Below are 265,754 nucleotides of genomic sequence, written 5' to 3' on the forward strand. Positions count from 1 at the left end.
CAAAAAGGCTTCCACACATCAAAGAAAACAACCCGCAGAGCAAAGAGACAATCTAAGGAGTGGGAGAAAATAATTGCAAGCCATACAGTTCACAAGGGGTTAATATCCATAGCATGGAGAGGAAAAAATAAAATAAAAATAACACTACCCAATTAAAAAATAGGCAAGGACCAAGACATGAATTTCTCCAAAGAAGATAAACAAATGATCATCAGGCGTATGAAAAAGTTCCCAGCATCACTGATCATCACAGAAGTGCAAATCCAATCCACAGTGAGATATCACCTCTCACCTGTTAGAATGGCTTTTATCAAACAGACCAAAGATATCAAGTGTGGGAAAGAACATGGAGAAAAAGGAATTCTAAGACACTGTTGGTTGGAATTATAAGTTTATATTGTCATTACAGAAAAGACAACGGAGTTTCTCAAAACACTAACAATAGAACTAGCATAAAAGCCAGCAAAATCACTTCTGGGTGTCCATTGGATTTGAAATCTGTATTTCAAAGAGATATCTGTACTCCTGTGTTCATTGTAGCATGATTCACAATACCTGAGATGTGAAAATGACACAAGTCCATTGATGGGTGAATGGAAAAAGAAAATGTGATGTAACATGATTCAGCCTTTACAAAGAAGAAAATCCTGTCATTTCCAAAATCGTGGATGAACGTGGAGGAAATTACATTCAGTAAAATAAACCAAATGTAGGCAGACAAATTCTGTATGATCTCATTTATGTATGGAATCTAAATAAATCAAACTCATGCAGAGAGTAGAATGGTGGTTGCTAGAGGCTGGGGAGTGGACAGAATGGGCAGATGTTGGTCAAAGGGTACAAAGTTCCAGGTATGCAGGATAAGTAAGATCTAGGGATCTAACGTACAGCATAGTGACTATATTTAATACTGCTGTATTGCATATTAGAAATTTGCTAAGAGAGTATATCTTAAATGTTCTCACACACAAACAACAAACTAACAGCATTAGGTGATGGATATGTTTATTACTTTGATTTTGGTAATCATTTCACAATGTTTGTATTTCACATATATCAAATCATTATGTTGTACACCTTGAATATATAAAATTTTTGTCAATTATACTTCAATAAAGCTGGAAAAATGTTCTGTGACCTCACTATTACCAAAAATAACTGTACAATTTTTTCCATTCTTTTTTATATGAGCAAATTAATTAGGCAAAAAATCTGAATTATTCTAGTATAAAAATATTAATTCATGGATAATTTTACTAATTGAGAAAAGGAAAAATAAAAAACATACTAATGGATACTATTTCAAGACGCACTTCTAGAAGATTATAGTTCATTTTTGAACACGTTACAAAAATCTGTTATATATTTAAGTTACTGAATTAACTTACAGTAATGAGAGTTGTCTAAACAATTCAGTACAGATAAAACATTTTAGAGGTTTACTAATATAGAACATGAAAGGCCACATCACATACATTTTTACACAAAAGTCATATTTTATGACTTATATGATTAATAAAGATACAGTTCTGGAGGGTAAGTGGAATTAGTGTGATTTCAGGAACAAAAGAGATATAAAAAATAATAGTAAATATATCAAAATAATCTAAAATTGAATGATCCATGTATTTCAAATTAACCATGATGAGCATAAGATAGCTATCTAATGCACTAAAAATGATGTTTTTATTTTGAATTTTAAACTTCTGAAGTTAGTTGAAGAATTTTAAAATGAATTCATATGAGAAACACATGAATTTTAAAAATTGAATAGCATTAATGTAATTCATGTTCTACATAGTAGCTATAAAAATTACCAAAGAAAATCTGAAGTCTAAAATTACAGAATGGAAAAATATTGAATGCTACAATAGAAAGTATAGTGCTGTGTGGTTGAAGTCTCAATGTATTGCCATCATTTTTGTCTCTCATTAATTTTGAAACATTGGTCAGAGCACTTAAACAGTATGTATATCCATTTCTAAATAAAAATTAAAATTTCTATCCTTAATTTCATACAAATGTAATCATCCTTTAGCAAGATGGGTGAAAAACCTAAAGGCTTACTTATTGAAATGGATTATTTATCAATAATTCCAATCAAGAGCAATATAAAATCTCTGCTACTTCTGCAAAATTATTCCATATAAGATCACAGTAAGTGACAATGTACAAAGGAAGATAGTTCGCTTGTAAATATATATATAATATTGTTGGCTATCATTACATATCTAAATTCTTGGTAAAAGTTCATTTCAATTCATCATTTTAAGCTTAAAATCCCATACACGTTGCAAATTATCTCACGAACAAACTAAGGTTGTCACCCAGTTGTCATTCTGCCTTCACAAAAACAGCTAGAATTCCTTCTCTTGATAGGTCTCTGAACTAACTTGGAGTTTTATCCAAAGAGTACACTACAAAACAAAGATATGTAAGTAATTCATGTAGAAGTGATGACAGAAGATAACTATATTACAAAATTTTGAAAAATGAGAAACCTGTGTCTGTCTCTCTTAAACATAAGAAAAGTAATATTACTATTAGAAAGAAATTAATCCTCACCACATACACAATATTCTAAGTTTCAGTAATTCTTGTTTAGATTATAAATAAAACTGACAAATTAAAGCAATAATCACCTCACTAATGGTGGCAGGCCTGAAAAGAAGCAATTGGCTAAGAAAGGGATCAGAGCAAGAAAGAGAACAGTGAGAAGTCAGACAACTGAGTGATTGTGTTGAGCCCCAACAAGATAATTGGAAAGCAGAGCGTGTGAGTATCAAGGTACATGCTACACCACATGCATTAGATACAACTATTAGCATGGCACAGAGCTCCTGGCACACAGAATCTGTGTAGAACAGAGGGTTACAAATGGCTGCAAAGCTACAGAAGACAGCATGACAAAATGAATGAATTCAATAACTATAAAGGTGCAAAAAACAGAGCTGTACCATAAGCCCTGAAAATGAAATGTGTCTGCCTTGCACAGGTAGATTACCTCGCTAGTCATAAGTGCCAGTATTTTATCCACAATGGAGAGTTAGTGTGAAGACGAAAGTAAAAAAAAAAAAAACTGAGATGTGATTTAAGTCAATAATGACGCTACTCATAATAATGGATATTCACTGATTTCAAGTATATGTGTATGGATGCACATATACATGACATATACTTATGACATCACAGATAATGTATATATAAGTACACTATAAGAAAGAGTAGAAAGTGAGAAAGAATCAGGGATTCTATATTTGCCAGAGATTATTTTAGCCCTTTGTATATGATATGTAATTTAATTTTCCTAACTTTTATGTGACATAATTACTATGATTATTATACCCATTTTTCAGATGAGATAGGATCTGAGCTTCCAAAATCACTGGAAGCTGCAACAATGAAATAATAAAGGAACCAAGAAATCATCAAAAAGATAAAAAACAACAGCAAAATGATAAACAGAATATATACATACAAATGTAGAAAACTTGCACTGTATGTGTAAATAATTTGACAAAGATGTGCTCTTCATTATTAAATTATAGGAATTCAATTTTCAAAAGATTCAGTTTCCATTCTAGGTACTGAAAGTATGATTCTCAAGAAGTCTTCATTAAAGTATGAATGTTTTAGCAGCAAACTAAATGTGTGTATCTTAGGAGTCCAAAATCACATCCACTTAGACATTACGGATTGAAGAAAAGCTGAGAAGGCTTGACATTTTGAGAAATGCTCAGCCTTATTGCATCCTTGTTAATTGAAAAGGCACAAATGTAAATGAGTCAAAAGGAATCACCCATAATTGCCTACCCACTGGCTGTTCTCTCCATTCCAACAGTCCAGCCTACCAATTGACCTCTACAGGAGACTTCTCTTTGGGACTCTGAGTCCTGCTAAGAGAATATTTTCTAGGAAAACAATTTGGAGTTCACCAGTTCTTTAAGGGATCCTTTCACATCCTTGTTCCTCAGGCTGTATATCAGGGGGTTCAGCATGGGAATCACAACAGTGTAGAATACAGTAGTGACTTTGTCAGTATCCATACTGTTGCCAGAACTGGGGTGGCAATACATAAAAAGAATTGTACCATGGAAGACAGCAATGGCTGTGAAGTGGGAGGCACAGGTGGAGAAGGCTTTGCGCCTTCCCTGGGCAGAGCGCATCCTCAGGATGGTGACGAGAATAAACAAGTAGGAGGTGAAGATAATCACAATGGTAATGACCTCAGTGCAAGTGACCACAATGTATATCACCAGCTCATTCATAGTGACATCAGAGCAAGCAAGAGACAAGAGAGGGGGTAGATCACAAAAGAAGTGGTTAATCACATTTGATCGATAGGAGGAGATCGGAAGAGCTAAGCACAAGTGAATCAGGGAACACACTGTCCCACACAGGTAACAACCAAACACCAGCCCTATACAGAGATATTGAGACATGGTAACCACATACAGCAGTGGGTTACAGATGGCCTCAAAACGGTCATAGGCCATCACAGCCAGCAGGAAGACCTCAGTTACCACACATGTGCAAAACAAGTAGAATTGCATAGTACATCCCAACACAGAAATGGTTTTGTCTTCATTTAACACACTAGTGAGCATCTTTGGTAGGATGACTGTAGAGTAACAGAAGTCCACAAAGGACAAGTGGCTGAGGAAAAAGTACATGGGGGTGTGAAGTCGAGAGCTGACCTGAATCAGTGCAATCATGCCCAGGTTGCCCAAAACTGTGACTCCGTAGATGAGAAGAAACACCAGGAACAGGAGGACGCTCAGCTCAGGGGCGTCTGCTAATCCGAGGAGAATGAATTCTGTCACACTGGTGCAGTTTCCCTGGCCCATAACCCCACTTTATTAGTAGTTATTTGCCATTATGTGATCCAAAATTCATTTTTGACTGTCTCCTAGAAAAGTTTTGTAAAGAAGCAGGATAGTTAGATTTTTCAGTGAAGAAACAAGACATTACTTTGTGAAATTTAGGAAGAGTTCAGACATTGTACATCCAGATGCATAGAGCTCTCGTTGCATCGTTAAATCACACTAAAGCGTTCAATATGTAGAAGCAAGTGTATATAATTTAAACTAGATCTATATAATTGAGAGCTTGGAATTGAATCATTAGCTTGACATCAAATATTATTTAATTAACTATATGGTTTTATGAAATCATATCTGTTTTTCCAGGTAGATTCTTTAATCAGTACTGGATATATTGGGATAACATAAAATTAATTTTTAAATACATACTACCATTCTCTGTTTCCACTGGAAGGGTGAGCAGTATGCCCATTTAAGACTGTAACAAAAACAAAAACTAACAGCAAAAACTTACCAGTTGGCTTCACAGCTGAATTCTATGAAACATTTAAAGATGAGCCAGTACCCATCCTTCTTATACTATTTGAAAATGTAAAAGCATAGGAAATACTTCCAAAACTCACTGTATTAGGAAAATATTACTCATATCAAAACCAGACAAGGACAATTTGGGAAAAGGAAAATTATAGACCAATATCCATGATGAATGTAGATGCAACTATTCTTAACAAAATAGCAGCTAACCTAATTTAAAAATATGTCAAAAGGATCATCAATCACAACCAAGTGGGATTTATTCCAGGGATACAAGGAATGTACAATATTAGTAAATCAATCAATGTGATATACCACATAAACAAAGAAAGGCTGAAAATCATAATCATGTCAATACATGTGAAAAAGCATTAGACCAAATTCAACATCCATTCATGATTAAAACTCCCAAATAAATGAGTACCAAAGGAACGTACCTCAACATGATGAAGGCCACAGATGACAAACCCACACCTAACCTCACACTCAAGAGGAAAAGCTGAAAACTTTTCTTCTAAGTTCAGGAACAAAACATGGATGTCCAGTCTCACCACTTTTATTCAATATACCACCGATAATGCAAGCCATGGAAATCAGACAAGAAAAAAGACATCCAGATTGGTAAGGAAGAAGTAAAAATGTCACTATTTTCAGATTATATGTTTTTATCTATAGGAAACCTTAAAGACTCCAACAGAAAACAATAACTAATAAATGGATTAGGTTAAGTGACAGGATACAAAATTAATAAACAGGAATTGACTGATTATCTTCTATGTTCTAACAACACCCCAGAAGAAAGAGAAATCAGGAAAACAATTCCATTTACACTGGCATCCAAAAGAACAACATACCTAGAAATAAACCTAACCAAGGATGTGAAAGACCTATACTCTGAAAACTATAATTCACTCATGAGAGAAATTAAAGAAGACACTAATAAATGGAAATCTATCCCATGTTCATGAACAGGAAGAATTAATTTTGCCAAAATGGCCATATTGCCCAAAACAATTGGCAGATTCAATGCAATCCCTATCAAAATACCAACAGCATTTTTCACTGAACGACAGCTGAACTAGACTACACAAGAACACAAACACTCAAAACAATCCTGAAGAACAAAGCTTCAGTATTATGCACCTGCCTTCCAGCTATACTACTAAGCTACAATAATCTGCACAGTATGGTAATGGCACAAGAACAGACCGATAGATAATGGAACTGAATAAAGAGCCCAGATATAAACCTATGTATGTATGATCAGTTAACACAAGACTAAGGAGCCATAAATACACAGTGGAGAAAATACAGTATCTTCAATAACTGGTGTTGGGAAAACTGGACAGCTACAGTCAAGAGAATGAAACTGGATTATCATCTAACTCAACACACAAACTAAACTCAAAAGTGATTAAAGAACTAAATAGAAGTGAGACCATTAATTTCTTAGAAGAAAACATAGTCAAAAATATTTGAATATAAGCATGAGCAATTTTTTTCCTGGACACATCTCCTCAGGTAATGGGAACAAAATGAATAAAGACAAGTGGAACTGCATCAAACTAAGAAGCTTCTGTACAGAAAGGACACCATCAGAAGAAAAAAGCCAAGTTACACTATGGGAAAATACATTCATAAAAGATTTATCCAATAGAGGAGTAATACCCAAAATATATAAAGAACTCATGCAACTCAACACCAACATAACAAACAAACCAATTAGAAAATGGGCAGAATACCTGAACAGACTTTTTCCAAAGAAGAAATAGAGATCTCCAACAGGCACATGAAAGGATGCTTGCCATCACTAATCATCAGGGAAATGGAAATCAAAACCACTTCACACCAGTTAAAATGGTCACTATGCAAAAAAAAAGAAATAACAAGTGTTGCTGAGGATCAGGAAAAATGTAAGCCTCCTATACTGTTGGTGGAAATGCAAATTGGTTAAGCCACTGTGGAAAGCAACAAAGAGGTTCCTCAAAAACTAAAAATAGACATACCATACAACCCAGTAACTGCACTTTGGGAATTTACCCAAAGAAAAATTCTGATTGGAAAATATATACACACATTTATTCACACACATGAGTGCACACAGAGAGTAAATTTCCTAAATCCATTTAATCCTGTTGAAACCATTGACTAAAACTTGAATGCACATTAGATGTCCTAATGCAACAGTTTTCTGGTGAATCACAAACATTGTGGGGCAGACCCAAGTTCCTTTCAACCCACCAGTCTGGGATTAGTAAAAGGAAGTGATTATTTGTTCTGGTTCCTGAGTTCTTTGCTATTGAGAATACTGTACCTTTATTATCAGTTAGCAGCTGGTGCCTTAAATTTAAAAACTATGTTTATGAACCTTTTCTTTTAAATAGAAAGTGGAGACAGTCATGCTATTAAATGAGTTGCTGATATTTTTCTGCACAAATGTCTTATCTTGAAACACTGTTACACCTCCTTATAAATATGTACTTCATGAAAATAGTGTGCACATGAAAAATAGATGTATGAAACCCTGTTATACCACATTATTTACAGTAATCAAGATATGGAAGAAACCAAAACATCCATCAGTAGATGAATGGATAAAGAATATGTGGTACATATAAACAATAGACTATTATTCAGCCATTAAAAAGTCATTTGAAACAACATAGACGGACCTAGAGGGTATTATCCTCCATGAATAAACTTAGCAGAAATATACAAGTACCATATGATTTCACTTATATGTAGAACCTAAAAACAATACAAACAAAATGAACAAAAGAGCATACGACTCACAGACACTGAGAAGTGACTGGCGGTTACTACGGGGGAGGGGTTGGGGTGGCTAGGTGCGGAGTGTAAGAGGCATAAAAGGGACCAAAAATATCAATCATAGTATAAGATGCTCCTGGGGATGGAAGTGCAGCATGGAGAAAATAGCCAGTGATTCTGTAACATCTTACTATGTGGACAGATAGCAAGTGCACTAGTTGGGGTGAGTATATAATAATGTGGGCAACTGTTGAACCACTGTGTTGTGTACTTGAAATCAGTGTAATATTGTATGTCAACTATACTTAAATATAAATTAATAAAAATTCATCACCAAAAATAAGACAGTGTTAACTCAAAACTGTTCATTTTTAGCAATATGTTTCAGAAGGATAAAGCAGCTTTTATACACTATTAGATTTTTCTATAAAATTACCATAATGATTTTGTTAATCGTGATTCAATATTGACCATTGTTTCGAGAATTGGTACACAGGTTCACACTTCCTGTAACTATGATCTGAAGCCTTATAATAACCTGTTTTCAAGTGAATTTACTGCCTCGAAATATTTGAAGAGCCAATTAAAGATGTGCATGTGAAATTATCACTAAAAATGCCAGCAGCCCATTGAAGCATTATTTATGATACTAAAACATACAAAATAAAGTGTCTAACAAGACAGATATGGTCTAAACTATGGTACATATATGTTATGGAAAACTATGCACTATTAAAATATTTTTGAAAAACCTTTAATGATCTCAAAATGCCTATGATAAAAGAGTAAGTCAAAAAATAGTAAGCCAGATGGCACACGTATATATTACAGTTGACACTGTAACAAATCCATGTTTGAACTGTGTGGGTCCACTTACAGGAGGATTTTTTTAAATCAATATGGTGCATAACTGCAAATGTATTTTCTCTCCCTTATGACTTGTTTATCGTTTCCTTTTTCTAGTTTAATTTTTTTAAGAAGACAGTATAAAATGAATTTAATATACAATGTATGTGTTGATAGACTGCTTTTCTTATAGATAAGGCTTTTGCACAACAGGAGGCTAATAGATAAATTTGGGAGGAGTCAAAGTTTGTAAGCAGGTTTTCACTTGCACAGGGATGGTGCCCCCAACTCCAGATTTCTTCAAGAACACACTATACATATGTGTGTGCAAAATTTAAATTGTATATTTAACCTCACAACATCCATGAAATAGAAATATTTAATTCCTGTTAGTTAAAAAAAAATCAATGTAGGCATTTACTTTAATTCTCACAAAACACAAGTGTTCTGGAGCAAGTGGAGAAGAAGGTATTGTTTTTTTAATGTGAGACAGATACAGTCAGGGCCTTTGATTTATAGGAAATGCCAACAACAAGAACACCCTAATTTTCCTCCCCTCCTGACCCTTGGTGTATCTAGCCATGATGTACAGTGACCAGTTGATTGATTGTTCCTGGAGGAAGGAGAATCCAGCCTAAACCCAAACCAGCCAGGCACTTTCCTAAACTTAAAGTGATTTCAAAGAGGTAAAGCACATGTGCATTAAGGAATCCCATTTTGTAAACAAATGGTTCTTCTGAAAACGTAGTTTTCATTCTTCAAAGGTGGATAAGAGTGAGTTGTATGTTCCTGACTTCAAAGTAGTGCATAATTTTGAAAACCTTCTCCTTTTTACAAGTTTAAAGATGAAAAATCAGGCTGTTGATTTCTTAAAGAACAGAAGTTCTTGACCAGGAGTGATTTGGATTCCCATGGGGCATCTGACAATGTCTGCAGACATTTTTGGTCGTGAGCAGGGAGAGGAACCGCTGACATCAGCTGGGCAGAGCCCAGGGGCGCTGATAAACACTCCACCAGGCACATGGCAGCCCCCTCCCCACACACCCCAGCCACACGTGCAAACACCAGAGGATGATCTGGTCTAGAATGTTAGCAGTCCTGAGGTGGGAAAACCTGCTGTGGAGACACACTTCACAGTGTTCAGCACAAGCCCAAGTAGTCCCTGTCCTTTCTGCTTAAGAGTGGGTCACATGTGAGTGTCCCTCCGTGAACAGACCTGAGGGCTCCTCACTGCCTCTCTCTGCATCAGATGACGGTCAGGGACCCTCCATGTGCGGATGTTCCTGAAGAGCTTGGATAGAACAAGGCAGGACGGGTCTCCCTGCCTGTCCCCCCAATTCCAGCCAAGAGCATTTCCCCCTCCGCCTACAGTACCAGGAGGTAAGACCATCACTGAGAAGACAAGGAGCTGGGCTTGAGGGACAGGCAGGGGGCCTTTGCTGCCCTGCTGCCGCTCTGGGGAGCCCCAGGTGAGGGCCTGGCACAGCTGGGGTGCGGGCCCCAGACACCACGGCCACCGGGGGTCTGTATGCCTTAAGGTTGTGTAAAGACCTGCGCAGGGTTTGGATTCCCATCATCTTCATGTAAAGCCTCCTTCACCGAGTGCCGTAGGTGGGGCTGGGGGAGGGCGGGGGGAGAGGGAGGGGAGGGCAGTCAGCATTCCTCCCGATTTCTTCCCACTCTCTTCCCTCTGACATTAACACCTGCCACAATGTCCTCGGCTCAGCGGATTAAATTGCTTCCATTTCCCATTTCCCACTGAGATTGTTTCTCTATACACAGAGAGAAAGTGCTTTCATAAACACTCAAAATAGGTGCAATACTACTGCCCTCCTTTACAATTCCTCTTCTCTTACTCATGCCTATAATAAATTACCCTCATGATCAAGAAAAGTAAAGCTTCCAACCCCAGAAAATATCATTTATGTCCATTTCCCCAAAACCAGAGTGCAGTCCAACTAACCTGTGGGATAGACATTGCTTCCCCGGTCTCTGAAGACGCTGTGATGGAAAATATTAGAGGCTTTCTGTTTTATGTGCATGTATCCCTGGGGTCCATGCTTCTTAAGCTTCCCAAAACAATCAGTCACCTCGGTAGGACACATTACCTTGGGACTCAATTAGTGACTTCTATGGTATATTTGAATGTATCAGTACTAAGGCTCAATTAAGTGGTAAATGTGCGGTCGTGTGTAAAGCAAGAGCCAGCACTTTCTAACATCTGTGGACGGTCTCTCTCCTGCAGAAACAAGCTGTAAACTGGCACGCAGTGCGGCTCTCAACCCTGGGCTGGTTCACCGATCACTCCTCCTGCTGGACCTCCGTCCCCACCCTGGGAACGCGGGCCTCACCCTAGATGGTCTCTAGGGTCCTTCACGGTTACCTCCGTCTGCCTGTTTACGTGTATAATTCCGCTTCTGTGTAAATATCTGAACTGTTGGAAATAATTAAAACCAGCAGTTACACCAAATAGTGGCTTAAACATCCTCCAAAAGACCTGCATTGTGTGTCCAGCCTGATGGGACCTGAACAGTGGTGACAGCGACAGCTGGAGAGGGTGGGCCCCGGAGGACCGAGGACTTGTACGCACAGCACTTCGCCTGGCCACCCGTCTGTATTCAGACTTTCACTGACTCGTTACATAGAAGGGTATACACTTTATAAGTGTTCAGGTGAATAAAAATTAATCCTCAGTACAGGACCATCACTCATCTAAAGAATGGCCAAAATGGAGATGATTCACAGTATTCATATCAAGTATAACAACAAAGCAAACCTGAAGGAACAAAATGGCAGCAGACTCACAGACTCCAAGAAGGGACTAGGGGTTACCAAAGGGAAGGGGTGTGGAAGGGCAGGTGGGGAGGGAGGGAGAAGGGGATTGAGAGGTATTATGTTTAGTATACATGGTGTAGGGGTTCACGCAGAAATCAGTGTTGCACAGAGAAGGCAAACAGTGAATCTGTGGCATCTTACTACACAGATGGACAAGGACTGCATTGGGGTATGGTTGGGGACTTGATAATATGAGTAAATGTAGTAACCACATTGTTTTTTCATGTGAATCCTTCATGAGAGTGTATATCAATAATGCCTTAATCAAAAACTAATAAATAAATAGGACCAATGCAGACACATGTTGTCATCATAAGCACAATATAACTACATTCCTTTTGTCATAATTTATTCATTTGTCTCAAGAAATAATGACTGGCTTTCTTGGTCAAGGATGCTGGGGTACTTCTATATGATCCCTGCCATCAAAGATTTATTTTCAAGAAACATTAAGAAGAGTACATTTCATGGGCCAGGTCCTTGCAGTTTTATTATTATCCTTAAGTCCAGCGGTAACTCTGAGGTTGACAGTTTATCCCCAGTTTATATTTCAGAGACCTGAGGTTAAACAAGATTAAGCACCTTCCTCAAATTCACATATTAGGGTGGGTCTGAACCTGGACCCAGGTATTTAATCTCAAGTCAAGAGTTCTTCTTACATCACTAAAGCAACAAGCACCTAAATACATGCATTTAAATAAGTAAGTCCAATAAACTTATAGACAATAACAAATATGAAATGAAATCTTAAGAAAGTGAGAATTCACATGGTAGGAACATAGGAAACATAAATTTGATGTGACTGTTAAAAGGTGGATGTACTAAGCTTTAAAATGGGCCTTAATATATATCAGGCTCTAATCCTTGAAATCTGTAAATGCCACCTTATTTTAAAAAAGGTCATGAGAAGGTGTGATTAAAGACTTTGAGATGAGGAAATTATTCTGGGTTATCAGGAGGGCTTTATTATGAGAGAGGAGGCTATTTTACATATACACGTGTCCCCCACACAAGAAGATGTAGGAAAGATGAGACATGTTTAAGGCACTAGTCTTGAAGACCAAAGTCATATGACCACAATCAAGGAATCTCTGCAGTGACTAGAAATGGGAAGAAATGAGAAAGGATTGATTGACCTCTAGAAACAGCTGAGGAAGTGTGGTCCTGCTGACACCTTAAATGTGGCCAAGTGATACCGATCTCAAACTCTGAAGTCTACTATGTAAGACAGTGTTTTACGACACCAATTTATAGTACTTTTCTACAGAAAACATTGGGAAATAACAATAAATTTAGAGTCGAATAGATTTAGAAAACAGAGTGAATGCTTAAAAAAACATCAGGCAGAGGAAAAAAAAAGTTAAAAAGACATAAAAACTGAAGAAGTTATGACATCACATACATTATCTACTTTTCTAACCAAGAATTAAGGAGAATAGAAAACAAAAGGTAAAAGTGAAAAAAACAGTAGCAATACAGCAGATAATTTAATAATCAGCTATAATATACAACGTATAATGCTAAGAGCTAAAGATCTGTCATTCAGTTGTCATGGAAATTTTATTAGAAAATTAGAGTATTATTATCTCCAATTTGCAGAAGAGGTTTAAAAGTCCTAAAATCATAACCTCAATAGAAAATGTAATAAAAAAGAAAACCAAAACGAATAAGAAATAATACACAGATTTAAACATGCAGGAAATTCACTTCAAATATTCAGGAAAAACATAGAATACAAACAAATATATAGTTACTCCATGTAAAGAGGAGGAAGTCAATTTAATACAAGTGGCTGCATGCTGAGAGAATGATAAAAAGACATGACTTTTTATGTGCACTTTGTTAGAAATAAGTTGATGGATCGACACTGAGAATCAAGAGTAACAGTTCCAGTCACAAAACTAATTCAAAGCAACTAAAGGTTGGAGAAGAGCAGCAAAGGAAACAGATGCATTTGAAGTGTCAGTGACAGGGGTAACATATGACTTAATAAGATAGGCAAGGGGAAAATCACAAAGCCTGCACAGTCCTCGAGCTCATAAAATCTATCCTCAATGAAATTTTCATTCCCATCCACTCAAAACAAACCTCTCAAGTCTAGTTAAGAAAGTAGTTTTTCAAAAGGTGATTTTGATCTCAACACTTTCTTGAGGGCTTCTTTCACATCCTTGTTCCTCAGGCTGTAGATCAGGGGGTTCAGCATGGGAATCACGATCATGTAGAATACAGTGGTCACTTTGTCAGTGTCCATACTGTTGCCAGAACTGGGCCGGCAATACATGAAAAGGATTGTTCCATGGAAGACAGCAATGGCTGTGAAGTGGGAGGCACAGGTGGAGAAGGCTTTGAGCCTTCCCTGGGCAGAGTGCATCCTCAGGATGGTGATGAGAATAAACAAGTGGGACGTGAGGATGATCACGATGGTGGTGATCTCATTGCAAGTGACCACAATGTATAGCAGCAGCTCATTCATAGTGACATCAGAACAAGCAAGAGACAAGAGGGGAAGTGGATCGCAAAAGAGGTGGTTAATCACATTTGATTGATAGGATGGGATCTGGAGGCCGAAGCACAAGTGAATCAGAGAACACACCAACGCACACAGGTAAACAACCAAACACCAGCACCACACAGAGATGCTGAACATGGTGCCATGTACAGCAGTGGGTTACAGATGGCCACAAAGCGGTCATAGGCCATCAAAGTCAGCAGGAAGACCTCAGTGATGGCATAGGAACCAAATAAGTAGAACTGCACCATGCATCCCAGAAAGGAGATGGTTTTGTCCTCACTGAAGACATTGGACAACATCTTTGGCACAATGATTGTGGAGTAGCAAAAATCCACAAAGGACAAGTGGCTGAGGAAAAAGTACATGGGAGTGTGAAGTTCAGAGCTGACCTGAATCAGTGCAATCATGCCCAGGTTGCCCAAAACCTTGACTCCGTAGCACGAAAAGAAAGGCTCTCATCTCAGGGGCATCAGTTAGTCTGAGAAAAAGGAACTCTGCCACAGAAGAGCAGTTCTCCATGCCCATCCCTGCTGCATGTCAGGCTCCAGAAAAAAAATAATAAGTTTCATACTTCTTCTTAAAACAGAAAAATGGAGATAAAAACAGATGAATATGGACTTCAGAAAATATAATATTGCCGTCACTGTATTTATGAGATATAACAATAGTCAAAAATGAGATAGAACACCATTGTCAAATAAATGTCTCAGTGTATCCTACAGATCAAAACTGATTTAAGTATCAGCAGAAACCTTTAATGACCCCAAAGTACTATCTTTCATAACTCACTGAGATGATCAACTAAGTTTTGTGGTTCCATGGTTTTTTTTAATGGGTTCAAAAATATACTTCACAGAAAACAGAAATTAACTTCTCTTGTCTGAAAAAAAATTAATAACATCTGTATACCAGTGTACGACTATGGTGATTCTACAAAATAAATACCCTTTCACTTCAGTTGAGTCAATCAGGAACAAAAATTTAAAGTGAAGTTCTCTGCAACTCTTGGAGAGTGTGACAGAACTTTTTGAAGTTTGTGATTCATGTAAACCCTTTAATTTTGGAAGTATGACAAATGGGAAATAAAATATAACCTGAAAATGATTATTCTGCATATCAAATGAAGAGTTACAATAATAATGATCTACACTAATAAAGGCTCAGAAAATAAAAGTGTACAAATTTTTCTGGAAAGCAATTAGCAGCATATATCCAAATTCTTCACCCTGACAATAATGAAAACTATATGACATTCCTTGTGATCAGCTGTTTTAAGAAATATTTACTTACATTGATAAAATTCTGAAAACTATGTCCACAGTTCCATTGCAGCATTGTTTATAATATTAACAACAGGACAACATATTTGTCAAAAATAGAGCAATTGTTGGTGAGCGGTGCCAGGATGGCGGTGTGAGTAGAGCAGTGGAAATCTCCTCCCAAAAACACATAGAGCTATGAAAATATAACAAAGAAAAATCTTACTAAAATAGAGACCACAGGACACAGGACAACATCCAGACCACATACACACCTGCAAGAACCCAGCGCCTTGCAAAGGGGGTAAGATACAAGCCCCGGCCCGGCGGGACCCGAGCGCCCCTGCCCCCGGCTCCCGGCGGGTGGAGAGAAACCAGAGCGGTTTTTTTTTTTGGCGAGCGCTTTTTGGAAGCCTTAGAGGGACGGGACCCCGTTGCTGGGGAGGCAGGGTGGCGGGACCGGTGAGCAGGTGCCTGGGAACGGCGCCGGAGGACAAAGAATATCCCGCTTTTCTCCCTGCGGGACCGGCGGGCGGGTGCCTGAGACCGGTGCCTGAGGACGGAGGAGGTCGCGCGTTTTCCCCTTTTTTTTTTTTCTCTTTTTGGCGAGCGCTTTTTGGAAGCCTTGAAGGGACAGGGACCCTGGTACTAGGGAGGCAGGGCGACAGGACTGGTGAGCGGGTGCCTGGGACCGGCACCTGAGGACAAAGAATATCCCGCGTTTTTCCCTGTTGGACCGGTGGGTGGGTGCCTGAGACCGGCACTTGAGGACGGAAGAAATCGCGTGTTTTTCCCCTTTTTTTCTCTCTTTTTGGCGAGTGCTTTTTGGAAGCCTTAAAGGGACAGGGACCCCGGTGCTAGGGAGGCAGGGCGGCGGGACTGGTGAGCGGGTGCCTGGGACCAGTGCATGAGGACAAAGAATATCGAGTGTTCCTTCCCTGCGGGACCGGTGGCTGGGTGCTTTTTGGAAGCCTTGAAAGGACAGGGACCCTGGTGCTAGGGAGACAGGGCAGCAGGACCAGTGAGCGGGTGCCTGGGACCGGCACCTGAGGACAAAAAAAAAAAATCGCTTGTTTTTTCCTTTTTTTTTTTTTTTCTTCTTTCTGTTCCCTCTCTCATTGTTGCTGTTGTTGTTTTGGTTTGGAGAGTGCTTTTTGGAAGTCTTAAAGGGGCAGGACAGGTCACTTAGACCAGAGGCAGGGAATCTGGGGATCTCTGGGCACTCTAACCCCCTGGGCAGCAGGGAGCACAGAGGCCCCTTACAGACATAAATAGCATCCCGGCCGCTCCCCCTCCAACGGGGCTCCACCATTTTGGAGGAACAGCCCCAGCCAGGCCAAGCCCACAGCAACAGCGGAGATAAACCCCAAAGCAACTGGGCAGGAAGCAGAAGCCCTGTCTGCACACAGCTGCCCAGCACAAGCCACTAGAGGTCACTATTCTCCCAGGAAAAGACTACAAACCAACAAGAAGGGAAGCTCTTCCAGCCGTCACTTGTACCAGCTCTGCAAACTATCTCTATCACCATGAAAAGGCAAAACTGCAGGCAGACAAAGATCACAGAGACAACACCTGAGAAGGAGACAGACCTAACTAGTCCTCCTGAAAAAGAATTCAAAATAAAAATCATGAACATGCTGACAGAGATGCAGAGAAAAATGCAAGAGCAATGGGATGAGATGCAGAGAAAAATGCAAGAGCAGTGGGATGAAGTCCGGAAGGAGATCACAGATGTCAGGAAAGAGATCACAGAAGTGAAACAATCCCTGGAAGGATTTATAAGCAGAATGGATAAGATGCAAGAGGCCATTGAAGGAATAGAAGCCAGAGAACAGGAACGTATAGAAGCTGACATAGAGAGAGATAAAAGGATCTCCAGGAATGAAACAACACTAAGAGAAATATGTGACCAAGCCAAAAGGAATAACATTCGTATTATAGGGATACCAGAAGAGGAAGAAAGAGGAAAAGGGATAGAAAGTGTCTTTGAAGAAATAATTGCTGAAAACTTCCCCAAACTGGGGGAGGAAATAATCGAACAGACCATGGAATTACACAGAACCCCCAACAGAAAGGATCCAAGGAGGACAACACCAAGACACATAGTAATTAAAATGGCAAGGATCAAGGACAAGGAAAGAGTTTTAAAGGCAGCTAGAGAGAAAAAGGTCACCTATAAAGGAAAACCACTCAGGCTAACATCAGACTTCTCAACAGAAACCCTACAGGCCAGAAGAGAATGGCATGATATACTTAATGCAATGAAACAGAAGGGCCTTGAACCAAGGATACTGTATCCAGCACGACTATCATTTAAATATGATGATGGGATTAAACAATTCCCAGACAAGCAAAAGCTGAGGGAATTTGCTTCCCACAAACCACCTCTACAGGGCATCCTACAGGGACTGCTCTAGATGGGAGCACCCCTAAAAAGAGCACAGAACAAAACACACAACATATGAAGAATGGAGGAGGAGGAATAAGAAGGGAGAGAAGAAAATAATGTCCAGACAGTGTATATAACAGCTCAATAAGCGAGCTAAGTTAGGCAGTAAGATACTAAAGAAGCTAACCTTGAACCTTTGGTAACCACGAATCTAAAGCCTGCAATGGCAATAAGTACATATCTCTCAATAGTCACCCTGAATGTAAATGGACTTAATGCACCAATCAAAAGACATAGAGTAATAGAATGGATAAAAAAGCAAGACCCATCTATATGCTGCTTACAAGAAACTCACCTTAAACCCAAAGATAAGCATAGACTAAAAGTCAAGGGATGGAAAAACATATTTCAGGCAAACAACAGTGAGAAGAAAGCAGGGGTTGCAGTACTAATATCAGACAAAATAGACTTCAAAACAAAGAAAGTAACAAGAGATAAAGAAGGCCACTACATAATGATAAAGGGCTCAGTCCAACAAGAGGATATAACCATTCTAAATATATATGCACCCAATACAGGAGCACCAGCATATGTGAAGCAAATACTAACAGAACTAAAGAGGGAAATAGACTGCAATGCATTAATTGTAGGAGACTTCAACACACCACTCACCCCAAAGGATAGATCCACCGGGCAGAAAATAAGTAAAGACACACAGGCACTGAACAACACACTAGAACAGATGGACCTAATAGACATCTATAGAACTCTACATCCAAAAGCAACAGGATATACATTCTTCTCAAGTGCACATGGAACATTCTCCAGAATAGACCACATACTAGATCACAAAAAGAGCCTCAGTAAATTCCAAAATATTGAAATTCTACCAACCAATTTTTCAGACCACAAAGGTATGAAAGTAGAAATAAATTCTACAAAGAAAACAAAAAGGCTCACAAACACATGGAGGCTTAACAACATGCTACTAAATAATCAATGGATCAATGAACAAATCAAAATAGAGATCAAGGAATATATAGAAACAAATGACAACAACAACACTAAGCCCCAACTTCTGTGGGATGCAGCGAAAGCAGTCTTAAGAGGAAAGTATATAGCAATCCAGGCACACTTGAAGAAGGAAGAACAATCCCAAATGAATAGTCTAACATCACAATTATTAAAACTGGAAAAAGAAGAACAAAGGAGGCCTAAAGTCAGCAGAAGGTGGGACATAATAAAGATCAGAGAAGAAATAAACAAAATTGAGAAGAATAAAACAATAGCAAAAATCAACAAAACCAAGAGCTGGTTCTTTGAGAAAATAAACAAAATAGATAAGCCTCTAGGCAAACTTATTAAGAGAAAAAGAGAATCAACACAAATCAGCATAATCAGAAATAAGAATGGAAAAATCATGACAGACCCCACAGAAACACAAAGAATTATTAAAGACTGCAATGAAAACCTATATGCCAACAAGCTGGAAAACCTAGAAGAAATGGACAACTTCCTCGAAAAATACAACCTCCCAAGACTGACCAAGGAAGAAACACAAAAGTTAAACAAACCAATTATTTGCAAAGAAATTGAAACGGTAATCAAAAAACTACCCAAGAACAAAACCCCGGGGCCGGACGGATTTACCTCGGAATTTTATCAGACACAAGAGAAGACATAATACCCATTCTCCTTAAAGTGTTCCACAAAATAGAAGAAGAGAGAATACTCCCAAACTCATTCTATGAGGCCAACATCACCCTAATACCAAAACCAGGAAAAGACCCCACCAAAAAAGAAAATTACAGACCAATATCCCTGATGAATGTAGATGCAAAAATACTCAATAAAATATTAGCAAACAGAATTCAACAGTATATCCAAAGGATCATACACCATGACCAAGTGGGGTTCATCCCAGGGATGCAAGGATGGTACAACATTCGAAAATCCATCAACATCATCCACCACATCAACAAAAAGAAAGACAAAAACCACATGATCATCTCCATAGATGCTGAAAAAGCATTTGACAAAATTCAACATCCATTCATGATAAAAACTCTCAGCAAAATGGGAATAGAGGGCAAGTACCTCAACATAATAAAGGCCATATATGATAAACCCACAGCCAGCATTATACTGAACAGCGAGAAGCTGAAAGCATTTCCTCTGAGATCGGGAACCAGACAGGGATGCCCGCTCTCCCCACTGTTATTTAACATAGTACTGGAGGTCCTAGCCACGGCAATCAGACAAAACAAAGAAATACAAGGAATCCAGATTGGTAAAGAAGAAGTTAAACTGTCACTATTTGCAGATGATATGATACTGTACATAAAAAACCCTAAAGACTCCACTCCAAAACTACTAGAACTGATATCGGAATACAGCAAAGTTGCAGGATACAAAATTAACACACAGAAATCTGTAGCTTTCCTATACACTAACAACGAATCAATAGAAAGAGAAATCAGGAAAACAATTCTATTCACCATTGCATCAAAAAGAATAAAATACCTAGGAATAAACCTAACCAAAGAAGTGAAAGACTTATACTCTGAAAACTACAAGTCACTCTTAAGAGAAATTAAAGGGGACACTAATAAATGGAAACTCATCCCATGCTTATGGCTAGGAAGAATTAATATCGTCAAAATGGCCATCCTGCCCAAAGCAATATACGGATTTGATGCAATCCCTCTCAAATTACCAGCAACATTCTTCAATGAATTGGAACAAATAATTCAAAAATTCATATGGAAACACCAAAGACCCAGAATAGCCAAAGCAATCCTAAAAAAGAAGAATAAAGTAGGGGGGATCTCACTCCCCAACTTCATGCTCTACTACAAAGCCATAGTAATCAAGACAATTTGGTACTGGCACAAGAACAGAGCCACAGACCAGTGGAACAGATTAGAGACCCCAGAAATTAACCCAAACATATATGGTCAATTAATATTTGATAAAGGAGCCATGGACATACAATGGCAAAATGACAGTCTCTTCAACAGATGGTGCTGGCAAAACTGGACAGCTACATGTAGGAGAATGAAACTGGATCATTGTCTAACCCCATATACAAAGGTAAACTCAAAATGGATCAAAGACCTGAATGTAAGTCATGAAACCATAAAAGTCTTGGAAAAAAACATAGGCAAAAACCTCTTAGACATAAACATGAGTGATCTCTTCTTGAACATATCTCCCCGGGCAAGGAAAACAACAGAAAAAATGAGCAAGTGGGACTACATTAAGCTGAAAAGCTTCTGTACAGCGAAAGACACCATCAATAGAACAAAAAGGAACCCTACAGTATGGGAGAATATATTTGAAAATGACACATCCGATAAAGGCTTGACGTCCAGAATATATAAAGAGCTCACACGCCTCAACAAACAAAAAACAAATAACCCAATTAAAAAATGGGCAGAGGAACTGAACAGACAGTTCTCCAAAAAAGAAATACAGATGGCCAAGAGACACATGAAAAGATGCTCCACATCGCTAATTATCAGAGAAATGCAAATTAAAGCTACAATGAGGTATCACCTCACACCAGTAAGGATGGCTGCCATCCAAAAGACAAACAACAACAAATGTTGGCGAGGCTGTGGAGAAAGGGGAACCCTCCTACACTGCTGGTGGGAATGTAAATTAGTTCAACCATTGTGGAAAGCAGTATGGAGGTGCATCAAAATGCTCAAAACAGACCTACCATTTGACCCAGGAATTCCACTCCTAGGAATTTACCCTAAGAACGCAGCAATCAAGTTTGAGAAAGACAGATGCACTCCTATGTTTATCGCAGCACTATTTACAATAGCCAAGAATTGGAAGCAACCTAAATGTCCATCGGTAGATGAATGGATAAAGAAGATGTGGTACATATACACAATGGAATACTACTCAGCCATAAGAAGTGGAAAAATCCAACCATTTGCAGCAACATGGATGGAGCTGGAGAGTATTATGCTCAGTGAAATAAGCCAAGCAGAGAAAGAGAAATACCAAATGATTTCACTCATCTGAGGAGTATAGGAACAAAGGAAAAACTGAAGGAACAAAACAGCAGCAGAATTACAGAACCCAAAAATGGACTAACAGGTACCAAAGGGAAAGGAACTGGGGAGGATGGGTGGGCAGGGAGGGATAAGGGGGGGGAAGAAGAAGGGGGGTATTAAGATTAGCATGCATGGGGGGAGAGGGAGCAAGGGGAGGGTGGGCTGCACAACACAGAGAGGACAAGTAGTGACTCTACAACATTTTGCTAAGCTGATGGACAGTAACCGTAATGTGGTTGTTATTGGGGACCTGATATAGGGGAGAGCATAGTAAACATAGTATTCTTCATGTAAGTGTAGATTAAAAATTAAAAAAAAAAAAAAAAGAAAGAAAGAAAGAAAAGGGGGATTACTCCTTAACAGGATAAAACTACTGGTAAATCAAAGATCAACGCATGCTTTAAATATCCTTAATGTTGATCACTTAAAGGGTGTCAGATGATCAGCTATGGAGGCACTCTTTTCTGATAATATTCCTTTCTCTTAATTAAAAAAAAAAAAAGCAGTTACTGTGTGCTGACCTCCAATGAGTTCTGCACAGTGGTATAGAGGGCATGTCAAAGTGTGGGCAAAGGGTCTGTTTGTTTCTACGCAGAAGATAAAGGCCTAGCTTGGATACCCAGAAAATGAACTAAGATACGATATGAGGAGGAGCTTCCGGCATCAGCACTCTCTGGAGGATTTGTGCCGGGGGATGATCATCAAAAAGCCTCCACAGGGATCCGGACGATGCTGCGGTTGTGGCTGCATCCAGCCCACCATCTCCTGGACTTGCCATGAGAAGGAGGAGGGAGATGTCTAGGCTGGCATGTGCATACAGTGAGACAACGAATTTGACCGGATCTGTCTGTTGGAACTCAACCAGGAGTTGGGAGGGGTGCAAGTTGTAGCACCCCAAAATCTCATGACTATAGACTATCTATGGTTAAAAGAACATATGGGATGTGAACAGATCCCAGAAATGGGCTGCTTTAATTTGTCTGATGGTTCAAGTACAGTTGGAAAATATCCATCATATCATAGATAAATTTTCACAAATGCCTAGGGTGCCTAAATGGTTTTCTTGGCTTCACTGGAGATGGCTGGTAATTATAGATTTGCTTTGTTTATGTCACCGTATTCCTATTATGTCAATATGTGTGTGCAAATTAGTTAGTAGTTTAAAACCTATACATACTTAAGGTACTATACAAGAAGATATGTCAAAGAAATAATCAATCCTCCCAAGTTTCCTTCATATGCTACATCTATAGCTTTTCTTCTTCCTTCCTAATTACAAACTTTAAATAGAATTCGTGCCTCATATCGAATTTACCGAGTATCATAATTCCTCCAGGTGGTAAAGATACCTCGAGACAAGTGCTGGGCATAGAAGCCACAGGGCATAAATCTGCAAAGAAGTAAAAAGCTAACCTTTGCAAACAATATGGCTTCTCTCTCACTTACCAACTTTACATTTCCCTGTATGGCCCCGGAAGATGACTGGTTAGCCAGAGACGGGTAAGATTCCTCAAGGGAGGAACAACCTAAGACAGGCACAGTCGCAGGGGGGCCATCAGGTGAGAATTTGGGGATCAACAGAGGTGAGGCTCAGAACCTCACCCCCCCTGTTTTGAGAGAAATCTTCTGCATCCGTGGATGTTTTGCTGCCCTTGTCTAGCCTGGATTAATACTTAGTCCATAGGCACACACCTGATCATCTGATCATCTACATTTGCCTTCTTACAGCACTAAACTATGTTTTCTACCTTTATCTTGCATCTACCTACCACTTCAGCATTTTATTAAAAATAAAAATAATAATAATAATAGGAGAAATGTGGGATCAACATATAAATCAAGTACAAAAATCAAACGAATATTCATATTTGACCTGATTGTTTATAGGTCATATTGCATGATCAAAACCGAAAGTTTCTGTGATGACTGCCCTTGTACTGTTCACCTTGTAAGAATTTATTCACTATGTAAGAATTCGTTCACCATGTAAGAACTTGTTCGTTATGCTTCAGAAGATTGGAGACTGACGAGAATTAGGCTTGAGATGGATTAATGATTGTACATTGAGCGTTGACCCCCCTGTACTGAATTTTATTGTTGTTAACAACCATTTGATCAATAAATATGAGAGATGCCCTCTCAAAAAAAAAAAATAGAGCAATTGTTAAAAATGCTGCATTACCTATGAGATAAAATATTATCATCCTATTTGATGTTACGATTTTGGAGATGGTAAAAAATATTTTTTAAAAGGTTATCAAATAGTATACTGGGTACATACATGTAATTGTAAATGATTATATACATGCAGAGGTATGAATATATGATAAACATGTCATATTTCATCGCTTTGATTGTGCTTTAAGTGAAAGTTTAACCCTTTTACCCACATTAGCAAAGAGGAAAGTGAAAATTTTCACAAGACCTTTCAAGTAGTTGGTTGGGGAAACTGGTTTGTGTTCTATATGGGATCCACCACTGAGACTTTTTCTTAGAGAAAAGGCATATGGGCATTGAGGAATTAGATTCTCACCCTCCCGTCCAGACATCAGGGCTGCATATCCATGACTCACACACATACATGCAGTGAGAATTGAGTGAGGAGATTCTGGACTAGAAAGGTAACCTGCTATTTTTCCACATCTCAGTCTAGTTCTAACGAAGTGGGAACAGCACACCAAGTTAAGTAACAGTTTTTCTTTACCTGACCAAAAAACACAAATAAACACGTGAGTGATTGGCCTATTTCAGATTTAAAATGGAAAAATTAACTTGGAAAAATGTTCTCCCCGGTATTCTAGACTAACAATCAGGAACTAGTGTGTGGTAAATCCAAAACAAATCCAAGAGAATTCACTTCATTTACTGAGAAAGAGAGTTCACACATCCTAACTCTCCATGACCAGCTGGATGGTTCACGCATTCCACCCTCAGAATTGCTGTGACAATTAGGGAGCTGTCCACGGTCAAAAACCTTCCATGGCAAAAAGTTAGTCTGAGAAAAGGTGGTAAGAGAAGAGAGGGAGAGAGAGGGAGAGAGAGAGAGAGAGAGAGAGAGAGAGAGAAGGCCTATCATCTATTTCTCTATACTTTCATACATATCAATGTTAGATATTACAGAAGAAATTGTTCTCATTTCACCATCCACAGTCCTTGAATCCTAACACACAAAAACATTGTAAACAATAAGTGTGCAGGATATGGGTTCTGTTAAAACATTCTCTAAATTGAAAGAGAAGGGTTGGTATATCTGTAAAATAATTGTTTGCTGGTTAAATAGATTCATTTCTATCTTCAAACAACCAGAGCCTGCTACTAGCTAACAAACCTGAGTGACAGACATTTCCTACCAGGAGCTGAAGCTGTTAAGATGTGCAGAGTTTACTGTTAGGGACTTATACTGAAATTTAAACTCTTGGGAAATGGGCCCCTTAAGTTCCAGAACAATAATTAATCTCTATGGTATAGTAATATCTATAAAAAATTAAACAATGTTGCTAGAGTGGGAGCCAAGACGGCGGCGTGAGTAGAGCAGCAGAACTCTCCTCCCAAAACCACATTTATCTATGAAAATATAACAAAGACAACTATTCCTAAAATAGAGACCAGAGGACACAGGACAACATACAGACCACATCCACACCTGCGAGAACCCAGTGCCTCGCGAAGGGGGTAAGATACAAGCCCTGGCCTGGCGGGATCTGAGCGCACCTCCCCCCGGCTCCCGGCGGGTGGAGAGGAGTCAGAAGGGAGAGGGAGCCCAGGACTGCTGAACACACGGCGCCAGCCGGCCCGACAAGAGCACAGACACAGTGCATGCGTGGAGTCCTGGATACTAGGGAAACAGGGTGGTAGGACTGGTGAGCGGGTGTCTGAGGCCAATGCCAGAGAACAAAGAAACGGGAGCGGCTTTTTTTTTTTTTTTTGGTGAGTGCTTTTTGGAAGCCTTAAAGGGACAGGGACCCCAATACTAGGGAAACAGGGCAGCAAGACCGGTGAGTGGGTGCCTGAGATTGGTGCCTGAGAACAAAGAAAATCGTGCATTTTCCCTTTTTTTTTTCTTTATTTATTTAACTTTTTTTTTTTCTTTCATTGTTGCTGTTGTTGCTTTGGTTGGGAGAGTGCTTTTTGGAAGTCTTAAAGGGGCAGGACAGGACACGTAGCCCAGAGACAGGGAATCTGGGGATCTCTGGGCACTCTAACCCCCAGGGCAACAGGGAGCACAGAGGCCCCTTACGGACATAAATAGCCTCCCAGGGGCTCCCCCTCCAATGGGGCTCCACCATTTTGGATGAGCAGCCCCAGCCAGATCACGCCCACAACTACAGTGCAGATAAACTCCAGAGCAATGGGGAAGGAAGCAGAAGCCCTGTCTGCGCACAGTTGCCAAGAACAAGCCACTAGAGGTCGCTGTTCTCCAAGGAGAGGAAGGCCACAAGCCAACAAGAAGGAAAGCTCTTCCAGCTGTCACTCGTACCAGCTCTGCAAACTATCTCTGTCACCATGAAAAGGCAAAACTACAGGCAGACAAAGATCACAGAGACAACACCTGAGAAGCAGACAGACATAACCAGTCTTCCTGAAAAAGAATTCAAAATAAAAATCATGAACATGTTGATGGAGATGCAGAGAAAAATGCAAGAGCAATGGGATGAGATGCAGATAAAAATGCAAGAGCAATGGGATGAAGTCTGGAGGGAGATCACAGATGTCAGGAAGGAGATCACAGAAGGGAAACAAACCCTGGAAGGATTTATAAGCAGAATGCATAAGATGCAACAGGCCATTGAAGGAATAGAAATCAGAGAACAGGAAAGTATAGAAGCTGACATAGAGAGAGATAAAAGGATCTCCAGGAATGAAACAATACTAAGAGAACTATGTGACCAATCCAAAAGGAACAATATCCATATTATAGGGGTACCAGAAGAAGAAGAGAGAGGAAAAGGGATAGAAAGTCTCTGAAGAAATAATTGCTAAAAACTTCCCCAAACTGGGGGAGGAAATAATCGAACAGACCATTGAAATACACAGAACCCCCAACAGAAAGGAACCAACGAAGACAACACCAAGACACATAATAATTAAAATGGCAAGGATCAAGGACACAGAAAGAGTTTTAAAGGCAGCTAGAGAGAGAGGTCACCTATAAAGGAAAACCCATCAGGCTAACATCAGACTTCTCGAGAGAAAATCTACAGGCCAGAAGAGAATGGCATGATATATTTAATGCAATGAAAGAGAAGGGCCTTGAACCAAGGATACTGTATCCAGCACAACTATCATGAAAATATGATGGCGGGATTAAACAATTCCCAGACAAGCAAAAGCTGAGGGAATTTGCTTCCCACAAACCACCTCTACAGGGCATCATACAGGGACTGCTCTGGATGGGAGCACTCCTAAAAAGAGCACAGAACAAAACTTACAACATATGAAGAATAAGAAGGGAGAGAAGAAAAGAATCTCCAGAAAGTGTATATAACAGCTCAATAAGCGAGCTAAGCTAGGCAGTAAGATACTAAAGAGGCTAACCTTGAACCTTTGGTAACCACGAATCTAAAGCCTGCAATGGCAATAAGTACATATCTCTCAATAGTCACCCTAAATGTAAATGGACTTAATGCACCAATCAAAAGACACAGAGTAATAGAATGGATAAAAAAGCAAGACCCATCTATATGCTGCTTACAAGAAACTCACCTCAAGCCCAAAGACATGCACAGAATAAACGTCAAGGGATAGAAAAACATATTTCAGGCAAAGAACAGTGAGAAGAAAGCAGGGGTTCCAGTACTAATATCAGACAAAATAGACGTCAAAACAAAGAAAGCAACAAAAGATAAAGAAGAATACTACATAATGATAAAGGGCTCAGTCCAACAAGAGGATATAACCATTCTAAATATATATGCATCCAACACAGGAGCACCAGCATATGAGAAACAAATACTAACATAACTAAAGAGGGAAATAGACTGTAATGCATTCATTTTAGGAGACTTCAACACACCACTCACACCAAACGATAGAACCACTGGGCAGAAAATAAGTAAGAACACACAGGCACTGAACAACACACTAGAACAGATGGACCTAATAGACATCTATAGAACTCTACATCCAAAAGCAACAGGATATACATTCTTCTCAAGTGCACATGGAACATTCTCCAGAATAGACCACATACTAGCTCACAAAAAGAGCCTCAGTAAATTCCAAAATATTGAAATTCTACCAACCAATTTTTCAGACCACAAAGGTATAAAACTAGAAATAAATTCTACAAAGAAAACAAAAAGGCTCACAAACACATGGCTTAACAACATGCTTCTAAATAATCAATGGATCAATGAACAAATCAAAATAGAGATCAAGGAATATATAGAAACCAATGACAACAACAACACTAAGCCCCAACATCTGTGGGACACAGCGAAAGCAGTCTTAAGAGGAAAGTATATAATGATCCAGACACACTTGAAGAAGGAAGAACAATCCCAAATGAATAGTCTAACATCACAATTATCGAAACTGGGAAAAGAAGAACAAATGAGGCCTAAAGTCAGCAGAAGGAGGGACATAATAAAGGTAAGAGAAGAAATAAACAAAATTGAGAAGAATAAAACAATAGCAAAAGTCAACAAAACCAAGAGCTGGTTCTTTGAGAAAATAAACAAAATAGATAAGCCTCTAGCCCAACTTATTAAGAGAAAAAGAGAATCAACACAAATCAACATAATCAGAAATGAGAATGGAAAAATACAGAAATACAATGAATTATTAGAGAATACTATGAAAACCTATATGCTAACAAGCTGGGAAACCTAGTAGAAATGGACAACTTCCTAGAAAAATACAACCTTCCTAGACTGACCCAGAAAGAAACAGAAATCTAAACAGACCAATTACCAGTAACGAAATTGAAGCGGTAATCAAAAAACGACCAAAGAACAAAACCCCCGGGCCAGATGGATTCACTTCGGAATTTTATCAGACATAAGACCCATTCTCCTTAAAGTTTCGAAAAAATAGAAGAGGAGGGGATACTCCCAAACTCATTCTATGAAGCTAATCTCACCCTAATACCAAAACTAGGCAAAGTCCCCACCAAAAAAGAAAACTACAGACCAATATCCCTGATGAACGTAGATGAGAAAATACTCAACAAAATATTAGCAAACCGAATTCAAAAATAAATCAAAAGGATCATACACCATGACCAAGTGGGATTCATCCCAGGGATGCAAGGATGGTACAACATTTGAAAGTCCATCAACATCATCCACTACATCAACAAAAAGAAAGACAAAAATCACATGCTCATCTCCATAGATGCTGAAAAAGCATTTGACAAAGTTCAACATCCAATCATGATAAAAACTCTCAGCAAAATGGGAATAGAGGGCAAGTACCTCAACATAATAAAGGCCATATATAATAAACCCACAGCCAACATTATACTGAATAGTGAGAAGCTGAAAGCATTCCCTCTGAGATCGGGAACCAGACAGGGATGCCCACTCTCCCCACTGTTATTTAACATAGTACTGGAGGTCCTAGCCACGCAATCAGACAAAACAAAGAAATACAAGGAATCCAGATTGGTAAAGAAGAAGTTAAACTGTCACTATTTGCAGATGATATGATACTGTACATAAAAACCCCTAAAGACTCCACTCCCAAACGACTAGAACTGATATAGGAATACAGCAAAGTTGCAGGATACAAAATTAACACACAGAAATCTGTAGCTTTCCTATACACTAACAATGAACCAATAGAAAGAGAAATCAGGAAATCAATTCCATTCACCACTGCATCATAAAGGATAAAATACCTAGGAATAAACCTAACCAAAGAAGTGAAAGACCTATACCCTGAAAACTACAAGTCACTCTTAAGAGAAATTAAAGGGGACACTAACAAATGGAAACTCATCCCATTCTCATGGCTAGGAAAAATTAATAACATCAAAATGGCCATCCTGCCCAAAGCAATATACAGATTTGATGCAATCCCTCTCAAATTACCAGCAACATTCTTCAAAGAACTGAAGCAAATAATTTAAAAATTCATATGGCAACACCAAAGACCCCGAATATCCAAAGAAATGCTGAAAAAGAAGACTAAAGTAGGGGGGATCACACTCCCCAACTTCAAGCTCTACTACAAAGCCATAGTAATCAAGACAATTTGGTTCTGGCACAAGAACAGAGCCACAGAGCAGTGGAGCAGATTAGAGACTCAAGAAATTAACTCAAACATATATGGTCAATTAATATTTGATAAAGGAGCCATGGACATACAATGGCGAAATGACAGTCTCTTCAACAGATGGTGCAGGCAAATCTGGACACCTACATGTAGGAGAATGAAACTGGACCATTGTCTAACCCCATATACAAAAGTAAATTCAAAATGCATCAAAGACCTGAATCTAAGTCATGAAACCATAAAACTCTTAGAAAAAAACATAGGCAAAAACCTTTTAGACATAAACATGAGTGACCTCTTCTTGAACATATCTCTCCGGGCAAGGAAAACCACAGCAAAAATGAACAAGTGGAACTGTATAAAGCTGAAAAGCTTCTGTACAGCAAAAGACACCATCAATAGAACAAAAAGGAACCCTACAGTATGGGAGAATATATTTGTAAATGACAGATCCGATAAAGGCTTGACGTCCAAAATATATAAAGAGCTCACATGCCTCAACAAACAAAAAACAAATAATCCAATTAAAAAATAGGCAGAAGAACTGAACAGACAGTTCTCCAAAAAAGAAATACAGATGGCCAACAGGCACATGAAAACATGCTCCACATCACTAATTATCAGAGAAATGCAAATTAAAACTGCAATGAGATATCACCTCACACCAGTAAGGATGGCTGCCATCCAAAAGACAAACAAAAAATGTTGGCGAGGCTGTGGAGAAAGGGGAACCCTCCTACACTGCTGGTGGGAATGTAAATTAGTTCAACCATTGTGGAAAGCAGTATGGAAGTTCATCAAAATGCTCAAAACAGACCTACCATTTGACCCAGGAATTCCACTCCTAGGAATTTACCCTAAGAATGCAGCAATCAAATTTGAGAAAGACAGATGCACCCCTATGTTTATCGCTGCACTATTTACAATAGCCAAGATTTGGAAGCAACCTAAATGTCCATCGGTAGATGAATGGATAAAGAAGATGTGGTACATATACACAATGGAATACTACTTAGCCATAAGAAGAGGGAAAATCCCACCATTTGCAGCAACATGGATGGAGCTGGAGGGTATTATGCTCAGTGAAATAAGCCAAGTGTAGAAAGAGAAATACCAAATGATTTCAGTCATCTGTGGAGTATAAGAACAAAGGAAAAACTGAAAGAACAAGACAGCAGCAGAAATACAGAACCCAAAAATGGACTAACAGATACCAAAGGGAAAGGGACTGGGGAGGATGGGTGGGTAGGGAGGGATAAGGGAGGGGAAGAATAAAGGGGGTATTAAGATTAGCATGCATGGTGGGGAAGGAGAAAGGGGAGGGCTCTACAACACAGTGAAGACAAGTAATGATTCTACAACATTTTGCTATGCTGATGGACAGTGACTGTAAAGTGGTTTATAGGGGCGACCTGGTATAGGGGAGAGCCTAGTAAACATAATATTCTTCATGTAAGTGTAGATTAAAGATTTAAAAAAAAAGAAACAAAGAAAGAAAAGGGGGATTAATCCTTGAGAGGATAAAACTAATGGTAAATCAACAATTAACGCATGCTTTAAATGTCCTTAATTTTGATCACTTAAAGGGTGTCAGATGATTGGCTATGGAGGTACGCTTTTCTGATAATATTCCTTTATCTTAAAAAAAAAAAAGTAGTTCCTGTGTGGTGACCTCCAATGAGTTCTACACAATGGTATAAAGGGCATATGAAAGTGTGGGCAAAGGGTCTGTCTGTGTTTATACAGAAGATCAGAGCCTAATTTGGCTACCCAGAAAATGAACTAAGATACGATATGAAGAACTTCCAACATCAGCACTCTCTGGGAGACTCATACCAGAAGATGATCATCAAAAAACCTCCACAAAGATCCAGGCGATGCTGCAGTTGTAGCTGCATTCATCCCACCGTTTCCTGGACTTGCCATTGGAATGAAGAAGGAGATATCTAAGCTGGCCTGTGCATACAGTAAAACAACAAATTTGACTGTATCTATACTGTTGGAACTCAACCAAGAATTAGGAGAAGTGCAAGTTGTAGCGCTCCAAAATCTTACGACTACAGACTATCTATGGTTAAAAGAACATATGGGATGTGAACAGTTCCCAGGAATGGGTTGTTTTAATTTGTCTGATTTCTCTCAGACTGTTCAAGTACAGTTGGACAATATCCATCATATCATAGACAAATTTTCACAAGTGCCTAGGGTGCCTAACTGGTTTTCTTGGCTTCACTGGAGATGGCTGGTAATTATAGATCTGCTTTGGTTATATAACTGTTTTCCTATTATGTTAATGTGTGTGCACAATTTAGTTAGTAGTTTAAAACCTATACATGCTGAAGTTACTATACAAGAAGATATGTCAAAGAAATAATCAATCCTCCCATGTTTCCTTCATATGCTACATCTATAGCTTTTCTTCTTCCTTCCTAATTACAACCCTTAAATAGAATTCGTGCCTCATATCGAATTTACCGAGTATCATAATTCCTCCAAGTGGTAAAGATACCTCAAGACAAATGCTGGGCATAGAAGCCACAGGGCATAAATCTGCAAAGAAGTAAAAAGCTAACCTTTTCAAACAATATGGCTTCTCTCTCACTTACCAACTTTACATCTCCCTGTATGGCCCCGGGAGATGACTGGTTAGCCAGAGACGGGTAAGATTCCTCAAGGGAGGAACAACCTAAGACAGGCACAGTCGCAGGGGGGCCATCAGGTGAGAAATTGGGGATCAACAGTGGTGAGGCTTAGAACCTCACCTCCGCTGTTTTGAGAGAAATCTTCTACATCCGTGGATGTTTTATTGCCCTTGTCTAGCTTGGATTAGCACATAGTCTACAGGCACACACCTGATCATCTACAATTGCTCTCTCACAACAGTAAACTATGTTTTCTACCTTTATCTTGCATCTACCTACCACTTCAGCATTTTATTAAAAATAATAATAATAATAATAAAGGGAGAAATGTGGGATCCACATATAAATCAAGTATAAAAATCAAACGAATATTCATATTTGACCTGACTGTTTATAGTTCATAATGTGTGATCAAAACCGAAAGTTTCTATGATAACTGCCCTTGTACTGTTCACCATGTAAGAACTTATTCACTATGTAAGAATTTGTTCACCATGTAAGAACCTGTTTGTTATGCTTCAGAAGATTGGAGACTGACAAGAATTAGGCTTGAGATGGATTAATGATTGTGCATTGAGCATTGACTCCCCTATACAGAATTTTATTGTTGTTAACAACCATTTGATCAATAAATATGAGAGATGCCCTCTCAAAAAAAAAAATTAAACAATGTCTACCTGTGATTCAACACAAATAATAATTAATCTCTATGGAATATCATCTGGAAATTTATTGTTTAAATTATGCCCATTTGAGAAACAATGATTTAAAGCCAAACCCACCTCCCTCCAGATTTTGTGGTCCTTTGTTATATCACATCCTGTTGTTATATAAGTGGGTCATAGTTCATATTGGCATAATGAAATAACACAAATACTTCTTGTGACATCTCCCTTTCTTATGATATTACCAAGCCCCCTGAATTCCTGTAGGGCACAGTGACTAAAACCACTTCAGAATTCCTTTAAATACCAAAAATGTAATAAACTTGCTGGTCCAAAAACTATCAAATAGTTCACATTTAATGGGTGCTTCTTATGTCTCAGAAAATTGTGCAAGTATTAACTCACTTATCTTTACAATAACCAGACAAGAGAACAACTCAGTTTTTAGGGCAATCTTACAAAGGAGATGATGCAGATATAGAGAGTTGTAATTTCGATAAACTAAAAATAAATTGCACATGAAGGCCTAGGAGGTTCTCTGGTGTTTCCACCCATAGGAATGTGTGGAGAAAAGGGCAAAGCCAGAGAGACTTCTGAGGTTGTGTTGTTCCTAAGGTATGTCCTAGGCCAGAAACCAGCCGATGGGACCATGTCAGTGATCTGTGTTCTAGGTGTGTCCTTCTGATTTACATCGTCCATCTAGGCCACAGTATTTGTTTCTGGGTAATACTGGCTGTACACATAAACTTCTTAAAGTGAATATGGTCAAAAAGTAATTTCAAGTAACTAAAATTTTTTACCCTGAACTACCAGATAATATGTTCCAAAATGCCAGAGATTGCACCCTGGACTGAGAAACATGTAGTTCTTCATCTATGTCACATTTCAGAATTACAAAATGAAAAGTTCTCACCAACCTATATACATTTTAATTAACCCTCTGAGTAGAAATATGTGGGCCAAAACAGAGCGATTAATGTGAGCATTGTTGTAATTAAGGCCATTTTTAATTTTGTAATTTCTCAATCAAGGTAACTTAAACTCATGGCATGTCTACCTACCTTTCTCCATTTCATACATATTCCTTTGAGATTGTATCTTCTTTTGTGGAATGTCCATTCAAATATTTTCCCCATTTTAAAATTGCTGTTGTCTCCCTATACATCAGTGATAAGCAGTCTTTATATATTATTGACACAAATCCATCCATGAGATTGGTACTTTTTGTTAAGTTCTATGATCCATTTTGTGTTAAAGTGTGTATATGGTCTACAGTAAAGGTTGAAATTCTTCACTTTTGCATAGGAATATACAATTATTGAGAAGATTATCATTCCCCAGTGAATTTCCTTGGCAGGTTGTCAAAAATCAATCAACTATAAATACGTTGATTTGGGGACCCTCAATTCTATTACACTGATATATATGCCTGTCTTACACCAGTACCAGTTATAATGTTTCCTAATTTTCACTTTTTAAGTATTGCTTTTTGGTTAAATTCTTTTCCGAATATTGCAGTCTTTATGTTTTCATGACTTGTTTTCTTAGTTTTACTTTCAGATTTTGTTGCTACTATATAGACATAAAGTAATTTTTGTATATTGATTCTTATTTGGGGACTGTAACGAATTCAACTTTTAGTTCTATTTGTTGTAGGAGGGTGAGTGTGTGTGAGTTTATGTTTGGATTGCTTAGGATTTTCTTCTTAAAGATCATGTATATGGTGAACAAAATCTATATTACTTCAAGTCTGGATGACTGACTGGTAGACTGACTGCTTTATTAATCTATGTATCTATCTATGAATGTTTCCCAATCTTTTCATCTTTCACTCTGTCTGTGAGTATTGAGAGCAGACGTCCTGATTGTTTTTACTATAGGAAAATCACTCATTCCCTAACCATAAAATGTGATGAAATAAAGTATGGTAGGTTGAAGAAATTTCTTTTATTCTGCTTCACTGGTAATTTGTATCTTGAATTACAAATTCAACTGTGTGAAATAATTCTGTATCTGCAAGGTGGCCATGTGTTCTTTGAGTTTTATTCTCAGTGATGTTGCATTATTTTAATTGTTCTTCATATGTTAAACCAGCCTTGCATTCCTAGGATGGATCTCACTTGGTCATGATTCATAACCCTTTTATATGTTTTATTGAATTTATTTTTTTATGTTGGATGCAATATTTTGTTGCAAATGTGGATATAGGTTTATTTTTGATATCCTTGTATTGTCCTTGTTTGACTTTGGTATCAGGGCTCTACTGGGTCAATAGCATGACTTGGAAAGAGCATCACCTTATTTTTATTCTAAATGAAATACTCAACAATCGGTAGTATTTCTTATATAGATATTTAGCAAAAATAACTGGTAATGCCATCTGTGTCTGCATATTAGTCGGGGAGACAGTATTTTAAGCACAAATTGAATTTATTTATATATCTATTCAACTTTTCTATTTTTTTATATTGTCAGTTGTGGTAAATTTATCTCTCATAAGTTGTCTATATCCCTTCTGTTGACTAAATTGTTGGCAAAAACTTATCTATACTATTTCCCATAGTGATTTCAATTTCTGAAAGGTCGATATCTCTCCTGATTATAGTCATATGTTTCTTCTCTCCATTTTTATTAGTAATGCTGCTAAAATTTTATCAATTTTTGATTTACGAACTTAATGGTTTTCTCTAATGTCTTTAATCTTTCTGTTTTATTGGTTATGTGCTAGTCTTTATTATAACCTTCCATCGTTTTTTGTTTCTATTGAATTTACTCCTTTCTTTTAGTTTCTTAATGTGGAAGCTTAGGTTCTAGTTTTGAGGTTTTCTTTTCTAACACAGTTATTAAAAGCACTAAATTTCCCTCTAAGGACTAACTGCAGCTTTTAAAATTTCAAAGATTGGTTTTCATTTTAATTCTATTTGTAACATTTTCTAATTTTACTCATGCTTTTTCCTTTGACCTTTGGTTTATTTAGAAGAGTGTTGTCTAATTTTGAGAGTCACATCTATACTCTAGAAAGTAATATTTCTCCAACGTGCCTCAAAAGAATTTCTTCTAGTACATGTATTTTCACTCTTTCAACAGTAGCTTCTGAAGAGAAAAATACTGAATTTTGATGACATCCTAGTTATGATTTTTCTTTAATTGATCATGCTTTGGAATTAAAATTCAAGAATATTTTCCCAGTGCACAATCACAAACACTTCTGCTTATACAGTTGACCTTTAAACAACACAGGCTTGAACTGCAGGGATACACTTTTACAGATTTCATTAATAAAGACATTGGGAAATCTTTAGGAAATTTGTAACAATTTCAAAAAAACTCCCAAACTGCATATATATATATATATGTATGTATTTACACACACACACACACACACAGAGACTAGAAATGTTGAAACGTATGAGAAACAGTTAGATGTGTCATAAATTCAGAAAATATATGTAGATAGTAGTCTATTATCATTAACTACCATAAAATCAACAATAAGCTATTAGCAGTTAAGTTTTGGAGGATTTAATGTTACATGTGGCTTTTCAGCAGCAATGGTGAGGGGTGGGGGGGAGTGTCAGTTCCTGTGACCCACCTATTGTATAGGGGTTAACTAAGTTTTCTTTTAGAAGTTTCATAAATTTGAATTACACATTTAGTTTTATGGGCCATCTAGGTTAATTATTGCATGAGGTATGATGTATGGTTCAAGTTCACTTTTTGCACATGACTATCCAAACTAATCAAGAACTGTTTTTTTGAGAAGATTCTCTTCTCTCCACTGTGCAGTCTTTGAAGCTTTGTGGACAATAGTTTGACAATGTATGTGCATGTCTGTGTTTGGAGCCTCTATTCTGATCCATTGATCTGTAAATCTCTATTTTTTTCAATACCACATGTATTAGTTACTTCATCTTTATGCTAATGAATTGAAATCAGGTAGAGAGACTTTTCAAAGCAGGTAGTATTATTGTGACTTTCAACATTGCCTGGCTTCTTGAGTTTTTTCCTGTATGTGTTTTAGCATCCGCTTGTCAATTAAAAAAAAACAGTCATGCCAAGATTATAGATGGCATTTTAGTGCATCTACTGATCAATTTAAGGAGTCTTTGTATTTAAGAATATGTTGTTCTATCAACATGTTTAAGATTGTTATCTATATAATTTTGAACTGACCCTTTTTCCACAGTTATGGCCTTTTTATCCTTTGTAATACCTTTTATATTTACCTTAATAAATCTTTATAATAAGGGGTTTAATTAGTATGGTTTTGTTTTGCTTTTATGTCCAATATGATGATTCTTTTAATTGTTGGGTCTGTACTATTTAAACTTACTCTAATTATTGGTAACACTGTAATGCCATATTAATTTTATAATTACATATTATTCATTATAAAAAATATTAACTTTAAAGTAAATGATGATATAGTGACTTAAATATTAAATATATGATTAAGCATTACCAAATAATATGTAATAATTGAATATAATACTTATTAACTTAACACATTTATTTATTATTAATATATATAATATATATACTATATATAATCATATATATATATGATTATATATAGTATATATATTATAATATTAATTTATATATTTAAAAAAATATATATTAATGTAATATTAATATTGATATATAATTAATATATATATAATTAAAATTATATATTAATATATAAAATATAATATATATATATAATATATAAAATATATATTAATATTAATATATATAATTAATGTATATAATATTAAAATTATATATATAATAATAAATATATATAATTAAAACTTTCACCTTCACCTGGACAGACCCCATATCTCTGTTCATCCAACAACTCACACGGACAGCTCTTCCCAAGGATTTCAAGACAGCACCCGCTTCTGTGGCCAAGGACTGCAGAAAGACCTCCAATCTCTCAAACTTGCCCCTAGCTGCCTGATCCAATATGTGCATGACCTCTCGCTCTGCAGTCCCTCAATAAATGGTTCTATATCCCACACTATGTCCTTTCCTATATTCTGGGGGAAAAGGGATACTGTGTATCAGAACACAAAGCTCAACTAGTACAGCAAAAGGTCACTCACACTGCTCTTGACCTCACCCCTACCATTGCTGCACACCCACTTTCAGAAAACAAGCTATTACTAATCTCCCTTTCCCCACCACAGAGCAAGATCTTCTTTCCTTCCTGTTGCCTCTAAGCTCTTTTAGACTCTGGATCCCAAATTTCTCACTCATTGCAAAACCCCTTTACGAGGCCTCACATGGGGATCCCTAAGAAAGGGTGCCAGAAGCAGACCTAATTCCTGCTTCTTTCTGGGCCCTTACGCAAGCACTTTTCAAGGCACCTGCTTGGACTCTGCCTAATCCTAATACCTTTCTTTCTATTTTTAACCAGCAAAAAGAGACAAGCATTAGAGCTACTCACAAAATCAAACAGGGACTCCCTCATGCCTGTTGCCTATCCATCCAAACAACTTAACCTTGTGGTAAGAGGCTGGCCTCTCTGATTACAGGTCCTCATGTCAACTGCGCTCCATATCCCTGAAGCCCAAACCATTGCCGTCCACCAGCCCCTGCAAATACACTCTTCACACAAACTGTTTGACCTTCACAGCCACCAGCTCTAACACTTATCTCTGCAGCCTGAGTCCAGGTCTTACACTCTCAACTTCTACAACCTTCAGTTACCTTCTGCAGCTCTTCCGTCCCAAACCTGCCACCCTCCAGTACCTAACTGCCCAGACTCCCCTCCATGGTATGAGGGCAACAAACACCTTGATTTCACTCTCCACCGCTTACAACCTGAGAACATATTCCGGGGTCTCCTTACTGCTTCACTGATGGAAGTGCTTCAAAGGCCACCCCCCCGAGGCAGGGTCACCATCATTGAGTTCTATCATGACAGTCAATCTTCCTCCCCTCCCCGAGAAGTAATCGAGGTGGCAGCCCTCACTGCAGGCACGACTCACAGCATGCAGGACCTATCACACTAACCAGAGCTCTTGCTCTGGCAAAAGGTAAAACTATCAACATCTATATAGACTCCAAATACACATTATAATATTCTGCATTCAAAGGCCCAGATCTGGCAGACAAGAGGATTCCTAACAGCAAAAAACACCTCTATACAAAATGGACTCCTAATTCAAGATCTCCTCGTGGCAGCACTTCTATTCCATAGAGCTGCTGTCGTTCATTGCAAGGGCCATCAAAGACCCAACTCACAGGATAAAAATCTGGGACAAGTCATTCATGGAAATAATGAGGCCGACAGAGGTAGCAAAACAAGCAGCTGCCAACCCTCTCCCCATTCCCTGCTTCCTGTTCCCTCTTATTCCCTTGTATTCACCCCAATAATTAGCTCTTCTCAAAGCACAGAGGACACTCCAAGAAGGATAATGATGGTTCCTCTGTGGAAAACTTGTCCTCCTGAAGCCTTACAAAATAACTTCCTGTCACCTTTCCATGACCAGTGCCATGCCAGGTCATTCCCTCGGCTCCAGTTCCCACAGACCCACATACATCTCTCCTGGTCTTAGGACCTCCCTACAAAAATTATCACCCAGTGTTCCATAGGCCAAACCACCAACCCTCCAAGCAACCTCAGGCCTCCTCCCTTCCCTACCCATCAGTTCTGGATTCCCTCCCTGGCACTGACTGGCAAACAGACTTTACGCATATGCCTCCTGTAAAGAAACAGAGATGCCTCCTTGTCCCGGATGACACCTTCATCGGATGGATAGAGGCCTTTCCTACATCAAAAAACGATCCTCCACTGCAGCACACAGCCTACTCACCGAAATCATCTCCCACTTCGGATTCCAATCTCTAGCCAAGCTCATGATGGACCTGAATTCACCTCACAGACCACCCAACAGGTGGCCTCTGCCCTAAAAATAACCTGGAAGTTCCACATCCCATATCGACCCCAATTCTAAAGCAAGGTAGAGAAGGCAAATCACCTCCAACAGAGCCTAACCAAGTTTTCCCTCCCCAGGCATTTGGATTGGACTAAGCTCCTACCCTTAGCCCTTTTTAAACTCAGGTCTCTCCCCGGCACACCTCTTATGCTCAGCCCTTTAAAGGGGATGCAATTCCCCTCTGCAAATACACCGCTCAGCTTCTCTCACCCTCTGATCCCCGCAATACTTACCATCTGGGAACTCTCTTACAGGTATCTGGGTACACTTCCTTCCAAGGCAGTCTAAATTCCAAAACATCTATCTATTGCCAAGACAGAGGAAAAGACCTCCTACCCCACAGAGAGGCCCAAGAGTACAAATATTTCAACACCTACTGGCAGAATCTTCCTAAACCAAAAGTTCCCTGCTCTTAGCCAAGAGAGTCCTACTCTGTTGAAACCAGCCTCACCTTCTCCCCTTGACAGCGGGAGCTTTTAGCTCCTCCTTCCATGTATGGCATAAGAGGCAGTCCGACATTTACTCCCTAAGCCACCCCCAGACCTCCTCCTCTTATCTCAGTTTGATCCATAGGATGCCTTTTCTTGGAAACAGGCATCTTTTGGGTGTGCAGAGACAAGGCATACCTTTGCTTACTAACCAACTGGGTGGAGTCTGTACACTGGCCTCCACTTTCCACCCTTTCCTTAGCAACAAATGATCTACCCTTCCCCATATCCCCCAAAGCCCATGTCAGGGCACAACACACCATACAGCTAGTCCCCTTAACAGACGCCTTGGGAATAATCATGGGCACTGGGACACAGATCTGGGCCCTAGGTGTCTCTTTGTCAGAGTTCACCACGTTGTCCAAAAAACTCACTGTAGAACTCAAAGAGGTATCCAACCAACTGGGACACTTTCAAAATCTAGTGGACTGCCTGGCTTCAGTCATCCTCCAAAACCACAGAGGCCTTGATCTCCTGACAGCTTCTCAGGCCAGCCTATGTGCCCTGCTTCAAGGCCACTGCTGCTGTTACCCCAACAAATCCGACCTCATCAGTGATGAGGCAAAACGCCTCCGTGAGCAAGATTCCAAACTTCTCGACGGCTCTACTAATAACCCATTTCCCCTTCCTCTTTATTGGATTCTACCTCTCCAGGCCCCACTAACCTTTATCACCCACCTCCTTCTTTTCCTTGCCTGCCTAATTAACCTGTTCCAAAGATTTTTAAAGGATCAAACGGCGGCCATCTCCCAGGCAACTACTCAAGAACACCTACAAATGGCCTTCCTGCTTCAAAATATCAGAAAACACCCCCTTGTCACCCCCTCTCGGCAGGAAGTAGCCAAGAAAAGAACGTTTACCCATCTTGATATACCCCCTTTAGAGCCAGGAAAGATACAGGTCAGAAAAGAGTACTGCCTTTTTGAAAAAGCCCACCCACCGTCTCAGAGAGACCTAGTTTCATCTTACTCAGGCTGCACGCATTCCCTGGAGGACACGTCAGCAAGCCACAAGCCCACCTTTTCCCCAGCCCATCCCCTCAAGAGCCTGCCACAAAAACCTGGCCATAAAAAGCCCCTTAGCCTATAAGAGACGCCTTCTTTGTTCTGGTCACTAGAACAGAGGGGTCCCTCTCAGGTTCAGCAATAAACCTGCTTGGACTGTGCAGTTTGTGTCCCTTCTTTTCCTTTTAATATTTATGCTATAATAAAATGTAATCGTTTTCATTAGTTGGAAAAAAATTCCATTTGTCCTGCACTTTTTGAAGGCTATTTCATGATATATATCATTCTGTGGTGACAGTTTCTTGTTTTTCTCCATTAATACTTCCAATTTTCATTCCAGAATTTTTCTTTCATAGTTTCAAGCAAGAAGTCTGCTGTGTTTACCTTTATTTAAGATCAGTTATTCTAAAGGGCAGGTGGCTATGTCCTCACCCATGTACATGTATATCAGAGACATTTAGCAGTTAATTCACGGACTGTTTTGATCATCATAGCTGGAAAGGGTGTTGCTGTATCTAGTTTGTAGCGGCCGTGGATGCTGCTCAGCATTGGACATCACAGCCAGCAGTGCCCCAGAAGAACAACTGTCACCTAGGGCACAGTGCTCAGTGTGCTGGGACAGAAAACCCCTCTGTATGTAGTGTCTCTTGCCTTCAATCCTTACTCTTTTACTATTTTTCCATCGGGAGACGTGTGTGTGCTCATTCTGTGTTTTTCTCTGAGATTCTTGGATCTGTGGTTTGGTGTGTGATTTTAAATTTCAGGAAATTCTAAGCCATTATCTCTACACACACTTCCTCTGGCCTGACTTCATTCTTTTTAACATCTGAGGTTCCAAATATAGTTATTTTGAATCATACGGCTGAAATATTTTCCTGTGATGTCATCACTTTTTTTCTCCTTGTATGTCATTTTGGGTATTCTCCATTGATCTCTTTATGTTCACTAATTCTTTACTTGACTATCTTGAAGCTAATCCTGTGCCCAAGAACACGGGCTTTATCTCTCTATTTTTATCATTATTTCTAGCAAGTTTACATTTTGAGGATTAGCTTCCATGACTATAAATGCCTCATCTATTAATGCATGCTGTCACCTTTTCCACTAGTACCCACAGGATTATAGTTACATTAGGCAACCTGTCATATTTCTAACATTTAAGCCATTATATGAATCTGAGTCTGCTAATGTCTTTATGTTCTTAGAGTCCATCATTTTTTCTTGCATATTTGTGTGACATCTACGTTTTCAATGTATAATATTGGAGGACCATTAGAGATTGTGGTAATTGGCATTTCGCCTGCAAACTATTTCCTCTTTTGCTTGACCTTAAGTACAGGGAGTAAAGCTGGGCTTCAGTTTTGGTTATAATATGATTACCTCAGTGTGCCACAAACTGCAAATTTGTCTATTATTATCTATTTACAGTGGGGCTTATTTTTCACACATTCTCAATATCTATCTATCCAAAACCTTAGGTCTTACTTTCCACATGTGTCCAAACAAAAAGTCTTCCACACATCAAAGAAAACAACCAACAAAGTGAAGAGACAGTCTAAAAAGTGGGAGAAAATATTAGCAGGCCATATATTTGATAAAGGTTTAATATACAAAGTTTTAAGAGAAAAAAATAAAATAAATACAACATAATTCAATTAAAAAATAGGCAACAACCAGAACAGATATTACTCCAAACAAGATAAATAAACGACCATCAGACATATGAAAAAATTCCCAAGATTACTATTCTTCACGAAAGTGCAAATAAGAGAACAATGAGACATCACATCCCACCTGTTAGAATGGCTCCTATCAAACAGACCAAAGATATCAAGTGTTGGAAAGAACGTGAAGAAAAAGGAATCTTAAGACACTGTTGGTTGGAATGTAAGTAGATATTGTCATTACAGAAAAAACAATGCAGTTTCTCAATACATTAACAATAGAACTAGCCTAAAAACCAGCAATTCCTCTGTTGGGTGTCCATTGGAATTCAAATCTGTATTTCAAAGAGATGTCTGCACTCCTGTGTTCATTGTAGCATTGTTCACAATACCTAAGATGTGAAGATGACACAAATCCATTGATGGCTGAATGGATAAAGAAAATGTGGTGTAATATAACATGATTCAGCCTTTACAAAGAAGGAAGTCCTGCCATTTCCAACAACATGGGTGAACCTGGAGGAAATTATGCTCAGTAAAATAAACCAGATGCAGAAAGACAAATTCTGTATGATCTCATTTATATGTAGAATCTAAATAAATCAAATTCATGTAGAGAGTAGAATGGTGGTTGCTAGGGGCTGGTGTGTGGGTAGAATGGGCAGGTGTTGGTCAAAGGGTACAAAGTTCCAGGTATGCAGGATAAATAAGACCTAGAGATCTAATGCACAACGTGGTGACTGTAGTTAATCATACTGTATTGCATACTAGAAATTTGCTAAGAGAATAATCTTAAATGTTGTCACACACAAACAGCAAACAAACAGCATGAGGTAATAGATACATTTATTACTTGGATTTTGTTAATTGTTTCACAATGTTTGTATTTCACATATATTATATCATAGTACACCTTGAAAATATTAAAATTTTAATTGTCTATTTTACTTCAAAAAAGCTGAAAAATATTTACTTACCTCACTATTACCAAAAAAAAACTTCGCAACTCTTTTCCCATCATTTCTTATATGAGCAAATTCATTATGCAGAAATCTGTATATTCTAGCATAAAATTATTAATTCATGGATAATTTTACTAATTGAAAAAGGAAAAATAATATTCATCCCAATGAATATTATCTAGAGATGTATTTTTAGTAGATTATACTTCTGTTTTGAAAATGTTACAAAAATCTGTTATATATTTGAGTTACTGAATTAAGTTAAGATAATAACGGTTGTAAAAACAATTGAATTCAGAAAATCTTCTTAGAGCTTTACTAACATAGAACATAAAGGCCATGTGACATACATTTTTATAACAGTCATATACTTTGACATATGATTAATAGGGATACAATTCTGGAGAGTTAGTGGAATTGTGACTTCAGGAACAAAAGATAATATAAAAAATAAAATAAAATATATAAAAATAGTATAAAATTGAATGATCCATGTATTTCAAATTAAACATGATGAGCATAAGATAGCTATCTAAAGCACTAAAAATAATCTGTTTTTGTTTTGCAATTTAAACTTCTGAAGTTAGTTGAAACTTCAAAAAGATATGTAGAATTTTAAAATGAATTCATTAAGAGGGCACATGAATAAAAAAATTGAATAACGCTAAAGTCATTCATGTTCTACAGAGTAGCTATAGAAATTATCAAAGACAATTTGAAGTCTAAAATTACAGAATGGAAAATGTCGAATGCTATATCTCTTTATAGAAAGTATAGTGTCTGGTGGTTGAAGTCTCAATTTATTGGCTTCATTTGTGTCTCTCACTAATTGTGAAACATTAATCAGAGCACTTAAACAGTAGGTATTTCCATTTCAAAATGAAAATTAAGTCTTCTATCTTAAATATCACTAATCATTCTTTACCAAGACAATGGGGGGAAACCCACTTACCAATGGAAATGGATGATTCATCATTGACTCCAATCAAGAGCAATATAACATCTCTGCTACTTTTCCACAGTTGTTCCAGGTAAGATCAAAGTAAGCAAAACAATGTACAAAGGAAGACATTCGTTTGTGAGTACATAAAATATTGTTGGTTATCATTACATATCTAAATTCCCAGTAAAAGTTTATTTCAGTTGATCATTTTAATCTTAAAATCCCATACACATTGCAGTCTATCTCATGAACAAAACTAAGGCTGTCATCCAGTTGTCATTCTATTTTCACAAAAACAGCAGAATTCCTTCTCTGGATACTTTTCTTAACAAACATGGAGTTCTATTCATATGCAAAAAGTACACTACAAAACAATGATACATAAGTAATTCAAGCAAAATTAAAGACAGAAGAAAGATAACTATATTACAAAATTTTGAAAAATGAGAAACTTGTGTTTGTCTCTCTTAAATATTAAGAAAAACAATATTACTATTAGAGGGAAATTAATCCTCACCATCCACACAGTATTCAAGGTCTGAGTAATTCTCTGTTTAGATTATAAATAAAACTGATCATTTAAAGCAACAATTGCCTCATTAACGGTGGCAGGTCTGAAAGCAGCAACTGGTAAAGAAAGAGATCAGAGCAAGTGAGATATCAGTGAGGAGAACTAAGACAAGTGATTGATTGTGTTGAGCCCCAAAAAGATAATAGGAAAGCAGAGCATGTGAGTATCAAGGATATGCTACTCCACATGCATAACATGCATCTATTAGCACGGCAGAGAGCTCCTGGGACTTGGTATCTGTTTAGAACAGAGGGGTACAAATGGCCACAAAGCTGTGGAGGCCATCATGACAAAGTGAATGAATTTGGTAACTACAAAGAGACAAAAGAGAAAGAGCTGTACATACACCCTGAAAATGAAATGTGTCTGCCTTCCACAAGTAGAATACATTGCCACTTACAAGTCTCAGTATTTTATGTACAATGGAGAATTAGTATGAAAACAAACGTAAAACAAAAGTGAGACGTGCCATTTAAGTCAGAAATGACACTACTCATAATAATGGTTATTCACTGATTGCAAGTAACAGGTTTGGATATACATATATATGACATATACTTATGATAGGACAGAGTATATGTAACATAAGTACACTATAGGAAACAGCAAACAGAGAGAGAAAATGATAGAGAAAGAATCAGGGATTCCTTATGTGCCAGAGATTACCCTAAGCTCTTTGCACGTGACAGGTAAGTTAATTTTCCTAATTTTTATGTGAAGTAATTACTATGATTATTATATACATTTTTCAAGTGAGATATTATCTGAGCTTCCAAAATCACTGGAAGCTGCAGCAAAGAAATAATAAAGGAACCAAGATACAAGCAAAAAGCTTAAAAAACAAAAGAGCTAAAAGATGAAATACATATACACATGTAGAAAACTTACACGGTATGTGTAAATCATTCAACAAGGATGTGTTCTTCATTTGTAAATTATAGGAATTCAATTTTGAAAAGATTTAAAGTTTCCATAATAGGTACTGAAAATACGATTCTCAAGAGGTCTTCATTAAACTATGAAGGCTTTAGGAACAAACTAAATGAGTGTATCTTAGGAATCCATATTCACATCCATTAAGACATTACAAATTGGAGAAAGGCAAAGAAGGCTTGAAATCTTCAAATATGCTCAATCTAATTGTATCCTTGTAAACTGAAAAGGCACAAAGGTAAATGACTCAAAAGGAATCACCCATTCTCTCCATTCCAACAGTCCAGGCTACCAATTAACCCCTGCACCAGACTTCTCTTTGGGACCCAGAGTCCTCCTAAGAGAATATTCTCTAGGAAAATAATTTGGAGTTCACCAGTTCTTTAAGGGCTCCTTTCACATCCTTGTTCCTCAGGCTATAGATCAGGGGGTTCAGCATGGGAATCACAATCGTGTAGAACACAGTGGCCACTTTGTCAGTGCTCATACTGTTGCCAGAACTGGGCCTGGAATAGATGAAAAGGATTGTTTCATGGAAGACAGCGATGGCTGTGAAGTGGGAGGCACAGGTGGAGAAGGCTTTGCACCTTCCCTGGGCGGAGCGCATCCTCAGGATGGTGACGAGAATAAACAAGTAGGAGGTGAGGATGATCACAGTGGTAATGATTTCATTGCCAGTAGCCAAAATGTACAGCAGCAGCTCATTCATAGTGACATCAGAGCAAGCAAGGGACAAGAGAGGGGGTAGATCACAAAAGAAGTGGTTAATCACATTTGATCGATAGGAGGAGATCGGAAGAGCTAAGCACAAGTGCATCAGGGAACACACAGTCCCACACAGGTAACAACCAAACACCAGCACCACACAGAGATGCCGGGACATGGTGACCACATACAGCAGTGGGTTACAAATGGCCTCAAAACGGTCATAGGCCATCACAGCCAGCAGGAAGACCTCAGTTACCACACACGTGCAAAACAAGTAGACTGCACAGTGCATCCCAGCACAGAAATGGTTTTGTCTTCATTTAACACACTAGTGAGCATCTTTGGTAGGATGACTGCAGAGTAGCAGAAGTCCACACAGGACAAGTGGCTGAGGAAAAAGTACATGGGGGTGTGAAGTCGAGAGCTGACCTGAATCAGTGCAATCATGCCCAGGTTGCCCAAAACTGTGAGTCCGTAGATGAGAAGAAACACCAGGAAGAGGAGGACGCTCAGCTCAGGGGCGTCTGCTCACCCGAGGAGAATGACCTCTGTCACTGGTGCAGTGTCCCTGGCCCATGACCCCACTTATTCGTAGTTATTTGCCCTTATGTGATCCAAAATTCAATTTTGACTGTCTCCTAGAAAAGTTTTGTAAAGAAGCAGGATAGTTAGATTTTTCAGTGAAGAAACAAGACATTACTTTGTGAAATTTAGGAAGAGTTCAGACATTGCACATCCAGAAGCAAAGAGCTCTCGTTGCATCGTTAAATCACACTAAAGCGGTCAATATGCAGAAGCAGGTGTATATAATTTAAACTAGATCTATATAATTTAGAGCTTGGAATTGAATCATTAGCATGACATCAAATATTATTTAATTAACTATATAGTTTTGTAAAATCATATCCTTTTTTTCAGGCAGATTCTTTAATCAGTACTGGATATATTGGGATAACATGAAATTATTTTTTAAATACATAGTACCCTTCTCTGTTTCCACTTAAAGGATGAGCAGTATGCCCATTTAGGACTATAATAAAAACAAAAACTCACAAGAAAAAAATGGTCAGTTGGCTTCACAATTGAATTCTATGATACATTTAAAAATGAGCCATTACCCATTCTTCTTATAATATTCCAAAATGTAGAAGCATAGGAAACACTTCCAAAACTCATTGTAGTAGGACAAAATCACACTTATATCAAATCCAGACAAGGGCAATTTGAGAAAAGGAAAATTATAGACCAATATCCATGATGAATGTAGATGCAAATAGTCTTAACAAAATAGTAGCAACCCTAATTCAAAAATGCATCCAAGGATCATCAATCACAACCAAGTGGCATTTATTCTCCAGGGATGCAAGGAATGAACAATATTCATAAATCAATCAATGTGATACACCACATAAACAAAGAAAGGATGAAAACCACATAATCATGTCAATACATGTGAAAAAGCATTAGACCAAATTCCACATCCATTCCTGATTAAAACTCCAAATTAAATGAGTATCAAAGGAATGTACCTCAACATGATGAAGGCCACAGATGACAAACCCTGGTTAACCACATACTCAAGAGGAAAAGCTGAAAGCTTTTCTTTTAAGATCAGGAACAAAACATGGATGTCCAATCTCACCACTTTTATTCAATATACCACCAAAAATGCAAGCCATGTAAATCAGACAAGAAAAAAGACATTCAGATTGGTAAGAAAGAAGTAAAAATGTCACTATTTTCAGATGATATGATACTATCTATAGAAAACCTTAAAGACTCCAACAGAAAACAATAACTAGTAAATGGATTCAGCTAAGTGACAGGATACAAAATCAATACACAGAAATTGATGGATTGTGTTCTATATTCTAATAACAACCCAGAAGAAAGAGGAATAAGGAAAACAATTCCATTTACTTTGGCATCCAAAAAAATAACATACCCAGAAATAAACCTAACCAGGGATGTGAAAGAACTATACTCTGAAAACTATAATACACTCACGAGAGAAACTAAAGAAGACACAAAACAATGGAAATCTATCCCATGTTCATGGACAGGAAGAATTAATATTGTCAAAATGGCCATACTGCCCAAAACAATAGGTAGATTCAATGCAATCCCTATCAAAATACCAACAGCATTTTTCACTGAACTGCAGCTGAACTGACCACACAAGAACACAAATGCCCAAAGCAATCCTGAAGAACAAAGCTTGGGTATTATGCACCTGCCTTCCAGCTATACTACTACCCTACAGTAATCTACACAGCATGGTAATGGCACAAGAACAGACCAATACATAGTGTAACTGAAAAAAGAGCCCAGATACACACCCATGTATAGATGATCAATTCCTACAAGACTAAGGAGCCATGAATAGACAGTGCAGAAAACACAAGCTCTTTAATAACTGGTGTCGAAAAACTGGACAGCTACAGGCAAGAGAATGAAACTGGATTACCATCTAACTCCACACACAAAGTAAACTCAAAAGGGATTAAAGAACTAAATAGAAGATGTGAGACCATTAATTTCTTAAAAGAAAACATAGTGAAAAATATTTGAATATAAGCATAAGCAATTTTTACCTGGGCACATCTCCTCAGGTAATGGGAACAAAATGACAAATGACAAGTGGACTGCATCAAAGTAAAAAGCTTCTGTACAGAAAAGACACCATCAGCAAAGAAAAAGGCAAGCTACACTACAGGACAATATATTCATAACCAATTTATCCAATACAGGACTAACATCCAAAATATATAAAGAACTCATGCAGCTCAACATCAACATAAACAACCCAATTAGAAAATGGGCAGACAATCTGAACAGACTTTTTCCAAAGAAGAAATAGAGATCTCCAACAGGCACATGAAAAGATGCTTGCCATCTCTAATCATCAGGGAAACGCAAATCAAAACCACCTCACACCAGTTAAAATGGCCACTATGCAAAAGACAAAAAATAACAAGTGCTGCTGAGGATGTGGAGAAAAGCGAACCCTCCTACACTGTCGGTGGGAATGTTAATTGGTGCAGCCACTGTGGAAAAGTAAAGAGGTTCCTCAAAAACTAAAAATAGACATACCATACAACCCAGTAACTGCACTTTGGGAATTTACCCCAAGAAAATCTCTGATTGGAAAATATATATGCACCTTATTCACTCACATGAGTGCACACAATGAGTAAGTTTGCTAAATCCATTAATCCTATTTTAAAGCATTGACTAAAATTTGAATGCACATTAGATGTCCTAATGCAACAGTTTTCTAGTGAATCACAAACATTTTGGGGCAGGCCCAAGTTCCTTTCAAGCCACCAACCAGTCTGGGATTAGTAAAAGGAAGTGATAATTTGTTCTGCTGGTTCCCTAGTTCTTTGCTATTGAGAGTACTGTACCTTTATTATCAGTTACAAGTTGGTGCCTTAAATTTTAAAACTATGTTTATGTACCTTTGCTTTTAAATAGAAAGTGGAGACAATCATCCCATCAAATGACTTGCTGATATTTTTCTGCACAAATGTCTTGTCTTGAAACACTGTTACACCTCCTTATAAATATGTACTTCATGAAAATACTGTGCACATAAAAACTAGATATATGAAACCCTATGTTATTCCACATTATTTACAGTAGTCAAGATATGGAAGAAACCAAAATGTCCATCAAAAAATGAATGGATAAAGAATATGTGGTACATATAAACAAAGGCATATTATTCAGCCATTAAAAAGTCACTTGAAACAACATAGATGGACCTAGAAGGTATTATGCTTCATAAAAAAGCTTTGCAGAGATATACAAATACCATGAGATTCAACTTACATGTAGAATCTAAAAACAAAACAAACAAAATGAACAAAAGAGCAGAAAACTCACAGACACTGAGAAGTGACTGGCGGTTACTATGGGGGAAGGGTTGGGGTGGCTAGGTGCAGAGTGTAAGAGACATAAATGGGACCAAAAATATCAATCATAGCATAGTTGCTCCTGGGGATGGAAGTGCAATGTGGAGAAAATAGCCAGTGATTCTGTAACATCTTACTATGTTGACAGATAGCAAGTGCACTAGTTGGGGTGAGGATATAATAATGTTGGCAACTGTTGAACTACTGTGTTGTGTACTTGAAACCAGTATAATACTGTATATAAACTTTACTTAAATATAAATAAATAAATAAAAATTCATCACCAAAAATAAGACAGAGTTAACTCAAAACTGTTCATTTTTAGCAATATGTTTCAGAAGGATAAAGCAGCTTTTATACACTATTAGATTTTTCTATAAAATTATCATAGTGATTTTGTTAATCAAGATTCAAGATTGGCCATTGTTTAGAGAATTGATGCACAGATTCAAACTTTCTGTAACTATGATCTGAAGCTTTATAATAGGCTATTTTCAAGTGAATTTACTGCCTTGAAATGTTTGAAGAGCCCATTAAAGATGTGCATGTGAAATTATCACTAAAAATGCCTGCAGCCCACTGAAGCATTATTTATAATACTAAAACTTACAAAAGAACATATCAAACAAGACAGAAATGGTCTAAACTATGGTACATATTTATTATGGAAAACTATGCACTATTAAAATGTTTTTGAAGAACATTTAATGATCTGAAAAATAGCTATAATTAAATGGTAAGTTAAAAAATAGTAAGCCACATAGCACACATATGTATTACAGTTGACACTGTAACGACCCCAGGTTTGAACTGTGTGGGTCCACTTAAGGGAGGACTATTTTTTAATCAATATGGTGCATAACTGTGAATGTATTTTCTATACCTTATGACTTGCTTAACATTTCCTTTTTTCTAGCTTAATTTTTTGAAGAAGACAGTACATAATGAATATAATATAAAATGCACGTGTTGATAGATTGTTTTGTTATAGGTAACGCTTTTGGACAAGAGGCTAATAAAAAATAAATTTTGGAGGAGTCAAAGGTTGTAAGCAGCTTTTCACCTGCACATTGGTTGTGCCCCGAACTTCAGGGTTCTTCAAGAGCCCACTATATGTATGTGTACGAAATTTAAATTTAAATTCCATGAAATAGAAATACTTTATTCCCATTAGTTAAAAAAATCAGTGTAGGAATTTACCTTAATTCTCATAAAACACAAATGTTATTGGGGGAGTGGGGAAGGAAGTGTCATTTTTTTAAAGTGAGACAGATACAGTCAGGGCCTTTAACTTATAGGAAATGCCAACAACAAGAACACCCTAATTTTTCTCCCCTCCTGACCCTTTGTATATCCAGCCATGATGTATAGACACCAGTTGATTGTTCCTGGAGGAAGAAGAATCCAGCCTAAACCCAAACCAGCCAGGCATTTTCCCAACCTTCAAGAGATTTCAAAGAGGTCAAGCACATGTGCATTAAGAATCCCAGTTTGAAAACATGGTTTTCATTCTTAAAAGGTGAATAAGAGTGAGTTGCATTATTCTGACTTCAAAGTAGTACATAATTTTAAAAAACTTTTCCTGTTTTCAAGTTTAAAGATGAAAAATCAGGCTGTTGTTACTCACAGAACAGAAGTCCTTAGCCAGGAGTAATTTGGATTCCCATGGGGCATCTGACAATGTCTGCAGACATTTTTGGTCATGTGCAGGGAGAGGAACTGCTGACATCAGGTGGGCAGAGCCCAGGGGCGCTGATAAACACTCCACCAGGCACATGGCAGCCCCCTCCCCACACATCCCAGCCACACGTGCAAACACCAGAGGATGACCTGGTCCAGGATGTCAGCAGTCCTGAGGTGGGGAAACCTGCTGTGGAGACACACTTCACAGTGTTTGGCACAAGCCCCAAGCCCCAAGTAGTCCGTGTCCTTTCTGCTGAGAGGTGGGCCACCTATGAGTGTCCCTCCATGAACAGTCCTGAGGGCTCCTCACTGCCACTCTGTGCATCAGATGACGGTCAGGGACCCTCCATGTGCGGATGTTCCTGAAGAGCTTGGATAAAACAAGGCAGGACGGGTCTCCCTGCCTGTCCCGCCCCCCCCCCCCCATTCCAGCCGAGAGCATTTCCCCCTCCACCTACAGTCCCGGGAGGTAAGACCATCACTGAGCAGGCAAGCAACTGGTCTTGAGGGGCAGGCAGGGGGCCTTTGCTGCCCTGCTGCTGCTCTAGGGAGCCCCAGGTGAGGGCCTGGCACAGCTGGGGTGCGGGCCCCAGACACCATGGCCACCGGGAGTCTGTATGCCTGAAGGTTATGTAAACACGTGCACTGGTTTGGATTCCCATCATCTTCATGTAAAGCCTCCTTCACCGAGTGCCGTAGGTGGGGCTGGGGGAGGGCGGGGGAGTGGGAGGGCAGGGCAGTCAGCATTTCTTCCCACTCTTTTCCCTCTGACATTAACACCTGTCACAAGGTCCTCGGCTCAGCAGATTAAATTGCTTCCATTTCCCTTTTCCCAGTGAGACTGTTTCTCAATACACAGAGAAAGTGCTTTCATAAACACTCAAAATATGTGCAATACTACTGCCCTCCTTTACAATTCATCTTCTCTTACTTATGCCTATGATAAATAACCTTCATGTTCAAGGAAAGAAAAGCTTCCAGCCCCAGAAAATACCATTTCTGTCCATTTCTCCAAAACCAGAGTGCAGTCCAACTAACCTGTGGGATAGACATTGCTTCCCTTGTCTCTGAAGACGCTGTGATGGAAAATGTCAGAGGCGTTCTGTTTTATGTGCGTGTATCCCTAGGGTCCGTGCTTCTTAAGCTTCCCAAAACAATCAGTCACCTCGGTGGGACATGAACAAGATACCAAGAAAACACATTACCTTGGGACTCAATTAGTGACTTTACGGTATATTAGAATACATCAGTACTAAGGCTCAACGAAATGGTAAATGTGAGGTCGTGTGTAAAGCCAGAGCCAGCACTTTCTAACATCTGTGGACGGTCTCTCTCCTGCAGAAACAGGCTGTAAACCTGGCACCCAGTGCGGCTCTCAACCCTGTGCTGGTTCACAGATCAGTCCTCCTGCTGGACCTCCGTCCCCACCCTGGGAACACGGGCCTCACCCTCCATGACCTCTAGGGTCCTTCACGGTTGCCTCCGTCTGCCTGTGTACATGTATAATTCCGCCACTGTGTAAATATCTGAACTATTGGACATAACTAAAAACCGGCAGTTACACCAAGCAGTGACTTAATCATCATCCAAAAAACCTGCATTGTCTCCAGGCTGACGGGACCTGAACAACGGTGACAGTGGCAGCTGGAGAGGGTGGGACCCAGAGGACCGAGGACTTCTACGCACAGCAGTTCGCCTGGCCTCCCGTCCGCATGGAGACTTTCACTGACACGTTACATGGAAGGTTATACACCTTATTAGTGTTCAGGCAAAGAAACATTAAAACCTCAATGCAGGACCATCACTCATCTAAAGAATGACCAAAATGGAGATGATTCACAGTATTCATGTCAAGTATAGCAACGAAGCAAAACTGAAGGAACAAAATAGCAGCAGACTCACGGACTCCAAGATGGCACTAGGGGTTACCAAAGAGGAGGGCTATGGGAGAGCAGGTCGGGAGGGAGGGAGGGAAAAGGGGATTGAGGGGTATTATGTTTAGTACACATGGTGTGGAGTTCACAGGAAATCAGTGTAGCACAGAGAAGCAAACAATGAATCTGTGGCATCTTACTACCCTGATGGACAAGGACTGCACTGCAGTGTGGCTGGGGACATGATACTATGGGTAAATGTAGTTACCACCTTTTTTTTTCATGTGAAACCTTCATAAGAGTGTATATCAATAATAACTTAATTAAAAATAAAAAAATAAAACCAATGCAGACACATGTTGTCATCATAAGCACCATATAACTACATTCCTTTTGTCACTATTTATTCATTTACCTCAAGAAATAATGACTGACTTTCTTGGCCAGGGATGCTGGGGTATTTCTATATGATTCCTGACATCAAATATTTATTTCCAAGAAACATTAAGAAGAGTACATTTCATGGGCCAAGTCCTTGCAGTTTTATTATTATCCATAAGTCCAGAGATAATTCTGAGGCTTTCAGCTTATGCCCAGTTTATATTTCAGAGACCTGAGGTTAAACAAGGTTAAGCATCTTCCTCAAATTCACTTATTATGGTCCCAACCTGGACCCAAGTATTTAATCTCAAGTCACAAGTTCTTCCTACATCATTAAAGCAACAAGCACCTAAATACATGGGTTTAAATTAAATAAGTGACTCTGATAAACATATAGACAATAACAAATATGAAATGAAATCTTAAGAAAGTGATAAGAAATCACACAGTAGGAACATAGGAAACATGAATTATTATCTGACTTTCAAAAGGTGGATGTACTACGCTCTGAAATGGGCCTTAATATATATCAGGCTCTAATCCTTGGAATCTGTAAGTGCCAACTTATTTAGAAACAGGTCATGAAAAGGTGTGATTAGATTAAGGACTTCAGATGAGGAAATTATTCTGGATTATCAGGGGGGCATTATTATAAGAGAGAGGAGGCTATCTCACATACACACGTGCCCCTCACACAAGAAGATGTAGGAAAGATGGAGACGTGTTTGAGGCGCTAGTCTTGAAGATTAAAGTCATATGACCACAACCAAGGAATGCCTGCAGTCACTAGAATGGGAAGATATTAAGAAGGATTAATTAACCTCTAAAAACACCTGAGAAAGTGTGGTCCTGCTGACACCTAAATTTTGGCCAAGTGACACCGAACTCAAATCTCTGAAGTCTACTATGTAAGACAATGTTTTAAGACACCAATTTATAGTACTTTCCTACAGAAAACATGGGTAAATAATAATAAATTTAGAATAGAATAGATTTAGAAACAGTGAATGCTTAAAAAAAATCACAAAGAGCAAAAGAGTTATAAAGACCTAGAAACTGAAGGAGTTATTATATCACATACATTATCTACTTTTCTAATGAAGAATTAAGAAGAATGGAAAACAATAGGTAAGCGTAAAAAAAACAATACCAATACAGCAGATAATTTAATAATCAGCTATCATATACAATGTATAACGCTAAGAGCTAGACCCCTTCATTCAGTTTTCATGGTAATTTTATTATAAAATTGGAGTATCATTATCTCCAACTTGCTGAAGAGGTTTTAAAAGTCCTAAAATTATAACCTCAATAGAAAATGTAATAAAAAAGAAAACCGAAATGACTAAGACACAATAAACAGATTTAAACATGCAGGAAATTCACTACAAATTTTCATGAAAAACATAGAATATAAACAAATGTATAGTTACTCCATGTAAGGAGGAGGAAGTCAATTTAATACGAGTGGCTGCATGCTGAGAGAGTGATAAAAAGACATGGCATTTTAGGTGCACTTTGTTAGAAATATGTTGATGTATCCACATTGAGTATCAAGTCTAACAGTTTGACTCCCAAAACCTATTCAAAGCAACTCAAGTTTGGAGAAGAGCAGCAAAGGAAACAGATGCATTTGAAGTGTCATTGAAAGGGATAACATACGACTTAATATGATAGGCAGGTGGAAAATAACAAAGCATGCACAGTCCCCGAGCTCATGAAATCTTCCTTCAATGAACTTTTCATTCCCATCTACTCAAAACAAACCTCTCATTGAGGGTCTTTGAGTCTAGTTAAGAAAGTAGTTTTTTCAAAAGGTAATTTTGATCTCAACACTTTCTTGAGGGCTTCTTTCACATCCTTGTTCCTCAGGCTGTAGATCAGGGGGTTCAGCATGGGAATCACAACTGTGTAGAAAACAGTGGTCACTTTGTCAGTGTCCATACTGTTGCCAGAACTGGGCCGGCAATACATGAAAAGGATTGTTCCGTGGAAGACAGCAATGGCTGTGAAGTGGGAGGCACAGGTGGAGAAGGCTTTGCGCCTTCCCTGGGTGGAGCGCATCCTCAGGATGGTGATGAGAATAAACAAGTAGGAGGTGAAGATGATCGTGATGGTGATGATCTCATTGCACGTGGCCACAATGTATATGACCAGTTCATTCAGAGAGACATCAGAGCAAGCAAGAGACAAGAGGGGGAGTAGATCGCAAAAGAAGTGGTTAATCACATTCGATCGATAGGATGGGATCGGAAGAGCTAAGCACAAGTGAATCAGAGAACACACCATCCCACACAGGTAACAACCAAACACCAGCCCCACACAGAGATGCTGGGACATGGTGACCATGTAGAGCAGTGGGTTACAGATGGCCACAAAGCGGTCATAGGCCATTACAGCCAGCAGGTAGACCTCAGTCACCACATAGGTACAAAATAAGTAAAATTGCACCATACATTCCAGAAAGGAGATGGCTTTGTCCTTATTGAGGATATTGGACAATATCTTTGGCACGATGATTGTGGAGTAGCAAAAATCCACAAAGGACAAGTGGCTGAGGAAAAAGTACATGGGAGTGTGAAGTCCAGAGCTGACCTGAATCAATGCAATCATGCCCAGGTTGCCCAAAACTGTGACTCCGTAGATCAGAAGGAACAGCACAAAAAGAAAGGCTCTCAGCTCAGGGGCATCAGTTAGTCCGAGAAGAAGGAACTCTGCCCCAGAAGAGCAGTTCTCTGTGCCCATTCCTGCCACAGGTCAGGCTTCGGAAACAAATGATATGTTCCGTGCCTCTTCTAAAAACAGAAAAATGGAGATAAAAAAAGATGAATATGGACTTCAGAAAATATAAAATTGCCATCAGTGTTTTTGTGGGATATAACAATAGTTGTCAAAAATGAGATAGAACACCATTGTCAAATAAATGTCTCAGTGGATCCTACAGATCAAAACTGACTTAAGCATTGGATGAAACCTTAAATGACTCCAACTTTATCTCTCAAAACTCACTGAGAAGATCAACTAAGTTTTGTGGATCCATGTTTATTTTAATGGGTTCAAAAATAAAACTTCACAGTCCTTGTCGGGAGCAGAGGGGGAGAGACTGTGCTGGACTGCAGCTTTATATCATTGGAACTGCTCAACCTTGACTTCTAATCTCTGCTTGCAATTTGCAAGCTTCGTAATTGTGGACAGATTCCTTTGCCTCCCAGTCGCAGTTTCTGAAATGACAAAGTGGAGATAATCAGAGAGACCAGAGGACACAGGACAACATCCAGATGACATCCACACCTGCGAGAACCCAGCGCATCGCGAAAGGGGTAAGATACAAGCCCTGGCCCGGCGGGACCCGAGCACCCCTCTACCCGGCTCCCAGCAGGTGGAGAGGAGTCAGCAAGGAGGGCTAGGGAACCCAGGACTGCTGAACACCCAGCCCCAGGATTCCGGACCAGATCACAGACACAGTGCATGTGCGGGGTCCTGGATACTAGGGAAACAGGGCGGCAGGACTGGTGAGTGGGTGCCTGAGGCCGACGCCAGAGAACAAAGAAACAGGAGCGGCTTCTTTTTTTTTTTCCTTGGCGAGTGCTGTTTGGAAGCCTTAAAGGGACAGGGACCCCAATAATATGGAAATAGGGCAGCAAGACTGGTGAGTGGGTGCCTGAGATCTGGTCCTGAGGACAAAGAAAATCGTGTTTACCCTTTTTTTTAATTTATTTAATTTCTTTTTCTTTCATTGTTGCTGTTGTTGTTTTGGTTTGAACAGTGCTTTTTGGAGGTCTTAAAGAGGCAGGACAGGACAGGTAGCCCCGAGGCAGGGAATCTGGGGATCTCTGGGCACTCTAACCCTCTGGGTAGCAGGGAGCACAGAGGCCCCTTACAGACATAAATAGCCTCCCGGTCGCTCCCCCTCCAACGGGGCTCCACCATTTTGGAGGAGAAGCCCGAGCCAGGCCACACCAACAGCAACAGCAGAGATAAACTCCATAGCAACTGGGCAGGAAGCAGAAGCCCTGTCTGCGCACAGCTGACAAGCATAAGCCACTAGAGGTCGCTATTCTCCCAGGAGAGGAAGGCCACAAACCAACAAGAAGGAAAGCTCTTCCAGCCGTCACTCGTACCAGCTCTGCAAACTATCTCTATCACCATGAAAAGGCAAAACTACAGGCAGACAAAGATCACAGAGACAACACCTGAGAAGGAGACAGACCTAACCAGTCTTCCTGAAAAAGAATTCAAAATAAAAATCATGAACATGCTGACAGAGATGCAGAGAAAAATGCAAGAGCAATGGGATGAGATGCAGAGAAAAATGCAAGAGCAATGGGATCAAGTCCAGAGGGAGATCACAGATGTCAGGAAGGAGATCACAGAAGTGAAACAAACCCTGGAAGGATTTATAAGCAGAATGGATAAGATGCAAGAGGCCATTGAAGGAATAGAAGCCAGAGAACAGGAACGTATAGAAGCTGACATAGAGAGAGATAAAAGGATCTCCAGGAAAGAAACAACACTAAGAGAACTATGTGACCAATCCAAAAGGAATAATATCCGTATTATAGGGGTAACAGAAGAAGAAGAGAGAGGAAAAGGGATAGAAAGTCTCTTTGAAGAAATAATTGCTAAAAACTTCCCCAAACTGGGGGAGGAAATAATCGAACAGACCATGGAAATACACAGAACCCCCAACAGAAAGGATCCAAAGAGGGCAACACCAAGACACATAATAATTAAAATGGCAAGGATCAAGGACACAGAAAGAGTTTTAAAGGCAGCTAGAGAGAAAAAAGTCACCTATAAAGGAAAACCCATCAGGCTAACATCAGACTTCTCGACAGAAACCCTACAGACCAGAAGAGAATGGCATGATATATTTAATGCAATGAAACAGAAGGGCCTTGAACCAAGGATACTGTATCCAGCACGACTATCATTTAAATATGATGGCAGGATTAAACAATTCCCAGACAAGCAAAAGCTGAGGGAATTTGCTTCCCACAAACCACCTCTACAGGGCATCTTACAGGGACTGCTCTAGGTGGGAGCACTCCTAAAAAGAGCACAGAACAAAACACACAACATATGAAGAATGGAGGAGGAGGAATAAGAAGGGAGAGAAGAAAAGAATCTCCAGACAGTGTATATAACAGCTCAATAAGCAAGCTAAGTTAGGCAGTAAGATACTAAAGAGGCTAACCTTGAACCTTTGGTAACCACAAGTCTAAAGCCTGCAATGGCAATAAGTACATATCTCTCAATAGTCACCCTAAATGTAAATGGACTTAATGCACCAATCAAAAGACACAGAGTAATAGAATGGATAAAAAAGCAAGACCCATCTATATGCTGCTTACAAGAAACTCACCTCAAGCCCAAAGACATGCACAGACTAAAAGTCAAGGGATGGAAAAACATATTTCAGGCAAACAACAGTGAGAAGAAAACAGAAGTTGCAGTACTAATATCAGACAAAATACACTTCAAAACAAAGAAAGTAACAAGAGATAAAGAAGGATACTACATAATGATAAAGGGCTCAGTCCAACAAGAGGATATAACCATTCTAAATATATATGCACCCAATACAGGAGCACCAGCATATGTGAAGCAAATACTAACAGAACTAAAGAGGGAAATAGACTGCAATGCATTCATTTTAGGAGACTTCAACACACCCCTCACCCAAAAGGATAGATCCACCAGGCAGAAAATAAGTAAGGACACAGAGACACTGAACAACACACTAGAACAGATGGACCTAATAGACATCTACAGAACTCTACATCTGAAAGCAACAGGATACACATTCTTCTCAAGTGCACATGGAACATTCTCCAGAATAGACGACATACTAGGCCACAAAAAGAGCCTCAATAAATTCAAAAAGATGGAAATCCTACCAACCAACTTTTCAGACCACAAAGGCATAAAACTAGAAATAAATAGTACAAAGAAGGAAAAAGGCTTACAAACACATGGAGGCTTAACAACACGCTCCTAAATAATCAATGGATCAATGACCAAATCAAAATGGAGATCCAGCAATATATGGAAACAAACGACAACAACAACACTAAACCCCAACTACTGTGGGACACAGCAAAAGCAGTCTTAAGAGGAAAGTATATAGCAATCCAGGCATATTTTAAAAAGGAAGAACAATCCCGAATAAATGGTCTAACGTCACAATCATCGAAATTGGAAAAAGAGGAACAAATGAGGCCTAATAAAGATCAGACAAGAAATAAATAAAATTGAGAAGAATAAAACAATAGCAAAAATCAATGAAACCAAGAGCTGGTTCTTCGAGAAAATAAACAAAATAGATAAGCTTCTAGCCAGACTTATTAAGAGGAAAAGAGAGCCAACACAAATCAACAGTATCAGAAACGAGAAAGGAAAAATCACGACGGACCCCACAGAAATACAAAGAATTATTAGTGAGTACTATGAAAACCTATATGCTAACAAGCTTGGAAACCTAGGAGAAATTGACAACTTCCTAGAAAAATACAACCTTCCAAGACTGACCCAGAAAGAAACAGAAAATCTAAACAGACCAATTACCAGCAATGAAATTGAAGCGGTAATCAAAAAATTACCAAAGAACAAAACCCCCAGGCCAGATGGATTCACCTCAGAATTTTATCAGACATACAGGGAAGACATAATACCTGTTCTCCTTAAAGTTTTGCAAAAAATAGAAGAGGGGATACTCCCAAACTCATTCTATGAAGCTGACATCACCCTAATACCAAAACTAGGCAAAGACCCCACCAAAAAAGAAAACTACAGACCAATATCCCTGATGAACATAGATGCAAAAATACTCAACAAAATATTAGCAAACCTAGTTCAAAAATACATCAAAAGGATCATACGCCATGACCAAGTGGGATTCATCCCAGGGATGCAAGGATGATAGAATATTCGAAAGTCCATCAACATCATCCACCACATCAACAAAAAGAAAGACAAAAATCACATGATCATCTCCATAGATGCTGAAAAAGCATTCAACAAAATTCAACATCCATTCATGATAAAAACTGTCACAAAATGGGCATAGAGGGCAAGTACCTCAACATAATAAAGGCAATCTGTGATAAACCCACAGCCAACATTATACTGAACAGTGAGAAGCTGAAAGCTTTTCCTCTGAGATCAGGAACTAGACAGGGACGCCCACTCTCCCCACTGTTATTTAACATAGTACTGGAGGTCCTAGCCACGGCAATCAGACAAAACAAAGAAATACAAAGAATCCAGATTGGTAAAGAAGAGGTTAAACTGTCACTATTTGCAGATGACATGATACTATACATAAAAAATCCTAAAGATTCCACCCCAAAACTACTAGAACTGATATCAGAATACAGCAAAGTTGCAGGATACAAAATCAACACACAGAAATCTGTGGCTTTCCTATACACTAACGATGAACCAACAGAAAGAGAAATCAGGAAAACAACTCCATTCATAATTGCATCAAAAAAAATAAAATACCTAGGAATAAACCTAACCAAAGAAGTGAAAGACTTATTCTCTGAAAAGTACAAGTCACTCTTAAGAGAAATTAAAGGGGACACTAACAGATGGAAACTCATCCCATGCTCGTGGCTAGGAAGAATTAATATCATCAAAATCGCCATCCTGCCCAAAGCAATATACAGATTTGATGCAATCCCTCTCAAATTACCAGCAACATTCTTCAATGAACTGGAACAAATAATTCAAAAATTCATATGGAAACACCAAAGACCCCGAATAGCCAAAGCAATCCTGAGAAAGAAGAATAAAGTGGCGGGGATCTCACTCCCCAACTTCAAGCCCTACTACAAAGCCATAGTAATCAAGACAATTTGGTACTGGCACAAGAACAGAGCCACAGACCAATGGAACAGATTAGAGAATCCAGACATTAACCCAAACATATATGGTCAATTAATATATGATAAAAGAGCCATGGACATACAATGGCGGAATGACAGTCTCTTCAACAGATGGTGCTGGCAAAACTGGACAGCTACATGTAGGAGAATGAAAATGGACCATTGCCTAACCCCATATAGAAAAGTAAACTCGAAATGGATCAAAGACCTGAATGTAAGTCATGAAACCATAAAACTCTTGAAAAAAAACATAGGCAAAAACATCTTAGACATAAACATGAGTGACCTCTTCTTGAACATATCTCCCCGGGCAACGAAAACAACAGCAAAAATGAACAAGTGGGACTATATTAAGCTGAAAAGCTTCTGTACAGCAAAAGACACCATCAATAGAACAAAAAGAAACCCTACAGTATGGGAGAATATATTTGAAAATGACAGATCTGATAAAGGCTTGACGTCCAGAATATATAAAGAGCTCACACACCTCAACAAACAAAAAACAAATAACCCAATTAAAAAATGGGCAGAGGAACTGAACAGACAGTTCTCCAAAAAAGAAATACAGATGGCCAACAGACACATGATGCTCCACATCGCTAATTATCAGAGAAATGCAAATTAAAACTACAATGAGGTATCACCTCACACCAGTGAGGATGGCTGCCATCCAAAAGACAAACAACAACAAATGTTGGCGAGGCTGTGGAGAAAGGGGAACCCTCCTACACTGCTGGTGGGAATGTAAATTAGTTCAGCCATTGTGGAAAGCAGTATGGAGGTACATCAAAATGCTCAAAACAGACTTACCATTTGACCCAGGAATTATTCCACTCCTAGGAATTTACCCTCAGAATGTAGCAATCAAGTTTGAGAAAGACAGATGCACCCCTATGTTTATCGCTGCACTATTTACAATAGCCAAGAATTGGAAGCAACCTAAGTGTCCATCAGAAGATGAATGGATAAAGAAGATGTGGTACATATACACAATGGAATATTATTCAGCCATAAGAAGAAAACAAATCCTACCATTTGCAACAACATGGATGGAACTAGAGGATGATCATGATGGTAATGATTATGCTCAGTGAAATAAGCCGAGATGAGAAAGAGAAATACCAAATGATTTCACTCATCTGTGGAATATAAGAACAAAGGAAAAACTGAAGGAGAAAAAAAAAAACAAAGAATCAGGGATTCCTTATGTGCCAGAGAGTATTCTAAGCTCTTTGCTCATGACAGGCAAGTTAATTTTTCTAATTTTTATGTGAAGTAATTACTATGATTATTATATATATTTTTCAAATGAGATAGTATCTGAGCTTCCCAAATCACTGGAAGCTGCAACAAAGAAATAATAAAGGAAGCAAGATACAAGCACAAAGCTTAAAGAACAAAAGAGCTAAAAGATGAAATACATATACACATGTAGAAAACTTACACTGTATGAGTAAATCATTCGACAAAGATGTGTTCTTCATTAGTAAATTATACGAATTCAATTTTGAAAAGATTTAAAGTTTCCATAATAGGTACTGAAAATACGATTATCAAGAGGTCTTCATTAAACTATGAAGGTTGTAGCAGCAAACTAAATGTGTGCATTTTAGGAATTCATATTCACATCCATTTAGACATTACAGATTGGAGAAAGTCAAAGAAGCTTTAAATTTTCAAATATGCTCAATCTAATTGTATCCTTGTAAACAGAAAAGGCACAAAGGTAAATGAGTCAAAAGGAATCATCCATAATTGCATACCCCCCCAGCTATTCTCTCCATTCAAACAGTCCAGCCTACCAGTTCACCCCTGCACCAGACTTCTCTTTGGACCACAAGTCCTGCTAAGAGAATATTCTCTAGGAAAATAATTTGGAGTTCACCAGTTCTTTAAGGGCTCCTTTCACATTCTTGTTCCTCAGGCCATAGATCAGGGGGTTCAGCATGGGAATCACAACAGTGTAGAACACAGAGGCCACTTTGTCAGTATCCATATTGTTGCCATAACTGGGCCTGCAATAGATGAAAAGGACTGTCCCATGGAAGACAGCGATGGCTGTGAGTGGGAGGCACAGGTGGAGAAGGCTTTGCACCTTCCCTGGGCAGAGCGCATCCTCAGGATGGTGATGAGAATAAACAAGTAGGAGGTGAGGATGATCATGATGGTAACAATTTCATTCCCAGTAGCCAAAATGTATAGCAGCAGCTCATTCATAGTGACATCAGAGCAAGCAAGAGACAACAGAGGGGTTAGATCACAAAAAAAGTGGTTAACGGCATTGAATCGATAGGATGAGATTGGAAGAGCTAAGCACAAGTGAATCAGAGAACACACAGTCCCACACAGGTAACAACCAAACACCAGCACCACACAGAGATGCCGGGACATGGTGACCACATACAGCAGTGGGTTACAAATGGCCTCAAAGCGGTCATAGGCCATCACAGCCAGCAGGAAGACCTCAGTTACCACACACGTGCAAAACAAGTAGACTGCACAGTGCATCCCAGCACAGAAATGGTTTTGTCTTCATTTAACACACTAGTGAGCATCTTTGGTAGGATGACTGCAGAGTAGCAGAAGTCCACAAAGGACAAGTGGCTGAGGAAAAAGTACATGGGGTGTGAAGTCGAGAGCTGACCTGAATCAGTGCAATCATGCCCAGGTTGCCCAAACCTGTGAGTCCGTAGATGAGAAGAAACACCAGGAAGAGGAGGACGCTCAGCTCAGGGGCGTCTGCTCACCCGAGGAGAATGACCTCTGTCACTGGTGCAGTTTTCCTGGCCCATGACCCCAGTTTGTTCGTAGTTATTTGCCCTTATGTGATCCAAAATTCATTTTTTACTCTCTCCTGAAAGTTTTGAAAAGAAGCAGGATAGTTAGTTTTTTCAGTGAAGAAACAATACATTACTCTGTGAAGTTTAGGAAGAGTTCAGACATTGCACATCCAGAAGCAAAGAGCTCTCGTTGCATCCTTAGGTCACACTAAAGCGGTCAATATGCAGAAGCAGGTGTATATAATTTAAACTAGATCTATATAATTTAGAGCTTGGAATTGAATCATTAGCTTGATATCAAATATTATTAAATTAACTATATTGTTTTATAAAATCATATCCATTTTTCCTGGCAGATTCTTGACTCAGTAGTGGATATATTGGGATAACACAAAATTATTTTTTAAATACATAGTACCCTTCTCTGTTTCCACTGGAAGGATGAGCAGCATGCTCATTTAGGAGTGTAATAAAAACAAAAAATCACAACATAAAATGGCCAGATGGCTTCACAACTGAATTCTATGAAACATTTAAAGATGAGCCAGTACCCATCCTTCTCATAATATTTGAAAATGTAAAAGCATAGGAAATACTTCCAAAACTCATTGTATTAGGAAAATATCACTCTTATATCAAAACCAGACAAGGACAATTTGGGAAAAGGAAAATTATAGACCAATATCCATGATGAATGTAGATGCAAATAGTCTTAACAAAATAGTAGCAACCCTAATTCAAAAATGCATCCAAGGATCATCAATCACAACCAAGTGGCAGTTATTCCAGGGATACAAGAAATGTATAATATTCATAAATCAATCAATGTGATACACCACATAAACAAAGAAAGGATGAAAACCATATAATCATGTCAATACATGTGAAAAATCATTAGATCAAATTCAACATCCATTCATGATTAAAACTCCAAATTAAATTAGTATCAAAGGAACATACCTCAACATGATAAAGGCCACAGATGACAAACCCACAGCTAACCTCATACTCAAGAGGAAAAGCTGAAAGCTTTTCTTCTAAGAACAGGAACAAAACATGTATGTCCACTCTCACCACTTTTATTTAACATACTACTGGAAATGGTAGCCATAGAAATCAGACAAGACAAAAGGTATCCAGATTGGTAAGAAAGAAGTAAAAATGTCACTATTTTCAGATGATATGATACTATCGATAGAAAACCTTAAGGACTCCAATAGAAAACAATAACTAATAAATGGATTCAGCTAAGTGACAGGATACAAAATTAATACACAGAAATTGATGGATTGTGTTCTATATTCTAACAACACCCCAGACGAAAGAGAAATCAGGAAAACAATTCCATTTACATTGGCATCCAAAAAAATAACATACCCAGAAATAAACCTAACCAGGGATGTGAAAGAACTATACTCTGAAAACAATAATTCACTCATGAGAGAAACTAAGGAAGACACAAATAAATGCAAATCTATCCCATGTTCATGGACAGGAAGAATTAATATTGTCAAAATTGCCATACTGCCCAAAACAACTGGAAGATTCAATGCAATCCCTATCAAAATACCAACAGTATTTTTCACTGAACTGCAACTGAAATAACCACACAAGAAAAAAAATGCCCAAAGCAATCCTGAAAAACAAAGCTGGGGTATTATGCACCTGCCTTCCAGCTATACTACTACACTACAATAATCTACACAGCATGGTAATGGCACAAGAACAGACCTATAGATAGTGGAACTGAATAAAGAGCCCAGATATAAACCCATGTATATATGGTCAATTAAAACAAGACTAAGGAGCCATGAATAGACAGTGCAGAAAAGACAGTTACTTCAATAACTGGTGTTGGGAAAACTGGACAGCTACAGGCAAGAGAATGAAACTGGATTACCATCTAACTCCACACACAAAGTAAACTCAAAGGGGATAAGAGAACTAAATAAAAGATGTGAGACCATTAATTTCTTAAAAGAAAACATACTCAAAAATATTTGAATATAAGCATAAGCAATTTTTGCCTGGACACATCTCCTCAGGTAATGGGAACAAAATGAATAATGACAAGTGGGACTGCATCAAACTAAAAAGCTTCTGTACAGAAAAGACACCATCAGCAAAGAAAAAGGCAAGCTACACTACAGGACAATATATTCATAACCAATTTATCCAATACAGAACTAACATCCAAAATATATAAAGAACTCATGCAGCTCAACACCAACATAACAAACAACCCAATTAGAAAATGGACAGACGAACTGAACAGACTTTTCCCAAAGAAGAAACAGAGATCTCCAACAGGCACATGAAAGGATGCTTGCCATCTCTAATTATCAGGGAAACGCAAATCAAAACCACCTCACGCCAGTTAAAATGGCCACTATGCAAAAGACAAGAAATAACAAGTGCTGTTGAGGATGTGGAGAAAAGCGAACCCTCCTACACCACAGGTGGAAATGCAAATTGGTGCAGCCACTGTGGAAAGCAGTAAAGAGGTTCCTCAAAAACTAAAAATAGACATACCATACAACCCAGTAACTGCACTTTGGGAATTTACCCAAAGAAAATTTCTGATTGGAAAATATATATGCATCTTATTCACACACATGAGTGCACACAATGAGTAAGTTTGCTAAATCCATTTAATCCTATTTTAAACCATTGACTAAAACTTGAATGCACATTAGATGTCCTAATGCAACAGTTTTCTAGTGAATCACAAACATTTTGGGGCAGGCCCAAGTTCTTTTCCAGCCACCAGTCTGGGATTAGTAAAAGGAAGTGATGATTTGTTCTGGTTCCCTAGTTCTTTGCTATTGAGGGTACTGTACCTTTATTATGAGTTACAAATTGGTGCCTTGAGTTTAAAAACTATGTTTATGTACCTTTGCTTTTAAATAGAAAATGGAGACAATCATCCTATCAAATGAGTTGCTGATATTTTTCTGCACAAATGTCTTATCTTGAAACACTGTTACAGCTCATTATAAACATGTACTTCATGAAAATTCTGTGCACATGAAAAATAGATATATGAAACCCTATGTTATTCCACATTATTTGCAGTAGTCAAAGTATGGAAGGAATCAAAATGTCCATCAATAGATGAATGTATAAAGCATATGTGGTACAAATAAACAAAGGGATATTATTCAGCCATTAAAAAGTCACTTGAGAAACATAGATAGACCTACAGAGTATTGTTTTCCATGAATAAGCTTTGCAGAGATATACAAATACCATAAGATTTCACTTACATGTAGAATCTAAAAACAAAATGAACAAAAGAGCCTAAGACTCACAGACACTGAGAAGTGACTGGCGGTTACTACGGGGGAGGGGTTGGGGTGGCTAGGTGCGGAGTGTAAGAGGCATAAAAGAGCACAAAAGTATCAATCATAGTATAAGTTGCTCCTGGGGATGGAAGTGAAGCAAGGAAAATATAGCCAGTGATTCTGTAACATCTTACTATGTTGACAGATAGCAAGTGCACTAGTTGGGGTGAGGATATAATAATGCTGGCAACTGTTGAACCACTGTGTTGTGTACTTGAAACCAGTATAATATTGTATGTCAACTATACTTAAATATAAATAAATAAATAAATAAATAAATAAATAAATAAATAAATAAAAATTCATCATCAAAAATAACACTGAGTGTTAACTCAAAAGTGTTCATTTTTATCAATATGTTTCAGAAGGATAAAATAGCTTTAATACTCTATTAGATTTTTCTATAATATTACCATAGTGATTTTGTTAATCATGATTCAATATTGGCCATTGTTTAGAGAATTGAAACACAGATTCACACTTCCTGTAACTATGATCTGAAGCCTTATAATAACCTATTTTCAAGTGAATTTACTGCCTGGAAATATTTGAAGAGCCAATTAAAGGTGTGCATGTGAAATTGTCACTAAATTTGCCTACAGCCCACTGAAGCATTACTTATGATACTAAAACTTACAAAAGATCATGTCAAACAAGACGGAAATGCTCTAAACTGTGGTACATATATATTATGGAAAACTATGCACTATTAAAATATTTTTGAAGAACATTTAATGATCTGAAAAATGGCTATGATAAAATAGTAAGTTAAAAAATAGTAAGCCAGAGAGCACATGTATATATTACAGTTGGCACCGTAACAACCCCAGGTTTGAACTGTGTGGGTTCACCTATGGGAGGATTTTTTTTAATCAACATGGTGCATGACTGTAAATGTATTTTCTCTCCCTTATAACTAGCTTAACATTTCCTTTTCTCTAGATTAATATATTTAATAAGACAGTAATGAATATAATATACAATGTATGTGTTGATAGACTGTTTTTCTTACAGGTAAGGCTTTTGGACAACAAGAGGCCAATAGTAGATAAATTTGGGAGGAATCAAAGATTATAAGCAGGTTTTCACCTGCACAGGGGTGCTACCCCCAACTCCAGACTTCTTCAAGAACCCACTATACGTATGTGTACAAAATTTACATTTAATTTCCATGAAATAGAAATACTTTATTCTCATTAGTTAAAAAAAAATTAGTGTAGGAATTTACCTTAATTCTCACAAAACACAAGTGTTATAGGGGGAGTGGGGAAGGAGGTGTGTCATTTTTTTAATGTGAGACAGATACAATCAGGGCCTTTGACTTATAGGAAATGCCAACAACGAGAACACCTTAGTTTTCCTCCCCTCCTGACCCTTGGGAGTACATGATGTACAGGGACCAGTTGATTGTTCCTGGAGGAAGGAGAATACAGCCTAAACCCAAACCATCCAGGCATTTTCCCAAACTTCAATAGATATCAAAGAGGTAAAGCACATGTGCATTAAGAATCCCAGTTTGAAAACAAATGGTTCTTCTGAAAACGTGGTTTTCATTCTTCAAAGGTGGAAAAGAGTGAGTTGTATGTTCCTGACTTCAAAGTAGTGCATAATTTTGAAAACCTTTCCTGTTTTCAAGTTTAAAGATGAAAAGTCAGGCTGCTAATGATTCATAGAACAGAAGTTCTAGACCAGGAGTGATTTGGATTCCCAGGGAGCATCTGACAATGTCTGCAGACATTTTTGGTCGTGCACAGGGAGAGGAACCGCTGACATCAGGTGGGCAGAGCCCAGGGGCGCTGATAAACACTCCACCAGGCACATGGCAGCCCCCTCCCCACACACCCCAGCCACATGTGCAAACACCAGAGGATGATCTGGTCTAGAATGTCAGCAGTCCTAAGGTGGGGAAACCTGCTGTGGAGACACACTTCACAGTGTTCAGCACAAGCCCAAGTAGTCCCTGTCCTTTCTGCCTCTCTCTGCATCAGATGACGGTCAGGGACCCTCCATGTGCGGATGTTCCTGAAGAGCTTGGATAGAACAATGCAGGACGGGTCTCCCTGCCTGTCCCCCCAATTACAGCCGAGAGCATTTCCCCCTCCACCTACAGTCCCAGGAGGTAAGACCATCACTGAGAAGACAAGGAGCTGGGCTTAAGGGGCAGGAAGGGGGCCTTTGCTGCCCTGCTGCCGCTCTGGGGAGCCCCAGGTGAGGGCCTGGCACAGCTGGGGTGCGGGCCCCAGACACCACGGCCACCGGGGGTCTTTATGCCTGAAGGTTGGATTCCCATCATCTTCATGTAAAGCCTCCTTCACCGAGTGCCGTAGGTGGGGCTGGGGGAGGGCGGGGGGAGAGGGAGGGGAGGGCAGTTAGCATTCCTCCCGATTTCTTCCCACTCTCTTCCCTCTGACATTAACACCTGCCACAAGGTCCTCAGCTCAGCGGATTAAATTGCTTCCATTTCCCATTTCCCACTGAGATTGTTTCTCAATACACAGAGAGAAAGTGCTTTCATAAACACTCAAAATATGTGCAATACTACTGCCCTCCTTTACAATTCCTCTTCTCTTACTCATTACCCTTATGATCAAGAACAGAAAAGCTTCCAACCCCAGAAAATATCATTTATGTCCATTTCCCCAAAACCAGAGTGCAGTCCAACTAACCTGTGGGATAGACATTGCTTCCCCGGTCTCTGAAGACGCTGTGATGGAAAATGTCAGACGCTTTCTGTTTTATGTGCGTGTATCCCTGGGGTCCGTGTTTATTAAGCTTCCCAAAACAATCAGTCACCTCGGTGGGACATGAACAAGATACCAAGAACACACATTACCTTGGGACTCAATTAGTGACTTTTACAGTACATTAGAATACATCAGTACTAAGGCTCAATTAAGTGATAAATGTGAGGTCGTGTGTAAAGCCAGAGTCGGCACTTTTTAACATCTGTGGAAGGTCTGTCATCAGCAGAAACAGGCTGTAAACCTGGCACCCAGTGCGGCTCTCAACCCTGTGCTGGTTCACAGATCACTCCTCCTGCTGGACCTCCGTCCCCACCGTGGGAACGCGGGCCTCACCCTAGATGGTCGTTAGGGTCCTTCACGGTTGCGTCTGTCTGCCTGTGTACATTCCGCCGCTGTGTAAATATCTGAACTGTTGGAGATAATTAAAAACCAGCAGTTACACCAAATAGTGGCTTATTCATCATCCAAAAGACCTGCATTGTCTCCTGACGGGACCTGAGCGGCGGTGACAGTGGCAGATGGAGAGTGTGGGCCCCAGAGGACCGAGGACTTGTACGCACAGCACTTGGCCTGGCCTCCCGTCCGCATGCAGACTTTCACTGACACATTACATGGAAGGTTATACACCTTATTAGTGTTCAGGCAAAGAAAAATTAAAACCTCAATGCAGGACCATCACTCATCTAAAGAATGGCCAAAATGGAGATGATTCACAGTATTCATATCAAGTATAGCAGTGAAGCAAACCTGAAGGAAGAAAACAGCAGCAGACTCAGAGACTCCAAGACGGGACTAGGGGTTACCAAAGAAGACGGGTGTGGGAGGGCAAATGGGGAGGGAGGGAGAAGGGGATTAAGGGGTATTATGTTTAGTACACATGGTGTGGGGGATAAACGGGAAAGACAGTGTAGCACGAGAAGGCAAAGAGTGAATCTGTGGCGTCTTGCTGCACTGATGGACAGTGACTGCACTGGGGTATCAGTGGGGACTTGATACAATGGGTAAATGTAGTCACCACATTGTTTTTTTTCATGTGAAACTTTCATAAGAGTGTCTATCAATAATACCTTAATCAAAAATAAATAAATAAAACCAATGCAGACACATGTTTTCATCATAAGCACATTCCTTTTGTCACTATTTATTCATTCATCTCAAGAAATAATGACTGGCTTTCTTGGCCAGGGATCCTGGGGTATTTCTATATGATCCCTGCCATCAAATATTTATTTTCAAGAAACGTTAAGAAGAGTACATTTCATGGGCCAGGTCCTTGCAGTTTTATTATTATCCTTAAGTTCAATGATAACTCTGAGGCGGACAGCTTATCCCCAGTTTATATTTCAGAGACCTGAGGTTAAACAACCTTAAGCAAATTCTTCAAAGTCACTTATTAGGATCTGAACCTGGACCCAGTTTTTTAATCTCAAGTCACGAGTTCTTCCTACATTACTAAAGCAACAAGCACCTAAATACATGCATTTAAATAAGTGACTCCAATAAACATATAGACAATAACAAATATGAAATGAAATCTTAGTGAGAAGAAATCACATGGTAGGAACATAGGAAACGTGAATTATGATGTGATTTTCAAAAAGGTGGATGTACTAAGCTCTAAAATGGGTCTTAATATATATCAGGCTCTAATCCTTGGAATCTATAAGTGCCAACTTTTTAGAAACAGGTCACGAGAAGGTGTGATTAGATTAAAGTCTTGAGATGAGGAAATTATTCTGGATTATCAGGACGGCTTTACTGAAAGACAGAGGAGGCTATTTCACATATACACATGCCCTCCCCACACAAGAAGATGTAGGAAAGATGGAGAGATGTTTGAGACGCTAGTCTTGAAGACTAAAGTCATATGACCACAATCAAGGAATGCCTGCAGTCACCAGAAATGGGAAGAAATGAGGAAGGATTGATTGACCTCTAGAAACACCTCAGGAAGTGTGCTCCTGCTGAAACCTTAATTTTGGTCAAGTGATACTGATGTCAAATCTCAGAAGTCTACTATGTAAGACAATGATTTAAGACACCAATTTATAGTACTTTTTAACAGACAACATGGGAAAATAATAAATTTAAAATGGAGTAGATTTAGAAAACACAGTGAATGCTTAAAAAACAGCAGGCAGAGCAAAAGAGTTAAAAAAAACTTAGAAACTGCAGAAGTTATGATATCACATACATTACCTACTTTTCTAATCAAGAATTAAGGAGAATAAAAACAAAAGGTAAAAGTGAAAAGAACAATAGCAACACATCAGATAATTTAATAATCAGCTATAATATACAATGTATAATGCTAAGAGCTAAAGATCCATCATTCAGTTTTCATGGAAATTTTATTAGAAAACTAGAATAATATTACCTCCAATTTGCAGAAGAGGTTTTAAAAGTCCTAAATTCATAACCTCAATAGAAAATGTAATAAAAAGAAACCCAAAATGACTAAGAAACAATAAATAGATTTAAACATGCAGGAAATTCACTTCAAATTTTCATGAAAAACATAGAATATAAACAAATGTACAGTTACTCCATGTAAAGAGTAGGAAATCAATTTAATATGAGTGGCTGCATACTGAGAGAACGATAAAAAGACATGGCATTTTATGTGCACTTTGTTAGAAATCTGTTGATGTATCCACACTGAGAATCAAGTCTAACAGTTCCACACCCAAAACCAATTCAAAGCAACTTAAGGTTGGAGAAGAGCAGCAAAGGAAACAGATGCACTTGAAGTGTCAGTGACAGGGGTAACATATGACTTAATAAGACAGGCAAGTGGAAAATAACAAAGCATGCATAGCCCCCGAGCTCATAAAATCCTTCCACAATGAACTTTATATTCCCATCCACTCAAATCAAACCTCTAATTGAGGGTCTTTGAGTCTAGTTAAGAAAGTAGTTTTTCAAAAGGTGATTTTGATCTCAACACTTTCTTGAGGGCTTCTTTCACATCCTTGTTCCTCAGGCTGTAGATCAGGGGGTTCAGCATGGGAATCACGATCGTGTAGAACACAGTGGTCACTTTGTCAGTGTCCATACTGTTGCCAGAACTGGGCCGGCAATACATGAAAAGGATTGTTCCATGGAAGACAGCAATGGCTGTGAAGTGGGAGGCACAGGTGGAGAAGGCTTTGCGCCTTCCCTGGGCAGAGTGCATCCTCAGGATGGTGATGAGAATAAACAAGTAGGACGTGAAGATGATCATGATGGTGACGATCTCATTGCTAGTGGCCACAATGTATATGACCAGTTCATTCAGAGAGACATCAGAGCAAGCAAGAGACAAGAGGGGGAGTAGATCGCAAAAGAAGTGGTTAATCACATTTGATCGATAGGATGGGATGTGAAGAGCTAAGCACAAGTGAATCAGAGAACACACCATCCCACACAGGTAACAACCAAACACCAGCCCCACACAGAGATGCCGGGACATGGTGACCATGTACAGCAGTGGGTTACAGATGGCCACAAAGCGGTCATAGGCCATCACAGCCAGCAGGAAGACCTCAGTCACAGCATAGGTACAAAATAAATAAAATTGCACCATACATTCCAGAAAGGAGATGGCTTTATCCTTATTGAAGATATTGGACAACATCTTTGGAACGATGATTGTGGAGTAGCAAAAATCCACAAAGGACAAATGGCTGAGGAAAAAGTACATGGGAGTGTGAAGTCCAGAGCTGACCTGAATCAGTGCAATCATGCCCAGGTTGCCCAAAACTGTGACTCCGTAGATCAGAAGGAACAGCACAAAAAGAAAGGCTCTCAGCTCGGGGGCGTCTGTTAGTCCAAGAAGAAGGAACTCTGCCCCAGAAGAGCAGTTCTCCGTGCCCATTCCTGCCACAGGTCAGGCTCGGAAAACAAATGATATGTTCTGTGCCTCTTCTAAAAACAGAAAAATGAAGATAAAAAAAGATGAATATGGGCTTCAGAAAATATAAAATTGCCATCAGTGTATTTATGCGATATAACAATAGTTGTTAAAAATGAAATATAACACCATTGTCAAAAAAATGTCTCAGTGGATCCTGTGGATCAAAACTGACTTCAGCATTGGAAGAAACCTTAAATGACTCCAAAGTTTCTCTCTCATAACTCACTGAGATAATCAACTAAGTTTTGTGGATCCATGTATTTTTTAAAGGGTTTCAAAAATACACTTCAGAGAAAATGGAAATAAACCTCTGTTCTCTGAAAAGACTTAATAATATCTGTACACCAGGATACAACTATTGTGATTCTACAAAATAAATACTCTTTTATTTCAGTTGAGTCAATCAGGAACAAAAATTTGAGGTGAAGTTCTCTGCAATTCCACTCTTGGAGGGTGTGACAGAACTTTTTGAAGTTTGTGACTCATGTAAACCCTTTAATTTTGGAGGTATGACAAATAAGAAATTAAATATACCCTGAAAATGAGTATTTTACATATCAAACGAACATAGTGACTTCATCGTTTATAATAATAATGATCTATGTTAATAAAGGCTCAGAAAATAAAAGTGTACAAATTTTTCTGGAAAGCAATTAACAGCATATACCCAAATTCTTCACCCTGACAATAATGAAAACTATATGACATTCCTTGTGAGATAATTTATTCTTAATAAGCTGTTATAAGAAATATTTACTTACACTGATAAAATTCTGAAAACTATGGCAGCACTGTTAATAATATTAACAAAAAGGAAAATATATTTGTCAAAAATGGAGCAATTGTTAAAAAATGCTGCATAACGTATGAAATAAAAAATTATCATGCTATTTGATGTTATGTTTTGGAGATGGTAAAAAATATTTTTTAAAAGGATATCAAATAATATACTGGGTGCATACATGTATTTGTAAATGATTATATACATGCAGAGGTATGAATACATATGATAAATACATCATATTTCATCGCTTTGATTTTGCTATAAGTGAAAGTTTAACCCTTTTACCCACATTAGCAAAGAGGCAAGTGAAAATTTTCACAAGACCTTTCAAGTAGTTGGAGAAACTGGTTTGTATTTTATATGGGATCCACCACTGAGACTTTTTTCTTAGAGAAAAGGCATATGAGCGTTGAGGAATTAGATTCTCTACCCTCCCATCCAGACATCAGGGCTGCATATCCATGATTCACACACATACATGCAGTGAGAATTGAGAGAAGAGATTCTGGACTAGAAAGGGAACCTGCTATTTTTCCACATCTCAGTCTAGTTCTAGCAAAGTGGGAACAGCACACCAAGTGAAGTGACGGTTTTCCTTACCTGACCAGAAAACACAAATAAACACATGAGTGATTGGCCTATTTCAGATTTAAAATGGGAAAATCAACTTGGAAAAATGTTCTCCCCGGTATTCTAGACTAACAGTCAGGAAATAGTGTATGGTAAATCCAAAACGAATCCAAAAGAATTCACTTCATTTACTGAGAAAGAGAGTTCACATGTCCTGACTCTCTATGACCAGCTGGATGGTTCACACGTTCAACCCTCAGAATTGCTGTGACAATTAGGGACCTGTCCATGGCCATAAATTCTATGTTCTTTGGCAAAAGTTGGTCTGAGAAAAGGTGGTAAGAGAAGAGAGAGAGAGAGAGAGAGAGAGAATGAGAAGGCCTATCTATACTTGTGTGAAGTATAGATCAATTGAAAGTATCAATGTTAGTTGTTACAGAAGAAATTGTTCTAGTTTCACCATCCACAGTCCTTGAATACTAACACATAAAAGCATTGTAAACAGTAAGTGCACAGGATATGGGTTCTGTTAAAACATTCTCTAAATTGAAAGAGAGAAGGGTAGGTATATCTGTAAAATAATTGTTTGCTGGATAAACAGATTTATTTCCATCTTCAAACAACCAGACCCTGCTACTAGCTAACAAACCTGAGTGACAGACATTTCCTACCAGGAGCTGAAGATGTTAAGATGTGCAGAGTTTAATGTTAGGGACTTATACTGAAATTTAAACTCTTGGGAAATGGGCCCCTTAAGTTCAGAACAATAATTAATCTCTATGGTATAGTAAAATCTATAAAAAATAAACAATGTCTACCTGTGATTCAACACAAATAATAATTAATCTCTATGCAATATCATCTGGAAATTTATTGTTTAAATTATGCCAATTTCAGAAACAATTAATTTAAAGCCAAAGCCACCCTCTCCAGATTTTATGATCCTTTGTTATATCACATCCTGTTGTTATATAAGTGGGTCATAGTTCATATTGGCATAATGAAATAACACAAATACTTCTTATGACATCTCCCTTTCTTATGATATTACCAAGCACCCTAAATTCCTATAGGGCACAGTGACTAAAGCCACTTCAGAATTCCTTTAAATACCAGAAATGCAGCGAAATTGCTGGTCCAAAAACTAACAAATACTTCACATTAAATGGGTCTTGCTATGTCTCAGAAAATTGTGCAAGTACTAACTCACTTTATCTTTATAGTAACCAGACAAGAGAACAACTCAGTTTTTAGGCTAATCTTACAAAGGAGATGATGCAGATACAGACAGTTGCAACGTCAACAAAGAAAAATAAATTGCACATGAAGGCCTAGGAGGTTCACTGGTGTTTCCACCCATTCCTATGGGTGGAGAAAAGGGCAAAGCCAGAGAGACTTCTGAGGTTGTGTTTTTCCTGAGGCGTGTCCTAGGCCAGAAACCAGCCGATGGGACCATGTCAGTGATCTGTGTTCTAGGTGTGTCCTTCTCATTTACATCGTCCATCTAGGCCACAGTATTTGTTTCTGGGTAACACTGGCTGTACACAAAAACTTCTTAAAGTGAATATGGTCAAAAAGTAATTTCAAGTAACTAAAATTTTTTACCCTGAACTACCAGATAATATGTTCCAAAATGCCAGAGATTGCACCCTGGACTGAAAAACATGTAGTTCTTCATCTCTATGTCACATTTCACAATTAAGAAATGAAAAGTTCTCACCAACCTATATACATTTTAATTAACCCTATGAGTAGAAATCTGTGGGCCAAACAGAGGGACAAATATGAGCATTGTTGTACTTAAGGCCATTTTAAATTTTGTAACTTCTCAATCAAGGTAACGTAAACTCATAGCATGTCTACATACCTTTCTCCATTTCATACATATTCCTTTGAGATTGTATCTTCTTTTGTGGAATGTCCATTCAAATATTTTCCCCATTTTAAAATTGCTGTTGTCTCCCTATACATCAGTGATAAGCATTCTTTATATATTATTGACACAAATCCATCCATGGGATTGGTACTTTTTGTTAAGTTCTGTGACCCATTTTGTGTTAAAGGGTGTATATGGTCTACGGTAAAGGTTGAAATTCTTTACTTTTGCATAGGAATATACAATTATTGAGAAGATTTTCATTCCCCAGTGAATTTTACTTGGCAGGTTGTCAAAAATCAATCAACTATAAATACGTTGATTTGGGGACCCTCAATTCTATTACACTGATATATGTGCCTATCTTACACCAGTACCAGTTATAATGTTTTCTAATTTTCACTTTTTAAATATTGCTTTTTGGTTAAGTTCTTTTCCTAATAGTGAAGTCTTTATGTTTTCATGACTTGTTTTCTTAGTTTTACTTTCAGATTTTGTTGCTACTATATAGACATAAAGTAATTTTTGTATATTGATTCTTGTCTTGGGATTGTGACAAATTCAATTTTTAGTTCTATTAGTTGTAGGAGGGTGAGTGTTTGTGTGTGAATTTATGTTTGGCTTGCTTAGGATTTTCTTCTTAAAGATCATGTATATGGTGAACAAAATCTATATTACTTCAAGTCTGGGTGACTGACTGGTAGACTGACTGCTTTATTAATCTATCTATGAATGTTTCCCAATCTTTTCATCTTTCAATCTCTGGGTCTTGCATTTTTATCCACTCCATTACTCTTTGTCTTTTGATTGTTGCATTCAGCCCATTTACATTTGGGGTGATTATTGAAAGATATATACTTATTGCCATTGCAGGCTTTAGATTCGTGGTTACCAAAGGTTGAAGGGTAGCTTCTTTACTATCTAATTGTCTAACTTGACTCGCTTATTAAACTATTATAAACACAGTCTGATGATTCTTTATTTCTTTCCCTTCTTATTCCTCCTCCTCCATTCTTAAAATGTTGGGTGTTTTATTCTGTGCTCTTTTATTTTTCCTTTAACTGCTTTTGTGGGTAGTTGATTTTATTTTTTGCCTTTAGTTAATATTTGGTTGGTCTGATTTCATTGCTGTGGTTTTATTTTCTCTGGTGACATCTGTTTAGCCTTAGGAGTGCTCCCATCTAGAGCAGTCCCTCTAAAATACACTGTAGAGGTGGTTTGTGGGAGGCAAATTCCCTCAATGTTTTCTTGTCTGGGAATTGTTTAATCCCTCCTTCATATTTAAATGATAATCCTGCTGGATACAGTATTCTTGGTTCAAGGCCCTTCTGTTTCATTACATTAACTATATCATGCCATTCTCTTCTGGCCTGTAAGGTGTCTGTTGAGAAGTCTGATGATAGCCTCATGGGTTTTCCTTTGTAGATGACCTTTTTTCTCTCTCTGGCTGCCTTTAATACTCTGTCTTTGTCTTTGATCTTTGCCATTTTAATTATTACATGTCTTGGTGTTGTCCTCCTTGGGTCCCTTGTGTAGGGAGATCTGTTGGCTTCTATGGTCTGAGAGATTATTTCCTTCCCCAGCTTGGGGAAGCTTTCAGCAATTATTTCTTCAAAGACACTTTCTATCCCTTTCTCTCTCTCTTCTTCTTCTTCCTCCAGTACCCCTAAAAAGCGAATATTGTTCCATTTGGATTGGTAACACAGTTCTCTTAATATTCTTTCATTCCTGGAGATCCTCTTGTCTATCTCTGCCTCAGCTTCTCAGTATTCCTGTTCTCTGATTTCTATTCTATTTTCCTGTTCTCTGATTTCTATTCTATTAACGGCCTCTTGCACTTCATCCAGGCAGCCCTTAAGTCCCACGAGAGATTGTTTTATTTCTGTATTCTCCCTTCCAACTTGATCCTTTAGCTCTTGCATATTTCTCTGCAGGTACATCAGCATGGTTATGACCTTAAATCTATCTCCCCATGCCCCCTCTCAGGGGTTGTCTGGGTGATTTGGAACTTGACCAAATTCTTTTGCCTTATCCTGGTGATAGAGGTAGTCATAGTCAGATAGCGCGTGCATCAGCTAGGAGAACAAAGTCCCTTCCTGTTTGCTGCCTGTCTCCGCTGCCTGTGCCAGTTACCTGCACACCAGGAACAGCCTTCGGGCCCCCAGAGCCCTGTGGGGGGAGGCAAGCATGCCACATGTGCTCCCCTGCATGAACGGTGCCCCTTTGCACCCTATCCCAGCTTCCTCTGCCTGCACCAGTGGCCCTGGGACTGGCCCAGGCGAATATGCACCAGGAGGAGGCTCTGAGTTGCTGCTGTAGGTGCAGCTGCTCCTGGGCTGCTCGACCGGGGCCACCCGGGAAGGGGAATGAATGGCAGACTGCTTCAGAGCTGCATTGCCTCCCAGGGGGTTAGGGCTCTTGGAGTTTCTTGGGATTCCCAGCTGCTGTGCTGAGTGTCCCAGGACACTTCCGTCTAGCTGTGAGGCCCCTGTCCCTTTAAGACTTCCAAAAAGCACTCGCTTTTCTTTTGTCCCAGGGGAGCCAGATGCAGGGACCTACTCACAGGTTTAACTTTTCCGTTTCCCTGATATCCAGCGCACCACACAATGTGTGACTGTGCTCCTGGTGTGGATGGCTATGGCTGGGTATTTAGCAGTCCTGCACTTCCACTCCCTCCCCACTCCGACTCCTCTCCTCCCACCGGTGTGCTGGGGTGGGGGTAGCACTCGGGTCCTGCCCAGCCGCAGCTTGTATCTTACCTCCTTCTTGAGGTGCTAAGTTCTCGCAGAAGTAGATGTAGCCTGGCTGTTGTACTGTATCCTCTGGTCTCTCTTTTAGGAATAATTGTATTTGTTGTATTTTCAAAAATATGTATGTTTTTGAGAGGAGATTTCTGCTGCCCTACTCACACTGCCATCATCCCAGAATATGTTAACCATCCTTTTTTTATATGAGCAAATTAATTATGCAAAAATCTGTATTATTCTAGAATAAAAATATTAACTCATGGATAATTTTACTAATTGAAAAAAGGAAAAATAAAATTCATCCTAATGAATACTATTAAGAGGTGCACTTCTAGAAGATTATAGTTCATTTTTTAAAATGTTACAAAAATCTGTTATATATTTGTTACTGAATCAACTTACAGTAATGAGAGTTGTCTAAACAATTAAGTACAGACAAAACGTTTTAGAGCTTTACTAACATAGAACATAAAAGGACACATCACATACATTTTTATACCAAATCATATTTTATGACTTTCATGATTAATAGAGATACAATTCTTGAGGGTAAGTGGAATTAGTGTGATTTCAAGAACAAAAGATGATATTAAAAAATAATACAAAATACATAAAATAATATAAAATTGAATGATCCATGTATTTAAAATTAACCATGGTGAGCATAAGATAGCTATCTAATGCACTAAAAATGATATGTTTTTCTTTTGCATTTTAAACTTCTGAAGTTAGTTGAAGAATTTTAAAATGAATGCATATAAGAAACACATGAATTTAACAAATTGAATCACACTAATGTAATTCATATTCTATATAGTAGTTATAAAAATTACCAAAGAAAATTTGAAGTCTAAAATTACAGAATGAAAAAATATCGAATCCTACAATAGAAAGTATAGTGCTGTGTGGTTGAAGTCTCAGTTTATTGTCCTCATTTTTGTCTCTCATTAATTTTGAAACATTTGTCAGAGCACTTAAACAGTACATATTTCTATGTCTAAGTAAAAATTAAGGTTTCTATCCTTAATTTCACACAAATGTAGTCATCCTTTAGCAGGATGGGTGGAAAACCTAAAGGCTTACTTATTGAAAGGGATTGTTTATCAATAATTCCAATCAAGAGCAATACAACATCTCCGCTACTTTTGCACAATTATTTCATATAAGATTACAGTAAGTGACAATGTGCAAAGGAAGACAGTTCACTTGTGAATGTATAAAATATTCCTGGTTATCATTACATATCTAAACTATTGGTAAAAGTTCATTTCAGTTCATCATTTGAAGCTTAAAATCCCATACACATTGCAAATTATCTCACGAACAAACTAAGGTTGTCACCCAGTTGTCATTCTGCCTTCACAAAAACAGCGAGAATTCCTTCTCTTGATATGTCTCTGAACTAACATGGAGTTTTACCCAAAGCGTACATTACAAAACAAAGATACATAAGGAATTCAAGCAAAAGTGATGACAGAAGAATGATGTCTATATTACAAAATTTTGAAAAATGAGAAACCTCTCTCTGTCTCTCTTAAACACACGAAAAATAATACTACTGTTAGAAAGAAATTAATCCTCACCACGTACACAATACTCTAGGTTTCAGTAATTCTCTGCTTAGATTATAAATAAAACTGACAAATTAAAGAAATAATCACCTCACTAAAGGTGGCAGTTCGGAAAAGAAGCCACTCCTAAGAAAGGGTCAGAGCAAGAAAGAGAACAGTGAGAAGTCAGACAACTGAGTGGTTGTATTGAGCCCCAACAAGATAATTGGAAAGCAGAGCATGTGAGTATCAAGGTACATGCTACACCACATGCATTAGATACAACTATTAGCATGGCACAGAGCTCCTGGGACACAGTATCTGTGTAGAACAGAGGGTTATAAATGGCTGCAAAGCTGCAGAAGACAGCATGACAAAATGAATGAAATCAGTAACTACAAAGGTGCAAAAAACAGAGCTGTACATACACCCTGAAAATGAAATGTGTCTGCCTTCCACAGGTAGATTACATTGCCAGTCATAAGTGTCAGTATTTTATCCACAATGGAGAGTTAGTATGAAGACGAAAGTAAAAAAAAAAAAAAAATGACACGTGATTTAAGTCAATAATGACACTACACATAATAATGGATATTCACTGATTGCAAGTGTATGTGTCTGGATACACATAGATATGATGTATACTTATGACATGACAGATAATGTATATACAAGAACACTATAAGAAAGAGTAGAGAGAAAGTGAGAAAGAAAGAATCAGGGATTCTATATGTGCCTGAGATTATTTTAGGCCTTTGCATATGACATGTAATTTAATTTTCCTAACTTTTATGTGATGTAATTACTATGATTATTACACCCATTTTTCATATGAGATAGTATCTGAACTTCCAGAAACACTGGAAGGGGAAAGAAAGAAATAATAAAGGAATCGAGGAATAAGCCAAAGGATAAAAACAGAAGAGCAAAATGATAAACAAAATATAAACATACAAATATAGGAAACTTACATTGTATGAGTAAATCATTTGACAAATATGTGCTCTTCATTATTAAATTACAGGAATTCAATTTTGAAAGGATTCAGTTTCCATTCCAGGTACTGAAATTATGATTCTCGTGAAGTCTTCATTAAAGTATGAATGTTTTAGCAGCAAAATAAATGTGTACCTTAAGAGTCCATACTCACATCCATTTAGACATTATAGATTGGAGAAAATCTGAGAAGGCTTGAAATTTTCAAAAATGCTCAACCTTATTGTATCCTTGTCAACTGAAAAGGCACAAATGTAAATGAGTCAAAAGGAATCACCCATAATTGCATAAACCCTGGCTATTCTCTCCATTCCAACAGTCCAGCCTACCGAACACCCCTGCACCAGACTTCTCCTTGGGACCGCAAGTCTTACTAAGAGAATATTCTCTTGGAAAATAATTTGGAGTTCACCAGTTTTTTAAGGGTTCCTTTCACATTCTTGTTTCTGAGGCTGTATAAAAGGGGGTTCAGCATGGGAATCACAAAAGTGTAGAATACAGTAGTAGCTTTGTCAGTATTCATACCATTGCCAGCACTCGACTGGCAATACATGAAAAGGATTGTACCATGGAAGACAGCAATGGCTGTGAAGTGAGAGGCACAGGTGGAGAAGGCTTTGCAACTTCCTTGGGCAGAGCGCATCCTCAGGATGGTGATTAGAATTAACAAGTAAGAGGTAAAGATGATCACAATGGTAATGACCTCTTTGCAAGTAACCACAATGTATAGCTGCAGTTCATTCATAGTGAAATCAGAGCAAGCACGGGACAAGAGAGGGGGTAGGTCAGAAAAGAAGTGGTTAACCACATTGGATCGATAGGATGAGATCGGAAGAGCTAAGCACAAGTGAATCAGAGAACACACAGTCCCACACAGGTAACAACCAAACACCAGCTCCACACAGAGATGCTGGGACATGGTGACCATGCAGAGCAGTGGGTTACAGATGGCCTCAAAACGGTCATAGGCCATCACAGCCAGCAGGAAGACCTCAGTTACCACACACGTGCAAAACAAGTAGACTGCACAGTGCATCCCAGCACAGAAATGGTTTGTCTTCATTTAACACACTAGTGAGCATCTTTGGTAGGATGACTGTAGAGTAGCAGAAGTCCACAAAGGACAAGTGGCTGAGGAAAAAGTACATGGGGGTGTGAAGTGGAGAGCTGACCTGAATCAGTGCAATCATGCCCAGGTTGCCCAAAACTGTGAGTCCGTAGATGAGAAGAAACACCAGGAAGAGGAGGACGCTCAGCTCAGGGGCGTCTGCTCACCCGAGGAGAATGACCTCTGTCACTGGTGCAGTGTCCCTGGCCCATGACCCCACTTTATTTGTAGTTATTTGCCCTTATGTGACCCAAAATTCAATTTCGACTGTCAACCTATAAAAGTTTTGAAAAGAAGCAGGATAGTTAGTTTTTTCAGGGAAGAAACAGAACATTACTTTGTGAAGTTTAGGAGGAGTTCAGACATTGCACATCCAGATGCACAGAGCTCTCAATAGCATCCTTAGGTCACACTAAAGCATTCAATATGTAGAAGCCAGTATGATTCCTTAAACTATACCTATATAATTTAGAGCTTGGAATTGAACCAATAGTTAGACATCAAATATTATTTAATTCACTATATAATTTTATGAAATCATACCCATTTTTCATGGAAGATTCTTTAATCAGGAGTGGATATATTGGAATAACATGAAACTATTTTTTAAGTATATAGTACCCTTCTCTGTCTCCACTGAAATGATGAGCAGTATGCTCATCTGTAATAAAAACAAAAACTCACAACAAAGAATGGCCAATTAACTTCACAGCTGAATTCTATTCAACATTTAAAGATGAGCCGGTACCCATCCTTCTTATAATATTCCAAAATGTAGAAACATAGAAAATACTACCAAAACTCATTGTAGTAAGCCAAAATCACTCATATCAAAACCAGACAAGGACAATTTGAGAAAAGGAAAATTAGAGACCAATATCCATGACAAATATACATGCAAGTATTCTTACCAAAATAGTAGCTAACCTAATTCAAAAATACATCAAAAGGATCATCAATCACAACCAAGGGCATTTATTCTCCAGGGATGCAAGGAATGAACAATATTCATGAATCAATCAATGTGATACACCACATAAACAAAGAAAGGATGAAAACCACATAATCATGTCAATACATGTGAAAAAGCATTAGACCAATTTCAACATCCATTCATGATTAAAACTCCAAATTCAATGAGCATCACAGGAACATACCTCAACATGATGAAGGCTACAGACGACAAACCCACAGATAACCTAATACTCAAGAGGAATAGCTGAAAGCTTTTCTTCTAAGATCAGGAAGAAAACATGGATGTCTACTCTCACCACTTTTATTCAACATACTACTGGAAATACTAGCCATGGAAATCAGACAAGACAAAGGCATCCATATTGGTAAGAAAGAAGTAAAAATTTCACTCTTTTCAGATGATGTGATTCTATCTGTAGAAAACCTTAAAGACTCAATCAGAAAATAATAACTAATAAATGGATTCAGCGAAGTGACAGGATACAAAACTAATATACAGAAATTGATTGATTGTGTTCTATATTCTAACACCCCAGAAGAAAGAGAAATCAGGAAAACAATTCCATTTACACTGGCTTCTAAACGAATAACATTCCTAGAAATAAGGATAACCTAACCAGTGATGTGCAAGACCTATACTCTGAAAACCATAAGACACTCATGAGAGAAACAAGGCACAAAAAAATGGAAATCTATCCCATCTTAATGGACAGGAAGAATTAATATTGTGAAAATGGCCATACTACCCAAAACAATTGGCAGATTCAATGCAATCCCTATCAAAATACCAACAGCATCTTTCACTGAACTACAACTGAACTAACCACACAAGAACACAAATGCTAAAAGCAATCCTGAAGAACAAAGCTGGGGTATTATGCACCTGCTTTCCAGCTATACTACTACGCTACAGTAATCTACACAGCATGGTAATGGCACAAGAATAGACCTATAGACAATGGAACTGAATGAAGAGCCCAGATATACACCCATGTATAGGTGGTAAATTCCTATAACACTAAGTAGCTATAAAGAGACAGTGCAGAAAACACAGGCTCTTCAATAACTGGTGTTGGAAAAACTGGACAGCTACAGGCAAGAGAATGAAACTGGATTACCATCTAACTCCACACACAAAGTAAATTCAAAGGGGATTAAAGAACTAAATAGAAGATATGAGACCAGACAAGAGTAATCATTGACTGGAGTCATTTGTTACTATTAATAAACATAATTTTGCCATAAGACAAAGACAAAGGAACATTTTTTTCAAAGGTCTGCATTACTTTCTCTTTTACCCAGCCTGTATGAAATATCACGTGATGTAACATATCAAAGAAGACAAAAAAGGAAATGACACTTTCTAAGGTGTTAGGGTAGGGGCACAGTTCAGTCATGAATGTTTCTAAGATTATAGGACTGTGGATGTATCAGTATTTTTACCACATGTCTTACACATCCGCTCTACTGCTGAATAGACAGTACGGACTCCAGTAGATAAGGACAGAGGGATTCACACAGTGAACTGTACTACCTTTCTTCACTTGCGTCTCCTGTGCTGCCAGCATGGTCATGCATAGGTCCTAAATGTTCTTCCTAATCTCTCGTAAGCAACACCTCCTGTGAGAGGGAAACATGGTCAGTGTATCGCTCATGGAGACCCATCCACCTGTTTCTCCACCAACCACCACTCGCCCCCTCAACTGGGTCTTGAATCAAAGACCATCACTGTGCTTTGTTTATTAAGCCCGGATAGGACTGAGGCGTGATGGCAGGTGGGGACACATAAGGTCCAGGAACCTGTCGTAGCTCTGCCTTATACACAATTTCAGATGAATAAAGAAAAACAAAAAACTGTAGTCATTTCCTGAACCTCTTACTTAATGATGCTTCTCTTTTACAGAAGATGACAACATTTCTACCCCATGTAAGAAAAACAAACAACGATTTGTCAGAAGATGTGGGATGTCTGGACATATAATAGAAATAATTGTAAGAACTATTGCCCAAAACACTGAGAACATCATCCATTTCTTAGTATAAAATAAAAGTATCAAAAATATAATAAATAGTACATGAACAAGTGTGGACTTAGCGTGGTTAATTTGTATTAAAGTGAGCCGCAAACTGAACAGTGCCCTTAAGGTGCACAATCTTACCATTTTCATTTTATCAGTTCATAACAAATTGCATATATTTCCAGGAGATGTAATGTACCTCAGATAATCATTTTATCTCTTTTATAATTACTGAAAAGTAGGAAAGTATATTTCTATTATAACCATTAACCACAATAATTTTATGTATGAACTAAAACTATAACTGCAACAGCACATTAACTATTAAGATTGTAAATGAAGTTAAGCCTGTTATTCCACCTCCATCTTTCACAACCAGGGATTTCCGGACCCGAGCGATAGCTGCTGACAACTGCACTGGGGTCACTGACTTCATATTCCGGGGTCTCTCTGGCAGGCAGGACGTGCAGGAGGGGCTCTTTGTGTTCTTCCTGCTGGTTTATGGCATAACCGTGGTTGCCAACCTGGGGATGATCCTGCTGGTCAAGGTGGACCCCAGACTCCACTCACCCATGTACTATTTCCTGAGCAATCTGTCCTTCTGTGATGTCAGCTACTCCTCCACTGTCTCTCCCAAGATGCTGGCTGATTTCTTGTCTGAGCAGAAGAGGATTCCATATAACTTATGTGCCATTCAGATGTATTTTTTTGGTGCCTTTGCAGATGTGGAATGTCTCCTGTTGGCGGTCATGGCTTATGACCGTTATGCAGCCATTTGCAACCCACTTCTTTATACAGTGGCCATGCCCAGGACACTCCGTATGCAGCTCGTAGCCATTGCCTATATTATGGGTTTGGTAGATTCGGCAATCCACACCTGTTGTACATTTCGATTGTCATTCTGCAACTCCAATATCATTAACCACTTTTTCTGTGACATCCCACCCTTGCTAGCCCTCTCCTGCTCAGATACATCCATCAATGAGATAGTGATGGTCACTTTTCTTGGCTGTGTTTTGGGGCTCAGCATCATGACTGTCCTCCTGTCCTACAGCTACATCCTAACTACCATCCTGAGAATGAAGTCAGCAGCGGGCAGACGCAAAGCCTTCTCTACGTGTGCCTCCCACTTAACCGCTGTGGCCATATTCCACGGCACACTGCTGTTCATGTATTTCCGACCCAGCTCCAGTTACTCCATGGACACGGACAAAGTGGCCTCTGTTTTCTACACAGTTGTCATCCCTATGCTGAACCCTCTGATCTACAGCTTGAGGAATAAGGATGTGAAAGGGGCCCTGAAAAAAACAGCGAGCCCTAAATTCTGTTTTGGCGGAAACTGTTTTCCCCTAAAGTATTTATGTCTAGATTCTGAGAGCTCACGCTCACGTCCTCGTACATAGGTTCCTGTAGTCTCACCAGTACAGACCTTCTAGATATTCCCTGCTTCTTACCTTTCTGCCCCCATCAACTCTGCAAGGAGCCGTGGATACCTATTGTAGTAATCTGTCCAAACTAAGGAAGAGTAGTAATAGTTGCACTTTGTTGTTTTGCAAAAGGCTCCTTTTATACCCGCCCTCTCTACTCACGGGTGCGGCCCAGTGAGATGTCCTGGGCAGAGCAACCCCTCCTCATGTCAACTCAATTTGCCTTCACTGACTTCTAAGTTTGTTTATGCAACAGGTTTAATAAACTTGTTCAATCAGAACAGATTTGGGGAATTAGATTAGAGTATTAGAGTTGCTTTATTCTTTTTATGTTTTACAGTCACCCTATGAATGTTCCATCATAACGCTTAGAAGTATGAGTAGCAAATAAATAAGAATAAAACAGAATTTCCCTGCCTGCTTGCTCACTGCCTCTCTGCTTTGGTGTTTATAACAATCAGCTCTGAGATGCCAATCAAAAGTACCAGTGGGACAAATGCATGAGTGTAGCCTAAAACATGATGCAAATGAGCCTTTGTAATTTTACTTTAAAAAGAAGAACTCCATTCTTCAATTATTTTCTGGTATGCTCTCCTCCATGAAATCCTTCTTTACATCTTGTCCCTCGGCCTCGGCTGTGATCTCCATCATGGATGGGAATTATTTGATGCCCATCGTTCTGCCCAGTTATATCAGCGGACGTGCCCAGAACCAGCTGCTCTAGATTCATATTACACCTCACAGTGCACATCAGCCCGTGGGTTTCCCTTCTTGCCCGCATGCTGGAGAGCACATATGGTGCTATTGACAACTATACAGAAACTCCATGAGTGGGAGTTGGGGATGAACTTCCTGGACCTTCTCTAAGGCCACTGGAAAAGAGGACATCTTCTTCCTTGATACGTTCATGGCATTGTACTAGTTAAAATTGAAATATTTTTAAAAACTGAAATGCCCATTGATTAAGTTGAAAGGGTGATGTCTTAACTTATTAATGTGTTCAGGAAAAAAACAAACAGAGGACAAAGTAGTATTTACATTACTAGTCCATTTGCAGTGTTTTATATTGGCTCTCTGGGATTCTATGAAATAAACTGGAATCATATTCTAAACACAATTTTAATAATGGTCATTGCTGAGTAGCTGGTTGTCAGGTAATCCTATAACCTGGTACAAAAATGTAATTAATTGCATGTGTTGTGTATCTCCAGGGGAAAATTCCAGGGCAAAATGCCTTTGAAACTGCCATCAGTCAAAGGGAGAAACAAAGTTTAAGACACCCGTTTATTTCTTACAAGGAGTAGTCCTTTATCTCTCTGGAGCCGGCTGCAGAGGAAGAGAGCCCCACCCAACCTAACCTCTCCTGTCTGTCCCTCACCCCTGTGATTAGCTATTGATACGGAGATGAACTACATCTCTCCACCCCTTGGAAACATCTATGGATATGGAGGTGCACTAAAGCCAGGCGAGAGATTCCGGAAATACTGCAATTTTACCCACAGTTGTTCACACCATAATCAATTGGGAATTAACGTGGTTAAGAAACACATAACACCATTTCCGGTTGCCAGGAATATTCATTTTATATTACATTGTAGTCAGGAAAGGAATATGAAGGCACTTTTCTGATTCCAGGAAAGAGTAATGAATTACACCTTGTTTGTCAGTTAAATCCCCTACCTTGATTTTCTATATTCCTTCAGGGTATAAAAGGAGCTGAGTGCCATATATTCCACAACACAATAGAAATGAAACAACAAGCTAAAAATATGCAGTTATTGGCAGGCTATTAGCCATGCACTACTGATTGAACTGAGTTTTAAGATGAATAATATTTCATTATTTCTGAAATACCTTCTTTTATAATCTCAGATAATTCATTTGTTGTTCATAGAAGCTACCACATATCAGGACCTTTCAATCACTGCCCTAACCTGTTCAATTCCATGTTTTATTAAAAATGTATTAAATACAGTCATATCTATAAAAGTTAAACTACCCATCTTAGGTAAAATTGGGTTCACGGGCCAGTTTTCATATATATTTCACATATTTTTTCATATATATTTCATATGCATATATATATATAATATATATATAAATACATATATGTATATATTTGAGAGGATAAAAGATATTCCCTTTTATTTCCTTTGCCTATTCTTTTACAGACTTTGATTTAATAGTCTTTACAGGCAGGACACCAAGGCTTTTTGTTTTTGTTCTGATTTTATATATATTTTAAGGAAATGATAAAAGATGAGAGAGAATTTAAGATAGGCTATGAAGTGAGACAGACCTTAGTTTACATCTGTATAATATCATTTGCTTGTTAGCTCTTTGATCTTAGGCAGTTAAGTCCCTCTTGGGACTGAACCCCTGGGGGTGGGGGAAGGCGTGGTACTGTTCATGGCATCGTGGCATGGAACGGCATCTCCCAGAGCCATCTGTGTCCACCTCAGAGCCTGCTCACCCAGGCTGCCTGGTTCCGGTTGCCCATCACAGCCTCAGCTCACGTTTGTAGCTTCCTGACCAGCCACCTTGGCACTAGTTTTTTTTTACCCTGTCTTCCCTCCTGGTTGTAGTTGAGCAGAGGATTCTTCATTGCCTCCCCTGTGGGCTCGCCATTCCCTCTTCCAGGCCAGAAGCTTGAACCGTCTACTGATCTAAGTCTCAGACCTCACATTGCCAAGAAATGATTGGATAATTAATCCCAGAGTGTCTTATTCTACATTATCCTGTGCGGCCCTATCCCAGGGGCTAAGGCTGAATCGTACATTGTTGGAGGAGATCTTGGGGAGGACGTGACCACCAGGTGACCTGGACCAAGGCAGTCAGAAGCTCCTCACCTCCCTCCCTTGTTTTGGGAATGTACTCTCTGTCCACCATCCCCAGACTGTGAACTGTGCCAAGGACATAACCTTGAGAAAATAAGGCGGTGTGGAACCCATCTGGGCGGTGTACATGACTGAATGCACTGAGGACTCTATTTAAACTTAGGTTTGGCCACCTGTCTTGCATCCAACTAAGACAAGTCTCATAAGCAATTCCATCCTTTGTTAAACTGCAATCAGCCAATCTGGAGTGGCCTGCCTCTTTCTTCAGCCCCCACCCTCTGTATAAGGCAGCTGGTTTGGGAATCAATATACACTCAGCCGTGAAGGAATTAATATCCATCTTTGTGACAAACTCATGTCCTTCGGATACTTCCAGCTCAGTAATTAGGACAAAGCTCTTGGTTCTCATCCCCTCAGGCCGCATTTCATTCATCCCTAACCAAAGCCCACACTGGCAGAGTCCTGCCTCACCACTGACCTGAGTGGACAAAACCCTTTTGGGACAAAACCCTTTGACTGCAGTGAAAGGAACTCTAGTCTCTCTTTAGGACCCTGCATGCATTTCTTACTCTGAGAAGCCCTTCTCTCTCCCCCTACTCATCCTCACCTGTGGGTTTGGCACACACTTGATGCTTTCCTGCCACACCTGCGGCGGAACGGAACTACCTTCTCACCACTGGCTTCAGTCCCCATCTCTGGCTCTCAGGGCTTGGTCTAGTCACCCTCGGAAATGTTAGCTGCGCTTACACATCAAGAGATTTCACACTGAGAAAATATTTCATGAGCCAGACTTTAGTTGATATTAGCCAATTGTTTTTGAAAAAGTCTCCATTCTGGACAAAATCTTGTAACAGTCATGTGTGTATACAGTACCCTTCCCCAAAGTGAACCAAAAGTACTGCAGGAGAAATAAATCATTTCTGCCTCTTAAAGGCATCTAGTCGAAGTTAAAAACAATCAGTACATTTACATGTTTATTTCACATAAATGTACTTAGTATTTACACTCAGGAAAATACAGTAATAAAGATGCAAGGGATCAAATCGGGAACAAAATAGTGTAGTAGAGGGATTAAACGGACACAAATAACTACAATGTTAAATAGAAGATGCTGAGTATTAGAAGAAACACAGGTATGATTCTAGTGAGGTTCAGAATGTGAGTTATCTGAAATTAAAGGCCATGTCCAAAAAAAGTCGTGAAGGAATTTAACATCTGAGGCAGGATTTTTTACACTGAGTATGATTTTGAGAGCTAAGCTACAATCTGCACATGTTTACATGGGAATAAAAACGAATTGAAAAAGAGTCTCAGAAAATTGCACTTACTTTCTTTCACCACAAGAAGGGTGTGATGTGTCAATGGCTTATCCAGTATTGAGTGAATGTGATAAAATTTAGGATGAGGAGAGAAAAGGAGGAAAATATGAAATATAGCAGATCATGTGAAGGGCAAATCTAGCCCTGGAAGAAATAGTAAACAATCTCAACTTTAAAATGATTGAAAGACAGACATAATGCAAGTAATATGAACTGCTTTGCCTCTGATGTTGGGCTCTGACCTTATTTTTGGATGAGGCCTCGTTGCCCACAGAATGGGGAAACTGGCCTTTCCAAAAGTTGAAACCAAAGATCAAGGGAAAAACATTGTTGAAAAGATGTCAGGCCCAGTTTCATCCTTTCTTAAGAAGGCATTTTTTGGCCAATCACTTTCCTAAAGGCATTTTTGACATCTTTGTTCCTTAGACTATAAATTAGGGGATTCAACATAGGAATAATCAATGTGTAGAACACAGAGGTCACTTTGTCACTATCCAGTGAATGACCAGTGCTGGGGCGCAAATAAATGGAGATGAGGGTACCATGGTAGATGGTGACCACGGCCAGATGGGAAGCGCAGGTGGAAAACCCTTTTCTTCTTCCCTCAGCAGAACCTGTTTCAAGAATAGCTATGATGATGTAGACATAAGAGAGAAGAACTGTCAGAAGACAGGTAGCTTCCACCAAGCTAGCAAAGACAACCAGAATAATGTCATGCATGTACGTGTCCGTGCAGGACAGGGAGAAGAGTGGGGAGATATCACAAAAGAAATGGTTAATTTCATTGGAGCAGAAAGACAGATGGAATGTATTAGTGGTGTGTATAATTGAGCTCATGGTGCCCCCCAAAAATGCTCCGACTGCAAGCTGGCAGCAAGCCCTCCTGGACATGATAACAGTATAAAGCAGTGGGTTGCAGATTGCTACATATCGGTCATAAGCCATGACAGCCAGGAGGAAAGATTCTGTGTCAACCAAAGAGCAAAAAAAATACAACTGTGCAGCACAGCCATGGAAAGAAATGGCCTTTTGCTCAGAAACCAAGTCCACCAGTAACTTGGGGGCAATGACAGAAGAGTAGCAGGCATCTATGAAGGACAAGGTGCAGAGGAAAAAATACATAGGGGTGTGCAAGTAGGAACTGCTCGTGATTAATAAAATCATCCCAAGGTTCCCCATCAGGGTAACAGAGTAGATGGAAAAAAACACAGCAAAAAGAACAGTCTGAAGTTCTGGGTGGTCACTAAATCCCAGGAGAAAGAATTCAGTCCTCACGGTGCCGTTCTCCAACTCCATCCTCTTGGTGCTCCTGGACTTCGGCACAGAGTAGGTGCGACAGTGATGGCAACACTAATAACAACTTCAACATTAACAAAAAATATTTTAAAAGAAAGTGGTCAAAGTAAGTAAAGAGAAGAGTAATTCTAAATCCACTTGCAAAACCTGAAAACACATTGGTGTATCTATAGTTAACATAGTAGAATGCATAGTCTTTCTAATGCTTTAATTAAGTTGATAATTTCCTATTTGGCTCCCCCTTCTATTCCCTAAAGCTATAGCCTTCCACACGGCACACCACCACACCAGTTGCTAAACTCTATTGTGGGTTTCACTCTTACCTTCTTCACCTCTCTCATCTGCTAATGTGGAGCAATAGTGGTTAACCCCACTGTCATACAGCAAACTGAATAAATGGCCTCTGTTCCCACGTGTGTTGTTTTTATGTCCACATAGCATAACATTACAGTTCCAGGTGAAGCCTTGTATAGGTAGAGGAGCAGAAATTCTGCATTTCTCACCTTGAGATGGGGCTTTGTTTCTGACCACTGATAAAATATAAAAAAGAAAGTGTCTGGATTAGTCATTTAGTGACTCAATTTGCCATGTCCCTTGATAGTGGGGAGACCTTGGGCAGGCCATTTAATCACTGAGTTTCACTAGGCATTAATATTTAATCATCTCTTATCAACCAGGATTCCCTTTTTACTTTAAACAAAGTGCTAGTTGAATAAAGAAAGCATCATTGAGGTACTAGTTAATTCTCTGGCATCCTTCTTTCCTGACATACAAATGGCTTCGTCTTTAGAAAATATCAGCTCTTACTGGGTGACAGCCCACCTGTTCCCATCTACAAGCATGAAGCACACGATTGTCAATCGACTTAGAAGTGCAGCAAAGCAGACTGCTGTGAAGATGAAGGGAAGATAAAGTACAGCCAGTGGTTAGTAAGGGAATGGCAGATACAACTATTTGTTGTCCCATCTTCTTTCAGTAATTTCGAATAATGTCTGTTAAAATGTAGGCATCAAAAAAAGTCTCTCATCTTTAGAGATAAAGTTCAAATAAGCTTGAGTCTCAGACACGGGGAACAGCCACTTCTTTGCTGAAGTTGTTTTCTTCTAAACCCCTTATTTCCAATCACAGAATTAAAGGTAGTGAAGAAACCAACTTACATAGAGAATATTTTTTCTTGCAATAATCTTTCAAGGATCTTACATGTTTTAAGACTGAAAGAAATTTGCAGGATTCAAAAATGAAATACGAAGCCAAATGGAACAATGGAAAGAGAAATATATACAAGAAACAAAACATTAAGGAGAGTCCAAATAGAAGCCAAGGAATAGGTTCTCTTACACAATTGGCAGGTGAGAATGAAAATGGACATTTCTAAAATGGCTCGTCAAAGTATTTATTCCTTATGGTCAGGATTATGTAACATCTTTCTACATTGATAGATAGTAACTGCACTAGAGAGAGTGAGGATTTAATAATATAGGTAACTGTTGAAACACTTGTTGTATATTTGAAACCAACATGAGATTGTATATCAACATCCTTCATTAAATTCCTGCAGAAAGTTCTCTATATTAAACCTTAGCTGTTACTTCACAAAGTTTCTTCTATTACCAGAAAGCCAACCCCTAACCCCATGCCAGTCCTCTTACTTGACTGTTGATAACTATTGGTATTAATGGATTCCCATATGATAGAACATATATTATGACATACTAATTGAGTCACCCTCCATTTACATTTAAGTCCGCTTCAACTTTTAAAAAGAAATAATAGCTAATGAGGACTGTGCTTATATGTAGATTCCAAATCAGAGTCTGAAAGCACTGAGGATTCTCTTAAGAATATCAGGTCTTAAATGTGTGTGTGGGGGGGGGGCTGTTGCTTTTTATTTTTATTGTAAACTTAAAGCCTTGAAAATTTAAAACCTGTATTACTGTAGGAATATTTATTATCAAAATGTCAGTTTCCTGTGTGCAAAAAAAGTGGTTATAAAAAGATGAGCCCTTAAAATCCTGTCCAGATCTAATATCCTAGAATTACGTTAAGAACACTCACCAGATCACACTGTCTTCCTTTCATTTATCTTCTTACTACACTGTTGTCAGCATCAGTTCATATGTCACGGGAAAATCAATTTTGACACTTAAAGATTAAGAAGTTGACCCATGGCCCATAATCCATCCTGGCGGGCCTTCTGTGTCCATACAAGAAATGTGAGCCTCCCTCAGGAAGGCTGTGGGCCCTCAGGACAATGCAACCCTTTTTTATCTTGTTTTGAGGATTTTGAGATTAGATTTCTGATCTACGTCAGATCCCAGAACACACACACTCAGACATCCAAATCCCAATGGAAAAAGATATGTGAGTAATTAAACAGTTCTACTGAGGAGTTGATTATACACAAAAGGGAATGGTGTAATGTGTTTTTCTACATCTTCAGGATGTCACAAAAATAAATATATTTTGGGACTCAAAATTGTAGAAAGAGTAGATTGTTATATATATAACTGGAATGTGTTATTTGTTCTCCAACTTGTTCTAGCCAGCTCAAAAAAAAAACTCTCAGAATATTCTATGTGACAGATGGTGGAATAAACTGGAAAGAAGCAAAAATATCTACCTGGCTGTTGAGAAATAGATATTGAAAGCCAACAGGTAGGAGGAAAACCAATTAAAAATGAAGTTTCTGACTCTGATATATGCTGTAACTGTGTCCATGTTCAAATGGAACTATGGCCAAACAAGACCACAATAGCTCAGAGAGCTTTTATTCAATAAATACATTTACTTTATGAATATGTGTCAGACAGTGTTCTAGTACAAAACAGAGGAAAGGGGGACAACTTGAACTGGGCATTAAGAATTCTATCAAGTACAGAACAACAAATGAAGGACAGTGGAGGAAACAACAGGCCATTACATGGACACTGGAAAGTCTGTGGTATAACTATAGACCCAAAACGAGGTTTGGAGAATGTGCTGCCTAAGAAAATGATGAAGCTGGAAAGACACACACACACATCTTGGCAAAGAGAGCTATGAGAAGTTTGGAGCTTTATGTCCAGAGAACTAATGCCAACATAAAGAAACCCCCCTTCTTTATATTCAATTTTTCCAGCAAAGTCCTACAGGTAAATCACTAGCTTACTAGCATCTACCCAGAAGCTGTCATGTATTGATGACTGGCCTTTAACATTTCCCCAAACCCCCTTGGGTGCAAAGACAGAGACCCACCAAGAACAGGAGAGGCTGGATTCCCACCAGAAAATTTATATCCTATTAGTAAGATAATAGTAAATACCTATCAGCACTGGAGTTTTCAAGTAAGAGATTGGCCAGACTCTGCAAGAAAAATGCAACCACTTCTAAAAAATAACAGAAACATTTATGTGGTTGCTTTTCAGACAGATGTGCCTCAATTATTCCTAGACTACTGAAGCAGTCACCTATGAGGTAATTTGGGAGATTCTGAAAAAGAAATCACATTTTTTTTTTGTGAAGGTAATCTAAAGCAGACTTCCTTTTTGCTAAGAAAACAAAGCAATCAGTTTTTAGATCAGGAAGGTGTGCCTGTATCCCAGTAGGATATGGAGCCCCATTGTTTTTCATGCTGAAGCAGGAGTAACTGTGTTCCTGAAGCCCTGAAACCCAAGGTCTCTGAAAGGGGTCATGTAGATTCAGGAGAGACATCAAACTAACAACTGACTAGGATGTGGGATGCTGAGCAGGCTTCCCCAACACAGGAAGCTCTGTAATGACGGTCACCTTGAAGAGAGGAGAACTCTAATATACTCATGCATGCTGGTCCAGGGACTTCCAGCTCAGGATTTTGCTCTCTGGGGGAGATCTGATGATGTCTGCAGACCTGCAGACTTTTTGGGTGGTCACAAATGGAAAGAGTGATGGTCCTGAAATCTAATGGTAGAAGCCAGGGATACTGATAAACATCCCATAGCACACAGGATGGACACCAATAGCACAACATTGTCTAGACCCAAATGTCCATAGTGCCAAGGTTGAGAAAACATGCTCTGGGTGGAGGACTGGAGGTGAAAGATGTTTCTCTTCCTTCATCATAAAATTCAGAGTCGTGGAGGTGATATGGGAAGCATTGCTCTAGTCAAAACATTTGAAATCCAATGCAGAGACATGTTTTATCATAAGCACAATATAACTATATTCCTTTTGTCATTATTTATTCATTTATCTCACGAAATAATGACTGGCTTTCTTGGCCAGGATCCAGGGGTATTGCCATATGATCCCTGCCATCAAAGATTTATTTTCAGGAAACATTAAGAAGAGTACATTTCATGGGCCAGTTCCTTGCAGTTTTATTATTATCCTTAAGACCAACAATAACTGAGGCTGACAGCTTAACCCCATTTATATTTGAGAGACCTGAGGTTAAGCAAGTTTAAGCATCTTTCTCAAATTCACTTATTAGGTTCTGAACCTGGACTCAGGTATTTAACCTCAAGTCAAGAGTTCTTCCTACAACACTAAAGCACCAAGCACCTAAATACACGCATTTAAATAAGTGAGTCCAATAAACATATAGACAATAACAAATATGAAATGAAGTCTTAAGAAAATTAGAAGAATTCACACTGTAGGAACATAAGAAACGTGAATTATGATCTGACTTTCAAAAGGTGGATGCACTAAGCTTTAAAATGGGTCTTAATATATATCAGGCTCTAATCCTTGGAATCTGTAAATGCCACCTTATTTCAGAAAAGGTCACGAGAAGGTGTGATTAGATTAAAGACTTTGAGATGAGGAAATTATTCTTGATTTTCAGGAGGGCTTTATTATAAGAGAGAGGGGCCTGTTTTACATACACACGTGCCCCGCATACAAGAAGATGTAGGAAAGATGGAGAGAGGATTGAGACGCTAGTCTTGAAGACTGAAGTCTTATGACCACAATCAAGGAATGCCTGCAGTCACCAGAAATGGGAAGAAATGAGGAAGGATTGATTGGCCTCTAGAAACACCTCAGGAAGTGTGGTCCTGCTGACGCCTTAATTTTGGCCAAGTGATACTGATCTCAAATCTCTGAAGTTTACTAATGTAAGACAGTGTTTTAAGACACCAATTTACAGTACCTTTCTACAGAAACCAAGGGAGAATAATAGTAAGTTTAGAAGAGAATAGATTTAGAAAACACAGTGAATGCATAAAAAAACATCACAGAGAGCAAAAAGTTAAAAAGACATAGAAACTGAAGAAGTTATGATATCACATACATTTCTACTTTTCTAATCAAGAATTAAGGAGAATAGAAAAAAATGTAAAAGTGAAAAAAACAATAGCAGTACAGCAGATAATTTAATAATCAGCTATAATATACAATGTATAATGCTAAGAGCTAAAGATCCATCATTTAGTTCTCATGGAAATTTTATTAGGAAAATAGAGTATTATTATCTCCAATTTTTAAACCAGAAGAGGTTTTAAAAGTCGTGAAATCATAACCTCAATACAAAATGTAATAACAAGGAAAACAGAAATGACTAAGAAACAATACACAGATTTAAACATGCAGGAAATTCACTACAAATTTTCATGAAAAACAAAATATAAACAAATGTATAGTTACTCCATGTAAGGAGGAGGAAGTCAATTTAATACGAGTGGCTGCATGCTGAGATAATGATAAAAACACATGGCTTTTTATGTGCACTTTGTAAGAAATCTATTGATGTATCCACACTGAGAATCAAGTCTAACAGTTCCACACCCAAAACCAATTCAAAGCAACTAAAGGTTGGAGAAGAGCAGCAAAGGAAACAGATGCATTTGAAGTGTCAGTGACAGGGGTAACATACGACTTAATAAGATAGGCAAGTGGCAAATAACAAAGCATGCACAGTGTCCGAGCTCATAAAATCTTTCCTCAATGAACTTTTCATTCCCATCCACTCAAAACAAACATCTCATTGAGGGTCTTTGAGTCTAGTTAAGAAAGTAGTTTTTCAAAAGGTAATTTTGATCTCAACACTTTCTTGAGGGCTCCTTTCACATCCTTGTTCCTCAGGCTGTAGATCAGGGGATTCAGCATGGGAATCACGATAGTGTAGAACACAGTGGTCACTTTGTCAGTGTCCATACTGTTGCCGGAACGGGGCCGGCAATACATGAAAAGGATTGTTCCATGGAAGACAGCAATGGCAGTGAAGTGGGAGGCACAGGTGGAGAAGGCTTTGCGCCTTCCCTGGGCGGAGCGCATCCTCAGGATGGTGATGAGAATAAACAAGTAGGAGGTGAAGATGATCGTGATGGTGATAATCTCATTGCTAGTGGCCACAATGTATAGCAGCATCTCATTCAGAGAGACATCAGAGCAAGCAAGAGACAAGAGGGGGAGTAGATCACAAAAGAAGTGGTTAATCACATTCGATCGATAGGATGGGATCTGAAGAGCTAAGCACAAGTGAATCAGAGTACACACAGTCCCACACAGGTAACAACCAAACACCAGCACCACACAGAGATGCCGGGACATGGTGACCATGTACAGCAGTGGGTTACTGATGGCCACAAAGCGGTCATAGGCCATCACAGCCAGCAGGAAGACCTCAGTGATGGCATAGGAACCAAATAAGTAGAACTGCACCATGCATCCCAGAAAGGAGATGGTTTTGTCCTCACTGATAATATTGGACAACATCTTTGGCACAATGATTGTGGAGTAGCAGAAATCCACAAAGGACAAATGGCTGAGGAAAATATACATGGGTGTGTGAAGTTCAGAGCTGACCTGAATCAATGCAATCATGCCCAGGTTGCCCAAAACTGTGACTCCGTAGATCAGAAGGAACAGCATGAAAAGAAAGGCTCTCAGCTCAGGGGCGTCTGTTAGTCCGAGAAGAAGGAACTCTGCCACAGAAGAGCAGTTCTCCGTGCCCATTCCTACCACATGTCAGGCTTCCGAAAACAAATGATACGTTTTGTGCTTCTTTTAAGACAGAAAAATGGAAAGAAAAACAGATTAACGTGGATGTCAGAAAAATATAAAACTGGTATCAAAGAGTGTACTTAAAAGTTATAACAAAGATGGTCAAGGAGATAGAACACCATTGTCAAATAAATGTCTCAGGGGATCCTACAGATCAATACTGACTTAAGCATCAGCAGGTACCTTAAATGACTCCAACCTTTATCTCTCGTAACACATTGGAATGATCAACTCAGTTTTGTGGTTTAATGTTTTTATAAATGGTTTCAAAAACACACTTTGCAGCTACACAGAAATTAACTCCTCTGAAAAATGTTAATAACATCTCTCTACAGGGTAACACCTGCTGTGATTTTACAAAATAAATACTCTTTATTTTTTTTACTGGACTCTATCAGGACTGTAAATTTGAGGTGCAGTTCTCTATAATTCCACTATTGAGAGTCTGACAATTTTAGGGAGATTGTGTGGATTACCTAAACTATTTACATTTGGAATTAGGAAAACAGAGAAATGAAATATACACTGATAATGATAATTTTACATATCAAACTAACAAAATGGCTTAATCAGTTATAAAAAGGAGGACATGTTAATAAAGATATAGCATATGAAACTTGTATAAATTTTTCCAGAATGCAATTAGCAGTATATATCCAAAGTCTTTATGCAGATAATAATGAAAAGTATATAACATTCATTAAGAGATAATTTATTCTTAATAAACTTGATAAAACTGTGAAAAACTATGCCCAGAGTTACATGCAGCATTGTATATAATATTAGCAATATGAAAATTTATTTATCAAAGATAGAGCAGTTGTTAAAAATGCTGCATCATATAGGAGATAGAAAATTATCATATTTGATATTATGTTTTGGAGATGGTAAAAATATTTTTAAAAGGATACCAAATAGCACACTTGGTATATATATGTAACTGTAAATGATATGTACATGCAGATGTATGAAATGAATATATATGATATGCATATATTATATAATGACCTTGATTTGGCTTTAAGTGAAAGATTAATCCTTTACCCACATTAGAAAGGATGCAAGTGAAAATTTTCTTAAGATCTTTCAAGTAGTTGGTTGGGGACAGTGGTTAGGTTTTGTGTTCTATATGGGATCTACCACTGGGAATCTTCCTTAATGAAAAGACATATGGAAGTTGAGGAATTTAATTCTCTATCCTGCCTTCTAGACATCAGGGGCTGCATAACCAGGACTTCATGTACATAAATGCAATGGAAATGGAGTGAAGAGATTCTGGACTAGAAAGGTAACCTGCTATTTCTCCACATCTCAGTCTAGTTCTAACAAGGTGGGAACAGCACAATCCCAAAGTCATGGTTTGTCATTACCTGACCAAAAAACAACAAAAGCACCTCAGTGATTTGCCTTTTTCCTGATTAAAACAGGAAAATCAACTTGAAAAATGTTCTTTCCAGTGTTCTAGACTGACAATCAGAAACTAGTGTATGGTAAACCCAAATAAATCAATTAGGGGGCCTTCCATGGTCAAAAAATCTATCTTCTAGGGCTGAACTTGTACTGTAAAAAGGTGGAAAGAGAAGAGAGAGAATGAGAGAGAGAGAGAAAGAGAAGGTCTATCATCTATTACCGTATACTTTCATACATACATCAATGTTTGATGTTACAGAACAAATTGTTCTAATTTCACCATCAACTGTCCTTCAATACTAACACACAAAAGCATTTTAAACAGTAAGTGCACAGGAATATGGGTTCTGTTAAAACATTCTTTAAATTGTTAGAGAGAAGGGTTAGACATATCTCTAAAATAATTGTTTGCTAGGAATATAGATTCATTTCCATCTTCAAGCAACAAAGTCTAGTTCTAGCTAACAAACCTGAGTGACAGGCATTTCCTCCCATGTGCTGAAGATGTTAAGATGTGTACAGTAGACAGTTAGGGATTTATATTGAAATTTAAACTCCTGGGAAATGGGCCCCTTAATTTCCAGAACAATAATTAATCTCTATGGTATAGTAAAATAAACACAAATTAAACAATGACTACCTGTCACACAACACAAATAATAATCTCTATGGAGTATCATCTGGAAATTTTTTAAGGATCCCAATTTGGAAAACAACTATTTAAAGCCAAACCACCTCCCTCCAGATTTCATGGTCCTTTATTATATCACATCCTGTTGTTACATATGTGGGTCATAGTTCATATTGCCATGATGAAATAACACAAATACTTCTTATGAAGCCTCCCTTTCTTATATTACCAAGTCCCCTAAATTCCTATAGGGCACAGTGACTAAAACCACTTCAGAATTCCTTTAAATACCAGAAATGTAGTGAACTTGCTGGTTCAAAAACTATCAAATAGTTCACACTTATGGTTGCTTATTATGTCTCAGAAAATTGTGCAAGTATTAACTCACTTTATCTTTACAATAACCAGACAAGAGAACAACTCAGTGTTTAGGCCAATCTTACAAAGGAGATGAGACAGACACAGACACTTGTAACTTGGACAAACTAAAAATAAATTGCATGTGAAGGCCTAGGAGGCTCTCTGTTTTTTCCTGCCCACAGGAAGGTACTGAGAAAGAGCAGATCCAGAGACTTGTGAGTTTGTGTCTTTCCTGAGGCGTGTCCTGTTCCAGAAACCATCCAATGGGACCACATCAATGTTCTGTTAAAGGTGTGTCCTTCTGACTTATACCGTCAATCTAGACCACAGTATTCTATTTGTTACTGGGTAACACTGGCTGTACACATGAACTTTTTAAAGTGAATATGGTCAAAAAGTAGTTTCAAATAAATAAAATTTTCTACCATGCACCACCAGATAATATGTTCCAAAGCCAGAGACTGCACCCTAGACAGAGAAACATGTAGTTCTCCATCTCCACATCACCTTTCACAACTAAGAAGTGAAAAGTTCTCACTAACCTATATATTTTTCAATTAACCCTATGAGTAGAAATCTGTGGACCAAAACAAAGGGATAAATATGAACATAATTGTACTTAAGGCCATTGTGAATTTTGTCATTTCTCAGTCAAGGCAACTTAAACTCATGGCATATCTGTCTGTCTCTTTCCACTGCATACATATTCCTTTTAGATTGTGTCTTCTCTTTTGGAATGTCTAGTCAAACATTTTTCCTACTTTAAAATTGCTTTTGGCTTTCTATACTTCAGTCATAAGCATTTTTTATATATTATTGAAACCAAATCATCTATGGAATTGGTACTTTTTGTTAAACTCTATGATCCTTTTTGAGTTAAAATCTGTGTATGGTTTGAGGTAGAGGTTGAGATTCATCTGTTTTGCATAGGAATATCCAATTATTGAGAACATAATCATTCCCCAGTGAATTTCCTTGACAGGTTGTCAAAAATCAATCAACTATAAATACGTTGATTTTTGGACCCTCAAATCTATTACACTGTTGTATATGCCTGTCTTATACCAGTACCATTTACAATGTTTTGTAATTTTCAGTTTTTAAGTATTGCTCTTTTGTTAGATTTATTTCCAAATAGGGAAGTCTTTTTTTATGTTTTCATGTCTTTACTTGTGATTAGTTTTACTTTCATATTTTATTTTGCTACTATATAGTCCTAGGTATTTTTTTATATTGATTCTTACCTTGTGACTGTGATGAATTCAATTTTTAGTTCTATCAGGTATAGGAGAGTGACTGTGTGTGTGTATGTTTGGATTCTTTAGGATTTTATTCATAAATGATCATGTATATGGTGAATAAAATCAATATGACTTCAAGTCTGGATGACTGACTGGTAGACTGGCTGCTTTATTATTCTATGTATCTGTCTATGTATGTTTCCCAGTCTTTTGATCTTTCAGTCTTTCTGTGAGTGCTGAGAGCAGACATCCTGCTCTGCTTTCTACTCTATGAAAATCACTCATTCCTTAGTCATTAAGTGTGATGATAACAGGTTTGGTAGGTTGAAGAAATTTCCTTTCTTTCTACTTTACTGGTAGTTTTTATCTTGAATGGGTGTTCAACTGTGTCCAATAATTCTGTATCTACAAGGTATCCATGTGTATTTTGAGTTCTATTCTAAGTGATGCTTCATGACAGTACTTGTTCTTCATATCTTAAACCAGCCTTGCACTCCTCGGATGGATCTCACTTGGTCATGATTCATAGGCCTTTTATATGCTTTGTTGAATTTATTTTATTCATTTCTGGATGTAATATTTGTTGCATTTATTTGTGTTTGTACCCATGTAGATACTGGTTTATATTTTCTCTCCTTGTATTGTCTTTGGCTTTGGCATCAGGGTTATACTGGCTTAATAGCATGAGTTGGAAAGAGCATCACCTTCTTTATCTTCTAAATGAAGAATCAACAGTCGGCGCTACGTCTTATGTAGATAATTAGCAGAAATAACTAGGAAAGCCATCTGTGTCTGCATATTAGTCAGGGAGACAAAAATGTCATCACAAACTGAATTTGTTGATATGTCTATTTAACTTTTCTTTTTTTTCTATTGTCCGTTTTGGTAAACTTATCTTTTCAAAATTTTCTATATTCCTTCAGTTGACTAAATTGTTGGCAAAAATTTATTTATGCTATTTCCCATAGTCATTTTAATTTCTAAAAATTCCATAACCCTCTTAATTATATTAATATGTTTCTTGTCTCCCTTCTTATTAGTAATTCTGCTAAAATTTTTTCAATTTTATGTTTTCAAAAGACAAACTTACTGTTTTTTTTCTATTGTCTTTAATCTTCCTACTTTATTGGTTAGGTGTGCTAGTCTTTCTTATAAACTTCCTTTGCTTTTGTTTCTGTTTTTTAATTTAGTTTACTCCTTTCTTTTAGTTTCTTAAAGTGGAAGCTAAAGTTCTAGTTTTGAGGCCTTTCTTCTTTACTAATACCGTTATTTAAAGCATTAAATTTTCCTCTAAGGAAATAGAAGCAGCTTTTATCATTTCAAAGGTTGCTTTTCATTTTCACTCAATTCGTAACATTTTCTAATTTTTCTTGTGCTTTTTCCTTTGACCTTTGGTTTATTTAGAAGATTGTTGTTTAATTTTGAGAGTCTTGTCTGTACTATGGAGATGAATATTTATCTGAAATTCTTGGAAAGAATTTCTTCTACTTCATGTCTCACTTTCCATTGTTTCACCAGTCAATTTGGAAGACAAAAATATTTAATTTTGATGACATCTTACATATGATTTTTCTTTTATTGATCACACTTTGAAATTCATATGCAAGAATATTTTCCCAACACAAGATCACAAAAAAATTTTCTTATACTCTTGACCTTTAAACAGCACAGGTTTGAGCTGCACAGATCCACTTACACACAGATTTTTTTTCAATAAAGACATTGGAAAATCTTTTGGAGATTTGTAACAATTTAAAAAACCTCCCAACTGCATAGACTAGAAATATTGAAATGTTTAAGAAAAAGTTAGATGTGTCATAAAATCATAAAATATATGTAGCTACTAGTCTATTATCATTCACTACCATAAAATCAACAATAAGCTATTAGTAGTTAAGTTTGGGGGAAGTCAAGTGTTACATGTGGCTTTTCAGCTGCATGGGGTGGGTGTCCGTTTCTGTGACCCACATGTTATATAAGCGTTAACTTAGTTTTCTTTTAAAAGCTTCATACATTTTGATTATACATTTAGTTTTATGGACCATTTAGGTTAATACTCCATGATGTATGATTTATGGATTAAAGTTCATTTTTTGCATATGACTATCCAATTGATAAAGGAACTTTTGTTGAAAAGAATGACTTCTTTCCATTGTGCAGTCTTTGAAACTTTGTGGACAACAGTTTGATAATGTTGTGTGTGTCTGTCTTTGGAGCATCTATTCTGTTCCATTGATCTGTACGTCTCTATCTTCCTCAATACCACAGTTTCTTCAGTACTACATCTACATGTCTTAGTTACTTTATGGTAACTGAAGTATCTTTAGAGTAACTGAAATGAAATCAGGTAGTGAGATTTTTGCAAGCAGGTAGTGTTATTGTAACTTTCAACATTGTCTGGATTTTTTAGTTTTTCTCCTGTATGCATCTTAGAATCACTTTGACAATTAAATAAAATCATGGCCAGATCATAAATGGCGCTTTAGTGTATGTGTTGATCAATTTAGGGAGTCTTTGTATTTAAGAATACGTTTTTCAATCAAGATGTTTAAAGGTTGTTATGTATAATGGTGAACTGACCCATTTTCCACACTTATAGCCTTTTTAATACTTTGTAATATTTCTTGTTCTTAAGTCCTTATATTATTTTAATGTATCCCCACATGAAAGATGTTCTAGCCTTTTATGTTTATCTTAATATGTCTGTATAATTAAGGAGTATCGTTAGAAAGCATGGTTTTATTTTGCTTTTATGTCCAATATGACAATATCTTTTAATTGCTGTATCTATACTATTTATATTTAATGAAATTATTGGTAACATTGAATTAAATACCATGTTAGTTTCATAATTAAATATTATTAATTGTAATAAAATATTAATATAAATTTGATGATACAGTGACTTAAAATATTAAGTATTTTATGATTAAATATTGACAAGTAATATGCAATTGAATATTTGATATAGCAATTAATATATTTATTCAATATTAAAATGCTTATAGTTTAATAATTAATATTAAATACATATTTAGATACCTTATATTGATTTTTCTATTTCTTTTCCTTATTCCTTGTTCCTTTCATGCCTTTTTCTGTCATCCATTTTTTATGAAACCACGTTGACATTTCTTGTACCTTTTCATAAGATTGGAATGGTTGTCAGGAGATATCAATAAAATTACTTAATAAATCAAACCTTTGGTTTACACTAAAAACAGTAAATTTCTAAGTACTCTTTTAGCTGTCACATTATTGTAGATTATACTTTTATAGACTCTATAAATGCTATTTTATCACTCTTGTTTTATTCCTTCGATACTTGGACTATATCATTGCACTTTCTCTGCCTTGTGAGGATATCTTCTAGAACAATTAAAAATAAGAAAACTGAAATTCAATTTTACATTCAATATGCAATTTCCAGTGTTCTTTCTTTGTAGACTGCAGGTTTCTGCTGGGTATGATTTTCCTTCTTCTTGCATAAAACATATTAATACTTCTGGTAATATATCTATGCTGTTAATGAATTTCTTAGTGTTCATTACTTTGAAAACATTTTTTGAAACCTATCTCATGATATATATCATTCTGTGGTGACACTTTTCTTGTTTTTCTACACTAATATTTTCACTTTTCATTCCACTCTTTTCTTTCATAGTTTCAGGCCATGAAATCTGCTCTAATGTTTACCTTTCTTTATTATCAGTTATTCTAAAGGGCAGGTGACATTGTCCCCACACATTTATACATATATCAGAGACATTCAGCAGTTAATTCATGGACTTCTTTTATTGTCATAAATGGAAAGAGTGCCACTTCATCTAGTTTGTAGAGGCCATGGATGCTACTCAACATCAGATGGCACAACCGGCAGTGCCCCAGAAGAACAATTGTCACCTAGTGCACAGTGTTCAGTGTGCTGAGGTAGAAAAGCCCTCCTCTGTATGCAGTGTCTCTTGCCTTCAATCCTTACTCTTTTACTCCTATTTTTCCATCTGGAACATGTGTGTGTGTTCATTCTGTTTGTTGCTCTCTGAGATTCTTGGATCTGTGGTTTGGTGTGTGATTTTTAATTTCAGGAAATTCTAAGCCATTATCTCTACATACACTTCCTTCCTCTGCCCAGACTTCATTCTTTTTTATTTCGGAGCTTCCAAATAGAGTTATTTCGAATCATACGGCTGAAATATTTCCCCATGTTTACGTAACTCTTTTTTTTTCTTTGTATGTCATTTTGGGTATTTTCTACTGATCTATCTTTATGTTCACCAGTTCTTTACTTGACTATGTTGATGCTAACACCATGCCAAAGAACACATACCTTCTCTCTATATTTTCATCATTATTTCTAACAAGTTTACTTATTTAGGATTAGATTCCATGACTTTGTTAAAATTCCCCTTCTATTAATGCATGTTGTTACCTTCCCCACTGGCACCCTTAGGATTATAGCTATTTTAAGTAACCAGTCTGATATTTCTAACATCTAAGCCATTATCTGAATCTGAGTCTGCAAATGTGTTTGTTCCCTTACAGACATTTTCTCCTGCTTATTTGTATGACATCTATATTTCAATGTACATTACTTGAAAGCCATTAGAGATTGAAGTAAATGGCATTTTGCCTAAAAATGATTCATATTTTTTGCTTGACCTTAACTAAAGGCAGTGAAGCTGGAAATTTTGTTGATAATATGATTACCTCAGTGTGCCACAAATGTCAAATTTCTCTATTGTTATCTTCTATTTACAGTGGGGGCTGGTATGCCAGAGATTACCACTATCTAAGACATCTTAAACTTTAGGGCTTCCCCCTGTATATGTACCCAATCAAGAAAGCTTCCACACATCAAAGAAAATAATCAACAGAGTGGAGAGGCAGTCTAAAGAGTGGGAGAAAATATTTACAAGCCATATATTGAAAAAGGGTTAATATTGAAAGTATGGAGAGCAAAAATAGAATTCACTTAACCAAATAAAAAAATAGGCAAGGACCAGAATAGATATTTCTCCAAAGAAGATTTAAAAAACGACCATCAAGCATATGAAAAACTTCCCAATATCACTAATCATCATGAACTGCAAATCAAAACCACAAGGAGATGTCACCTCACACCTTTTAGAATGGCTCTTATCAAACAGACCAGAGACAGCAAGTGTTAGTGAGAACATGAAGAACATATGGACATGATGAATTTCAGAGCAGAAATAAATAAGAGAAAAACATAGTGATAGAAAAAAGTCAATGAAACAAAGAGCTCATTCTTTAAGAAGATAAACAAATAGACAAAACCCTGGCCACACTTATCAAGAAAAAAAGAGTGGACACAAAAACAAAACAAAGTAAGAACTGAAAAAGAAATACTCACAAGTGACACCACAGAAATAAACAGAATTATTAGAGAATCCTATGAAAAATATACCAACAAATTGGACAACTTAGAATACAGGGGAATATTCCGAGAAAGTCTTAGACATCCTTTCAAGATGGATGGAGGAAGAAATAGAAAACATGAACAGAGCAGTCATGGGTAACACATTGAATTCTTAATCAAAAACTCCCAACAAACCAAAGAACAAAACCAACCATTTAAAGAAGAGCTAATACCCACCCTTCTTAATGTTTCTGAAACAGTAGAAGAGTGAATACCTTCAAACTCGTTTTCTGAGGCCAGCATCACTCTAATACCAAAAGCATACAAAGATGCTACAAATCAAGAAATATAGGCAAATATCCTTGATGAGCATAGATGCAAAAATTCTCAATAAAATAATAGCAAACCAAATTCAAAAATACATCAATAAGATCATTCATCTCAACAAAGTGGGATTTCCTCCAGATATGCAGAGATGGTACAATATTTATAAATCAATCAATGTGATAGAGCACATTAACAAAAAGGATAAAAACCACATGATTATCTCAAAAGATGCTGAAAAATGCATTTGAAAAAATTCAACATTCATTCATGATGAAAACTCACAATGAACTGGGCATAAACTAAATATACCTCAAAATGAAAAAGACTTTATATGACAAACTTACAACTAACATTATCCTTAATGGTAAAAAACCCAAAAGCTTATCCTCTAAAATCATGAAGACAGGGATATCCACTCTCACCACTTTTATTCTATATAGAACTGGAGGTCCCAGCTACTGAAATCAAACAAGATAAAGAGATAAAAGTCATCCAAGTTAGTAAGGGAGACAATAAACTGTCACTATTTGCAGATGACATGATACTACACAAAGGAAACACTAAAGACTTCACCAAAGAACCACTAGAGCTAAGAATTGTATTGAGCAAAATTGCTGGTTATGAAACTAATACACATAAATCTGTTATATTCCTACAAAGCAGAAGAAAAAGAAAGCAGGAAAACAACTCCATTCCCAATTGCATCAGAAAGAATAAAATACCTAGGAATAAACCTAACCAAGGAGGGGAAAGACCTGTACTCTGAAAACAATACAACACTGATGAGAGAAATTACAGAAAATATAAATAAATGCAAATCTATCCCATGCCCATGAACAGGAAGAATTGATATTTCAAAATGGCCATACTGTCTAAAGCAATTTACAGAATCAGTTCAATGCCTAACAAAATACTGAAGGCATTACTCACTGTACTGGAGCAAATAATCCTAAAATTCATATGGAACCACAAAAAGTGCTGAATAGCCAAAACAATCCTGAAAAAGGAAAAAGCTGGGTGTATTATATTCCCTCCCTTCAAGTAATACTTCAAAGCTACCTTAATCAAAACAGTAGGGGCAAGGGGTAAAGCCAAGATGGTGGCGTGAGTAGAGCAGTAGAAATCACCTCCCAAAATCACATATATTTTTGAAAATACAACAAAGGAAACTCTTACTAAAAGACAGACCAAAAGACACAGGACAACAGCCAGACCACATCCACACCTGTGAGAACCCAGCACCTCATGAAGGGGGTAAGATACAAGCCCTGGCCCTGTGGGACCCAAGCACGCAACACCCCAGCTCCCGGAGGGAGGAGAGGAGTTGGAGCAGGGAGGTAAAGGGACCCCGGGACTGCTAAATACCCAGACCCACCATCTGCACCAGAACGCAGACACAGTGCATGCGTGAGGTGCTGGAAACTAGGGAAACAAGACAGTAAGACCTCTGAGCAGGTCCCTGCAGATGTTGCACCCAGGACAAAGAAAAGCAAGTGCTTTTTTGAAGTCTTAAATGGACAGGGACCCCACAGCTGGGCGGAAGCATCCTGGGACACTTAGTCCAGCTGCAGGGAATCTGGGGATCTCTGGGCACTCTAAACCCCTGGGCAGCAGGGTGCATGGGGGCACCTCACAGAGATAAACAGCCTCCCGGACATTCCCCCACCAAAACAGCTCCACCATATCTGAGCAGAAGCCCGAGGCAGGTCACGCTCAATGCAACAGCGGAGATAAATTCCATAGCAGCCGGGCAAGAATAAGAAGACCTTTCTGCACGCAGCTGCCTAGCACAAGCCACTCGAGGTCGCTGTTCGCCCAGGAGAGGAAGGCCACAAATCAACAAGAAGGGAAGCTCCTCCAGCCGTCACTCGTGCCACCTCTGCAAACTATCTCTATCACCATGAAAAGGCAAAATTACAGGAAAAGATCACAGAGTCAACACCTGAGAAGGAGACAGACCTAACCAGTCTTCCTAAAAAAGAATTCAAAATAAAAATCATAAACATGCTGACAGAGATGTGGAGAAATATACAAGAGCTAAGGGATGAAGTCCAGAGGGAGACCAAGGATGCCAGGAAGGAGATTACAGAAGTAAAACAAACTCTGCAAGCATTTATAAGCAGAATGGATAAGATGGAAGAGGCCATTGATGGAAGAGAAACCAGAGAACAGGAACGCATAGAAGCTGACATAGAGAGAGATAAAAGGATCTCCAGGAATGAAACAATATTAAGAGAACTGTGTGACTAATCTGAAAGGAACAATATCTGCATTATAGGGGTACCAGAAAAAAGAAGAGAGAGAGAAAAAGGGATAGAAAGTGTCTCTGAAGAAATAATTGCTGAAAACTTCCCAAAACTGGGGGAGGAAATAATCGAACAGACCACAGAAATACACAGAACTCCCAACAGAAAGGACCCAAGGAGGACAACACCAAGACACATAATAATTAAAATGGCAAAGATCAAGGCCAAGGAAAGAGTTTTAAAGGGAGCTAGAGAGAAAAAGGTCACCTATAAAGGAAAACCCATCAGGCTATCATCAGACTACTCAACAGAAACCTTACAGGCCAGAAGAGAATGGCATGATATATTTAATGCAATGAAACAGAAGGGCCTTGAACCAAGGATACTGTATCCAGCACGATTATCATTTAAATATGAGGGAGGGATTAAAAAATTCCCAGAAAAACAGTATGATAGTGTCAGAAGAACACATAAATCAGTGGAACAGAATTAAGAGCCCAGACATTAACCCACATATATATGGTCAATTAACATGCAATAAAGGACTCATTAGTATATAATAGGGAAGAGACAATCAGCAAGAGAATGAAACAGGATTACTGTCTAACTCCATACACAAAAGGAAACTCATAATGGATTAAAGACCAAAACGTATGACATGAAACCATAAAACTCTGTGAAGAAAATAGAGGCAAAAAATCTCTTGAATAAAAGCATGAGCAAGTATTTCCTGGACACATCTCCCAGATGAAGGGAAACAAAATCAAAAATGATCAAGGGGGACTGCACCAAAGTAATAACTTCTGTACAGCAAAAGACACCATCAGAAAAAAAAAAAGGGAATCTATAGTATAGAAAAATAAACTCACAAATGACAGATCCAATTAGGGTTTAACATCCAAAATATATAAAGAACTCATGCAACTCAACACCAAAACAAACAACCCCATTAGAAAATGGGCTGAAGACCTGAAGAGACATTTTTCCCAAGAAGGAATACAGATGGCCAACAGGCATATGAAAAGATGCTCCACATCACAAATCGTCAGGGAAATGCAAGTCAAAACCACAATGAGATACCACCTCATACTACCTGGAAAGGCCAATATCCAAAACACAAGAATTTACGATTGTTGAAGAGATGTTGAAGGGAAACCTCCCTACCCTATTGGTAGGAATGTAAATTTGTGCAGCCACTATGAGAAACAGTATGGAGATTTCTCAAAAAAACTAAAAATAGAAAGACAATGCAATCCAGAAACTGCTTTTTGGGGGATTTTCCCAAAGGAAACAAAACCCCAAATACAAAAAGATATTTACAGGCTTATGTTTATTGTCACATTATTTACAATATCCAAGATATGGAAAGAACTCATGTGTCCATCAACAGATGAATGGATAAAGATGTAGTAAACACAATGAAATATTATTCAGCCTTAAACAAGAAAGTAATCCTGCAATTTTCGGCAACGTGGATAGATTTGTAGTTACTGACAGTAAACTGTGCAAGTTGGCGTGAGGATTTAATAATGTGGGTAACTGTTGAACCACTGTGTTGTATATTTGTGTGGAGAAAATGGAGATGTCTTACAGGACTTCTGCCTTGCCTTACTGGCACCTTTTGTATACATAAAAGAGCTTGTTTGCCCATCTATGGGATGTTGAGCAGGGACAGAGCCGCTGGTCTGTCCGGGAGTAGCAGGCTCGGGGAGAGGTGGACAGGTAACACCCATTCTCTCCTCTCCTCAGTCCCAGGTACAGATTTGCTCAGGTTTCCACGGGTCACCAGCGACCTGCCCACAGAGCTCCTCGTGGTGCTGGGGGTGGGGAAGCAGAGCACCGGAAGAGCAGGGAAAGAGCAGCGCAAGCGTGCGTTCAGAGAGCTTGAGAGCAGAGAAGGGGAGCCTGGAGGGAGAACTAGGAGAAACCTGGCTGGTGGAGGGCGCAATGGCCCCTGGTGCTAGGAAAGGAGTAAGCCTGCACTGGGGAGCAGGAAAGAGCAGTGCCGTCAGCCGCCTGTACACGGCCGGGTGACAGCTGTGAGAATAAGTGTGGTATAAACCCCCTATAAAACTCCCAACGTTTGCCCTCTGTTTCTTTGGTCTCAGCAAATTCATTGGGAACTTGCCCAGGTTGGCGAGAGTACCGTCCTCCTGGAGTAACAACTTGAAACTAATATAAGATTGTATATCAACTACTTCAACTTAAAAAACATTTTAAATGCTTAAAAAATATAGGGCAGAGCCAAAAAGTTAACAAAGACACGGAAGCCTAAAAAGTTATGATATCACATGCAAGACCTACATGACTAATCAAGAATTAAGGGAGATTAGAGAACAAAATGTAATAATGAAAATACAGTAGCAATAACAGCAGATAATTTATTAATCGGCTATAATATATACCTATATATATATAACATATAGCATACATAATGTTAACCACTAAAGATAGAGTTTTCATGGAAATTTGATTAGAAAATAAGAGTGTTATTATCTCCAATTTGCAGAAGAGGTTTTAAAATTCCTAAAATCATAAACTTGCAACAGAAAAAGTAATAAAAAAGAAAATGACTGAAATGACAGAAAAACAATACACACTTTTAAACATGTAGGAAATTCACTGCAAATTTTCATGAAAAACAGAATATAGACCAAAGTATACTTCACATAAAGAGAAGGAGGTCAGTTTAATACAAGTGGCTGCACCTTAAAAGAATAGCAAAAAGACATGGCTCTTTATGTGCACTTTGTTAGAAATCTATTGTTGTATCTACACCAAGAATCAAGTCTAACAGTACCGCTCCCAAAACCCACTCAAGACAATTGAAGGTTGGAGAAGAGCCGCAAAGGAAGCAGATGCATTTTAACCGTCAATAAAAGGGATAGTGAGGTGTATGACCTAATTAGGGAGGAAGTGCAAAGTAAAAAAGCATGCAGAGGCCCCAAGTCATAAAATCTTTCCTATTTAACTTTCCATCCACATCTACTCTAAATAAACCTTTCCTTGAGGTTCTTTACCTCTAGTTAAGAAAATAGTTTTTCAAAAGGTAATTTTGATCTCAACACTTTCTTGAGGGCTTCTTTCACATCCTTGTTCCTGAGGCTGTAGATCAGGGGGTTCAGCATGGGAATCACAATCGTGTAGATCACCATGGCCACTTTGTCAGTGTCCATACTGTTGCCAGAACTGGGCTGGCAATACATGAAAAGGATTGTTCCATGGAGGACAGCGATGGCTGTGAAGTGGGAGGCACAGGTGGAGAAGGCTTTGCACCTTCCCTGGGCAGAGCGCATCCTCAGGATGGTGATGAGAATAAACAAGTAGGATGTGAAGATGATCGTGATGGTGATGATCTCATTGCTAGTGGCCACAATGTATAGCAGCAGTTGATTCATAGTGACATCAGAGCAAGCAAGAGACAAGAGGGGGAGTAGATCACAAAAGAAGTGGTTAATCACATTTGATCGATAAAATTGGATTTGAAGAGCTAAGCACAAGTGAATCAGAGAACACACCATCCCACAGAAGTAGCAGCAAGATACCAGCTCTACACAGAGCTGCCGGGACATGGTGACCACGTATAGCAGTGGCTTGTAGATGGCCACAAAGCGGTCATAGGCCATCACAGCCAGTAGAAAGACCTCAGTGATGGCACAGGTACCAAATAAGTAGAATTGCACCATGCATCCCAGAAAGGAGATGGTTTTGTCCTCACTGATAATATTGGACAACATCTTTGGCACGATGGTCGTGGAGCAGCAAAAATCCACAAGGGACAAGTGGCTGAGGAAAAAGTACATGGGAGTGTGAAGTCCAGAGCTGACCTGAATCAGTGCAATCATGCCCAGGTTGCCCAAAACTGTGACTCCGTAGATCAGAAGGAACAGCACAAAAAGAAAGGCTCTCAGCTCGGGGGCGTCAGTTAGTCCGAGAAGAAGGAACTCTGCCCCAGAAGAGCAGTTCTCCGTTCCCATTCCTGCCACAGGTCAGGCTTCGGAAAACAAATGATATGTTCCGTGCCTCTTCTAAAAACAGAAAAACGGAGATAAAAATAGATGAATATAGACTTCAGAAAACATAAAATTGCCATCAGTGTATTTATGGGATATAACAACAGTTGTTAAAAATGAAATATAACTCCATTGTCAAATAAATGTCTCAGTGGATCCTGCAGATCAAAACTGACTTCAGCATCGGAAGAAACCTTAAATGACTCCAAAGTTTTATCTCTCATAACTCACTGAGATGATCAACTAAGTTTTGTGGATCCATGTTTTTTTTAAATGGCTTCAGAACTACACTTCAGAGAAAACGGACATAAACTTCTGTTCTCTGAAAAGACTTAATAATATCTGTACACCAGGATACAACTATTGTGATTCTACAAAATAAATACTCTTTTATTTCAGTTGAGTCAATCAGCAACAAAAATTTGAAGTGAAGTTATCTGCAGTTCCACTCTTGGAGAGTGTGACAGAACTTTTGGAAGTTTGTGACTCATGTAAACCCTTTAATTATGGAAGTATGAAAAAGAAATAAAATATACCCTGAAAATGAGTATTTTACATATCAAACTTATATAATAATGATCTATGCTAATAAGAGCTCAGAAAATAAAAGTGCTCAAATTTTTCTGGAAAGCAATTAACAGCATATACCCAAATTCTTCACCCTGACAATAATGAAAAGTGTATGACATTCCTTGTGAGATAATTTTTTCTAATAAGCTGTTATAAGAAATATTTACTTACAGTGATAAAATTCTGAAAACTATGACCACAGTTCCATTGCAGCATTGTTTGTGCAGCATTGTTAACAAAAGGAAAACATATTTGTCAAAAATGCAGCAATTGTTAAAAAATGCTGCATCACATATGAGATAAAAAATTATCATGCTATTTGATGATATGTTCTGGAGATGGTAAAAAATATTTTTTAAAAGGATATCAGATAATATACTGGGTCCATACATGTAATTGTAAATGACTATATACATGCAGAGGTACGAATATATTTCATAAATACATCATATTTCATTGCTTTGATTTTGCTATAAGAGAAAGTTTAACCCTTTTATCCACAATAGAAAAGGGGCAAGTGAAAATTTTCACAAGACCTTTCAAGTAGTTGGTTGGGGAAACTGGTTTGTGTTCTATATGGGATCCACCACTGAGACTTTTTCTTAGAGAAAAGGCATATGGGCGTTGAGGAATTAGATTCTCTACCCTCCCGTCCAGACATCAGGGCTGCATATCCATGACTCACACACATACATGCAGTGAGAATTGAGTGAGGAGATTCTGGACTAGAAAGGGAACCTGCTATTTCTCCACGTCTCAGTCTAGTTCTAACGAAGTGGGAGCAGCACACCAAGTGAAGTCACGGTTTTCCTTACCTGACCAGAAAACACAAATAAACACGTGAGTGATTGGCCTACTTCAGATTTAAAATGGGAAAAATCAACTTAGAAAAATGTTCTCCCCGGTATTCTAGACTAACAATCAGGAACTAGTGTATGGTAAATCTGAAACAAATTCAAAATAATTCATTTCATTTACTGAGAGAGAGAGTTCACACGTCCTGACTCTCCATGACCAGCTGGATGGTTCACACATTCAAACCTCAGAATTGGTGTGACAATTAGGGAGCTCTCCGTGGCCATAAATTCTACCTTCCATGGCAAAAAGTTGGTCTGAGAAAAGGTGGTAAGAGAAGAGAGAGAAAGAGAGAGAAAGAGAGAGAGGGAGAGGAAGAGGGGGAGAGAGAGAGAGAGAGAGAAGGCCTATTATCTATTGCTCTATACTTTCATACATATCAATGTTAGATGTTACAGAAGAAATTGTTCTAGTTTCACCATCCACGTCCTTGAATACTAACACACAAAAGCATTGTAAACAATAAGAGCACAGGATATGAGTTCTGTTAAAACATTCTCTAAATTGAAAGAGAGAAGGGTAGGTATATCTGTAAAATAATTGTTTGCTGGATAGATTCATTTCCATCTTCAAACAAGCAGAACCTGCTACTAGCTAACAAACCTGAGTGACAGACATTTCCTACCAGGATCTGAAGATGTTAAGATGTGCAGAGTTTACCGTTAGGGACTTATACTGAAATTTAAACTCGTGGGAAATGGGCCCCTTAAGTTCAGAACAATAATTAATCTCTATGCTATAGTAAAATCTATAAAAAATTAAATAATGTCTACCTGTGATTCAACACAAATAATAATTAATCTCTATGGAATATCATCTGGAGATTTATTGTTTAAATTATGCCAATTTGAGAAACAATGATTTAAAGCCAAAGACACCTCCCTCCAGATTTCATGATCCTTTGTTATATCACATCCTGTTGTTATATAAGTGGGTCATAGTTCATATTGGCATAATGAAATAACACAAATACTTCTTATGGCATCTCCCTTTCTTATGATATTACCAAGCCCCCTAAATTCCTATAGGGCACAGTGAGTAAAACCACTTCAGAATTCCATTAAATACCAGAAATGCAGTGAACTTACTGGTCCAAAAACTAACAAATACTTCACATTTAATGGGTCTTGCTATGTCTCAGAAAATTGTGCAAGTATTAACTCACTTTATCTTTACAATAACCAGACAAGAGAACAACTCAGTTTTTAGGCCAGTCTTACAAAGGAGATGATGCAGATACAGACAGTTGCAACTTCAACAAACTAAAAATAAATTGCACATGAAGGCCTAGGAGGTTCACTGGTGTTTCCACCCATAGGAATGTGTGGAGAAAAGGGCAAAGCCAGAGAGACTTCTGAGGCTGCATTTTTCCTGAGGCGTCTCCTAGGCCAGAAACCGTCCGATGGGACCATGTCAGTGATCTCTGTCCTAGGTGTGTCCTTCTGATTTACATCGTCCATCTAGGCCACAGTATTTGTTTCTGGGTAACACTGGCTGTACACATAAACTTCTTAAAGTGAATATGGCCAAAAAGTAACTTCAAGTAACTAAAATTTTTTACCCTGAACTACCAGATAATCTGTTCCAAACAGCCAGAGATTGCACCCTGCACTGAGAAACATGTAGTTCTTCATCTTTTTGTCACCTTTCACAATTAAGAAATGAAAAGTTCTCATCAACCTATATAAATTTTAATTAACGCTATGAGTAGAAATCTGTGGGCCAAACGGAGTGATTAATATGAGCATTGTTGTGCTTAAGGCCATTTTTAATTTTGTAATTTCTCAATCAAGGTAACATAAACTCATGGCATGTCTACCTACCTTTTTCCATTTCATACATATTCCTTTTATATTGTATCTTCTTTTGTAGAATGTCTACTCAAATGTTTTCCCCATTTTAAAATTGCTGTTTTATCCCTATACATCAGTGATAAGCATTCTTTATATATTATTGAGACAAATCCATCTATGGGATTGGTACTTTTTGTTAAGTTCTATGATCCATTTTGTGTTAAAGTGTATATGTGGTCTATGGTAGAGGTTGAAATTCTTCACTTTTGCATAGGAATATACAATTATTGAGAAGATTATCATTCCCCAGTGAATTTCCTTGGCAGGTTGTCAAAGATCAATCAACTATAAATACGTCGATTTGGGGACCCTCAATTCTATTACACTGATGTATATGCCAGTCTTACACCAGTACCAGTTCTAATGTTTTCTAATTTTCACTTTTTAAGTATTGCTTTTTGGTTAAGTTATTTTCCTAATAGTGAAGTCTTTATGTTTTCATGACTTGTTTCCTTAGTTTTACTTTCAGATTTTGTTGCTACTATATAGACATAAAGTAATTTTTGTATATTGATTCTTGTCTTGGGATTGTCACGAATTCAATTTTTAGTTCTATTAGTTGTAGGAGGGTGAGTGTGTGTGAGTTTATGTTTGGATTGCTTAGGATTTTCTTCTTAAAGATCATGTATATGGTGAACAAAATCTATATTACTTCAAGTCTGGATGACTGACTGGTAGACTGACTGCTTTATTAATCTATGTATCTACCTATGAATGTTTCCCAATCTTTTCATGTTTCGATCTGTGGGTCTTGCTTTTTTATCCACGCCATTACTCTTTGTCTTTTGATTGTTGCATTCAGCCCATTTACATTTGGGGTGATTATTGAAAGGTATGTACTTATTGCCATTGCAGGCTTTAGATTCATAGTTACCAAAGGTTGAAGGGTAGCTTCTTTACTATCTATTCATCTAACTTGACTCACTTATTAAGCTATTATAAACACAGTCTGATGATTCTTTATTTCTTTCCCTTCTTATTCCTCCTCCTCCATTCTTTATATGTTGGGTGTTTTATTCTGAGCTCTTTTGTATTTCCTTTAACTGCTTTTGTGGGTAGTTGATTTTATATTTTGCCTTTAGTTAGTATTTTGTTGGTCTGCTTTCTTTGCTGTGATTTTATTTTCTCTGGTGACATCTGTTTAGCCTTAGGAGTGCTCCCATCTAGAGCAGTCCCTCTAAAATACCCGGTAGAGATGGTTTGTGGGTGGCAAATTCCCTCAACTTTTGCTTGTCTGGGAATTGTTTAATCCCTCCTTCATATTTAAATGATAATCCTGCTCGATACAGTATTCTTGGTTCAAGGCCCTTCTGTTTCATTACATTAAATATATCATGCCATTTTCTTCTGGCCTGTAAGGTTTCTGTTGAGAAGTCTGATGGTAGCCTCATGGGTTTTCCTTTGTAGGTGACCTTTTTTCTCTCTCTGGCTGCCTTTAATACTCTGCCTTTGTCTTTGATCTTTGCCATTTTAATTATTATATGTCTTGGTGTTGTCCTCCTTGGGTCCCTTGTGTAGGGAGATCTGTTGGCTTCCATGGTCTGAGAGACTATTTCCTTCCCCAGCTTGGGGAAGCTTTCAGCAATTATTTCTTCAAAGACACTTTCTATCCCTTTCTCTCTCTTTTCTTCTTCCAGTACCCATATAATGTGAATATTATTCCATTTTGATTGGTCACACAGTTCTCTTAATATTCTTTCATTCCTGAAGATCCTTTTATCCCTCTCTGCCTCAGCTTCTCTGTATTCCTGTTCTCTGATTTATATTCTATTTACAACCTCTTGCGCCTCATCCAGTCTGCCCTTAAGTCCTTCCAGAAATTGTTTTATTTCTGTATTCTCCCTTCCAACTTGGTCCTTTAGCTCTTGTATATTTATCTGCAGCTCCATCAGCATGGTTATGACCTTTATTTTGAATTCTTTTTCAAGGAGATTGGTTAAATCTAGCTCCCCACTCCCCCTCTCAGGGGTTGTCTGAGTGATTCTGAACTTGACCAAATTCTTCTGCCTTTTCATGGTGATAGAGGTAGTCATAGGCAGATAGCATGTATGTCAGCTAGGAGAACAAAATCCCTTCCTGTTTTCTGCCCCTCTCCACTGCCTGTGCCAGTTATCCGCACACCAGGAACAGCCCTGTGGGCCCCCAGATCCCTGTGGGGCGAGGCAAGCATGCCAGGTGTGCTCCCCTGCATGAATGGTGCCCCTTCGCACCCTGTCCCAGCTTCCTCTGCCTGCACCAGAGGCCCCGGGACTGGCCTGGGTGGGTGCGCACCAGGAGGAGGCTCTCAGAAGCTCCTGTAAGCACAGCTGCTCCTGGGCTGCTCGCCCAGGGCCACCTGGAAAGGGGAATGAATGGCAGACTGTTTCTCATGGTGAGGGGCTTCAGAAATGCATTGACTCCCAGGGGGTTAGGGCTCTTAGAGTTTCTCAGGATTCCCAGCTGCTGGCCTGAGTGTCCTGGAATGCTTCCATCCAGCTGTGAGGTCCCTGTCTCTTTAAGACTTTCAAAAGTCCCAGGGGAGCAGGTTGCGGGGACCCACTCACAGGTTTTACTTTACCGTTTCCCTGATATCCAGCGCACCACACAATGTGTGACTGTGCTCCTGGTGTGGATGGCTGGGGCTGGGTATTTAGCAGTCCTACACTTCCACTCCCTCCCCACTCTGACTCCTCTCCTCCCATCGGTGCGCTGGGGTGGGGGGAGCACTTGGGTCCTGCCCGGCCACAGCTTGTATCTTACCACCTTCAGAAGTGCTGAGTTCTCGCAGAAGTAGATGTAGCCTGGCTGTTGTACTGTATCCTCTGGTCTCTCTTTTAGGAATAGCTATATTTGTTGTATTTTCAAAAATATACATGGTTTTGGGAGGAGATTTCGGATGCCCTACTCACACCTCCATCATCCCAGAATATGTTACCCATCTTTTTTTATATAAGCAGATTAATTATGCAAAAATCTGTATTATTCTAGAATAAAAACATTAACTCATGGATAATTTTACTAATTGAAAAAAGGAAAAATAAAATTCATCCCAAAGAATACTATTTAGAGGTGCACTTCCAGAAGATTATAGTTCATTTTTTAAATGTTACAAAAATCTGTTGTATATTTAAGTTAATGAAAGAAATTACAGTAATGATAGTTGTCTAAACAATTAAGTACAGACAAAACGTTTTAGAGCTTTAGTAAACACAACATAAAAGGCCACATCACATACATTTTTATACCAAAGACATATGTTATAGCTTATATGATTAATAGAGATGCAATTCTTGAGGGCAAATAGTATTAGTGTGATTTCAAGAACAAAAGATAATATAAAAAATAATACAAAATACATAAAAATAACATAAAATTGAATGATCCGTGTATTTCAAATTAACCATGGTGAGCATAAGATAGCTATCTAATGCACTAAAAATGATATGTTTTTGTTTTGCATTTTAAACTTCTGAAGTTAGTTGAAGAAATTTAAAAATCAATCTATATAAGAAACACATGAATTTTAAAAATTGAATAACACTAATGTAATTCATATTCTATATAGTAGCTATAAAAATTACCAAAGAAAATTTGAAGTCTAAAATTACAGAATGGAAAAATATCGAATGCTACAATAGAAAGCATAGAGGTGTGTGATTAAAGTCTCACTTTATTGTCTTCATTTTTGTCTCTCATTAATTTTGAAACATTAGTCAGAGCACTTAAACAGTACGTATTTCCATGTTTAAATAAAAATTAAGGTTTCTATCCTTAATTTCACTCAAATGTAATCATCCTCTAGCAACATGGGTGGAAAAGCTAAAGGCTTACTTATTGAAATGGATTGTTTATCAATAATTCCAATCAAGAGCAATACAACATCTCCACTACTTTTGCACAATTATTCCATATAAGATCACAGTAAGTGACAATGTGCAAAGGAAGGCAGTACACTTCTGAATGTATAAACTATTGGTAAAAGTTCATTTCAATTCATCATTTGAAGCTTAAAATCCCATACACATTGCAAATTATCTCACGAAAAAACTAAGGTTGTCACCCAGTTGTCATTCTGCCTTCACAAAAACAGCTAGAATTCCTTCTCTTGATATGTCTCTGAATTAACATGGAGTTTTACCCAAAGCGTACATTACAAAACAAAGATATATAAGGAATTCAAGCAAAAGTGATGACAGAAGAATGATAACTATATTACAAAATTTTGAAAAATGAGAAACCTCTGTCTGTCTCTCTTAAACACACGAAAAATAATATTACAGTTAGAAAGAAATATATCCTCACCATGTACACAATATTCTAGGTTTCAGTAGTCCTCTGTTTAGATTATAAATAAAACTGACAAATTAAGGAAATAATCACCTCACTAAAGGTGGCAGGTCTGAAAAGAAGTGACTGCTAAGAAAGGGTCAGAGCAAGAAAGAGAACAGTGAGGAGAAGTCAGACAACTGAGTGATTGTGTTGAGCCCCAACAAGATAATTGGAAAGCAGAGTATGTGAGTATCAAGGTACATGCTACACCACATGCATTAGATACAACTATTAGCATGGCACAGAGCTCCTGGGACACAGTATCTGTGTAGAACAGAGGGTTACAAATGGCTACAAAGCTGCAGAAGACAGCATGACAAAATGAATGAATTCAGTAACTACAAAGGTGCAAAAAACAGAGTTGTACATACACCCTGAAAATGAAATGTGTCTGCCTTCCACAGGTAGATTACATTGCCAGTCATAAGTGTCAGTATTTTATCCACAATGGAGAGTTAGTATGAAGACGAAAGAAAAAAAAAAAAACTGAGACGTGATTTAAGTCAATAATGACACTACACATAATAGTGGATATTCACTGATTGCAAGTATATGTGTATGGATACACATACATATGACATATACTTATGACATGACAGATAATGTATATATAAGAACACTATAAGAAAGAGTAGAGAGAAAGTAAGAAAGAAAGAATCAGGGATTCTATATGTGCCTGAGATTATTTTAGCCCTTTGCATATGACATGTATTTTAATTTTCCTAACTTTTATATGATATAATTACTACCATTATTATACCCATTTTTCAGATGACATAGTATCTGAGCTTCCAAAACTACTGGAAGCTGAAACAAAGAAATAATAAAGGAACCGAGGAATAAGCCAACGGATAAAAAACAAAAGAGCAAAATGATAAACAAAATACAAATATACAAATGTAGAAAACTTACACTGTATGTGTAAATCATTTGACAAAGATGTGTTCTTCATTATTAAATTACAGGAATTCAATTTTGAAAGGATTCAGTTTCCATTCTACGTACTGAAAGTATGATTCTCAAGAAGTCTTCATTAAAGTACGAATGTTTTAGCAGCAAACTAAATGTGTGTACCTTAGGAGTCTATACTCACATCCATTTAGACATTACGGGTTGGAGAAAAGTTGAGAAGGCTTGAAATTTTCAAAAATGCTCAACCTTATTGTATCCTTGTCAACTGAAAAGGCACAAATGTAAATGAGTCAAAAGGAATCACCCATAATTGCATAAACACTGGCTATTCTCTCCATTCCAACAGTCCAGCCTACCGAACACCCCTGCACCAGACTTCTCCTTGGGACCGCAAGTCTTACTAAGAGAATATTCTCTTGGAATATAATTTGGAGTTCACCAGTTTTTTAAGGGCTCCTTTCACATCCTTGTTTCTGAGGCTGTATAAAAGGGGGTTCAGCATGGGAATCACAAAAGTGTAGAAAACAGTAGTAGCTTTGTCAGTATCCATACCATTGCCAGAACTCGACCGGCAATACATGAAAAGGATTGTACCATGGAAGACAGCAATGGCTGTGAAGTGAGAGGCACAGGTGGAGAAGGCTTTGCAACTTCCTTGGGCGGAGCGCATCCTCAGGATGGTGATGAGAATTAACAAGTAAGAGGTAAAGATGATCACAACGGTAAAGACCTCATTGCAAGTGACCACAATGTATAGCTGCAGTTCATTCATAGTGACATCACAGCAAGCACGGGACAAGAGAGGGGGTAGATCACAAAAGAAGTGGTTAACCACACTGGATCGATAGAAAGAGCTAAGCACAAGTGCATCAGAGAACACACAGTCCCACAGAGGTAACAACCAAACAGCAGTGCCACACAGAGATATTGAGACATGCTAACCACATACAGCAGTGGGTTACAAATGGCCTCAAAACGGTCATAGGCCATCACAGCCAGCAGGAAGACCTCAGTTACCACACACGTGCAAAACAAGTAGAATTGCACAGTGCATCCCAGCACAGAAATGGTTTTGTCTTCATTTAACACACTAGCGAGCATCTTTGGTAGGATGACTGTAGAGTAGCAGAAGTCCACAAAGGACAAGTGGCTGAGGAAAAAGTACATGGGGGTGTGAAGTCGAGAGCTGACCTGAATCAGTGCAATCATGCCCAGGTTGCCCAAAACTGTGAGTCCGTAGATGAGAAGAAACACCAGGAACAGGAGGACGCTCAGCTCAGGGGCGTCTGCTCACCCGAGGAGAATGAACTCTGTCACTGGTGCAGTGTCCCTGGCCCATGACCCCACTTATTCGTAGTTATTTGCCCTTATGTGATCCAAAATTCAATTTTGACTGTCAACCTAAAAAAGTTTTGAAAAGAAGCAGGATAGTTAGTTTTTTCAGGGAAGAAACAGAACATTACTTTGTGAAGTTTAGGATGAGTTCAGACATTGCACATCCAGATGCACAGAGCCCTCAATAGCATCCTTAGGTCACACTAAAGCATTCAATATGTAGAAAACAGTATGATTCCTTAAACTATACCTATATAATTGAGAGCTTGGAATTGAACTATTAGCTAGACATTAAATATTATTTAATTCACTATATAATTTTATGAAATCATACCCATTTTTCATGGAAGATTCTTTAATCAGGAGTGGATATATTGGGATAACATGAAATTATTTTTTAAATACATAGTACCCCTCTCTGTCTCCACTGAAATGAGCAGTACGCTCATGTAGACTGTAATAAAAACAAAAACTCACAAGAAAGAATGGTCCATTGACTTCACAGCTGAATTCTATGAAACATTTAAAGATGAGCCAGTACCCATCCTTCTTATAATATTCCAAAACGTAGAAACATAGAAAACTTCCAAAACTCATTGTAGTAAGCCAAAATCACTCATATCAAAACCGGACAAGGACCATTTGAGAAAAGGAAAATTAGAGACCAATATCCATGACAAATGTAGATGCAAGTATTCTTAACAAAATAGAAGCTAACCTAATTCAAAAATGCATCAAAAGTATCATCAATCACAACCAAGTGGCATTTATTCTCCAGGGATGCAAGGAATGAACAATATTCATAAATCAATCAATGTGATACACCACATAAACAAAGAAAGGATGAAAACCACATAATCATGTCAATACATGTGAAGAGGCATTAGACCAAATTCAACATCCATTCATGACTAAAACTCCAAATTCAATGAGCATCACAGGAACATACCTCAACATGATGAAGGCCACAGACGACAAACCCACAGATAACCTCACACTCAAGAGGAATAGCTGAAAGCTTTTCTTCTAAGATCAGGAACAAAACATGGATGTCTACTCTCACCACTTTTATTCAACATACTACTGGAAATACTAGCCATGGAAATCAGACAAGACAAAAGGCATCCATATTGGTAAGAAACAAGTAAAAATTTCACTCTTTTCAGATGATGTGATACTATCTATAGAAAACCTTAAAGACTCCATCAGAAAACAATAACTAATAAATGGATTCACCTAAGTGACAGGATACAAAATTAATACACAGAAATTGATTGATTGTGTTCTATATTCTAACACAGAAGAAAGTGAAATCAGGAAAACAATTCTATTTACACTGGCATCCAGAAGAATAACATTCCTAGAAATAAGGATAACCTAACCAAGGATGTGCAAGACCTATACTCTGAAAACCATAAGACACTCATGAGAGAAACAAAAGAAGACACAAAAAAATAGAAATCTATCCCATCTTAATGGACAGGAAGAATTTATATCGTCAAAATGGCCATACTACCCAAAACAATTGGCAGATTCAATGCAATCCCTATCAAAATACCAACAGCATCTTTCACTGAACTACAGCTGAACTAACCACATGAGAACACAAATGCCCAAAGCAATCCTGAAGAACAAAGCTGGGGTATTATGCACGTGCCTTCCAGCTATACTACTATGCTACAGTAATCTACACAGCATGGTAATGGCACAAGAAGAGACCTATAGATAATGGAACTGAATAAAGAGCCCAGATATACACCCATGTATAGACGGTCAATTCCTATAAGACTAAGTAGCTATAAAGAGACAGTGCAGAAAACACCGGCTCTTCAATAACTGGTGTTGGAAAAACTGGACAGCTACAGGCAAGAGAATGAAACTGAATTACCATCTAACTCCACACACAAAGTAAACTCAAAGGGGATTAAAGAATTAAATAGAAGATATGAGACCAGACAAGAGTGATCATTGACTGGAGTCATTTGTTACTATTAATAAACATAATTTTGCCATAAGACAAAGACAAAGGAACATTTTTTTCAAAGGTCTGCATTACTTTCTCATTTACCCAGCTTGTATGAAATATCATGTGATGTAACATATCTGCCACTTATTCCTAGGAGACTGTGTTCAGCCCAGGGACCAGGCCCAGAGATGGTTATATACCCCAGGGTGGCCAGGAGCAGGCCTGAGCCTCCCGCAGAATGAACAGCACGCAGCTGGGAAATCAAGCTCGGGGCAGGTACTCATATTTTTCATTTTTTTCCTATGTACACTTTAGATTTCTTTAGTTCTTTTTCTCCGTTCAACTGAGAACATGTTACAAACCTAAAAACAATATGAAGTATTACTGAAAAGTTATCCTAATCCTATTATCACTCTGTTGATTTAAAGTACATCACATATGATAGCAGGGAGTTTGGAAAAGAGCAAGCATGGATAACGCAGGTGACATGACATTTTTAACTGTTTCATTTTCTTGCTGTACTTTACTATTTCTTTATGTTTTCATTTTTAACAGGAAGAACTCTTTTTAGTTAGTCTATAAGGACTCACATAAACTGTAGTTTAGGCTAAGGTTTGGAGATGTGCACATTGATCGCTATCATTATTCAGATATTCTTTTCCTCTCTTTCATCTACCTTCAACTCCACCTTTTTTATACTCTCAAATACAGAGAACTACTGTGATGTTATATACAGAGAGAGGTAGGGTAAAACAAAACAGTGGGACGTAGAATTCAGTGAGCCTTGTGGGGTCATGGGGAAGACAGTGTAGCTCAGAGAACATAAAGAGTGAATCTGTGGCATCTTACTGCACTGATGGGCAGTGACTGCAAGGGAGCATCGGGGGGACTCGATAATCAGAGTGAATGTAACAACCACATGGTTTTTCTTGTGAAACCTTCATAAGAGTGTATGTCAATGATACCTTAATAAAAAAAAGAATTCAATGAGCCACCCAAAGACAACCTTCTCTTTTAAACCAAAAAAGCCGAATTTCAGATGTTCAAAGGAAGTACGGATCAAAGAAGACAAAAAAGGAAATGACACTTTCTAAGGTGTTAGGGTGGGGGCACAGTTCAGTCATGAATGTTTCTGAGATTATAGGACTGTGGATGTATCAGTATTTTTACCACATGTCTTACATATCCGCTCTACTGCTGAATAGACAGTACGGAGTCCAGTAGATAAGGACAGAGGGATTCACACAGTGAACTGTACTACCTTTCTTGACTTGCGTCTCCTGTGCTGCCAGCATGGTCATGCATAGGTCCTAAATGTTCTTCCTAATCTCTCTTAAGCAACACCTCCTGTGGGAGGGAAGCATGGTCAGTGTATCACTCATGGAGACCCATCCACCCGTTTCTCCACCAACCACCACTCGCCCTCCTCAGCTGGTCTTGAATCACAGACCATCTCGGATAGGATAGAGGGGTGAGGGCAGGTGGGGACACATAAGGTCCAGGAACATGTCATAGCTCAGCCTTATACACAATTTCAGATGATTAAAGAAAAACAAAAACCTGTAGTCATTTCCTGAACCTCTTACTTAATGATGCTTCTCTGTTACAGAAGACGACAACATTTCTACACCATGTAAGAAAAACAAACAACAATTTGTCAGAAGATGTGGGTTGTCTGGACATATAATAGAAATAATTGTAAGAACTATTGCCTACAACACTGAGAACATCATCCATTTCTGAGTGTAAGATAGAAGTATCAAAAACATAATAAATAGTACATGAACAAGTGTGGACTTAGTGTGGTTAATTTGTATTAAAGTGAGCCGCAAACTCTGAACAGTGCCCTTAAAGTACACAATCTTACCATTATCATTTTATCAGTTCATAACAAATTGCATATATTTCCAGGAGATGCTATGTACCTCAGACAATCATTTTATCTCTTCTATAATCACTGAAAAGTAGGAAAGTATATTTCTATTATTACCATTAACCACAATAATTTTATCTATGAACTAAAACTATAACTGCAACAGCACTTTAACTATTAAGACAGTAAATGTAGTTAAGCCTGATCTTCCACCTCCATCTTTCACAACCAGGGATTTCCAGACCCGAGCGATGGCTGCCGACAACTGCACTGGGGTCACTGACTTCATATTCCGGGGCCTCTCTGGCAGGCAGGACGTGCAGCAGGGGCTCTTTCTGCTCTTCCTGCTGGTTTATGGCATAACCGTGATTGCCAACCTGGGAATGATCCTGCTGGTCAAGGTGGACCCCAGACTCCACTCGCCCATGTACTATTTCCTGAGCAATCTGTCCTTCTGTGATGTCAGCTACTCCTCCACTGTCTCTCCCAAGATGCTGGCTGATTTCGTATCTGAGCAGAAGAGGATTCCATATAACTTATGTGCCATTCAGATGTATTTTTTTGGTGCCTTTGCAGATGTGGAATGTCTCCTGTTGGCGGTCATGGCTTATGACCGTTATGTAGCCATTTGCAACCCACTTCTTTATACAGTGGCCATGTCCAGGAGACTCTGTATGCAGCTCGTGGCCATTGCCTATATTGTGGGTTTGGTAGATTCGGCAATCCACACCTGTTGTACATTTCGATTGTCATTCTGCAACTCCAATATCATCAACCACTTTTTCTGTGACATCCCACCCTTGCTAGCCCTCTCCTGCTCAGATATATCCATCAATGAGATAGTGATGGTCACTTTTCTTGGCTGTGTTTTGGGGCTCAGCATCATGACTGTCCTCCTGTCCTACAGCTACATCCTAACTACCATCCTGAGAATGAAGTCAGCAGCGGGCAGACGCAAAGCCTTCTCAACGTGTGCCTCCCACTTAACCGCTGTGGCCATATTCCACGGCACGCTGCTGTTCATGTATTTCCGACCCAGCTCCAGTTACTCCATGGACACGGACAAAGTGGCCTCTGTTTTCTACACAGTTGTCATCCCTATGCTGAACCCTCTGATCTACAGCTTGAGAAATAAGGATGTGAAAGGGGCCCTGAAAAAAACAGTGAGCCCTAAATTCTGTTCTGGGTGAAACTGTTTTCCCCTAAAGTATTTATGTCAAGATTGTGAGAGCTCATGATCATGTCCTCGTACATAGGTTCCTGTAGTCTCACCAGTACAACCTTCTAGATATTCCCTGCTTCTTACCTTTCTGCCCCCATCAACTCTGCAAGGAGCCGTGGATACCTATTGTAGTAATCTGTCCAAACTAAGGAAAAGCAGTAATAGTTTCACTTTGTTGTTTTGCAAAAGGCTCCTTTTATACCCGCCCTCTCTATTCACGGGTGCGGCCCAGTGAGATGTCCTGGGCAGAGCAACCCCTCCTCATGTCAACTCAATTTGCCTTCACTGACTTCTAAGTTTGTTTATGCAATGGGTTTAATAAACGTGTTCAATCAGAACAGATTTGGGGAATTAGATTAGAGTATTAGAGTTGCTTTATTCTTTTTATGTTTTACAGTCACCCTACAAATGTTCCATCATAACGCTTAGAAGTATGAGTAGCAAATAAATAAGAATAAAACAGAAGTTCCCTGCCTGCTTGCTCACTGCCTCTCTGCTTTGGTGTTTATAACACTCAGCTCTGAGATGCCAATCAAAAGTACCAGTGGGACAAATGCATGAGTGTAGCCTAAAACATGACACAAAGGAGCCTTTGTAATTTTACTTTAAAAAGAAGAACTCCATTCTTCAATTATTTTCTGGTATGCTCTCCTCCATGAAATCCTTCTTTACATCTTGTCCCTCGGCCTCGGCTGTGATCTCCATCATGGATGGGAATTATTTGATGCCCATCGTTCTGCCCAGTTATATCAGCGGACGTGCCCAGGACTAGCTGCTCTAGATTCATATTACACCTCACAGTGCACATCAGCCCGTGGGTTTCCCTTCTTGCCCGCATGCTGGAGAGCAGATACGGTGCTACTGACAACTGTACAGAAACTCCATGAGTGGGAGTTGGGGAGGAAGTTCCTGGACCTTCTCTAAGGCCACTGGAAAAGAGGACATCTTCTCCCTTGATACGTTCATGGCATTGTACTAGTTAAAATTGAAATATTTTTAAAAACTGAAATGCCCATTGATTGAGTTGAAAGGGTGATGTCTTAACTTATTAATGTGTTCAGGAAAAAAACAAACAGAGGACAAAGTAGTATTTACATTACTAGTCCATTTGCAGTGTTTTATATTGGCTCTCTGGGGATCTATGAAATAAACTGGAATCATATTCTAAACACAATTTTAATAATGGTCATTGCTGAGTAGCTGGTTGTCAGGCAATCCTATAACCTGGTACAAAAATGTAATTAATTGCATGTGTTGTGTATCTCCAGGGGAAAATTCCAGGGCAAAATGCCTTTGAAACTGCCATCAGTCAAAGGGAGAAACAAAGTTTAAGACACCCGTTTATTTCTTACAAGGAGTAGTCCTTTGTCTCTCTGGAGCCGGCTGCAGAGGAAGAGAGCCCCACCCAACCTAACCTCTCCTGTCTGTCCCTCACCCCTGTGATTAGCTATTGATACGGAGATGAACTACATCTCTCCAACCCTTGGAAACATCTATGGATATGCGGGTGCACTAAAGCCAGGAGAGAGATTCCGGAAATACTGCAATTTTACCCACAGTTGTTCACACCATAATCAATTGGGAATTAACGTGGTTAAGAAACACATAACACCATTTCCGGTTGCCAGGAATATTCATTTTATATTACATTGTAGTCAGGAAAGGAATATGAAGGCACTTTTCTGATTCCAGGAAAGAGTGATGAATTACACCTTGTTTGTCAGTTAAATCCCCTACCTTGATTTTCTATATTCCTTCAGGGTATAAAAGGAGCTGAGTGCCATATATTCCACAACACAATAGAAATGAAACAACACGCTAAAAATATGCAGTTATTGGCAGGCTATTAGCCATGCACTACCGATTGAACTGAGTTATAAGATGAATAATATTTCATTATTTCTGAAATACCTTCTTTTATAATCTCAGATAATTCATTTGTTGTTCATAGAAGCTACCATATATCAGGACCTTTCAATCACTGCCCTAACCTGTTCAATTCCCTGTTTTATTAAAAATGTATTAAATACAGTCATATCTATAAAAGTTAAACTACCCATCTTAGGTAAAATTGGGTTCACGGGCCAGTTTTCATATATATTTCACATATTTTTTCATATATATTTCATATTCATATATATATAATATATATATAAATACATATATGTATATATTTGAAAGGATAAAAGATATTCCCTTTTATTTCCTTTACCTATTCCTTTACAGACTTTGATTTAATAGTCTTTACAGGCAGGACACCAAGGCTTTTTGTTTTTGTTCTGATTTTATATATATTTTAAGGAAATGATAAAAGATGAGAGAGAATTTAAGATAGGCTATGAAGTGAGACAGACCTTAGTTTACATCTGTATAATATCATTTGCTTGTTAGCTCTTTGATCTTAGGCAGCTAAGTCCCTCTTGGGACTGAACCCCTGGGGCTGGGGGAAGGCGTGGTACTGTTCATGGCATCGTGGCATGGAACGGCATCTCCCAGAGCCATCTGTGTCCACCTCAGAGCCTGCTCACCCAGGCTGCCTGGTTCCGGTTGCCCATCACAGCCTCAGCTCACGTTTTAGCTTCCTGACCAGCCACCTTGGCACTAGTTTTTTTTTACCCTGTCTTCCCTCCTGGTTGTAGTTGAGCAGAGGATTCTTCATTGCCTCCCCTGTGGGCTCGCCATTCCCTCTTCCAGGCCAGAAGCTTGAACCGTCTACTGATCTAAGTCTCAGACCTCACATTGCCAAGAAATGATTGGATAATTAATCCCAGAGTGTCTTATTCTACATTATCCTGTGTGGCCCTATCCCAGGGGCTAAGGATGAATCGTACATTGTTGGAGGAGATCTTGGGGAGGACGTGACCACCAGGTGACCTGGACCAAGGCAGTCAGAAGCTCCTCACCTCCCTCCCTTGTTTTGGGAATGTACTCTCTGCCCACCATCCCCAGACTGTGAACTGTGCCAAGGACATAACCTTGAGAAAATAAGGCGGTGTGGAACCCATCTGGGCGGTGTACATGACTGAATGCACTGAGGACTCTATTTAAACTTAGGTTTGGCCGCCTGTCTTGCATCCACCTAAGACAAGTCTCATAAGCAATTCCATCCTTTGTTAAACTGCAATCAGCCAATCTGGAGTGGCCTGCCTCTTTCTTCAGCCCCCACCCTCTGTATAAGGCAGCTGGTTTGGGAATCAATATACACTCAGCCGTGAAGGAATTAATATCTATCTTTGTGACAAACTCATGTCCTTCGGATACTTCCAGCTCAGTAATTAGGACAAAGCTCTTGGTTCTCATCCCCTCAGGCCGCATTCCATTCATCCCTAACCAAAGCCCACACTGGCAGAGTCCTGCCTCACCACTGACCTGAGCGGACAAAACCCTTTTGGGAAGTTGGTTTCCACTGCAGTGAAAGGAACTCTAGTCTCTCTTTAGGACCCTGCATGCATTTCTTACTCTGAGAAGCCCTTCTCTCTCCCCCTACTCATCCTCACCTGTGGGTTTGGCACACACTTCATGCTTTCCTGCCACACCTGCGGCGGAACAGAACTACCTTCTCACCACTGGCTTCAGTCCCCATCTCTGGCTCTCAGGGCTTGGTCTAGTCACCCTCGGAAATGTTAGCTGATGCTTACAGGTCAAGAGATTTCACACTGAGAAAATATTTCATGAGCCAGACTTTAGTTGATATTAGCCAATTGTTTTTGAAAAAGTCTCCATTCTGGACAAGATCTTGTAACAGTCATGTGTGTATACAGTACTCTTCCCCAAAGTGAACCAAAAGTACTGCAGGAGAAATAAATCGTTTCTGCCTCTTAAAGGCATCTAGTCAAAGTTAAAAACAATCAGTACATTTACATGTTTATTTCACATAAATGTACTTAGTATTTACACTGAGGAAAATACAGTAATAAAGATGCAAGGGATCAAATCGGGAACAAAATAGTGTAGTAGAGGGATTAAACGGACACAAATAACTACAATGTTAGATAGAAGATGCTGAGTATTAGAAGAAACACAGGTATGATTCTAGTGAGGTTCAGAATGTGAGTTATCTGGAATTAAAGGCCATGTCCAAAAAAAGTCCTGAAGGAATTTAACATCTGAGGCAGGATTTTTTACACTGAGTATGATTTTGAGAGCTAAGCTACAAGGAGAGAAAAGGAGTAAAATATGGAATATAGCAGATCATGTGAAGGGCAAATCTACCCCTGGAAGAAATAGTAAACAATCTCAACTTTAAAATGATTGAAAGACAGACATAATGCAAGTAATATGAACTGGTTTGCTCTGATGTTGGGCTCTGACCCTATTTTTGGATGAGGCCTCGTTGCCCACAGAATGGGGAAACTGGCCTTTCCAACAGTTGAAACCAAAGATCAAGGGACAAACATTGTTGAAAAGATGTCAGGCCCAGTTTCATCCTTTCTTAAGAAGGCATTTTTTGGCCAATCACTTTCCTAAAGGCATTTTTGACATCTTTGTTCCTTAGACTATAAATTAGGGGATTCAACATAGGAATAATCAATGTGTAGAACACAGAGGTCACTTTGTCACTATCCAGTGAATGACCAGTGCTGGGGCGCAAATAAATGGAGATGAGGGTACCATGGTAGATGGTGACCACGGCCAGATGGGAAGCGCAGGTGGAAAACCCTTTTCTTCTTCCCTCAGCAGAACCTGTTTCAAGAATAGCTATGATGATGTAGACATAAGAGAGAAGAACTGTCAGAAGACAGGTAGCTTCCACCAAGCTAGCAAAGACAACCAGAATAATGTCATGCATGTACGTGTCCGTGCAGGACAGGGAGAAGAGTGGGGAGATATCACAAAAGAAATGGTTAATTTCATTGGAGCAGAAAGACAGATGGAATGTATTAGTGGTGTGTATAATTGAGCTCATGGTGCCCCCCAAAAATGCTCCATCTGCAAGCTGGCAGCAAGCCCTCCTGGACATGATAACAGTATAAAGCAGTGGGTTGCAGATTGCTACATATCGGTCATAAGCCATGACAGCCAGGAGGAAAGATTCTGGTCAACCAAAGAGCAAAAAAAATACAACTGTGCAGCACAGCCATGGAAAGAAATGGCCTTTTGCTCAGAAACCAAGTCCACCAGTAACTTGGGGGCAATGACAGAAGAGTAGCAGGCATCTATGAAGGACAAGGTGCAGAGGAAAAAATACATAGGGGTGTGCAAGTAGGAACTGCTCGTGATTAATAAAATCATCCCAAGGTTCCCCATCAGGGTAACAGAGTAGATGGAAAAAAACACAGCAAAAAGAACAGTCTGAAGTTCTGGGTGGTCACTAAATCCCAGGAGAAAGAATTCAGTCCTCACGGTGCCGTTCTCCAACTCCATCCTCTTGGTGCTCCTGGACTTCGGCAGTTGCCACAGAGTAGGTGCGACAGTGATGGCAACACTAATAACAACTTCAACATTAACAAAAAATATTTAAAAAGAAAGTGGTCAAAGTAAATACCACAGAGTAGGTGCGACAGTGATGGCAACACTAATAACAACTTCAACATTAACAAAAAATATTTAAAAAGAAAGTGGTCAAAGTAAATAAAGAGAAGAGTAATTCTAAATCCACTTGGAAAACCTGAAAACACATTGGTGTATCTATAGTTAACATGGTAGAATGCATAGTCTTTCAAATGCTTTAATTAAGTTGATAATTTCCTATTTGGCTCCCTCTTCTATTCCTTAAAGCTATAGCCTTCCACACGGCACACCACCACACCAGTTGCTAAACTCTATTGTGGGTTTCACTCTTACCTTCTTCACCTCTCTCATCTGCTAATGTGGAGCAATAGTGGTTAACCCCACTGTCATACAGCAAACTGAATAAATGGCCTCTGTTCCCACGTGTGTTGTTTTTATGTCCACATAGCATAACATCACAGTTCCAGGTGAAGCCTTGTATAGGTAGAGGAGCAGAAATTCTGCATTTCTCACCTTGAGATGGGGCTTTGCTTCTGATCACTGATAAAATATAAAAAAGAAAGTGTCTGGATTAGTCATATTAGTGACTCAATTTGCCGTGTCCCTTGATAGTGGGGAGACCTTGGGCAGGCCATTTAATCACTGAGTTTCACTAGGCATTAATATTTAATCATCTCTTATCAACCAGGATTCCCTTTTTACTTTAAACAAAGTGCTAGTTGAATAAAGAAAGCATCATTGAGGTACTAGTTAATTCTCTGGCATCCTCCTTTCCTGAAATACAAATGGCTTCGTCTTTAGAAAATATCAGCTCTTACAGGGTGACAGCCCACCTGTTCCCATCTACAAGCATGAAGCACACGATTGTCAATCGGCTTAGAAGTGCAGCAAAGCAGACTGCTGTGAAGACGAAGGGAACATAAGGTATAACCAGTGGCTAGTAAGGGAATGGCAGGTACAACTATTTGTTGTCCCATCTTCTTTCAGTAATTATGAATAATGTCTGTTAAAATGTGGGCATCAAAAAAGTCTCTCATCTTTAGAGATAAAGTTCAAATAAGCTTCAGTCTCAGACACGGGGAACAGCCACTTCTTTGCTGAAGTTGTTTTCTTCTAAACCCCTTATTTCCAATCACAGAATTAAAGGTAGTGAAGAAACCAACTTACATAGAGAATATTTTTTCTTGCAATAATCTTTCAAGGATCTTACATGTTTTAAGACTGAAAGAAATTTGCAGGATTCAAAAATGAAATACGAAGCCAAATGGAACAATGGAAAGAGAAATATATACAAGAAACAAAACATTAAGGAGAGTCCAAATAGAAGCCAAGGAATAGGTTCTCTTACACAATTGGCAGGTGAGAATGAAAATGGACATTTCTAAAATGGCTCGTCAAAGTATTTATTCCTTATGGTCAGGATTATGTAACATCTTTCTACATTGATAGATAGTAACTGCACTAGAGAGAGTGAGGATTTAATAATATAGGTAACTGTTGAAACACTGGTTGTATATTTGAAACCAACATGAGATTGTATATCAACATCCTTCATTAAATTCCTGCAGAAAGTTCTCTATATTAAGCCTTAGCTGTTACTTCACAAAGTTTCTTCTATTACCAGAAAGCCAACCCCTAACCCCATGCCAGTCCTCTTACTTGACTGTTGATAACTATTGGTATTAATGGATTCCCATATGACAGAACATATATTATGACATACTAATTGAGTCACCCTCCATTTACATTTAAGTCCGCTTCAACTTTTAAAAAGAAATAATAGCTAATGAGGACTGTGCTTATATGTAGATTCCAAATCAGAGTCTGAAAGCACTGAGGATTCTCTTAAGAATATCAGGTGTTAAATGTGTGTGTGTGGGGGGGGGGCTGTTGCTTTTTATTTTTATTGTAAACTTAAAGCCTTGAAAATTTAAAACCTGTATTACTGTAGGAATATTTATTATCAAAATGTCAGTATCCTGTGTGCAAAAAAAGTGGTTATAAAAAGATGAGCCCTTAAAATCCTGTCCAGATCTAATATCCTAGAATTACGTTAAGAACACTCACCAGATCACACTGTCTTCCTTTCATTTATCTTCTTACTACACTGTTGTCAGCATCAGTTCATATGTCACGGGAAAATCAGTTTTGACACTTAAAGATTAAGAAGTTGACCCATGGCCCATAATCCATCCTGGCGGGCCTTCTGTGTTCATACAAGAAATGTGTGCCTCCCTCAGGAAGGCTGTGGGTCCTCAGGACAATGCAACCCTTTTTTATCTTGTTTTGAGGATTTTGAGATTAGATTTCTGATCTACGTCAGATCCCAGAACACACACACTCAGACATCCAAATCCCAATGGAAAAAGATATGTGAGTAATTAAACACTTCTACTGAGGAGTTGATTATACACAAAAGGGAATGGTGTAATGTGTTTTTCTACATCTTCAGGATGTCACAAAAATAAATATATTTTGGGACTCAAAATTGTAGAAACAGTAGATTGTTATATATATAACTGGAATGTGATATTTGTTCTCCAACTTGTTCTAGCCAGCTCAAAAAAAAAACTCTCAGAATATTCTATGTGACAGATGGTGGAATAAACTGGAAAGAAGCAAAAATATCTACCTGGCTGTTGAGAAATAGATATTGAAAGCCAACAGGTAGGAGGAAAACCAATTAAAAATGAAGTTTCTGACTCTGATATATGCTGTAACTGTGTCCATGTTCAAATGGAACTATGGCCAAACAAGACCACAATAGCTCAGAGAGCCTTTATTCAATAAATACATTTACATTAGGAATATGTGTCAGACAGTGTTCTAGTACAAAACAGAGGAAAGGGGGACAACTTGAACTGGGCATTACGAATTCTATCAAGTACAGAACAACAAATGAAGGACAGTGGAGGAAACAACAGGCCATTACATGGACACTGGAAAGTCTGTGGTATAACTATAGACCCAAAATGAGGTTTGGAGAATGTGCTGCCCAAGAAAAAGATGAAGCTGGAAAGACACACACACACATCTTGGCAAAGAGAGCTATGAGAAGTTTGGAGCTTTATGTCCAGAGAACTAATGCCAACATAAAGAAACCCCCCTTCTTTATATTCAATTTTTCCAGCAAAGTCCTACAGGTAAATCACTAGCTTACTAGCATCCACCCAGAAGCTGTCATGTATTGATGACTGGCCTTTAACATTTCCCCAAACCTCCTTGGGTGCAAAGACAGAGACCCACCAAGAACAGGAGAGGCTGGATTCCCACCAGAAAATTTAGATCCTATTAGTAAGATAATAGTAAATACCTATCAGCCCTGGAGTTTTCAAGTAAGAGATTGGCCAGACTCTGCAAGAAAAATACAACCACATCTAAAAAATAACAGAAACATTTATGTGGTTGCTTTTCAGACAGGTGTGCCTCAATTATTCCTAGACTACTGAAGCAGTCACCTATGAGGTAATTTGGGAGATTCTGAAAAAGAAATCACATTTTTTTTTTGTGAAGGTAATCTAAAGCAGACTTCCTTTTTGCTAAGAAAACAAAGCAATCAGTTTTTAGATCAGGAAGGTGTGCCTGTATCCCAGTAGGATATGGAGCCCCATTGTTTTTCATGCTGCAGCAGGAGTAACTGTGTTCCTGAAGCCCTGAAACCCAAGGTCTCTGAAAGGGGTCATGTAGATTCAGGAGAGACATCAAACTAACAACTGACTAGGATGTGGGATGCTGAGCAGGCTTCCCCAACACAGGAAGCTCTGTAATGACGGTCACCTTGAAGAGAGGAGAACTCTAATATACTCATGCATGCTGGTCCAGGGACTTCCAGCTCAGGATTTTGCTCTCTGGGGGAGATCTGATGATGTCTGCAGACCTGCAGACTTTTTGGGTGGTCACAAATGGAAAGAGTGATGGTCCTGAAATCTAATGGTAGAAGCCAGGGATACTGATAAACATCCCATAGCACACAGGATGGACACCAATAGCACAACATTGTCTAGACCCAAATGTCCATAGTGCCAAGGTTGAGAAAACATGCTCTGGGTGGAGGACTGGAGGTGAAAGATGTTTCTCTTCCTTCATCATAAAATTCAGAGTCGTGGAGGTGATATGGGAAGCATTGCTCTAGTCAAAACATTTGAAATCCAATGCAGAGACATGTTTTATCATAAGCACAATATAACTATATTCCTTTTGTCATTATTTATTCATTTATCTCAAGAAATAATGACTGGCTTTCTTGGCCAGGATCCAGGGGTATTTCCATATGATCCCTGCCATCAAAGATTTATTTTCAGGAAACATTAAGAAGAGTACATTTCATGGGCCAGTTCCTTGCTGTTTTATTATTATCCTTAAGACCAACAATAACTGTGAGGCTGACAGCTTAACCCCATTTATATTTGAGAGACCTGAGGTTAAGCAAGTTTAAGCATCTTTCTCAAATTCTCTTATTAGGTTCTGAACCTGGACTCATGTATTTAATCTCAAGTCAAGAGTTCTTCCTACATCACTAAAGCACCAAGCACCTAAATACACGCATTTAAATAAGTGACTCCAATAAACATATAGACAATAACAAATATGAAATGAAATCCTAAGAAAATTAGAAGAATTCACACTGTAGGAACATAAGAAAGGTGAATTACGATCTGACTTTCAAAAGGTGGATGCACTAAGCTTTAAAATGGGTCTTAATATATATCAGGCTCTAATCCTTGGAATCTGTAAATGCCACCTTATTTCAGAAAAGGTCACGAGAAGGTGTGATTAGATTAAAGACTTTGAGATGAGGAAATTATTCTTGATTTTCAGGAGGGCTTTATTATAAGAGAGAGGGGCCTGTTTTACATATACACGTGCCCCTCATACAAGAAGATGTAGGAAAGATGGAGAGAGGTTTGAGACGCTAGTCTTGAAGACTGAAGTCTTATGACCACAATCAAGGAATGCCTGCAGTCACCAGAAATGGGAAGAAATGAGGAAGGATTGATTGGCCTCTAGAAACACCTCAGGAAGTGTGGTCCTGCTGACGCCTTAATTTTGGCCAAGTGATACTGATCTCAAATCTCTGAAGTTTACTAATGTAAGACAGTGTTTTAAGACACCAATTTACAGTACCTTTCTACAGAAACCAAGGGAGAATAATAGTAAGTTTAGAATAGAATAGATTTAGAAAACACAGTGAAGACATAAAAAAACATCAGGGAGAGTAAAGAAGTTAAAAAGACATAGAAACTGAAGAAGTTATGATATCACATACATTTCTACTTTTCTAATCAAGAATTAAGGAGAATAGAAAAAAATGTAAAAGTGAAAAAAACAATAGCAGTACAGCAGATAATTTAATAATCAGCTATAATATACAAAGAATAATGCTAAGAGCTAAAGATCCATCATTTAGTTCTCATGGAAATTTTATTAGGAAATTAGAGTATTATTATCTCCAATTTGCAGAAGAGGTTTTAAAAGTCGTTAAATCATAACCTCAATACAAAATGTAATAACACGGAAAACCAAAATGACTAAGAAACAATACACAGATTTAAACATGCAGGAAATTCACTACAAATTTTCATGAAAAACATAAAATATAAACAAATGTATAGTTACTCCATGTAAGGAGGAGGAAGTCAATTTAAAACGAGTGGCTGCATGCTGAGAGAGTGATAAAAACACATGGCTTTTTATGTGCACTTTGTTAGAAATCCATTGATGTATCCACACTGAGAATCAAGTCTAACAGTTCCACACCCAAAACCAATTCAAAGCAACTAAAGGTTGGAGAAGAGCAGCAAAGGAAACAGATGCATTTGAAGGACAGTGACAGGGGTAACATATGACTTAATAAGATAGGCAGGTGAAAAATAACAAGCATGCACAGTGTCCGAGCTCATAAAATCTTTCCTCAATGAACTTTTCATTCCCATCCACTCAAAACAAACATCTCATTGAGGGTCTTTGAGTCTAGTTAAGAAAGTAGTTTTTCAAAAGGTAATTTTGATCTCAACACTTTCTTGAGGGCTCCTTTCACATCCTTGTTCCTCAGGCTGTAGATCAGGGGATTCAGCATGGGAATCACGATAGTGTAGAACACAGTGGTCACTTTGTCAGTGTCCATACTGTTGCTGGAACTGGGCCGGCAATACATGAAAAGGATTGTTCCATGGAAGACAGCGATGGCAGTGAAGTGGGAGGCACAGGTGGAGAAGGCTTTGCGCCTTCCCTGGGCGGAGCGCATCCTCAGGATGGTGATGAGAATAAACAAATAGGAGGTGAAGATGATCGTGATGGTGATGATCTCATTGCTAGTGGCCACAATGTATAGCAGCAACTCATTCAGAGAGACATCAGAGCAAGCAAGAGACAACAGGGGGAGTAGATCACAAAAGAAGTGGTTAATCACATTCGATCGATAGGATGGGATCTGAAGAGCTAAGCACAAGTGAATCAGAGTACACAAAGTCCCACACAGGTAACAACCAAACACCAGCACCACACAGAGATGCCGGGACATGGTGACCATGTACAGCAGTGGGTTACTGATGGCCACAAAGCGGTCATAGGCCATCACAGCCAGCAGGAACACCTCAGTGATGGCATAGGAACCAAATAAGTAGAACTGCACCATGCATCCCAGAAAGGAGATGGTTTTGTCCTCACTGATAATATTGGACAACATCTTTGGCACAATGATTGTGGAGTAGCAGAAATCCACAAAGGACAAATGGCTGAGGAAAATATACATGGGTGTGTGAAGTTCAGAGCTGACCTGAATCAATGCAATCATGCCCAGGTTGCCCAAAACTGTGACTCCATAGATCAGAAGGAACAGCATGAAAAGAAAGGCTTTCAGCTCAGGGGCGTCCGTTAGTCCGAGAAGAAGGAACTCTGCCACAGAAGAGCAGTTCTCCGTGCCCATTCCTACCACATGTCAGGCTTCCGAAAACAAATGATACGTTTTGTGCTTCTTTTAAGACAGAAAAATGGAAAGAAAAACAGATTAACGTGGATGTCAGAAAAATATAAAACTGGTATCAAAGAGTGTACTTAAAAGTTATAACAAAGATGGTCAAGGAGATAGAACACCATTGTCAAATAAATGTCTCAGGGGATCCTACAGATCAATACTGACTTAAGCATCAGCAGGTACCTTAAATGACTCCAACCTTTATCTCTCGTAACACATTGGAATGATCAACTCAGTTTTGTGGTTTAATGTTTTTATAAATGGTTTCAAAAACACACTTTGCAGCTACACAGAAATTAACTCCTCTGAAAAATTTTAATATCATCTCTCTACAGGGTAACACCTGCTGTGATTTTACAAAATAAATACTCTTTATTTTTTTTACTGGACTCTATCAGGACTGTAAATTTGAGGTGCAGTTCTCTATAATTCCACTATTGAGAGTCTGACAATTTTAGGTGGATTGTCTGGATTACCTAAACTCTTTACATTTGGAATTAGTAAAACAGAGAAATGAAATATACACTGATAATGATAATTTTACATATCAAACTAACAAAATGGCTTAAACAGTTATAAAAATGAGGACTTGTTAATAAAGGTTCAGCAATATGAAACTTGTATAAATTTTTCCAGAATGCAATTAGCAGTATATATCCAAAGTCTTTATGCAGTTAATAATGAAAAGTATATAACAATCATTAAGAGATAATTTATTCTTAATAAACTTGATAAAACTGTAAAAAACTATGCCCAGAGTTACATGCAGCATTGTATATAATATTAGCAATATGAAAATTTATTTAGCAAAGATACAGCAATTATTAAAAATACTGCATCATATAGGAGATAGAAAATTATCATTTGATATTATGTTTTGGAGATGGTAAAAATATTTTTAAAAGAATACCAAATAGCACACTTGGTATATATATGTAACTGTAAATGATATGTACATGCAGATGTACAAAATGAATACATATGATATGCATATATTATGTAATCACCTTGATTTGGCTTTAAGTGAAAGATTAATCCTTTACCCATGTTAGAAAGGATGCAAGTGAAAATTTTCATAAGATCTTTCAAGTAGTTGGTTGGGGACAGTGGTTAGGTTTTGTGTTCTATATGGGATCTACCACTGGGAATCTTCCTTAAAGAAAAGACATATGGAAGTTGAGGAATTTAATTCTCTATCCTGCCTTCTAGACATCAGGGGCCACATAACCAGGACTTCATGTACATAAATGCAATGGAAATGGAGTGAAGAAATTCTGGACTAGAAAGGTAACCTGCTATTTCTCCACATCTCAGTCTAGTTCTAACAAGGTGGGAACAGCACAATCCCAAAGTCATGGTTTGTCATTACCTGACCAAAAAACAACAAAAACACCTCAGTGATTTCCCTTTTTCCTGATTAAAACAGGAAAATCAACTTGAAAAATGTTCTTTCCAGTGTTCTAGACTGACAATCAGAAACTAGTGTATGGTAAACCCAAATAAATCAATTAGGGGGCCTTCCATGGTCAAAAAATCTATCTTCTAGGGCTGAACTTGTACTGTAAAAAGGTGGAAAGAGAAGAGAGAGAATGAGAGAGAGAGAGAAAGAGAAGGTCTATCATCTATTACCCTATACTTTCATACATACATCAATGTTTGATGTTACAGAACAAATTGTTCTAATTTCACCATCAACTGTCCTTCAATGCTAACACACAAAAGCATTTTAAACAGTAAGTGCACAGGAATATGGGTTCTGTTAAAACATTCTTTAAATTGTTAGAGAGAAGGGTCAGACATATCTCTAAAATAATTGTTTGCTAGGAATATAGATTCATTTCCATCTTCAAACAACAATGTATAGTTCTAGATAACAAACCTGAGTGACAGGCATTTCCTCCCATGTGCTGAAAATGTTAAGATGTGTACAGTAGACAGTTAGGGATTTATATTGAAATTTAAACTCCTGGGAAATGGGCCCCTTAATTTCCAGAACAATAATTAATCTCTATGGTATAGTAAAATAAACACAAATTAAACAATGACTACCTGTCACACAACACAAATAATAATCTCTATGGAGTATCATCTGGAAATTTTTTAAGGATCCCAATTTGGAAAACAACTATTTAAAGCCAAACCACCTCCCTCCAGATTTCATGGTCCTTTATTATATCACATCCTGTTGTTACATATGTGGGTCATAGTTCATATTGCCATGATGAAATAACACAAATACTTCTTATGAAGCCTCCCTTTCTTATATTACCAAGTCCCCTAAATTCCTACAGGGCACAGTGACTAAAACCACTTCAGAATTCCTTTAAATACCAGAAATGTAGTGAACTTGCTGGTTCAAAAACTATCAAATAGTTCACACTTATGGTTGCTTATTATGTCTCAGAAAATTGTGCAAGTATTAACTCACTTTATCTTTACAATAACCAGACAAGAGAACAACTCAGTGTTTAGGCCAATCTTACAAAGGAGATGAGACAGACACAGACAGTGGTAACTTGGACAAACTAAAAATAAATTGCATGTGAAGGCCTAGGAGGCTCTCTGGTTTTTCCTGCCCACAGGAAGGTACTGAGAAAGAGCAGATCCAGAGACTTGTGAGTTTGTGTCTTTCCTGAGGCGTGTCCTGTTCCGGAAACCATCCAATGGGACCACATCAATGTTCTGTTAAAGGTGTGTCCTTCTGACTTATACCGTCAATCTAGACCACAGTATTCTATTTGTTTCTGGGTAACACTGGCTGTACACATGAACTTTTTAAAGTGAATATGGTCAAAAAGTAGTTTCAAATAAATAAAATTTTCTACCATGCACCACCAGATAATATGTTCCAAAGCCAGAGACTGCACCCTAGACAGAGAAACATGTAGTTCTCCATCTCCACATCACCTTTCACAACTAAGAAGTGAAAAGTTCTCACCAACCTATATATTTTTCAATTAACCCTATGAGTAGAAATCTGTGGACCAAAACAAAGTGATAAATACGAACATTATTGTACTTAAGGCCATTGTGAATGTTGTAGTTTCTCAGTCAAGGCAATGTAAACTCATGGCATATCTGTCTGTCTCTTTCCACTGCATACATAATCCTTTTAGATTGTGTCTTCTCTTTTGGAATGTCTAGTCAAATATTTTTCCTACTTTAAAATTGCTTTTGGCTTTCTATACTTCAGTCATAAGCATTTTTTATATATTATTGAAACCAAATCCATTTATGGAATTGGTATTTTTTGTTAAACTCTATGATCCTTTTTGAGTTAAAATCTGTGTATGGTTTGAGGTAGAGGTTGAGATACATCTGTTTTGCATAGGAATATCCAATTATTGAGAAGATAATCATTCCCCAGTGAATTTCCTTGGCAGGTTGTCAAAAATCAATCAACTATAAATACATTGATTTTTGGACCCTCAAATCTATTACTCTGTTGTATATGCCTGTCTTATACCAGCAGCATTTACAATGTATTGTAATCTTCAGTTTTTAAGTATTGCTCTTTTGTTAGATTTATTTCCAAATAGAGAAGTCTTTTTTATGTTTTCATGACTTTACCTGTGATTAGTTTTACTTTCATATTTTATTTTGCTACTATATAGTCCTAGGTATTTTTTTATATTGATTCTTATCTTGTGACTGTGATGAATTCAATTTTTAGTTCTATCAGGTATAGGAGAGTGACTGTGTGTGTGTATGTTTGAATTCTTTAGGACTTTATTCATAAATAATCATGTATATGGTGAATAAAATCAATATGACTTCAAGTCTGGCTGACTGACTGGTAGACTGGCTGCTTTATTATTCTATGTATCTGTCTATGTATGTTTCCCAGTCTTTTGATCTTTCAGTCTTTCTGTGAGTGCTGAGAGCAGACATCCTGCTCTGCTTTCTACTCTATGAAAATCACTCATTCCTTAGTCATTAAGTGTGATGATAACAGGTTTGGTAGGTTGAAGAAATTTCCTTTCTTTCTACTTTACTGGTAGTTTTTATCTTGAATGGGTGTTCAACTGTGTCCAATAATTCTGTATCTACAAGGTATCCATGTGTATTTTGAGTTCTATTCTAAGTGATGCTTCATGACAGTACTTGTTCTTCATATCTTAAACCAGCCTTGCACTCCGCGGATGGATCTCACTTGGTCATGATTCATAGGCCTTTTATATGCTTTGTTGCATTTATTTTATTCATTTCTGGATGTAATATTTGTTGCATTCATTTGTGTTTATACCCATGTAGATACTGGTTTATATTTTCTCTCCTAGTATTGTCTTTGGCTTTGGCATCAGGGTTATACTGGCTTAATAGCATGAGTTGGAAAGAGCATCATCTTCTTTATATTCTAAATGAAGAATCAACAGTCGGCGCTATGTCTTATGTAGATAATTAGCAGAAATAACTAGGAAAGCCATCTGTGTCTGCATATTAGTCAAGGGAGACAATATTTTAGTCATTAACTGAATTTGTTCAGATGTCTATTCAACTTTTCTATTTTTTCTATTGTCTGTTTTGGTAAACTTATCTTTTCAAAATTTTCTATATTTCTTCAGTTGACTAAATTGTTGGCAAAACTTTATTTATACTATTTCCCATAGTCATTTTAATTTCTGAAAAGTCCATAACCCTCCTAATTATATTAATATGCTTCTTGTCTCCCTTCTTATTAGTAATTCTGCTAAAATTTTTTCAATTTTATGTTTTCAAAAGACAAACCACTGGTTTTTTTCTATTGTCTTTAATCTTCCTACTTTATTGGTTAGGTGTGCCAGTCTTTCTTATAAACTTCCTTTGCTTTTGTTTCTGTTTTTTAATTTAGTTTACTCCTTTCTTTTAGTTTCTTAAAGTGGAAGCTAAAGTTCTAGTTTTGAGGCCTTTCTTCTTTACTAATACAGTTATTTAAAGCATTAAATTTTCCTCTAAGGAAATAGAAGCAGCTTTTATCATTTCAAAGGTTGCTTTTCATTTTCACTCAATTCGTAACATTTTCTAATTTTTCTTGTGCTTTTTCCTTTGACCTTTGGTTTATTTAGAAGATTGTTGTTTAATTTTGAGAGTCTTGTCTGTACTATGGAGATGAATATTTATCTGAAATTCTTGGAAAGAATTTCTTCTACTTCATGTCTCACTTTCCATTGTTTCACCAATTTGGAAGACAAAAATATTTAATTTTGATGACATCTTACATATGATTTTTCTTTTATTGATCACGCTTTGAAATTCATATGCAAGAATATTTTCCCAACACAAGATCACAAAAAAATTTTCTTATACTCTTGACCTTTAAACAGCACAGGTTTGAGCTGCACAGATCCACTTACACACAGATTTTTTTTCAATAAAGACATTGGAAAATCTTTTGGAGATTTGTAACAATTTAAAAAACCTCCCAACTGCATAGACTAGAAATATTGAAATGTTTAAGAAAAAGTTAGATGTGTCATAAAATCATAAAATATATGTAGCTACTAGTCTATTATCATTCACTACCATAAAATCAACAATAAGCTATTAGTAGTTAAGTTTGGGGGAAGTCAAGTGTTACATGTGGCTTTTCAGCTGCATGGGGTGGGTGTCCGTTTCTGTGACCCACATGTTATATAAGCGTTAACTTAGTTTTCTTTTAAAAGCTTCATACATTTTGATTATACATTTAGTTTTATGGACCATTTAGGTTAATACTCCATGATGTATGATTTATGGATTAAAGTTCATTTTTTGCATATGACTATCCAATTGATAAAGGAACTTTTGTTGAAAAGAATGACTTCTTTCCATTGTGCAGTCTTTGAAACTTTGTGGACAATAGTTTGATAATGTTGTGTGTGTCTGTCTTTGGAGCATCTATTCTGTTCCATTGATCTGTACGTCTCTATCTTCCTCAATACCACAGTTTCTTCAGTACTACATCTACATGTCTTAGTTACTTTATGGTAACTGAAGTATCTTTAGAGTAACTGAAATGAAATCAGGTAGTGAGATTTTTGCAAGCAGGTAGTGTTATTGTAACTTTCAACATTGTCTGGATTTTTTAGTTTTTCTCCTGTATGCATCTTAGAATCACTTTGACAATTAAATAAAATCATGGCCAGATCATAAATGGCGCTTTAGTGTATGTGTTGATCAATTTAGGGAGTCTTTGTATTTAAGAATACGTTTTTCAATCAAGATGTTTAAAGGTTGTTATGTATAATGGTGAACTGACCCATTTTCCACACTTATAGCCTTTTTAATACTTTGTAATATTTCTTGTTCTTAAGTCCTTATATTATTTTAATGTATCCCCACATGAAAGATGTTCTAGCCTTTTATGTTTATCTTAATATGTCTGTATAATTAAGGAGTATCGTTAGAAAGCATGGTTTTATTTTGCTTTTATGTCCAATATGACAATATCTTTTAATTGCTGTATCTATACTATTTATATTTAATGAAATTATTGGTAACATTGAATTAAATACCATGTTAGTTTCATAATTAAATATTAATTGTCATAAAATATTAATATAAATTTGATGATACAGTGACTTAAAATATTAAGTATTTTATGATTAAATATTGACAAGTAATATGCAATTGAATATTTGATATAGCAATTAATATATTTATTCAATATTAAAATGCTTATAGTTTAATAATTAATATTAAATACATATTTAGATACCTTATATTGATTTTTCTATTTCTTTTCCTTATTCCTTGTTCCTTTCATGCCTTTTTCTGTCATCCATTTTTTATGAAACCACGTTGACATTTCTTGTACCTTTTCATAAGATTGGAATGGTTGTCAGGAGATATCAATAAAATTACTTAATAAATCAAACCTTTGGTTTACACTAAAAACAGTAAATTTCTAAGTACTCTTTTAGCTGTCACATTATTGTAGATTATACTTTTATAGACTCTATAAATGCTATTTTATCACTCTTGTTTTATTCCTTCGATACTTGGACTATATCATTGCACTTTCTCTGCCTTGTGAGGATATCTTCTAGAACAATTAAAAATAAGAAAACTGAAATTCAATTTTACATTCAATATGCAATTTCCAGTGTTCTTTCTTTGTAGACTGCAGGTTTCTGCTGGGTATGATTTTCCTTCTTCTTGCATAAAACATATTAATACTTCTGGTAATATATCTATGCTGTTAATGAATTTCTTAGTGTTCATTACTTTGAAAACATTTTTTGAAACCTATCTCATGATATATATCATTCTGTGGTGACACTTTTCTTGTTTTTCTACACTAATATTTTCACTTTTCATTCCACTCTTTTCTTTCATAGTTTCAGGCCATGAAATCTGCTCTAATGTTTACCTTTCTTTATTATCAGTTATTCTAAAGGGCAGGTGACATTGTCCCCACACATTTATACATATATCAGAGACATTCAGCAGTTAATTCATGGACTTCTTTTATTGTCATAAATGGAAAGAGTGCCACTTCATCTAGTTTGTAGAGGCCATGGATGCTACTCAACATCAGATGGCACAACCGGCAGTGCCCCAGAAGAACAATTGTCACCTAGTGCACAGTGTTCAGTGTGCTGAGGTAGAAAAGCCCTCCTCTGTATGCAGTGTCTCTTGCCTTCAATCCTTACTCTTTTACTCCTATTTTTCCATCTGGAACATGTGTGTGTGTTCATTCTGTTTGTTGCTCTCTGAGATTCTTGGATCTGTGGTTTGGTGTGTGATTTTTAATTTCAGGAAATTCTAAGCCATTATCTCTACATACACTTCCTTCCTCTGCCCAGACTTCATTCTTTTTTATTTCGGAGCTTCCAAATAGAGTTATTTCGAATCATACGGCTGAAATATTTCCCCATGTTTACGTAACTCTTTTTTTTTCTTTGTATGTCATTTTGGGTATTTTCTACTGATCTATCTTTATGTTCACCAGTTCTTTACTTGACTATGTTGATGCTAACACCATGCCAAAGAACACATACCTTCTCTCTATATTTTCATCATTATTTCTAACAAGTTTACTTATTTAGGATTAGATTCCATGACTTTGTTAAAATTCCCCTTCTATTAATGCATGTTGTTACCTTCCCCACTGGCACCCTTAGGATTATAGCTATTTTAAGTAACCAGTCTGATATTTCTAACATCTAAGCCATTATCTGAATCTGAGTCTGCAAATGTGTTTGTTCCCTTACAGACATTTTCTCCTGCTTATTTGTATGACATCTATATTTCAATGTACATTACTTGAAAGCCATTAGAGATTGAAGTAAATGGCATTTTGCCTAAAAATGATTCATATTTTTTGCTTGACCTTAACTAAAGGCAGTGAAGCTGGAAATTTTGTTGATAATATGATTACCTCAGTGTGCCACAAATGTCAAATTTCTCTATTGTTATCTTCTATTTACAGTGGGGGCTGGTATGCCAGAGATTACCACTATCTAAGACATCTTAAACTTTAGGGCTTCCCCCTGTATATGTACCCAATCAAGAAAGCTTCCACACATCAAAGAAAATAATCAACAGAGTGGAGAGGCAGTCTAAAGAGTGGGAGAAAATATTTACAAGCCATATATTGAAAAAGGGTTAATATTGAAAGTATGGAGAGCAAAAATAGAATTCACTTAACCAAATAAAAAAATAGGCAAGGACCAGAATAGATATTTCTCCAAAGAAGATTTAAAAAACGACCATCAAGCATATGAAAAACTTCCCAATATCACTAATCATCATGAAGTGCAAATCAAAACCACAAGGAGATGTCACCTCACACCTTTTAGAATGGCTCTTATCAAACAGACCAGAGACAGCAAGTGTTAGTGAGAACATGAAGAACATATGGACATGATGAATTTCAGAGCAGAAATAAATAAGAGAAAAACATAGTGATAGAAAAAAGTCAATGAAACAAAGAGCTCATTCTTTAAGAAGATAAACAAATAGACAAAACCCTGGCCACACTTATCAAGAAAAAAAGAGTGGACACAAAAACAAAACAAAGTAAGAACTGAAAAAGAAATACTCACAAGTGACACCACAGAAATAAACAGAATTATTAGAGAATCCTATGAAAAATATACCAACAAATTGGACAACTTAGAATACAGGGGAATATTCCGAGAAAGTCTTAGACATCCTTTCAAGATGGATGGAGGAAGAAATAGAAAACATGAACAGAGCAGTCATGGGTAACACATTGAATTCTTAATCAAAAACTCCCAACAAACCAAAGAACAAAACCAACCATTTAAAGAAGAGCTAATACCCACCCTTCTTAATGTTTCTGAAACAGTAGAAGAGTGAATACCTTCAAACTCGTTTTCTGAGGCCAGCATCACTCTAATACCAAAAGCATACAAAGATGCTACAAATCAAGAAATATAGGCAAATATCCTTGATGAGCATAGATGCAAAAATTCTCAATAAAATAATAGCAAACCAAATTCAAAAATACATCAATAAGATCATTCATCTCAACAAAGTGGGATTTCCTCCAGATATGCAGAGATGGTACAATATTTATAAATCAATCAATGTGATAGAGCACATTAACAAAAAGGATAAAAACCACATGATTATCTCAAAAGATGCTGAAAAATGCATTTGAAAAAATTCAACATTCATTCATGATGAAAACTCACAATGAACTGGGCATAAACTAAATATACCTCAAAATGAAAAAGACTTTATATGACAAACTTACAACTAACATTATCCTTAATGGTGAAAAACCCAAAAGCTTAACCTCTAAAATCATGAAGACAGGGATATCCACTCTCACCACTTTTATTCTATATAGAACTGGAGGTCCCAGCTACTGAAATCAAACAAGATAAAGAGATAAAAGTCATCCAAGTTAGTAAGGGAGACAATAAACTGTCACTATTTGCAGATGACATGATACTACACAAAGGAAACACTAAAGACTTCACCAAAGAACCACTAGAGCTAAGAATTGTATTGAGCAAAATTGCTGGTTATGAAACTAATACACATAAATCTGTTATATTCCTACAAAGCAGAAGAAAAAGAAAGCAGGAAAACAACTCCATTCCCAATTGCATCAGAAAGAATAAAATACCTAGGAATAAACCTAACCAAGGAGGGGAAAGACCTGTACTCTGAAAACAATACAACACTGATGAGAGAAATTACAGAAAATATAAATAAATGCAAATCTATCCCATGCCCATGAACAGGAAGAATTGATATTTCAAAATGGCCATACTGTCTAAAGCAATTTACAGAATCAGTTCAATGCCTAACAAAATACTGAAGGCATTACTCACTGTACTGGAGCAAATAATCCTAAAATTCATATGGAACCACAAAAAGTGCTGAATAGCCAAAACAATCCTGAAAAAGGAAAAAGCTGGGTGTATTATATTCCCTCCCTTCAAGTAATACTTCAAAGCTACCTTAATCAAAACAGTAGGGGCAAGGGGTAAAGCCAAGATGGTGGCGTGAGTAGAGCAGTAGAAATCACCTCCCAAAATCACATATATTTTTGAAAATACAACAAAGGAAACTCTTACTAAAAGACAGACCAAAAGACACAGGACAACAGCCAGACCACATCCACACCTGTGAGAACCCAGCACCTCATGAAGGGGGTAAGATACAAGCCCTGGCCCTGTGGGACCCAAGCACGCAACACCCCAGCTCCCGGAGGGAGGAGAGGAGTTGGAGCAGGGAGGTAAAGGGACCCCGGGACTGCTAAATACCCAGACCCACCATCTGCACCAGAACGCAGACACAGTGCATGCGTGAGGTGCTGGAAACTAGGGAAACAAGACAGTAAGACCTCTGAGCAGGTCCCTGCAGATGTTGCACCCAGGACAAAGAAAAGCAAGTGCTTTTTTGAAGTCTTAAAGGGACAGGGACCCCACAGCTGGACGGAAGCATCCTGGGACACTTAGTCCAGCTGCAGGGAATCTGGGGATCTCTGGGCACTCTAAACCCCTGGGCAGCAGGGTGCATGGGGGCACCTCACAGAGATAAACAGCCTCCCGGACATTCCCCCACCAAAACAGCTCCACCATATCTGAGCAGAAGCCCGAGGCAGGTCACGCTCAATGCAACAGCGGAGATAAATTCCATAGCAGCCGGGCAAGAATAAGAAGACCTTTCTGCACGCAGCTGCCTAGCACAAGCCACTCGAGGTCGCTGTTCGCCCAGGAGAGGAAGGCCACAAATCAACAAGAAGGGAAGCTCCTCCAGCCGTCACTCGTGCCACCTCTGCAAACTATTTCTATCACCATGAAAAGGCAAAATTACAGGAAAAGATCACAGAGTCAACACCTGAGAAGGAGACAGACCTAACCAGTCTTCCTAAAAAAGAATTCAAAATAAAAATCATAAACATGCTGACAGAGATGTGGAGAAATATACAAGAGCTAAGGGATGAAGTCCGGAGGGAGACCAAGGATGCCAGGAAGGAGATTACAGAAGTAAAACAAACTCTGCAAGCATTTATAAGCAGAATGGATAAGATGGAAGAGGCCATTGATGGAAGAGAAACCAGAGAACAGGAACGCATAGAAGCTGACATAGAGAGAGATAAAAGGATCTCCAGGAATGAAACAATATTAAGAGAACTGTGTGACTAATCTGAAAGGAACAATATCTGCATTATAGGGGTACCAGAAAAAAGAAGAGAGAGAGAAAAAGGGATAGAAAGTGTCTCTGAAGAAATAATTGCTGAAAACTTCCCAAAACTGGGGGAGGAAATAATCGAACAGACCACAGAAATACACAGAACTCCCAACAGAAAGGACCCAAGGAGGACAACACCAAGACACATAATAATTAAAATGGCAAAGATCAAGGCCAAGGAAAGAGTTTTAAAGGGAGCTAGAGAGAAAAAGGTCACCTATAAAGGAAAACCCATCAGGCTATCATCAGACTACTCAACAGAAACCTTACAGGCCAGAAGAGAATGGCATGATATATTTAATGCAATGAAACAGAAGGGCCTTGAACCAAGGATACTGTATCCAGCACGATTATCATTTAAATATGAGGGAGGGATTAAAAAATTCCCAGAAAAACAGTATGATAGTGTCAGAAGAACACATAAATCAGTGGAACAGAATTAAGAGCCCAGACATTAACCCACATATATATGGTCAATTAACATGCAATAAAGGACTCATTAGTATATAATAGGGAAGAGACAATCAGCAAGAGAATGAAACAGGATTACTGTCTAACTCCATACACAAAAGGAAACTCATAATGGATTAAAGACCAAAACGTATGACATGAAACCATAAAACTCTGTGAAGAAAATAGAGGCAAAAAATCTCTTGAATAAAAGCATGAGCAAGTATTTCCTGGACACATCTCCCAGATGAAGGGAAACAAAATCAAAAATGATCAAGGGGGACTGCACCAAAGTAATAACTTCTGTACAGCAAAAGACACCATCAGAAAAAAAAAAAGGGAATCTATAGTATAGAAAAATAAACTCACAAATGACAGATCCAATTAGGGTTTAACATCCAAAATATATAAAGAACTCATGCAACTCAACACCAAAACAAACAACCCCATTAGAAAATGGGCTGAAGACCTGAAGAGACATTTTTCCCAAGAAGGAATACAGATGGCCAACAGGCATATGAAAAGATGCTCCACATCACAAATCGTCAGGGAAATGCAAGTCAAAACCACAATGAGATACCACCTCATACTACGTGGAAAGGCCAATATCCAAAACACAAGAATTTACGATTGTTGAAGAGATGTTGAAGGGAAACCTCCCTACCCTGTTGGTAGGAATGTAAATTTGTGCAGCCACTATGAGAAACAGTATGGAGATTTCTCAAAAAAACTAAAAATAGAAAGACAATGCAATCCAGAAACTGCTTTTTGGGGGATTTTCCCAAAGGAAACAAAACCCCAAATACAAAAAGATATTTACAGGCTTATGTTTATTGTCACATTATTTACAATATCCAAGATATGGAAAGAACTCATGTGTCCATCAACAGATGAATGGATAAAGATGTAGTAAACACAATGAAATATTATTCAGCCTTAAACAAGAAAGTAATCCTGCAATTTTCGGCAACGTGGATAGATTTGTAGTTACTGACAGTAAACTGTGCAAGTTGGCGTGAGGATTTAATAATGTGGGTAACTGTTGAACCACTGTGTTGTATATTTGTGCGGAGAAAATGGAGATGTCTTACAGGACTTCTGCCTTGCCTTACTGGCACCTTTTGTATACATAAAAGAGCTTGTTTGCCCATCTATGGGATGTTGAGCAGGGACAGAGCCGCTGGTCTGTCCGGGAGTAGCAGGCTCGGGGAGAGGTGGAGAGGTAACACCCATTCTCTCCTCTCCTCAGTCCCAGGTACAGAGTAGCTCAGGTTTCCACGGGTCACCAGCGACCTGCCCACAGAGCTCCTCGTGGTGCTGGGGGTGGGGAAGCAGAGCACCGGAAGAGCAGGGAAAGAGCAGCGCAAGCGTGCGTTCAGAGAGCTTGAGAGCAGAGAAGGGGAGCCTGGAGGGAGAACTAGGAGAAACCTGGCTGGTGGAGGGCGCAATGGCCCCTGGTGCTAGGAGAGGAGTAAGCCTGCACTGGGGAGCAGGAAAGAGCAGTGCCGTCAGCCGCCTGTACACGGCCGGGCGACGGCTGTGAGAATAAGTGTGGTATAAACCCCCTCTAAAACTCCCAACGTTCGCCCTCTGTTTCTTTGGTCTCAGCAAATTCATTGGGAACTTGCCCAGGTTGGCGGGAGTACCGTCCTCCTGGAGTAACAACTTGAGACTAATATAAGATTGTATATCAACTACTTCAACTTAAAAAACATTTTAAATGCTTAAAAAATATAGGGCAGAGCCAAAAAGTTAACAAAGACACGGAAGCCTAAAAAGTTATGATATCACATGCAAGACCTACATGACTAATCAAGAATTAAGGGAGATTAGAGAACAAAATGTAATAATGAAAATACAGTAGCAATAACAGCAGATAATTTATTAATCGGCTATAATATATACCTATATATATATAACATATAGCATACATAATGTTAACCACTAAAGATAGAGTTTTCATGGAAATTTGATTAGAAAATAAGAGTGTTATTATCTCCAATTTGCAGAAGAGGTTTTAAAATTCCTAAAATCATAAACTTGCAACAGAAAAAGTAATAAAAAAGAAAATGACTGAAATGACAGAAAAACAATACACACTTTTAAACATGTAGGAAATTCACTGCAAATTTTCATGAAAAACAGAATATAGACCAAAGTATACTTCACATAAAGAGAAGGAGGTCAGTTTAATACAAGTGGCTGCACGTTAAAAGAATAGCAAAAAGACATGGCTCTTTATGTGCACTTTGTTAGAAATCTGTTGTTGTATCTACACCAAGAATCAAGTCTAACAGTGCGGCTCCCAAAACCCACTCAAGACAATTGAAGGTTGGAGAAGAGCCGCAAAGGAAGCAGATGCATTTTAACCGTCAATAAAAGGGATAGTGAGGTGTATGACCTAATTAGGGAGGAAGTGCAAAGTAACAAAGCATGCAGAGGCCCCAAGTCATAAAATCCTTCCTATTTAACTTTCCATCCACATCTACTCTAAATAAACCTTTCCTTGAGGTTCTTTACCTCTAGTTAAGAAAATAGTTTTTCAAAAGGTAATTTTGATCTCCACACTTTCTTGAGGGCTTCTTTCACATCCTTGTTCCTGAGGCTGTAGATCAGGGGGTTCAGCATGGGAATCACAATCGTGTAGATCACCATGGCCACTTTGTCAGTGTCCATACTGTTGCCAGAACTGGGCTGGCAATACATGAAAAGGATTGTTCCATGGAGGACAGCGATGGCTGTGAAGTGGGAGGCACAGGTGGAGAAGGCTTTGCGCCTTCCCTGGGCAGAGCGCATCCTCAGGATGGTGATGAGAATAAACAAGTAGGAGGTGAGGATGATCACAATGGTAAAAATCTCATTGCTAGTGGCCACAGTGTATATGACCAGTTCATTCATAGTGACATCAGAGCAAGCAAGGGACAAGAGAGGAGGTAGATCACAAAAGAAGTGGTTAATCACATTTGATCGATAAAATTGGATTTGAAGAGCTAAGCACAAGTGAATCAGAGAACACACCATCCCACAGAAGTAGCAGCAAGATACCAGCTCCACACAGAGCTGCCGGGACATGGTGACCACGTATAGCAGTGGCTTGTAGATGGCCACAAAGCGGTCATAGGCCATCACAGCCAGCAGGAAGACCTCAGTGATGGCACAGGTACCAAATAAGTAGAATTGCACCATGCATCCCAGAAAGGAGATGGTTTTGTCCTCACTGATAATATTGGACAACATCTTTGGCACGATGGTCATGGAGCAGCAAAAATCCACAAAGGACAAGTGGCTGAGGAAAAAGTACATGGGAGTATGAAGTCCAGAGCTGACCTGAATCAGTGCAATCATGCCCAGGTTGCCCAAAACTGTGACTCCACAGATCAGAAGGAACAGCACGAAAAGAAAGGCTCTCAGCTCACGGGCGTCAGTTAGTCCGAGAAGAAGGAACTCTGCCCCAGAAGAGCAGTTCTCCGTGCCCATTCCTCCCACAGGTCAGGCTTCGGAAAACAAATGATAAGTTTTCTGTGTCTTCTAAAGAGAGAGAAAATGCTTTAAAAACAGATTAATATGGACTTCAAAATTATAAAATTGCTATTTTTATGAAAAATATCAAACAGTATATTTATGAGATATAACAAAAATTGTCAAAAATGAGAACTGACACGATTGTCAAAGAACTCTCAGTGGATCCTACTGATTAACACTGACTTAAGCATCAGCAGAAACCTTAAATGACTCCAACCATTATCTTACATAACACATTGAAATGGTCATCTGGGTTTTGTGGTTTCACGGTTTTTGAAACAAGGTTCAAAAATGTACTTCACAGCTAAGAGAGGTTAACTCCTATTCTTGGAGAAAATAACGTCTGTCCACCAGGGTAATACTTACTGTGATTCTACAAATAAACACTTTCTTTTTTTTTTAGTAGTGTCTCTAACAGACAAATAAATTTGAAGTTTCTTACAATTCCTATTTTGGAGGGTGTGAAAAATGTTTTTGAGTTTTGTGACTCATGTAAACTCTTTACATGTGGAATTATAAAAGAAATAAAATACATGCTAAAATAATTATTTTACATATCACACAAAGTGACTTAATCAATTGTAATAATAACGATCCATATTAAAAAGGCTTAGAAAGATGGAACTTTTATAAATTTTTCTGGAAGGCAATAAGAGGGTACATTCAAAGCATTCACCCTGATGATAATGAAAACTATATGACATTCTCTATGAGATAATTTATTCTTAATAAGCTGTTATAAGAAATATTAATTACATTGCTATAATAGTGAAAAACCACGTCCTGAGTTACACTGCAACACGTTTATAATATTAACAAAAGTAAAATTTAGTTGTTAAAAATAAAACAATTGTTGGTACACTGCATCATATTAGAGATAGAAAACTATTATGATCCTTGGTATTAATTTTCAGAGATGATTAAATTTTTTTAAGTGGTTGCAAATAGCACACTTAGTGTGTATAGGTAAATATAAATGATGATGTACATGCAGAGTATGAATACATATCATAGACGTATGTGTAATCACTTTATTTAGCTATAAGTGAAAGATAAATACTTTATCCACGTTGAAAAAGAGGCAAGTGAAAATTTTCCCAATTCTTCTCTGGTCATTGGTCTGGGAAAGTGCTTAGGTGTTGCATTCCATACGGGACATGCCGCTGAGACATTTCCTTAAAAAAAGGCATGTGAAAGTTGAGGAACTTTATCCTGGGTCCTCCCTGTGAGACATCAGGGGATGCGTACTCATTACTTCACACACATAAATGTAATGAAAATGGAGTGAAGAGATTCTGAACTAGAAGGATAACCTGCTTTCTCCACATCTCAATCTAGTTTTAACAAAGTGGGAACAGCACATTCCTGAAGTCACGGTTTTTCATTACCTGACCAAAAAACAAAAACAAAAACAACTCAGTAATTTGCCTATTTCCGAGTTAAAACAGGAAAACCTACTTGGAAAATGTTCTTCCCGTTGTACTAGACTAACAATCAGAAGTTAGTTTATGGTAAATCCAAAACAAATCCAAAGGAATTCACTTCATTTTCCATGAGAGAGCGTTTGCAGGTCCTGCCTCTCCACGACCAGGTGGACGGCACATACCTTCAACCCTCAGAATTAGTGTGGCAATTAGGGAGCTGTCCATGGTCATAAATTCTACCTTCTATGGTAGAAGTCAGTTGGAAAAAAGCAGTGAAAGAAGACAGAATGAAAGACAAGGGAAGACAGAGAGTGAGAAAGAGAAGATCTACTATCTATTACACTCTCTTCTTTCATACACATCAATGTTTGATGTTACAGAGGAAATTGTTCTAATTTCACCATCAACTGTCCTTGAATACTAACACATAAAAGCATTTTAAACAGTAAATGCACAGGAATATGGGTTCTGTTAAAACATTCTCTAAATTAGAAGAGAGATGAGCTAGGTTTATCTTTATCTCTAAAATAATTATTTGCTAGGAAAATACATCCATGTCCATCTTCAAGCAACAGAGTTTAATTCTAGCTAACAAACCTGAGTGACAGCCACTTCCTCCCAGGAGCTGATGATGTTAGGATGTGTACGGTAGACAGGGACTTATACTGTGATTTGAACTCCCAGGAAATGGGTCCCTTAAGTCCCAGAACAATAATTAATCTCTATGGTATAGTAAAATCTATAAAAATTAAACAATGACTACCTGTGATGCAATACAAATAATAATCTCTATGGAATATCATCTGGAAATTTATTATTTAAATTATCCTAATTTGGGAAACAACTGTTTAGAACCAAACACACCTTCCTTCTTTTATGATGTCACATTCTAATGTTAAATATGTGGGTCACAGTTCATATAGCCATAATGAAATAACACGAATACTTCTCTTATAATACTACAAAATCCCCTAAATTCCTATAGGGCACAGTGACTGAAACCACTTCAGGATTTCTTTAAATGCCAAAAATGTAATGAACTTGCTGGTACAAAAACTATCAAATACTTACACTTGTTGGATGCCTGCTATGTCTCTGAAAATTATGCAAGTATTAGCTCATTTTATCTTTACAGTAACCAGACAAGAGAATAACTTGGTTTTTAGGTCAATCTTACAAAAGAGATGAGGCAGACACAGACAGTTGTAACTTGGACAAACTAAAAATAAATTGCATGTGAAGGCCTAGGAGGTTCCCTGGTGTTTCCACCCATAAGAATGTGTGGAGAAAAGGGAAGACCCAGAGAGACTTCTGAGTTTGTGTTTTTCCTAAGGCCTGTCTTGTGCCAGAAATCATCAAATGGGACCATGTCAATGATTTCTGTTTTAGGCGTGTCTTTCTGATCTATGTTGTCAATATAGGCCACTGTATTCTATTTGTGTCTGTGTATCACTGCCTGTACAACTCTTTAGTACTTTCTTATTTTTATTTTTCCTTCTCTGGCAAGTGTGTGCATGTTCCCTCTGTTTGGTGTTCTCTGTGGTTAGGTGTGTGCTTTTACAATTTCAGAAAATTCTAAGCTGTTATCTAGACACACACTTCCCCTGGCCTGACCTCCTTCTTCTTTACTTACTAGGCTCCAAATATTGTTATTTTGAATCATATAGCTTAAATATTTTCCTTTATGTTCATTCCTCATTTCTTCTCTTTGTATGTCATTTTGGCTATTTTTCTATTGATTTACCTTTATGTTCAATAATTTTTACTAGACTAGGTTGAGTTTAATGCCATGCCCAAGAATACATGCTTTATCCCTCTATTTTCATCATCATTTCTAGCAAGTTTACTTATTCAGCATTAGCTTCCCTGACTTTGTTAAAATTCCCCATCTATTAATGCATGCTGCTATCTTTTCCACTTGTATCAATAGAATTATTTTAGGCAACCTGTCTGATATTTCTAACATCTAAGCCATTATCTGAATCTGAAGCTGTTAATGCTTTTGTTTTCTTACAGTCAATTATTTTCTCCTGTGTATTTGTGTGACATCTATGTTTTCAATGTATATTTCTGAAGGCCACTAGAGATTGAAGTAAATGGCATTTTGCCTGAAAATGATTCATATCTTTTGCTTAACATTAAGTACAGGAAGTGAAGCTGGGCTTCGTTTTTGCTAATAATATGATTACCTCAGCATACCACAAACTTCAAATTTGTCTATTGTTATCTTATATTAACAGTTTGGCCTGGTTTGCCAGTTATTCTCAATACCTAATCCATCCTAAACTTTAGGTCTTCCCTTAGCATAGACAACCAAACAAAAAAGCTTTTACATAGTAGAAAACAATCAACAAAGTGAAGAGACAGTCTAAGGAATTGGGAAAATACTGCAAGCCATACTTAATAAAGGGTTAATATCCAAAATGTAGAGAGAATTTGTACAACTAAATAGCAAGAATAAAAAAGAGTAACATAACCCAGTTAAAAAATAGGCAGGGACCAGAAAACTTATTTCTACAGAGAAGATACACATATGATCACCAGCCATATGAAAAAAATTTCAATGTCACTAGTCATCAGAAAACTGCAAATCAAAACCACAATGAGATATTACCCCACACCTGTTAGAATGGCTCTTATCAAAAAGGCCAGAGACAGCACGTGCTGGTGAGAACATGGCAAAAAAGGAAGCCCAGTATACTGTTGATGGACTGTAACTTGGCATAGTCATTACAAAAAAGACTATAGAGTTTTCTCCAAAAGCTAAAAATAGAACTAGTATAAAACCAGCAATATCACTTCTGGTTGTCCATTGGAATTGAAATCTGTATTTCAAAGAGATAGCTGCACTCCTGTGTTCATCGCAGCATTATTCATAACACCTAAGATGTGGAAAAGGCGCAAGTCCATCGATGGGTGATTAAAGAAAAAGTGATACAATGTAACTTTTTTCAGCCTTTACAAAGAAGAAAATCCTTCCAAGAGATGCATTTCTGGTGGGATTTTATAGTTCCTCTTTGAAAATGTAACAATAATCTTTTATGAATTTCAGTTACTAAATTAACTTAAGGTATGTAATGAGAGTTGTAATAATAAGTACAGACAAAAATTATCAGAGCTTTATTAACATAGAACATAAATGGCCACTTCACATACATTTTTATAACAAAGTCATATACTATGACATATATGATTAATAGGATTACAGTTCTGGAGAGTAAGTGGAATTAAGTGTGATTTCAGGGACAAAACAGATATACAATCTAATGATCCATGTATTTCAATTAATCATCATGGGCATAAGATAGCTATCTTATGCACTAAAAATGATATGTTTTCATTTTTCAATTAAGTTTTTGAAAGCAGTTGAATATTCTAAAATATACATAGAATTCTAAAATTAATTCATTTAAGGGGCACATGAATAAGAGAATTGAATAACGCTAATGTAATTCATGTTCTACATAGTTACAGAAGTTACCAAAGACAATTTGAAGTCTAAAATTACAGAATGGAAAACTATCAAATGCTACAACATTATTTCTAGAAAAGAATAGTACCTGTGTGGTTGAAATTTCAATGTATAGTCTTCATTTTTGTCACTCATTAATTTTAAAACATTGATCAGAGCACTTAAACAGTATGTATTTCCATTTCAAAATGAAAATTAAGGTTTTTATGTCTAACTTCACAAAAATGTAATCAGCCTTTACCAAGATGGGAAACTTAAAGACTTACATATAGAAATGAATTATTCATTATCAGATACAATCAAGAGCAATCTAAAGTCTCTGCTACTTTTCCACAATTGTTCCAGGTAAGATCAAATTAAGTAAGTGACAGTGCAAAGGCAGGCGGGTCACTTGCGAATATATAAAATATTACTGGTTGTATTATGTATCTAAATTTGGGGGGGAAAATTACTTCAATTCATATTTTTAAGCTTAAAACTCCATTACCACTCAAAATTATCTCATGAGCCGAGTAAGATAGCCATCCGTTTATAATTTTACACTCATAAAAAACACCTAGAATTTCTTCTCTTGATAATTTTCTAGCTAATTTGGAGTGTTATCCAAATGAAAATAGTACATACCAGAACAAAGATAAATAAGTAATTCAAGAAAAAGTGAAGACAGAAGAAAAATAAATATGATGTTATAAAATTTTCAAACTGAGAAACCTGTGCCTATGAGGGCAACATAGGAGAAACATTATTACTATTAGAGGAAAACTAGTGTGTCCCATATACACAATACTCTAGGTTTGAGTAATTCTTTATTTAGATTATAACGAAAACTGACAACATAAAATGACAATCACCCCACTGTGGTGGCAACACTGAGAAGAAGCAACTGGCTAAGAGAGGGACCAGAGCAAGAGGGAGATGAGTGAGGAGGACTTACACAGGGGATACATTGTATTGAACCCAAGAAGACAACTGGAAAGCGTGCATGTGAGTATCAAGGTACATGCTATTCCACATGCATAAGATACAACTTTGAGCATGGCAGACAGCTCCTGGGACATGGTATCTGTGTAGAACAGAGGGTTACAAAGAGCCACAAAACTGCAGAGGCCATCATGACAAAGTGAATGAATTTGGTAACTACAAAGGTGCAAAAAAGAAACAGTTGTACCATACACCCTAAAAATGAAATGCATCTGTCTTCTACAAGTAGGTTACATTTCCACCTTTAAATATCAGTATTTTATCCACAATGGAAAGTTAGTATGAAGAAAAAAGTAAAAAAAAAAGATGACACATGTGACTTGAGTCAGAAATGACACTGCTCATAATAATGGTTATACACTGATTGCAAATGTTTGTGTATGGATATACACATATATGACATATTCATAGGACAGGGCAGACAATGTACCTGTAATATAAGTACACTGTGAGAAAGAGAAGAGAGAGAGAGACAGTGAGAGAAAAGAATCAGGGACTTTTTTATGTACCAGGGATTATTCTAAGTTCTTTGCCCATGACATGTAATTTAATTTACCTAACATTTATGTGAAGTATTGTTATTACTGTTTTCTCCATTTTTTGGATGAGATAGTATCTAACCTTGAAAAACCATTGGACACTGCAACAACAAAATATAATAAAGGAAACAAGAAATAAGCAATAAGCTTAAAACGGCAAAATACAGAAAGATAAAAAGGAAATACAGACATGTAGAAATTTCATACTATATGTAAATCATATGACAATGATGAGTTTTTCATTGTTCAATTATATAAATTCAATTTTGAAAAGATTCCAACTTGCCACAATAGATAGATACTGAAAGAAAGCATGGTTCTCAAGATTTCTTCATTAAACTATGAAGGTTCTAGTACCAAGCTAAATGTGTGTGTCTTACAAGTCCATACTCGTATCCACTCAAGATACTAAAGGTTGGAGAAAAGCAAAAAAAAGGATGAAATATGTAAATACTCTCAATCCGGTCCTTCTAAATTGAAGAGGCACAAATACAAATTAATCAAAATGAATCAATCAAAACAGGCTGCCTCCTGGCTATTCTCTCTACTCCAACACTGCACTTACCAATCCACCCCTGCACCACACTCCACTTTGGGACTCTGGATCCTGCTAAGAAAATGTTCTCGAGGTAAATATTCTGGAGCTCACCACGTTTTTAAGAGCTTCTTTCATATCTTTGTGCCTCAGGCTGTAGATCAGGGGGTTCAGCAAGGGAATCACAACAGTGTAGAACACAGTGGTCACTTTGTCAGTGTCCATACTGTTGCCAGAACTGGGCCTGGAATAGATGAAAAGGATTGTTCCATGGAGGACAGCAATGGCCGTGAAGTGGGAGGCACAGGTGGAGAAGGCTTTGCACCTTCCCTGGGTGGAGCACATCCTCAGGATGGTGATGAGAATAAACAAGTAGGACGTGAAGATGATCGTGATGGTGATGATCTCATTGCTAGTGGCCACAATGTATAGCAGCAGCTCATTCATAGTGACATCAGAGCAAGCAAGAGACAAGAGAGGGGGTAGATCACAAAAGAAGTGGTTAATCACATTTGATCGATAGGAGGAGATCGGAAGAGCTAAGCACAAGTGCATCAGGGAACACACAGTCCCACACAGGTAACAACCAAACACCAGCTCCACACAGAGATGCTGGGACATGGTGACCATGTAGAGCAGTGGGTTGCAGACGGCCTCAAAGCGGTCATAGGCCATCACAGCCAGCAGGAAGACCTCAGTTACCACACACGTGCAAAACAAGTAGACTGCACAGTGCATCCCAGCACAGAAATGGTTTTGTCTTCATTTAACACACTAGTGAGCATCTTTGGTAGGATGACTGCAGAGTAGCAGAAGTCCACAAAGGACAAGTGGCTGAGGAAAAAGTACATGGGGTGTGAAGTCGAGAGCTGACCTGAATCAGTGCAATCATGCCCAGGTTGCCCAAAACTGTGAGTCCGTAGATGAGAAGAAACACCAGGAAGAGGAGGACGCTCAGCTCAGGGGCGTCTGCTCACCCGAGGAGAATGACCTCTGTCCACTGGTGCAGTGTCCCTGGCCCATGACCCCACTTATTCGTAGTTATTTGCCCTTATGTGATCCAAAATTCAATTTTGACTGTCAACCTAAAAAAGTTTTGAAAAGAAGCAGGATAGTTAGTTTTTTCAGGGAAGAAACAGAACATTACTTTGTGAAGTTTAGGATGAGTTCAGACATTGCACATCCAGATGCACAGAGCTCTCAATAGCATTCTTAGGTCACACTAAAGCATTCAATATGTAGAAGCCAGTATGATTCCTTAAACTATACCTATATAATTGAGAGCTTGGAATTGAACTATTAGCTAGACATTAAATATTATTTAATTCACTATATAATTTTATGAAATCATACCCATTTTTCATGGAAGATTCTTTAATCAGGAGTGGATATATTGGGATAACATGAAATTATTTTTTAAATACATAGTACCCTTCTCTGTCTCCACTGAAATGAGCAGTACGCTCATGTAGACTGTAATAAAAACAAAAACTCACAAGAAAGAATGGTCCATTGACTTCACAGCTGAATTCTATGAAACATTTAAAGATGAGCCAGTACCCATCCTTCTTATAATATTCCAAAACGTAGAAACATAGAAAACTTCCAAAACTCATTGTAGTAAGCCAAAATCACTCATATCAAAACCGGACAAGGACCATTTGAGAAAAGGAAAATTATAGACCAATATCCATGACAAATATAGATGCAAGTATTCTTACCAAAATAGTAGCTAACCTAATTCAAAAATACATCAAAAGGATCATCAATCACAACCAAGTGGCATTTATTCTCCAGGGATGCAAGGAATGAACAATATTCATAAATCAATCAATGTGATACACCACATAAACAAAGAAGGATGAAAACCACATAATCATGTCAATACATGTGAAAAAGCATTAGACCAAATTCAACATCCATTCATGATTAAAACTCCAAATTAAATGAGTATCAAAGGAACATACCTAAACATGATGAAGGCCACAGATGAAAAACCCACAGCTAACCTCATACTCAAGAGGAAAAGCTGAAAGCTTTTCTTCTAAGAATAGGAACAAAACATGGATGTCTACTCTCACCACTTTTATTCAACATACTACTGGAAATACTAGCCATGAAAATCAAACAAGACAAAAGGCATCCATATTGGTAAGAAAGAAGTAAAAATTTCACTCTTTTCAGATGATGTGATACTATCTATAGAAAACCTTAAAGACTCCATCAGAAAACAATAACTAATAAATGGATTCAGCTAAGTGACAGAATACAAAATTAATACACAGAAATTGATTTATTGTGTTCTATATTCTAACACCCCAGAAGAAAGAGAAATCAGGAAAACAATTCCATTTACACTGGCATCCAAAAGAATAACATTCCTAGAAATAAGGATAACCTAACCAAGGATGTGCAAGACCTATACTCTGAAAACCATAAGACACTCATGAGAGAAACAAAAGAAGACACAAAAAAATGGAAATCTTTCCCATGTTAATGGACAGGAAGAATTAATATTGTCAAAACCGCCATGCTACCCAAAACAATTGGCAGATTCAATGCAATCCCTATCAAAATACCAACAGCATCTTTCACTGAACGACAGCTGAACTAACCACATGAGAACACAAATGACCAAAGCAATCCTGAAGAACAAAGCTGGGGTATTATGCACCTGCCTTCCAGCTATACTACTATGCTACAGTAATCTACACAGCATGGTAATGGCACAAGAACAGACCTATAGATAACGGAACTGAATAAAGAGCCCAGATATACACCCATGCATAGATGGTCAATTCCTACAAGAATAAAGAGCCATAAAGAGACAGTGCAGGGAAAACAGGCTCTTCAATAACTGTTGTTGGGAAAACTGGACAGCTACAGGCAAGAGAATGAAACTGGATTACCATCTAACTCCACACACAAAGTAAACTCAAAAGAGATTAAAGAACTAAATAGAAGTTGTCAGACCATTAATTTCTTAAAAGAAAACATAGTTAAAAATATTTGAATATAAGCATAAGCAATTTTTGCCTGGACACATCTCCTCAAGTAATGGGAACAAAATAAATAATGACAAGTGGGACTGCATCAAACTAAAAAGCTTCTGTACAGAATGGACACCATCAGCAGAAGAAAAAGCTAAGCTACACCAGGGGAGAATATATTCATAAATGATTTATTCAATAAAGGACTAACACTCAAAATATATAAAGAACTCATGCAACTCAACACCAACATAACAAACAACCCAATTAGAAAATGGGCAGACGACCTGAACAGACTTTTTCCAAAGAAGAAATAGAGATCTCCAACAGGCACAAGAAAAGATGCTTGCCATCTCTAGTCATCAGGGAAACGCAAATCAAAACCACCTCACGCCAGTTAAAATGGCCACTATGCAAAAGACAAGAAATACCAAGTGCTTTTGAGGATGTGGAGAAAAGGGAGCCCTCCTACACTGTCGGTGGGAATGAAAATTGGTGCAGCCACTGTGGAAAGCTACAAAGAGGTTCCTCAAAAACTAAAAATAGACATACCATACAACCCAGTAACTGCACTTTGGGAGTTTACCCAAAGAAAATCTTTGATTGGAAAATATATATGCACCTTATTCACACACATGAGTGCACACAATGAGTAAGTTTGCTAAATCCATTTAATCCTATTTTAAAGCATTGACTAAAACTTGAATGCACATTAGATGTCCTAATGCAACAGTTTTCTAGTGAATCACAAACATTTTGGGGCAGGCCCAAGTTCCTTTCCAGTCACCAGTCTGGGATTAGTAAAAGGAAGTGACGATTTGTTCTGGTTCCCTAGTTCTTTGCTATTGAGGGTACTGTACCTTTATTATCAGTTACAAGTTGGTGCCTTGAGTTTAAAAACTATTTTATGTACCTTTGCTTTTAAATAGAAAGTGGAGACAATCATCCTATCAAATGAGTTGCTGATATTTTTCTGCACAAATGTCTTATCTTGAAACACTGTTACAGCTCCTTATAAACATGTTCATGAAAATTCTGTGCACATGAAAAATAGATATATGAAACCCTGTTATTCCACATTATTTACAGTAGTCAAAATATGGAAGGAATCAAAATATCCATCAATAGATGAAGGTATAAAGCATATGTGGTACATATAAACAAAGGAATATTATTCAGCTATTAAAAAGTCATTTGAAACAACATAGATGGACCTAGAGGGTATTATGCTCCATGAATAAGCTTTGCAGAGATATACAAATACTATAAGATTTCACTTACATGTAGAACCTAAAAACAAACAAACAAATTGAACAAAAGAGCAAAAGACTCACAGACCCTGAGAAGTGACTGGTGGTTACTATGGCAGAGGGGTTGGGGTGCCTAGCTGCGGAGTGTAAGAGGCATAAAAGAGCACAAAAATATCAATCATACTATAAATTGCTCCGGGGGATGAAAGTGCAGAACGGAGAAAATAGCCAGTGATTCTGTAACATCTTACTATGTTGACAGATACTAAGTGCACTAGATGGGGTGAGGACATAATAATGTGGGCAACTGTTGAATCACTGTGTTGTATACTTGAAACCAGTATAATATTCTTTGTCAACTATGCTTAGATACAAATAAATAAATAAATAAAAATTCATGACCAAAAATAAGATTGAGTGTTAATTCAAAAGTATTCATTTTTATCAATATATTTCAGGATAAAATAGCTTTTATACTCTGTAACATTTTTCTATAAAATTACCATAGTAATTTTGGTAATCATGATTCAATATTGGCCTTTGTTCAGAGAACTGATACATAGATTCACACTTTCTGTAACTATGATCTGAAGCCTTATAATAACCTATTTTCAAGTGAATTTACTGCCTCGAAATATTTGAAGAGCCAATTAAAGATGTGCATGTGAAATTATCACTAAAAATGCCTGCAGCCCACTGAAGCATTATTTATGATACTAAAACTTACAAAAGAAAGTGTCAGACAGGATGGAAATGGTCTAAACTATAGTACATATATATTATGGAAAACTATGCACTATTAAGATATTTTTGAAGAACATTTAATGATCTGAAAAATAGCTATGATAAAATGTTAAGTTAAAAAACAGTAAACCAGACATCAAAGGTATACATTACTTGACACTGTAACAACTCCAGGTTTGAACTGTGGAGGTCCACCTTTGGGAGGATTTTTTTTAATCAATATGGTGCATAACTGCAAATGTATTTTCCCTCCCTTATGACTTGCTTAACATTTCCTTTTTCCTACTTTTCTAGCTTAATTTTTTTAAGAAGACAGTATATAATGAATATAAAATGCAGTGTATGTGTTGATAGACTGTTTTTGTTACAGGTAAGACTTTTGGACAACAGGAGACTAATAGTGAGGAGTCAACGTGCGTAAGCAGGTTTTCACTTGCACAGGTGTGCTGCCCCCAACTCCAGAGTTCTTCAAGAGCCCACTATATATTGTGTGTGTACAAAATTTAAATTGTATATTTAAACCCACAACAACCATGGAATAGAAATATTTTATTCCCATTAGTTAAAAGAAACCAATGTGGAAATTAACCTTAATTCTCACAAAACACAAGTGTTACAGGAAGAGTGGGAAAGGAAGTGTCATTTTTTTAATGAGAGACAGATACAGTCAAGGCCTTTGGCTTATAGGAAATGCCAACAACGAGAACACCCTAATTTTCCTCCCCTCCTCACCCTTGGTATATCCAGCCACGATGCACAGGCACCAGTTGATTGTTCCCGGAGGAAGAAGAATCCAGCCTAAACCCAAACCAGCCAGGCATTTTCCCAACCTTCAAGTGTTTTCAAAGCACTTGAAGCACCATGTGCATTAAGAATCCCAGTTTGAAAACAAATGGTGATTCTGAAAACATGGTTTTCAGTCTTCAAAGGTAGAGAAGAGTGAGTTGCATTATTCTGACTTCAAAGTAGTACATAATTTTGAAAACCTTTTCCTGTTTTCAGGCTGCTGATTACTCACAGAACAGAAGTTCTTGACCAGGAGTGATTTGGATTCCCATGGGGCATCTGACAATGTCTGCAGACATTTTTGGTCGTGCGCAGGGAGAGGAACCGCTGACATCAGGTGGGCAGAGCCCAGGGGCGCTGATAAACACTCCACCAGGCACATGATAGTCCTCCTCCCCCCACACACACCAGCCACACGTGCAAACACGAGGATGATCTGGTCCAGGGTGTCAGCAGTCCCGAGGAGGGGAAACCTGCTGTGGAGACACACTTCACAGTGTTCAGCACAAGCCCAAGTAGTCCCTGTCCTTTCTGCTGAGAGGTGGGCCACCTGTGAGCATCCCTCCATGAACAGTCCTGAGGGCTCCTCACTGCCTCTGCATCAGATGACTGTCAGGGACCCTCCGTGTGCGGATGTGCCCTAAGACCTTGGATAAAACAAGGCAGGACGGTTTTCCCTGCCTGTCCCGCCCATTCCAGCCCAGAGCATTTCCCCTCCGCCTACAGTCCCGGGAGGTAAGACCATCACTGAGCAGGCAAAGAGCTCGGCTTGAGGGGCAGGAAGGGAGCCTTTGCTGCCCTGCTGCCGCTCTGGGGAGCCCCAGGTGAGGGCCGGGCACAGCTGGGGTGCGGGCCCCAGACACCACGGCCACCGGGGGTCTTCATGCCTGAAGGTTATGTAAAGACCTGCGCAGGGTTTGGATTCCCATCATCTTCATGTAAAGCCTCCTTCACTGAGTGCCGTAGGTGGGGCTGGGGGAGGGCGGGGGGAGAGGGAGGGGAGGGCAGTCAGCATTCCTCCCGATTTCTTCCCACTCTCTTCCCTCTGACATTAACACCTGCCACAAGGTCCTCGGCTCAGCGGATTAAATTGCTTCCATTTCCCATTTCCCACTGAGATTGTTTCTCTATACACAGAGAGAAAGTGCTTTCATAAACACTCAAAATATGTGCAATACTACTGCCCTCCTTTACAATTCCTCTTCTCTTATTCATGCCTATAAGTATGACAAGGAAATTACCCTCATGATAAAGGAAAGAAAAGCTTCCAACCCCAGAAAATATCATTTATGTCCATTTCCCCCAAAACCAGAGTGCAGTCCAACTAACCTGTGGGATAGACATTGCTTCCCTTGTCTCTGAAGACGCTGTGATGGAAAAGGCCAGAGGCTTTCTGTTTTATGTGCATGTATCCCTGGGGTCCGTGTTTCTAAGTTTCCCAAAACACTCAGTCACCTCGGTGGGACATGAACAAGATACCAAGAAAACACATTACCTTGGGACTCAATTAGTGACTTTTACGGTATATTAGAATATATCAGTACTAGGGCTCAACTAAGTGATAAATGTGAGGTCGCGTGTAAAAACAGAACCAGCACTTTCTAACATCTGTGGACGGTCTCTTTCCTGCAGAAACAGGCTGTAAACCTGGCACCCAGTGCAGCTCTCAACCCTGTGCTGGTTCACAGATCACTCCTCCCGCTGGACCTCCGTCCCCACTGTGGGAACGCGGGCCTCACCCTAGATGGTCTCTAGGGTCCTTCACGGTTGCCTCCGTCTCCCTGTGTAAATGCATAATTCCGCAGCTGTGTAAATATCTGAACTGTTGGACATAATTAAAAACCAATAGCGACACCAAAATGGTAGCTTAATCATCATCCAAAAGACCTGCATTGTATCCAGGCTGAGGGGAACTGAACAGCAGTGACGGCGGCAGCTGGAGAGGGTGGGCTCCGGGGGACCGAGGACTTGTACGCACAGCACTACGCCTGGCCTCCCGTCCGCATGCAGACTTCCATAGACACTTCACGTAAATGGTTATACAACCTTGTAAGTGCTCAGGCGAACAAAAACTAAACCTCAGTGCAGGACCAGCACTCATCTAAACAATGGCCAAAATGGAGATGATTCACAGTATTGATACCAAGTGCTTCTGGGGGTGTGGGACAGCTACCGCTATCTCACACTGACAGTAGGAATCAGAGTTGATGTCCGGCTATGGAAAACTGTATGGTATCTAGGATAGCTGGCCCCAAAATCCCATTCCTAGTTTTATATCCATCAAAATGAGTGAATGTACACTTGAAGCTTGTACAAAGGTAAGCACCATTGTATTACTTGCAACTGCACAATGACATGCGGTGTGTTTGTTCACTGGGCAGCTACTCAGCAGAGAGAAGGAATGAACTACTGCCCCGTGCTAGAGCAATGAGGAATCTCACATACATGACACTGAGAGACAGAGTCCAAACGTAAAAGGGCACACTGGAAGATTTCACGTCTATGCCGTTTTATTAAACATTGTCTACGACATCCCGTGGTGTGGGGCCCATGCACAGCCTCTGCGTTGCTGCGGTGTTCCTTTGATCTGAGTTCTGTGTGCAGACACGTTCTCATTTCTGAAAAGTCACTAGTTGTATTTCAATACGTGAATGTATAAATTACAGAAAAATAATACACAAGTATAAACATTACCTAAATATACATAATATAAATAATTATTATGCAACATATATTATAAATAAATTTGTACATTTATACACACACATCTATAACTTTATAATGTTTTCTGTGAACAAAGACTATTTAGTCTCCATGTGGACAGCTGCAGGATTCCATCCCCTATTGTTCACACTCTAGCTGATTTTACACAATACGTTTTCAGTATATTCTTATAAAATTAATAAGCAGCTTTCGTAGGACACTTCTTTACATGATTATCCTCTGTGTGAGTTAGAATGTGTGCTCTCTCGTGGAGTAACGGTGATGTCTTCACCAACCCACAGGCCCTGTTTTCTTTTTCCCTGTAACAGAAAGACTCAGGGAATCAGGCCTGCTTCGGTACCAGCACGGGAAGCTGAATTGAATTGATTATGGCCCATGCTTCAGGGGACAGATAGGCATTTTCTGAAGGAAAGGGCTCAGAAGGAGAGAGAAACCTGTATGGTATCACTAGCAACAAGGAAGAAACCCAGCAGACACAGGTGTTTTTCTCACTTGGTTGTCTCTGACATCCTACATTCTGCCTTGTCTTCCCCCTACCCACCATGGCTAAAAAAGCCATTCCCTATTAACACACAAATCCCTTTGGGAATTCACTTACATTATCCCATTTTCAGCAATCTATTGCCACCCATGCTCGGATTTAATGCGCAGAGGGAATTGAGTCCACGCTCCAGAGGGGCTCCCATGCTTAGGAAGGTAAAATTGGACTCTTCCTCAACAGGGTGCAGCCTGAGGAGACCTGGTGTCCGTGGAGGCAGGGAGGCACCTGAGCGAAAGAAGAAGATGGAGAGGAATCAATAGCAGGCGAGCAAGGATGACTCTGCCTCCTCCAAATACACACCAGGGAGCAGAGAAGGGTCCTGAAGCTGTCAGGCAGCACAAATACATCGTTTCTTAGTATGAGCAATGCCTTAGGCTGTGCACCTTGGTGGTGTCTTACAAAGGGCAACCAAGTTCTTCTATTTCCTTCTGGAGTTTCCTCCACCTTCCACGTCACTTTTCTCACACCAGCATCAATAATGTTGAAGCATCCTTGCTGTCACAAACATAACTGACTCCCTCCCAATGTGGTAACTTTTCTTCCAACCTGGAATGGTCTTGGTCTCAGAAACCTAGGAATCTGTGCTTCTTTAACTTTCTGAGTTTTCACGTGTCACTTTGACACAAACATGCTACACCTTCTATGAGCGTACACAAGACAGCTTTCCTTTTGGAACAAATTGGTTTCATTTCACTATATTCAAGAATCTCCTGTGAGTAATTTTTATAAATTTAATGACACCTAATGTCTATAGGATTTTAGAAGTTTACTTGTCACCTTAGATTATTTTTTCTCTTCCATATTATGAGGTTGTTAGAGACAATGCAGGACATGTGATAAAACCTGAAACATGATAATAAATGTTGGTTATTAGATAATATAAAAAACCTGATTATAGTAAAATGGAAAAGTTGCCTTTGATAAGTAATATATATCAAATGAAAGGAACACACCCTCTGTTCACAATACATACTTGCAAGTATATGTATAAAAAGAATTCATATTCTGACATGATTTTGTTTAAAAGTGTTACAACCAGGAATATAGACAACAAAACCTAGGTGACACTAGGCAGTGTGATTCTGGTCCATTTCTGGCTACTTTTATAAAAATATTTCTTTTGTGAAAATGTTTAACAGGAGAGTGTGTCCGTGCATCATAGAAGATGCATGAGTGTAAGCACGTACTTGTTTTGTAAACTGTGGAATTAGTATAAAATGTCTGTATAGGGAATGGTAAACTGCAGACAAGAGTGATCATTGACTGGAGTCATTTGTTACTGTTAATAAACATAATTTTGCCGTAAGACAGACAAAGACAAAGGAACATATTTTTGAAAGGTCTCCATTACTATCTCATTTACCCAGCCTGTATGAAATATCATGTGATGAAACACATCTGCCACTTATTCCTAGGAGACTGTGTTCAGCCCAGGGACCAGGCGCAGAGACGGTTATATACCCCAGGGCGGCCAGGAGCAGGCCTGAGCCTCCCGCAGAATGAACAGCACGCAGCAGGGAAATCAAGCTCAGGGCAGGTACTCATATTTTTCATTTTTTTCCTACTTACACTTTAGACTTCTTTAGTTCTTTTTCTCCTTTCAACTGAGAACATGTTACAAACCAAAAAACGATATGAAATATTACTGCAAAATTATCCTAATCTTGTTATCACTCTGTTGATTTAAAGTACATCACATATGATAGCAGGAAGTTTGGAAAAGAGCAAGCATGGATAACGCGGGTGATATGACATTTTTAACTGTTTCATTTTCTTGCTGTACTTTACTTTTTTTTATGTTTTCATTTTTAACAGAAAGAACTCTTTTTAGTTAGTCTATAAGGACAGACATAAACAGTAGTTTAGACTAAGGGTTTGGAGATGTGCACATGGATCACTATCATTATTCAGATATTCTTTTCCTCTCATTCATCTACCTTCAACTCCACCCTTTTTTATACTCTCAAATACAGAGAACTACTGTGATGTTATATACAGAGAGAGGTAGGGTAAAACAAAACAGTGGGACCTAGAATTCAGTGAGCCTTGTGGAGTCATGGGGAAGACAGTGCAGCTCAGAGAAGATAAAGAGTGAATCTGTGGCATCTTACTGCACTGATGGGCAGTGACTGCAATGGGGTAAGGGGAGGACTCGATAATAAGAGTGAAGGTAATAACCACATGGTTTCTCTTGTGAAACCTTCATAAGAGTGTATATCAATGATACCTTAATAAAAAAAAAGAATTCAATGAGCCTCCCAAAGACCACCTTCTCTTTTAAACCAAAAAAGGCAAATTTCACATGTTCAAGGGAAGTTGGGATCAATGAAGACCAAAAAGGAAATGACACTTTCTAAGGTGTTAGGGTGGGGGCACAGTTCAGACATGAATGTTTCTGAGATTATAGGACTGTGGATGTATCAGTATTTTTACCACATGTCTTACACATCCGCTCTACTGCTGAATAGACAGTACGGACTCCAGTAGATAAGGACAGAGGGATGCACGCTGTGAACTGTACTACCTTTCTTGACTTGCTTCTCCTGTGCTGCCAGCATGGTCATGCATAGGTCCTAAATGTTCTTCCTAATCTCTCTTAAGCAACACCTCCTGTGGGAGGGAAACATGGTCAGCGTATCACTCATGGAGACCCACCCACCCGTTTCTCCACCAACGACAACTCGCCCTCCTCAACTGGGTCTTGAATCAAAGACCATCTCTGTGCTTTGTTTATTAAGCCCGGATAGGACTGAGGGGTGATGGCAGGTGGGGACACATAAGGTCCAGGAACCTGTCATAGCTCTGCCTTATACACAATTTCAGATGATTAAAGAAAAACAAAAAACTGTAGTCATTTCCTGAACCTCTTACTTAATGATGCTTCTCTTTTACAGAAGACGACAACATTTATACCCCATATAAGAAAAACAAACAATTTTTCAGAAGATGTGGGTTGTCTGGACATATAATAGAAATAATTGTAAGAACTATTGCCTACAACACTGAGAACATCATCCATTTCTGAGTATAAGATAGAAGTATCAAAAATATAATAAATAATACATGAACAAGTGTGGACTTAGTGTGGTTAATTTGTATTAAAGTGAGCCGCAAACTCTGAACAGTGCTCTTAAGGTACACAATCTTACCATTATCATTTTATCAGTTTATACAAATTGAATATATTTCCAGGAGATGCAATGCACCTCAGACAATCATTTTATCTCTTCTATAATTACTTAAAAGTAGGAAAGTATTTTTCTATTATCACCATTAATAACAATAATTTTATCTATGAACTAAAACTGTCAACTGCAACAGCACTTTAACTATTAAGACTGTAAATGAAGTTAAGCCTGTTCTTCCACCTCCATCTTTCACAACCAGGGACTTCCGGACGTAAGCAATGGCTGCTGACAACTGCACTGGGGTCACTGACTTCATATTCCGGGGCCTCTCTGGCAGGCAGGACGTGCAGCAGGGGCTCTTTGTGTTCTTCCTGCTGGTTTATGGCATAACCGTGGTTGCCAACCTGGGGATGATCCTGCTGGTCAAGGTGGACCCCAGACTCCACTCGCCCATGTACTATTTCCTGAGCAATCTGTCCTTCTGTGATGTCAGCTACTCCTCCACTGTCTCTCCCAAGATGCTGGCTGATTTCTTGTCTGAGCAGAAGAGGATTCCATATAACTTATGTGCCATTCAGATGTATTTTTTTGGTGCCTTTGCAGATGTGGAATGTCTCCTGTTGGCGGTCATGGCTTATGACCGTTATGTAGCCATTTGCAACCCACTTCTTTATACAGTGGCCATGCCCAGGAGACTCTGTATGCAGCTCGTGGCCATTGCCTATATTGTGGGTTTGGTAGATTCGGCAATCCACACCTGTTGTACATTTCGATTGTCATTCTGCAACTCCAATATCATCAACCACTTTTTCTGTGACATCCCACCCTTGCTAGCCCTCTCCTGCTCAGATACATCCATCAATGAGATAGTTATGTTCACTTTTATTGGCTGTGTTGTGGGGCTCAGCATCATGACTGTCCTCCTGTCCTACAGCTACATCCTAACTACCATCCTAAGAATGAAGTCAGCAGCGGGCAGACGCAAAGCCTTCTCTACATGTGCCTCCCACTTAACCGCTGTGGCCATATTCCACGGCACGCTGCTGTTCATGTATTTCCGACCCAGCTCCAGCTACTCCATGGACACGGACAAAGTGGCCTCTGTTTTCTACACAGTTGTCATCCCTATGCTGAACCCCCTGATCTACAGCTTGAGGAATAAGGATGTGAAAGGGGCCCTGAAAAAAACAGTGAGCCCTAAATTCTGTTCTGGGTGAAACTGTTTTCCCCTAAAGTATTTATGTCTAGATTCTGAGAGCTCATGATCATGTCCTCGTACATAGGTTCCTGTAGTCTCACCAATACAACCTTCTAGATATTCCCTGCTTCTTACCTTTCTGCCCCCATCAACTCTGCAAGGAGCAGTGGATACCTATTGTAGTAATCTGTCCAAACTAAGGAAGAGCAGTAATAGTTTCACTTTGTTGTTTTGCAAAAGGCTCCTTTTATACCCGCCCTCTCTATTCACGGGTGCGGCCCAGTGAGATGTCCTGGGCAGAGAAACCCCTCCCCTCATGTCAACTCAATTTTCCTTCACTAACTTCTAAGTTTGTTTATGCAATGGGTTTAATAAACGTGTTCAATCAGAACAGATTTGGTGAATTACATTAGAATATTAGAGTTGCTTTATTCTTTTTATGTTTTACAGTCACCCTACGAATGTTCCATCATAACGCTTAGAAGTATGAGTAGCAAATAAATAAGAATAAAACAGAAGTTCCCTGCCTGCTTGCTCACTGCCTCTTCTGCTTTGGTGTTTATAACACTCAGCTCTGAGATGCCAATCAAAAGTACCTGTGGGACAAATGCATGAGTGTAGCCTAAAACATGACGCAAAGGAGCCTTTGTAATTTTACTTTAAAAAAGAAAAACTCCATTCTTCAATTATTTTTTAGTATGCTCACCTCCATGAAATCCTTCTATACATCTTGTCCCTCAGCCCAGGCTGTGATGGCCATCATGGATGGGAATTATTTGATGCCCATCGTTCTGCCCAGTTATATCAGTGGACGTGCCCAGGAGCAGCTGCTCTAGATTCATATTACACCTCACAGTGCACATCAGCCCATGGGTTTCCCTTCTTGCCCGCATCCTCAAGAGCAGATACGGTGCTATTGACAACTGTACAGTAACTCCAAGAGTGGGAGTTGAGGATGAAGTTCCTGGACCTTCTGTAAGGCCACTGGAAAAGAGGACTTCTCCCTTGATACGTTCATGACATTGTACTAGTTAAAACTGAACTATTTTTAAAAACTGAATTGCCCATTGATTAAGTTGAAAGGGTCATTTCTTAACTTAGTAATGTGTTCAGGAAAAAAAAAAACAGAGGACAAAGTACTATTTACATTACTATTCCATTTGCAGTGTTTTTTATTGGCTCTCTGTGGATCTATGAAATAAACTGAAGGAGGCGGAGCCAAGATGACTGCGTGAGTAGGACTGTGGGAATCTCCTCCCAAAAACATATATATTTTTGAAAATTCAACAAATACAACTAATCCTAAAAGAGATACCAGAAGACACAGGACAACAGCCAGACTACATCCACACCTGCGAGAACCCAGCACCTGGTGAAAGGGGTAAGATACAAGCCGCAGCCCGGCGGGACGCAAGGCCTCTCACCCCAGCTCCCAGTGGGAGGAGTCGGAGCGGGGAGGGAGAGGGAGCCCAGGACTGCTAATCACCCAGACCTAGCCATCCGCACCAAAGTGCAGACACAGTGCACACATGGGGTGCTAGAAACTAGGGAAACAGGAAAGTAACCTGTGAGCAGGTCCTGAAGCTGGCGCCCCTGAGACAAAGTAAGGCAAGTGCTTTTTGAAAGTCTTAAAGGGACAGGGATCCCACAGCTGGACGGAAGCATCACGGGTCACAGTCCAGCAGCTGGAAATTCCAGGGAAATCTGGGCTCCCTAACCCTCAGGGCAGCAGCTCTGAGACCCCTCATGTAGGTTAACAGCCAAAAAGCCCCCCGTGCATCACCCATCGGGAGCCCCGCCATAGCAGAGCAGAAGCCTGAGGCTGGCCACACCCACTGCAAAGGAGCTTCCTCCATACCGGCTAGGCAAGATACAGTGACACAGTCTACACACAATTACACAACACAACCCACGAGGGGTCGCAGTTGTCCCAGTAAAGAAAGGCCAGGAGCAAGTGGAAAGGGTCTTGGTTCTCCCAGCTGACAGACAAGTCAATAGCTCACCATTGTACCTATCAACATGAAAAGGCAAAAAAATTTGATCCAGACAAGACTAACCCAGACAGCGTCGACATCTTCTACATCTTCCCCTGAGAAGGAACCTGGGGAGATAGATTTAACCAATCTTCCTGAAAAAGAATTCAAAACAGAAGTCATAACCATGCTGATGGACTTGCAGAGAAATATGCAAGAACTAAGGAGGGAGAATACAGAAATAAAACAAGCTCTGGAAGGACTTCAAAACAGAATGGACGAGATGCAAGAGACCATTAATGGACTACAAAACAGAGAACAGGAACACAGAGAAGCTGATGCAGAGAGAGATAAACGGATCTCCAGGAATGAAAGAATTTTAAGAGAATTGTGTGACCAATCGAAATGGAACAATTTCTCTATTATAGGGGTATCAGAAGAAAAAGAGAGAGAAAAAGGGATACAAAGTGTCTTTGAAGAAATAATTGCTGAAAACTTCCCCAAACTCAGGAAGGAAATGACCTCTCAGACCACAGAGGTACACAGAACTCCCATGACAAGGGATCCAAGGAGGGCAACACAAAGACACATATTAATTAAAATGGCAAAGACCAAAGACAAGGACAAAGTATTAAAGGCAGCTAGAGAGAAAAAAAAAGGTCACCTACAAAGGAAAACCCATCAGGCTATCATCAGACTTCTCAACAGAAACCCTACAGGCCAGAAGAGAATGGCATGATATACTTAATGCAATGAAACAGAAGGGCCTCGAACCAAGACTACTGTATCCAGCACGAATATCATTTAAATATGAAGAAGGGATTAAACAATTCCCAGACAAACAAAAGTGGAGGGAATTTGCTCCCACAAACCACCTCTTCAGAGCTTCTTACAGGGACTGCTCTAAATGGGACCACTCCTAAAAAGAGCACAGAACAAAACACCCAACATATGAAGAAGGGAGGAGGAGGAATAAGAAGGGAGAGAAATAAAGAATCATCAGACCATGTTTATAATAGCTCAAAAAGCGAGTTAAATTAGACAGTAAGATAGTAAAAAAGCTAACCCTGAACCTTTGGTAACCACAAACTTAAAGACTGCAATTGCAATAAGTACATACCTTTCAATAATCACCCTAAATGTAAATGGACTGAATGCACCAATCAAAAGACACAGAGTACTACAATAGATAAAATAGCAAGACCCATCTATATGCTGCTTACAAGAGACTCACCTCAAACCCAAAGACATGCACAGATTAAAAGTCAAGGGTTGGAGAAAGATATTTCACACAAACAACACAGAGAAAAAAGCAGGTGTTGCAATACTAGTATCAGACAAAATAGACTTCAAAATAAAGAAAGTAACATAAGATAAAGAAGGACATTACATAATGATAAAGGGCTCAGTCCAACAAGAGGATATAACCATTCTAAATATGTATGCACCCAATACAGGAGCACCAACATATGTGAAACAATTACTAACAGAATTAAAGGAGGAAATAGAATCCAATGCATTCATTCTGGGAGACTTCAACACACCACTCACTCCAAAGGACAGACCCACCAGATAGAAAATAAGTAAGGACACAGAGGCACAGAACAACACACTAGAACAGATGGACCTAATAGACATCTACAGAACTTTACTTCCAAAAGCAACAGGATACACAGTCTTCTCAAGTGCACATGGAACGGTCTCCAGAATAGACCACATACTAGGCCACAAAAAGAGCCTCAGTAAATTCCAAAAGATTGAAATCCTACCAACCAACTTTTCAGACCACAAAGGTATAAAACTAGAAATAAATTGTACAAAGAAAGCAAAAAGACTCACAAACACATGGAGGCTTAACAACACGCCCCTAAATAATCAATGGATCAAAGACCAAATCAAAATGGAGATTCAGCAATATATGGAAACAAATGACAACAACAACACAAAGCCCCAACTACTGTGGGACACAGCAAAAGCAGTCTTAAGAGGAAAGTAGATAGCAATTCAGGCATATTTAAAGAAGGAAGAACAATCCCAAATGAACGGTCTAATGCCACAATTATCGAAATTGGAAAAAAAAGAACAAATGAGGCCTAAGGTCAGCAGAAGGAGGGGCATAATAAATATCAGAGAAGAAATAAATTAAATTGAGAAGAATAAAACAAGAGAAAAAATCAATGAAACCAAGAGCTGGTTCTTTGAAAAGAGAAACAAAATAGATAAGCCTCTAACCAGTCTTATTAAGAGGAAAAGAGAGTCAACACAAAACAACAGAATCAGGAATGAGAAAGGAAAAATCACGACGGACCCCATGTAAATACAAAGAATTATTAGAGAGTACTATGAAAACCTATATGCTAACAAGCTGGGAAAAGTAGGAGAAATGGACAACTTCCTAGAAAAATACAACCTTCCAAGACTGTCTCAGAAAGAAACAGAAAATCTAAACAGACCAATTTCCAGCAACGAAATCGAAGTGGTAATCAAAAAACTACCAAAGAACAAAACCCCTGGGCCAGATGGATTTACCTCGGAATTTCATCAGTCATACAGAGAAGACATAATACCATTCTCCTTAAAGTTTTCCAAAAAATAGAAGAGGAGGGAATACACCCAAACTCATTCAATGAAGCCAACATCACCCTAATACCAAAACCAGGCAAAGACCCCACCAAAAAAGAAAACTACAGACCAATATCCCTGATGAACGTAGATGTAAAAATACTCAACAAAATATTAGCAAACCAAATTCAAAAATACATCAAAAGGACCATACACCATGAGCAAGTGGGATTCATCCCAGGGATGCAAGGATGGTACAACATTCGAAAATCCATCAACATCATCCACCACATCAACAAAAAGAAACACAAAAACCACATGATCATCTCCATAGATGCTGAAAAAGCATTCGATAAAATTCAACATCCATTCATGATAAAAACTCTCAGCAAAATGGGAATAGAGGGCAAGTACCTCAACATAATAAAGGCCATATATGATAAACCCACAGCCAGCATTATACTGAACAGCGAGAAGCTGAAAGCATTTCCTCTGAGATCAGGAACCAGACAGGGTTGCCCACTATCCCCACTGTTATTCAACATAGTACTGGAGGTCCTAGCCACGGCAATCAGACAAAACAAAGAAATACAAGGAATCCAGATTGGTAAAGAAGAAGTTAAACTGTCACTATTTGCAGATGATATGATACTGTACATAAAAAACCCTAAAGACTCCACTCCAAAACTACTAAAACTGATATCGGAATACAGTAAAGTTGCAGGATACAAAATTAACACACAGAAATCTGTAGGTTTCCTATACACTAACAATGAATCAATAGAAAGAGAAATCAGGAAAACAATTCCATTCACCATTGCATCAAAAAGAATAAAATACCTAGGAATAAACCTAACCAAAGAAGTGAAAGACATATACCCTGAAAACTATAAGTCACTCTTAAGAGAAATTAAAGGGGACACTAACAAATGGAAACTCATCCCATGCTCATGGCTAGGAAGAATTAATATCGTCAAAATGGCCATGCTGCCCAAAGCAATATACAGATTTGATGCAATCCCTCTCAAATTACCAGCAACATTCTTCAATGAACTGGAGCAAATAATTCAAAAATTCATATGGAAACACCAAAGACTCCGAATAGCCAAAGCAATCCTGAAAAAGAAGAACAAAGTAGGGGGGATCTCACTCCCCAAGTTCAAGCTCTACTACAAAGCCATAGTAATCAAGACAATTTGGTACTGGCACAAGAACAGAGCCACAGACCAGTGGAGCAGATTAGAGACTCCAGACATTAACGCAAACATATATGGTCAATTAATATTTGATAAAGGAGCCATGGACATACAATGGCGAAATGACAGTCTCTTCAACAGGTGGTACTGCCAAAACTGGACAGCTCCATGTAAGAGAATGAAACTGGACCATTGTCTAACCCCATACACAAAAGTAAATTCAAAATGGATCAAAGACCTGAATGTAAGTCATGAAACCATAAAACTCTTAGAAAAAAAGATAGGCAAAAACCTTTTAGACATAAACATGAGTGACCTCTTCTTGAACATATCTCCCCGGGCAAGGAAAACAACAGCAAAAATGAACAAGTGGAACTATATTAAGCTGAAAAGCTTCTGTACAGCAAAAGACACCATCAATAGAACAAAAAGGAACCCTACAGTATGGGAGAATATATTTGTGAATGACAGATCTGATAAAGGCTTGATGTCCAAAATATATAAAGAGGTCACACGCCTCAACAAACAAAAAACAAATAATCCAATTAAAAAATAGGCAGAAGAACTGAACAGTTCTCCAAAAAACAAATACAGATGACCAAAAGATACACGAAAAGATGCTCCACATCGCTAATTATCAGAGAAATGCAAATTAAAACTACAATGAGGCATCACCTCACACCAGTAAGGATAGCTGCCATCCAAAAGACAAACAACAACAAATGTTGGCGAGGCTGTGGAGAAAGGGGAACCCTCCTACACTGCTGGTGAGAATGTAAATTAGTTCAACCATTGTGGAAAGCAGTTTGGAGGTTCATCAAAATGCTCAAAACAGATCTACCATTTGACCCAGGAATTCCACTCCTAGGAATTTACCCTAAGAACGCAGCAATCAAGTTTGAGAAAGACAGATGCACCCCTATGTTTATCGCAGCACTATTTACAATAGCCAAGAATTGGAAGCAACCTAAATGTCCATCAGTAGATGAATGGATAAAGAAGATGTGGTACATATACACAATGGAATACTACTCAGCCATAAGAAGTGGAAAAATCCAACCATTTGCAGCAACATGGATGGAGCTGGAGAGTATTATGCTCAGTGAAATAAGCCAAGCGGAGAAAGAGAAATACCAAATGATTTCACTCATCTGAGGAGTATAAGAACAAAGGAAAAACTGAAGGAACAAAACAGCAGCGGAATTACAGAAACCAAAAATGGACTAACAGGTACCAAAGGGAAAGGAACTGGGGAGGATGGGTGGGCAGGGAGGGATAAGGTGGGGGAAGAAGAAGGGGGGTATTAAGATTAGCATGCATGGGGGGGAGGGAGAAAGGGGAGGGTGGGCTGCCCAACACAGAGAGGAAAAGTAGGGATTCTACAACATTTTGCTAAGCTGATGGACAGTAACCGTAATGCAGTTGTTAGGGGGGACCTGATATAGGGGAGAGCATAGTAAACATAGTACTCTTCATGTAAGTGTAGATTAAAGATTTAAAAAAAAGAAAGAAAGAAAGAAAGAAAGAAAGAAAGAAAGAAAGAAAGAAAGAAAGAAAAGGGGGATTACTCCTTGATAGGATGAAACTACTGGTAAATCAAAGATCAACGCATGCTTTAAATATCCTTAATGTTGATCACTTAAAGGGTGTCAGAGGATCAGCTATGGAGGTACTCTTTTCTGATAATATTCCTTTCTCTTAATAATAGAAAAAAAAAAAAGCAGTCCCTGTGTGCTGACCTCCAATGAGTTCTGCACAGTGGTATAGAGGACATGTCAAAGTGTGGGCAAAGGGTCTGTTTGTTTCTATGCAGAAGATCAAGGCCTAGCTTGGATACCCAGAAAATGAACTAAGATACAATATGAGGAGGAGCTTCCGGCATCAGCACTCTCTGGAGGACTCGTGCCGGGGGATGATCTTCAAAAAGCCTCCACAGGGATCCGGGTGATGCTGCAGTCGTGGCTGCGTCCAACCCACCGTTTAATGGACTTGCCATTGGAATGAGGGCGGAGATGTCTAGGCTGGCATGTGCATACAGTGAGACAACGAATTTGACCGGATCTGTACTGTTGGAACTCAACCAGGAGTTGGGAGGGGTGCAAGGTGTAGCACTCCAAAATCTTATGACTATAGACTATCTACGGTTAAAAGGACATATGGGAGGTGAACAGATCCCAGAAATGGGCTGCTTTAATTTGTCTGATTTCTCTCAGACTGTTCAAGTACAGTTGGACAATATCCATCATATCATAGACAAATTTTCACAAATGCCTAGGGTGCCTAAATGGTTTTCTTGGCTTCACTGGAGATGGCTGGTAATTATAGATTTGCTTTGTTTATGTGACCGTATTCCTATTATGTTAATATGTGTGTACAAATTAGTTAGTAGTTTAAAACCTATACATACTTAAGGTACTCTACAAGAAGATATGTCAAAGAAATAATCAATCCTCCCATGTTTTCTTCCATATGCTACCTCTATAGCTTTTCTTCTTCCTTCCTAATTACAACCCTTAAATAGAATTCGTGCCTCATATCGAAGTTACCGAGTATCATAATTCCTCCAGGTGGTAAAGATACCTCGAGACAAGTGCTGGGCATAGAAGCCACAGGGCATAAATCTGCAAAGAAGTAAAAAGCTAACCTTTTCAAACAATATGGCTTCTCTCTCACTTACCAACTTTACATTTCCCTGTATGGCCCCGGAAGATGACTGGTCAGCCAGAGACGGGTAAGATTCCTCAAGGGAGGAACAACCTAAGACAGGCACAGTTGCAGGGGGGCCATCAGGTGAGAAATTGGGGATCAACAGAGGTGAGGCTCAGAACCTCATCCCCCCTGCTTTGAGAGAAATCTTCTGCATCCGTGGATGTTTTACTGCCCTTGTCCAGCCTGGATTAATACTTAGTCCATAGGCACACACCTGATCATCTACAATTGCTCTCCTACAACACTAAACTATGTTTTCTACCTTTATCTTGCATCTACCTACCACTTCAGCATTTTATTAAAAATAAAAATAATTATAATAATAAAGGGAGAAATGTGGGATCAACATATAAATCAAGTATAAAAATCAAATGAATATTCATATTTGACCTGATTGTTTATAGTTCATAATGTGTGATCAAAACCGAAAGTTTCTGTGATGAATGCCATTGTACTGTTCACCATGTAAGAATTTATTCACTATGTAAGAATTCTTTCACCATGTAAGAACTTGTTCATTATGCTTCAGAAGATTAGAGACTGACGAGAGTTAGGCTTGAGATGGATTAATGATTGTACATTGAGTATTGACCCCCCTATACTGAACTTTATTGTTGTTAACAACCATTTGATCAATAAATATGAGAGATGCCCTCTCAAAAAAAAAAAATACATCAAAAGGACCGTACACCATGACCAAGTGGGATTCATCCCAGGGATGCAAGGATGGTACAACATTCGAAAATCCATCAACATCATCCACCACATCAACAAAAAGAAACACAAAAACCACATGATCATCTCCATAGATCCTGAAAAAGCATTCGATAAAATTCAACATCCATTCATGATAAAAACTCTCAACAAAATGGGTATAGAGGGCAAATACCTCAACATAATAAAGGGCATATATGATAAACCCACAGCCAACATCATACTGAACAGCGAGAAGCTGAAAGCTTTTCCTCTGTGATCAGGAACAAGACAGGGATGCCCACTATCCCCACTGTTATTCAAAATAGTACTGGAGGTCCTAGCCATGGCAATTAGACAAAACAAATACAAGGAATCCAGATTGGTAAAGAAGAGCTTAAACTGTCACTATTTGCAGATGACATGATATTGTACACAAAAACCCTGAAGACTCCACTCCGAAACTACTAGAGCTAATATCAGAATTCAGCAAAGTTGCAGGATACAAAATTAACACACAGAAATCTGTGGCTTTCCTATACATTAACAATAAACTAATAGAAAGAGAAATCAGGAAGACAATTCCATTCACAGTAGCATCAGAAAGAATAAAATACCTAGGAATAAACCTAACCAAGGAAGTGAAAGACCTATACCCTGAAAACTATAAGACACTCTTAAGAGAAATTAAATAGGTCACTAACAAATGGAAACTCATCCCATGCTCCTGGCTAGGAAGAATTAATATCGTCAAAATGGCCATCCTGCCCAAAGCAATATACAGATTCGATGCAATTCCTATCAAACTACCAACAGCATTCTTCAATGAACTGGAACAAATAGTTCAAAAATTCATATGGAAACACCAAAGAACCCAAACAGCTAAAGCAATCCTGAGAAGGAAGAATAAAGTGGGGGGGGGGGGGGGTATCTCACTCCCCAACTTCAAGCTCTACCAGAAAGCCACAGTAATCAAGACAATTTGGTACTGGCACAAGAACAGAGCCACAAACCAATGGAACAGAATAGAGACATTAATCCAAACATATATGGTCAACTAATATTCGATAAAGGGGCCATGGACATACAATGGTGAAATGACAGTCTGTTCAACAGATGGTGCTGGCACAACTGGACAGCAACATGTAAGAGAATGAAACTGGATCACTGTCTAACCTCATACACAAAAGTAAATTCGAAATGGATCAAACACTTGAATGTAAGACATGGAACCATAAAACTCTTAGAAAAAAACATAGGCAAAAATCTCTTAGACATAAACATGAGTGACCTCTTCTTGAAAATAGCTCCCCGGGAAGAGGAAACAAATGCAAAAATGAACAAGTGGGACTATATCAAGCTGAAAAGCTTCTGTACAGCAAAGGACACCATCAATAGAACAAAAAGGTATCCTACAGTATGGGAGAATATATTCGTAAAAGACAGATCCGATAAAGGGTTGACATCCAAAATATATAAAGAGCTCACACACCTCAACAAACAAAAAGCAAATAATCCAATTAAAAAATGGGCCCAGGAGCTGAATAGGCAGTTCTCTAAAGCAGAAATTCAGATGACCAACAGACACATGAAAAGATGCTCCACATTGCTTGTCATCAGAGAAATGCAAATTAAAACCACAATGAGATATCACCTCACACCAGTAAGGATGGCTGCCATCCAAAAGACAAACAACAACAAATGTTGGCGAGGTTGTGGAGAAAGGGGAAACCTCCTACACTGCTGGTGAGAACGTAAATTAGTTCAACCATTATGGAAAGCAGTATGGAGGTTCCTCAAAATGCTCAAAATAGAAATACCATTTGACCGAAGAATTCCACTTCTAGGAATTTACCCTAAGAATGCAGCACTCCAGTTTGAAAAAGACAGATGCACCCCTATGTTTATTGCTGCACTTTTTACAATAGCCAAGATATGGAAGCAACCTAAATGTCCATCAGTAGATGATTGGATAAAGAAGATGTGGTACATATACACAATGGATTACTATGCAGCCCTAAGAGAAAAACAAATCCTACCATTCACAACAACATGGATGGAGCTAGAGGGTATTATGCTCAGTGAAATAAGCCAGGCAGAGAAAGACAAGTACCAAATGATCTCACTCATATGTGGAATATAAGAACAAAAGAAACTGAAGGAACAAAACAGCAGCAGAAGCACAGAACCCAAGAATGGACTAACAGTTACCAGGGAAAGGGACTGGGGAGGACGGGTGGGAAGGGAGGGATAAGGACCAGAAGAAAACAAAAGGCGGCACTACAACTAGCATGTATAGTGTTGGGGGGGCACGTGGAGGGCTGTGCAACACAGAGAAGACAAGTAGTGATTTTACAGCATCTTACTATGTTGATGGACAGTAACTGTGAACGGGGATGTGGGGGGGACTGGGTGAAGAGGGGAGCCTAGTAAACATAATGTCCTTCATGTAATTGTAGATTAATGATACCAATATAAAAAAATAAAAAATAAATAAATAAAATAAAAGTGACTCCAATAAAAATATAGACTGTAATAAACATGAAATGAAATCTTAAGAAAGTTAGAAGAATTCACACTGTAGGAACATAAGAAGTTGAATTATGATCTGACTTTCAAAAGGTGGATGTACTTAGCTTTAAAATGGCTCTTAATATATATCAGGCTCTAATCCTTGGAATCTGTAAATGCGACCTTATTTAGAAAAAGGGCACAAGAAGGAGTGATTAGATTAAAGACTTTGAGATGAGGAAATTATTCTGGATTATCAGGAGGGCTTTATTATAAGACAGAGGAGGCTGTTTTACATACACACGTGCCCCGCATACAAGAAGATGTAGGAAAGATGGAGAGAGGTTTGAGACGCTAGTCTTGAAGACTGAAGTCTTATGACCACAATGAAGGAATGCCTGCAGTCACCAGAAACGGGAAGAAATGAGGAAGGATTGATTGGCCTCTAGAAACACCTCAGCAAGTGTGGTCCTGCTGACGCCTTAATTTTGGCCAAGTGATGCGGATCTCAAATCTCTGAAGTCTACTATGTAAGAGAATGTTTTAAGACACCAATTTATAGTACTTTTCTACAGAAACCAGTGAATGCTTAAAAAAACATCAGGCAGAGCAAAAAAGTTAAAAAGACATAGATACTGAGGAAGTTATGATATCACATACATTATCTGCTTTTCTAATCAAGAATTAAGGGAGAATAGACAACAAAAGGTAAAACTGAAAAAAACAATAGCAATACAGCAGGTAATTTAATAATCAGCCATAATATACCATATACAATGCTAAGAGTTAAAGATCCATCATTCAGTTTTCATGGAAATTTTATTAGAAAATTTGAGTATTAATATCTCCTATTTGCAGAAGAGGTTTAAAAAGTCCAAAAATCATAACCTCAATAGAAAATGTAATAAAAAAGAAACCCAAAATGACTAAGAAACTATACACAGATTTAAACATGCAGGAAATTCACTACAAATTTTCATGAAAAACATAGAATATAAACAAATGCATAGTTACTCCATGTAAGGAGGAGGAAGTCAATTTAATACGAGTGGCTGCATGCTGAGAGAATGATAAAAAGACATGGCTTTTTATGTGCACTTTGTTAGAAATCCATTGATGTATCCACACTGAGAATCAAGTCTAACAGTTCCACACCCAAAACCAATTCAAAGCAACTAAAGGTTGGAGAAGAGCAGCAAAGGAAACAGATGCACTTGAAGTGTCAGTGACAGGGGTAACATATGACTTAGTAAGATAGGCAAGTGGCAAATAACAAAGTATACATAGTCCCCAAGCTCATAAAATCTTACCGCAATGAACTTTTCATTCCCATCTACTCAAAACAAACCTCTCATTGAGCGTCTTTGAGTCTAGTTAAGAAAGTAGTTTTTCAAAAGGTAATTTTGATCTCCACACTTTCTTGAGGGCTTCTTTCACATCCTTGTTCCTCAGGCTGTAGATCAGGGGGTTCAGCATGGGAATCACGATCGTGTAGAACACAGTGGTCACTTTGTCAGTGTCCATACTGTTGCCGGAACTGGGCCGGCAATACATGAAAAGGATTGTTCCATGGAAGACAGCAATGGCTGTGAAGTGGGAGGCACAGGTGGAGAAGGCTTTGCGCCTTCCCTGGGCAGAGCGCATCCTCAGGATGGTGATGAAAATAAACAAGTAGGACATGAAGATGATCGTGATGGTGATGATCTCATTGCTAGTGGCCACAATGTATAGCAGCAGTCCATTCATAGTGACATCAGAGCAAGCAAGAGACAAGAGGGGGAGTAGATCACAAAAGAAGTGGTTAATCACATTCGATCGATAGGATGGGATCTGAAGAGCTAAGCACAAGTGAATCAGAGAACACACCGTCCCACACAGGTAACAACCAAACACCAGCACCACACAGAGATGCCGGGACATGGTGACCATGTACAGCAGTGGATTACTGATGGCCACAAAGCGGTCATAGGCCATCACAGCCAGCAGGAAGACCTCAGTGATGGCATAGGAACAAAATAAGTAGAACTGCACTATGCATCCCAGAAAGGAGATGGTTTTGTCCTCACTGATAATGTTGGACAACATCTTTGGCACAATGATTGTGGAGTAGCAGAAATCCACAAAGGACAAGTGGCTGAGGAAAAAGTACATGGGTGTGTGAAGTCCGGAGCTGACCTGAATCAGTGCAATCATGCCCAGGTTGCCCAAAACTGTGACTCCGTAGATCAGAAGGAACAGCACGAAAAGAAAGGCTCTCAGCTCAGGGGCGTCTGTTAGTCCAAGAAGAAGGAACTCTGCCCCAGAAGAGCAGTTCTCCATGCCCATTCCTGCCACAGGTCAGGCTTTGGAAAACAAATGGTAAGTTTTCTGTGTCTTCTAAAAAGAGAAAAAATGCATTAAAAACAGATTAATATGGACTTCAAAATTATAAAATTGGTATATTTATGAGATATATCGAACAGTATATTTATGAGGTATAACAAAAATTGTCAAAAATGAGAAATGACATGATTGTCAAAAAACTCTCAGTGGATCCTACTGATTAACACGGACTTAAGCTTCAGCAAAAACCTTAAATGACTCCAACCATTATCTAACATAGCACATTGAAATGATCATCTGGGTTTTGTGGTTTGATGGTTTTTAAAATGAGGTTCAAAAATGTACTTCAAGGTCAAAAAAAGTTAACTCCTCTTTTGGGAGAAACTTAATAATGTCTGTCCACCAGGGTAATACTTACTGTGATTCTACAAATAAATACTCTCTCTACAAATAAATACTCTCTCTTTTTTTTTAGTAGAGTCTATCAGACAAACAAATTTGAAGTTCCTTACAATTGCTATTTTGGAGAGTGTGAAAAATGTTTTTGAGTTTTGTGACTCATGTAAACTCTTTACACTTGGAATTATAAAAGAGAAATAAAATACATGCTAAAAATAATTATTTTGCATATCACACAAAGTGACTTAATCAATTGTAATAATAACAATCCATATTAAAAAGGCTTAGAAAGATGGAACTTTTATAAATTTTTCTGGAAGGCAATAAGAGGGTACATTCAAAGCATTCACCCTGATGATAATGAAAACTATATGACATTCTCTATGAGATAATTTATTCTTAATAAGCTGTTATAAGAAATATTAATTACATTGCTATAATAGTGAAAACCTATGTCCTGAGTTACACTGCAACACATTTATAATATTAGCAAAAGTAAAATTTAGTTGTTAAAAATAAAGCAACTGTTAGTACACTGCATCATATTAGAGATAGAAAATTATCATGATCCTTGGTATTAATTTTCAGAGATGGTTAAATTTTTTTAAGTGGTTGCCAAATAGCACACTTAGTGCATATAGGTAAATATAAATGATGATGTACATGCAGAGGTATGAATACATATCATAGACGTATGTGTAATCACTTTATTTAGCTATAAGTGAAAGATAAATACTTTATCCACATTGAAAAAGAGACAAGTGAAAATTTTCCCAATTCTTCTCAGGTCATTGGTCTGGGAAAGTGCTTAGGTTTTGCATTCCATATGGGACATGCCGCTGAGACATTTCCTTAAAAAAAGGCATGTGAAAGTTGAGGAACTTTATCCTTGGTCCTCCCTGTGAGACATCAGGGGATGCGTACTCATTACTTCCACACACATAAATGTAATGAAAATGGAGTGAAGAGATTCTGAACTAGAAGGATAACCTGTTTTCTCCACATCTCAATCTAGTTTTAACAAAGTGGGAACAGCACATTCCTGAAGTCACAGTTTTTCATTACCTGACCAAAAAACAAAAACAAAAACACCTATTTCCGAGTTAAAACAGGAAAACCTACTTGGAAAATGTTCTTCCCGGTGTTCTAGACTAACAATCAGAAGTTAGTTTATGGTAAATCCAAAACAAATCCAAAGGAATTCACTTCATTTTCCACGAGAGAGCGTTTGCAGGTCCTGCCTCTCCACGACCAGGTGGACGGCACATACCTTCAACCCTCAGAATTAGTGTGACAATTAGGGAGCTGTCCATGGTCATAAATTCTACCTTCTATGGTAGAAGTCAGTTGGAAAAAAGCAGTGAAAGAAGACAGAATGAAAGACAAGGGAAGACAGAGAGTGAGAAAGAGAAGATCTACTATTACGCTCTTTTCTTCCATACACATCAATGTTTGATGTTACAGAGGAAATTGTTCTAATTTCACCAACAACTGTCCTTGAATACTAACACATAAAAGCATTTTAAACAGTAAATGCACAGAAATATGGGTTCTGTTAAAACATTCTCTAAATTAGAAGAGAGATGAGCTAGGTTTATCTTTAAAATAATTATTTGCTAGGAAAATATATCCATGTCCATCCTCAAGCAACAGAGCTTAGTTCTAGCTAACAAACCTTAGTGACAGCCATTTCCTCCCAGGAGCTGATGATGTTAGGATGTGTATGGTAGACAGGGACTTATACTGTGATTTGAACTCCTGGGAAATGGGCCCCTTAACACCCAGAACAATAATTAATCTCTAGGTATAGTAAAATCTATAAAAATTAAACAATGACTACCTGTGATACAATACAAATAATAATTAATCTCTATGGAATATCATCTGGAAATTTATTATTTACGCTATCCAAATTTGGGAAACAACTGTTTAGAACCAAACACACCTTCCTTCTTTATGATATCACATTCTAATGCTAAATATGTGGGTCACAGTTCATATAGCCATAATGAAATTACACAAATACTTCTCTGATAATACTACAAAATCCCCTAAATTCCTATAGGGCACAATGACTAGAACCACTTCAGGATTTCTTTAAATGCCAAAAACGCAATGAACTTGCTGGTCGAAAAACTATCAAATAGTTCACACTTGTTGGATGCTTGTTATGTCTCTGAAAATTATGCAAGTATTAATTCATTTTATCTTTACACTAACCAGACAAGACAATAACTTGGTTTTTAGGCCAATCTTACAAAGAAGATGAGGCAGACACAGACAGTTGTAACTTGGACGAACTAAAAATAAATTGCATGTGAAGACCTAGGAGGTTCCCTGGTGTTTCCACCCATAAGAATGTGTGGAACAAAGGGCAGCCCCAGAGAGACTTCTGAGTTTGTGTTTTTTCTAAGGCATGTCTTGTGCTAGAAATCATCAAATGGGACCATGTCAATGATTTCTGTTTTAGGAGTCTCTTTCTGACCTATGTTGTCAATATAGGCCACTGTATTATATTTGTGTCTGTGTATCACTGGCTGTACAACTGTTTAGTACTTTCTCTCTTACTTTTATTTTTCCTTCTGTGGCAAGTGTGTGTTCCCTATCTTTGGTGTTCTCTGGACCTGTGTTTAGGTGTGTGTTTTTGGACCTGTGTTTAGGTGTGTGCTTTTTTAATTTCAGAAAATTCAAAGCTGTTATCTAGACACACTCTTCCCCTGGCCTGACTTCCTTCTTCTTTACTTACAAGGCTCCAAATATTGTTATTTTGAATCATATGGCTTAAATATTTCCCTGGTTTTCATTCCTCATTTCTTCTCTTTGTATGTCATTTTGGCTGTTTTTCTACTGATTTATCTTTGTGTTCACTAATTTTTACTTGACTATGTTGAGGCTAATGCCATGCCCAAGAACACAAACTTTATCTCTGTATTTTCATCATCATTTCTAGCAAGTTTATTTATTTAGCATCAGTTTCTCTGACTTTGTTAAATTCCCCATCTATTAATGCATGCTGCCACCTGTTCCACTTGTATCAATATAATTATAGTTATTTTAGGCAACCTGTCTGATATTTCTAACATCTAAGCCATTATCTGAATCTGAGGCTGTTAATGCCTTTGTTTTCTTACAGTCAATTATTTTCTCCTGTGTATTTGTGTGACATCTATATTTTTAATTGCATATTTTTGAAGGCCACTAGAAATTGAAGTAAATGGCATTTTGCCTGAAAATGACTCACATCTTTTGCTTGGCATTAAGTACAGGAAGTGAAGCTGGGCTTCATTTTTGCTAATACTATGATTACCTCAGCATACCACAAACTTCAAATTTGTCTATTGTTATCTTATATTAACAGTTTGGCCTGGTTTGCCAGTTATTCTCAATACCTAATCCATCCTAACCTTTAGGTCTTCCCTTAGCATAGACAACCAAACAAAAAAGCTTTTACATAGTAGAAAACAATCAACAAAGTGAAGAGACAGTCTAAGGAATTGGGAAAATACTGCAAGCCATACTTAATAAAGGGTTAATATCCAAAATGTAGAGAGAATTTGTACAACTAAATAGCAAGAAAAAAAAAGAGTAACATAACCCAGTTAAAAAATAGGCAGGGACCAGAAAACTTATTTCTACAGAGAAGATACACATATGATCACCAGCCATATGAAAAAAATTTCAATGTCACTAGTCATCAGAAAACTGCAAATCAAAACCACAATGAGATATTACCCCACACCTGTTAGAATGGCTCTTATCAAAAAGACCAGAGACAGCACATGTTGGTGAGAACATGGCAAAAAAGGAAGCCCAGTACACTGTTGATGGACTGTAACTTGGCATAGTCATTACAAAAAAGACTATAGAGTTTTCTCCGAAAGCTAAAAATAGAACTAGTATAAAACCAGCAATATCACTTCTGGTTGTCCATTGGAATTGAAATCTGTATTTCAAAGAGATAGCTGTACTCCTGTGTTCATCGCAGCATTATTCATAACACCTAAGATGTGGAAATGGCACAAGTCCATCGATGGGTGATTAAAGAAAAAGTGATACAATGTAACTTTTTTCAGCCTTTACAAAGAAGAGAATCCTGCCAAGAGATGCATTTCTGGTGGAATTTTATAGTTCCTCTTTGAAAATGTAACAATGATCTTTTATGAATTTCAGTTACTGAATTAACATAAGGTAATGAGAATTGTAATAATAATTAGGTACAGACAAAAATTATCAGAGCTTTATTAACATAGAACATAAATGGCCACTTCACATACATTTTTATGACAAAGTCATATACTATGCCATGTATGCTTAATAGGATTACAGTTCTGGAGAGTAAGTGGAATTAAGTGTGATTTCAGGGACAAAACAAATATACAATCTAATGATCCATGTATTTCAATTAATCATCATGGGCATAAGATAGCTATCTTATGCACTAAAAATGATATGTTTTCATTTTTCAATGAAGTTTTTGAAAGCAATTGAATATTCTAAAAGATTTATAGAATTCTAAAATTAATTCATTTAAGGGGCACTTGAATAAAAGAATTGAATAACACTAATCTAATTCATGTTCTACATAGTTACAGAAGTTACCAAAGACAATTTGAAGTCTAAAATTACAGAATGGAAAACTATCAAATGCTACAACATTATTTCTAGAAAAGAATAGTACCTGTGTGGTTGAAATTTCAATGTATCGTGTTCATTTTTGTCACTCATTAATTTTAAAACATTGATCAGAGCACTTAAACAGTATATATTTCCATTTCAAAATAAAAATTAAGGTTTTTATGTTTAACTTCACAAAAATGTAATCAGCCTTTACCAAGATGGGAAACTTAAAGACTTACAAATTGAAATGAATTATTCATGATCAGATACAATCAAGAGCAATCTAAGATCTCTGCTACTTTTCCACAATTGTTCCAGGTAAGATCAAATTAAGTAAGTGACAATGTGCAAAGGAAAGCGGGTCACTTGCGAATATACAAAATATTATTGGTTGTATTAGGTATCTGAATTTGGGGGGGGGAAAGGTTTATTTCAATTCATACTTTTAAGCTTAAAACCCCATAATCACTCAAAATTATCTCATGAGCCAAGTAAGATTGCCATCCATTAATAATTTTACCCTCAAAAAAAACCTAGAACTTCTTCTCTCGATAATTTTCTAGCTAATTTGGAGTGTTATCCAAATGAAAATAGTACATACCAGAACAAAGATAAATAAGTAATTCAAGAAAAAGTGAAGACAGAAGAAAAATAAATCTGATGTTATAAAATTTTCAAACTGAGAAACCTGTGCCTATGAGGGCAACATAGGAGAAATATTATTACTATTAGAGGAAAACTAGTGTGTCCCATATGCACAATACTCTAGGTTTGAGTAATTCTTTATTTAGATTACAACGAAAACTGACAACTTAAAATGGCAGTTACCCCACTGTGGTGGCAACACTGAGAAGAAGCAACTGGCTAAGAGAGGGACCAGAGCAAGAGGGAGATGAGTGAGGAGGACTTACACAGGGGAGACATTGTAGTGAACCCAAGAAGACAACTGGAAAGCATGCATGTGAGTATCAAGGTACATGCTGCTCCACATGCATAAGATACAACTTTGAGCATGGCAGACAGCTCCTGGGACATGGTATCTGTGTAGAACAGAGGGTTACAAAGAGCCACAAAACTGCGGAGGCCATCATGACAAAAGTGAATGAATTTGGTAACTACAAAGGTGCAAAAGAGATACAGTTGTACCATACACCCTAAAAATGAAATGTGTGTCTTCTACAAGTAGGTTACATTTCTACTTACAAATGTCAGTATTTTAGCCACAATGGAAAGCTAGTATGAAGACAAAAGTAAAAAAAAAAAAAAAAGATGATACATGTGACTTAAGTCAGAAATGACACTGCTCATAATAATGGTTATACACTGATTGCAAGTATATGTGTATGGGTATACATATTTATGACATATACATAGGGCAGGGCAGACAATGTATCTGTAATATAAGTACACTGTGAGAAAGAGAAGAGAGAGAGAAAGGGAGGGAAAAGAATCGGGGATATTTTTATGTACCATGGATTATTCTAGGTTCTTTGCCCATGACATGTAATTTAATTCACCTAACATTTATGTGAAGTATTGTTATTACTGTTTTCTCAATTTTTTGGATAAGATAGTATCTAACCTTTAAAAACCATTGGACACTGCAACAACAAAATATAATAAAGGAAACAAGAAATAAGCAATAAGCTTAAAATAGCAAAATACAAAAGGATAAAAAGGAAACATACACATGTAGAAATTTCATACTATATGTAAATCATATGACAATGATGAGTTTTTCATTGTTCAATCATACAAATTCAATTTTGAAAAGATTCGAACTTGCAACAATAGATACTGAAAGAAAGTATGGTTCTCAAGATTTCTTCATTAAACTATGAAGGTTCTAGTACCAAGCTAAATGTGTATATATGGACAAGTCCATACTCATATCCAAATAGGATATTAAAGATTGAAGAAAAGCAAAAAAAAGGATGAAATTTTGAAATATGCTCAATCTGGTCCTTCTAAATTGAAGAGGCACAAATATAAATTAATCAAAATGAATCAATCAAAACAGGCTGCCTCCTGGCTATTCTCTCTCTACTCCAACACTGCACTTACCAATCCACCCCTGCACCACACTCCACTTTGGGACTCTGGATCCTGCTAAGAAAATGGTCTCAAGGTAAATATTTTGGAGCTCACCACTTTTTTAAGAGCTTCTTTCATATCTTTGTGCCTCAGGCTGTAGATCAGGGGCTTCAGCATGGGAATCACAACAGTGTAGAACACAGTGGTCACTTTGTCAGTATCCATACTGTTGCCAGAACTGGGCCTGGAATAGATGAAAAGGATTGTTCCATGGAAGACAGTGATGGCTGTGAAGTGGGAGGCACAGGTGGAGAAGGCTTTGCGCCTTCCCTGGGCAGAGCGCATCCTCAGGATGTTGATGAGAATAAACAAGTAGGATGTGAGGATGATCGTGATGGTGATGATCTCATTGCAAGTGGTCACAATGTATAGCAGCAGCTCATTCATAGTGACATCAGAGCAAGCAAGAGACAAGAGAGGTGGTAGATCACAAAAGAAGTGGTTAACCACATTGGATCGATAGGAGGAGATCGGAAGAGCTAAGCACAAGTGCATCAGAGAACACACAGTCCCACACAGGTAACAACCAAACACCAGCTCCACACAGAGATGCCGGGACATGGTGACCATGTAGAGCAGTGGGTTACAGATGGCCTCAAAGCGGTCATAGGCCATCACAGCCAGCAGGAAGACCTCAGTTACCACACACGTGCAAAACAAGTAGACTGCACAGTGCATCCCAGCACAGAAATGGTTTTGTCTTCATTTAACACACTAGTGAGCATCTTTGGTAGGATGACTGTAGAGTAACAGAAGTCCACAAAGGACAAGTGGCTGAGGAAAAAGTACATGGGGGTGTGAAGTCGAGAGCTGACCTGAATCAGTGCAATCATGCCCAGGTTGCCCAAAACTGTGAGTCCGTAGATGAGAAGAAACACCAGGAAGAGGACGACTCTCAGCTCAGGGGCGTCTGCTCACCCGAGGAGAATGACCTCTGTCCCCTGGTGCAGTGTCCCTGGCCCATGACCCCACTTTATTAGGTTTTAAAAATATATTAGTAGTTATTTCCCATTATATGATCTCAAATTAATTTTTCAGTGTCTCCTAAAAAGTTACAAGAATAAGCAGGATAGTTAATTTTTTCAGTGAAGAAACAGGAAATTGCTTTTGTAAAGTTTAAAAAGCTTCAGATTTTATACATTCAGATTCATAGCGCTCACAATTACATCTTCAGATCAGAGAAAAGCATTCAAACTGTAGAAGCTAATATAATTCTTTAAACTAGTTCTACACAATTTAGAGCTAAGAATTGAACATAGCTAGATACCAAATATTTAATTAGCTATATAGTTTTATGAGATTCATACCCCTTTTCCTGGCAGACTCTTTGTTAGTTCTGGAGACATTGGGATCCCATAGAATAATTGTTTATATACATAGTACCTTTCTCTGTTTTCCCCTGAAATGATGAGAAGTATGCTTATTTAAATGTGGAATCAAAAAACTTGCAACAAACAAAACCCCAGGTCCAGATGGCTTCACAGCTGAACACTTAAAAATGAGCTCGTACTCATCCTTCGCAAAGTATTACAAAAAGTACAGGAGCAGGAGATACTTCCAAACACATGCTGTGAAGCCAGCTTCACTTTAATAACCAAAGCCATACTAGGACAATACCATAAAAGGAAAATTATAGACCAACATCTGTGATGAATATAGGTGCAAAAACCCTCATCAAAATATTAACAACCCAAATTCAAAAACATATCAGAAGGACCATCAATCACAACCAAGTGGGATTTATTCTGTCGAAGCAAAGATGGTACAAGATTCCTAAATCCATTAACATGACACAGCACATTAACAAACAAGGATGAAAACCATATGATCATCTCAACAGATGTGTAAAAAAATTTGACCAAATTCAACATCCATTTGTTTAAAACTCCGAAAAGAATGAGTAAGAAGAAACATGCCTCAACATAAAAAAGCCCACATACAACAATCCCACAACTAACATCACACTCAGTGGTGAAAAAAGAGAGCTTTTCCTCTAAATTCAGGAACAAGACAAAGATGCCCATTCTCACTTATTTTATTCAATGTACCACTGGAAGTCCTAGCTAAGGAAATCAGAGAACATAAAGAGATCAAAGATATCCAAATTGGTAAATGAAGTAAAACTGTCACTATTTGCATATGACATGATACTGTATATAGAAAACCCTAAAGACTCCACCAGAAAATTGTAAGAACTAATAACTGGATTCAGTAAAGTTTCAGGATACAAAATCAATGCACAGAAATTGGTTGCATTCTATATATTAACACACCAGCAGAAGGAAAAATCAGGAAACAATTCCAAAAACAACTGCATCAAAAAGAATAACATACCTAGGAACAAACCTTACCAAGGAGATGAAAGACTCTGAAAACTATAAAACACTGATGAGAGAAATTTTTTAAAAGCACAAATAAATGGAAACCTATCCCATGTACATGGATAGGCAGAATTAATATTGTCAAAACGGCTATTTTGCCAAAAACAATTTACACATTCAATGCAATCCCTATCAAAATATCAATGGCATTTTTCAATGAGCTAGAGAAAATCATCCTAAAATTTATATGGAACCACAAAAGTTCAGGAATAGCCTAAACAAACAGGAAAAAGAAGAGTTAAGCTGGGGGTATTATACTCCCTGACTTCAAGTTATACTGCAAAGCCTCAGTAATCAAAGTACAGGCACAAGAACACACCCAAAGATCAGTGGAATAGAATAGAGAGCCCAGATATAAACCCATACACATTTGGTCAATTAATATAGATAAGCCCAGCCATTAATATACAATGGGGAAAAACAGACTATTCAGTAAATGATGTTGGGAAAACTGGGCAGCTACATGCAAGAGAATGAAATAGGATTACTGTCTAACTCCATACTCAACAGTAAACTCAAAATGGATCAAAGACCTGACTGTAAGACATGAACCATAAAACTCTTATAAGAAAACCTAGGCAAAAATATCTCAAACATATATATGAACAGTTTTTTTCCAGACACATCTCCCTTGGCAAGGGAAACAATAAAAATTAACAGGTGGTACTACATCAAACTAAAAAACTTCTATACAGCAAAGGACACCATCAGCAAAACAAAAAGCTAACCTAGAGTATGGAAGAATATATTCATAAATGATTTATACAATAAGGAAATAACATCCAAAAAATATAAAGAACTCATGTGACTCAACATCAACATAACAAACAACCCAATTAAAATATGATATGGCCAGAGGACCTGAACAGACTTTTTTCCAAACAAAAAATATGGATGGCTAGCAGGCACATGAAAAGATGCTCCACATCGTTAATGATCAGGGAAATGCAAATCAAAACCACAGTAAAATATCACCTCACACTTGTCAGAATGGCCACCATATAAAAGACTAGAAATATCAAGTGTTGGTGAGGATGTGAAGAAAAGGAATGCTCCTACACTGTTGGTGGGAATGTAAATTGGTGCAGCCACTGTGGAAAGCAGTATGGAGGTTCCTCAAAACCTAAAATAGAAATTTCCAGAAACTGTACTTCTAGAAATTTAGCCAAAGGAAACAAATCTTTGATTGAAAATACATATGCACCACTATACACACATGGGTGTGCACACACCATATATGTTTCTTGAAATTGATCGAATTCTGCCTTAAATCATTGACTAAAACTTGAGTGCACATTAGATGTCCTAATGCTAGAGTTTTCTAGTGAATCACAAACATTTTGGGGCAGGCCCATGTTCCATTCAACCCACCCATTTGGGATTAATAAAAGTAAGTGATTATTCACTCCAGTTCCCTAGTTCTTTGCTATTGAGAGTACTATACCTTTATTATCAATTAGAACTTGTTGCCTTAAATTTAAAACTGTATTTACACATGTTCTTTTATATAGAAGACAGAGACAACCACCCTAACAAATGAGTTTCTGATATTTTTCTGCACACAAATGTCACATCTTGAAACACTACGCTACACCTCCTTATAAACATGTGCTCTGTGAAAATATTTTGCAGATAAAAGAAGATACATGTACCTGTATATTTATACCCACATTATTTGTGATAGCCCAGACAAGGAAGGAACCAAAGTGTTCATCAGTAGATGAATGGATGTGGTACATATACACAATAGAATATTAATTAACCATGAAAAAGGAAAGAAATTATTTTCTTTGAAACAATATAGATGGACGTGGAGGGTATTAAGCTAAGTGAAATAAGCCAGGTAGAGAAAGACAAATACCATATAATTTCACTTACATGTGGGATCTGAAAACAAAACAAAACAAAATGAAAAAAAGAATAGCAACTCAAAGACTTGGAAAAGTGACTGGTGGTTACTATGGAGGAGGAGGTGGGGTGGGTGTCTGGAGAGTGTGAGGGGGATAAAGGGGCACAAAAATATCAGTCATAATATAAGTTGGTCACAGGGATGGAAGTGCAGCATGGAGAATATAGCCAATGATGCTGTAACATCTTTCTATGTTGACAGATAGGAACTGCACTATTTGGGGTGAGGATTTCATAATGTGGGTAACTGGAGAACCACTCTGTTATATATTCAAAACCAACATCATATTGTATATCAACTTTACTTCAGTAAAAATAAATAAAAACTCATCACCAAAGAAAAGACAGTTTACCTGAAAGTGTTCATTTTTTCTGTATGTTTCTCAAGGATAAAGTATCTTTCACACTCTCTTATCCACATTTTTCTATAAAACTACCACAGTGATTTCGTTCATCATGCTATTCAATATTGGCCATTGCTCAGGGAATTGGTACATGATTCAAACTTCCTATAACTATGACATGAAACCTTACAATGACCTATTTGACAAGTTAATTCTTTACTTTGAATCTATTTGAGGAACTGAAGATGTGCATGTGAAATTGTTTTTAAAAATGCCTAGTACACATTGTGGTATTATTTATGATACTAAAACTTACAAAGTAGAGTATCAAACGACAGGGAAATGGTCAAGCTATGGTACATATATATTATGGAAAACTGTGCACTATTAACATGATATTTTTGAAGAAAATGCAGTGACCTGAAAATGGCTATGATAAAATGCTATGTTGAAAATAGTAAACCAGATACCAGATTGGACACGTAAAATATTACATGGGTTTGAAGTGTGTGAAATCACTTACACGTGATTTTTGTGTATCAATACAGTACAGTACTGAAGTGTATTTTCTCTCCTTTATGATTTGCTTAATAACACTTTATTTTTCTAGTTACTGTATTTAAGAACACAGCATATAATTAATATAACATACAAAATATGTATTAATAGACTGCTTTTGTTATAGGTAAGATTCCTTGTCCACAGGAAGCTGTTAGTAATTAAGGTGTGGAGAGAGAAAAGTTGCAAGCAGATTTTCCCCTGAGCAGAGGTTGGTGCCGCCAACCCAAGTGTTGTTCAGGGATCAACTGTATGTCTGCATACCAAAAGTAACTGTTTATTTAACCCCCACAACATCCATAAAATAGAAATACTTTATTCCCAATATTTTTAAAAAATCAATGTGGACATTTGCATGAATTCTCACAAAACACAGTGTTATGGAGGGAAAGGGAGGGTGTGATTTTTTTAAATAATGTATATATTTAAGGTCTTTAACATTAAGAAAACACCAACAAAGAATGAGAACACCCTAATTTTTCTCCCCCTCCTAACCCTTGGTAGATCTATAGGTGATATAGAGGTACCAGTTGATTATTCCTGGAGGAAGGAGAATCTGGACTAAAACCCAACCCAGCCAGGCATTTTCCCCAGCCTCCAAGTGGCTTCAAAGAGGTAAAGCATATGTGCACTAAGGAATCCCAGGTTGAAAACAAACAGTTATTCTGAAAACATGGTTTTCTTTTCCCAATGGCCAGTAAAAGTGAGTTGTATTTTTCTGACTTCAAGATAGTAAATAATCTTGAAAACCTTTTCCTATTTACAAGTCTAAAGATGAAAAATTGGGCTGTTGTTACTCACAGAACAGAAGTTCTTAACCAGGAGTGATTTGGACTCCCATGGGACTTCTGACAATGTCTGCAGATATTTTTGGTGGTGCGCAGGGAGAGGAACCGCTGACATCAGGTGGGCAGAGCCCAGGGGCGCTGATAAACATGACATTCCCCCTGACCCCCACACACCCCAGCCACACATGCAAACACCAGAGGATGACGTGGTCCAGGATGTCAGCAGTCCCTATGTGGGGAAACCTGCTGTGGAGACACACTTCACAGTGTTCAGCACAAGCCCAAGTATCGCTGTCCTTTCTGCTGAGAGGTGGGCCACCTGTGAGTGTCCCTCCATGAACAGTCCTGAGGGCTCCTCACTGCCACTCTCTGCATCAGATAACTGTCAGGGACCCTCTATGCACAGATGTGCCCCAAGAGCTTAGATAAAACAAGGCAGGACGGGTATCCCTGCCTGTCCCCCCCATTTCAGCCCAGAGCATTTCCCCCTCCGCCTACACTCCCGGGAGGTAAGACCATCACTGAGCAGGCAAGGAGCTGGGCTTGAGGGGCAGGCAGGGGGCCCTTGCTGCTCTGCTGCAGCTCTGGGGAGCCCCAGGTGAGGGCCGGGCACAGCTGGGGTGCGGGCTCCAGACACCACGGCCACTGGGGGGTCTTCATGCCTGAAGGTTATGTAAGACCTGCGCAGGGTTTGGATTCCCATCATCTTCATGTAAAGCCTCCTTCACCGAGTGCCGTAGGTGGGGCTGGGGGAGGGCGGGGGGAGAGGGAGGGGAGGGCAGTCAGCATTCCTCCCGATTTCTTCCCACTCTCTTCCCTCTGACATTAACACCTGCCACAAGGTCCTCGGCTCAGCGGATTAAATTGCTTCCATTTCCCATTTCCCACTGAGATTGTTTCTCAATACACAGAAAGTACTTTCATAAACACTCAAAATATGTGCAATACTACTGCCCTCCTTTACAATTCCTCTTCTCTTACTCATGTCTATAATAAATTACCCTCGTGATCAAGAAAAAAAGCTTCCAACCCCAGAAAATATCATTTATGTCCATTTCCCCAAAACCAGAGTGCAGTCCAACTAACCTGTGGGATAGACACTGCTTCCCCTGTCTCTGAAGACGCTGTGATGGAAAATGTCAGAGGCTTTCTGTTTTATGTGCATGTATCCCTGGGGTCCGTGTTTCTAAGTTTCCCAAAACAGTCATCAACAGGACACCAACAGGATACCAAGAAAACACTCCCTTAGGACACGAACAATTAATGACTTTAATGATATTAGAATAAACAGGAGTCAAGCTCAATTATTTGATAAATGGGAGATTGTGTGTAAACAATCAGCACTTTTTAACATCTGTGGAAGGTCTGTGTCCTGCAGAAACAGGCTGTAAACCTGGCACCCAGTGCGGCTTTCAACCCTGTGCTGGTTCACAGATCACTCCTCCTGCTGGGCCTCCGTCCCCACCCTGGAACGCGGGCCTCACCCTACATGGTCTCTAGGGTCCTTCACTGTTGCCTCCGTCTCCCTGTCTACATGTACAATTCCACTGCTGTGTAAACTATCCAAACTGTTGGAGATAATTAAAAAAGAACAGCAAAACCAAATAGTGGCTTAATCATCATCTGAAAGACCTGCATTGTCTCCAGGCTGATGGGACCTGAGCGGCGGTGACGGCGGCAGCTGGAGAGGGTGGGCTCCGGGGGACAGAGGACTTGTACGCACAGCACTTCCCCTGGCCTCCCCGTCTGCATGCAGACTTTCGTAGACATTTCACATAGAAGGTTATACAACCTTAGTGTTCAGGCAAAGAAAAATTAAAACCTCAGTGCAGGACCATCACTCATCTAAACAATGGCCAAAATGGAGATGATTCACAATATTCATATCAAGTGCTTCTAGGGCTGTGGGACAGCTACAGCTCTCACATGCTGACAGTAGGAATCAGAGTTTATGTCTGGCAATGGAAACTGTGTGGCAGTATCTCTGATTTTTGGCCCAAAAGATAAGAACTGGATTTTGAAGTGAAATGGACCTGAGTTCAAATCTGTATATTATCAGCAAAAATGATGGCAGAGTTGAAAGGCAAGTGGAACTCTTGTCCCACATACACACCAAAGAAGCAGCTACCGCAAAGCAATAGCCCTGAAAATGACCTGAAGGCTGCAGAACGTACCATCTACACCTGGTGAAGAGGAGACCACATGGAGAACAGTAAATTGGTAGAGCCATGATCAAGTGGGACTCAAATCCTTCCCCCATCCCAGCACACAAGAGGGAGGAAGAGGAACGGAGCAGGGAGGGGATAAGTGCTCAGGAACTTTGCACACCTAGCCTTGGAGATGTGCTCTGAGAACTAAAGTCCACATCCCACTGGGCTTTGGTAATTATGGGGCTGAACACCAGGGAGACTGGAAGCACTCTGGGAGGCTGAGACTTCTGCCGCTTGTGGAGGACAGGCATGGTCCATTGGTCCCACCAAAACCCAACACAGGGGCATCAGTTTGAAAGATCGACCAGCAGTGGGAAGGGTACCAGAACACTGGGGATTAGATGGAGCTTTCTATGGAGGAGAAAGAGTAGGTGGGTGACACTTACCCAGCCCTTCTTCAGCCCAACAGATCAGGCACCTGCAAAGCCAGCCCAGATACTCCACCCTCATGCTGGTGGCTCAACCTGATGCACTCCCCTGTGCACCTGCCCTCCCACCCAGCCAGCTCAGCCCAGCAGCGATCATACTTTGTTGCCCAGCAGGCAGAGGGAGGTTTTTCTCAGCTTTCCTGGCCCTCTGTCAGCCTAACTAGGAGGCACCTGCAGGAGTCACCTCCAAATACTCTTTCTCCTCTCCTGGTGGCCCAACCCCATTGCACTCACCTGCACACCCACCCCACTCAGCCAGTTGGCCCAGTACCACCGGCATTGCTGCAGGGCAGACAGAGGACAGCCCCACCCACAATAATCTCAGCACAAGCTCAACAGCAAGGCTCACAAAGGGCCAGCTGAGGTGAGCTGCCAGCCAAGGTAGACTGAGATGTCCAACTTCAAGCAGACAGGGAAAAGGTGATCCCACCCACAGCCCACCAGCACCAACTGAATGTCCATTGAAAAGGAGAACCAGGAACAGGTGAGCGAAGACTCTTGCTTTTCTAGGCACCACAGGATGCCTCTTCATAAAGTGCAGCCTCTCTAGACCAGGAGGCAGAGTGCATCTATCCAACACAAAGGAGGAAACACAGTCAAAATGAGGAGGCAGAGGAATACATTGCAAACAAAAGAACAGGATAAGATACCAGAAAGAGGACTAAATGAAACAGAGATCACCAATCTTCTTGACAAAGATTTCAAAGTAATAGTCATAAATATGCTCATTAATCTGCAGAAAAGCATTGATGATCTCAAGGAGAACTTCAACAAGAGGTATAAGAGCTGAAAAAGAATCACTCAGAGGGTAAGAATACAGTAACTGAAATGAAAAATACAATGGAGGGAATGAATAATAGATTGCTGAAAATAGAGGAAACAATCAATGAGATGGAAATTAGAGAACAGGAAAACAAGCTAAGGGACAGAAAGAAAAAAGAACCTCTTAGAAATGAAAGGATGCTAAGACAGCTTTGTGACACTTCAAATGAAACAATATTCACATATTGGGGTACCAGAATGAGAAGAGAGAGACAAAGGATTCAAAAGTCTCTTTGAAGAAATAATTGCTGAAAACTTCCCAAATTTGGGGAAGGAAAAGGACAGCCATATCCTGGAAGCAGAGAGTCTCTAACAAAAGGAACCCCAAGAAGACAACATCAAGACATATAAAAATTAAAATGACAAAGATTAAAGGATAAAGAGAAGGTATTGAAAACAGCTAGAGAGAAGCAAAAAATTACTTATAAGGGAAACCCCAACAGGCTATCAGCAGATGTCTCAGCGGAAAATTTACAGGATAGAAGGGATTGGCATGAAATATTTAATTGATTGCAATAGAAGGACTTTTGAACAAGAATCCTCTACACAGAAATGTTATTATTCAGAATTGAGAGATTAAAAGGTCCCAGATACACACAACTTAAAAGAATTCATCACCACTAAACTAGCCTTACAGAATATGTTAATGGAACTTCTATAGATGGAAATGCTCTTAAGCTTAAATATTTTTCTTCAGTGAGAATAAAACCACAGTAAAAGTAGTAGATGAATTACTTACTAGGCAAACATAAAGTCAAAAGGAAAGCACTAAAATTAACTATACACAAAATCAGTAAAGAGATACACAAAAAATGCAGATTATGACATCTAATACATAAAATGTGGAGGACAAAGGATAAAAAAGAAGTACTTTTAGTCTGTGTTTGAAATAAACAACCAAATATAGACAGTTTTATATATATAGTAAACTAGCTATGAATCTTATGGTGATTACAAGCCCAAAGGCAATAATAGATACACAAAAGATTTTTTTTTTAATCCAACCACAACACTAAAGAAAACCATCAAATAACAAAAGAAGAGTATAAGAGAGGAAGAAAAGATCAAAGAGAAGTACAAAGAATACTATTAATAAAATGGAAATAAGTACATACTTTTAAAAAATTACCTTACATGTAAATAGATTGCAACAATCAAAAGACATAGGGTGGCAGAATGGATAAAGAAATGAGACCCACTATATGCTACCTTATATATAAGATATATATAGATTAATCTATATATATAAGATAGACATTGCAGACCTAAAGACATACATAGACTGAAAGTGCTATCTTATATATATGCTATCTTATATATAAGATATATATAGAGTAATATATATATTATATATAGAGAGAGACATTGCAGACCTAAAGACATACATAGACTGAAAGTGAAGGGATGAAAAAAGATATTTCATGTAAATAATACAGAGAGAAAAGCAGGAGTAGCAGTACTTTTATCAGATGAAAGTAACAAAAGACAAAGAAGGACATTACATAATGATAAAGGGATCAGTCCAACAAGAAGATATAACAATTATAAGTAACTAGTCATCTAACTTAGGAGCACCTAAGCAAATACTAAAAGAGCTAAAGTGATAAATAGACTGCAACTCAAACAAATTAGAGGACCTGAACACATAACTTTTATCAGTGAACAGAGCACAGAAAATAAATAATAAAATAGAGGCATTGAACAACATACTAGATCAGATGAACTAACAGATATATACAGAACATTCCACCAAAAACCAGCAGCGTACACATTTTTCTCAAGTGCACATGGAATGTTCTCCAGAATAGATCACATATTAGGGCACAAAAGAGCCTCAGTAAATTCAAAAAGATTGAAATCGTATCAAGCATATTTTCAAATAACATTGGTATGAAACTAGAAGTAAGTTACACACAAAAAAAAAAACTCACAAAAGCACACAGGCTCAACAGCATGCCTTTAAACAATCTATGGATCAAAGTAAAATCAATCACTACATGAACACAGATGAAAACAAAAATAGGCTGCTGCAAGAGTGGTTCTAAGAGTCAAGTACATAGCAATACAGGCCCACCTCAAGAAACAAGAACAACCCCAAATAAACAGTCCTAACTCACAACTAAAACTAGAAAAAGGAGAATAAGCGAAGCCCAAAATTAGTAGAAAGAGCTAAATAATAAAGATCAGAGCAGAAATAAATAAAATAGAGAAGAATAGAAAAATAGAAAAAATTAATGAAACCAAGAGCAGGTTCTTTGAGAAGATAAACAAAATTGGCAAGTCCCTAGCCAGACTTATCAAGAAACAAAGAGACGACACAACAAAGACAAATTAAGAAATGAAAAAGGAATGGTCAAAATTGACACCAGAGAAATACAAAGATATTAGAGAATTCTATGAAAAATGATATGCCAATAAATTAAACAATCTATAAGAAATGGGCAAATTTGTAGAAAAATACAACATTCCAACACTGACCCAGGAAGAAATAGAAAACTGAAGGGACCAATTACCAGTAACCAAATTGAACTGGTATCAAAAAAAATTTAGAAAAACAAATTTCAGGTACAGATAGATGGCTCCACAGCCAAATTCTACCAAACATTTAAAGAAGAGATAATACCCATTCTTCTTAAAGTATTCCAAAAAGTAGAAGAGGGAATACTTCCAAACTCATTTTATGAGGCCAACATCACTCTAATACCAAAAGCCACAAATACACTACAAAAAAGAAATTCATAGAGAAATATCACTGTTGAACATAGATGTAAAAATCCTCCAAAAAATAGTAGCAAACCAAATTCAAAAACGCATTAATAGAACCATCACACAACCAAGTGGGACTTATTCCAGAAATGCAAGGATGGTACAATATTTGTAAATCAACCAATGTGATACACCACATTAACAAAATGAAGGATAAAAACCACATGATCATTCAATAGATGCTGAAAAGCATTTGACAAAATACAACACCCATTCATGATAAAAACTCACAATGAATTGAACATAAAGCAAATATACCTCAACATAATAAAGGCCTTATATGACAAACTCACAGCTAACATGATCCTCAATGGTGAAAAGCTAAAAACTTTCCCTCTAAAATCATGAAGAAGACAGGGATGTCTACTCTCACAACTTTTATTCCACATAGAAGTGGAGGTCCTAGCCACTTCAATCAGACAAGATAAAGAGAAAAAATACCTCCAAATTGGTAAGGGAAACCTTAAACTGTCATTATCTACAGATGACATGATATTATATATAGAAAACACTAAAGACTCTCCCAAAAAAGCATTAGAACTAATAATTGGATTATGCAAAGTTGCAGGATACCAAATTAACACAGAAATCTGTTGCATTCCTATATACTAACAACAAACCAACAGAAAGAGAAATCAGGAAAACAATTCCATTTACAATCGCATCAGAAAGAATAAAATACGTAGAAATAAACCTAACCATTAAAGTGAAAGACCTGTACTCTGAAAACTATAAGACACTGCTGACAGAAATGAAAGAAAACACAAATAAATGAAAATCTATCTCATGTCCATGAACAGGAGAAATCAATATTTCAAAATAGCAAACCATCCCAAAACAATTTACAGAATTAATGCAATCCCTATCAAAACACCAAAGACATTTTTCACTAAATAAGGGCAAATAATCCTAAAATTCACAGGGAACCACAAAAGACCCTGAATAGCCAAAGCAATCCTGAAAAAGAAAAAAAAGAAGCTGACTATATTATGTTCCATGACTTCAAGTTCAAGTTATACTTACAAAGTTATAATAATCAAAACATTATGGTATAATAGTGTCACAATAACAGACCTATAAATCAATAGAACAGAATAAAGAGTTCAGACATAAACCCACACATGTGTGGGTTAATTAATATACAATAATGGAGCCATGAACATACAATAGGGAAAAGACAGTCAACAACTGGTGTTGGGAAAACTGAACACCTACATACAAGAGAATGAAACTGGGTTATGGAACTCCATACTAAAAATAAACTCAAATGGATCAAAGATCTAAATATATGACAGAAAACGTCAAAACTCTTAGAACAAAACATAGGCAAAAATCTCTTGAACACAAGCATGAGCATTTCCTGCATGCATCTCCAAGATCAAGGGAAACAAAGTAAAAAAAAAACAAATGGGACTACATCAAACTAAAGCTCTGTACAGCAAAGGACACCATCAGCAGAAAAGAAAGTCAACATAATTTTGGGGAGAACATATTCATAAATTATTTAACCAATAAGGGGTTAACATACATAATATATAAAGAGCTCATGCAACTCAACCCTAAAAAAAACCAAACAACCCAATTGGTAAATAGGCTGAAGACCTGAAGAGATTTTTTTCCAAAGAAGAAATGCAAATGGCCAAGAGGCACATGAAAATATGTTCCACATCACTAATCATCAGGGAAATGCAAATCAAAACCACAAGGGAATATCACCTCATACCAGTTAGAATAGCCACTATCTAAAAGACAAGAAATAACTAGTGGTGGTAAGGATGTGGAGAAAAGAGAACCCCCCACACTGTTGGTGGGAATGTAAACTGGTGCAGCCACTATGGAAAACAGTATGAAGGTGCCTCAAAGAAGTAAAAATAGAACTACCATATGCCCCAGAAACTGCTTTTTTGGGGGATTTACCCAAAGGAAACAAAATCCAAGATTGAAAAGATATATGCACCCTTGTGTTTACTGCCACCTTATTTACAATAGGCAAGATATGGAAGTAACCAGTGTGTCCATCAATAGATGAATAGATAAAGAAGGTGTGGTACATAAACACAATGAAATATTTTCAGCCTTAAATAAAAGAAAGAAATCCAGCCATTTTCAACAACATGGATGAACCTAGATGATATGCTAAGTGAAATTAGCCAGGCAGAGAAAGACAAACTCCCTATGATTTCACTTTCTTGTGGAATCTAAAAACAAAACAAAACAAAATGAATAAAAGAGCAGTCGACTCATAGACACTGAGAAGAGATTGGTGGTTATCATGGCAGAGCGGTTCAGATGGATGGGAGGGGAGGGTGAGGATGATAAAGGGGCACAATATAACAATATAAGATGGTTCAGGGATGGAAGTGAAGCATGGAGAATAGAGCCAATGATTCTGTAACATCTTTCTATATTGACAAATAGTAACTGCACCAGTTGGGGTGAATATTTAATAATGTGGGTAACTGTTGAACCACTGTGCTGTATACTTGAAACTAATATAAGATTGTATATCACATATACTTCAATAATAAAAAACATCTGAATCCTTTAAAAATCATAGGAAAGAGCAAAACAGTTAACAAAGAAATGGAAACATGAAAAGTTATGGCATCACATACGTGAGTGACTTGTCTAATCAAGAATTAAGGAAGAATAGAGGAAAGGTAAAAATGAAAAAACAATAGCAATAACAAGATAATTTATTAATCAGCTATAATATATAATGCTAAGAACTACAGATAATCATTCAGCATTTATGGAAATTTTATTAGAAAATTAGACTATTATAACCTCCAATTCACAGAAGGGGTTTTTAAAGTCCTAAAATCATAACCTTTCAGTAGAAAAAGGACTAAAAAAGAAAATAACCAAAATGACTAAGAAAAAATGCAGTTTTAAAAGCAGGAAATTCACTCCAAATTTTCCTGAAAAACATAGAATATAGACAAAAGTATAGTTACTCATATAAAGAGAAGGAAGTCAATTTAATACAAGAGGCTTCATGCTGAAGGGATGATAAAAAAACATGGCTTTTTGTGTGCACTTGGTTAGAAATATGTTGATGTATATACACTGAGAATTAAGTCTAACAGCAGAGCTCCCAAAACCAATTCAAAGCAAATAGAGGTTGGAGAGGAGCAGAAAAGGAAGAAGGTACATTTGAACTGTCAATAAAAGAGATAAAGTATGAATTAATAAGATAGGCAAGTAGAAAATAAAAAAGCATGCAGAGTCCCCAAGTCATAAAATCGTTCCTATTTAACTTTCCATTCACATCTACTCTCAATAAACCTTCCTTTGAGGTTCTTTACCTCTAGTTAAGAAAATAGTTTTTCAAAAGGTAATTTTGATATCAACACCTTCTTGAGAGATTCTTTCACATCCTTGTTCCTCAGGCTGTAGATCAGGGGGTTCAGCATGGGAATCACGATCGTATAGAACACCATGGCCACTTTGTCAGTATCCGTACTGTTGCCAGAACTGGGCCGGCAATACATGAAAAGGATTGTTCCATGGAGCACAGCGATGGCTGTGAAGTGGGAGGCACAGGTGGAGAAGGCTTTGCGCCTTCCCTGGGCAGAGCGCATCCTCAGGATGGTGATGAGAATAAACAAGTAGGAGGTGAGGATGATCACGATGGTAATAATCTCATTGCTAGTGGCCACAATGTATAGCAGCAGCTCATTCATAGTGACATCAGAGCAAGCAAGAGACAAGAGGGGGAGAAGATCGCAAAAGAAGTGGTTAATCATATTTGAATGATAGGATGGGATCTGAAGAGCTAAGCACAAGTGAATCAGAGAACACACCAAACCACAGAGGTAACAGCAAGAAACCAGCTCTACACAGAGCTGCCAGGACATGGTGACCACGTACAGCAGTGGCTTGTAGATGGCCACAAAGCGGTCATAGGCCATCACAGCCAGCAGGAAGACCTCAGTGACGGCACAGGTACAAAATAAGTAGAATTGCACCATGCATCCCAGAAAGGAGATGATTTTTTCCTCACTGAGGATATTGGACAGCATCTTTGGCACAATGATGGTGGAGTAGCAAAAATCCACAAAGGACAAGTGGCTGAGGAAAAAATACATGGGAGTGTGAAGTCCAGAGCTGACCTGAATCAATGCAATCATGCCCAGGTTGCCCAAAACTGTGACTCCGTAGATCAGAATGAACAGCATGAAAAGAAAGGCTCTCAACTCAGGGGCGTCAGTAAGTCCGAGAAGAAGGAACTCTGCCACAGAAGAGCAGTTCTCCATGCCTATCCCTGCTTCATGTCAGACTTCGGAAAACAAATTAAGTTTTGTGTGTCTTCCAAAAAAAGAGAAAATGCATTAAAAACAGATTAATATAGACTTCAAAAGTATAAAATTGGCATCAATGTATTTATGAGTTATAGCAAAAATTGTCAAAAATGAAATAGAACACCATTGTCAAATAAATATCTCAGTGGATCTTACAGACCAAAACTCACTTAAGCATCAGAAGAAACCTTAAATGACTCCAACCTTTATCTCTCATAACGCATTGAGATGATCAACTCAGTTCTGTAGATTGATAGTTTTTATAAATAGGTTCAAAAATTAACTCCTGTTCTCTGAAAAACTTTAGTAACATCTGTCCATCAGGGTAACACCTATTGTGAATCTAAAATACTCTTTTTTTCATTGAATGTATCAGGAACATAAATTTGAAGTGAAGTTCTCTGCAACTCTACTTTTGGAGAGTGCAACAAATTTTTTGAGGTTTGTAGCTCACATAAACCCTTTAAATTTGGAATTTGGAAAATGAGAAATAAAAAATACACTGAAAATGATAACTTTATGTGTCACACTCACAAAGTGGCTTAATCAATAATAATAATAATAATAATAATGATCTATGCTAATAAAGGCTCAGAAAGATGGAACTTGGGTACATTTTCCTGGAATGCAATTAGCAGCATATATCCAAAGTCTTCACCCTGATAATAATGAAAACTGTATGACATTCTTTATGAGATAATTTACTCTTAAAAAGGCATTATAAAAATATTAATTACACTGACAAAATTGTGAAAACCTGTGTCCAAAGTTATACTGCAGCATTGTTTATAAGATTGACAAAAGGAAAATTTATGTCTAAAATAAAGATTATTAAATATGCTGCATCATATATGAGATAGAAAATTATCATGCTATTTGAGATTATGTTTTAGAAATGCTTAATTTTAAAAAAGGATACCAAATAGTACACCGGGTGATTCTATGTCATTGTAAATCATGATGTATATGCAGAGGTATGAACACATTTGAATTATCACTCTGATTTAGCTGTAAGTGAAAGTTTAATCCTTTACCCACTTTAGAAAAGACATAAGTAAAAATTTTTCCAAGTCTTCTCAAGTAGTCTGTTGGAGAAAGTGGTTAGGTTTTGTATTCTATAGGGGATCTAGAACTGAGACTTTTCTTTAAAGAAAAGGCTTATGGAAGCTGAGGAATTGTATCCCATGTCCTCCCTTCAAGACATCAGGGGATACATACCCATGACTTCATGTACATAAATGTAATGAAAATTGAGTGAAGAGATTCTGGACTAGGAAGGTAACCTGCTTTCTTCTCTACATCTCAACCTAGCTTTAATGAAGTAGGACTAGCACATTCCTGAAGTCATGGTTATTCATTACTTGACCAAAAATAAAACAAAAACAAAAACATCAGAGTTTTTTGCCGATTTCTGAATTAAAGCAGGAAAATCTCCTTGAAAACTGTTCTTCACACGTTCTAGACTGACAATCAGAAAGTAGTTTATCATAAACCCAAAACAAATCCAAAAGAATTCACTACATTTACTGAGAGAGAGTTCACACACTCTGCTCTCCATCACCAGCTGGACGGCACATACATTCAACCCTCAGAATTGGTGTGAAAATTAGGGAGCTGTCCATGGTCTTAAATTCTAGCTGCAATGGCAGAAGTTGGTCTGAAAAAACAGTGGTGAGAGAAGAGACAGAATAAAAGAGAGCAAGAGAAGTTTGACCATCTATTATTTTCTATTTTTCATACACATCAGTGTTTGGTGTTACAGAGGAAATTGTACTGATTTCACCCTCAACTGTCCTTGAATACTAACACACAAAAGCATTTTAAACAGTAAGTACACAGGAATATGGGTTCTATTAAGAGATACTCTACATTAGAAGAGAGATGAGTTAGGTATATTTTTTAAATAATTTCTAGGATAATAAATTCATTTCCATTTTCAAGGAAACAGAGCCTGGTTCTAGATAACAAACCTGAGAGACAGACATTTCCTCCAAGGTGCTGAAGATGTTAAGATGTGTATAGTAGACAGTTAGGGACTTATACTGAAATTTAAACTCCTGAGAAATGGGCCCCTTAAGTTCCAGAACAATAATTAATCTCTATGGTATAGTAAAATCTATAAAAATTAAACAGTGACTACTTGTGATTCAAACACAAATAATAATTAATCTCCATGGAATATCATCTGGAAATTTATTGTTTAAATTATCCCAGTCTGGGAAACAACTGTTTAAAACCAAACCCACCTCCCTCCAGATTTTGTGGTCCTTTATGATATCACATCCTGATGTCATATATGTGGGTCACAGTTCATTTTGCCATAATAAAATAACATAGTTCTTCTTATGAATCTCTCTTTCTTATGATATTACAAAGTCCCCTATATTTCTATAGGGCACAGTGACTAAAGCCACTTTGGAATTCCTTTAAATACCATAGAAGCAATGAACCTGCTGGTCTAAAACCTATCAAATAGTTCACACTTATTAGGTGCTTGTTATGTCTCATGTCTCAGATATTGTTAAGTATTAACTCTTTTTATATCCACAGTAACCAGACAAGAGAAAAATACAGACACAGAGACCTGTAACTTGGACAAACTAAAAATAAACTGCATGTGAAGGCCTAGGAGGCTCTGTTTTTCCCACCCATAGAAATGTATGGATAAAGGGGCAGACAGAGAGAGACTTCTGAGTTTGTGTTTTTCCTGAGGCGTGTCCTATTCCAGAAATTGTCCAGTGGGACCACATCAATGTTCTGTTCTAGGTGTGTCCTTCTGATTTATATTGTCAATCTAGACCACAGTATTCCTTTTTGTTTCTTTGTATCACTGGCTTTACAAATGTTCAGTACTTTCTCTCTTACTTTTATTTTTCTTTCTGTGACATGTGTGTGTGTGCCATTCTGTTTGGTGTTCTATGGACCTGTGGTTAGGTGTATGTTTTTTTAATTTCAGGAAACTCTAAGCCATTATCTCTACACATACTTTCTCTGGCCTGACTTCCGTCTTTTTTACTTGTGAGGTTCCAAATATAATTATTTGGAATCATGTGGCTTAAATATTTTCCCCTATTTTCATCACTCTTTTTCTTCTCTTGTCTATCATTTTGGATATTTTCTACTGATTTATCTTTATGTTCATTAATTCTTTACTTGACTGTACATGGTGTGTTTTCATTATCTCTAGCAAGTTCATTTTAGCATTAGTTTCGATGACTTGCTGAAATTCCCCATCTGTTAATGCATGCTGTCACCTTTTCCAGCAGTACCTATAGGATTATAGTTATTTTAGGTAGTCTGTCTGATATCTTTTTACATCTAAGCTATTATGTGAATCTGAGTCTGCTAATACCTTCATTTCCTTACAGTCAGTCATTTTCTCCTGGATATTTGTGTGATATCTATATTTTTAATGTACATGATTTGAAGGCCATTAGAGAGAGAAGTACATGGCATTTTGCCTGAGAACAATTCGTATCTTCTGCTTGACATTAAGTACAGGGAATGAAGCTGGGCCTCAGTTTTGTTGATAATATGATTACCTCAGTGTACCACAAAGTTCAAATTTGTCTATTGTTATCTTGTATTTACAGTGGGGGCTGGTTTGCCAGAGATTCTTAATATCTAATCTATCTTAAACTTCAGGTTTTCCCTTCGCATATGTACCCAAACAAAAAGCTTCCACACAGCAAAGAAAATAATCAACAGAGTAAAGAGACAGTCTAAGGAATAAGAGAAAATATTTAAAACCATATATTTGATGAAGGATTAATATCCAAAATATAGACAGAATTTGTATAGTTCAATAGCATAAAGTAAAATAACCCAATTAAAATATAGGCAAGGACCAGAATAGATATTTCTCCAAAGAAGATAAATAAATGACCATCAGTATATGAAAAAATTCCCAATATCACTAATCATCACAGAAATGCAAATCAAAACCACAATGAGATATCATCACCCACCTGTTAGAATGGCTCTTATCAAAAAGACAAGAGATAGCACCTGTTGGTGAGAACATGGAGAAAAAGGAAGCTTAGTACACTGCTCATTGGAATACAAGTTGATATAGTCACACAAAAAAAAACTATGGAGTTTTCTCAAAACACTAACAATAGAACTAGCATAAAATCCAGCAATCTCACTTCTTGGTGTCTATTGGAATTGAAATCAGTGTTTCAAAGAGATATCTGCACTCCTGTGTTCATTGCAGCATTAGTCACAATATCTAAGATGTGAAAATAACACAGGTCTATTGATGAAACTGTTGATGAATGAATGGATATAGAAAATGTGATATGATGTAACTTTGTTTAGCCTTTACAATGAAAAAAAATCCTCCCATTTCCACACAGATGAACCTGGAGGACAGTGTGCTCAGTAAAATAAACCATATGCAGAAAGACACATTCTGTATGATCTCACTTACATGTGGGATCTAAATAAATCAAACTCACGCAAGCAGAGAATAGAATGGTGGTTGCTAAGGGCTAGGGTGTGGGTAGAATGGACAGATGTTGGTCAAGCATACAAAGTTCCAGTTATGCAGGATAAACAAGACTTATAGATCTAATGTACAGCATGGTGACTATAGTTAATAATGCTGTATTGTATACTTGGAATTTGCTAAGAGAGTAGATCTTAACTGTTCTCTTGCACAAACAACAGACTAACAGCATGAGGAGATGGATATGTTTATTACTTTGATTGTGGTAATTATTTCACAATATTTACATTCCATATATGTATCAAATCATTATATTGTACACCTTGAATATATAAAAATTTTGTTAATGATACTGCAATAAAACTGAAAAAATATTTAGTGACCTCACCATTACAAAAGAAAACACAATTCTGTTCCCACCTTTCTTTATAAGAACAAATTAATAATGCATAAATCTTTATTAATCTACTATAAAAATATTAATTCATGGATAATTTTACCAATTGAAAAAAGGAAAAGGAAAATCCATCCCAATTAATATTATTAAGAGATGCATTTCTAGTGCAATTTTATGATTTCTTTTTGAAAATTTGTAACATTTAAGATACTGAACATGTCAGGTAATGAAAGTTGTAATAATTCAGCACAGACAAAAGTTCATAGAGCTTTATTAACATTGATCATATTAATAAAAGTCCATGTCAAACATTTTTTTCATGTCACCTATATTTAATGACATATATAATGCTTATATGATTAATAAGATATAATTATGGAGGGTAATTGAAATTAAGTGTGATTTCAGGGACAGAAAAATAATATAAAATCTAAAGATCCAAGTGTTTCAAAGTAATCATGATACTGGCATAAGATATCCATCTTATGCACTAGAAATGATATGTTTTTGTTTTTCAATTTAAATTTTTAAAGTCAGCTGAAAATTCTAACATGCAGAATTTTTAAGTGAATTCATTTAAGAGGCACATGAATAAAAGAATTGAATAGCACTAATGTATTTCATATTCTACATAGTAGCTATAGAAGCTACCAAAAGACGATTTTGAAGTCTAAAATTACAGAATGGAAAAATATGACATGCTACATCACTATTTATGGAAAATAGAGTGCCTGTGTCATTTTAAATACCAATTTACTGTCTTCATTTTGTAACTCATTCATTTTAAAACATTGATAAGAGAACATAAACAGGGTGTATTTTCATTTTTTCATTTCCAAATAAAAATTAAGGTGTGAATCTATAATTTCACAAAAATATAATCATCCTTTACCAAGATGGGGAAAAACATAAGGACTTACATATTGAAATGGATTATTCATCATTGACTCCAATCAAGAACAACATAACATCTTTGCTACTTGTCCACAATTATTTCAGGGTAGGTCAAATTAAGTGACAGTGTACAAAGAACAACAGCATATTTCTGAATATATAAGTTATTGTTAGTTATCATTACATAACTAAATTTTTGATAAAAGTTGATTTCAATTCATCATTTAAAACTTAAAATCCCATGCACATTGCACATTTACTCATGAGCCAAGTAAGATTGCCATCTAGTTGTCATTTTACCCTCACAAAAATAGCTAGAACATCTTCCTTGATAATTTACTGAATTTGGAGTTTCATTCAAACACAAATAGTACATTACAAAACAAAGATATATAAGTATTCAAGCAAAAGTGATGACAGAAGAAAGATATATATGATACCATATTTTGAAAAACCTGTGTCTATGAGGGCAACATACGTTAATATTATTACTCTTAAAGGAAAACTAATCTTCCTCATCTACACAATAGGTTTGAGCAATTCCTCATTCAGATTATAACTAAAACTCATGATTTAAAACAACAATCATGTCATTAATGGTGGCAGTTCTGAAAACTGAGGAACCAGAGCAAAAAAGAAATCAGTGGAAAACTCACAGAAGTGATTGATCATGTTGGGCCCCAAAAAGATAGTTTGAAAGAAGAGCTTGTGAGTTATCAAGGTGCATGCTACTCTACATGCATAAGATACAACTACTAGCATGGCACAGAGCTCCTGGGACATGGTATCTGTGTAGAACAGAGGGTTGCAAACAGCCACAAAGCTGCAGAGACTATCATAACAAAGTGAATTAATTTAGTAACCACAGAGGTGCAAAAGAGAAAGAATTGCACCATACACTCTGAAAATGAAATGTTTCTGTCTTCTACAAGTAACTTGCAAAGTTCCATGCAGAAGTGTCAGCATTTTACCCACAATGGAGAGTTAGTATAAAGACAAAAAATTAAAACTAAAGTAAGACATGTGACTTAAGTCAGAAATGATACTACTCATACTAATGGTCATTCACTGATTTCAAGTATATGTGTATGGATATATATATATATATACATATATATATATATATATATGTATATATATGATGTATACATGTAACAGGACAGAGAGTGTACTTGTAGTATAAGTACACTATAAGAAAAGAGGAGAGAGAGGGAGAAAGTGATAGAGAAAGAATAAGGGATTCTTTATGTGCCAGGGATTATTCTAACCTCTTTGCAAATGACATGTAATCTAATTTCCTAACTTTTATGTGAAGTAATTATTATTATTATTTTCTCCATTTTTTTCAGAAAAGAGAGTATCTGAGTTCCCTAAACCATAGGACACTGCAACAACAAAAATAATGAAGGAAAAAAGAAATAAACAATAATCTTAAAACAACAAAAGAACAAAAAGATAAAAAAGATACAAACACATGTAGACATCTCATACTGTATGCAAATCATCTGACAAAAATGTGTTCTTCGTTATTAAATTATAGGAATTCAATTTTGAAAAGACTCCAAGTTTCCAAATAGATACTGAAAGAAAGTATGATTCTTACCATTTCTTCATTAAACTGTGAAGGTTTTCGCAGCAAACTAAATGTGTGTGTTTTAAGAGTTCATACTCATATTCATTTGAGACATTATAGATTGAAGAAAAGCAAAGAAGCCTGGAAGTTTCCAAATATGCTCAATCATACCCTTGTAAACTAAAGAAGCACCAGAATAAATGAATCAAAAGGAATCATTCATAACTGCCTACTTTCTGGCTGTTTTCTCTACTCTAACATTGCAGTTTACCAACTCACCCCTGCACCAGACTCCACCTTGGGACCCTGAATGCTGCTAAGAAAATATTCTCTACTAAAATATTTTGGAGCTCACCACTTTCTTAAGGGCTTCTTTCACATCTTTGTTCCTCAGGCTGTAGATCAGGGGGTTCAGCATGGGAATCACAACAGTGTAGAACACAGTGGTCACTTTATCAATGTCCACAGTGTTGCCAGAACTGGGCCGGCAATACATAAAAAGGATTGTTCCATGGAAGACAGCGATGGCTGTGAAGTGGGAGGCACAGGTGGAGAAGGCTTTGCGCCTTCCCTGGGCAGAGCGCATCCTCAGGATGGTGATGAGAATAAACAAGTAGGAGGTGAGAATGATCACAATGGTGGTGATCTCATTGCAAGTGACCAGAATGTATAGCAGCAGCTCATTCATAGTGACATCAGAGCAAGCAAGAGACAAGAGAGGGGGTAGATCACAAAAGAAGTGGTTAATCACATTTGATCTATAGGATAGGATTTCAAGTGCTAAGCACAAGTGAATCAGAGAACACACCGTCCCACACAGGTAACAACCAAACACCAGCCCCACACAGAGATGCTGGGACATGGTGACCATGTACAGCAGTGGGTTACAGACAGCCACAAAGCAGTCATAGGCCATCACAGCCAGCAGGAAGACCTCAGTGATGGCATAGGAACAAAATAAGTAGAATTGCATCATGCATTCCAGAAAGGAGATGGCTTTGTCCTTACTGAAGGTATTGGACAACATCTTTGGCACAATGATCGTGGAGTAGCAAAAATCCACAAAGGACAAGTGGCTGAGGAAAAAGTACATGGGAGTGTGAAGTCGAGAGCTGACCTGAATCAGTGCAATCATGCCCAGGTTGCCCAAAACTGTGAGTCCGTAGATGAGAAGAAACACCAGTAACAGGAAGACTCTCAGCTCAGGGGCATCTGTTAGTCCGAGGAGAATGAACTCTGTCACACTGGTGCAGTTTCCCTTGCCCATGACTCCACTTTACTAGGTTTTAAAAATATATTAATAGTTATTTGCCATTATATGATACCAAATTCATTTTTTACTGTCTCCTAAAAAATCATGAGAATAAGAAAAATAGTTAATTTTTCAGCAAACAAAAGGACATTTTTTTCATGTTTAGGAAAACTTCAGACATTCTACATCCAGATTCATAGAATTCACAGTTGAATTCACAGATCACACAAAGGCCTGTAATTTGTGTACTGGAATTACATTTAATCTGTAAATTGTAGAAGGCTATATGAGTCCTTAAACTAGTTCTACACAATTTAGAGCTTGGAATTGAATCATTTGCTAGACATTAAATATTATTTAATTAGCTACATAGTTTTATGAAATTCATATCCCTGTTTCCTGGCACTCTTCAATCAGTACTGGAAACACTGGAATTACATGGAATAATTTTTTAAATGCATAGTATCCTTCTCTGTTTTCCACTAAAATGATGATATGTATGCTTATTCAAGACTGCAGTAAAAAAAAACTTCAACAAACAAAAGTCCAGGACCAGATGGTTTCATAACAGAAAATTCCACCAAACTTTTAATGAAGAGCTAATATTCATCCTTTTTAAAGTATTTCAAAAAGTAGAAGAGCAGGGTGTACTTCCAAACTCATTCTATGGGCCAGCATCACTCTAATCTCAAACGTGGATAAATACAACACAAGAGAAAGAAACTTGTAGACCATCATCTGAGATGAAGATATATGCAAAAATACCCAACAAAATATTAGAAAACCAAATCCAAAAATATATCAAAAGATTCATCCATCATAACCAAATGGGATTTATCCAGGAATGCAAAGATAGTACAATATTTGTAAATCAGTCAATCTGATACACCACATTAAGAAAGGAAGGATGAAACAATATGATCATTTCAATCGATGTGAAAAGCATTTGAACAAATTCAATAGCTATCCATTTTAAAAACTCCAAACAAAATGTGTATAGAGGAAACATGCCTTAACATAGTAAAGACCACATGCAACAAACCACAGCTAACATCATAGTCAATGGTGAAAAGATAAAAGTATTACCTCTAAGATCAGGAACAAAACATGGATGCCCACTCCCTCTACTTCTATTCAACATAGTACTGGAATTCCAAGCCCTGGAAATCATATATGACAAAGATATAAAAGGCATCCAGATTGGTAAGGAAGAAGTAAAACCATCACTATTTGCATATAATATGATACTATATATAGAAAACCCTAAAGACTCCACCAGAGAACTACAGAACTAATAACTGGATTCAGCAAATTTGTAGAATACAAATCAATATATAGAGATCAATTGCATTTTATATGCTAATAACAAAACAGCAGAAGGACAAATAAGGAGAACAATTCAATTCACAACTGCATCAAAAAGAATAAAATACCAAAAAAAAAAAAACCTAATGAAGAAAATGAAAGACCTGTATTTGGAAAACTATAAGATACTGATGAGAGAAATTATAAAAAATGAAATCTATCCCATACTCATGGGTAAGAAAAATTAATATTGCCAAAATGATCATCCTGCCCAAAATAATTTATAGATTCAATGCAATCCCTATCAAATACCAACAGCATTTTTCAATGAACTAGAGAAAACAATCCTAAAATTCATAAGAACCACAAAAGCCAAAGCAATCCAGAGACAGAAAAACAAAGCTATGGATATTACACTCCCTGCCTTCAAGCTATACTACAAAGTTACAGTAATCAAAGCAGTGTGGTACTGGCACATGGACAGACCCATAGATCAATGAAACAGAATATAGAGCCCAGATAATAAACTCTCACATATATGCTCAATTAATACATGATAAAGGAGCCATGAATACACAATGGAGAAAATAAAATCTCTCCAATAACTGGAGTTGGGAAAACTGACAGTTACATGCAAGAGAATGATCCCAGAATACTGTCTAATTCCATATGCAAAAGTAAACTTGAAATGGATTAAATACCTAAATGTAAGATGTAAAACAGCAAAACTCTCACAAGAAAACATAGGCAAAAATGTCTTGAATATAAGCTTGAGTAATTATTTCCTGGACACTTCTCTCAGAGCAATATCAAAAAATGAGCAAGTGGGACTATATCAAACTACAAAACTTCTGTACAGCAAAGGACACCATCAGCAGAATAAAAAGGCAACATACAGTATGACAGAGTGTATTTGTAAGGGTTTAACACCCAAAATATATGAAGAATCCATGCAACTCAACACCAAAAAAACAAACAACTCAATTAGAAAATGGGTGGAAAACTCAAACAGACTTTTTCCAAAGAAAAAATACAGATGGCCAACAGGCGTATGAAAAGATGCTCCACATTGCTAATCATTAGGAAAATGAAAATCAAAACCACAGTGGGATATCATCTCATACAGTTAGAATGGCCACTATCCAAAAGACAAGAAATCACAAATGTAGTTTTTATAGTCTACTATCAGCATTTTTCTATAAAATTACTATAGTGATTTTGTTAATCATGCTGTTCAGTATTGGCCATTGCTCAGAGAACTGGTACACGGATTCAAACTTCCTGTAACTATAACCTGAAGCCTTACAATGAGCCTCTTTGAGAAGTGACTTCTCTGCTTTGAATCTATTTGAAGAACTAGTTAAATACATGCATGTGAGATTATTTCAAAAATGCCTGCTGCCCACTGCAGCATTATTTATGATACTAAAACTTACAAACTAAAGTGTCAAACAACAGGGAAATAGTCAAAGCTATGGTATATATATATTATGGAAAACTATTAAAATGATATTTTTGAAAAGCACTTAATGACCTGAAAAATGGCTATGATAAAATGGTAAGTTGAAAAATAGTAAGCCAAATTGCACACATAGAATATTACAGTTGACACTTGAATAATGTGGGTTCAAAATGTGTGGGTCCACTTATACATGGATTTTTTTGTATCAACACAGCACAGTACTGTAAATGTATTTTCTCTCCCTTCTGATTTGCTTAATAACATTAGATCTTTTTCTAGTTAATTTTAAGAATACACTATGTAATTAATATAACATACAAAATATTGTTCCAAAAACTTTTTGTTATAGGTAAATCTTCTGTTCAACAAGACACTCTTAATCGATAAATTTTATGAGAGTCAATGGTTCTAAGCAGATTTTAACCCAAGCGGGGTTTGGTGTCCCCAGCCCCAATACTGTGCAAGGGTCAACCTTCATACATACAAAAGTTAACTGTATATTTAACCCCACGACATCCATTAAGTAGAATTATTTTATTGCCATTGAATAAAAAAAAATCAATGTAAAAATCTGCGTGAATTCTCACAAAACACAAGTGTTATATGGGGAGTGGGGAAGGAGGGTGTGATTTTTTTAATAATAGATACAGTCAAGGCCTTTTGCATACAGAAAATACCAACAAAAAGTGAGAACACCCTAATTTTTCTCCCCTCCTGACCCTTGGTAGATCTATAGGTGATATAGAGGCTCCAGTTGATTATTCCTGGAGGAAGGAGAATTGGGACTAAAACCCAACCCAGCCAGGAATTTTCCCCAGCCTCCAAGTGTCTTCAAAGAGGTAAAGCATATGTGCATTAAGGAATCCCAGGTTGAAAACAACAGTTATTCTGAAAACATGGTTTTATTTCCCCAATGGCCAGTAAAAGTGAGTTGTATTTTTCTGACTTCAAGGTAGTAAATAATCTTGAAAACCTTTTCCTATTTACAAGTCTAAAGATGAAAAATTGGGCTGTTGATTGCTTAAGAACAGAAGTTCTTGACCAGGAGTGATTTGGATTCCCATGGGGCATCTGACAATGTCTGCAGACATTTTTGGTCGTGCGCAGGGAGAGGAACCGCTGACATCAGGTGGGCAGAGCCCAGGGGCGCTGATAAACACTCCACCAGGCACATGACAGCCCCCTCCCCACACACACACCAGCCACACGTGCAAACACCAGAGGATGACCTGGTCCAGGATGTCAGCAGTCCCGAGGTGGGGAAACCTGCTGTGGAGACACACTTCACAGTGTTCAGCACAAGCCCAAGTAGTCCCTGTCCTTTCTGCTGAGAGGTGGGCCACCTGTGAGCATCCCTCCATGAACAGTCCTGAGGGCTCCTCACTGCCACTCTCTGCATCAGATGACGGTCAGGGACCCTCCATTTGCGGATGTGCCCTAAGAGCTTGGATAAAACAAGGCAGGACGGGTCTCCCTGCCTGTCCCCGCCATTCCAGCCCAAGACCATTTCCCCCTCGGCCTACACTCCCGGGAGGTAAGACCATCACTGAGCAGGCAAGGAGCTCGGCTTGAGGGGCAGGCAGGGGGCCTTTGCTGCCCTGCTACCGCTCTGGGGAGCCCCAGGTGAGGGCCGGGCACAGCTGGAGTGCGGGCCCCAGACACCATGGCCACCGGGGGTCTTCATGCCTGAAGGTTATGTAAAAACATGAGCAGGGTTTGGATTCCCATCATCTTCATGAAAAGCCTCCTTCACCGAGTGCCGTAGGTGGGGCTGGGGGAGGGCAGAGGGAGAGGGAGGGGAGGGCAGTCAGCATTCCTCCTGATTTCTTCCCACTCTCTTCCCTCTGACATGAATAGCTGTGTCACAAGGTATTCAGCTCAGCAGATTAAACTGTTTCCATTTCCCATTTCCCACTGAGATTGTTTCTCAATACACAGAAAGTGCTTTCATTAACACTCAAAATATGTGCAATACTACTGCCCTCCTTTACAATTCCTCTTCTCTTACTCATGACTATAAGTATGAGTAAGGAAATTACCGTCATGATCAAGGAAAGAAAAGCTTCCAACCCCAGAAAATATCACTTATGTCCATTTCCCCAAAACCAGAGTGCAGTCCAACTAACCTGTGGGATAGACATTGCTTCCCCTGTCTCTGAAGACGCTGTGAAGGAAAATGTCAGAGGCTTTCTGTTTTATGTGCGTGTATCCCTGGGGTCCGTGTTTCTTCAGCTTCCCAAAACAGTCAGTCACCTCAGTGGGACATTAACAAGATATCAAGAAAACAACACTACCTGGGATTCAAACAAAGAATGATTTCTATAAGACATAACTAGGGAGAAAAACCATCCTTACTTGGTCCATGTTATTGTAATTCAACAAGACCCCTTCCAGAGTTCCTGATGAAGCAGAGCCCTGTACACTGCACCCAAGCGCTGCTCTGGGAACCAGGGATCCCATTGCCATCAGGAAATATACCACTAGGTCTCATAAACTTTGCCTGTCTTGTACTCAAAAGCTCCTTCCTGGAGAATGTAGGATCTGAAATTCTGACAAATACCCAAAGTGGGTGGAAATAATGAACCCCCTATACTGAGAATACAAGTAGTTGCTCAGATTTACTGGCCACTCCCTGTGGTTCCTTAGTACTATTCTGGGTACAACTGTTAATGCATTTCATCGTTATGAAAATAAGTGAGGCTGGTACAGTTATACACCGTTACAAATGAGGTGGTTGAGGTGTACCTTGCCCAAAGCGAAATTCAGAATCACTGACAGGAGAAAAGAGGCCATATGCTGCTTTTGGGTCTTGCCACCTGCTGACGGTATGAGGAAGAACAGAGCCTCTGTGTAGTGCTGCAATGGCCCTCTTCCCACCCAACGCCAGAGGCCATTAAACAGGATGGCCTCAAGAACCTTCTGAGGTCTCCTCCTTTCCTGATTATATAATGCTTCCCTAAGCCAAGAAAGCACAAACCACAGGCGTCGGATATACCAAACCTTTGAAGAACTCCATGGATGTACTTAGTTGCGGGTCATCAGTGTCCAAATTCTCAACCACCTGCATGTGTCTTCCTAACATCGATCCATCTCATAATTCAATAGAGGAGAAAAGCATTCCCTCATTGGACCTCCAACATCTATACACTGTTTCTTCCATGTTTTATCTTTCCATATAAAATTGTTACTTAATTGATTTTTATCATACGTATGAACAGAACACTTCATAATGATCATAAGTTCAAAACGATATGAACATTCCAAATAACTTTATTGAACTCATATAAAGTTGTTCCTCCATTTATTTGTTCCCTCTTACCAAAAAACCTGGAAATTTATATATTCTACTATGTGTTTCCTTGGAATTCTGGAATTTTATCTAAGTGTATTGAGTAGAGAGAAGGAGAAGGACATATGTTATTCAAGCAAAAGTGAGTTATTAATGTTAGAGAAGTCTAGCGTTTCTAATTTTCTACATTAAACAGGTCTTGATGCTAATGACTAATTTGTTTTCATTTCATTTTGAATAAGGTTATGTAGGCAATTAGTTTACAGCACTTACAGAAACTCTGAGCACTTTTTTGGGGGGGACAGTTATTCAGCATGCTTACCTTTTGCATATGGGATTTTATGAGATGTACTCTTACATTTGAAACGTCTGGTGGCACCTATCACAGATAATCATACTGCCCCAAGGCAGCTCCTTTGAAAACACATTCAGGGTATAGACTGTGTCTTACCAGCTTTCCAATGAAGCCAAGTAAACTGTACACACAATGCAACACACACAAACGCACACACATGTCATACTGTATTTGCTCAATAAAAAATCTGTTGGATCCTTGACTCAGGATTGCCTTATTACCTCCTTGATTTTGTCATGCTTCAGTTTCCTGAACAAAACTCCTACCCTGTTGAAATGTGTCTCCTAAAATTCTATTATCCAAGGCCAAGTTCAAATAATCTCTATTTTATGAAAACACCACTCTAGAGTCCCTAAATAAATTTGAACTTTTCTTTCTCTAAACCCTTTATGATATTTACTATTTTCTACATCATACAATGGCCATTTTCTTTAGTTGCTTTACTGTCAATCCTGAATTTTGCATCCCTTGAAGAATGAAGACTGTGTCTTACCTTAACAGCTATTTGTACCTTCTTAAAATACATATGTTATTGAGAGTCTCATCCACTCCAGGTGTGTTACATGAAAGGGGGATGAAATTAATGTTTACTGAGATTATACAAGGTATTCCACATGATGTCTATATGATTTTCTAAGTTAGGTTAGGACCTAGTTTATGTTATCCTAATTTGTAGATGGAAAATTAAAGATAAGAGAGATTGTCAATTTTTTTCCAGTAAGAGATAGAGTACACTTTAGTCTCTGAGTCAAAATCCACGTCTTTTCCATTGTACAACATTAACTCTTCATTAAACTTATCTTTAAAAATCAACTCTTATGGGCACACTTTATTTACATACCAGGGACAAACTCTACTAAAATAATTTGTTCAAAAAGAGAAGATTTTCGTGTGCACTATCTTGCTGACTGTATCCTTGACATCCTTATTCCTCAGGCTGTAGATGAGGGGGTTCAACATGGGGATCACCACCGTGTAAAACACAGATGCCACTTTGATAGTGTGCCTAGAGTTCTGGGAGCTGGGCACGCAGTAGAGGAAGAGGATGGTCCCGTGGAAAATGGTGATGGCCGTCAGGTGGGAGGCACAGGTGGAGAAGGCTTTGCAGCAACCGCTGGCTGAACGCATCTTGAGTATGGTGACAATGATGAATACATAAGACATAAGAATGATGAGTAGTGTGCTGACCTCATTAAAGGTGGCAAAAATGAAAAGCAGCAACTGGTTGATGTATGTATCGGAGCGAGAGAGGGACAGCAATGAGGAGAACTCGCAGAAGAAGTGGTTGATTGTGTTGAACCCCCAAAACGATAATTTGATAGCAGAACATGTGAGTATCAAGGAACACGCTACGCCCCACGCATACGAGCCGACCACTAGCACAGCACAGAGCTTCTTGGACATGGCAACCGTGTAGAGCAGAGGGCTGCAAATGGCCACAAAGCGGTCATAGGCCATCACAGCTAATAAAAAGGATTCCGTTACCACAAAGGTACAAAAAAAAAAGAACTGTACTATACATCCTAGAAATGAAATGGTTCTGTCTTCTACAACTAGGTCCACCAAGATCTTGGGAGCAACAATGGAGGAGTAGCAGAAATCCACAAATGAGAGGTGGCTGAGGAAAAAGTACATGGGGGTGTGCAGTTTGGGATTAACTTTAATTATTACAATCATCCCAATATTCCCTACAACAGTGACACTGTAGATGACCAGAAAAATCAAGAAGAGAAGGACTTGAAGCTCTGGGTAATCTGAGAAGCCCAGGAGAGTGAATGTGGCCCCACTTTTATTTCTCTCTGATGGTAACATGGTTTCAGTTTGTCAGAATCTGAATCAGTCCTGAAAACAAAAATGTTAATGATGGTGAGAATTTAAGAAGCTTGGTCAACTGCCCTTTACCAGTAGGAAAGGGGAAAATAAAACAAAAGATCTTTTCTTAATTTCTCTGTGTTTATTATGCAAGCTATCATGAATGTCTAATATTTTTAAACAAAATAGCCATTTAAAATTTTTTCTTTAAGCATGAGCAATACAAATTATTAAATTATTAAAGTTCTCAATTGTAATTTCTACTATTCAAAAATAAGAGTATGGGAACACAGGATTTATGGTTATTTTAAATTAAAGCTTCCTAACACTTTCAACAGTCTTTGAACATTGTAAGTTCATAAAAGATAAGCTTAGAATAATATAATGACTGTGTCAGCTCCATAATTAGTAATAAAAATGAGAAATGTCCAAATTAATTTTTACATCACATGTTCACACTGTGACATTAAGAATGGATACTCCTTATACATTAAATGTGTGTGTTCATTATTAACTCCATACAGCACTTTAATCTTTTTCTTGCTGAACCAGTAAATCTAATATCAAAATAAATCTTAATTAGTTTTTTTCAGAGAATATTCTCCTTAGCTCATGGAATCCTTATTCTCAATCCTTCCTCATTGCTTAAGGAATAATAAAATCAGAACAAAAGATAAAGATAACCTAGTGTATTTCCTTATTCTAGAGGTTAACAAAACAGAAGTTGGAGTTTCCCAATGACATGCAAATAAAGACTGATGTATACATCTCTAACTAGAGCCCTCATCCCCAGACGCCCAGCCATGTGTCCATTCTCTGCACCAGACTCTGATTCATTTTTTAGGTCTAGATACTAAGATACTGCCTTTAAAAATGATCATACTTTCAATTTATGACCAAACCTATTCAAACCTATGGACAGTAAGTCTAGTGACAGTGTACATGCTAGAGAGCTGTACTAGAAAGTAGTATCAACATGAAATGCGAACAGGATTTAAGGACATTTTCTCTCCTGCGAGGTAACATGGTTTCAGTTTGTCAGAATCTAACAAACTGCCTTAGAAACTAAAGTAAAGGCTGACTTAGAAATTTCCCTTTCCTAGCATCTTCTCTCTCTCTCTCTCTCTTCCCTCCCTTTAAGACAGAGGATCTTCATTCTGTCCCTGTATTACCTGTGAAGGAGTAGGATTAATAACCTTAACTGCCCTATGAAGACATTTCATGAGAAAATAGTAAAGCAAAAAATTCATCTTATTTCTCTCATTGGTGCCCAGTCTCTAAGATCCTACCATACCAGGAACTCTTCCTCTAAAATTTCTCTGTTAAGGTTATCTCTGACCTCACAACCCAAGAAACAGTTTCAGATGGCCCATCATTAAAGATGTCAGATCATATGGGAGACTGAGTCACTCAGTGGCCCTGTCTGTTCCTACGCTCATAAATCTGAGTCTTACAGACAACCTCAAGTCTTACAATCCACCCAAAGCTAACCATTCTAATTATCACATTTTTCCTTAATACAATGTTTAATTAATCTAAGGCATTTGAGAATTTATTTTAAACTAATGTTATAGTTAATGTATTGGTGCTTGTGTCCCAAATGCTGTTATTAAATTGCTGGTAAAAAAAAAATACATATCTATCTATAAAAGATATGGTCCAGGAAATGTATCAGCTGAAATCTTCTTGCCTATATTTTTCCCCATTTTGTTGTAATTTTTGCTCTCAGGGACACGTGTATTTCCAGCTTTAATATCTTATTTAAAGTAAAGGGGTCCTTTTTATTTTTTTTTCACTAAAATCTTTTCAATCTGTTTATTTCACCTTATTTAAATACCTGTCTATGCTACGTTGACTGTTCCTCCAAAAACTCACAGAGGCAAGACAATACCCATTTCCAAAGTTCTCAGAACCCTTCTGTTGTCTCAGCCCAGGTACCTGTTGTTCAGGGAGTTGTTAGGAGCCCAACTGAGCCAGGCCCTCTAAGACAGCGCTCCGTAGAGTAAGCTCACTTTCTCTTCCCTACACGTTTAGATATGTCACTTTTGCATTGAATAAATATTTCTCAATACCTGTCCAGACCGAAAGGATAAGTTCTGCTCTCCCACCTTGTTTTTCAGATACTCTGTATTGAAATTAATTTCTAACTGTCTTTAGAACCATAGGACAAACCTGTGGCTGGCAAAGGTAGGACCTCTCCTGGTTGGCAGTGATGCATTATATTCTTATATCTACAGTCACACCCCTTGGGACATGAACCCTGGAGACAAACTATTGCCCCTTTCTCTTCAGGTTATTAAGTAAACAATTAAAATTAATCATCTTTCTCTGATATAACTCTTGTGCACTAGGAAACCTGGAGCAGCATTAGGGGCTTTTCATATGAAAACATATACCTTAAAGTCATTTCCTTCCTGTTCATTCCTATACCTTTCTACAATTATCAAAAAGATTGTCATTATAAAAGTCATGATTATCAAATATTAATTGACTGACTACTATATCCTAAGCATAACCCTCTTCCTCCCATCGTCTGCTCTAAACATATTGTTCACTCTGCACTAGGATGCTTTCCCTTAAGTTTTCCTTCAAATGCACCTTTTGAAATTTTGTGTCATAGTGTAGGGGCTACCCTACTACCCAATTTAGTGTTTAAGGTACTTAGCAGGATTCAAATATATTTTTAACCATCATTTATTGCATTTATTTATTGTCTCTCCTTGCTAAAATAAAAGTTCCAGGAAAGCAGAGATGTTTCTCATTGCTTGGTTTACTGACGTATTCCATGCTAGCTTCTAGATCAGTGACTAGCAAGCATACTGTAAGTATGTCATGATGTGAGCATCCTCTACGGAGTTGCTTATGTCAGTTCTCCAACATGGAGTTGCTTATGTCAGGCTTGCCTGCTTTTGCGCTGACTGCTTCTGTAAACATACCCCACCCTATATATTTTGCTGTTCTAACTTTGATCCCTGAATGGATGGACTGGACTATGTGAGGGCCTGGACACAGAGCCCCCGTGGCAAGCTCGTCCCAGAAGTCCCTGATAGTGGCGCACAGACGTGTGCTCCGAAGCTTGCTGCTGCTCATCTGCCTGCGCTCCTGCTCCATCACGGACGCACCACTCCACTGGAGCTGACTCTGCTGCATCGTTTTCCCTTGGGACAGATGAGAGGCTGACTGGAACAGCCTGGACCCAAACCATCCATCGTGACCGGTATGAGATGTATTGATCCGTGATATGTGCGATTTTTAGATATACTTAAACCCCCCTTTGAGTGTTGTGTGAGAGGAAATTGCAAAATAATGTGATTTGTGCAACCATATGGGTGTTAAGTTCATTACTCCATGGCCCTGAGGATCCATACTTCCTGACCCGCACACGTCATGTCATGAACATATTGAATGATAAACATGACCTTCCAAGGAACTGGGAGTAGAGCAAAGCGTACCAAAAATATGAGGAGTTTACTCTGAGAAAGGTCGTATCTTTGGCATTGGGGGAAGAGAAACAACACCCCTTTGTCAACAAATTTCAATTTGCTGGGGATTATAAAATGCAAATGAACATGTAATCATTTTCTAATAATTGTAAATGTTAAAATATATGTATTATTGAAAATGTCATTTTAAATAGGGAGGTCAGACAAGACCACAGTAAGGTACTATTTGAGCCTGGACCGTTATGAAGTGAGTGAGCAAATTATGCAAATAACTGAGAAAAGTGTGAGGTTTGGGGCAAAAGGAACAATAAATACAATGTATTTTCAAATACACAACTTTTTCATGCATCTCAACAATTTTGCAGTTTGTGGTGATATTCTGTACTTTCTAAGTCCCTTTTGCAATAACATAACTTGGATATTTCAGGATGACATTCTTTATGACATAAAGAAAAAGAAGGAAGCCTACCTGGGTGTATCTATGGGTGTCCTTTGAAGTGCATTTGTGCCACTATATTGGTATTCTTTAGAACAATAATGAAGTAGGGTTGATGTTACTAGTGTACTTTTGCAGTACATTTTCATTAAGTGATTTCCAGGTCTGCAGAAATAATCTGGAATGATAAAACTAAAAAAGTTTTATTGGTAAAATTTTAAAACCTTCATGTTTTTTTGAAGATATCCAAGGAAACAAAAAGTACTTCAGCCAACGCTACCAGCCTCAAGACAAATAACTACAAGTAGTGTCTGCTACATTGATTTTTTCCTGCCCCAATTTATTTTTGGCCAAGAGTCATTTGTACAGCCTGGAAACACTATGGGGAGTGATCTTTGTCCTGAGGGATTGGGACATTTTAGAGACAGTAAATTCCTGATTTCCAAGTCTATAAATTCAAGCCATTTAAAATATTATTATATTTGTAGGATAGCATATTTCTCTATCAATCCACTTATTGAAAGAACTAAGTCATTAATGGTAGTTTGTAAAAAGTGCATCTGTCCATAAAATAAACACTTGGATTTCATCCAGTCTGTTTTTATGACAAGCAATGCCTTTGACTATGTCATCTATATATTTTTTGCTGTTCTAACTTTGGGATTGATTCATAGAACTGTGAGTGATTCGAAAGACGATAAATACATATGTAATGTTGCTAGCACTTCAAATCACACGTACCATGTTATCTTCTTGTCCTGAATGTATGAAAATGTCTGTTTCCTGCAGATTCACTCATTCACCTTTTGGAAACTTTTGGATTTCTGCCATTATCATAGGTGAGAAATGATGGCTGAAGGCAGATTTCATTTGCATATCATTAGAACAACTCTGTAATCAAGGCTGTTTGTATTCCTTTTATATGGACTGATTACATTTTATGCCTATTTTTCTAAAGCATTGTCATTTTCTACACTAGGTGATATAAATGGTGACTTTTGCTTAGCTCTTTGTCATTTTAATTTCTTTTCAGTTATTTTTCCAAGAAGTTTTGTATATTCATGTAACCCAAGTTTTAAGCTTGCTTTTAGAATTCTCTTTTGGTGTGTGAAATTAAGGGAGAGATCTGCTTTTATCTTCTTCTCCCATGGCTACCTCTTTATCCCAATATGACACTGTTCTAACAAAAACTTTAATTTTTTTTAAGTTTGTAGAGTTAACCTTCCAATTATAATTTGTTCTAATTTTTAATGTATTTTCCACTAAATATTTGTGCTTGTTTAGTCACTCAAATAAACATTAGAATGGAAATTTTGAATATGATTCCTTAGTATACACAGATAAAATGTATACTACATCCATACTAGTCCTAATATATATGAACTAGATAAGATAATACTTGTAGTGATTTTTGGACCTGACAATATTGGGAATGTAGCCTTCTAGCAATTTTACACTTGAATGACCCCAGTGATTTTCCTGGACAATCTAACTGTAACTCCAGGGGGAAAATATGTTCCCAGCCTAGGGCAAGTTACCTTTGAAACTGAAGTCAGTTGCAGGGAGAAATGAAGTGAGAGAAACCCATTTATTCCTTATAAGCAGTCATCCACTTCTCCTGACACCCAGCTACAAAAAGGGACCCCACCCAACCTCTCCGGTCTGAATATACCCTTGCTCTCCCTTGTAATTACATATTGATATGGAGATGGACTACTTTTCTGTCACCCCTCAGAATAATAGCTACAGAGGTACTCCAGCAAAAAAACACCAGATTCAGAGTTAACAGAGTTGAGTTCCTGTTTTAAAGCAACCATTTCAGTCACATCTAAATTAGTTTACTGAAATTCCATGTCATTATCTGCACAATAGTTATAACTTGCCCTCTGAACTTCTAACATAAGCTGACTATTTAAAGTGCAAGACTGTCCATTCATAGAATTCACAGAACCCACGGAATGAAGTTGCCAGAAAAGACTCATCCCCCCTTTCATCACAGAGAAGATCCATGGGTATCTCCCAACAAAGCTACAACGCTTCAGTGGCAGACAACACAAATTTAAAGGCAGGTCATTCATTGTCATAAAAGCAAGAAAGGCCTTGTCAAAGTGAGTTATCATCATCCTCTCAGTAACCTGATTCCCCAATTCGAATCAGCTATTGAGCTTTGTAGTATTTTCTGTGTTTGTTTTCAGAGAATTTGAAGAACTAGATGCGTTATGATTCAAAATTCTGTGGAATCCATCCTAGATTTAATGTATTTGCATATTCAAGAGATGTGAGCTTACCCACAACATATAAAAATCTCATGCAAATGTATGTTATAGGTTTTGGAAGACTGTTCCATGGTTCATTGGAATCAAACACATCTTTTGAGATGGGTCCCCCGAAATGGGACTTTTGTGTCTATTAATTCCCGGAAGGCATCCTTCACGTCTTTATTCCTCAGGCTGTAGATCAGAGGGTTCAGCATGGGGTTGACCACTGTGTAAAATACAGAGGCCACTTTGACAGTTTGCCGAGAGTTTTTGGAGTTGGGCACACAATAGAGGGAAAGAATGGTCCCATGGAAGATGGTGATGGCCGTCAGGTGGGAGGCACAGGTGGAGAAGGCTTTGTGACGCCCACTGGCAGAACGGATGTTTAGTACAGTCACAAAAATAAAAATGTATGAAGCGAGGATGATCAGCAGTGTGCTCACCTCGTTGAAGGTGGCAAAGCTAAAGAGCAGCAGATGGGGAATGCGTGTGTCAGAGCTTGAGACAGCAATGAGAGCCGTATATTCACAGAAAAAGTGGTTGATTATGTTCCGTCCAGAGAAGTTCAGTTGAAGAGCCCATAAAAGGAGTACCAAAGGGCCAAACATACCCCAGAGGTATGACCCAGACACCAGCAGGGCACAGAGCCTCTGTGACATGGCCACTGTATAAAGCAGAGGGTTACAGATGGCCACAAAGCGATCATAGGCCATCACCGCCAGCAAGAAGGACTCAGTCACTACAGCCGTGCAGGACAGGAAGTACTGCAACATGCAGCTGAAGTAGAAGATGCTTTTATCAGCCATGACCAAATTCTCAAGCAGCTTGGGAGTAATGATAGAAGAGTAACAAAAATCAACGAAAGAAAGGTGGCTAAGGAAAAAGTACATGGGAGTGTGAAATTTGGGGTTAATCTTGATGATTACTATCATGCCAAGATTTCCTGCCACAGTGATAATGTACATCATCAGAAACACTAGGAAGAGAGGAATCTGAAGCCATGGGTAATCTGTGAAACCCAAGAGGGCAAAGCTTGTCTCCACACTCAGATTTCTTGCAGCCATCACTACAATGCCTCTGAAAGGAGGGGGTCCGGGGAGAAGGCTGCTCCTGCCAAAGAGATTTGCAGAGGTGAGCAACAGCCATGGCATGACTTTCTAAGGTAGAACAAAAAAATAATAAAATTAAAGAGAAGTGTTACTGGTCCTAGTTTCTTCTATTTAGAAAATGCCTCAGGCAGATAACTGCTATGGATATACCAATCCAAGCTGAGCCTCTTAAACGTCTCCGCACTTCCATTGTAATACGTGTTTCCATAAGAGGGAATTATATTGCAGCATGTACATCCACACATTAGCTAGTAGCATAACTGATAGAAAATGTTTGCACAAAAATGCATAAACCAGTGAAAGAGTCTGAAAAAAATGTGCAATGTTTGCCTCAAAGACGAATGTATATTGCTGCTGTTTTTATGGCTGTGTGCACGAATCAAGTAAAAACCTCAAGAGGATATATTTCTATTTTAAGGATAAAGTAATATGTTGGAGAAATGTAGGAAAAGAGCATAGCAATGCTATTTCAATGCCTTTTGTTCAGTTAAGTCTACTTCTCTCATTGAATAGTTAACCTGCTGAGGGGTTGGGGAGAGCAATGGCCCCTTTGGACTTGAGTGGAGCGTACACTTCAGTAGGGTTTGTACCTAAGGGTGAGCCTCTCTTTTAGCCCAGAAACTCTATAGGGATCTCTTAAGGGTCTCACATTCATCAGGTAACAGTTCTCTCAGAACTAACACATTTTCATTCTTGTGAAAGCTTATATGCCAATTTAGTGTATGTAAAGAGGATATGGATAAATATCCATTTCTAGGTGCTAAGTTTATTCTATTCTTTGTGAAATGGTTGTCAATGGACCTGAAGCCAAATACTTCCATAAATGTTAACTACTTTCTTTAATGTTATTGTAATCAGAATTGGAAAGCATTTACAGTAACTTAACATAAAAATAAAACTAAAAGAAGGTCCCAGTTACCATATCAGGAAAATAGTGTTTTCACAGTTTCATAGAAAACCTAAGTAAACTTACCTGCTACAGAGAAACAGGATATTACCCCCTGTTTCTCTGTAAGCTGAGTGTAACTGGGGCACCAGCTTTTACATCCAACTCTGTAGCCCTGGGGACTCAAACTCTAGAGAATCACTAGCAACTTGTTCTTCACAAGCATCAAAACACATAATTAAAGCAAACAGTCTCTCGTACGATTTTTAATGACTGAAATTTCCTTGAAATTACACAGAAAAACTGCAATTTGGAACTGACTAACCATGCTTTGTTTGCACATAATTAAAATGCCCTCCGGAATTAATAGAACTAAAATAAAACCAAAGTAAGGCAATATTTCTCAAATCCTGCCTCATCTACACCAAAATTCGATGAGCCTCTTTTGATTTTGTGACAATGTATAATTTTAGTCAAGTTCTTCCAACCCATTTATAAAGCTACCCAAAAGGTTGTCCATTTTGAGTGGATCCCAAAAGAAGACAAAACTCTAACAAGACTAATCTGCCATGCCAGCTGCCGTGCTATTGGGCCATATGACCCAGCAGATATGACCGTCCTTGAAGTATATTTTCAGATAAGGACTATTCAGAACGTAGGATAAATCCATATAATGAATTAGAGGTCAGACTTACAGGATTTTAAGCAAGGTGATAACTTCTTCTAAAGGTAACTATTCACCTTTGAGAAACAGCTTTTGACTCTTTGATGGACCCAAGTAGAAACTGAATGATTAAAAGTCAGCTTCAAGTTACTATGCAAGCTACACTTCCCATCATGAACTGGGTTTGCCTATGTCACCAGTGCATAACACTAGCATGCCCATCAGGCAACCCCACTTGTTCCTGAAGACAGAAGTAAGTTGCATGAGCACGTGACCCAGATGTCCATGCACCATGGTCCATACGCTTGCATAGGTTTCTCCTTCAATGCCTGAGCTTGTAGCCTCATGAGGTGTGCCCTATGATAACCCGAATATGGCAAAAAGCGTATTTGCACAATATGCTGGCACCACACAGCAGTAGATGCTTGTAGCAATTCCATCCTGCCCCGGGTACTCCTGAAAAGCAGTGGTGAAGGAGCATCCATTCAGTATTCAGAAATTCAGAAAGTGTGCCTGGAACATTGGCTTTTAAAACCCTAGTCGTGGGACAAGCCCTGTTGGCAGTACTTTAGAGAAATGGAATAATCCATCCAGAATGTTTAATCTTCCCTAAATCTGAAACCTGTCCGTTTTGTTGTTTCTCCAATAATTTGCAGGACCCAGAATTTATGCGTCCAGGTTGGAAACGGAAGTGGCTCTTCTCCCTGTTTTCCTTAATGCTCCACCAGCTGTATCTCTGCTTCCCCAGATGAAACCATGAGCTCTGGAAGGTTAGAGGACTGAGGGTTCCACTAGTGAACATAGTTACGGCTCCATTAAGCTGGAACTGCTACCTGTTGACCAAGAAAATGTAATGGGAGTGTTCTTAAAAAGATTCTGGAGTAGTAGCATCAGGATGCCTTACAGCTGCCACTTCCAGTTTTCTGAGATTGTAAAGAAGCCAGTGTAACCTACCAGCGGATGAGAGACCCTGGGAGAAGAGCAGCACCCCAGCCAGTGGCCAGCCCCAGGTCACCTGACAAAAGAGTGACATCACTTTGGAAGTCTGCACCCCAGCAGAGCTCCTGAGTGACTGCAGCCTCATAACCAGCCCAGGCAGGACTGGCAGGAGAAGCATGCAGACAGCACACAGAATGGTGAGAAATACCAAGCTGTTTTTAGCCACTAAGTTCTGAGGTGTTTTTCCCTCACAAAAGGCAGGTGAAATATGCTCTAAGTTACATTTTCAGCTTTAAAGCAGAGAGAGGCTGACTGGAAAAAAATACAACATTTGCTTATTTTTGTAAACCTTCCATTATGATTGAATTAGACTCTTTCATAACCTGCCATCTCAATCACCTCACTCTCTCCTTGGTGATAAGCTTCATCTTTAATTTGGTGATTTTCATTTCCATGATATTATTTATTTTGTGTCTCTGTGAATATCCATAATAACCAATATATGGTATTCATTGCACTTTCTAGCTTTATAAATGATATTGAGAAACACGTCTGAGATTTAGAACTGGTACATTTTTTTCAGATGCAATCATTTCAACTTGTCCAGCAGTCAGTTGTATGACTATTGCCTTCCTTTTGATGTATATCTAAGCTATTTCCATTTTTGTCATTACAAGCAATATGCAACTGAACTTTTTGTGCATCTCGTTTTGTGCACATGTGCTTGAGTTTCCCCAGAGCAGTAATTTGTTACAATTCTTCATATCATGGTATACACAGAACACATTATGTCTAGGAAACACAAGGATGAACTGAAGATCATCTGTCACATATTTTTCAAATGTTATCACCATTTCATTTACTATTTTTTCCTAGTTAGTTTGCCATAGATATTTTTATATTGTAGAGACTGATCTTCAGCCAGTTAAATATGTTACAAAAGTTTTCTTTCATTCCAGACTTCTCTTTTCAACATTCCCATGTGTACCAATGGAATATGATTTAATTTTCAATGCAGTAACATTTATTCTGCCTTCTGAATGTTTTCCTACTCTGAAATCATAGAGGAATTCTTTATGTCTTGAAAGGCCAACTTTTATAAAAATTCTCAATAGAAACATAAAGATTGCAAATAAATATGCATTACTTACAGAGACTTCCACAGATATTTTGCCATATTTGCATATTTCAGATACTTTTTCTTATGAATCATGCATAATTATTCCTGAAAACTAAATATTTTTGAGGTGCTTTACTTCAGGAATACTAGCAGTGATGCATTGATCAATCTTCAATAAGCAAGAATTATCATTTGGTCAGAGCCCAAAAGCAATTTAGCCAGAAATATGTGGAATGATCTAGAAGTATTCTGACACTTAATCCATGCTATAAATAACTTTCTCCCATCATAGTCAACCAGAATCATTCTAGTCTATGGATATTATTTATCAATTATATCTAGAACCCTACAGATCTGAGTTGCTGAGACTAGGTAATCCAAATGAACCGCAATTGCCTGAAATATTTACTATAATTAGCTAAATAAACTCTTTAATTTTTCTGATCTGAATTAAGCTGTGAAAGGAAAAAATCTCTAAATTGAACATAACCAATTTTTAAAAATTAATATCAAGCTTAACTAGGAGAGATATTTTTGATGATAGAAGCATATTTTTTTGGTTCTGACAGCTGTATAATAGTCAAGCAGTTATAGAATATCCAGTTTAAATGAAATATGTAAAATTAGCCAACAAATATTTTTCCATAGTGCAACAATCATATAAGCATTCACGTAAATAAGCACAGTCTTCCTTGAGTACATCTCTGTTATTTTGGCATTTTGAATCTCAAGTGGAAGCTATAATCATTGAAGAAATCATCCAAAGTGTACCGAAGTAAGCAGGACATAATACTAAAGATTATCAATTTAATTTGAAATTTGTATTTCATTCCTTCTTTTATTCATCCAGAAAATACTCATTGAAGGCCAAAGGTATTTTCTAAGCACTTTTCTAGGCACAGAGATTCAAGATACAAGAATAATGCAAGAGCTTTCTGTCCTTTTAGAGTTTATATTCTACTGAGAGAATCAAATAACAGACAAATTATTGCATGTATTAAAAATATCTATTGCTATGAAAAACAAATCAGGGTAAACAGGTAAAGAGTGACTATCACACTTATTAGGTTTTTAGGGAAGAATTCTCTGGGAAGGGGACATTTGAATAGACTCAAATAATTTCAGAGAAATATATTTATTAAGATTGGATTGAATGCTAAAATATTTTGGTGCCCATTCATTTCCTCACAGGCCTTTTCATATTTTCATACCTCTAGCTGTAATTCAGTGAGTCCCCATGTGGGGACTAGCACAGCATTGAACACAAACTTTACTTGAACAATTACCCGTGAGCCTTTGAAGCTGGATACACTAGAGAGAGAAAGCAGGATGTGCGGCAGACGGCCCAGGTGGAGAGGGCTCTGTAATGCCCATGGGCAGAAAGTATCTTTAGGACGGTGATGAAAATGAGAGCTAGGAATTTATAACCATGAGCTTTCTTAATTCATCAAAACTGGCTAAAGTGAAAAACACTATCTGGGTAAAGCGAACAGGCTCCAAAGGGAAACGAAACATTCACACAAAATGTATTAGCTAGGATGGCCTCACAGTTGGCAATACCAAGAGAGTGCGTATCAGGGAAAGGACCCTGCCCACGGGGAGCACCCAGCCAGAAGGACAGCGGCACAGCTGCTGGCACCCGACAAAGGTGCAAAGCAGAGACTACAAACAGCCAGGGAGGTTACGGACCAGCACTGCCAAGAATTCTCTCATAAAGAATTGCATGTGGCTTAGGAGGCAAGAGAGAACAGCAAAATTTATCACCCCTTATGCAGTCCAATGACCCACAAACAGGCTTCCAATTTCTACCCTTCCTCTCCTCTTCTGGCTCACCTTCAACACAGCCATTTTTTTTCTTTTAAAATATAAGTTGCATCATATCATTCTTCTAAAACACTGCAGTGTTTCCCCATTTCATTCCAAATAAAAAGCCAACGTTCTTAAAATGAACGACAAAGCCCTGCTGGATCCCGTTTCTTGCCCATCTGACTTCCTGCCCTGCTAGTCTCCACTCGGTTCACTCTTGCAGAAACTTTGTCTGCAACCATCTGAATACAAAGAAATTAAAAGGGGACCACAAGGACTATGAAACCTTTATTTCTCTAGTTCAAATGTTTCATATTTTTTTAAACTGTGCTTTTTGTGAAGTTTACAACTATAAAAATTTCATACTTTTTATTTTAATAACAAGAAAATTATCTTAATAATTATTCAAATTGCTGCCAGTGGAAGAAAGGAGAAATAAGGAATTCACGTCACAGGCTCCCTTATGACTCCACACACAATTAGACATGAATCTCTACCAGCTGAAGGTTTTATCCAAAATAAAAATATGTTGGTTTTAGATTCTTAGCTATCAGTCTGGTCCAATGGCCAGTAACAAAAGTGTCACTCAGAAGTCTGTTAGAAGTTCAGAGTCATGGGCACCCCCAAGGCCCACTTTACCAAAATGCGCATGTTTAGAACAGCCCCGGATGATTTGCCTGAATAATAAGGTTTGAAAATCACTGTTTTGGATGACCTTTAGTTTCATGGCAATTCTGTTGGTTTAGCCAGATATTCTGCTACCTTAAAAATAAATAAATGAACATACTCAGGTTGTATTTCCTGCCTTTTTCTATGTTGTCATTTATCACCTTCTTTCCTCCTTTATTCACAAACCCAAGCCCAAAGAGAATTTGTCCTTGCTTCATATGCAAGCCCGTGTACTTCAAAGTATGTAATAAAATAATTCATTCTAAAGGGTAATGATTGATAATACTCACTTTGTTTTGAGCATGTTAGAAGAGCAAGTGTATACATTTTGCATTACTTAGTAACACACACACACACACACACACAGAAAGAGAGAAACATATAATCCTCTCTGGAGGAATTAAAATGGGAAGTTTTCAGTTCCCAGAGTGAATAAATCTTGAGTAGCATTACCTGGAAAATGTGTGATGCAGTATGTAATTGGTCAAAATATTATGGTAATAGGTGGGATTATGTAGAATCCCTGGTTTATAACTAAGGGAAAGCAGAAGTAAAATATCTGTTTATGTTTCATAATGGCCTACTTGCTCACACATATAATGCAAGGTTTTGTGGTATACCTTCATAGTATAAGGTGAAGTGAAAAGGTCTTATTCGAGATCAGCACACTTGCTCTGCAGATATAATTATTATTTAACCACCAAGGTGACTTGGAGCAACAACAGCAGGCATCTGCACAGTACATATCCTGCAGAACCTTGTGTGATACAAACCATGATTAGCAAGAGATAAACAGAGGCGACATTCTGAATTTTTTCCTGACTCGGTCATTCACTGGGTTAGGGCCAGCAAATGAATAATCAACTTAGAGGGCATTTCAATCACCACAGTGGCTCCCGTGCCACATTTGTCTGGCAGATGAAGCTATGCTCTGCATGTGAAATGTGTAACTAGAGATTAACCTTCCCAAGCAAAACAAGGATACACAAACTATTTTTGAAATGAGTTATGATAGTCACTATGTTAGTAAATGGAATTTACAAAATCAAGTTTGACGCATTGTAAGATACGCGAGGTTGGTAACTATGAATGTTTCATGGTTGGTCCCCTTGGTAATCCTTGTGGAAATTCACATAAAATCAACATTTTTACTCGACATCCAGTCACCACGTTTAACAGCTCTTCTTATACTATCATAAAAGTACAAGAGGCCCCTTGGGAGAAAGAAGCAAAGAATTTGGCCAGATCTTAGAGAGGGTGCCTGCAAGCCCTCAGTGCTAATTCTTCCATATTCACACCCTAGTCATCACCTGCTTTTCCAAATTCCTCTATAACCCTGACATTCTCATTGCTTAAATAGAATTGAAGAATGTTTTAAAAAATGATTTCCCATGCCAATGTATGTGCCAAGAAATTTGTATTTCACCATCTGATATACTGTTATATAAACTCCTAGGTTGCTGCAGTAAATTTCCACAAACTTGGTGGCTTAAAACAGTGGAAATTTATTCCCTCATAGTTCTCAGAATTAGATGCCTGAAATCATGGTACTAGCAGGGCCATGCTCCCTCTGAAGATGCCAGGGGAGAATCCTCCCTGGAATCCTCCAGATTCCGGGGGCTCCTGGAGCCTCCTGCTTGGTAGCAAACTCCGGCCTCTGCCTCCATCTTCCCTGCGTGTCTCCGTGTGTCCTTCCTTCTCTCTCTTGGAAGACACAGCCTTTGGGTTTAGGGCACACCTAGTCCAGTGTGGTCTCACCTGAATCCTTCCTTAATAACATCTGCAAAGATCCCATTTCCAAATAAGGTCATATTCCTCACCTGTAGATGGACATGGATATTTTGTGGGACACTCTTCAACCCACAACGCTTACGTTATGTCACCTACAGTTCATAGCTATTTTATTGGAACTGAAGTGGATAGAAATCAAATGATGAAATAACTGGTTAGTTACAAGAGACTTAAAAATCTGGTGAACTGACCAACTCATTTGAATCATCATCTCTACTAGAGGAATTAAATAACCCTCAGTGAAATAAATCAAACTCCTTTTGAAAATACAAATTTTCCACAAAATTGTGTTGGGTGATTCATTAATTTCCTGATGCCCTCTTTCAACATCTTTGCTCCTGAGACTGCAGAGCATAGGAATCACAACAGTATAAAATGCAGAACCTACTTTGACTATGAGTCATGAGATTTTGGAGCTGGGCACACAATAAAGGAACAGAACAGTCCCGTGGAAAATGGAAATGGCTGTCAGGTGGGAGGTACAAGCAGCGGAGGCTTTTTGGTGCCCCCAGCAGAAGGCATTTTTATGACAATGACAAAAATGAAAATACATGTAGTGAGGATGATTACCAGGCTGCTCACCTCGTTGAATATGGCGATGACAAGACAAAGAACTTGGCTGATGTAGGGGTCAGAGCAGACGATAAAAGAGTGCTCACAGACAAAATTATTTATGATGTCAGACCCAAAGAAGGGTAATGTGAGGTGAAAATAGGTGAATGTCAGGGAAGAGACTCTTCCCCCAGCTACTAGTGATGCACACAGCTCTGGGAGCATGACTACGGTGTGGAGTAGAGGGTTACAAACTGCCACAAGTCAGCCATAGGCCATCACTGCAAACATGGATGTTTCTGCCACCACAAACATGCAAAGCCAAGAAGAATTGCATGATGGATTCTGTGAAAGAGATGGCTCTGTCTTGCATAACTAAGTTCTCCAACAGTTTGGGTGTAACTGTAGTGGAATAACAGAAATCAACAAAAGACAAGTGGCTGAGAAAAAAGTAATATGCAGGTGTGGAGTTTGGGACTGATTCTGATTATCGTGACCGCAGTGACTGTGTGGATGGTCAGCAGTACCAGGAACAAGGGAACCTGGAGGTCCAGATACTCTGAGAAACCCAAGAGAGTGAACGTGGCTCCAGTTCTCTGACTTCCTTCAGCCAACAGCATGATTACTGTTGGAGAAAACATGAAAGAATAATAACAAAAATATACTAGTGCTTATAATGACAATACATTTATATAAGTTACATAACATTTATATAACATTTACCACATGGCAGGCATTGTGCTAAACATTCAAATATATTAGTTTAGATCATCAAGGAACACCACAAATTGTAAAACAATAACCCCATGTTTCACACAAGAAAACTGAAGCATATACAGGTTAAGGAACGTGTTGGAGGTTATGCAGCTCGTGCGTGATGAGTTACGGTTTGATGTTGATCCTGAGTAGCAGAACTGGAATTAAGTTTAGGGTTAAGTAGACAACTATTCTACATTGTTGTAGAAGACATGTGTCTCTCACAGTTCCATCATTCCACAGATCGGTACTTTTTCATAGTACTAATACATTGAATATAAATGTAACACTAAAATTTATAATGAAAGGTCAGATGAATTCAAACATTAGAGGTGCTAATACTTCAATAGTTATGATATTCAAACTGAGGATCATAAAGGCAGCATTCACTGAATTGCCACAAGAATTTTTGAGTTTTGAAAAAATTACATAGACGATGAAGGAAATATAACATTATATATCTTCAAGATTTCCATTGATTCCATCCTGATGCTACAAATACAGCCTTCCTGTTCTAAAAATAATGCAACAACCTGGTAAAACAATGAAGGTCCATTTATGACATTTTGTTATCTCATTCCTGTTTTCTTTCCTACGTAAGTGTTTTCTGACTTAGTGTCACTGGTCTCAACATACTCATCTGGATTCCTTGATAATTATCTTTTAATTTTCTTTTTAAAATTTTTAATCTCATAACTCTAAGAGGCTTATTACAGCATTAAATACTCATGAGCTACCTGAATTTGAGTAATTCAAAAGTGTTTTGCTCCAGTCTTCCATATTCTCTAGAGAAAGCTAGAGAATGTGGTAATAAATACCAATGGTTACATAATTACCCTCAAAATTTTTGCTGATGGGAATATTGGGTTTGATTAAAGCTACATATGTGATCGTCTTGTTTTGTTTCATATAATCTTTGTTATATTTGTATACATTACTTTGAGAAAGCAAAAGCATCCCGTATTTGCAATCAGTTCATTACCACAGAGGTATCTTTAATCATGTAACAATGATTTTAAAAAGAAGTTAGCCTATAACAAGCACATGTCTGAAATATGCAAGTTAGTAAAAGACTATTAGTATGAATCTCACAGACACCATTTCAGTTTTGTCTGATCAGGCCAAGATAGAAAGAAACTATTATTATCCTCATAGCTAAATGCTATTTTTGACACCAAAAAAAATGTATTTCCTACATGCATAAAGGGCAGAAAAGTGACAAAGAGTTGATGAGAGACCAGTATAATGAGTGAGCTTGGATACACAGATTAAAACTTAATGCCAGGCTTTGTCATTTACTGTCTGATCTTTGGCGAATTACTCAAATTATCTGAGCCTCAACTCCTTTATGAGTAGTAATGACATGATAATACATATTTCATAGATGTGTAAGTATTAAATTAGGAAATGATGTTAATACGTTTAGTACCAAGTCTGACAGTTGTGGAGTCCAGGAGTGTCTGTTTCCCCACTCATTCCTCTTTTAATTCTTACTGCTATGACTAACTGGTATTATTTTTAAACCCTTTTATTATTTTTTTTTTGAAATTTAAGAAACAGATCAAGTGGGCAGCAATGGACATGTGGGTACAATTTGAGATGTCAATGGGGAGCTCAGCCCTCTTTCTAGGATCTCCTCTAGGCTGTGACCATCTTAATTCAGCAATTGTTGTCCTTCAATAAATTGTTGTTGTTTTTCCCTTTGCCTTCTCATCATTATCTGACTCTTTCTTACCTCAGGTTGGTGTCTATGGAGGACTTAGCAAACTGCCATCATTACTCAAGTGGATTATGCAGCCAACTTCTCTTAGGGCTGCCAGCCTGCCCTGTGAGAACATCTCTTTTTCCCTTGATTATTCTGGTTATTATGACTGTGTTTGGCTCTGAAAACTTTGATTTCTCCCTAGTAGGTAAATTATCTGATTTAATCTTTCCTGCTCAGATTTATCTAAAGCCTTACCCTAGCTATTCCCAGGTATTCATACCAATATTCTCAGCTTATAAGGAACAACACATGCTCATTTATTCCCTGGCTTATTTAATTTTTCTTTTCTTTTACCTGGAATATCCTCATTTTCTAGCGTACTCATTTAGCATGTGCAATATAGAAAGTGTTCAATGAAAACTACAATCACGAAGAAATGTTTCCTTTTCACTCTGACATTTTCCACATTCTTGGTGGATACATTACTGTCAGCATGTCAAATTTTTATGATATACGGTGTTCACTACTACTTCCTACATAGTACAAGATTTTGAGATGTTGATGCCATTTTCAGATTTTCTAATATTCTTTCAAAATTTTTCAGTATGACTGTACTATGCTAGGCACAAGGTGGATAGCCCCAAAACAAAAAGCAGGATGACACCCCTAAGACGGGGGAAGAGATCAAAGCTCAGCACCATAAACCCTTGGTAAGACAGGCTCAGGAGATACTTTGGCAGTTAGACTAACAAAGTCATGTTCCCTGCCTCAAAGTTTGCAGGCCTTCCATGTCCCTTACATAAATGAAAGATAACACAAAATAAATCACTCAATCTAAAACCAATTCACCTGAAGATCCTGTTCCTATTATTAATAGACTCCAAGAAGTTTCCACTCAGAATTCAAACATTATTGAAAATATTAAGAAGTTGATACATATAGCAGGAGAGTCAACAATAAATTTTAATTAGTGTGATGGGAATATATTTCTTTATTTATATTCAGAAAAACTCAGAGAACAGAGAGAGAAAAAGAAAGAGAGCAATATGAATCTGACTCCTAGGAGCAAATTACAGGGCTTATGTGTACCTCAATGACTTCAGGGATTTAGACCCTAGAGAAGTTTTATTGAATATTTCTTTTTATATCACAGACTAAGAAATTGGACTGAACATGTTCTTCTGCGGCATTTTACAAGAGTGTAATTTCTTCTAGGTCACTGGAAATGATGCTTCATCAAGCTTACTTCATCAATTGCTTTTAAACATTTAATTATGGAAAATATACGAATTGACTTAGAAGGCATGGTGACTACAGTAAACAGCAAAAAGGATAACTCAGCTAAAATGAAACCATTAAGAGATAACCACTATTAACATTTGCTATGTTATTTTTCTGTCTTTATCTGTGTATAATGTGTATGTGTCTTGAGATGTATAGGCAACATCACTTGGATCGTGGCTTTTTCATTTAACATAAATAATCATTATTGTCTTTGTAAACATTGATTTACCTCATGGAAACGCATTTCCAAATATGGGCAGTCCATTCTTCCAAGCTTATATTAATACAGTTGAATAATATAACCTCACTACACCCACACTGTCCTAAAAATGGCAAATGAATTTTGGAAACGAGTTTACTATCCTACACCACTGTTACCCAATCCACTGGTTCCTCTCTATGCAAAAATCACCCAGTTTAGGTACACCTTTGTTTTCCCTGGGATTTATGTTAATAGTTACATATAGTATGAAGTAAAAGTTAAGGCTTATTTATCCATATAGATATCCAGTTGTCTTAAGATTGTTTGATGAAATTCTCTAATTCAATTTTCCATTGAATTAGAGTGGCATTTTTGTTGAAATTTAGATGACCAGGTGTGCTTCAGTCTGTTCTGGGACTCTATTATTTTAATATCCCACTGCCTTGACTAATCAAAAAATTACATGGAATGAAATACGATATGAATTTAAAGAAAGAAAAATATTTTATTCAATTTTGTTTACTTGTAAGCAGGCTATGATTTTCATGAATAAAGATCAATGTCTACCCTTGAATACAATAAATAGCAAAGGATTGTTTGCTGAAAAAGATACAGTAAGGTAACACATTTATCAAAGCCATCTCTGGAGTAGAGTTCCTGATTATAATTCTAGGGAGCCACCCTGGACCTACACATATTTGATGAGCTGGGAATTAGTTAAACTTTGGAAACACACATATAAAATTATACTATATATGGTGAAGTGTTTAAAAATGATTTATAAAGATTGCAAAAGATCTTATCAAAATTATATTTTTTATATTTGGGTTTATATTATGTTGGGTTATATTTGGGTTTACACATGGCTTCCAGTTATGTCACTAAGCATTGATGCACGCAACAATCAGTCATAAAAAGTTGTGCTGCCATAGATATATTAACTATTAGTCTAATGCTTAAATTATCTGAGTCATCAGTTGCATTGCAATTAAGCAATATGTAGCCTGGCAAATGAATTTTTTTTCCAAAATAAAATAATCCCACACTCATCTTGAGCAACAAAGCAATTTTGAGACAACTAATTTTCTGCATGTGTCTTTCACATCTTTGTTCCTAAGGCTGTACATCAAGGGGTTCAGCATGAGGATTACCACAGTGTAAAACACAGTAGCCACTTTAACTATGAGCCAAGAAGTTTTAGGATTAGGGATACAGTAAAGGAAAAGAATGGTTCCATGGAAGATGGTGATGCCTGTCAGGTGGGAGGCACAGGTGGAGAAAGTTTTCCAGCGCCCACTTGCAGAAGGCATCCTCATAACAGTGATAAAAATGAGTACATAGGATGTCAAAATAATTATCAGGCTGCTCACCTCATTGAATATGGCAATAATAAAACACATCATCTGGCTTATATAGGGGTTAGAGCAGGAGACAGAAACGATTACAGAGTGGTCACATATGAAATTATTTATGATGTTAGACTCGCAATAAGATAATGCAAGAAGAAAATATGTGAGCGTCAGGGAACACATTATACCCCATGAGTAAGAACCAGCCACCAGCAGAGCACAGAGCTTCTGGGACACAGCAGTGGCGTAGAGTAGCGGGTTACAAACTGCCACAAAACGGTCATAGACCATTGCTACTAACATGAAAGTCTCTGTGACTCCAAAGAGACAAGCAAAACAAAATTGCATAATGCTGCCAGAGAAAGAGATGGTTCTATCTTCTACAAGCAAGTTCTCTAGCAGTTTTGGTGTAACTGTGGAGGAATAACAGAAATCTACAAAGGACAAGTGGCTAAGGAAAAAGTACATGATCGTGTGAAGCTTTGGATTGATCTTGATGATGACTGTCATGCCCAAATTCCCCACCACAGTGACTGTGTAGACAGACAAGAAAGCCAGGAACAGTGGAACCTGGAGCTCTGGATATTCTGAAAAACCCAGGAGAACAAAAGTGGGTATGATACTTTGATTTCCTTCAGATAACATCATGATTCCTGTTGAATAAAGAGCCAAAAGGTCATTTCTGAAAAATAGAACTTAATTAAAAGGGAAAACAGAGAGCAGAAAGGGGCTTCACATATCTCTGTGAAGTGGGTATAGAACAGCGATTCTCAAAGTGTGGTTCCCGAACCAGTAGCAGAGAAACACCTCAGAATTTGTTAGAGATGCAAATTCTCTAGCCCCAACAACTTCCCTGAATCAAACGCTCTGGCATGGGGCCCACAATATGAAACCACCAGTCTAGAAAATACGTAGTAATCTTTCCATTGATGAAAATTCAGTCCTTGTTAGTATTATTAATATAGAACCTAAAACATGAATTTACAATACAAAGAAATTGTAAAAAAAAAAACCAGAAGAGGGGCAGACCACAACCACAGAGTACCTTGCTACAGTTCTGAGAATTATACCAAGGATCAAGCTGATCATTTGGTATTGCAGCACAGCACCACACAGATCTTAGTCTTAATTGTTTTTATATTTTTTTGCCTTTTCTAGGCACAATACAGGATTAAATATCCATAGAACTTATTAGTTAGAATAAATCTTAAAATGGATCTCATCCATGCCTTCTACGTCATGCTTGAGATTTCCTTACAGAATCTTAGCATGGAGTGGTCATGGGGCCTCAGCTAAGCTTCCACTGTAATTACACCACCGGTGTAATGCGATTGCCTCCTGGGGCAATTTTGTGGGTCTTTTACATATATTTTGCTTAACATTCATCATTTGATTAATTAAAATTGAATTTTTGTTAACTATTAATGTTTTAGGTCATCCATTCTGATATATATTATAAATTTATAAACATAATAAAGCATATGAATGATATACATATGATCTTTTTTTAGAAACAGAACACAAGTATATTTGCCAACAATAATTCTACACAAAATTCATTTTATCATATAATGAAAATTATGCATTTTCTTCACTAATAAAAAGTAAACCCTCTCTGATGATGAGGTAAACTTTGGGAAGATAAGGAAGTAAGAGCCTTAAGTCCATAAAATGAACGAGATATAGCCCAAGATACAGACTTAGGCCTGTAGCAGAATTAGATGGATGGTCTGTTCCATCTTCTTAGCTTTTTCCAAAACAAATGTCAGGCTCCAGACTCAGCAACATGAGTGCCTACCTTTATAAAAACTACAAGCAACCTCAGAAATAAAGCATCCATAATCAGCATATATTTTTCAATAGCGATTTACTTTGTAAATATCAACTATATTCGGGCCATTTTAATAAATGAGTTCCCTTCAATATTTAAACATAAGCAAAACCCTAGCATGTTAGGGAGAGTGCTACTATTGTTCTGGCTTCTTTGTATACATCTTAGAAATATGAAAACCAATAAGAAAAAGATATTCAGAAAAGAAGTGATATTCAAATCCTAGCAATTTCAAATGATTTTGGTGAAAATCAATGGATTAGGATTAGATAACTCAAATTGAAACCTGGTTTAGGTGATTTCAAAATCAGCAAACATCCCATAAATTTTCTGCGACTTCACCATTATTCACTGCTGCCAGTTTCTGTAATATAAAATTTACTGAGAAACGCATCATGCCCAGTTGGTGAAAATTAGAACATATCTGACCATAAAAATGCCATCTACAATTTTTGGAATAATTTGTATGAGCTGGAACTCCATGTTTTCCACATAAATTGAAAGATACCAAAAGAGAAATGAACTGACCTGCTTGAAACCAGGAACTCAATTTATTGAGGATTTATTTTTATGATAATAAATCTCAAAAATCAAGCATTCTTTCTTTTATTTCTCTTCTTGGTAATCAAACATTCTTTTAGATGACAACAGGCTTGAAGTTTGTAACAAAAGTGGTAGTATATTTCAATAGGTGTGCCAGTAAAATGGCATTTTATTTCCAGGACATAAGAAATTTCAGAGAATACAAAGAAAAAACTGAAGCTTGAATCCATACTCTAAATTCTGCCAAACTCTGGGTCTTGTATCTGCCTCTATAACCATGAAGACTAGACCACAGAGAATTTTAATTAGAGTATTACTCAGTGGGCCACAAACCAATTAGTTGGGTCATGTCTCTTGTGTCATTGTAGTAGATGCATTTTCTTCTAAGTTATTAGGGCTCATTACCACATCTATTCTACCTTAATTGCTTTTAGATTTGAATTACTGAAATAATACATACTCACTGAAGAAAACATGATCTGTAGAGTTTGAAATAAGAAAAGAAAAAAAGAATGATCCAGAAATAGCTGTTTTTCACCAACTACATTTCAAATTCCAAATTCAAGTTTACAGTGGAAAAACTTGGCCTGGGTCAACTGAAATCAACATGGCTGTTGTGTTAAGAAAGAGTTTATTCAGAGTCTTACTGAGTGCAAGGACCCTGGATGACAGTTGATCAGAGAGAGAGTTCTGATCAAATTATTCCAAAGCCCTTTGGAGACAATGTATATGTATTTTACAGCAGGTGATACATGCAGGAAAGAGGTTGCATGAGTCAATATATCAAAGTAGTGTGCCAAGGGTACACTGGGGTATTGTCTTAAAATAATTTTTATGCACATTATTGTGTCACCTACATGTAGTAGGATTAGGATTGCACAACATTCTACAGGATACCCAGCCAGTACTCCTTAGGACTGTCCAAGTCAAAAAAAACAAGAAAAGAATAAAAAACTCTCACATATCTGAGGATACTGGGGACCCAACTAAATGCAATGTAGCACCCTGGACTAGATTCCAGTAAAGAAAGAGGGCATTAATGGAAAAAATTGATGGAATCCAAAAAAAGCGCAGAGTTTAGGGACCATAATGTATTAACATTTCTGTTCGTTTAATTTTATTTTATTGTGGTAAGAACACTTAACATGAGATCTGCCCCCTTAGGAGATTTTTAATTGTACAAAACGGTGTTGTTAACTACAGATACAACTTTGGACAACAAATCTCTAGAACTTACTCATCTGACTTAATTGAAACTTTATGCACAATGATTTTAACTCTCCATTTCCCACTCCCCCAACCCCTGGCAACTATCATTCCACTCGTTGGTTCTATGAATTTGATTATTCTAGATACTTCACATAAGTGGAATCATGCAACATTTGTCCTTCTACGACTGGCTTATTTCACTTACCATACTGTCCCCAAGGCTCAGAAATGTGGTCATACATTGCAGAACTTCCTTTTTTTTCAAGGCTGAATTGCACTCCTCTGTATGTCTACTCCATGTTTGCTTGTCCATAGAATCTAGGTTGTTCCCACATCTTGACTGTAATGAATAGTTCTGCAGTGAACATGGGAATGTTTATATCTCTCTGCAATTTTGTTTTTAGTTATTTTGGGTTAATGTACAGAAACAGGATTTCTGGATCATATAATACTTCGACCTTTAATTTTGTGAAGAACCCCCATATTGTTTTCTATAGCAGATGCTGCACTTTGCATTTGAACCAACAGTTTACAAGGGTTCCAATTTCTCCATATCCTTACCAACACTTGTCATTCATTTTTGTGTTCTTTTTTTTTTTTTTATAATAGCCATCCTGACTGGTGTGAGGTACTATCTCATAGTGGTTTTGACTTGTAGTTCACTGATGATTAGTGACACTGAGCATTTTTTTAAACGTACCCATTGGCCACTTGTATATCTTCTTAGAAAAAAATGTCTAAACCAATGTCCTTAGCAAACTTTTTGAGTGATTAATTCCCTTGAGTTGTATGAGTTCCTTATGTGTGTATTGGAAAGTATCTTCTATCAGATATGTGGTTTGCAAACATTTTCTCCTATTCTGTAGGTTGGCTTTACATTCTGTTTGTTTCCTTTGCTGTGCAGAAGCTTTGACAAATGTATGATGGTAATTGCATAAGATGTTTAAAATGTGGAAGATGTTTCATTGAGAGAGGAGTGTATGGGAACTCTAATATACTTCTGCAACTGATTTTGTAAATCAGAACTTTAAACATTTTTAAATTTATTTTAATATGTCAACATTCACATGAATAGGCTCATTTCATTGAATCTCCTCCATCACAGTGAGCCCTGCTTTATGCCAAGACCCATTGCCTCTGACCTGAAATAATGCAAGTTTAACAAGTTGCCTCTCAACATCCACTTTTACCCCCACATTGAATCATTTTTGCTACCATTTGCCAGACTTTGTTTTTAGTGTCTTTGGTTATCGGTGCATTGGGGTTGGAAAATAGGGGATAGTAATGAACATTTTTGAACTCTTAATTACTAACTAAATAAGAACTCATTTAATGACTGTAAACCTAATACTATTTCCTAATAATACACACATTTCACAAAGTAGTATACAGGACATGACAAGTTTAATTCCCTAGGTCATAAAATTGGTAGGTAGAAGAGTCAGGATTTAAATACCACCCTTTCATGTAAAGAGCTACTACAAAATCGCAGCAGCCTGAGGACATACTTCAGTCATAGCAATTCTCTTAAGGTTGCGCTACGGTTTTATTGCTTTCCTTTGTGTATTTCCCTATTGCCCTCTCAACCCTACACAATAGCATATTTTATTTAGCTAGTGTGTAGATCAGCTACATATTCAAAAATACTTGTGAAATGAAAAGAGGAAAATCAATCTTATATAATTTTAGCCATTTATGTATGTACATCATAATTGCAATTTACAAGGCAATTTTTACATATCATCTCCCTTATTTCTTAAAATAAAGATGGAATTATCATGAGATTCTAGTGTGCATCTTGTCATAGAACATGATTTTCATAAAGAAACTTACATTCTGGATATTAACACTCTGGGAGTTATAAGTATTCCCAGCCTGCATTACTAATTAAGGCAGGAACTGAACCATTCCCCAGACCATTAACTCTCTGTAGTATTTGTAACCCCTTCCAATTCTCCACAAAATACAGCACAATGGAAAATTTCTGGAAATCCAAGCTACTTACAGGTGAGAAGATAACCAAAACCTAAAAATAGATTGAAAGTTTATAACTTCTTGAAATAAGGGTAGCAAAATAGAATATTGCCAGAAATGGTTAAAAACTTAGTGAAGCAAAAGTGACATACTACATTATGGTTCAAAGAAGGCAACAGTAATTCAAAAATTCTTCTAAGAATGGAGATAAATCTCAATGATAATTCAGTTAATTTTTTACAGGTCCAACATAATCTGGCTATTGAACTTGTATACTGGTATTTTTAATATAATATATATGCAATCTGCAGTGCACACATCAAATAGTTAAATAACAAAATACCCAAAGTACAAATATGTTAATACATATTTATATCTATATAGTATCTGTATATATACATACCAATCAATCAACGCACTAAAAGAGAAAGATAGAAACATACTTTGATGATCATAAAATTTGGGGCCATGCCAACAGTTTTTAGTCATCCATTTTTGCATTAAAACCATTTCTGTAAATTAAATGAAATGGTATTTCATTAGATAATACATTTACCTAATGTGATTTCAAAGACAGGTTTTTTAAAAAAAATCTCCCACAGGAGTTTATCAGTTTTTCCACCCAAGGGAACCACTGTTTCCTGTTTCTTTTGATTCATCAAGAAATAATAGTGCCTTTATATGCTTATACCTACACATATACACTTGCAGAAATGACATCAAATTAAGGCTATGGTGTGGTTCTTGCTCAGTTTGTCTCCAACATTTTATTTTGGCGATATATATATATATATAAGTATATGCAGGATACTATAAAATATAAGTATATATAAAAATGACATTTTTAATCACCATTATTACATGGTACATTTGTTTCCAAACTACCATAATTTACTAGCCAAACATGTATTAACAGGCATTTAAGATTCTCTAGTCTTTTGCTGTTATAAATAATACTTCAAAAAAATCCACGTTTATCTCTTTGTTTTGTTTTTCAAAATATAAGTTCTCAGAAGTAGAATTACTGCATCATAGGCATATTTTCTTAGGATAGCTATGACTAAAGTACTCCCTAAAATTGCTCTCTAACTCTACCAGCTTGCACTCACACCGGCAATGTGAGTCGTTGGTTACCCACAGCTTGCTGGGATGGGCTCAGAGATTCACCGGGCACCAGGGACAGACTTGTCCTGCCGGCCGGCCACTCCCTCAGGCTCCGCCTCGCTGTAGAAGAGCCACTGTGCCTTCAAGACAGAACAGGCATGGCCCAGGGGCTCAGCTGCACAGAAAAATAAAATAAAATGTCCCAACTATCTTTTCTTATCAGAAACCTTCAGTGTTAAAACCCAAATATCAACTGTCTTCTTTTTATCTCATTCAGAGAAGGGGTTTGTTGAATGTGTGGAAGAAACGGCAGTGTCACATGGTGCCATTTAATAGAGAACATGGATTTAGGAAGCAGATCCCATTAGATGGAGTTCACCATCTGCCACTTACTGAATACGTAGTTTTAGCAAATTGTTTAATTTCAACAGCTTCAATTTCATTGTCAAGAAAATATGGATATAACACTGTACTAGGTCATTTAATGTTTAGTGTAAATATCTTAAATGCCTTTAAAATATTTGAGAACAAATTCTGCACTTGCTTAAAGCTTCCTCAAATATCAACTCCCTTCCATCTTAATGTTTTTATGCTGTTAATCTCCAAGAAAATAGCATCAGTTCCAAGTCTGGAAAAGATCTTTGCAGTGCAAATTCGGAAAGCTATTTTTAAAAGACTTGTATATCCTGGGCTCATTTTAATTTTAGATTTTTCACTCAGTCTGGGATTCACAATGTTTCCATTTTTAATCCACTGATCCATAATCTTCTCTTTTCCTTGCTTTCCTAACCCCATCTGGTTCTTCCTCTCCTTTTACCATCTCATATCTGTCATTCTGGGAAGACAATCAAGGAAAAATGAAAAAAGAGAAATATTTAAAATGTACCTCCTTTTTTATTTCTACTGCTATCAATTATTTACTCATCTGGATGAAAGATTCCTAGCTGTCCTATCAAACTGCAGTCCAATCTGTAAAATTAAATTTTACTGACTCTCACTCAGCCTTCAGTGCAATAGTGTTTTCTTGAAAGTATTTTGTATGAAATGAATCAAACTGAAACCTTTCAGCATGGATTTCTGTAACTCCAAAGACTATATAACCACATCTTTTTGTTACTACCACACTGTTTCATTCACAGGAATAATTTAAATCTTTGGTGTACAAAAACAAGTCATTTACATCCTCTAATTTTCCACTGTTCATCCCTCTGAAAGGGCACCTTTTCCCCTTGTTTTGCCTTGTGTCATCATTTCACAAGTTACTATAAAAACTCTTCCAAGAAAATGTTTCTGGGTGATCTAAATGTCTTTTCTCTTACTTTACTTTCTTTCCACTTACATCACCATAAAATTTATACAATGCCTTGTATATTTTGCTATTTTTTGTGTATCTGTGTGTGTGTCTGTTAGAGTGTATTAGCTTTTTCCCTGAAGAATATCACTTCTTTAAGATAAGACTTACAGTTAACATTTCTCTTATGACCCCCTAGTGCTCTTACATTGCAATTAGAGATGTATTTTCAAATTTAGAACAATGGTCCTGGGAATAATGAAAGTAGAATTTAGCCTGTTGAATATAAACGAAGTAAATATGGCTATTACTCAGCTTACATAGCTTTACCCTGCCAAAAATTTGCTGAATTCTAATATCCCTCACATCAGAATGAAAAGATGATCCTGGGTTGAATCCATTCACCAAAAGCCAGATTTTCCTGATGTATTATTTATTGAAGGTTTCCTTGCTAGTATAATAAATTGCATACACATTCTGTTTCAGAATTGAAATTTTTGTTTAGATATTTCCAGTCCTTTAGTCAGAGAATCGATGGTTCTTGCAAAATATAATTCAATAAAGATGCCAAAAAATGTCATTTTTCCAACTGTCAAAAAATTTGGGGGAGAACATAGAGACATAGAGATGCTTTGGGGAATAAACAGACATGGAAACTACAACCCATGATCATGTGGTTTTATATTCAACTGCCCAATCTGGGGACACAGACCCTGAAGAATCCTGACAGAGTTTGTTATTATGAGCTGCAAGTAAAATAATTAGATGAAAATTCCTCTTTCACAACTTAGAATATAATTTTTCTAAATCATTAAATGTTGCTTTTTGTGCCTTAAAAAAAATGATTTATCCCTATATAGAGACAAGGCT

At 37.9% G+C, this 265,754-nt stretch overlaps 16 protein-coding genes and 10 pseudogenes across 16 annotated transcripts; 3 read left to right on the plus strand and 23 right to left on the minus strand.

Moving 5' to 3' along the window:
* Positions 1 to 3,911: 3,911 nt before the first annotated feature.
* LOC108386030 (olfactory receptor 5L1-like) lies at positions 3,912 to 4,847 on the minus strand. The gene has a single exon (XM_073215650.1). The coding sequence runs from the start codon at positions 4,845 to 4,847 to the stop codon at positions 3,912 to 3,914; it is 936 nt and encodes a 311-aa protein (XP_073071751.1).
* Positions 4,848 to 13,908: 9,061 nt separating this feature from the next.
* Positions 13,909 to 14,844, minus strand: LOC118971096 (olfactory receptor 5L1-like; annotated as a pseudogene).
* Positions 14,845 to 47,410: 32,566 nt separating this feature from the next.
* On the minus strand, positions 47,411 to 48,343 carry LOC140844163 (olfactory receptor 5L1-like; annotated as a pseudogene).
* Positions 48,344 to 57,391: 9,048 nt separating this feature from the next.
* Positions 57,392 to 58,366, minus strand: LOC108385015 (olfactory receptor 5L1-like). The gene has a single exon (XM_037011073.2). The coding sequence runs from the start codon at positions 58,364 to 58,366 to the stop codon at positions 57,392 to 57,394; it is 975 nt and encodes a 324-aa protein (XP_036866968.2).
* Positions 58,367 to 58,663: 297 nt separating this feature from the next.
* On the minus strand, positions 58,664 to 169,251 carry LOC108390761 (olfactory receptor 5L1-like; annotated as a pseudogene).
* LOC140844164 (olfactory receptor 5L1-like) lies at positions 65,375 to 66,305 on the minus strand (annotated as a pseudogene).
* LOC118971098 (olfactory receptor 5L1-like) lies at positions 75,287 to 76,237 on the minus strand. The gene has a single exon (XM_037011074.2). It carries the CDS (start codon positions 76,235 to 76,237, stop codon positions 75,287 to 75,289), a length of 951 nt encoding a protein of 316 aa, XP_036866969.2.
* LOC108385888 (olfactory receptor 5L1-like) lies at positions 85,173 to 86,119 on the minus strand (annotated as a pseudogene).
* Positions 88,651 to 90,303, plus strand: LOC108396086 (olfactory receptor-like protein OLF2). Its single transcript, XM_037011075.2, has 3 exons — positions 88,651 to 88,657; positions 88,786 to 88,874; positions 89,230 to 90,303. Exons 1-3 carry the CDS (start codon positions 88,651 to 88,653, stop codon positions 90,301 to 90,303), a joined length of 1,170 nt encoding a protein of 389 aa, XP_036866970.2.
* LOC140844165 (olfactory receptor 5I1-like) lies at positions 94,847 to 95,852 on the minus strand (annotated as a pseudogene).
* On the minus strand, positions 101,744 to 102,694 carry LOC118971099 (olfactory receptor 5L1-like). Its single transcript, XM_037011076.2, has one exon. The coding sequence runs from the start codon at positions 102,692 to 102,694 to the stop codon at positions 101,744 to 101,746; it is 951 nt and encodes a 316-aa protein (XP_036866971.2).
* LOC140844166 (olfactory receptor 5L1-like) lies at positions 117,364 to 118,314 on the minus strand. Its single transcript, XM_073215652.1, has one exon. The coding sequence runs from the start codon at positions 118,312 to 118,314 to the stop codon at positions 117,364 to 117,366; it is 951 nt and encodes a 316-aa protein (XP_073071753.1).
* LOC140844167 (olfactory receptor 5L1-like) lies at positions 127,249 to 128,187 on the minus strand (annotated as a pseudogene).
* Positions 132,274 to 133,212, plus strand: LOC140844169 (olfactory receptor 5G9-like). The gene has a single exon (XM_073215653.1). The coding sequence runs from the start codon at positions 132,274 to 132,276 to the stop codon at positions 133,210 to 133,212; it is 939 nt and encodes a 312-aa protein (XP_073071754.1).
* Positions 137,093 to 138,681, minus strand: LOC108408326 (olfactory receptor 5AP2-like; annotated as a pseudogene).
* LOC140844170 (olfactory receptor 5L1-like) lies at positions 144,670 to 145,620 on the minus strand. Its single transcript, XM_073215654.1, has one exon. The coding sequence runs from the start codon at positions 145,618 to 145,620 to the stop codon at positions 144,670 to 144,672; it is 951 nt and encodes a 316-aa protein (XP_073071755.1).
* Positions 160,282 to 161,232, minus strand: LOC108388280 (olfactory receptor 5L1-like). The gene has a single exon (XM_037011077.2). The coding sequence runs from the start codon at positions 161,230 to 161,232 to the stop codon at positions 160,282 to 160,284; it is 951 nt and encodes a 316-aa protein (XP_036866972.2).
* An 11,418-nt stretch (positions 169,252 to 180,669) lies between the features above and the next one.
* Positions 180,670 to 181,608, plus strand: LOC140844171 (olfactory receptor-like protein OLF2). The gene has a single exon (XM_073215656.1). It carries the CDS (start codon positions 180,670 to 180,672, stop codon positions 181,606 to 181,608), a length of 939 nt encoding a protein of 312 aa, XP_073071757.1.
* A 436-nt stretch (positions 181,609 to 182,044) lies between these two features.
* Positions 182,045 to 209,350, minus strand: LOC140844340 (olfactory receptor 5L1-like; annotated as a pseudogene).
* Positions 194,608 to 202,812, minus strand: LOC108388572 (olfactory receptor 5L1-like). Its single transcript, XM_073215657.1, has 2 exons — positions 202,720 to 202,812; positions 194,608 to 195,609 (listed from the first exon to the last, which is right to left on the minus strand). Exon 2 carries the CDS (start codon positions 195,556 to 195,558, stop codon positions 194,608 to 194,610), a length of 951 nt encoding a protein of 316 aa, XP_073071758.1. The 5' UTR covers positions 195,559 to 195,609; positions 202,720 to 202,812.
* A 906-nt stretch (positions 209,351 to 210,256) lies between the features above and the next one.
* LOC108393661 (olfactory receptor 5L1-like) lies at positions 210,257 to 219,391 on the minus strand. Its single transcript, XM_037011078.2, has 4 exons — positions 219,379 to 219,391; positions 218,227 to 219,137; positions 215,444 to 215,478; positions 210,257 to 210,401 (listed from the first exon to the last, which is right to left on the minus strand). The coding sequence occupies exons 1-4, from the start codon at positions 219,389 to 219,391 to the stop codon at positions 210,257 to 210,259; spliced, it is 1,104 nt and encodes a 367-aa protein (XP_036866973.2).
* A 7,429-nt stretch (positions 219,392 to 226,820) lies between these two features.
* Positions 226,821 to 227,755, minus strand: LOC140844172 (olfactory receptor 5L2-like). The gene has a single exon (XM_073215658.1). The coding sequence runs from the start codon at positions 227,753 to 227,755 to the stop codon at positions 226,823 to 226,825; it is 933 nt and encodes a 310-aa protein (XP_073071759.1). The 3' UTR covers positions 226,821 to 226,822.
* Positions 227,756 to 235,021: 7,266 nt separating this feature from the next.
* Positions 235,022 to 235,963, minus strand: OR5D18 (olfactory receptor family 5 subfamily D member 18). Its single transcript, XM_073215659.1, has one exon. The coding sequence runs from the start codon at positions 235,961 to 235,963 to the stop codon at positions 235,022 to 235,024; it is 942 nt and encodes a 313-aa protein (XP_073071760.1).
* Positions 235,964 to 242,201: 6,238 nt separating this feature from the next.
* LOC108393662 (olfactory receptor 5D14) lies at positions 242,202 to 243,164 on the minus strand. Its single transcript, XM_017654629.3, has one exon. The coding sequence runs from the start codon at positions 243,162 to 243,164 to the stop codon at positions 242,202 to 242,204; it is 963 nt and encodes a 320-aa protein (XP_017510118.3).
* Positions 243,165 to 248,758: 5,594 nt separating this feature from the next.
* Positions 248,759 to 252,256, minus strand: LOC108393663 (olfactory receptor 5D13-like; annotated as a pseudogene).
* A 4,338-nt stretch (positions 252,257 to 256,594) lies between these two features.
* On the minus strand, positions 256,595 to 257,644 carry LOC108393664 (olfactory receptor 5D13-like). The gene has a single exon (XM_017654630.3). The coding sequence runs from the start codon at positions 257,578 to 257,580 to the stop codon at positions 256,630 to 256,632; it is 951 nt and encodes a 316-aa protein (XP_017510119.3). The 5' UTR covers positions 257,581 to 257,644; the 3' UTR covers positions 256,595 to 256,629.
* Between the last annotated feature and the right edge of the window lie 8,110 nt (positions 257,645 to 265,754).

The sequence above is a fragment of the Manis javanica genome, chromosome 11 (genome assembly GCF_040802235.1).
Source record: "Manis javanica isolate MJ-LG chromosome 11, MJ_LKY, whole genome shotgun sequence".
NCBI classification, from domain to species: Eukaryota; Metazoa; Chordata; class Mammalia; order Pholidota; family Manidae; genus Manis; species Manis javanica.

Excerpts from the sequence above, each read along its gene's own strand:
- LOC108386030 (XM_073215650.1), bottom strand. The coding sequence starts at position 4,847 with ATGGGCCAGGGAAACTGCACCAGTGTGACAGAATTCATTCTCCTCGGA.
- LOC108385015 (XM_037011073.2), bottom strand. The coding sequence starts at position 58,366 with ATGGGCACAGAGAACTGCTCTTCTGGGGCAGAGTTCCTTCTTCTCGGA.
- LOC118971098 (XM_037011074.2), bottom strand. The coding sequence starts at position 76,237 with ATGGGCACGGAGAACTGCTCTTCTGGGGCAGAGTTCCTTCTTCTTGGA.
- LOC108396086 (XM_037011075.2), top strand. Across the intron at positions 88,875-89,229 it reads GACATATAATAGAAATAATT|ATTGTAAATGAAGTTAAGCC; the intron begins GTAAGAACTATT and ends TTAACTATTAAG.
- LOC118971099 (XM_037011076.2), bottom strand. The coding sequence starts at position 102,694 with ATGGGCACGGAGAACTGCTCTTCTGTGGCAGAGTTCCTTCTTCTCGGA.
- LOC140844166 (XM_073215652.1), bottom strand. The coding sequence starts at position 118,314 with ATGGGAACGGAGAACTGCTCTTCTGGGGCAGAGTTCCTTCTTCTCGGA.
- LOC140844169 (XM_073215653.1), top strand. The coding sequence starts at position 132,274 with ATGGCTGCCGACAACTGCACTGGGGTCACTGACTTCATATTCCGGGGC.
- LOC140844170 (XM_073215654.1), bottom strand. The coding sequence starts at position 145,620 with ATGGGCACGGAGAACTGCTCTTCTGTGGCAGAGTTCCTTCTTCTCGGA.
- LOC108388280 (XM_037011077.2), bottom strand. The coding sequence starts at position 161,232 with ATGGGCACGGAGAACTGCTCTTCTGGGGCAGAGTTCCTTCTTCTCGGA.
- LOC140844171 (XM_073215656.1), top strand. The coding sequence starts at position 180,670 with ATGGCTGCTGACAACTGCACTGGGGTCACTGACTTCATATTCCGGGGC.
- LOC108388572 (XM_073215657.1), bottom strand. The coding sequence starts at position 195,558 with ATGGGCATGGAGAACTGCTCTTCTGGGGCAGAGTTCCTTCTTCTTGGA.
- LOC108393661 (XM_037011078.2), bottom strand. Across the intron at positions 215,479-218,226 it reads TGAAAGAATCTCTCAAGAAG|TATATAGGAATGCAACAGAT; the intron begins GTGTTGATATCA and ends GTTTGTTGTTAG. Across the intron at positions 210,402-215,443 it reads CAGATTTCTGTGTTAATTTG|TCTGCATGCAGACGGGGAGG; the intron begins GTATCCTGCAAC and ends TGTCTACGAAAG.
- LOC140844172 (XM_073215658.1), bottom strand. The coding sequence starts at position 227,755 with ATGGGCAAGGGAAACTGCACCAGTGTGACAGAGTTCATTCTCCTCGGA.
- OR5D18 (XM_073215659.1), bottom strand. The coding sequence starts at position 235,963 with ATGTTACCATCAGAGAGAAATAAAAGTGGGGCCACATTCACTCTCCTG.
- LOC108393662 (XM_017654629.3), bottom strand. The coding sequence starts at position 243,164 with ATGGCTGCAAGAAATCTGAGTGTGGAGACAAGCTTTGCCCTCTTGGGT.
- LOC108393664 (XM_017654630.3), bottom strand. The coding sequence starts at position 257,580 with ATGATGTTATCTGAAGGAAATCAAAGTATCATACCCACTTTTGTTCTC.